Source organism: Microchirus variegatus, assembly GCF_963457635.1.
Source record: "Microchirus variegatus genome assembly, chromosome: 2".
In the NCBI taxonomy this organism is placed as follows: Eukaryota; Metazoa; Chordata; class Actinopteri; order Pleuronectiformes; family Soleidae; genus Microchirus; species Microchirus variegatus.
Window position 1 is genome coordinate 11,556,465 of NC_139803.1, and position 288,358 is coordinate 11,844,822.

At 42.2% G+C, this 288,358-nt stretch overlaps 5 protein-coding genes across 5 annotated transcripts in view; 4 read left to right on the forward strand and 1 right to left on the reverse strand.

The window, feature by feature from the left end:
- Nucleotides 1-294: 294 nt before the first annotated feature.
- tmem218 (transmembrane protein 218) lies at nucleotides 295-4,774 on the forward strand (the record flags this gene model as incomplete). Its single annotated transcript, XM_083910147.1, has 3 exons — nucleotides 295-453; nucleotides 1,141-1,243; nucleotides 4,640-4,774. Exons 1-3 carry the CDS (start codon nucleotides 359-361, stop codon nucleotides 4,772-4,774), a joined length of 333 nt encoding a protein of 110 aa, XP_083766273.1. The 5' UTR covers nucleotides 295-358.
- A 6,102-nt stretch (nucleotides 4,775-10,876) lies between these two features.
- Nucleotides 10,877-28,470, forward strand: robo4 (roundabout, axon guidance receptor, homolog 4; the record flags this gene model as incomplete). The annotated part of the gene is made up of 19 exons (XM_083910532.1): nucleotides 10,877-11,090; nucleotides 15,016-15,342; nucleotides 15,756-15,913; nucleotides 16,865-16,985; nucleotides 17,696-17,834; nucleotides 18,069-18,196; nucleotides 19,153-19,268; nucleotides 19,367-19,598; nucleotides 19,684-19,805; nucleotides 19,890-20,061; nucleotides 20,172-20,366; nucleotides 20,476-20,518; nucleotides 20,637-20,749; nucleotides 20,955-21,281; nucleotides 21,993-22,097; nucleotides 22,229-22,370; nucleotides 23,111-23,350; nucleotides 23,443-23,792; nucleotides 27,795-28,470. 19 exons carry the CDS (start codon nucleotides 10,877-10,879, stop codon nucleotides 27,980-27,982), a joined length of 3,432 nt encoding a protein of 1,143 aa, XP_083766658.1. The 3' UTR covers nucleotides 27,983-28,470.
- Nucleotides 28,471-44,610: 16,140 nt separating this feature from the next.
- robo3 (roundabout, axon guidance receptor, homolog 3) lies at nucleotides 44,611-208,083 on the reverse strand (the record flags this gene model as incomplete). Its single annotated transcript, XM_083910290.1, has 27 exons — nucleotides 44,611-44,990; nucleotides 49,096-49,238; nucleotides 50,346-50,522; nucleotides 50,884-50,991; nucleotides 51,654-51,856; nucleotides 52,620-52,838; nucleotides 53,819-53,966; nucleotides 54,416-54,733; nucleotides 54,816-54,955; nucleotides 55,047-55,086; nucleotides 55,646-55,894; nucleotides 56,242-56,425; nucleotides 56,519-56,646; nucleotides 56,823-57,039; nucleotides 57,130-57,251; nucleotides 57,440-57,606; nucleotides 59,907-60,075; nucleotides 61,827-61,908; nucleotides 69,738-69,943; nucleotides 73,261-73,432; nucleotides 76,066-76,190; nucleotides 86,501-86,628; nucleotides 87,238-87,376; nucleotides 89,191-89,311; nucleotides 90,213-90,370; nucleotides 113,989-114,315; nucleotides 207,930-208,083. The coding sequence occupies 27 exons, from the start codon at nucleotides 208,081-208,083 to the stop codon at nucleotides 44,979-44,981; spliced, it is 4,356 nt and encodes a 1,451-aa protein (XP_083766416.1). The 3' UTR covers nucleotides 44,611-44,978.
- Nucleotides 208,084-236,067: 27,984 nt separating this feature from the next.
- msantd2 (Myb/SANT DNA binding domain containing 2) lies at nucleotides 236,068-239,775 on the forward strand (the record flags this gene model as incomplete). Its single annotated transcript, XM_083910533.1, has 4 exons — nucleotides 236,068-236,520; nucleotides 237,869-238,124; nucleotides 238,214-238,277; nucleotides 238,881-239,775. Exons 1-4 carry the CDS (start codon nucleotides 236,086-236,088, stop codon nucleotides 239,773-239,775), a joined length of 1,650 nt encoding a protein of 549 aa, XP_083766659.1. The 5' UTR covers nucleotides 236,068-236,085.
- Nucleotides 239,776-286,963: 47,188 nt separating this feature from the next.
- esama (endothelial cell adhesion molecule a) overlaps nucleotides 286,964-288,358 on the forward strand; it is a gene marked incomplete at its 5' end in the record, with an annotated part of 5,797 nt that continues 4,402 nt past the window's right edge. The window contains 2 exons of the mRNA XM_083910534.1: nucleotides 286,964-286,989; nucleotides 287,698-287,875. Of these exons, the coding sequence (XP_083766660.1) occupies nucleotides 286,964-286,989; nucleotides 287,698-287,875 (204 nt within the window). The remainder of the gene's footprint in view (nucleotides 286,990-287,697; nucleotides 287,876-288,358) is intronic.

Below are 288,358 nucleotides of genomic sequence, written 5' to 3' on the forward strand. Positions count from 1 at the left end.
GTAACCAGGAACTAGAAGACGCGCCGCTCGGCGATAAGCTGCTTTAACTACATTTGAAGTGAATTACTCTTTGATAAAAACAGTTGTATGAATAGCACAGAGAAACTGCGTATCGAACATATCAAAACAAACACGTAATTTCCCACGGAACACGCGTTAGCAGCGTACAGGGTATAGTTAGCAAGGAAAGGCACTAACCGTTAGCCGCTGAAGCTACAGCGTTCCTCCGGTCCCACTGTTGCACGGACGTCGGTCAAATGTGACATTCGAAAGTTCACCGGTTCAACTGCTACACCTGCCGAATAAATTAGCCTTTAATTTAATCCCTGACGGAGGGGGGAAAAAGAGAACAGAAACAATGGCACTCGGCATGGGCGTTTTCGTCGTTGTGGTCGTCTGGCTCGTGGCACTTGTGATAGGGGCGATGCTGCTGAGAGCCTCGGGATCAGCAAAGTGAGTGATAACACACAATAGATACGCACACACTGTACATATATACATACGTTGGAGAAAAGCTAATACATCGTGTGCGGGAGTTTGTTCCGCATCTCGTTGACATTTCCTCCACTTTAAGTTTACGTTTCTTCGTCACCCGAATTAAACACGTCCTAGTAGATGACGCACTTAACAGTGGCAAATACTAAGTATCCCTGTTGAATTCGGCATGTGTGTCGCTCATCAATTCACCTTTTATTACAGTAGGATACGAGAGTGAAATATAACTATCCTATGTAAGAGTACTGCTGAAAACAATGTTGCGTTCAAGGGACGGTGAAAATGTGGGACATTCAAGTAACTATAACCCAGGCAATGGAAAGAGGGACGCAGATGAATTGTGTCCTTTTTCAACTCTCCCATGTCACCGAAACAGTTTATCTACTCAAAAATATAATAATATTATTATAATTATTATTATAAAGAACTATAACTTTAATGTACACTATTTGATTGCTGGAATGTACCCTACATGCATATCTGTTGCATGCTATTAACTTGCTTGTTTATTTTTCGATTGTTATGTTACAATGACATTATCCACAGATAGCCCTGTACTTGGAGAGAGCGTCCAGTGATGGAAGACCTTATGTTGTGCTCTGTGTTTTCACTGTCTTCTTTTGTGTGTGTGTTTTGTTTGTCCAGGTTAGGAATCATCCCTGTCGTTCTCCTGGCTCTTACGATCACTCTGGTGCTGGTGCTTTTCCCCCGCAGCCCAGAGACACCTCCCCTTTTCAAAGAAATCGAGGTGAGCACTTATTCTCACTTATCTCATCCACTTGCTTTTAGATTTACAGTATGCTGAACTCCAGAGACTGTCCGCATGCAAATGTCTGCAGAAGTCGTCTCTGGATATTCTTCCAAGATTCTCCTGCCAGCTGCTCGGTCAAATCTTGGGATAATGTTGGAGTGAGCTCATGTAAGAATGCAGCAGGAGAACCTCTGGATAATCCACGACGAGTGAATGGGCAGGTCTGCTGCATGCTCAAACCAGGGTTCACCCCACCCTCGCCTCGATCCTCCGAGTTTCTGTTGCGTATGCATCACACATAGATTATCTCCCGCTGTGTTTGTCATCCAGTATGTATGCAACAAACTCCAGAGGATGTGTGCAATGTCTCAACATTTCACGACTGAAAACAGCTCGATTCTCACACACACACACACACACACACACACACACACACTCCATCTAATTCATCAGTATGTGTGTACTTTCAAGTACAATATAAATGAGTATGCTGCTGTACTATGTTAAAATACAAACACAACAAAGTGACATTTTGCTGCATGAAGACACTCTCTAAATGTATACCACTGCCAAATACGTGATAGTAAAATATTCCATCATGATGATATCAGACCATTTGGCGCACTGGAGAACAGAGGCTTTTGTGTTGCTGTTTTTTGTTGGTTTTTTTTCATCTGTTCCTGTGGCTGATGCACAGTGACTCCATAATGCACATCAGATGAATATAAAAGCAGGCCTGGCATTTTTTTAAGACTTGTTGTGAGGCCGTTTGACTGTGATTACTTCCAAATTCTTTGGGTGTAGAGGCCATCGAGTAGAATAATGAGGAGCCTATGAATTAAGAGCCAAATGTAGCTACATCTTACAAGCATTTTCTGCTTGTAAACAATACATTTCTTAATGCACTATATAAACATTAGAATGGCTTATTTAATACTTGTCAAATATATTTTCCTTTATTTGTACTGATTGGGGATATATAAATAAAACTACATCCCAGAGACTGTACGCTTTTATTTACGTGCATATAAACAACCACAAACCACTTCTCGCCATACTCTATTCCTGTACGTTGCATGTGTCATTGTGCGCGCACTTCCGTGCCTGTGTGTGTGTGTGTGTTTGTGTCATAAAGACCTGTTCTGCTTTATCTTAGTCCAACAGCAACACAGAACAAACGCACCCCCATTTTGCCTCGAGGTCGTGCCAATAAGCTGGCCAGATCTGCCAAGCAAGCTGCCACCCAATAGAAATCGCAGAGCGGAGCCCCATCCTGGCCAGCTCATGTTTTATAGCCTTTGTGCAAAGGCAGATACCAGACCAGCAACACAGAGAGCGGCGGCAAAATGGGACTTGGATATTCTGTACAAGGCACACAAGTGAAATTAACCCTTTATAGATGGATTTAAACGAGTCTTTATGATGCCAGAAAAAAAGGCAGACGATCACGCGCAGATTTGCTTCATGTAGAGCCTCTGAACCTTTCTTTAATGTCAATACGTTTGTAGAATGGCGCAGTGTAAAGAACTAGTGATCGACATCTCTCACCATTTTGAAAATAACCATTGGTTGCAATGTAGACGTCCTTAAATGTCTTGATTTGTCAAAGAGACTCAGTTTGCTGTGCGAAGTGGAGCAAAGAAACCAGAAAATATTCATATTTAAGAAGCTGAAATCACAGCACTTAAAAGAATACCACGCACACTGGTTAATCAATTATCAAAATAGTTGGTGAATAATTTAGTAGCTGGTTATTAATTGATGTATTGTTGCAGCCCCAATCACAAGCCTTTGGATCATGGCATATTATCTTACATGCATTTAATGTATATTATTATTTTTTGCTATTTTAACAGGCAGTTAGAATAGAATGTGACTATTACTGTGCACAAAATGTCTTGAGCCAATCCAGCCTATTAGTAAATTGCACACATGCAGGACTTAAATGATTATTACCACTTTTTAAACCAATGCAAACCTGTTACGATCCTGGCATTTTGTATTCAAAAAATGACTAATGACTCATTTTTAGTGCACAAAATAGAAAAAAACTCAAGACCGACTTGTAAGTGGTGAGACAAAGAGATTGGCTGTGTGTGTGTATGTGTGCAGACTGTGAAATGATGCCTAACCTCTTGCTGTTAAACAAAAGTAAAATATCATAGAGCCAATTAAGTCAATCCCAGGCTAGAAGTGGGGGTGGTTTATTACAGACAAACCCCCAACCCTCCTCCCTCCCGCCCGCCTGCCTGCCTGCCTGCTCCCACCCGTGCGCTCAATGGCACATTAATAAAACATGGCCCACACTTTGGCTTCCTGCTTACTGCGTAATTGGCAAATTAAAAAGTGAGATGTGTTAAATGCACCAATAAGAGACGGCGTACATCATCCCCACCTCTCGCAGACACCAGCGTGTTGACACACACACACACACACACACACACACACGCTCCCTCCACACAACAGTCCCTGTGAAGTCAGCAGTGGGGCTGCTCCTCTGGTGTTGTCTGGCTTAAGGGTATTTTCTCAGTTTGTATTCACGGATTCATGGGTGGCTCATGATCTAAATATTAACATAGACCTCGAGCTATCGGTGAAATGTTGCTTAAAATCTATCGCCGGCGCCAACAACAACAACAAAACTCCACGCTTAACCAAAGAATCGACAGCAATCGTGCAAATATGGAGGAGTGTTTTTCTTCGTCAAAAGTCCTGCACCGTGGTTTTTCCAACATTGTTTATTCTGGGCATTAATTGGCTCTAAAGTTAGGTGATGATGAACATTAAATAAACACATATTTTGCTAAGCACTACATGGCCTTATGTTGCAGCGAGTAGCCAGGATTAAAAGGCAGTGCTGGCTTTCATACTGCAGTCATGGCATATCAGCAAAATCAAATTAGGATGCACCAGTTCCACTCCTCCCTAATCATACTATGTCTAATGAGTGAAGCTGCTGTCAACAGAGTCGTCATTTGACTAACTTACCCGTCCTTTACTGCTACTATAACCTAGTATGATACCACTCGGGTCCACTTTTCCCTCCTTGCATCACCTCACCTCTAAATCTCTCAGTTAACATTCACGGGTTAATGTTTAGATTGGCGCTGAGCGCAGATAAACTTGAACCTGAAACTCTCACACGGTCAAACTCAGACACCCATGAAACTACATTCACTTTTTTAAGCATTTTCTGTGAAGTCTATCTTGTCTTTTTTCACACAGTGGCTCTCTCATGACATCTTGTGGCGAGCAGTGGAAACACTGTCTCTTAATTGTTGTGTTTCCAGTGCAGCACTCACTGTTTACTAGATGCACACACTCTGGTGTGAAATAATGAATAACCCCCCCACCCCCAACACTGAATTGATCATCTCTTTCTTCTCCCTGCAGATAGTGGACACTTTGTTCATCGGCCGCTATGTCCTGTTGGCAGTGGCAAGCGTCGTCTTTCTGGTGATGTTCTTCATGCTGCTCCCCTTTCATTTCCTGGAACCCGTCTATGCCAAGGCCTTAAAAACACAGTAGAGCAGCCAGGGTCAGAGTTGGCACCGGTATCACATCGCTGATGTATACAAGCAAAGACAAACAGGGACCTGGTGAGAGGCCCCCACGGCTTCATGTGGAAACGGAGGACACAATGCATCCCAAACAGAAACAGCAGGAGAGCCGGTGTGTTTGCTGTTGGTTTGACTGTTTATGCCAAATCGACAGAAACTGTGTCCTTATTTTTGTATTATTTAATAGTTCAATAAAAGACTAAAGTAATCCATAATCCTTCCCAACTCCTGTGTTTGGCATGAGACACATTCAACGCTGAAAAATGACACCTTTGCTTTACATAATCTATACAAGGCAGTGCATTGCGAGAGTCCCATAAGATAACACAAAAGAAGCAATGAGTTATGAGCGTTTAATCAAAGTAGGGCTTTAATTGTCATGTTTTGTTCACTGAATATCAAAAATATTCAGTTTCCCTCCGTGGACGAGCAAAGAAACCAGAAACTACTAACATTTTAGACGATAAAATCCACTTGTTTATTCCATCTCAAAATAGTGGGCAACTCATGTAGTAAATGATCTTTTGTTGCAGCCCACATTCTGTCCCATGCATGTATTGCCCACCAAGGCAAAGCAAGTGAGTCAGGTTATTTTGGTAGGCAATGTTAGCATTGTAGCTGGGTTTTTGAACTAAACTTTGAGATTGCCTCCAACAACAGCAGCAGAAAAGGCTGTTGGCAGAGAAGATTTGGAGAGAAGTTTTTCATGGGTGCAAGCAAACCACAACTCTGCTGCTCATCCCACAAATGCATTTTCCTTACATAAGTGGCAACATGTAAAAGGAAAATAACACATAAACACAAATTTCCTTTTTAAATGCCCCCCAAAAAAACATATTCTGTACCCCCTTAGTGTGGTGACTTTATCTTAGTGCTCATGATTCTGCTTTTTCCAGATTTTTATGCACCCGTCTCCTTTTCATAGTGTGTTCTAGAGGAAATACATACTTGTTGTGGTTCTGGAATTATTATATGTGTAATCAAAGGTTCCTGGAAGGGTTATGAACTTATATCCAGGTTGTCCAAAACACACAGCAACTGGATTTGAAAGTAGACGTGTAACCACACTTTGGAGCAGCCGAATGACTGTCATTTGAGCACGATGGAGTTACAGTGAGCACTGCCCACTTTTTCACATTTCTTGGATTTCATCACAAGACTTCAGAACTGGAAAAGCCTCTTGGAGGAGATGTGAAACGTCTTCAAGTGAAACTTCAGCTGCCTCCGACTCGGTGTGTTTTGGATCACTTGTAGAGTTGTCACTGCAAAGTTAAGTCATTGTGTTTTCGCTATTCTACATTTTGACTTAATTTCTATCTGGTGCCATGTTGACGTTATTTCTGACGAGCGCAGTGCCGCGTTCACATGTCCCAAAGCAGATTCTGCGGGGGCTACAACGAAGCAGATGATTCCATAGAGATTAATGAGCTTTTGCAGACTAGAGGCCCAATTATAAACACTTGCTGCCCCCCTCCCACACCCATTTTCAAAGTGTGAAGCCCAAGGAGACGTGGAGTGGAATTCCAACCAGGATGATGAAAGAGAATCTAATGAATCAAAACCAATCCTATTAGTTCCGGCCCACATCTCCATACTGTGGCCTTTTCCTGCACAACAATCCACCGCATGATTTCACACAAGCTGGGGAACTGGGGGATTTCAACAGAGTGGGATAGGGTGTCGAAAACCTTTCAACCTGGAGAGACTTGTTGCCTTTAATTGACCACATGATTGCCGCAAAACATGATCTTAGCCCCCCACTGAAAGTGCCACAGAGAAACCAGTGGCTTTAAGTCCAGTGAAAGTGGAGATGGTTCACCTGATATTCAAGAAAGAAAGAAAGAGAGCATTTACTGCAGTTTATTCAGGTTCACAGTGGCCGTCTCTTTGCCGTCTGCTAACTCAAGGTCTTTGCAGTCCCTGAAGTCTGGCTCCATAAGATCTAACAGTATTCCTTCGGCTTCCTCTCTCGTTCTCACACACACTCTCTCACACTTCCTCGCCCTTGTAATCTTTCTCTATCCCCCATCTTTTCTTGCTCCCTGTATCCTTTTCCTCATTTTATCTTTTGCTCCTAAACTCTGTCTCTGGGGAGTGGGAAAATGAGCAGAACAAAGCCTGTGGGGGTATGAGGATCATTTGGAGCTGGGAGCTGGAGTCTTTGTAGCACAGCCAGCTGGACATATAAAGAGATGGGGGCGGGCGAGGTAGAGAAAGAGAGAGCAATGCGAGGGCAAAGAGGTGTGAGGAGAAAGCTCAGGCGACTCGGTTGTGAAACTGCAGAGAGGGGACCGGGGCTGTGCTCCTCTCTGGTAGATCCTGCATTCAGATGCACTCAAGCAGAACTTCTGGATTTCCATTCACATCCTCTGCCACCTCGCCCTCTGTTTGTGATATGGATACCGTCACCGCCCCACACACACACACACACACAGCCCCCACGAAAACACTGGAAGTCCAAACCAAAGATTTTCGGGCAAAGTTGGTGCACTTATCCCGTAAGAATGTGATTCTGTTCATGTTAAATCAAGCAGATGGCAATGTTTGCTGTCCCTTTCAACAAGTTTGGTAAATAAGACTTGATGAGGGCTCGGCCGGGCCAAACTAAAATGAGCAAGGTGATTCAAATTCCTTACACAAGATTGTTTCATGAGGGTTTATCGGCCAGGAAGTGGATTTTAGGTTTAGCGGCCGGGCATTTTTCGCCAGGGATGGGGATATAATGTGGAAATGGAGAAGGGGAACTTGTCATTCGCGGAACAAACTATGCAGTTTTGGTGCCAAAAAAGCCCTGCTTGGCTGTGCTCTTTTATGCACTTGTATATGGGTAGTGGATGCTATCTTGGCAACACACACTGGGGGGTGGAATCGCCAACATGGACGGTGGTGTTGCCTTGGACTTTTACCTTTCTCTCTCTTTCGCTCTCAGGAAGGAATTACCCAAAATCTCTACCTCTCGGGGGGATGATGAAGGCCCAGATTAGAGGTCAGTTTGCTCACCAATAGACCTCTGTGGCTCGGACAGGACGTCCCATCGAGTGGGCCACAGATTGGCTCTATGGGGGGGGTTCCAGTTTGACAGTGGTGAAGACATGATTGAGTATTGGACAGGCTTGCAAAAAGCAGTTCCTGCACTGATCAAAGGGCATGGTCACAATGGGCGAACACGGGTGGCCAGAGTGCTTCACGGACCGTGCTCTGTTGGTGCACGGGCAGCAAACTGACTGTTTGGGTATTTGCACAATGTGGCACAGGAGGAGCAGCAGTAACACAGATGCAGATAGATTTCATCCATTCATTTATTCACTCATTAACTACTGCATTATCTCGTTGAGGATCACGGGGTATAAGCAGGAGCCAATCACAGCAACCATTCACACTCACATCCACACTTGAGCTCAACTTAGAGTCTCATTCTGTGCTTGCAGTGACTTGATTCTGATGAAAAAAAAAGTGTCTGGAATAATATTTTTTATGCTGAATTAACAGTTTTTGGGTTTTTTATTATTGATAATAACAAACTGCTGGGGATTAGGTCCAAATGTATGTATTACCCAAAATCACTTGTTTGCTTATACCCATTATAACACAGTTTTAAAAGTTTATTCAGTTCTTACCCTTATAGTCAAAGATAGTAGCATCACAAGTAATATATATATATATGTATATATATATACATATATATATATAAAAGTGCATTGCATTGTAAGACAAATAATAAATAGTGTGTATGCAATGGCACAACTCTTTTTGTTCTACTAATGAGAGCATTGTATTCATTCATTTATTTTGAACATAGAAAACAAGGGGACAAAAAAAACATATTATCATACAAAATAAATGAACATAGAAAGAACAAAAGTAGAAGAAAAAGAGCAGGAAGCAGTGGATTCTAATTCATTCCTACCCCCTTCTCACTATTCATGTATATTCCTATAAGCAAGATATATTACAATCTGTATAATCAATACATAAACAACAATGTATACATAAATCAGCCTCCCAGTGCTAACGCTCCCTGTCACCAAACATTTTCTGAACATACCGCAGTGCACACATTTCACTTTTACACTTAAAATAAAACGCTAAGCACAGTAATATATAGTAAACGCAGAGAGAGCACATTTACAGCCCTGTTGATGGCTTCGTTATTAATATACACCTACACTGAGCAGAGTTCCCACCTGCTGAGTGAAATGGCTTGCTGTGTGAGAAGTGTGCACACACACACACACACACACACACACACACTGCAGTAAGAGAGCTGCACTTCACAGCACCAGCTCCACTGGAGGCATTTTGCTTAATGTGGTATATAGGGGACGAAGCAGAGAAGAAAGATTTCAGTGTTATTATGTGAGGAAGCTTCCTTTGTAGATTTTTTATATCTGCGGAGGGAATAATTTGTTGTGCAAACATACAGTGATGTGTGCAATGCAGGAAAATGTACAACAATGCACTTTGTCTGTCTTTTCCCCACTCTGGGTGTCCGCTCAGACTGATTGTGTCTCAAATGGAAGCAGACGGTTGACCCGGTGAGCCCGAGTGATGTATGAGACTCATACTGTGCAGACGGACAGCTACAAATTTGCTTGGCGAGTTGACTGGTGGGAGGTTAGTGGTGTAGTGAGGGAGTGAGGAGGGGGTTGTGTTGAGAACAGAATGAAAGAAATAGAAGCTTTTTATAGCAAATTTGTCCACTTTTTTTATTAAGTTGCTCATTAAATTCCTCTGGTCTGATCATTTACATCTGGAATTGAGCGTGACACAAAATTAAAATTGAAATTTATGCACATAATATGAGATGGAAGTAAAAATTTACTCCTTTTTAACCCTTTGCGTCCTGCACCAAGAAAAAAGCAAATTATTTATTTGCATTTTTTATTACTTTATTATATTTACTTATGATAACAATATTCCATATACTCAGGATTCATTCAATATATTCAAGTTTCATTCCATATATTCAAAGGTTCATTCAATATATTCAGAGTTTCATTCCGTATATTCAAGTTTCATTCAATATATTCAAGTTTCATTCCATATATTCAAGTTTCATTCAATATATTCAAGTTTCACTCCATATATTCAAAAGTTCATTTAATATATTCAGAGTTGCATTCCATATATTCTGGATTCATTCAATATATCCAATGTTTCATTCAATATATTCAGAGTTTCATTCAATGTATTCAATTTCATTCCATATATTCAAGTTTCATTCAATATATTCAAGTTTCACTCCATATATTCAAAGGTTCATTCCATATATTCAAAGATTAATTTCCTGAACGGCATGCCGTGATATGTATATATATAGCATATATAATTTTTTTTTAGAGTATTTTAGATACAGGCCTCTACTAAACAGTTGAGATGTCTGTTCATAATAAACCTGGTTTGCATAATTCATAAAGTACAACATTCAGAACAAGTCACATTAATTTAGTGTAATGAGATGTAGTGACTTAAAGTGTGGTCGACCAAATGGTTGAGTAGTACCTTAAAGGGTTAAGGTGAAATATCTTCAGAATGATCTGAAACAGAGGTTTATTTACTTATTTAGTTCAAAATAAACTGTTCTGCTGCATTTATTTAGTCACTAGTCGTTGACATTTGATTGATGAAAGTGAACTGACTTGGGGAAACAAGCCTCGCTGTGTTACGCCCCCTAACCCCCTTGTCCCATGCCGACTGAATGGCAACAGACAAGACAGTACCCTTTGGTCCCCTTCCCCTCAATATGCGCTCAGCTTGAGGTCTGAAACTTGTTTTTTGATCACCCCCCCCCCCACCCCCAAATTTCTCCCTCCTCTGGAGGAAAAAAAAAAGGGTCCCACAGAGGAGGGTGATGGGGAGACCAGACCAAGAATAGCTAAATTAAAGAGGGAGGGAAGAGGAGCTCACAGCCATGACTGGAGAATATGAAGAAAACGTAGAGAATCTCAAAGTAACGGCTGGTGCTTAGGACAGGCCACAGGCTGAAGTTCTCTGATGGTTTGGATGGTACACGGCGGCGGTATAGCTCCTGCTCTCGCATCCATGAGGTGCTGACTTGCAGACTTGAAGAATGCGAGTGAGTGCGTGGCTTCTGTGCGTGTCCTGGCTCTGCACCTGGGCGGCGTACTCGCCAAGGTGCGCGTGCCAGCAGGACGCATGTCCGACAGAGTCAGGAGCGGAGAGAAGGTCAAAGACTCGGGTCAAGGAGCATGTCCGTCACAACATCAGGCATCAGCAGCAGCAGCAGCACGCTGTGCACAGACACAGGCCGCTGCGCAGAAAAGGTGAGTCCTTTACAAACACTGTTTCTAAGATACTGTGTTGTCATTTTAGGCCTGTACAAATCAACAATATGTGCAGGCCTATAAGTCAGTATCTCATGCAACTGACTGGTGAAGATCAGCTTTCATATTAAGCTATATTAACCAGTGAATCATTTTAAATGTAGGTTATATATAATACAAGTAAACATAAGTCAATCTGCATGAATCCGAGTGAATCAGGGTCTTAAACCTGACTTCCTTGTTGTTCTGTGCCCCATCAACCCAAATTCTCCATGTGCAAGTAGTAATTGCAAAATTATCCTCATTTGACACATTTATTTAACGTTGATTTTATTTCAAATTAAAGATGTTATGAAGTGGAGTCCTGCTATTTTCTATAAAATGTGAGCGTGCCTGTTGCATCGTCTTATTATAAGTAATATATTATCTTTATTCTCTAGAATAAATCTATTTTCTACTTTTTCACCAGGACATTTGCCAGTATATGATACATGTTTGTGCTGAAAATTGCGGCTGAAGCTTCATAGAAACAGAACTAATGTGTTACTTTTCTCATGCCAGCAGCTCAGCATGTATAAGAATGTGCGCCATAATTAGGAAAAGTTTGTGTTTGTGTTGAAAGTGGGATTTTTTTTTTTTTTTGCATCACTGAGGATAAATTTGTGTTTTAAAACCAAAAACCAAAAACAAAAGTGATGAAACTAACTGCCTTACCAGTTGCAGTATAGCATTTGATTGTTTTTATTCTCCTAAGATTAATCAAGTGAATTAGAATTGGATTTTCACTCTATAACCATTCCATTTAAGATGGATAACCAACACTACTTGAATAGGGATGTGCAGTAAGTTCAAACACCACGCATTTGTTGTTCTTAAAATCAGCTTAAAGCAATTGTCCATGTTGATTCCCCTGATCAAACACATCTGAATTACACTCTAAATTGACTCTGAAGTCTCTTTTTATCACATTCCTCACCAAAGCTGACACATTCTTTCTTTTATTTATTTATTTTTTTCTTTAACTCGCATCCCGCCCTCCTCGCCTATACTCCAACACTTCTCCTGACCTTTGCTCCTGCCGTCTGAAAGGGGTTCCTTCCCTCGCCACATCCCAGCACAGAGCCGTTCCTATGAGTTGTGTTTAGCCCGGGACTCATCCTTCATCCTCTCTAAAGCTTTTGTTGTCGGCTGAAAGCTGGCCGATGCCGGGGCCATCAAGCCCAAGTTGTTGGATCAATATAAACATCCATCACTTAGCCCCGGCCCTTTCTGAGCCTCACAAAGAACAGTTCACTAAACAATGCTTTATTTACGGGAGCCATTAGAAGGAATGAACTAGTCGTAGTCCACTTACTTCTCCAGGCTGCAATTTCCTTTTGCTGAGATGGAAGCAACTCAATGTGCTTTTATAAACTTTACACCATCACGTAATTGAAAAGAAGTTCTACAGCCTGTGCAGCTGTTTACTTGTTTTTAAAGTCAGCCATATTTTAGAAACCTATTATACATCAACATGACCATTATAAACAGACGCCTAACTCACTAACAGTAGAAATACTGTGTGGAGTCATTAGGTGAGAGATACATAGTTTCCTTCTATTGTTAAGAAACAAGGCAGACTCCAAACTTCCTGTTTTATGGAACTGTTGACAGAACTGCTGCCACGAATTTAAAAAAGAAGAAAAACAGTAAGATGGGGCTGTAGATTTGAAATATTTTCAGTATTATCATTTAGTATGGAAGTTGTAATTTATTCAAATTATTTTTAACAATGATTTTAAGAAAGCAGAGCTGAGGGATTCAGAGTTTAACAGCTGGATTACCTATTTGAATAATAATAGTTAGTATTGTATAGTAGTTTAATAGAAGTTTGTTCAGTTCTATATGAAAAATCAATACAAAAACTGCTATATTGTTATATTCATCAATGGCCCTTTTGTTAGAATTTTAAATGACACTTTCCCATCATTATTGTTGCCTCAAAGCACTCATTTCCCCCCAGATGGTTGTCAAAGAAGCTCTAGTCAACAGTACAACTTGAGTATATGTGTGAAAACTCTACACAACCCCCAGAAAACCCATTGATTAGTCCACACAGGTTCAAATAAGCTGTCCCCAGTTTACTGCGTCTGTCAAGTCTTTGTCAGGAAGCAGAAAAAATACCGGAAAATTGGGCTGCGGAATTCAAAATAAAAGTACAAACTTGTATTTTGCAAAACAGATAAACCCGTTAGAAACGCAGTGTTACACAACAAAAAAAACACTGAGTCAAAACTAATTCCTGCATTTGTATTTTACATTGTTTAAATCGTGTAAATTTCAGTAAGGTGGAATGTTTTAATCGGGACGACTTTTACATTGAAAAGTCAACCAACAGGAAACAAACGTCACTGTGATATTTTGACGACAGTGGTGTGTTCGCGGGACAAGAGAGGGAGCGGTATCATAGTTAGTTTTCCAGTGTTGACATTATAGAAATTATATTTTTATGTTTATAATGATTAATACATGTTTTTTTCTAAAGTGTTGTCATCGCTGAGAACAAATTCGTGGTTGATAGCTGGATATCCGGTCAAGTTGCGGTTCATATTAAGCTAATTTAAGTTATTAATAATCCTTACAGTTTCAAGAGGGTTCTACGCACCTTGTGCTCGAACCCTAATTAGCTGGTTAGCTAGTTTGGAAAGTGTCTCAGGATTTAATTCAGTTTTAAGGATGGACATAAGAGTTTTTCTCAGCATATTGTTCTTTGGTAAGTACGTTTGAATCATATAGTATGTGTGGAATTTATAAGTTAAATCAGAAAACTGAAAATATGAGGAAAACTGAAATATTGTTTTCAATAATTGTGTAGTTTCATTGAACGTTTGAACAAAGTCAACACTTGTCATATTTCAGACCTAATAAATACATCTAGACTAGTGTTTTAAAGTTGAATTCATATTAATTTAGCATATAGGCTACTGATAAGGACAAATAGCACAGCACTAATTATGAATATTTGAAACACCTTTTGGCAGAACTCCCATTTGAGCAGCACAATTTGTAGAGTATAATACAATAATTAATACTATACATAATAGTTATTGACTCTTAATCCTTTGGGGAAACAATTCCCCTTGTTTTGGATCCACCTTTTTGTTCTACCCAGAATGTGAAGTGACACAGTGACAATGAGGTTAAACAGGCTATTTTGGCTGGAAGTTGAAGGCATTTCCATCCATAGTGAATGAATGACCAGGCAGCCAAGCCCCTTTTCTGCTCCCGGCCTCTAAATTAGGATTACATCCATTTCAAAAGCTAAAGCTTTGGTAAAGAAATCTTTCTTTTTGGCACCATTTTATATATCACAAGTATGTGTGCGTGCTACACATGGTTTAAGACTCCATGAGCCTTTTGCAAAGATGAGACAGTAAGTCAGAGAGTTGGAAAATGTTCTCCCACGTCTTTTGAATACATGGCCATAATATAAATCCATTTTTTATGTAGGAATTTCTTTTTAACATAGTGTCGGGGGGGGGGGGGTCCTTTGTTTTGTCCGGATGTGTCGTTGATGGGGGTAGTTCCTGTGTGCTTTTGTTGTAGTCGATGTCCCTGAGACCTTCTCCTATCAGGAAGCTGATCACAGTCTCCCTATTTCCTTCAGTGCAGTCATCCAACTTCATGGGAAGTTCAAACAATGGCATTCCACTCCTGATGGCTGCCAACAGACATTGTTTGTTGGTAGCAATGTTTAAGCTTGTTTGTTGTGGATGCTTGGTTGCCATCTTAACAAACTTTGAGGTGGTGATGTAATGGAATATTTTTATGATTGTAAAATAACCGTAGTGTTGGGGCAAAGTGAAATGTCCTATTCTTCTTTATTCAGGATGGCTAAATAGGACCAAATTCATACAGAATGTCCTTTGCATTTCATCACCCTCAGCTTTTAGGGTTCATGCAGAGGAGACAGCGCCCCGCATCGTCCACCACCCCTCTGACGTGGTAGTGAAGGTCGGGAATCCAGCCACACTCTCCTGTCGAGTGGATGGCAGCCCCAAGCCAACCATCGAGTGGCTGCACAACGGCCTGCCCCTGGAGACGGTGAATGGAGACGAACACTGGCAGGCCATGGTTCTGTCAGAGGGCAGCCTTTTCTTCCTGAGTGTTGAAGGAGGCGGGCGAGGTCGGTCACACGAGGGTGTCTACACATGTGTGGCCAGCAACAGCGCGGGGAAGGCAGCCAGCCGCAATGCATCGCTGTATATCGCAGGTGAGGTTGGGGGCATTTGATAGGTGTACTACGACTGCAGTATGATCTTCATATAAACAAGTATCAGGTGACAATACACAGTACATTTTGTACACAGAGAGCCTTCTCTGCTGTTTTTCATGACAGTATTTTCAGAGTGTAGGCCATCCAAAATACAATCCCTTTTCCACACAAACCTAATTGTAACCCCAAAGTAAGGTGCTGAAAGTGTGTCTGTCACTGATTGTGTATTAACACATTTTCATAAAGTATGAAAAGCTGAATAAGGATGATTTTAGCACACCTGAAATAATCTAGTTGTCTCCTAATTGATAGAAACTGACTGTAAAGATGATATTTCAGTGGACAACTGATGATCAGACACACAACTGTTCAAAAAGCAGATTTTTATCGATGACTTTGTGTTGTTGCAGCGTTGAAGGAAGAGTTCACTGTGGAGCCCACTGATGTGGAGGTAGCAGTGGGGGAGGTGGCTGTCCTAAATTGTGAACCTCCGACTGGACACCCTGAGCCTAACGTCATGTGGAAAAAGGATGGCCGTCCGATCAACAACAGTGACCACCACTACACTGTAAGAACCCTGCATGATGAATTTCCAAAGTCTAATAAGGGTAACGGTCCCATCATTGTACAGGGTAAAGGAAAGAACAAAGGGATCAAACAGCCACTAAAATATGCAGAGCAGCACACATTTATAAATTATGAATATCCACCAAAACACTTAAAATACAGCCTGTAAGTAAGTGAAAATTAGATCGGAGTCCCATAGGTTGCGGAAGTAAATAAATAATCATTCATCGATTTTCACCATTTAAGTTTCAAATCCATCAGAAAAGGATGCTTATTTTAAAACTGAATAAACAAACCATAAACAGCATATAATCAGTATTTATTTTGCGTTCGCTGTGGTTCTGAATGTAGAGTAAGACCATACATACACTGTACAAAAAATTTACAAATTTTTACGGTTTGAAAAGGAAAGCCCAGGAAGAACAATGTAAGTAGCAGTTAGCCTGCCACCAGGGGGCGACTGTTATGTAAAATCGTTTATGTGCAAGGCACTACACCACAAATTGCTGCATATAAATGCACAATACTGACTATTTTCCATCTGAAGGTGTGAGTCAACTTTAAATCAAAACTGTGTAAACTGAATATGCCAATCTGTGGATTCATTTTATCTTGTTGTGTTGTGTTACCAGTATAATCAATTATATTGTTCTGGAAAACAGCTACAGTACTCTTGTGATTGTATGTGTATAGACCACATACTTTTCCACAGTGTAGGGATGAACTGTGAGATCATGTTCATGTAGAACATACTGCATTGCATGCATGAAATATATTAATGTCCCAGCTTTCCAATCTCCCATCTCACAGAGCTGTTCATGGACAGAGCAGCTGAAGCTGGAAATCTTATCTCACACTGACTGCTGACAGACATACACACATCACATGTGAAAATGCTGTAATGTGTACAGTATGTAACCGTTTTTTTCCCCACTATCTGTTTGTGCCGCAGGAGCTGAGTGGAAAGCTCATCATCGCTCCTGCAGAGAAAAACCACTCTGGTGCTTACGTGTGCGTGGCCAGTAACACTGAGGGAGTGAGGGAGAGCAGAGCAGCTCGGCTTTCTGTGTTGGGTGAGCCACGTGTGAAATTTGAGTTTTTCTTCCCACTAAAGTAGGGAAAAAAAAGCATTTGCTCACTCAAGTCTAAGCAAACATCTTCCTCCCTCAGGGTGTAAACTGGCAGCAAGAGGTTGCTGTGTTAGAGAGATTTAAAGCACCTCAAATGATTAGTCTCGCTGCAGAAACGTTGTGTTAATCAGATTAACCTGTGGGGCTAAATGTGTCAAGGGAAATTTAGTTCAATATACTCAATAGTTTACACAGCAAGAATATATAAAAGTTTTCCTTTTGTTCGGACAATGTGATGCTGGACCCAAGAGCAAGTAAATCATCAACACTAGAGAACTGAGATATCTTCAAGAGAGCACCATGACATTGACCACACAGACATCTGTAACAATCTGACCAGTGAGGCTGGAGAACCAGGAAATAAGTAGAGGCTTGATGAGGGGATTGGGAGCAGGTGTGCACCCGCCGCAGGTGACCTGATTGCATGCTGAGTAGAGAAAGGGGGAGAAGCAGGTGGAAACGAAGGGCGGGGCACAACACCTTTATTACAAGAAAAGATATCTCTACACAAACAAAACTAATTTCCATATAAAAGTAAAGCAGTAGTACACATTTTAGTTGTTTATTGAATTTTCTGGGGGGTTTTGATCCATCCGTATTGTCACTGGTTACAGATATATTTAGCCCATTTGAGCTCATTTGTTCTTCCACAGCCAAGCCTGTGTTGGTGCTGAAGCCAGAGAACGTGTCGGTGAAGACGGGGGAGTCGGCTCACTTCTACTGCCGAGCTAAAGGTGACCCTCCGCCTTCTGTGGTCTGGAGCAGAGAGCAGGGGTCACTGCCCAATGGCAGGTAATTAGAATATGACAAAATACACTCTGTTTGCCACTGAAATTATAAATTTTAACTAGTCACTGAAACATTAGTCTGAACCTACACTTTCAGATGTTCTGGAAAATCATATATAAACTTGTTAAAACCTTCCTTTGGGCTTACTTTTTTACCTTACACCCTTCCATCTCTATGTTTTATGTAGTATTTATTCTGTTTTCTGTTATTTTCATGGTAAATTTGATTATTACACAGGTACCTAGTAAATCCAGACCAGACTCTCCAGATCCATTATGTGACAACACAGGATGCTGGGAAGTATGTCTGCACGGCAGTCAATGATGTCGGTGTGGTCACCGCCAGTGCACAGCTGCTAGTTGAAGGTGAGACTATAAAAGACTAAGCATGTTTTTGCCAACATTCAGTACAAAAAAGAAGACAAAGTGAGGCACACAGATAATCCTTATTATGAGTCAGAAAATAAGATGAAGGGCTTAAAAACAAAAACGTGTGATTACTGACTAACTAAAAAAGAAATCACAGCATCCCTCATAACTGTCCTTATGCTGATTTCAGATTGTACTGATAACGTAATGTGTAGGAATTAGGGGGGATATAATATTATAATTATTTAATTATCATGTCTATGTGAAATTAAGAACTATTTGGTTTTCATCACTTCAGAATAAGCCTTTTATATCTACACTTGCGCTGTTGTTCTGCCATGTTTGTACTAGTACTTCATATTTTATGCTAACTGAAGGCTGTCATAGTTTCTCATATTCACTTGGACGGGGACCGTGAGGAAAAAGCTATTAAGTCGGTTGCAATATTAATTCCACCCCTAGATGCCACTAAATCTACACAGCGGTCCTTTTAATGTGTAGAGTGGGGAATGTGGAATGACACTCGGGAGACCCGGTTTAATGAAACCTGTTACCGCTGTAGTTCAAAGACGTGCAACCTTCAGTAATTAGTTGTAGATTGGCATATTGTGCACACATTACACAAAGCACAAGATAATTAGAGCAAGAACTAAACAGCCTATACAATTAAATAGTAATAATTATTCAGCAATATTAGCTTGTAACCAGAGAGTTGCCAGGTAGAGTCCCTACAAGGTGAAAGGCTGGGGAAGCCCTGAGCAAGGTACCAAATCCCCATTGCTCATTGTTAATTGGACAATCTAAATTGAACCTTGCCACGGGGGGTCAAATCCAGTGCCAGTCAATGGGAAGGATTTGCATCATGAAGGGCATCTGGCATGAGTTTTGCAAAAAATTCATTCCTTGTAATGAAGCTTGTCCCACATGTCTATGTATTTATTTATTTGCTCCAGAGGCTGCCAGCACTAAACAGAAAGACCTTCACAAAGAGCTGTCAGCTCTGAGAGTGGCTCTGGAAAATGTCACCATTGTGGCCCCTGGGTCCAACATATCCCAAGTACAGTGGAAGGTATGGGCCAGGAAAGTTGATTCTGAGAGTTTCAGATAAACATGAATATTTCAGGTGTGTGAGGTGAACCATGTGTTTTTTTTCCACTCTCTGTGCAGCTCCAGGTCCTCCCTGCCCAGCCACATTACCTTGATGGCTTTGAGGTTCTCTATCGCTCCCTGCTGCCCGCCAGCTCAGAGTGGGCAGCCAAGAAGGTGACGCCACCGAGTTTCCAGACTCAGGTGGGCCCTTTAAAGAGAGGCTACAAGTACGAATTCAAAGTCCGTCCCTATGGCAGCAACTTGTATGGAAGGGAGAGCAACACGCGTCACTTCAGAGTTCCAGAGATGGGTGAGAAATTGTTTGTAATTTAAAGGAAACCATGTCATGTGAGTATAAAACGGCCATGCAAGGGGAGATAACTTTTATTGTGCAGTTCCCAGTGCTTCTCCGCTGGCTGTGTCCATAACAGTGAGTCATGAGCAGAATAACACCATCCACCTGAGCTGGGAGCCTCCTCCTCATGAAACCCACAACGGTATCATCCAGGGTTACCAGGTAATAAACCTTCTGGACTCTCAAATGTAACATCACCTCCTAAGAATGAATACAGAGCGAATGTAAAACTGTTTCTCCTCTCAGGTGTGGTGTATGGATTCTGAGGAGCAGAAGTACCAGAACTGGACAGTGAATAGTGGACAACACAGCCTCGATATCTCTGCTCTGAAACCAGGGAAACGTTACTGGCTCACCATCGCAGCTGTCAACGGAGCTGGAGTTGGAACACAGAGTGACCCTCATGGATTTGTCATCAGTGAGCACTTCAGGGAAATTTAAATTGAGAATTTATGTGTCACGGATGTGATGAAGTTATTGTGTCGTAACATTTTAACTGACATTAGCTGCATCCTGTTTGTTTTTCAGACTCACACATAGGCGGTCCTGCCGGGTCTGACAGCCAAAAGCGGGATCTGTCTCAGGTCTTGGCCTTGTTTCAGGACCCAGTGTTGATTGGGAGCTTTGGCGCCCTCCTCTGGTGTATTCTGATGGTTGCGGCCGTCTGCTTGTTCAGACGCCACAGCAGGACGGGTTTGATGCCAGGACAAGGCAAGGGAAGAGGTTTGTATTGTACACTTTTTAATTGATGATTATTGGAAATAATTAATCGCCCCACTAAATCTGAAGAACACCAAGTTATCAAGTTGTGCTAAAATATTTTTTTCTTTAGGTTTGCACAGACTGGATAATGAAGATCTCATCATTAAACACAGGTAAGGTAGAAAAAATACTTGTAAATCATAACATTTATGAAAGTGTTCTTATTTTCACGTTCAAGTGTGGTCTCTGTATCAGATTTACATTTGGATATGTGTTTCCTGCCTTTTAAAGGATGGCAGCTCCAGACTCCCCGTGGGTCTCTGGAACCTGGAGACCTGCCTTCAGCCAGAAGTACCAGGACTTATGGGCCCAAGGTCAGAAACATCCAGGGATCAGGGGCACCAGTGAGTGTTAATGAGACCACAAAGCACTGATAACATAACCTCTTTGACCGTAATATTATTGACATATTTATTTGTAAAACATTTTATTGAGACTGTTTCCAAAATTTGAGTAAATGCTTGAAATACAACTAAGGAGAATGTACCTCACATAACATTAGTATAGTTTGTGCACAGACTCTTCAGTATCTGTACTTTGTTTCTTCAGGCCTCCCAGTCTCATCGAAGAAAGACCCCAACTGCCTGAACTCAGTCGTCCCCATCGTGACTGACAACTGCAGCGTCTACGGCACGTTTTACGTGGACCTGATGGGCAATGGCCTCAAGACCTTCAACAGTCCTGGATGTCGGCCCAAAATGCCTCACAGGCTGCCGCATCAGCAAGGAGTTGAGACCATCCAGATATTCTCCCAGCCCGTCTCGAAGAGCTCGCCGCTCGTAAGCCGTGAGGAGCTGCCATGGAAACAGGCCATACGACCGCAGCCCAAGATGGGCGTGCTGAGGGAGTCGAGGGAAAAGATCCAAACCAAACAAGGTGGATATTTGAGAGTGTGATGTCCAACTGTTGGGAGTTTTTCATGGTTTATAACCACACTCCACGTTAGATCAACTTCTGATACAAAATGTCAGCATGTAGGAGAATCACGTGACGTACAGTAATAACATTTATAGGGATTAAAACTCTGTGTTGCCCAACATCGTTTCAATCAGACAAATCATGTTTTGATTGTCAGATAACAAACGGTTTAGTTTTGGCGTCTAGTCTCCGACTTAATCACTGGTCAAAGATATGTTTGCATTGACATATTGGGGACATGAAACCCTCCAGGTTGTAGGCTGGAGGTGGGGTTTAATGCTTGAGCAGCAGCAAAAGCAGAGAGAGAGAGAGAGATGGGAAATTTTATAATGACTCTAATAAAGGAAAACCACCCTTCCCAAAGTGTTGTTATCTTAAATGGAGAGATTACCAGTATAATTACTGGTCTTTTACAGGGTTCTCCATTGTTTTTATGTAGCTAGGTGTTCAGTTCATCTATAGTGAGAACAGGATTTCACTGGTCCAGCACCAGACAGTCCTAAGACCCGTTTACCTTTTAGGTCTTTCCAGGTTTGAGCATGAATATTTGGATTAGAGACACACAACCTTAGAAGAAGTTATATATTTCTTATAAACCCTGCACTTGAAACGAAATATTATGGTTTATGTTTAACAGCTTTTAATTCCAGGATTCTTTTTTCTTCCCAGAGTTGCATGCAGTCAACAGCGTCCCCATACTGTCAACCAGAAACCAGGCCTGTCCGTCCAGTTTCTATCAACAGAGGCTCAGTCACATGCCACCAGGCCGACATGGTATGGCAGATTCTGTACACTGACTTCACCATTTCAACTCTTTTCAAAGCAGCATTTTTTTATGTTTTTTTAGAAACAATGTGTAATAATAGTTGTAGTTGATTCTATGATTTTGTTTCATGTCTGTGCAGGTGGAGTGTGTGGCGAAGCTGGCGTCTGTCCTCGGCTGCTGCATTACTCCGCATCAGTACACCTCGTGGACATGCTGCCCCCGCCACCTCCGATGCCCACAGACAACATCACAGACTCACACAGCCTGACTTCAGATGAAGGGTAAGACTAACAACACGGCTTAGATCGGCTGGTCGAGAGAACAAAGGAGGACACTCCAGCTTCAGCACCTCTTACTGTGCAGCCTCATGGAGGTCAAAACAAAAAGCAGTTTATTTGAAGACTGAAGCACACAGGCACCAGGACAATTAACATTTATTAGAGCTGAATTGATGCAGCTCTTGCCTGCTCACTTTTGTGGAGACACTTTGGTCCTTTGGTCTTGAGTATTAATTATAGATATCTGAAATTGGAATTATAGTCAGAAAGAGCTTGCAGGTATCTGTAATGGATAAAAATGAAATATGATAGGAGAAAATATCACTGCCTTTCTAGAGAAGCCATGTGCCAATTTGCATATAAAGGTTTATTTTCTGTCTGTTTTGGCCCTTGTCTTAATTTGCCCTTCTGTAGAAGACAGCGACAGAGTGCTAACACTGTTTCCTGATATTGTACTTTTGTTTTAAGAGATGGTACATTTATGTACCCTTTACTGCTTTGGACAATTAAAAAGATACATATATTTACTTTGAGGATCAGTGATAATCCTTAAGGAGTTATATTAGGCCAGATTGTACATAATTGGACTGGTAATGTACCCCCATTTCTGACAGTGAGCAGAAGCAGAATAATAACACTAACAACAGCAAAAATCAGGTTACGCACTCTAACTTTAATGGTTTTGAAAGAACATCAAAATGTACATCTCTAATCCCTGCACATGCATTTTTTTTTGTTACTAGTTCCAGTCGTTCCACAAAGCTTACAATGGACACGGGCTCTCTCCAGTCAGTGTGTCCTGCATCAGGACAACATGAGCAACCAGGACACAGCAGCAACAACAAGAACAACAGATGCCCCTCCCACAGCCAACAGTCTACTGCATCGTATTGCATGTCATTTGATGAAGAACACAGTGGCACACTGACAGCACAGGAAGCCACTCAGTATCTGGAGCTGAGCCCTAAACCAGAAAGATGCAGGTAAAATGTGGTTATAAATATTAGCATGTGTAGTTTACTTCATAGCATATACCGTATAACAACCTCACAACTTCACCACTCTCTGTCAGCAGCGTTCTGCCCGAGCAACGTCCCTTCCTGTCGTCCACCTTCGCTCCAAACCTGGGCTTCATGCACAGGCCAGCGCATGCCACGCGACTGGAGGACGAACCCGTTTCTGACGAGCCTGAAGCTCCACCCATCAACCTGCGGCATGCACGCCTCCAGAGCACACCTTCCTCCTGCTACAGCGAATGGGACAGCTCGCTGTGGAACACATGGAGCACGGTCACGGACGACAACATGGCCAGCGCCCGCACCAGCCTCATCAGCTCTGTGGACAGCTGCTACACAAATGACAGTGCACACTTTGCCCACTTGCTGGCCGTGGCAGCAGAGACGATGAGTGGAGCTTCATTGTCAGGTAAGCGGACGAGGAGCATTGTGCTGTTTCCTGTCAAAAATTGTATTTTTGGATCGATCACTCTTAGTTTCAGTACATATTTAACCTCTTCTTCATGGTTGGCCCCGGGATCGGGGGCAGCGTCAGACACAGCGACAAAAGCGCCATAAAACCATATCTAACTTTAACAAACATACATGCTGCATACCCACAGAAAGGTCAGAAACTCAGCTAAAAGCTCAAATAAATCATTCTTATGTTCACGAAACACAGTTAAAACACCGATTGATCAAACAGCAGGAGCGGAAAAAAAACGTCACAGCGCACACATTGAAGAGCGTCAGCGTGATTATGTAAACAAAATGTGTTGACTGGACAGCGGAGAATCTACAGATTCCAGCGGTACCATTTTTATCACTCTACGACCAAGATTCACGGATCCAGCCCCAAAATAAGAGCAAAACAACAACTGACTTTCAAGAAAAACAACCAGAAATATTGTCTTACCTTTGCTGTTTATCAAAACAAGTTATTTCCACTGGAACAAAACCACTTCTAATGAAGAACTACACTTTCCAGCATGCTTTGGGAACAAATCCCGGTCTGATTGATCATTACAGAGCGACATTAGATCGTTCTGATTAGAGAAGGGCGAATGTCCGCACGAATGTGTCATATGCATTTATGTCCTTTTGACTCGCTAAAGAAGTGATTCACACGCATTTGGAGACCGGGGTCAGATTCTACCGGCTTAGAGGTTTAAAATGAGCTGTCAATCACCCTAATTGACCAAGGTAAGCCAGAGCTATGGCGCTGCGTAACTGAAGGTGCTGCAGAGCCACAGAGTTGTTATTACGCAGTATTTTTTTAGACCAATATTGACATATAAATAAAATTAAATTGGTTTTTAATAATTTGGTACCTATGAAATCTCAAATGGCACAGATTGTGCCATGCTGTGCCAAAAGTGAGAACGCCCAGACATGTCTTTACCAAAACCGCTGTCATTTCACTCTGCTTTATTTCAGCAGCAGCAGACTTTGCACAGCTCATGTCCACATGTTGTTACATGACCTCCATGTGTTTTTAAGCTCCTACTGCATATTTTAAAGGTGATATTTGCTTTAAAATGCAATATTTTTTTAGGCGAGAGAAAAAAATCCTTTAGTTATGCTGTGTTCCATGTACATTTACGCTGACACAGTGGCATCTACAGTGAAACTTACACCTCTGGTGGAATCTCACAAGTGTTATCTTTATTTTGATACCAAGATAATCCACATAGATGTAACTGCAGAGGTTTACTCTATTTAGTTTGGGCATGTCATTTTCAAGCAGGGACTCCAAAAAGAGGGTCAGGGAAGAAGAGGTTAAAGGATCTAGGTCTCGTTTTACTCAGACTACTGCAATAATAATGGTTTGCTGATCATGCAAGCTCTAAGGAGCGGCACATGTAGCCTAAATCTGGAATATTTTAAGAAAAAATAAAAACAGGAAAATATAATTTTCACTTTTTCAGACACAAATGCAATGATCTCAAATGGTCAACCTTAAATGTAATCTAGTATATTACTTAGGAGTAGGGATAGTCCTTTTAAACTGTGTGATAGATACAGAGGTCAGAGGTAAAGTGTTAAACAGGCTAAATAAGGACATTAAATGTAAATACCTCGACACTTACAATGGACCATCTAAATACTAAAAAGTGAAATTAATTTTCTTAAGGATAAGTAGCTTATTACCCCTCCTTTGATAAAAGAAATGAGATAGGTAGAAAGAGTAAGTAGGACATTCACATGAGAGGATTCTGTCCTGTTGTGTTGATCACATTTGTCCACTAGATGGAGCCCTCTGTCTATGAACAGTTCCGTCAGGTTCCACACAGTTTCTTAAAGCAGCCAAACACAAGTGTGACACTTGACACACTACACAGTTAAAGAAGTGTGTTTTCCTCATCAGTGTATGTTAGAGGCTGCATGCGTCTGTTGTCTTCAAGAAGCAAAGAACCTCATATCTAAGGTGGAACAAGGCAATTACTTAGGGCCTTTCAGTAAATTGAAGCTGCAGATGAGTCATCCTTCCCTCTGTGTCAATTCATCAGTCACCATGCTCTCCCTGGAAGGCTCCATCCAGTTTTTTTCGCCCCACATTTCCCCAACTTTCTCTTTCATCTGTCATCTGCCTCGGCTTTTTTTCCCTCACAGAGACCAAAACCCTTGTGTGTGTTTCTATATAGCTACAGTATATTGCCTTAATGTCTTTGCACACATTTTTTGGATACAATGAGTTTTTTCCCGGCTGTTTTCTTTACACAGAGAAAAAGAGTCTAGAGTCTTATTTTCCAGGTCATAGTTCTCCAGGAGTCATTGAAATAGTTTGGACTTATAGATGTATTGTTGTACCTCACAATTAACCAATTTCTTCAGTTTATTTCAAAATATATATAGATATTCAAGGGTTGTGGTAAAGTAACATAGGCTGAACATCATTATGTAATCTAGTCTGATTCTTTAGAGAGGCACAAACATAGATCTAGATGACTAATTCCTACCAAGGCATGTGAGTGGAGCAAGCATGTAGGATGTGTGGAGTGACATATTTAAAAACAGGGTTTTTTGAAAATTTTGAAAATCACCCTAAATGGTCCAAGAAATAAGTTGAGTTGATATTTATGTTTCGGGCCAACCAATGTGCCTTTGTTGGTTACAACGCCACCTTGTTTGTTTCATGCTCCCTGCAGTGTTTGATGTACTTGATTGTAATTACTAGCACTGTAGTGTACACTGTCTCACTCCGCCGTTGACGTGAGATTCCATGCAGAACAATGAGCGAGTAAAGCAAAGCAAGAGAGAACAAATTATGTGATGCCTGGGAAATGAAAATTCCATAGCTAATTACAAAGACAAGACACATTCAGTCCTTGAATTTGAGGGAATTGGTCCTGGAAAGACCTTGAAAAGCCCTTATAGTTTGACGTCAACCAAAGGTGGGTGTGGGAACCTTGTTAAAAAAAGAAAAAACTGGAGCATCACCTTATCTCACTCCCCAGTTTTGCTCACGCCATGTGTCTGAAGCATGTCTGACCCAGTCTGGGTCCACACTATAAATACCCAACAATACACAGATGCATCCTGCTGATCTCTTTGTTTTTGTATGCCAAGCTACAGTTAAAATTGAACAGGGTTTTATTTTATTTCCCTTTTTTTTAAAGCAATGAGCACTTTAAATGGAGCTGGGTAAAATCTGGCCTTAGCGGGGTGCTCTAATCAGCCAGCGGTGCGGTCTACATCAGCTACATGCTCACTTTTCTCCTCAGCTAAGATTTATTCTACTGCACAGTCAATCACTAGTCTTGGGTCAGAGGCGCTCCCTCTGAAGAAGAAAGAACAGGCCACTAGCCTGCATCCCTGTGTGCGCTTTGAAATGAGACGGCAAAAAGGGGAGGAAAGGTTTTTTCCAAGATGTACAGACGAGCAAATGATGTTGATATTCATAGAAAATAGAATTCTCTGCTTTTTTTACGTTGACCAAAAACTCCCCACGCTAAGGTTAGAAGGTTACGTCCTGGGACCTGGTTTGAGGGATAAAAACCAGTGTGGAATAACATGGCATAAAAACAGTCTCACTGGTTTGTTTCAGTTTGCGCCACAGTGTATAATATGTATTTTCACTGGCAGGAACTTTGCCTCCAACAAAACTGCTATTATTCGTGGACAGCTCCATTCTCTGAGGTCTTTGAAATGAGCCAGTACTGTTCGAATCCACAGAGCGGTTGATGTGCGATGGCACTGTTAGTTCTGGTACCTCGGGGGTTTGTTGGAATAGTTTTATTTCCAGTGACAGACAGCTGCTTCAAAGCAGCTACGAAATTAGCTTCTCCCCGGAGAATCAGCATGAAAGGTGCTCCTCAGAGATCTCGAAAATGTTTACTTCTTCATCTGTTACCTTCTCTGAAGGCGAGAAAAGCGATCCACTTCTCGATATTGATGTCGTTCTGTTCTTTTTTTTCCCCCCGTGTTTTAGATTTCTCTCCGCCGGCCTCCCCCCTCAGCGCCATGTACCCGGCGTTTCACGCAGAGGGCGACTCGTTCTCGTTCGGCGAGCCGGAGCACGTTCCGGCGTGGGACTGGAGTATGGCCTGGGTGGAGGAAATGGAGGCGCAGTACAGAGCTCGCTATCCTGGCAGAAGCACTAAACCCTTCAACGCTTAGGGAATAATAAAACACGAGTGAATCTTCTTTAGAAACACCTTGCAGCAGCAGCGTCAGACAAGACTCGACTTACTTTTATGAAAGTGCTGCAACCAATATTGAGGTCTGAGTAACTCAGAAATATAATTGGAGCTTACTCTTTGATGTTTTGGAAACACCTCTGCCACGGGAGCTGCACGTTACGTGCCTTTTACCCCAGTTTACCTCAGGACAGTCCATCTGTTTTTGCATCCTTTATGTGACTTTCATTAAGTTGCCACAGTTTTGCTCTTCTCATTACAGGAGAGGATAATGAGACGCTTCCCTCAGGACGCTCTCTCTCTCTCTCTCTCTCTCAGCCTCTGTGTTATTTTGAAAAGGCCAGAAAGACATGAGACAGTGAGACATTAGACAGAAGATGTACAGGAGTTCTCAGTCTTTTTTTATTATTGTTATTATTGTTCTCCTCCACTTACACACCGCAGCGTAGTGATTTTGTACAGAATGATTTAAAGGACGCATTGTAAATAATGCAGCATATTCAACAGATGTTATTTAAAGAGTTTTAAGTACATTCACATTCTGAGAATTCTTTTATATTATTATTCAAGGGTCTTTTTTTTATTTTACATGCACCCTGTCCACACTTTTTACTCTTTTGTGCAAAGTAACTGTAGATCACAAGAGAATAGAAGAAGTAGAACTTTTGTTTGTTTGTTTGAACTCACGTAGGATATAAGTCATTTGATTTTAATTAATTAAAAAATTCAGTATTTTAAGGTGCTCTTTGTTTAGCTTTTTTTTTTTCTACTGTATATATAAACATTTATTCAGTATATATATATATAATTATATGTGATTTCACTAATGCTAGTTTTTACATTTTGTAAGAATTTGTGTTTAAATCTTACAGATGTGTTTTATAGTTTTGAATAAAAAGGTTTGCTTTTGATTGAAAAGCATCGTCTGAAGCTGCAGTGAGTACATTTTGGTGATGTTGATATTCTGCCTCCTTGTTTTATGTACAAAAAACTCAATAGAACAACACTTTTAAAACTTTTTGTGGGCGCTTTTTGTGTTTTCAGTCAAACTTGATGTTAAAAAAAAAACACACACAAAACAAACGTAACCCATTTTCAACATTTTAATCCTGAGAAAGCAGACTAAAGCCCAATTTATACTCCTGCGTAAAGTGCTCTGCGTAGCTACGCAGAGTCCTCTGCGTCGACGCAGAACCTGTCGAAGAGCCTCTGCGTCGTCTCCGGGTGCACGGAATATTTTTTAAGTGTCCGTCACTCCGTCAAGGGACTACGGAGACGGCAAGAGCTGCGATTGGTCCTCAGGACAGGCCGAGCTAAGCTGCTCTGTGCCGGCTCTCAGTGCGCTCCGGGCGTCCTGACAGAGGCGGAGCTGATCCCCGCCGATAACGCCGCTGCCGAACTATAAATACGTCATATCTTAACACACACAGCACATGTTTAGACTCTAAATGGCCAATTTCTCGCCTCAAATTATCTTAAAACTGCGTTCCGTGACACAGAAAAGTGAGAAACGGCCACTTTTTCAACAACAACAGTCTTTCTCTCTCTTTCTTTCTCGGACGCCATTGCTCACTGTAGCCAGAAGCACAACAACCTTGCGCAGCGACCCCTACTGATCGGGCGGGAAATTGCAGCGAGTGTCCGTCACCACGACGCAGAAGTATAAATGCTCGAGGCGTCTCCGTGGTGACGCAGACGGATAACGCATACGCAGTCGGAGAAGTATAATGTGGCCTTAAGACGATCCAGACGAGACACTTTTCAGGGTGGAGGTTTCAGGGATTTGGCTAAACTCTCGCAGAAACTCGCGTGATTTATCGTGACTTCAGAATATAAACACACATGGAGGTGGATGAAGTAAAGATCCCAGTCAACTCCCTGTCATTGGTCGTGTCTCTTAATCCCTCACACTACCAGATAACCTTTTTCAGATTATCCTAAAATCCAAAGGCACCCACGATTGAGGGAAAGGCCAGATTTAGGACCGAAATCTGGCCAATCATCCTTGAGTCTTTCTTGGCATAAAGCAAATCACTTCTCTCCAATACTGCTCTACAGCCGACAGCTGATATTCAGCATTGTTTGACAATGGTTTAAATCTAACGGACAGTTTGTTGATTTAAAAGTTCCATGAAGTTCCATAAATACCTGTCAGAAATGAAGAAGCCTCTTGGATGAGAAAACCCAAACAAGTCCAGTAATAACCGTATCTACAGTCATGAGAGGAGGCGACATACTTTTGGCAATGTCGATAATTCCATAATAAACTTTCAACATATCATTTATCAGCCTGACCTGAGAGACAGAGAGAGAGAGAGCTACACTTCTGCACCTCCTCTGGGCTGTGAGTGCAGACTGTGGAGGGGAAATCTAGCCTCACTGTGCCCAGACGAATTGATCAGTCGCATGCCAGTCCAGGGAAAGACGATACGCGTTTATTGGCTCTTGGACGAAGCAGATTCTGTTACATGTGCTGTACCCTTCGATGTGAAGGTCGCTATAGTGCAACCTTCATGGGAGCTGCTTATATTTGCAAAACGACCCAAAAATTTGGGCAGAGCATTTCAGAAAAGGACAGATTTCGTGGAATATATATATATATATATATATATATATATATATATATATATATATATATATATATATATATATATATATATGTATATATATATGTATATATATATGTATATATATATGTATATATATATATATATATATATATATATATATATGTATATATATATATATATATATATATATATATATATATATATATATATATATATATATATATATATATATATATATATATATATATATATATATATGTATATATATGTATATATATATATAGGCCTCAAACTCACCACTTACCAGCCCTTATTTTCTCACAATTGGCTATTTTTAGTGTTGCTGCCTATTGCACTTTTAAGTAGATTTGAGGAGGAACACTGAGTCAACCTCCACACACACACACACACACACACACACAGGACAGGATGTGTTTGCAGTTTCTCGCCGAGGGTTTTTCCACTTGGCTGCAGGGCGGCTCGGAGGAAGCGAATTATCTTTAAATTCCACACTGTGCCTCCGTGTCCTGTGCACTGGCTCCTTAATTGACGCTGCCGTTTCTTAACGGCTATGTAGAGAGCATGAAGGTGACGTTTAGACCTCATCTGTTTGGGTTGACTAACCGAGGCACAACAATGCTGCAGCCCCGGATAACGGATCGTAATTACAAAGCCACTGGAGAGAATAATTAAAACCTAATCAGTGTTTTGCTGTTACGAAAAAACCTGTATAAGTGTCATTTTTAAACTCGGCGTGTCACTAATAATTCCCTCCACAAGAAAACCAGACATCCCCTGTCGCTTCTGCCTGATGGAGCACAGATTATTTGGCCTCGCTTGCTCTCGATATGCAATCAAACGTTGGCCCGAGTGTGTTAGTATTAAAGGAGGAAAAGCTGTAGCTGCAGCAGATGCTCTTACACTAAATCCACTCTGATTTCCTCAATGACTTTGCTTTGGACGCAAAAACACGCTCCCTTTTTCCAAAGTAATCCTCAGTCTTGTATCTGGGTTACTGTGGTCAGATGAGAAGTGCTTTGCTGTCTGTTTCATGTCTAACGCTTTTATTACTGCACGCAGTTTATGTGTGTGGAGTAATAAAAACAACACACATAATTACTGAGGCTGAGGGGGGTTATTTTGTTTTCCTCCTCAAAACGGGAGCAGGGGGGGAGGGGGGCAGACCTAATTTTATGTGAGTGTTATTTTATTTTGAGTATATTTTAAATATTAAAAGCAGTGTCTGTGTGATTTGCAGTCACTGTCGGATAAAATCTGGCAGACCTGCAATTAGGAGACAAGTCAGAGCAGACTAAAAAAGAACACTGTAAATCAGACAATACGCGTTTTAATGGGCTGTGCAGCGGTGTGTGTGTGTGTGTGTGTGTGAGTCTGAGAGTGTGTATACACTTAACTGCCAAAGGGATTATGCTTCATCTGTCTCTTTTCACTAAAGGCCATATGTTTCCACATGAAGCCCCAGCTCCACTGGGCAACACACACACACACACGTTTGCACAGCAGTCAAAGTGAGGACCCTCAGAGACATAATATAATGCATTACCATAACCCTAAATAAGGAGAGTGTGTTTCAGAATTGCACAATTGTCACCTCCAGGGTACGACAGCTTGGAAGTGAGAGTGCGCATGCATGACAAGGATAAAAGTAATAAGAATCAAACTATGATGGAAGCAGGCTACAGAAAAGTCTTCCTGATTACACTCACGGTGCCATTTTGGATCCATTTTGGCTCAAACTAATCTGAAGAAACGATAGAGAGGCAACGGCGGAATGAAAAGTGATGTAAAGTCACTCCACAAACATGCAGATGAATCTGTTCAGTCCTTCAATTAATGTGCAAAATGCTTGTGTGTGTGTGTGTGTGTGTGTGTGTGTGTGTGTGTGTGTGTGTGTGTGTGTGTGTGTGTGTGTGTGTGTGTGTGTGTGTGTGTGTGTGTGTGTCAACTGAGTGAATGACAGGGCAATAATGAAGCAGATCACACATATGGGTGCCATTGATTCCCAGTTAACAGAATGATTACCACTTGAGCATGCGCCACCACATTTGGGCATGAGCTGTCAGTCAGTGAGAGAGCTGCTTCCTCACACAGACACACACACACACACACACGATGACAGTGCCTGTAATCACACTAACTGGAGTCCCACCGCTTTCAATTAGCGTGTATCAGATTTACAAGGCTGTGAATGCACTGTTTCTTTATTTATATACACACTGGTTGTGCAGAACGAGGCTGTGTATTAAAGAAACAGCGATATGCCAATATCACTTCACGTCACATCCCCTGTTATATCTCTGTTCTCTTTACTTTGTTTGCACACGCTCAGATCAATAAACTCCCAAAGTAACAACGCCAGTAAAGTAATATGACTGAGACGGACGTGTGGAGCGGTTATCCGTGACAAGCCGAGGATTCGTATGTCATCGTACGTACACACACACACTTACACACACACACACGCGCTGAATGTTATATTAAGTGCTTAAAAAATGGTTTCATGAGCAGGGAAGTTCAGCTCATCACACACTATCAAAGAACACACACCACTACCCATGCTTTCATGTCTGGTTTTAGGATGATAATTATCGTTTTTAGTAAAATCACAGACTGCATGAAAGATATGCAGTAAATCTACATGTGTGTGTGTGTGTGTGTGTGTGTGTGTGTGTGTGTGGGTGGTTGCAGGCCATGTCTAATATGTGCCATTGCTCTGCCAACATGCTATATAAAGAAGGGATTTTTTGGCCAAGGCCAAAATCAGCCAAGCACAAACCCCAAGGGTTTATGTGTGTGTGTGTATGTGTGTGTGTGTGCGTGCATATGAGCTAATAAGACAAGTCGACATACAGTAATGCTTGATTGATTACTGTGAGATGCCGTGCAGTGTGTGGTCCAGTTGGTCCGTGTGTGTGTGTGTGTGTGTGTGTGTGTGTGTGTGTGTGTGTGTGTGTGTGTTGTCTTGTACTTGCGGCATACTGAGGACCAGTGAGTGTTTTTAACCAACAAAGTGAGGTCATTTTTACAGAGTGAGGACATTTTGGCCGGTCCTCACTTTGTTTTCATTGAAACCACTTCCTTAGGTTGCTATAACATGCTGTACTCAATTTGTCAAATTTTGGACCAAAAATTTTGGGTCAAATTTTTTTTTTCAATTCTTGGACGACATAGTATAGTATGACGTTTTTGTCAAATTTTGGACCAAAAATTTTGGGTAATTTTTTTTGGTTTAGGGTCAATATGGCCCCTAAGAAATAAGGGTTCCAAAAGTGTTCTTCTACAAGAGATGAGGGTTCTACCTGGAACCATTTGTTTTTCAAGGGTTCCTTCTTGGTAACTCTAATGGTTTCGGGTAAGACCTGTTTTGATCCAGAGAACCCTTTAAAACCCCTTTCCTTAATTAATTAACGCGTTAAAAGAGCACTAATGAGAGCAAAGGACAACAGATAAGGCGATGGGGGGCAGATTTACGTCTATGACCTTCTACGCCGTGACCTGACAGCCCCTCACCCTGTTCCTCCTCAGCGTTCCCCTCTAAGCCTCCACGTCTCCCTCCTCTTCTCTTTCTGCGAGCTATAAATCACAGCGCTCACTCATTAGGCCGTTGTCAGGGCTGGAACGCCCACGAGGGCCTGAAGGAAGAAGGCCGTCGGCCTGAGAGAGAGAGAGAGAGAGAGAGAGCGGAAGAGGCAGGGATGATGAAAAGGAGTGGACGGCGTCATTTAAAGCCCTGTTCGTTCGTTCCGAAATGCAAACGCACCAATTTCCATGTTAATTTGCGGCGGTGACAGCGAAAGATATATGCGTGTGACTTTTTAGGCTGATGTGATGCACACACACACAGACGAGCTATAATGAAGCCATTATGTCGGCAGCAAGGTCAGTGGACGGAGGAGATGAATGATTTAGCGGCGCGTCAGAACGTCGGAGCCGTGTTGCACACAATTATCAATATTTTTTTGTGTCCACATCTTTTGAAAGATGTAATAAACACAATGTTCAAGTCTGAGACATTTCAGCCTGATAAGACGTTCTAAATGAAAGTGCCAGTCAGGACTTCACTTTTAATGGTTGCTCAGCCATAAAAACTAATAAAATAAGGTGAAATATGCAGGGGAAAATCTGATGGAAACACTTGAAGGTACTGTAGGAGTCAGTTTTGGGTTAATTTAGTTCAGAGTTAGTTTGAATGTACGCACAATATACAATTAATACACCATATAAGGTTCTTCTGCTTGTCCTCATAGGAGAACCATTTTTGGCTCCAGGTGGAACCTTTTACCAAGAACCCTTTGCGATTCCGCTCACGATCGCCAACTTTCAGCAGTTTTATCTCTATAAATACACCGGAATCCTCTGTTAAATATTGAGATTTTAGATATTTCCTTAATAAATGTTGAAGATTAACACATTTTAAGTCTTTCTTAACTGAGCTACAGTTCGGCATTGTTGGAACAGGGACCAAAAAACAGCAGCTGAGTGCATCTATGTCATCTATTGTTACGGTCTCCAAACAATTAAATAAATAAATCAGTGGCTCAAATTGGAGACCTCAACATAAAAGAAGGACACCAGAAAATGGAACATTTTAACATGTTTATTCACAAACTTTTCCCACAGGGAAATAAACATATTTTACGAAAAACTATAAATACTTTACCAAATAAAGAATCGTCAAACCAAAAGGACCTGGAGATGCCAGCCAAACTCAGCAAAATGGAGGGGGGACCAGGCCACCCCCTATAGGGACGTCGAAGCTGGTTCCCTCTCCCTCCCTAACAAAAGAAAAATTATGAACTAAAGCTAAGCGAAAAGTAAGACTACCGGCCATCTTCAAGCCAAAGGAAAATAACAACTAAATTAAATATTACTAAACAGAAAAGTATTTAACAAATCATACTGTGGGACTAAGGTGTTGCTGGGTCTGAGCCTCGTGAGAAACTGAGCTGCTGGCTTATATAGCAGGCTGGTAACTGGGTGGCAATGATTGTGGATCTGCTGCAGGTGTGTCAGCCTGATGAGGAGAGAAAGAACATGCAACAATTAAAGGACTGTCTGAGTGAGTGAGTGAGTGAGTGAGTGAGTGAGTGAGTCATGGCCACACGCAACATCTATGTTCATTATTATTTTAAATGCCACCTGCAAACAAGAGTTTTGTTGTTTTCATGCAAGTCATCCACATACATGGGAGACAAAATACCTCATTGTGTAACATTATTTACATGAAATGGGACATAACATTGTCTTATTTAAAAAATGCTATTATTCTGATTGTGTACAAAGGCAGACCTCTAGAAACCAACTTCTGAGATGATTTCTCATGATTCATTCTCTTAAAAAGATGTTATTCTACATAGATATTTTCAAAAGGAGACTTAAAACTTGTCTTTTTACTCTATAGCCTTCAACTAGTTTTTTTTAAAGTTAAAACAGAGGTTTTAACCACTTCACAAAGTTAAAAGAGGCTTATTTACCTTTTATTGTGAAGCACTTTGAGCTGCAACGCTTGTATGAAAAGGTGCTTTACAATAAAGTTTATTATCATTATTAAAAGGCCTTAGGATGCATCTACAAAGCACATAAATACCTTGCAATATTTAGTACCCATTACATTTATCGCACATTATAACGAGTGATCCATAAGATTTCTGTTATATGGGCTGTTTAAAAGGGAATTATGCACTACATCTGTATCGATCATCTGGATTTGGATTTATTGTCTAATGGTTTGAATGGAACACGAACATTTCACGAAACAAGGTAATGAAATAGCCACAGTGACCCTGTGCTTTTATACACATTTTTTTTCCTCCCTCAGATGAAATGAAAACCTCCAGCTGCTGCATTCTTCACTGCTGCTCTTTGACATCACATCTGAAAATCACTGTGCAACACACAAAACACTATATTCTCTCTCTGCGTTATTGAATTTAATCCAAATCTCAAAATTATAGCATGAAATGAAATCTCATCCCTCATCTCTAACTCATAAAAACACAACAGAAATAAATAAGTCTATTTTTAGTTGATCTCTTGAAGTATTGATGGGTTTTTTTGGGGGGGGGGGGGTTTAATTAGAAAATGTTTTCCTTGTACCTGTGTCTGGTATCAGACCTTAAAAAGAAATCAAACATTTATATGCACACATGGACATGGTTTGTTGTTGTGTGTTTCATGTGTTTCTGCTGCTTCCACTGTCTGTGTCTGCAGGACCTTTTTCTTTCTTTCTTCATGTCTCTCAGAGCTGATCACACACACACACACACACTGATAGAAGAACTTCACCCTGGAGCATCCATTCATGTCTGTGTCTGTGTGTGTGTGAGGCGAGATGCAGCGAGCATCAGTCGAGCACTGCGGGGGAACGCTCACCTCGACTCAGGTGGACAGTGGGGGGGAGAGAGTGTGTGTTCAGAGTGTGTGTTGTTACACTCTTAGAGGACAGACCTCGGCAATTTCATGCTCCTCGGCGCGTACAACAGTCACCCGGGCGCACCGTGCTGTGAAGCTGGTGGAGGGATGAAGCATTAGGGGAAAGAGAGGCAAAGACGACTGTGTGTGTGTGTCTCTGTGTGTGTGTGTGTTTTAGGTCTGACTCTCAAAGTGTTTGCTGGAGGAGTTTTGTTGAAGTTTGCACTTATGCCCAAGGGTACACAGTTTTCAGCCTCCATTGAGTTTCAATGTTTTCACAGGAATATTAGTAGTGGCGAGCGAAGGGTTGCCAGTACGAGCATGGGTACCCCATTGTTAATAGGACGCTCTAAATCAGAAGTTTTTTTTGGTTTGTGGATTCATTTTGCACCATAATTATGTTTATCCATCCATCTTCTACCGCTTTATCCTCCACATGAAGGTCGCAGGGGGCGCCGTGCAAATCTCAGCTGACATAGTGCGATAGGTGGGGACAGGTCACCAGTCCATCACAGGGACACATAGAGACAAAACAGCCATCAACTCTCACATTCACACCTAAGGTCAGTTGAGAGCGTCTTATCCCCATATTGCATGTTTTTGGACTGTATGGAGGAAACCCAGAGAAAAGACACGTCGCGAACAAGGGGTCTGCAACCGTGTGGCCCCTAAATAGCTTTACATTGTGAACAATTTATTATTCCAAATCAAAACAAACACTTTTATTTTGAAATTATGCAAAATATCATTATTTCAATGTCTTTTTTCTCAATTCTCTTGATTGGACACTCAGTGGCCCCCCCAGGTCATTTGAGTTCGAGACCCCTGCTCTTATATTGACCCCAGCCACAATATGGGGAGATGAGTAGGGGGTAAATATGCTCAGTTCATCCACTGTGGCAGTGTGTAGCACACTTTCAAAAAAAACTGTGTGACAAAGTGGTTGACAATAAAGTTGCATCCCTCAGTCTGAGGTCTTCTTTGTGCAGAGTCCTGTCGCATCTGTCATGTCCAATAAAAGCCAACAAAGAAACACACCACAACAGAGATTTATAAAACAAAACATAAAATGACTGACAAGTCAGTTTAGAGTGTCAAATTAACCTCTCAGGAGACGTGTGATGCTTGTTTGGCTGTGATAATTGATAAAGGTTCCAAAGTGTTTCACAAGTACAGGTGCTGACATTTAAGGCTTTCGGTTCCGGATGAAACCTAAAAAAACCCTTGATAACCAGCCTCGACTATGTTATTTGCAGTAAGTGTTCATTAGAGAATCGTAGGGAACAAAAAGGAACGAGTCATTCTGCCGTATAACAGAGAGACACGTCACGCTGAGCTTCAAATGTCATTAGGATAATCTGAATTTGAGTGTGTGCCAGTGAAATGAGTTGGACTTCATTCATCTTCATCTTTTAACTTCTCCCACACCACAGGTACGTCTTCCTGCAGCTTCTTTCTTCATCAATACTGTCGTATTAACAGTTTTTTTATGAAAATATTATTCTATATAAACACTTAAATCCTTCAAATTGTCACATTTTCACTTTTTAAAAAAGCTGCAGTGCATCATTTTTATGTGATTTTATGTCAATCTGCTTCAGTTCAACCTGAGAAATAGACTGACAGGCGCGTTTGTGTGTATACACCAGCAGTGCAGGGGCGGGTGGTGGTAAAAAGTATTTATTTCATAAAAAATGCTGACTGGGGTTTTTTTGTGTCATAGAATACACTTCTGAAACACTTCTTTGTGTTTGTTTGGAAGTGACATGAGATCCAAACACCACTGCACTAAGAAGCCTTTATAGAAATTGCTTTTTTTTTTTGTAACTTAATCTGCTTTCATTGTATTTTCCCCTTTCTCTTTATACGATCTAACCCAGAAGCCAGGACCCATGGATGATAACACAGAAGGCAAGACGACAAATCAAAAAAAAATCGGTGTTCATTAAAGTCTTCAAAAGGAGAGCAGCAGAAACACGATTAATCCCCCTTTTTTTTTTTTTAGATCTTTCTCTACAAGTGAGAATATAACCCAGAGCAAGACCAGAGATCAAGGACGCAGAGACACAACTGACTGAGACGGCGTGGCAGAGTCATGAGTTTATATCCTGTGGAGATCAGGTGTAGACGATGAGATGATTGCACGCAAGTGTCCTGATCAGGAGGTTGGAAGGTTCCAGAGCTGCACCATGCAATCACATGAGAAACAGGCAAAACTGCTCAAATATGACATTTTTTAACTTTAGAACTTGATTTTGGCTGCATTTGTCTGATTAAATATTTAAAAAAAACCATTCTGGATATGTAGGTTTTGACCCAGTGAAGAAATAATTTAATCTTTTGACGACAAACCAATGTCGAAATGTCATCTATTGACACAAAGGAACACTGAGAGAGACCTTGATATTTACTTAACCAGGTAGAAAAAAGGCTGAATAAAATCTCTTTTCCAAGAGTGACCTGACCAAGAATGCATTCACATAACCAGCTTTTAACCACTTTTAATCCCAATTAAATCCAATTCAATCCACCCTCTTACTAAAGTGAAAACATGAAAAATCTGATTTGACAATTTGGATTTGTGTGTCCACACAGTTCTGAAAAAAAGTCATTTCATATGTTGGTAACACAGCATGAAGCCTATTTCTAGTCTAGTAACCGTTTGCTCTGCACCATAACACATGTTAAACCGGTTGATAATTACAGTGTTATAGCATCGAATGTGTATTTCTACGCGGACACAATGATCTCTCCAGCGGTGAGCCATGCGGCACAAATCCACTCTTTGTCAAAGTTCAGCTGAGCAGAATCTGTTTCAGCACAGCGAGTCCCTCTTTGTGCGTGTTTACTATCCTCCGCGGCACTGTTTCCGAGGAGATGAACAAGACTAACAACAACAACGCGTGAACGATGTTCTTGTCTCCTCTTCGTCTGTGTTTGGCCTCAGACGCTGTGCGGTCTGTCCCTTGTCCAGGTCTCGGCGGTGGACCAGGAGTCCATGTGGCTCAGGTCTTCTCTGATCTCTTTGGCAGATTGGCCTGATGTCACCCAGATCCACTCATGGCGTAATGGTTGTCATCCTGCAAATTTTCTCTACTCGCACAGAGCAAGCTCCTTTTTTTGTCATCTGTTCAGTTTTTGTTTTTTTTTACCTCTGCCAAGGTTTTGGGGAGGGGGTATTTTTGGTGCGTGTTTGTGTGGTAGTTTGTCAATCTGTGTTTGTGTTTGCAGGATTATGCAGAAAAGCATGGAACCAGTTTTATTGGCCCAAGCAAAGAACCATTTACACGATAAAACTGATCCAACTGACAGACAAACAAACAAAAACTTCCAAAAGTAACATCCAAAAATATCCAAGATAGGATATTTTTCATCACTTTCAAGAAGAAAAATGCTGCTAATAACAATGTAGGTAAGAGTTGGCACAGGTCTGGATATTACTGTTTGCAGAGGTATGTGTTTTTGAAGCACTTTCTAGTTGTGTTTCATAAGTGTGGGTGGTTTGCACTTTGCATGAATATTTAATCTAGTTATCATCGTTATTGCTATTTCAGTAGTGTCTATCCAGTTAGTTTAAACCCTGTTGTAAAAATGTAATCCTTAAAATCCTTAGTTCAGATTGACCCAAGTGACACAAACCTATGATAATAAAGCAGTTGTAGATCAGCAACTTCCTGTGTCCATGCGAGCTAAAAACACCAACTTTGTCCAACTCACACAGCACAATACATTTAAGCTTTTAGCAGATGCTTTTATCTAAGCGACTCACAAAAGAGAAACAAGCGAAATAGAAGAAAGTCTTGGAAAGAAATCCGCTAGATAGGAACAGTGGACTGACAAAATGTAAGCGCGCAGAAGGAGATCATGCAGGGACAAAAGATGCTCTTGGAAGAGCTGGGTCTTCAAGAGCTTCTAGAAGATACGCCCCTGTTCTGGTAGCCCTTGGTAGATCAGTCCACCAGCGTGGAAGGACACACAAAAAGAGTCTGGATTGTCTTGTACGGGGTGTTGGCACCGCCAAACAACAATCCTTTCATATGAACGGAGTAGTCCAAGGGGAGCATAAGCCTTTATGAGCGCATTTAAGTTGGTAGGAGCAGGCCCATGAAGCACTCTTAGCACCCCATGATAGACGGCATCCAACAAGAGGAGAGGTTGAGCAGAGGCATTCTGCGTGGGGTCTAAAAGAAAGGCTTTCATCAAGTGTGATGCCAATAGGGGTATTCTGAGACTCAAAAGTCAAAACAGCTGGCACCTTTCTTTTCCAGAAATCATCTTAGTTGGTCATCTTGTCAACATTAAGCATGAGTCTAAGGGGGTACAGTTGAGACTGAAGGATGTCAAACGCTGTCTGCAGATAATCAAATACAAGCTCAAAGATTCTTGCACAAACAATAGACGACAGTATCATCTGCATAAAGATGTACCCATTGATTTGTATTTAGACCCACACTATTGTATTGACATAGATAGTAAATAGAGTGGGCCCAAGACTGAACCCTGTGGCACACCAAACAATGTTGAGAAGGGTGGAAGAAAGACCACTAAAATAGATAGAAAGTAGAGTGGGCCCAAGACTGAACCATGCGGCACACCCAGCAATGTTGAGAATGCTGGAAAAAACACTAAAATAGTAAGTTGAGTGGGCCCAAGACTGAACCATGTGGCACACCTTTAGCAATGTTGAGAAGGCTGGAAGAAAACCCACTAAAATAATAAGTAGAGTGGGCCCAAGACTGAACCCTGTGGAACACCAACCAAAGTTGAGAAGGCTGGAAGAAAAACCACTAAAATAGTAAGTAGAGTGGGCCCAAGACTGAACCCTGTGGCACACCTTTAGCAATGTTGAGAAGGCTGGAAGAAAAAGTACTAAAATAGATAGAAAGTAGAGTGGGCCCAATACTGGACCCTGTGGCACACCTTTAGCAATGTTGAGAAGGCTGGAAGAAAACCCACTAAAATAGTAAGTAGAGTGGGCCCAAGACTGAACCCTGTGGAACACCAAACAATACTGAGAAGGATGGAAGAAAGACAACTAAAATAGATAGAAAGTAGAGTGGGCCCAAGACTGAACCCTGTGGCACACCAAGCAATGTTGAGAAAGCTGGAAGAAAGACCACTAAATTAGATAGTAAATAGAGTGGGCCCAAGACTGAACCATGTGGCACACCCAGCAATGTTGAGAATGCTGGAAAAAACACTAAAATAGTAAGTAGAGTGGGCCCAAGACTGAACCCTGTGGCACACCTTTAGCAATGTTGAGAAGGCTGGAAGAAAGACCACTAAATTAGATAGTAAGTAGAGTGGGCCCAAGACTGAACCATGTGGCACACCTTTAGCAATGTTGAGAAGGCTGGAAGAAAACCCACTAAAATAGTAAGTAGAGTGGGCCCAAGACTGAACCCTGTGGAACACCAAGCAATGTTGAGAAGGCTGGAAGAAAAATAACTAAAATAGTAAGTAGAGTGGGCCCAAGACTGAACCCTGTGGAACACCAAGCAATGTTGAGAAGGCTGGAAGAAAAAGAACTAAAATAGTAAGTAGAGTGGGCCCAAGACTGAACCCTGTGGAACACCAAGCAATGTTGAGAAGGCTGGAAGAAAAAGAACTAAAATAGTAAGTAGAGTGGGCCCAAGACTGAACCCTGTAGCACACCTTTAACAATGTTGACAAGGCTGGAAGAAAGACCACTAAATTAGATAGTAAGTAGAGTGGGCCCAAGACTGAACCATGTGGAACACCAAGCAATGTTGAGAAGGCTGGAAGAAAAAGAACTAAAATAGTAAGTAGAGTGGGCCCAAGACTGAACCCTGTGGAACACCAAGCAATGTTGAGAAGGCTGGAAGAAAAAGAACTAAAATAGTAAGTAGAGTGGGCCCAAGACTGAACCCTGTGGAACACCAAGCAATGTTGAGAAGGCTGGAAGAAAAAGAACTAAAATAGTAAGTAGAGTGGGCCCAAGACTGAACCCTGTAGCACACCTTTAACAATGTTGACAAGGCTGGAAGAAAGACCACTAAATTAGATAGTAAGTAGAGTGGGCCCAAGACTGAACCATGTGGAACACCAAGCAATGTTGAGAAGGCTGGAAGAAAAAGAACTAAAATAGTAAGTAGAGTGGGCCCAAGACTGAACCCTGTGGAACACCAAGCAATGTTGAGAAGGCTGGAAGAAAAAGAACTAAAATAGTAAGTAGAGTGGGCCCAAGACTGAACCCTGTGGAACACCAAGCAATGTTGAGAAGGCTGGAAGAAAAAGAACTAAAATAGTAAGTAGAGTGGGCCCAAGACTGAACCCTGTGGAACACCAAGCAATGTTGAGAAGGCTGGAAGAAAAAGAACTAAAATAGTAAGTAGAGTGGGCCCAAGACTGAACCATGTGGCACACCAAGCAATGTTGAGAAGGCTGGAAGAAAGACCACTAAAATAGATAGTAAATAGAGTGGGCCCAAGATGATACTGTCGTCTATTGTTTGTGCAGAGTGGGCCCAAGACTGAACCCTGTGGCACACCAAGCAATGTTGAGAAGAGGTAGGTCTGACAGACAGCTTTTGACATCTTCTGTCATAAATTATTTTTCTTATATCTGATCGTGCAACAGAGGCAACATGATCAGTAAAGATCAATCTTGACACCCAAGTTTCTTGCTCTCTTGGAGGGAGCCAGAGATAGGGAGTGGATGTTATGATGTAACGTCGGCTTGGCTGGGAAGACCAGCAGTTGAGTTTTGGAGAGGTTTAGCTGGAGGTGATGGGCTTTCATCCATGCAGATTATGTCACAGAGACAATCTGAGATTTGTCATGTGGAAATGATAGATACGCAACTCCAAAAAAAAACAACTTTTCCTTTTAAGGCAACACTTTTACAAGGAATAAAAAGGTTTGCATGCATGGTCAAAGCGACCTTGACTACAAAAAAAAACGAGCGAGATTCGGGTGGACAGATGGACGCATAAATATCGGACATTAAAGAGAGAACACACTAGCCCACGCTTCCTGAAATCTGCTCCACAAAAACACACAGAGGCTCGGCTCAGCAAATGTATTTTTAATGTACATTTACAAAACAACAAGAGTACAAAAAAGTCAGCCCACATACATATTTTTTTTTGTTTCTTTTGGAAGGAGTATATGCAAATTTCTTCCCACGACTGCACTAAACAGTCCCTCAGATGAATCGAGGTGGAGAGAGGAGCGGGAGGGGTTACAATCAAACTTTCATAAAGCCTGTGTGTGTTTGTGTACATGTGTGTGTGTGTGTGTGTGTGTGTGTGTGTCTGCCAGCCGGCACACTGGGACAGTTTGCTGCTGCGGAGAAACAGAAGGAAACATAGAAAAGTTTGACATTCGTAGCGGACAACGTAGGAAGCAGGGGCGTCCCAGCTTCGTCCTTTTTTCAAGACCCGAGATCCTGCTCGTTTTTTTTTTTTTTTTTGGCTTTTCCCCCCCAAAAACCCCCCAGCCAAACCCCAGCGCTTTGTGCTTCATATTTTGTTGTTGTTGTTGCCATGACAACAAGAGAGTGCAACAGTAGGTAATGCTTTTCAAAATAAAACGTATACATCTCGACAAAAAAAAAAAAAAAAGTTGGCACATTCAAGAAGACATTTTGTAATAACAGTTGTTTTTGTTGTTGTTGTTGTTGTACACATGTTGATTTTTTTGTTTGTTTTTTTGTTATTTTAATCCTCATAAATACAATATATGTCTCTTTCCCCTGTATCCAGAGCTCACAAAAGAACAGCACAGACACAGGTATTTACAAAATCCAGGGAGAGGAAACGAAGAGTGGATAGCTCATAAATAATCATGGTAATAGAGAACAAACGAGATGGGAAAGTCCACTTTTTTTTTTTTTCTAATTATTATTTCCTTCTTCTTTCACAGCAGTGACAGAGTCTGGTCTCCTGACACCGTCCTCAACTCTTGGAGAGGATGGTGGATGATGAAGGTAACGACGGTAACGCTGGTGTCCTTATCTCATTTCCTGGCGCGGGGAAAAAAGAAAACACGTTAATCTCAAATTACATTTCAAACAATAGGATATCAATCAAAGCAGATATATTATTATTATTATTATTATTATTATTATTATTACGCGACACTGACGTTTTCATGACTGTGTCACTCGGCTGGACTCTGAAGGACGGGGGACTTTTTTTACGGCTTCTCCCGGGATTAAATCTCTCACTCTCTGAACCGTTAATCCGGCTGATTATTGATTTTTTACAGCACTGAGGCCAAATGTGACCTCCAGAGAGATAGTAAACCAGTAATCTGACCGACACACGCCATGGTTTGGTATCACCGTGGGTCACTTTTACCATCCTCGTCGTTCCTATTTCCTAAAGATATGTGATCTCTGGGATTTTATTTGTGTTTCCCACACTGCATCTTGACATCTGTTTTCGATGGGAATCCACAAACCCGAACCTGCTGTATTCTGTGTGCTGAAATATACAGGATTTTTTAAGATAAAATACAATTTAATGATCCCAAGCTGGGGAAATTCACTCCGTGGGAGACGAGGAGCACACGACAACAAACGTATTGTAGTGAAATAGAAACTTGTAAAAAAAAGAAATAAAGTTATACTCTGAATATACTAAACTCTGAATTATTCAACTTGCAAACAAAGATTCATGTGTAGTAAACTGTCACGCCTCGCTAAGACTAGGTTAAAATTCAGCTGCTGCCACACACAGATGTTACTCCTACACTTAAAGCGTGTACGGAATTCGTAACGAAAGCCTGTAATAATAAATTTAAAGAAAGACAAACAGATGCACACAATCTGAATATGCAGTGTTCTTTCAGGTAGAATATATTTAAACAGATTTCACAGGACGCCCCTCTGTGCGAGCAGGAAGCTCGGTTGATCATTTGTGACGGCGCCTCGAGTTACGGCGCTTTTCAGAAACACTTTAGAAGCGTCGTTTTCTTCTTCTACAACAGTCAGATATGTGCAGTCGACTCAAAAGCACAAGTACAAACAGCGTGAAGAGAGAAAAAAACTAAGTCAGGATGAAGACATGACATGATCTAAGGAGACTAATATGTTCCACGTTTTTTACTTTGGTCCTGAAAAATGATCAAATCCTCCCGTTTGTTTGTTTCGGTGTTTTTTGTGTCTGCTTGAAAGGTTATGATGTAACAGCTCGTCGTTTTTTCACCTTAAGAGTTCTGGCTTTTTATTCGCAGCTCCGCTCGTCTACAGTCGACGTGTCCTTGTCCACAGACAGGGAGGTGAAAAAAGAAGTGTGTGATGTAGATGAAAAATGTGCTGAATGAATGAATGAGTGAGTGAATGGCAAAAAAACTGAAGGTTAAAGCAGCTCCGAGAGCGGTCATCGAGACAAGAAAAGTGCTGTATGAATACAGACCATTTTTTACGATTTATCTGAAAACTCTCTGCTCTGTGAAGCAAAACTATCAGACCAGACGATGCACATACTGTGTTTGCGGGTTAATTCCTATCTTTATTCAAGAGCATATATTATATTGATTTGAGAGCATTATTTAGTGATTTCACGTTCAGATTTCGTGATATTGTCTCTCAAAATTTGCTCTGCTCGCACTCAAGCTAGCACTCGGCTATATTGGTGCTCGCGTGGATTTCCTGCGCTCAAGCTCTAACTATTCTTCTTGCGCTCAGGAAACTTGTGCTCAAGGATTTCGACGCTGTCAACCAATAGAAGGCCGGCTGGTGTTGACCAATCAGATGATCCCTACTTCTTTGCGGGTGCATTCGCTGTACTTCAAGGAACGTCGCATACGGGCGGGCACTCTTTTAAATCCACTCCCGGGCTGTATTAAATGCGTTTCCGTTTAATTTTTTGACGACTTTTGGAATAAAATATCAATAGTTAATCAATACATAAAGTATAACAATAGATGCATGGCACAGCGAGCTAGTATGACTAACGAGAATTAAACTAGCGGCGGGAATCCGACAAAGTGTTGTTTTCGTGGACGCTTCATTGTGTTTTCAGTCAAATTCGAACCTGCTTGCAGCCGACATAAAGCTTGACATAAAACAAACACCACTATACTGAAAAGCAGAGTGTGGACTCCTACAACAAAGAGTGGTTCAGAACTACAGTTTTAACATGTCTTTGTGTAGAGATGTGAACACAAAGCACATCTGTCCTGGACTGACCGGCCTGGGTCAAAGGGCAAAGATAGCAGGCAGCAACACAGCACCACAGGAAGGCAGTTGGGGTGGAGAGGTGGTGGTGGTGATGGTGGTGGTGGGGGGGGGGGGGTGTAACGTGATAGCCAGGCTTCCTGTGGAAACACCACTATCTTTATAATGACAGAGCTTGTGCTTTCATGTCTCCGACAAGGCGTGAAAAGGCTAGCGAGGGTCAGCCGGGGGCAGTTTTGAGATGTTTCTCACTGCCCCACGGGGGGGCGGGCGACCCCGAGAGCCACGAGATACAACGCACCACTGTGTTGAGATTCACTTTTTACAAGTTCCTTCGTTGTGCTCCCCGTGTCAGCGGTGCTCCGAGGTCACTGCGGGGCTGACCTGTGGGGCAGGATCATCCTTTCTCTTTCTCCGGACACGGAGGAACTTTTTTTTACGACGCGTCGGCCTGCTGCATTAAAACTTAACTGCGGCGACAGAGGAGAGCGGCCGCACGCGTCTCGTAAAAGCCACGTCTGTGTAATGGATGTTAAGCGACTGACCTTCAGAGTCCTGTGAGCGCTGTCGCTAAACTCGATGTGGAACTTTGTCGAGTCTTTGTTGTGTTTGTGATGTGATTCAACACGCAACAATCTCAAATATACCGAATTATAAACTTGTGTATTCACAGTAAAAAACAAGGCAACATAAAAGAATGCATGTTCTTAGTTGATTAGTGATTACTTGCTTTGTTAAAGACAACAAATAAAGTTTTTTCCTTCGCCAGAGCCTGATAGTAGAAGCTTTTCTTTTGAGTGCGTGTTCGTGCAGCACTTTTAATATTTTGCATTTTTGTCAATTCTGGAAGAGTTGTGAGCCTACATGAGGTTTTTACACTTATTTTTGGGTAGTTGGGTCAATTTCTGACATTTAATATGCTGGTTGTAAGGTTATGATTTCTTTTTTTGGGGGGGATTTTATTACTCATTATTGTCTATTTCTTATTCTACTGCTGTAAAAGGACATTTTTAAACATGGGTGTCACTCAGTACAGTTGTAAGAAAAGTTGTCCATGCTGGACCATACATACGATGAATATTAATTATTTAAATTCAGATTCTCCAGGGACAAAAAATCAAATGACATTTGTGATAATACAAATTCGTAAATTAAATTAAATAAGGACACGCTAAATGAGACTGTTTGTAGATCAGATCTTCGTGCACGTTCCTTTTTGGTTTACTAATGACCTGATTATCCTGCAGAGGAGACGGAGAACATAATGAAGCAGTCACACATTTTTATTCCTAATTTAAATCAGATGAAAATCACCTTTAATAGCTAAATCTGGCAGATTTACACGTCTTAATTAGTGGACACTAGTTAAAGAAACTAATTAAATAAATTGATGTTTTTTATTGACCCTGTTTCTTTTATTGCAGAAAAATCACTTCACAGATTTTCTACAGTGACTCAGCTAACCTCTTTCTTTTCTGTCCTTCCCTTAACCAATAAATCCACCCCGCGTGCTCTCCATCACTTACTATCTCCGTCTACCTGCTCTAATGCACGGGGACGTGTCCAACTCTGCGGGCGAGCGTCGGCACGACAGAGTGAAACCCGGCGAGTTTCTCATTTGGCGTGGATACGCTGTTCGATCCGCCTGAGAGCGCAGTGTGTGTGTGTGTGTGTGTTGTCGTAGCTCTTTTTGCATGCGCCGCGCACATACTTTCCGTGTCAGATTATGTGTGTTTTATGGAGCGCAGGTAATGATATGTAGATAAAACTAAAGCTCGTGAACCCGACCGAGGAGCTGCCTTTGTTCCCATGCTCATGAATATCTCAACACCATCAATTATTAAAACCACCTGAAGTGAACAAGGAATAATTGTTTTTTTCTTCTTCTTCTTCATAAAACAGCAGTGAAACGATGGAATTTATTTACATCGCAGCGTTCTCTAACCTCGTTGTGTTTCCTGGCCGAGTTCAGGCCTCGAGAGCCTGTGGAGCCTCTGGACGAGGAGCTTCCTGTGGTCGAGCAGTTGCCGGATATCTGGCTCCTGGAGAGGTAACAGGCTTTACCAGCGTACAGCATCATCTCCTCACCTGAAGAGGCAAGCGCAAAGGAGAGGAATGAGTTTAAAAGCTGCTCTGGGGAAAGTTCTTCTTGGGTAAAAAAACACTTTGTTTGACCATGCGATGCTCGCTGATCTTAAACTGGTTCCATTTTGTCTTAACGGTACTTTATAGCGTTGCACCTGGATAAATATTAGATTAAAAAAGTGCGGTATTCAACGGTAAAGCATTTACAGGTTGGTTCCTCCAAATTTAATGAATTCCTAGTCGTGAGAGTATCAGACTGACCTCTAAATCTTAGATTAGATATAAGATAGCAGATATACAATACTGGTGCAGGGTAATTAGGGGAAATCTGGTGGAGACAGTATGTTTAAAGGTGAAATATGCAACTCATGGCCTAACGTAATGTCAGGAAACAAGTATCAGTATGTGTATATATTAAAGCTTTAACCCCTAAGCCTCAAAATGTCAGTTTTTTGCTTATTTTAACCATAAAAGGGCCAAAAAACGTCCTGTGAGTAAGTGCTTTTGCCCAATGTTCCATAATAAATGTAAATATCTGGCAGTTATTTCCAATTTACTACAGAAACACATTTTGCAAAAACACTGTAATTGTACACAAACAACAGATTTTGCGTGTTAAATTTGAAATTTGAACAGTATAACATATTTAAAACGACATTTCTTTGAGTTTTTGTCTCAATGACCAAAAACAGGCCAAAAAGATGGAAACATGGTACAGGTGTTTTTCCAACTCTTTCCTCTCTGGCAACAAAAACGCTGATTCGCCGGCTTCCTGCAACAGCGCAAGTGAAATTACCATAATAATAGTCACTGTTCATATTTAAAGATACACACATTAGTTCTCACTGCTCTCTGTGCGAAAAGGAGCCGAGCGAGAAGGTTTTTTCAAAAGCTGCAACTTCCTGAGACATCAGGCTGCAGGATTTGTGGATTTTTCCTGACCCATCATTTCTTTTCATTTTGGCCTCTAACTTGTGTGTGTGTGGAAATACAGCAGAGGCTACAAATGACCGCTGCCACATTTCTGTGAAAAATGGTTCATCCCTGTCATCTGTTATCTGTCCCACGCTCGAATCTCTTTCAGCTCAGAGTGGAGATTCTGGGTCTTACTGTCAGCGTGTCTTGGTGCCGAGCCTTTCCGCTGGTGGCTGCCGCTTCCGCTGCCGCATTCGCTCCTCTCCAGTGAGGACAGGTCACCGTTCCCTACAGTGCAGGCCTCCGTAACGCAACCCTGAGGACCCTGCAACCTCTCCTCGTCTGGGGGCGGCTCCGGAGGAGGAGGCAAATCTGCAAATACAGACAGTGGATATTTGTAAGCATGTGTTTATCTGCTTAACCTAATGGCGCTTGGAAGCTCTAAACTATTATTATGTTTATCATCGGGACGACGTCTTAAATATTAAGTCAATATTCAGTCACAGATGGCGCTGTAAAAGTGTGTTACATTATTAACTACACACTTTTCATCACTCACACTGACATACAGTACAGTAAATAGTCTAAGAACATGATTTTATGAGACTAACATTCAGCAGTGGTGTTCAGCAAAGTAAAAGCCTTATTTTTAATTAGGAAAATAAATAAATGTCAATATTACAGGACAGAAATGAGAAGATTATCCATTGAATCCACTCTCGGAGCCACTCACCTCCTTGTATGTCTCTTCTGTACGCCGGCGTCTTCGACACCTTTTTTTTCACCCGCGATTTCTGACTGGGAGGAGTGCACGCGTCTGCCGGGGATGAGCGACTGTGCCCTGCATGACAAGAAAAAACACAGTCGGTTTCCATGCACCGTTTGATTGGAGCGCTGTCCTTGAACCCCAGTATACGAGCAGGGAATCGATTTATTGAATCTGCGTCCACTGTGCCAGGTGAGCTTGTTAGTGTTAGTATTAATATCAATGAACTTTAAAATATTCAATTCTTCAAGCTGGCAGAGCATAAACTCAGTCTCAGATCTGAACCGGGCCGAGATTGTGCCATGTTTTTCTTCTTCTAATGTGGCGTAGCTTCTTTTATTTATGGGTTAAAGGCGCCATATGTAAGAATGTGGCCAAAAACGGTTACTACACTCAAATTCAAAATATTGAGGTCTTTTAGGTTTTGATTTCTCCGCCATTGCAGCTCACGTAACGACGTAACTGGCAACTCGTGGTTGCTCGGCAGCTGAGACTCTACTGACTGCAATGATTGGTAGACGATTTGCAGTCTGCAAAATATTTATTTTAATGCAAATATTCAGTTCAGGTGGTAATATGAACATTATTCCTGAGTCTCTGTGACATATTAGAAGGATTTTATGGTCATAATGGTGCATAATGCAACTTTAAAGTCCAGCAGAGATTTAATGTATATCTATATAAATGTACTCACTGGTGGATAAAGAGATTATTATATAATGTTTGTGTCACAGTACCGGGTGTCGTGGCTCTGCCGGAGTCTTCATTCAGAGTCGGCCCCTGGCCGTGGAGGCAGCGATGGGCAGGACTTTGGCACTGCAGCGTGCCAACCTCTGATGAGCCGTGATGCTGTTGGCCGGAGAGGTTGGGGTTGGACTGGGTGAGCAGCAGCGGGCTTGGCGCCTGGGGGACTGGCACTGGACCGCACGGTAACCTTCTGCTACGGGAAATAAGGGCAACATGTTAGTGGAGAGCGCAAATCAGAAGTGAAATCTCTCCGCTTCAGAGCGAGCGCCTGTGTGCGCGTGTGTTACAGGGAAGATGTGGAGATATTTGTTCATTCAACTAGATCGTTTTCTCTTCTGGCCAACTGGTACATGATAAGGAATTTATGCTGTTTCTGTAAACATGAATAAATAAAGAGGACACGGGTTGGTTGTTCCTGAAGAAACTGTTGTGATGACATCAATATTTGCTGCTACAGTGTCAGCAACAGTAAGAGGACGTTTTTTCTCTACTGTATGTTTCTAAAGACGTTTCAAATATGGGCTACCGTTCAAACGTTTGGGATCACCTATACAATTTGTTGGTGTTTTCCATTAAAAGTCACACTTTTATTCATCAAAAGAGTTGGAAAACAAATATACAATATAGTCAAGACATTGACCCGATTAAAAATAATGATTTTTATTGTGTTTTCAGCTGTGCTAACATCATTGCACAAGGGTTTTCAAGGGTTTTCTAATCATCCAATAGCCTTTTAACGCGATTAGCAAACACAATGTACCATTAGAACACTGGAGAGATGGTTGCCGGAAATGGGCCTCTATACACCTATGTACATATTCCATTTAAAACCAGACGTTTGCATTAACAATGTATAAGGTGTATTAATTTAATGTTATATTCATTGAAAAAAAAGTGATTTTCCTTCAAAAACAGGGACATTTCTAAGTGGCCCCAAACTTAAAGATATCACATACCGTGCCAGCTGCTGACCATCAAGCTGGTTGAGGCGGGGGAGGTCATGGGGGGCTTGGGGCTCCTCGTGGGGCGACGGGGTGAGCGTGGCGGTCGACTGGTGACTGTAGGAGGTGGCGGGAGACGAGGCGTTGTGCCTCCGCGGCGGCAACGGTCCGTCCTCGCAGCCCTCCATCAGGTAAGTCCTCTCCGGAAGCGGAGGACACCACTCCTCGTCCGAGCTGTGAAAGAAAAGACAAAATAAATGCGTCTTGATGGATAATAATATCATGGAGGACGGCCACAGTTTGCTCGCACACAGATGAATGCCGTTCTCTCAGGCTTGACTGTGGTTAGAGAGCCTTGCCTTTGGCAAAACGGCAGGAGGCTAAGCTTTCACGAGGGCAGTGCTGCCATTATGAATGTGATAATAGTTTTGCCCTGAGGTTGCAGTTAGTGACTGGTGAAGAGGAACACAGCTAAGTCTTTATCCACAGAGAAAACACAAGGATAAAACACACACTATCTTTTGTCTTTTTGAAAAGGTTTTCCATAAACAGCATCGTTTCAGGAAATGTCTCCATCCACGCGCAACGGCCCAAAACGACTTCAAGCCAAGACGTTTTTTCGAATAAAGTTTTATTTTGAATAAATTCAAAAACATTTCTGCCAACGTTCACACCAGTTTAATAGGAACCATCGTGGGAGAACGTTATTCCGCGTTACTCTGGCGGAAGTAAACGCAACACCAGCACTTTTTCTTCGTACTTCCTCTACTTCCTGCTCGTTTTCACAACCCAGAAGAAGAAAGAACAACTAGAAGAAGAACTTTTCAGGTTCCGAAACAATTCTTTTTTTTTTTTTGGTTTGCATGGACGGTGAAATTAGGTTCGAGAACCTGAGCCCTGCCGAAGAGAAGAAGAGGAAGACGACAATGACCAACTCAGGGCTTCAAAAATGCTGCTTCTGTGTGGACAAAATGCTGATACGATAACTTAAACTTAAGTGTGTTTTAAGAGGCAAAAGAAACGGCTAAATCACCGAGGCGGCTGAACGAGGTCGAAATAATTGAGTTGTCAGAGCCAGAGGCATGAGGACCATAAGAAACACATTGGTCCTGGCACTTAATGTTCCTGTTGGGAGCGACAGTAAGTCTTCGTGATAACGTCGCTGTGTCGCGCACTAATGTGAGCAAAGAGGAAAAAGGAAGAGCGTGACTCACCCTAAGTCCATGTCCTCGGGGAGCGGCTCGTCCAGCTCGTCCTGCTCGCACTGGTCCAGGTCTTCGACGGGCGGCGGCGGCAGCGCCTCCATCCAGGTCAGAGACGGCGTCTTTACCGCTTTCCCCATCGCCTTCTGTCTTGGTTTCCCTGGAAAACAGACACACAGAGGATCATTAAGATTCTTGGAAGTGACGGATATTTTGGCAGAAACAAAATGAGATTCTTATCAAATATCGCCAATCGATTCTCAATTTAACCGTTTCCTAGCAGTGCTTATAAACTCATTAATAGAGATAAATGTGTAATATAAATGTGAGAACCCCCTGCAGTTTAGACTTTATATGAACAAAAAACTGAAGATTCAATATATTTTTAATGGCCTGGGTGCTGGAGAACGCTTAATCACCAGACTTCACTGGGGGAGTGTGAAACAAGGAGCGGTGAGTCGTCAGTTGGTGCGTCTGCGGGGAGCTGAGGAAACTGAAACTGCGGCGAAACACATGCTTTGCTGCCTCTGTTGATAAGCTGCAACAAAGAGGATCTGTGTTCGCTGAAACAAAGGCTAAGATAAGATCAAGTCTGCGGCGCATCCTCACCAGTGCAGCGGTCAGGCTGAGCGTACTGAGCCCCAGAGGGCCCCGCTGGCATGATCCAGTGTCCGTCGTCCTGTTGCTGCTGTTGCTGTTGCTGCTGGTGCTGCTGCTGCTGCTGCTGCTGCTGCTGCTCATTGCTGTGGGCTGGTGCCTGGTTGGTGAAAGGCATGATGGAGGTGGAAGCGTAAGGGGTGGTGGAGGCGTAGGTGAAGCCGTGCAGGTCCTCGTTGGTGGCGTCTATGGTGCTGTAAATGGGACCTTCCGTGGAGCCTCCCATGCTGTACTTCTCCGTCTGATTCAAGTAGTTGGAGATACCAGCTTCTACACAGTTATATTTGGAGTGTGTTAGTTTGGGGTTAAGTCAGGTTTATTATTGCACTTCTGTGTCCGAGCAGCATCGTACCGTTGTAGTATCGCTCTGCCGTGTCGTGGTTGGTGGTGCAGCAGCTGACGGCCTCTTTGCCGCTGTGGACCAAGTTGGTGGTGGGCCAGGAGTCCGCCAGCCACGGGTAGTTGCCGATGTTGCCTCCCATCACGCTGGGTCTAAAGAGGCATGACATCAAGCGGCTTTTTTAGAGATCGCGAAGTGCACTTTGAAACGAGAAAGACGGAATTTAAATGGGACGTAAATTACCTTCCGTTGAGTCCTGATGCCTCTCCGTGAGGAAAACCAACTGCAGAAGAAAAAGTGTAAAAGATGAGGATTTAATTGGAAATGTTTGGACACACTACTCATTTGAATGTTTTTTCTTTATTTTCATGACTATTTACATTGTAGATGCTCACTGATGCTAACCCATGGCCACCAAATTTACCTCAAGCAGTTATTTTAATGGATCCAGGTGAACATTTTTGACCAATTTTAAAAGATTCTCTAAGATAATGCCTCACAACAGCAAATAAGGTTTGTGAGGTCACAGTTCAAGGTTGCTCCGACCTCTAAAAGGTTAATCCTCAAGTCAATGGATTGCCGCATTTAAAAGGATTTACTCATGGTGTTTTTGACAGTTACCTTTACCTTTGACCACTAAAATGAAAACAGTTTATCCTATGAAAGAATACCCTCGAGATGTTCTTAAACTATCGTGTACACATACACACAGCTTCAAAAAATTGTATGTAAATACAAAATGCCTGATTCATATTCATGACTTTTTTTTCCATAGGAAAGACAGCAGACGGCTTCAGGTCATTAGCAACCACCCGCCGCACCGCGCGATCTTTCTCGCTGACCTGCTGGTGTGTAGGCGAACGAGGCGGCGTAGTGGCTCAGCTCCTTCCTCTTCTTGCGCCTGCAGTAGATCCACATGCTGAAGCCCATGAGGATGACCCAGCACGCTCCGCCGATGCCCGCGATGAACGCCGGCTGCTTCACCACGTCGGTGATCTGCTCGGCCAGACTTACGCTGCTCTCCTCGTCGCCGTCGCTGCTGCCACTGCCGCTACCACCGCCTGACACGGAGGGCTGTTCAGCTGGCAGCTCTGGAGGGGGGGGGGGATAGAAAAAGATGAGTGGGACAAGCTGGCATAGACATGTAACTGTATATAAAAATAGACATAGTGTGTCAGTTTTTGAACCAGGAAGCTCCTCCTGGATAATACTCGCTGTCAATCTTATGTCCAATCATATGTGACGTGTGCTTTATCATCTAACATAATTTAAAAAAAAAAATGGACATCATGTGCTATTGAAGAAGACCCAAAACTAGCGTTTAAGACTATTAGCTCTTCAGGTTTAACGAAAAAGCGTGAAGTAGGTTCATTTTCCTCCAGACGAGTCATCTTAGAGACCAGAGAAGTCGCCCCGATTTTTAACGTCGTGGACTCACTGATGAGGACGGACGCAGGCTGACTGCGAGTGCCGATGCCGGCGCCGGTCACCGCCGCCACCTCCACCTGGTAGAGAACCCCGGGCATCAGGCCTTTCAGCACCGTGGACAGCGTGTTCCCGTCCACCGTCCTGTTGATGTAGTAGCGCGTCTGGTTGTCTCCGCCGCTGCCCACACACCAAACCTGTTTTGGAAATGACACATTTAGAGCTGCCTTTTTTTCTTGTTTTTTGTGCTTGTTTCTCACACGTGTGTGTGTGTGTCAGGGCGTGTTTACCCTGTACTCCTGGATGACACCGTTTTGCATCTCAGTGGGTGGAGGCTCCCAGGAGACGCTGACGCTGCTGGAGGCGTTGCTTAGCTTCACTGTTGTCACTGTAACAGCTCTGGGTGGCGCGCTGGGGACTGTGAGAGGAATTATGTCATCCACATACTCATACACGGGGACAGTGAATGCAACACTGGAAATAAACGTGGCATGTGCTGTGGCATTGGAGGAAATACATCTTCTTTTCAAATAAAGAAATACATTTGCTCTCTTCTTTTAAATCTAAAGTTCTGATCAGTTCAGTTCTCCTTACCTGCTTCTGGGGTTTGCACCAACAACGTCCGGCTGTCCCTTCCCTGGAATTCGTCAAAGTACGGACGGATCTTTATCTCGTACTCGGATCCCCTGAGCAGGCTGCCGATGACTGTGCTGCGCTCCGACGGGGAGTTGATGTCCTGGAGGAGCCAGGATCCGCCACTGGCTCGGTAGAAGAGGCGGTAACCCTGAACGTACTGAGACTGACGGTCGACCTTCAGAACATATAAAATGCAGATGACAGATTGAGATTAAGCGACCATCGACACTGCCTCTTTATATGTATATACAACAAAAACACTTACGGTCCATGCCACCCGGATGGAAGAGGGTGAGAGTATTACAGGCTCTTGAAGCTGGACGGCCACCTCTCCCAGTTCCCTCTGCACCTGCCTGTGGTCCACGCCCTGACCTGTAGGACTCACATCTGAGGGGGGAAACACACAGATTCACTGCTTTGGATGCTGCTGCTGCCGCTGCCCAGGCACCTTTCACACTTATCTGACAAACTAAATCAAAACACTTGGCTCTATCTATAGCGGTGTTCGACAAGTTGACGAGGATAAACACGACCCCCGTTTAAAGGCGTAGTATAATCCGAGGACGCAGACTGACCTTGTGTTCTCACGGGCTCGGAGATGGGACTCGGGTCGCTCAGGCCGTAAGCGTTGACGGCTCGCACGATGAACAGGTAGACGGTGTTGGGGAGCAGACCGGTGATTGTGTGCGTCTCCATCTTGACCATGTCGGCCACGGTCTGCCATTTGCTGCCTGCTGATTGGCTGTACAAAAACATAATAATAATAATGTATCACTTTGACATCTCAGCTTGGGCAGGCGACATATTTTTTTTTCACTGTTAATGCTCAATAATTCCATAATAACTGAGGAATTAGTCAGCTAATCCTTTAAGCTCTAATTGTACGTGCTGCTGTTACTTTGATCATTTATAACACAGCATCACATCTTAGAAAAACATTTTTTTTTGTCTGGGAAAATATTAATTTGTACAGCGAGTGTGAAGAGCCAGGAAAAGTAATTTAATAAAAGCACCAGCACAAAAGGTTAAGTAAGAGTAGTCTCTCCTCTCCCGTGTAATTAACAACAGCAGAAATCTCATCTTAAGTTCTATGAGGGGAAATAAAATTAGATTTATTGATCGATTGACGTAAATGTAGCCTGTGTAATTACATTCCACCAGCAAAAAAACGGCTGTTTATGTGTGTGTTTGCACCTATTTCATACTGTGCCAGTGCTTTTCAACGCAAACTACCAGTGCATGAGGAGAAAATCTCAAGGTTGTGACAGAATCTGTTTTCCCTTCTCATCTTATATGTCCTGATGAATGAGGCGACTGTAATAAAGCTCAGCTTTGTGGCTTAAACCCTACAGAAGTCAAAACACTCCGACCCTGTCCCCCCCCCCCCACCGTTTATTCACCGTGCATATTATTGTCGCTGTAACAGCGGTAACAAAGAACTCCCCAAGCATTTGTTCACCACTTTTAGATTTTTACCCCAAGGGCACTGTGGGGGGATTGTGGTGAAACAGCTTTAGTGTCAAAATGCACAATTAGACTGCAGAGGAATGAATACTGTCTGTGAATCATGTCTTTGTATGGATGTACTTGTACTCGATTAACACTTTGAGACCTTTTCAGGCATTAACACTGACCTTGTGGTCCCAGTAAAGACCAAAACAGAACCTTATTTCTGAGAAATCTTATGTTTGGGCTAAAATTTGAATAGGTTTTACGCAGGTTAGGTAGAGATAACTTTTTGAGAAGGATAGCTGCACGGATTTGTGGGTGTCCATGCGTGCATTCGCAAGCGTGCGCGTGCGATTTAAAGCAACTTTGATAGAGAGACACTCGGCTGTGTCCCCAAAAGAAAGAAAATGAAAGCAGTCTCTCCTGTAGTCTACAGGACACACATGCATGCTCCAACCCTCTCCTGTCCCTGTGGTCCCACAAACAAACCTTGACACCTCGGGCAAGGAAATGTTATTGCAAACATCCCAGTGGGCCCTCTCAGCTGCTTTATATAGAATCAGTTTGCGTTACTCGGAAACGCTGAGTCGCTGCCAAGGGCCATGACTTAAGTCTGGATCTGATTAAGCTCTGCCGGTGTTCCCCTTTTTTTTTTTTTTTTTTTTTAAATCAAATTGGAGGGACACATTTCCCTGTAATCTGGAGGCTCACTCTCATCCGTCGAAACCACCCATTCTGCTCAATCTACTTTTCCCCCCCTAATTGATCCAAGGTGAACTTCCTCTCAACTGACAGCACCTGGAGGCTTCCACTGAGGTCTATTCAGGTTCATGGGATTTGCCGCAGAGGATTGAGCAAGATGACAAAGTCCTTTTTTTTTTTTTTATATAAATCTGCCAACGTGTAACACGTGTGTCCATATTCTGTACATTCATGACTTGTTATGAATCATTCTTACTTGATCATAAGTGACGTGTAAATCTTGCGGTGAAGTGTGATATTGTGAAAACACTTTATGCTGTCGTTCTCCTGCCAACTGAGTCGTCGTCTCTCAAGGTCTACTTATATTTCACGTGTTAGCACAGCTGTAAACTGTGAGCAAAATGCAGGAGACGCAATACTGACACACATTTGGGTTGAATGTAAAAAAGGATATAGCAAAGGGGGAGAGGAGTAGTAAAGGGTCTGGTTATGTCCTTGAGGACCATGATTATGAACCGATATCAGCCAAAACCACAGCACTGTGTCCACTGGTCCTTTTTCTAACACAAATGGAAACTACTGCTAAATGTTCTCCAGACGTGGTGTGTTGTACCGTCATATGTTATTAAGATGTATATACATACTCTGGACATTTTCTCTGCCCAGTTCCTTGGTTACATTTCCAGAAAAGGTCAGAGTGAGCAGTGTAAACACAGCAAGGAAGACCTCCAGATAATTCACAGCGAGTGAGTAAGTTTGAGTGACTGTTCTGCCTCCTACACATGCACAACTCAAACTCCATCCCTGCGTACGGTGCTTTCACACAAATAAACATCCTAATGGATAAATAAAGTCATCTGAATCAGAACGGGAACCGCACTGAAGACTCACCTGAAGGCCTCTATGATGTAGGAGGTGACGGCAGCTCCTCCCTCGTGGGCGTTGGGTTGCCAGGTCAGAGAGACGCTGTTCTTGGACACGTCGGTGACAATGGGTTTGTGCGGCGGACCTGGCAGCTGGAACGGCTCTGTGGTCTGAGCCACTGACGGGTCTGCACTCTCTATGCGGTTGAAAGAAGGAAATAAGGTAGACAATTTGGTGGCAACATTTGCCTGCAGCAATAACGCTTCCTAATCTACTCCACATCATAAACACTGTCTAAAATACAATACAATACAAGTATTATCCATCTTATGTTGACGTGCATCAACCTCACCGCCGCCACATCTCCTCCCCTTTATCACTCGCTCTGACAAGTGTGAGATGCGAACAGTGTCATCGGAGCAGCTTGTTAGGTTCGGTCATAACTCCCTCATTGAACGTCATAAATTAAATCTCTACTGCTTTAAAATATCTTGCACGCTAATGGCAGTGGAGGAAAATAAAAAAAAAGGCATAGCCTCACTGGTGCGCTGGGATTCAACTGCTTTAAAGCCACTGTGCGGTATCTAATAGCATCTTTTAAGTAAGGGATAATGTGCAGCGAGGCCCTTCGGGGTGATTCAAAGCCCTGTTGCTCCACATCAGGATTTTACATCCCCTCGTTGAGATATTTTTCCACGATGATGGCCATTTCACTGCACATTTATCCTACTTATCGCGCGGGTACGAGAAACAAGTAATTTGACGAGTATTGATAATGGAATAATCTACGGGATGGGACTGCAGTTGTTAAAACTTTCTTTTAAACCACAGACGCACTCAACTAGGGTGGCCCTTGTCAGTTTACTTAGTATGAAATGTAAACTAGCAAGGGCAGGTTTGTATATTTGGGGCAGCTCTAGACACATGGTGCAAGATGGGGGTCTATTTAAGGCAAAGCCCTTGCCTAAACTCTAAATAAAGTCCTTTTCTTTCATATTTATGTCTAGTTATTCAATTTCTGACAGTAAACCCTCTTAAATATTACACACTGGACTTTAAAGTGAAGTTAGATAGGTAAGATACTAATACATGGTCACCGCTGACTCCTCTGCACCAGAGTCCATTGACAAAAGCAGCAGTTTTTAGCTCATGTGACAGTGAATTATTGGTCTGCTGCTGCCTCCATCAGTGAGTTTGTGTCATTGAGGTAAATCCAAAAAAGAACACTTTCAGACAACCGAGTCATAAAATAACAGTTAAACTTAATGAAGGAGGAAGCGTTGGATCAACAACTCCTGTTGCCTCAGAGGTAAAATTGCTATTTTTGTCAATGGACTCTGGTATGGGGAGCGAATAGTCTGACAGCAGATAGTCTTAAATAGCTAAAATCATGTTTTTTTCTTAAAATGTCCCTGGTTTTAACCTCGTTCTTGTTAAAAGTTCCCGATCCACACTGTTTTTTCTATTTTTTTGCAGATTCACTGGCCTTCATTTGGAGGATTCATACATTCAGAACAGAATATTGTAACTGACAAATCATCAGAATATCATATAACTAAGCTGTATAACCAATAATAACCATTATTTATCCCATGCTATGTGTTTATCTTAACCTCGACACCATGCCACTGAACCAGCAGGGATTTAAGAGCTTCTATTAGACTCTACTTGTTTAATTAACCATTCATTAAATGGTCACAAGGGAGAGTCTCTCGTTACTTGGACTCCTTATAAGTCAAAAACACACCAGGTGACCAAGTTTGGCTCCTCAGCACAGCAGTAAAAGTGTTACACAGTGGGCACAAATATGCTGTTTTAAACACTTCTCTTTAATCTATCTATCTTTTTTTTGGTTGGTTATAAAATCTCTGTCCTATTATCGACGGCATCTCCACATGCAGAGCTGTCATTTTGCGTTTCACTTAAAATCACACAGAGACAATTTACCTTTGACTGTGAGCACTCCACTCCAACTCGTCTCTCCGCTGGAGCTGGAAGCCAGGCAGGTGTAAACCCCAGAGTCCGTTTCCTGGCAACAGTAAAAATGGGAATCATTAGTTTAGTAAGTGTGTGTGTGAGTGTGTGTGTGTGTGTGTGTGTGTAAGGGTGATACTATGTTAATGCGCCCATTACCAGTGACTGAGACTAAATGTCATATCTCTGAAAGCAGAGTGTTTGTCCTCAGAATACTAAGCAGAGGAAAGTAGGTGTGGATGAAACGCTGGCGGGAACAGAGAGCTGCAAATCACACAAAACAGATCACTTTTCACATGGAATGAGATTAGCTTTTTTAGTATCTGTTCGTAGCAGGCTGCACCTTTGATGCCAACGTGTTCGCGTCTGTTCGCTTCACGACCAAAAATCAAAGCCCGCCTCCCAAAAAAGATGACCAAAAACATACTTGCATGAAAAATTATAAAAGGCAATCGCACCATGGATGAATGGTGACGTATAGCTTCATGGTTCTCTGTAATCCTGAGTCTCATTACCAGCTAATTCACTGCTGATCACTTAAAGCCACCTCCATCATGTATTTATTTGATTATATGGTGATTCATGGAATCATGGATTCAGGAATTATCCTGTCATCAAATTGGAAAGGAGCTGTTTTAGCAGATTTAGCTGCCTCACTTGTTCACTTGGTTATTACTTCATCATGGCCGCATCATAAGGGGAGCAGGAGCCAATCTCATCTGACACAGGGTGAATTTTGGTTAATTTAAAAGGTTAATCCCCAATCGGCGTGTCTTTGGACTGTGGGAGGAAGCCAGAATACCTAAAAAGAACTCACAAACACATGCGAGAGAACTCCAAATGTCATGCTTTCCGAATAACAATTAAAAAAGGAGCCAAGCCAGAGTGTCTGGATATGGAAAAAGTTCAGTCTTTAGTGCAAATTTGTCCCAACTTACACAGGAGGAGAACCATTAGTGTGCAGATGAGTAACAATGAAAACCACCTTGGAATTATTCACCGTTTCGTTGCAGTTAAACAGGCAGATTTAGCCGAGGTGTAAATTCCTGTCTCTGCGGACAGAGGTGAGAATTTGTTCGAAAAGGCCCCCGGAGATCTGCTTTTCGAGCATCACAGTGGGTTCATGGGAAACAAAAAAAAAAACCTTGGGTAAAGTTTCCTTCTCAGATGGAACCCGAGCACGTTTTGTTGACAATTGGGTCTGAGTTAGCGGCGCAGAGACAGATATTATATAGCGTAATGATGAAATTTTCCCCTCCGTCGTCAGACAGGTGCACTGTGAAGGGACGTGGTGTGTCATAGTAATGCACGTGGATTTGCATTTCCAGGGTTTGCAACGTGAAGCCATGCATGTTAATTACAAACTTGGGGATGATACCGACTTTAAGCCACAATTTTTTTAAATAAATTGAGACATTCAGCAAAAAAAAAGGTAAAATTTGGATTAACATTATTAAAATGTCTATATCTAAATATGAAAATGTGCATCCTCTCTTTCTCACAGCCTCAACATCTGCTTTAATTAACTGCTCCGACTCCGGAACGTTTTGTCAACTGCGGTCATATCGCTTCTTTCATAAATGATAAATTCTCAGCGGAGTTATTTGAAGTCGGAGCCAAAGTCAAGCTGGTGGCTTTTATGCTCCTCGTCTGATTCCTACACAGCAGAGGAGGAGAGAGTTAAGGGAAAGGATCAAAGGGCAGAATTTTAATGACCAGCTAGAGGTCTCCAACATTTTCTGAGGCACCGAGTCTTTATACTCAACAGCTACTTAGCATTCTGGACAGGCGACGAGCAGATGTAATTAAGAGGTGTGTGATAAATGTGCCTGTGTGTGTATTTGTGTGCCGGCAATTTAATTTTTGGGGAGGCAAGCCAAAAGCTAGACAGCCTGTGAAATTGCTTACAACAGAAGGCGGTGTTGGGGGCCCCTACACTGGGGAATCTTGCAATGTGACTTCAAGAAACATAACGTTTCAGTGCTTTCCTTTACCGCTCGGTGCCATTTTGGACTTCGTCCTCTCCTTCGGTCGGTTTACGACGACAACTTTAAGATGCGCGTCAGACCCGGGCCTTGATGCGCGTTTTTAGGGAATGAGATCCAGGACCAGCTCAACTGATGTCCTCTCCACAAGCTAAACTGGCTTTTTAACTGTTCATGTTTTTAATTGTCTAGCAAATGAGGCAAAGGAAGTGCATTTCACTAACCGCTCCGCATTGCAGCTTTAACCTTGCTTTCCAGTTGTATTAAATAAATCATGGCCGTGCAGCGAAAACTGTAAAAAAAAAAAAAAAACATGAAACACGGGCGTATTCTTTAAGAAGCAGCGCACGGCGGTACCATGTCTTAACAAGCAGGTTCCTGTTTTATATGGATCCCGCGCTCTATTATAATACGCCCAGGGCCGTGTGGCTAACAAGACGCTCAAACTGCATGAAAGGGTGCAAACGTGGATGCAACCAAACGGCAAAAAAAAAAAGAGACGACATGACTGTCAAAAAACACTATTTAACATGACTGTATCATATTTGTGCAGTGTTTTCTGCTTTGGGGATTGGTGTTGTGACTACACAAGTTTCCCACACACTGTTTTTCAACACCACGCTGAATGTTTCCCCGTTTAGGTCTGCGACCTGTTAGAGTTGCTGCAGAAACATCACTTGCACAACCTGTCTGCAGCTAGGAGAAATCCACCTGAAAATTGTGAAATTACTGAACTTTTCGGATCATATTTTATTGTCCCACTGGTGGAGCGTCCGGGTCTAATGCGCCACAACAGCAATGCACCAAAAAAAATATCGAATTATCCCCGAAAGCATGACTCGTGTAAATGTTTTATGAAGTTGTACAACAGAGAGGAACCTGGATTACATTAAAGCCTTAAATGTACCATGTATTGGTTTACTTTTATTATTTATATCAGATAAATGCACACGTGCAGTGCATGTATCAACAGCTGATGGATGCAATTTAAGCAGCTGAGTGGTGTTGTTCAGGCATTGTGGGCAATGAACGAAATAAACATGTTTAAGTGAGAAATTAGTGCATACTGAGTCATTTTTTGTTTACAACATAAAGCCCACATGGAAGCTTTTAAACCACATCAATAACGCTGAGTCACCGAAACAAACTTCTGTAGCTCTCCTGTTGCACGTTGCGTATGTGGTCGTACAGGTGCGTGTATGCGTGTGTGTGTGTGTGTGTAGGGGTGTTTTCAAGAATTCTAATTAGTTTTTTTGCGCTTTGGCCGCGAGTTGTTGTTCACTCCGCTTTTTACTTCATCAATTCGCATTGCACAAACACAATCAGCCTTTCCCTTTTTATTCACTCTATTCTGCAAGCGCAGCCCGTATTACTCCTGTTGAAAACCTTATACATTATGCAGACGACATGCACGACGGAGCCGATCATGACTAATGCCTTGCTGAGCGGCGCTGATGCACTCGGCCATTCTGCTCTCTTTGCGTCTTCGGGGCCCCGGCTCATCAGTAACACTGACAGAGGAATTACTCAAGACTAAGTGGCTTGTCAGAGTGTCCTGCAGGACCCGGGACAGGTGACTCCCCCCCCCCCACCCCCACACCCCTCCTGCCTCTCCTTTCTATAGGCCTTGACCTTGAGCTGACCTGTGGGCCTGGCTCATGATGCGTCTGTCTGCGTTGTCCCCAGATGGTAGAGTTTGATCAGTGCGCCGGGGAACCGGCACGGAGAGCGGGTGGGGTAAACAGCCGGGACACCTGACTATTAATCAAGGAGCGGCAGCTCTGGGCACCGCATGGAACAGATTGCCGAAAATGGATGAGGAGGAGAGGAGGAGGGAGGGAGGGAGGGAGGGAGGGAGGGGAAGAGTTCCAAACCTGAAGAGGGAATGTGTGAATATTTACTTCTGTATCACAGCTTAATTATGTCTTTGACATGAGGGACATGTCTTCGCCTCTTCCCAGAAATCATCTGTTGCCATTTTGAGCTTATTCACACGTCCGTAAAGTCAGTGTTTTTTTTTGTGCGTCAGCTGCAGTGCATATCAACAGCTGATGCAGGGGATGTGGAAAGTGCAGTGATGTCAGTATTTTTGCGTCAGCGCTCTCTTTAACAATGACACTTGCCCACCGTTTACAGGAAAGCAAGAACTTACCACGAAAGAAGGTTATATATAATGATCTTTTTTTGGACGGATGCAGGTGGCGGTGAATGTAATTACTGAGTACGACACGTGTACGTTGCGATTTCACATAAAAGTGGATTTTCAACTCTAACCCGATTACACCCGGTAATTTGTTGTCTTTTGTGTCCACGTGCTCCTTCTTTCTGTCCTCGGGGGCTTTGTTTGGGTTCCTCACCCCTTGTTTTCTACCTTGCACACAGGGCCTCTGCTGACTACGCCCACATTAACCGCTTAGCAGCCTCTTTTTAACCACCCCACCGTCCCCAATGCACACCCCACACACACACAGGAACACACACACACTTCCCGTCTGTCCAGGATGTCTTGGCATCATTGTGGGACAGAGGTAGTGTGTGTGTGTGTTTCTGGCAGACATCCCATGGTAATGGCATCTCCTCATTGCCAGAGTGTGAGGAACAAACAGACCATCTGTCCCCCTCCAGGGGCCCAGATGAGATCAACTTATTTATACTGATTATTTCGGGGTTAAATGTGATTTATGAACACTGATTCATTTTTCTCTCTCTCTCCCCGCCCGCCGCCCCTACATATAATGCGTTTCACACACTTGTCCAATTATGTCGCGGGAAGTTGATTCATAGCAAATCTCCAATTGAGAAAATGTGTAGAGCTTTTATTAATCTCTCACATGCATTTTAATTACGTGAATTTGTATAAGTGCTATTTGTCAAAGTGGAAATAAGACCGATGGACGTCATTAGTTTAATCAGGTTTAAGAAAAATGATTCTGAGCCGTTATTGTTCCATTGTTGTTTGATGATGAAGGTAAATATTACAGCACTGTTATACACCAGTGACTTATTTTAATGTGGCTGATTAGTTACATACCAAGCCACCTCATTTAACTGTTGATGCAACATAGAAACTAGAACTGTAATTTCCAATTTGATCACATGATGTGTGTGTAACATCACCTTAAATCCAAAGGATATCTTCTCTATGTAAGGCTGATCCTTCAACTTTGTGTATTTAATGCTGTGTTGAACAGTTTTGGCATGATTCAGTATAGCATGGCCAAAACAGCAGTGGTTAGTACCATATCTGAATTGACAATAGGTGTGAATGGTTGTTTGTTTCTGTATGTCGTATCCTGTGATAGTCTGGTGACTGTCCAGGGTGTAACCTGAGTCCCGCCGAGTGTCAGCTGGGATTGGCTTCAGCTCCTCCACCGCCCACAAAGGAGAAGCAGGATGAGAAGATGAGAAATGAATGAATGAATGGTCAAAATGATTTTAAAGTGCTGCAAAGACTGGATTTCATATGCAGTGTTTAGGTTGTTGAAGAGTAGATGTGGTTTTAGTCCTAGAAGAATGCAGATCTAAGGATTACATGTGTTCTTTTTTTGGCATATTATCCTGATACTTTTTGATACAGTTTGTGATTTCTAGGTAATAGATTTGGTGTAAAAAAAAACAAAAACATTTCTGCTCCAAACTAGTGAACGGTCACAGAAGAGCTGTTGCCCGTCCTTAGTTGTTTGGCTAAGCTTGTGACTGTGTATTTATGAACTGGACTCTGCTGGAAAAACCAGCATAGACCAGCATAATGATGCTGGTGGACCATCATAGACCAACATAGACCAGCATCATGATGCTGGTGGACCAGCATAGACCAGCATAGACCAGCACAGACCAGCACAGACCAGCACAGACCAGAATGGACTCACATAAACCAGATAAGACCAGCATAATGATGCTGGTGGGCCAGCATAGACCAGCATAATGATACTGGTGGACCAGCATAGACCAGCATAGACCAGAACAGACTAGCAAAGACCAGTATAATGATGCTTGTGGACCAGCATTGACCAGCACATACCAGAATAGACCAGATAAAACCAGCATAATGATGCTGGTGGACCAGCATAGACCAACATAGACCAGCATAGGCCAGCATAGACCAGCATAGACCAGCATAGACCAGCACAGACCAGAATGGACACACATAGACCAGATAAGACCAGCATAATGATGCTGGTGGACCAGCATAGACCAGCAAAAACCAGGATAATGATACTGGTGGACCAGCATAGACCAGAATAGACCAGAATAGACCAGCATAGACCAGCACAGACCAGAACAGACCAGAACAGACCAGTATAATGATGCTTGTGGACCAGCATAGACCAGCACAGAACAGAATAGACAAGATAATACCAGCATAATGATGCTGGTAGACCAGCGTAGACCGGCATTTACCACCAGCAAAGACCAGCATAATGATACTGGTGGACCAGCATATACCAGAACAGACCAGCAAAGACCAGTATAATGATGCTTGTGGACCAGCATAGACCAAAATAGTCCCGCACAGACCAGAATAGACCAGATAAGACCAGCATAATGATGCTGGTAGACCAGCATAGACTGTCATATACCAGCATAGACCATCATATACCAGCATAGACCAGCATAATGCTCGTCACCAGCATTAAAACACAACAAAAGCTAAGCTGGTTTTTTCAAGCAGGGTTTGCATTTAAGAATTTCCAGCAACTGACTGTCGACAGTGATTTGTCCTGGCTGAGAATCAGAACCTGATTATATTTCTTCTTTTTATCATGAGAGAGTGTGAGGAGAAAGTGCTCTGCTATACACACTGAAAAGAAGCCAGTGTGATAGTGGCGGTCATTGTATCCATCTGTCATTGTCTGGACATGTTAGAAGCAACATTTCAAATAAAATAGAGCAGCGTTTTACAAGTCAGGTACAACTGAAAGTTTTCGACACACTTTCTTCTTTCTTTCTTCTTTTTTTTTCCTTTTATGTTTATCGCTTGCTGTAAAACATTGAAATCAAACACACCGTCACCCTAAGGGCACATCTGTTCACTGTGTGGAATCCAGTCAAACTGAACCAAAGTCTACAGAGAACTTCCAACATGGCATTTGACAGCTTCAAATGGGCTCCAAAGCATGAGCCCTTGCAGGTTGGTGCTCTCAGCTGTCAAGTCATTCCCTTTTTATCCCCACATGACATGAATGCAGCATAAAATGTACTTTAAGCTTTTGACAGCCCACTATTTGAGCTACTATCCTCTCCTCTCACTCGGGCGTCTGCTCTTCCATCTTCCATCTCCCTCTCCCATTCATCCAGTCCACTTGCACTGATGTATTGAGGATTTAATTACAAGTCTCAGCAATCGTTAATCATTGAGAACCCTTGGATCAGTTAAAGTGTGAGGCCACCAAGAGCCTCAGTGACATCAGGTGTTCCTTCGTACCCAGGAGGGAATTCTGGGCCGAATGGATTTCATTAGCATTGAGTAAGACGGCGCTAACGACTGCTAATGGCCTTGCACGCTCATTATCATGGAGATCACGCGTCGCCGTAGACATTTTGCTCCGTTCCCCACCTCTCCTCTTCTCATAAAAACTCATTACTTGAGTCAACCATAAAAATGTCCTCTGTTTAAGTGCCTCATACTCCTCAGCTAGTTAAAACTGCTGTTTTATAATGTGGAATATGTTTATCTAGTGTGAACCGCGTTACGTTTGATGTGCAAATAGTGGCGTGCATATCAAAAAACGGGTTTTAATGAGTCGACTGGGAGGTGTGGTGCGATGGAATGACAGGTTAGGAATATGTAAATGAAATAAGTTGAAGGTCATTGCATGAAAGGTACCATAATGCAGTTGAAAGGGTTTCGTATTTCTTGTTTTCCAACGAATTCACAGTCAAATGATTCTTTAAATACCTGCAGGTTGATGATTTGGAAAGTGCCGTTCTCCATCAGGCTGACGCGGCCGTCATTTCCCAGGATCCTCTGGCCGTCTTTCTCCCACTGGATGCTGGGGATGGGGTTGCCCATGATGTGACAGTGGAGCTGAGCGGTGGAACCGGGCGCCAACGTGTGATTGGCCGGTCCCTGGCGGATGATGGGAGGTACACGGTCTGAAGGGGCTGTAGGGAAGGAGGGCAAAGTCAGATTCTACTTCCATCTCGAGTCCACTTCCATCTCAGTGTGAAGCTTGACCTTTGACCATTCAAATATCAGCAGTCAAACTGAAATTTAAAAGGATTCTCTCAAGAAATTGCAATTTTAACCCTTAAGAGTTCCTGGGGACAGTTCCTGCCATTCTGTTTTTAATTGTTAAGCCATTTTTGGGTGTGTTGAATGAATATAGCTCAAATTTTACAGAGGATACTCATATTTGGTAAACTTCAGAACGGTCATCTCAGTTTCTTAAATTAGCCCAAAATCGCTAAGCTACGCAAAAACTTACTAATATGTTCCTAGCGGCAGAAATCGACATCTTCCCAGAAACAGAAATTTCCAGAATTTCCAAAAATTCAGTATTTGTAATATTTGTCCGTGATATGCAACGTGCACATGCCGCAATGCGGGCATTGCGCGTTAGTATTCCAGGGCCTTTGACAATTTAAGTCCAAGTCGTGAATGGGTTTCCTTTAAGACATTGTTGAGATACTGCATTATGGTTACGGCTGTCAGAGGCATAAAAAACTTGATTGCTATGCAGACATTTACCTGACGTGAAATCCACAACATCCTGCACCACAGTGTTCAATCACAGTATCCATCACAACAGTGTCAGCACAACTATTGGAACAAGTGGAGGAAAACTCACTCTCGAGTCCATTATACACAGTAGCATTTTATCATAATTGTACGAGATTGAGTCACCAAGACAAGCAGCCCCGTTTGAGCAGTCGCCTGTAAAACCGCGTCATATACCGTTGAGCGTGAACTAAAACGTCAACGGCAGAGAACATCCGTCTCTCTGCTCCCCTGGCTCCATTTCGACATGCAAATAGGTGCCATAAGCTGATGCAGCTGCCTCCTATGGCTGATGGGCCATTTGACGAGGTAATAAGTGGACTGTATCTTTTATTTATGACACTTAAAATGTCTTTTCAACAAACACAGCGTTTCTGAACCACCGTGAATCATGTGTTAATAGGTGCTGAAGAATTATTAAATGTTAATACAGTTTCAATTTTAGGCATTTGGCAGTGTTCATGATTCCAGGCACATTATTCTGCTTGTTATGTGGCTTCTTTTGATTTGTTATATTATTACTAATAATTCATGTCCATGACTTCAATACTGCATAAAACTAAAGGTTCTGCTCCATATCTGCAGGTTGTGTGTCGGCCAGAAATCTGACAGATGTCCGATAAACACATGCAGACACATTCCTGTCTGACGTTGGCTTCACAATGCGAACGTTTACTTTTCACTCACAGTTTTATGGAACCCTTTCATGAGCTCATGAAATGGAAAGAACACATGAATAAGTGCTGGATTTGCCTTGTTTACATCAGCGGCACCAAGGCGCTTCACTACACATCACACACACACACGTCCAACATCTGTCCAGCTGCAGCTCGCAGATGTGGACATGTTGAGTAAATAAATGTGATGCCTGACACCGAACCTTCTCCATCACTGGGGAAAACGCGTGGACTTATATGGCCGCTGTGCACGTCTGTACGTCTGTAAGTTCAATCCCCAATGTAAACACTGTGATATGAACACTGCTCAGCTCATAGTGATGGTGAGTTTGGAGTCAAACAAACCCTCGTTAAAAGGATGTGGAAAGAACTGAAGACTGTTTACAGCATAAAGTCAGTTTTCTTTCCCCCTCCCTTTCTTTTCTTCTCTTTACATTACGGTGCGGTGGTAACCACTGGTCCCAAAGCACTCGGCACATAAAACTAGAACATATCATCAACCCTACAGCATAACAATCCCCCCGCAGACGGGGAGCACGGCCTAACATGTATAGTGTGTTGTCGCCGCCGCCGCGATAATAGAGGCTAACCGTAAATATGTAAGAAGTCAACACACAAGTGAGTGCAAACGGAGCCGAACAAAAGCAATGTTTACTCCGCGAATGGGAGCACAGCGGCATATGTCGAGGCCGGGGCTATTTGCATAGAGGCATCACCAGTTGTCTCTTTTTATTACATCAGATAAGGACTCCCACTGTTTGCTCATTTTGAAGGATGGATATTTTCATTTGGGACAGATTTGAAGGGATTGTGAAGCGGACGAGGGTGGGAGGGAGGGAGGAGGGGGATGAGGGGTGCAAATCAGCAGATTGTGTGGAATAATTAATCACATGTGAAGCTGGGGAGAAAGAGGAAATCGGGGGATTTCAGACGCTAAGGTGCTGCATTTAGATAGTATTTTTACTCCAAACACACAGACACAGATTTTTGCATCATCCAGTTTGCAGGGAGGGGGGAAAGTTTCACAGTCGTTTATTTTCAGCCTCGTGGGCATTAATTATTAAACAAGTGGGTAAAACCGGAGTTTGCACGCTGGTTTTCGGTGATAAATGCTAATGACGTACAGTCGTCTGACTGTTTTTCTCCATTATGTATGTGTATATAAACATTGTTCGCACTCATTAAAGGTTCAATCCAGTAATTTTTCACTCTAATGTGAAAGAAAATGCCCTTCGTTAAGCAGTTTTTTTTTCAGAAAACCAATCTTGAAAACTATAGGTGTGATACACATTTGCCTTTGTCACCCAAGCACCCATTTGGTGCACACCCATCCATATGTACATCCAACGGTGCAAATGTACCGTTAGCCATTAACCCGAGCTGAAGCCTCGTATTTTTGTTGTTGTTTTTTTTGTCATCATTATTGCCTTTCAATCTATCCTGGGATGAGCCGGGGCTGGGGGAAGATCCATCTGTTGGCTCCTTTGTCGGCTCATGGATACACGGACGCAAATGTAGGAGAATACGACACTGTTGATACAATCAGCCTCAGAAGGAGGTGGACCCTGAATTGAGACACAGCTGTTGGGACCGATAAGACCAAAAAAACAGGAAGTTTAACCTCATCATATCGACTGGGACCAGCAGCGTTTTTCAAAAAGTCTCCGTTTTGAAAGTGAAGACGCCGGATTTAAATGTAGCAAAAGTGATGTGGTTTATAAGTAGCAGGTACTGCTGTTGATGTAACCTAAATGACTTTGCTGGAAGGGTAATTTTGGCAGTCAACAAACCATACTCTCTATTTTTAACAGTGCATACAGAATAAATCATCAGCAGCATGTCATTTTGAACCAGGACTCTAAAGTTAAACTTTGAGCAAAGCAGTCCAGTCCATTTTCTATTCTCACACTGATGCCATTATTTATTATGTATTTTGGACTTTGTACCACCGGGGTGTGTAATCATGTAAATCCACATGCCACCTTGCCTGTTCTGTGTGTGTTTGTACGTGCGTTTAAACTCACAGCTTTCCACCTCCAGCAGGGCTTTTGTCAGGATGCTGCCAGCCACGTTGATCGCCTGGCAGATGTAGTAGCCAGAGTCTTTGACTTGGACGTCGACGACAGTCAGCTCGCCGCTCAGTGACACAGAGAAGCGACCCGACTGTGAAGGCTCCTGTGAGGGAAACAGCAAGATCTGAGGAAGAAGGGGGACAAAAAAAAAAAAGTTTATTCTGTGCCTTTACTCAGCAGAGCCGATATGAAAAAGAAGAGACTTTCCAGGACCAATTTCTTCAAATTCAAGCACCGAATGTGCCGAGACAGCTTAAGATTGGAGGGCGTCCACTTTTATTGATTTGCAGCACTCTTTGCACAAGTGATTGTCCTTGGGATCTCGGGCAAGTCAGTCTTTGTCATTTTTCTTTTTTGAGCCAGAGATTTTGGAATTTGCATTTGCCAGGAATCACGTAATTTGCTCTCTGTTGCTTTACTCGCTCATTGTTCTGCATGGAATCTCACATCAACGGCGGAGAGAGATGTTTAGTCTACATGTTGAAGCAATGCAGGGTGCATAAAACAGTAGGTCACATTTACCTAAATATCATCTTAACTCCTTTTTTGCACAAAATTCAAGCACTTTCAATGACCCATGTATATTTAGGACATTTTTAAAACTTCAAGGGCCTTAAAAAACCATCAAAATCACAAACTTTCAAGGATTTCACAGACTTGTGTTATCCCTGACAATTATAAGGAGAGGAAAACACTTGATTCAGCACTCAGCTACAACTGCAGAGTGTAAATAAATCTATACTTGACAGTATAGCTTGGCTTATATCGCATTTGTTTTATGTCAAAACCAGACACAGAGGAAATGGCAGCGTTGCTGGTAAAGTTAGACGGCTGCAAACAAGTTAAATAATGCCTGAAAACAAAAAGTAGTGCCCGTGAAATGTGTCCAAAAAACTAAACAAAAAAACAACCTGGTTATTCAGCTGTTTGACAGGATAAAGGCACGATGCCCCCGTCCGCCCCTGCACTGCAGCTCCATACACAAACGCACCCTCAATCAGGTCTGAGAGTATTGTTTGGATGCAGCACAAATAATGTTCCTTTTCTGCTCAAAAACCAACCAAACAAACAACAGAAATCAAGAAAAGTCACGCACAACTTCAAGGTTTTGCCCAAGGACAAAACTTTTTGACCTTCTGATCAGCTTCAGAATCCCTGAAGGCTTTTCCAAACATTTGTTCATCTGTTGTCTGAAAGCCATTCCTGTAAAAAAAAATATCTTACTGGCTTTGACTTCACATGATATTTATTTTGTTCAGTCGCTGATCTCGTATTTCCCGTATTTCAAATCTGTCAGTAGGGAAAATAAACTGAACGATTCTACTGAAACTCGGTCGCCATTCCCAAAACGCTGCCCACATCCGTCCTCTCCTCTCCTCCTCCATGCTTTCTCCTCTTTATCTCTGTCCTCCACTCTTGTTCTCTCACTCCTACACACACACATTCTCAGAGCCTCCTCCAATCTCACCCCCCCCCCCCCCATAATCTGTACCTGGGAGCCATGCTACAGGCACCCACACACTCTCTCGTCAGGCCTTTCAGAGCATTCCAACAGGCTGCTGTGCTTATCGCACACACTCGCTTTCCAACACACACACACACACACGCGCGGAGGCAGCTCTGCATGCACAAACCCACACACATGCACTCGAAGACATACGGGCCTCTGCATACTCATGCTTTGCTGAATAGTATCATGTGTGTTGGATGGTGTGTGTGGGAGTGTGTGTGTGTGTGTGAGTCATCCTGGCATTAAAGTGGTGCAGCTCACAGGGATAAAAGCAAAGCATGACAATGAGGAACATGGCAGCGAGAGGAGCTGCAGGCAGCCAGGCAGGAAGGAAGGAAGGTAAACCAGCTCGTAGTTATAATGCAATTTAGAACTAATTATCTGAAGGGCTCTTTTTCTTTCTTCAGTTTGCTCAATACAAGTGTTTTTGTCCCTTTAATTTATGTTGCATTATGCAAGACGCAGAAACACATAATTAAAATTCAAGAAGGGGAATTTTTCACATCGAGGAGATGATATTAAGAATAATAATACAGAGACCTGATTAGGGACGTGTGTGATTTTTGATTATTCTGAATAGTCTGTTGTCATTTGTCGACTACTTTACACAAAATATAGATTATTACTTTTAATAACGCTGTAAAAATTTAAGCAGGTGGAAAGCTACTGAGTCAAAACCAACAAAGATGTTACACAACATGGTCCATTATTGTGATGATGATTGTCTTTCGCTCTAAGTGTGTTTTCAAAGGCAAGGGTTATTATAAAGAAAACTAGAAAAGCACTCGGAGAGCGCAGACCTCTGCCAAGGCAAAATAGCAATAAAAATAGTGATAGCGTCTACGGATCACGCCCAAAAATGTTATCACTTGTTCCTGGTTAAGTTGCTAATCAAACTCCAGCAAAAACATATAGCTCCTTCGCAGAGGTCAAAAAACAGCCATTGGTGCAAAATCGCCCAAATTGCCCAAAAATGGCCGTTCAGTCCAAGATGGCGGCCTTCCTGTCGGACTTACAGCAAAGTCCTCATTGACTTTTTGGACCGTCCTGACGTGATAAACATGTGCACCAAAAGTCACTTGATGAAAGCTGATTTTTATTTCCATAAGCCCCTCCCACTTCCAATTGCCCTCCTAACCCTAACCCCCAAACTCAGAAATCCTTGAGTATTGTAGTAGGTTCAGGCCCTCAAAAACACAATTTATTTCCTATTACCCTAATTATAGAGTTCCCATAGAGTGTCTTACTTGGCTGCCTTCTTTTTGCCAGAACACGGCGGGCGGAGGGTTTCCTTTGGTGCTGCAGAGGAAGGTTACGGTGCGACTGGGTGCGGTGATCTGGTCCCGAGGCCGAACCACAATCTGAGGAGCCACTGCAAAACAGAAAACACAGACAGAGAGAGACATGATGAAGCTGATCCACTCCACTTGGCAGCAAAACCAGGATGTTTAATTGCAAACCACCGCGATTCAGATAAAATGTTGTTTAACAGCTGGAACCAAAGACGACGTTCGGTTCCTCATGAATAGTTCCGACTCAAACACGACACAAATTTCCTCATTAAGAAAAACAAGCGGAGTACCAGGGGCACGGGTAACGCCAGTAATAGGACGTCGGCTGAGCATTTGTTGCAGTGTTTGTTTTCGGTTGAAAACAATGTTGTCTGCTTCCTGTCGACTTTGAGACAAAGGCGAGAGAGAGAACGGCATAGGAAGGAGCGCGTGCAATCTGGCAGGGGAACTAGAGGGAGCGGCGATAAGGAAAGAAAGGGAGCGAACGAGAGAAACAAAGCTTGATTGTTCCACTTGTTTACCACTCAACAGGTTATCTGCTGTGAGGACAAGTGTTTTCAATCGCCCGATCCACCTCTTCACGTGTCCGCGAAGACATAAATTAATGAGAGTCATGTAAAATTCAACGAGTGTTGAGTATTCCAGACTCATTTTTTTTTTACTGTGTCAATGTCAGATAAAATAAATCTGCGTTTCAACAAGCGTTTAAGCTCTGCATCAGAAGCAATCTGCGTCCAATCAAGTACATGGCGTTCCCTGGCCGATCCGAGTAGTTTTTCTTAGTTTCTGAAAGTATTAATGAGTAACAAGATTGGTGAAAAGTCAGAAAAAGAATTTATGTTATGAGATTGACGATGAGGTGAAATTGAAACTGAAAGCTTCTAATGGTTTCCTTCTCTGCCTGTCCAATAGCAATTTCAGACTTCTTCCTTTTGGGGGCTCAAAAAAAATGCCTGGAAAGTGTGGACAGCAAGCGTACACTAAGCATCATGTATGCATATTTAAAGGAAAACAGGTTACTGTGGATGTAGCCCCAGTTTACCCCCAATTTCTCCTATCCAAAGTAGTTCCAGCTCCTCTATGACCTTGAATTCTTCCGTGGGTACAGATGCTTATTAGTTAAGCTAAGGCCCATAACGATCGATAGCCTTCGTTTGACAGAAGAGCCTATAAGAAAAGGTCAGCCCAGAACCCAGAGGAGCCAAAACTTGGGGATTGTGGTTCACCTTTCTGATCCCAAGCGCCGGGCTAATCAGACGTCTCTGGACATTGGATCAGCAGGGAGGGAAGGGGAGGGGAGGGTATCAAATAATGTGACACACACACACACACATGCAAATCTCTGATTTCTATTGATTCTGTTGCAAGTAACCGGCTTCCCTCCATACAGAGGGACGGTGAGAATGCATAATGCACCAGGCCTAATTGATTTCTCATCCCCCCACCTGATCTCCTGCATCTCTTTCATTCTCAGTCTCAATTTGCGTCACGAAAAAACTGAGACATAACGCAAAATAGAATTAAAAATCCTGAAAATGAACAACCTTAAGAGGCTGCATTAACGTAAAGCACAATTTACTCCACGCAGCAACATCATAGCTTTATTTCTATCTATCCGTCGACCTCAAGCACACTGACTTTGGCAAATGTTTTGCTGACATTAGTTTCCCCCCCCCCCCAGAGGAGGTTTTTTTTTTGTTAGGATGGTTATAGTTCACTTGAGGAAAGAACGGCTTGGAAACCAAGATAAACAAGGTGGAGGGGTCCAAGTCAGCACAAAAAAAAAAGGAAGAATATGAAGTAGTCGAATTTTTCTCTGATATAAAATGATGGTTTTAGAGTCTGACAAGGGACTGAGTTCCCCCCCCAAACTGCTCAATCTCTGACACTGATTGCCTGCTTCTTGTAATCGCTCATTTCTGATGCACGCACATGCTGAATTTCATGAATTTCAAACCTTGCCCTCCCTTTGGGAATTACTGCACTATTTCCTTTTGTAATGGCTGCTTTCACCGCGGCCCCATCGCACAGCAGGAGGGGGACCTCTGTGCGTCAGCTGTGGGTTTGGATCTCAGCTGAGGTGGACGAGGTCACCTTCTGAGATCAAACCGGGTAGCCCTCGTTTAACCCTAAAGGTCAAAGTCTGGCAGGCTTCGGGAAACAGTTTAGGTCCTCGTCAGGCAAGATTTCCACACCTTTTTATGCAGTCCTCTATTTTAGGGAAGGCACAATTGTGGAAATAGGACTTTCAACCTCTCAAAAACCTGTTTTCTTTTGGTACAAGGAACTTTCTTATCTCTCTAATACTACATTTACGAATGGCACCTGGTATGAGCCTAACTGATGTCTTTCTTAAGCCACTTTAAGACACAAATTGGGTCTAGACATCAAGGAAATGTGTTCATATTTGACTAAATTAAGGTAAAACGGATGTAAAAAAAAGAAAAAGACGCCGCGCCGCGACAACCTGCCAAACAAGCCGTATGTCAACACTTCCGCTCTCGCGTCTGACGCGACGTCACAACTTCGACCCACATTCGGTGAAAGATTCAGGTTATTATTAAAATGTCATGTTGGTGCACTGGCGCGTCTGGAGAGCAACTGTGTTCAATGCGAGGAGGCAAGCCGACACGTTGCCCCGAGGCTGTAATAAATAATTAGCAGTAATAGGTGCACTCGGTGTGACACAGCGCTCTGGATTTAAGGCAGGGGGGGGAAACATGGGACAGAAGGAATCTGGTAGCTGAAAAGCTGAAATCTACATCGGTAAATAAAACGTGCCTGCATGAATTCAGTGTTTAGTGTCATTTAGCTTTCAGGGCTAACTCTCTGCTCCTATACTTTTCCAGAAATGATAGAAAATGACGCCATCTATGAACTGTTTTAGGGCTCACATGCAACCAAAATATACCCAATCCACATTTGCCCAAACTCATGCTCAACAAAGGCTTAAAGTCAATAATAGGAAATGACAAAAAGGCAACCCTTGAAATGGTGATGGCACATGATCTACAGGAGCCAGACTCAAGGAGGTAAAGTGATTTAAGTCTAAATAAATAAAGAAAAGTCGTTCAAATAGGGTTTCATTAAGGGATAATAAGTCTCTGGAAAGTCTTTACCAGAGTCTGAGATCATGTCACACGACGCGGTGAACACGCCAAGAGCTGAGGCAAAAATAGTCGAGCATTGCAACTTCATTTTTTTTCCTCATTGCTTTTATGATAAGAACTGTCAGGCTGAAGGAGGAGGAGAGTCTGGGTCTGAGTGTGAAGTGCTGGGTCTCTTTAAATATTTGTGTGTGTGTGTGTGTGTGTGTGTGTGTGTAAGGAGAACCAGATGCTGTCTTCAAGATGAGAAAACTTTTTTTTTTCCCAGAGTAAAAGATATTTAAAGTGAGTTTTGGAGTGTTGTTCAGGATAAGAGTTTTACAAGGTGAGGGTTCACATCGAGCTATGGTGAATATTTGCTTGTGGGCTAGGGAGAATGGTTATATTGACTTTTACTGGATACCAGATATGGTCATTATCACGTCAGTAGCCTTATTTATATTGCAAAAGTGTCATTTTTGCAGCCCAGAACTCTAATAAGTATGCTCTTTTTGCATGGTTAGGCAAATAATAATCATAATATGAATATTAAAATAACTGCACCCAGGAGACGAGGTGAACCCAACATGGCCCGCTCTCTTCCATGTGCACGAGGTACGTTGTTGGACAATGTAAACACAGTAAATATTTCTTTGTCGACTGCTCCGTGTGGGCCATGTATAAACAAGCGAGTGGCAGACTGAGAAATGGACCGATTGGCCAGCGACAGCAGGCCTTTTTTGGCACCGTGACAAACTAATGGATGACTACAAGAATGATATGAACCGCTAAATCAAAAGTGTACCAAAGAGTGACGTTAAAAACAGGGCTTTTTGTGCTGCTCTTTGTGTGTGTGTTCTCCCTCTGAGAACCTGAAACAAGGAGCAGACTGTTATACTTAAATGGAGCCAAGTTTCCATGATGCGTTTGTGCTGTTGTGCAAAAATGGTGAAGATGATTGAAGCCGACAGCATCTTCAAGTTAAGCTCAGTAAGAACTTAAGTGTAAAAAAACGTGACACTTTAAGGGTAAAGCGCAATTCAAATAGTGTTGAGAAATATTTTGGGTGTGCAGCTGAAATACAAATAATTTGATGCCTTTTCTCAGCAAATTTGCACCTGTTTTTCTTTAGTTATTACCAGTGTGTTGAGAAACTAATGTGTTTCAGTGTCTGTACGGAAACATCTGTTCACATCCTTATGCCAAATCAGCTGAGCACGTTTGGGAAAAACAGTTTATGGCAAGATTTTTTTTTGGTCTTGTGTAATGATTCCTCAAGCAAAGAGTCGACTTTGTTGAAATGTACCTCATCTATAGTCTTAGCGCTTTATCCTCTGGGTGGGTCACTGAAACAATTACTCAATGAATTGATTATTAATTTTGATTATGATATGAATCGTCACGATTTGAAGCTTTTTTCATGATTTCTGATTGTTTCAGCTTCATAAAAGTGAATATTTTCTGGTTTCTTTGCTCCATATTAAAAAAACAATTATTAAAGGTGCATTATGTAATAAATCTAAAGCAACTGACCATAAAATCCTCCTAATATGTCACAGAGACTCAGGAATAATGTTCATATAACAAACTGAACTCACCAACAACAACAGTACAGCCATATTTAATATAAAATATTTGCATTAAAAAAAAATATTTGCAAATCATGGTTATGTTTTGAAATCATGTTTTGGCATGTGGCGCCACCTACCGCCGTCTACCAATCATTGCAGTCAGTAGAGTCTCAGCTGCCGAGCGACCACGGGTTGCCAGTTATGTCAGAAAAACGAAACCTAAAAGACCTCGGTATTTTGAATTTCAATGTAGTAACCGTTTTTGGCCACATTCTTACATATGGCACCTTTAAAAATGTTGGTTTGTAGAGAAAAACAAGAAATTCGAGAACATAATTTTTTACTGCTTTCTGACATTTTATGGACCAAAGGTTCTTCAACAAGGGCTGAGGTTCTACCTGGAACCATTTGCTTCAGAAAAACCCTTTCCCAAGAAAAGGTTTTTGGTAACGCTAATGGTTCCAGGAAGAACCATTTTCATCCAGAGGACCCTTTAAAACCCCTTTCCTGAATAAAGGGTTTTAAAAGGGTTCCAGGTAGAACCTTCTTATGAGGACAAACCGAAGAACCTTATATGGTTCTACTTAGCACTTTTATTTCTAAGAGTGTACATTTGAGAATATCTTAAATAAATGCTGATAAATCAGTTGGTTCAGGTTAATTTATTAGAATCAATTTCACCTACCATAAAACTAGCTTTTAAAACCATTAAACACTTTTAATATAGTGAACAGTTAATGGTGCCATATGTAAGAATGTGGCCAAAAACAGTTACTACATTCAAATTCAAAATACCGAGGTCTCTTAGGTTTTGTTTTCTGATGTAACTGGCAACCCGTGGTTGCTCAGCAGCAGAGACTCTACTCACTGCAATGGTTGGTAGATGGCGGTAGGGGGCGCCACATGCCAAAACATGATTTCAAAACATAAACATGATTTGCAGTCTGCAAAAAAAAATGTTTTCATGCAAATATTTTGGCTGTACTGTTGTTGTTGGTGAGTTCAGTTTGTTATATGAACATTATTCCTGAGTCTCTGTGACATATTAGGAGGATTTCATGGCCAGTTGCTTTAGATTTATTACATAATGCACCTTTAATAATAAGCTGAATCATCTCAATTAAACTGTAGTTACACAACTCTTGCTAAATTGGACAAACTCAACTAGCAGAGTTGCTTAATACTTAAATATATCATGTGGAAATACTTTCCATGAAGCTTTTATTTTACTTTTTATTGAGCTTTTTTGTGTGTGTGTGTGTCCCATTGCCCCACCCAAACACTTGACGTGTGATTTGCACCGACATACTGAAGCGATCACACACACGCGCGCGCCGTTCCAGCTCCTCAGGGGCCTTTATGTGACAGGCAGCTGTCACAGTCCCACGCTGATGCAGACAATGTGTTTCAAAACACTTTCGCTTGAACAAACACATTCTCACACTGCCGTTGCTATTCCTGCCGCACAGGTCTCCGGCTCCGTCGTCTGACGTCGCACCTCCTCCTCCACCATAAACTGTTTTTCCTCAACTGTTTCCACTCTGAAAGGATGATTGAGGAGGCGGTGATTTTATTTCCTTGGCATAACCATAATTCATTTAAAGGTTTTATTTAATTTGGAGGTGGTCCTTTGGGCTCAGAACCTCGACCTATTTTGTCCAACATCAATATATCAGCTGAAGCTCTGGAACAGCTTTAAATAGACAAGGAATAAGTTATAAAAACGGCACTGTTTATAAAGCCAGGGCCCCTCTTGGTGCCACATGGAGAAGTCTAACCTTCCCACAGGGCAAATTAAATTTGAAAAGATGTTTAACAAAATCCTGCGTAAAATCTGCGGTTGCACTTGCTGACGTCTTTCCTGAGTCCCAAACCAGCTTGAAGGAACAGCTCTGGAAGGGTAATGACCTCAGTTAATCTATCAAGTCATCAAGGCGTACGATATATCTGAAAAATGGCACATTTTAGGAGTAGAAATATAATAAGAGCGCAGTTACTGTACTGTAAGTGCAACCTCAACCAGTTAAGTTTTTGGGATGGTTCTCCTCCCCCCCCTGCTGTGACAGATATTGGTGCGCCCCAGTTTAATTGACCTCTTTAGGCTCAGTCCTTGTCGGCCTCGATTTGCTTGTGTGACCAGTGTCAAGTGGAAATTGTGACTGCACCAGAAGAAGAAATGAAAGTGAAGGAAAGTGTTATATCTTCTTTTTTGCCTCTCACGTACATCAATATACCACACGTTTTCAAATTTTTGGGGATATTTTCAATCCTTTTTTTTCTCTGGGTAATGCATATTTTTCATATTACATGTATGTAAGGTCTTCTTACAGCTTATTTAAATCTTTTTAACTGTCTGAAAAAGCATTATTTTTTCGCCATAATATGCTGATTTTACAATGACTGCACAGTCAAGTCATGTCTGCGCTTTGATTTTTCGGATTTTTCACTTGTTATGAAGATTCAATGTGACTTTAAAAAGGGTTCTACGTTGGTGTGGAACATAATTTGAGTTGTGTTATTCGTAAAAATGGAGAAAATGGTGTAAAATGTCACTTTTTTTGTCATTCAAAGGGAACAAGAACATATCCAGGAAGCTGAAATCAAAGAATGACACAACAACTCAAACTAATTCATCAAAATAATCAAAATAATTGGTGGTAACTGTTGGACTAATAACCAATTAGTCGATAAGTCTCTGTTTTTTGACGTTAGACAAACACCAATTGATATTTTCCACCACTGTCTGACATTTTGTGGCTTTAACAACTTACTGACAATCTTAGGAAATTGAAAAATAACTGACATGTAATCATTAGTTGCACCCCCGCTGTCTACGGATCTGTGAATAAATTCCGAGGTGAAAGGGAGGGAATTATTCGGTGAAGGCCTCGAGCTCCTTTGCACGTTATAAACACTGCTCCAGACCCACAGCCTAATAAGACTACTCTTTGTTGTGTTACCTCATCTATTTATTGATCCATTCATGAAACCCATCACTCACACTCCGCCCCTCTTTTTTGTTCCTGTGACACGGAAACAGAAACAGCTCGTTCCTGTAGACACCTGTGAGAAAGTGCAGCTCCCAGGAATGCCAATGAAAAGCTGAGGCGGATTAGATTCTTCGCCAAAGAAGAACGATGTGCTGTGTTTTAAACGGTCAGAACATGTGGAAAAGATCCCCGATATTGCATCACAAACAATGGTGTGTTGTGTTTTAGCTGCGGGGGTCTCTCTCTCTCTCTCTCTCTCTCTCTCTCTCTCTCTGCTGGGGAAGAAAGACGATATAAAACGGCTGTTTTTTCCACGAAGAGAAAATAAAAATCGCCACAGAACGTGTGATGAATCAGCGTAGGACTGCAACGCCGTAATGTTCTTTTCATTTATTTTACAGTGCGGGAGATATTTAAGGCTTTATTCGTGTGTTTTCTTTTGCTTTATCTATACGGGGGGTGTTTATGTACTAAATTGAAGATGCATGGCATTGATGGAAGGCTTTTTCCTTTGTGGTAATGGACGCGAGGTGATCAAAAGCCGACTCTGCGTGTCTCCAGAGGCACTTAAACACTAATTGTCTATCCTCTACTTAAAAATGGTTAAATAGGCGAGAGTGGAAGTGGTAATTATGTCTCAACCAAGGCAACCATAACTAAGCATGATATATTGATGACGGTCTGATTTAACGACTCGCTCGGAACAACGGCTTTTATGCATGGAGTTTGCATGTTCTCCATGTGTGTGCGTGGGTTTTCCCCAGGTTCTCTGGTTTCCTTCAGTTCAGAAACATGCAGATTTGGGGATTAGGCAAATTGGACGCTCTAAATTGACCGTGTGAGAGTGAAGGGACCCCCCCGGAGACCCTCATGTGGAGGATAAAGCTGTTTCAGATGGTATAACACCATAATATATGGGATATAGACGAAGGTCCATTAGGAAACTTAACAATTAAACTTTGCATAACTTCACAGCAGCGAGCTAAAAGTCACAACTTGTGAACTCAGAGCTTTTAGCGACGTTATGAATATGACATGAAATCTCTACCACAAAAAGTAATGAGTCAGGTGCTGTTTTGCATGCTGATTTGAATAAAAAGGCTAAAAATTAAAATTATAAATTACAAAATGGTGATTATTCACCAGTTCTGAAGTGTGTCTGACCTCAGGGGGGGGAATGTGTGGTAGTCAACCCAAAGCATATTCCGACACATTAACATTCAAAGTCATGGAAGCAGATTGGCAATGAAGGGCTAACTTTAGGAGCTCTAGAAGAAGAATGACATTTAGGATGATAAATAAGGCCCTGTTTTTTGTTTTCTGACCAAAAATGACCAAAATTTGCTTCTAACAATTGCTGGAAATATTTAAAATTATATATACTATACATAAATATATATATCTCATGTGGGTTAATCATCTCTCTCTTTCTGACACACATGCACATGCAACAGTGGGATGAAATGGAATACTCACTGGACGCGCCGACTGCGATAGAGCGATGCGGAAAGAGAGGGAAGAGAGGTGGAAAAGAAACAAAAAAAAGGAACAGAAACAAAAAGGATGAATGAGAATGAGATGATGAACAGTGATATTAGATGAAATACAAGACAAGACATTTTAGAAGCAGCTCAGCCACTCAGCTCTATCTCAAGGAGTAGTGAATGATTTTTAGGTGAATTGTTATGAGGTGAATTGATGGAGGACGGATGAATTGTTTGGATTAACGGTGAAAAAAAGTGGTGTTTTGTCACTTGAGTGAGTGAGCGGGTGTTATTCCAACCACCCGAAAAAAACTACAGCTGCACTCACCCACCCACAAACTATTTCCATTTGTCGAGCAGATGTTGCTGCGGGAACAAAAATGTGACTTCACGTATAAAGTGCGCGCGTGTCTGCTTTCGTGTCTGTTAATTGGCGCTTGCGCGTACATACGGCACGCGAGCGCAAAACGTGTTGACAGATGTCAGAAGTGTCTGTGCAGACAGAGGAAGGCCTGACTTGATGCGGAGAGTACAACTATAAATATTCTCTTTTATCATCACAAATGGCAGATTTCTCATTTCCGGGGCCACGTCTCTTCAAGGGACTGACTTTATTCTAATGCAATTTCGGTGCTTTTTGATCTCGGCTCTGCCTCCAGAGGGATGACGAGGCGAGGCGAGGAGAGGAGAGCGCTCGGAAAAAAGAAACTTTAAGTCCATTTTTTTCCACTTTTCCTCTTTTATGCTGTGAGTTCACAGCACGCAGCCACTGTGTCTGTCTTCTAATAGGCAACATTAACAAGTCTTAACACTTTCATAATAACGCTCCATGTCCAATTCTTTGAAAAAATGAGTCGGAGAACATGGAGAACATGTTGACTCGATAGTGTTTTAATTTTTTTTCCCCCCCATGCGAGCGACCAATTAATCAGAAGACAGACATTTTAATGACAGAGCATGCCGGCTGATGAGCTGTGAGCATTGTGTGATGAGTCAGAGCAAAACCGTCCATCTGTGCAAATTATTTACTCATGAAATCAGCGTGAAAACTTTTTATCACTTGAAAAAGATCCTGCCAAAGCTGCACAAACAGCTCTCGTTTTCCTTTATTAGGAAAATGACCGTGTACCGTACTCTTTTATGTTTTCATAGACACAAAGAAGAGAGAACATCTCTCCAATTGTTAACACCTACGTAAACCTACATGAGCACATTTACCGTTGTCCTTCTGGACCACGGAGTGAACTGAAACGTCTTACCGTGCACTTGCAGGGTTCCCGACGCCTCGGCTTTGCCCACGCTGTTCTCCGACACGCACGTGTAGGTGCCCTCGTCGTCGGCTCGCACCTGCGTCAGGCGCAGACTGCTGTCACTGCGGATGTCAAATCTGGGAAAAAAAACAAAAAAAACTAAACTGAAAACTCATGGTGTGTTACATCTCCCAGCACCTACTGTGATAAATACCTTTTTTTTTCTTTTTTAAATATTCCATAAAGTAAAGAGGCGACATCAATGCAGCTCATGCACATGGAAACTGACGGGCCCGACTGAGCCTCTGTGCCTGCACAGATGATCTGACTCCTGCTGACAACATGGGAACAGTTTCCCCTGTTTCCCCTGAGGGATCATTAATGATTCAGCAAATCAAATCCACAAAGTGTGTAAAGAGTGTCACCTGATACAGGAAGGAGTATCACGACGGTGAGAACTCCTGTCTGGCAGTGCAGGAGGCTCAAAGGGCAGCTGTTTAACATACTATTATATATACTGTTTGTGTTTCTCTACGCGCTTCTGTGGCACCATTCTGGAGATAACTTTTCATTTCACCCAAGTAAATCAAAAGTTCTTTTTACTTTTTGCCATGAAACAACAACTGCACTACTTGTACTTACTAAATAACACCCTGGTGCCCAGTTTCTAGTCCTAGTTTAATGTTACAGCCACTGCATCATGCAGAAGCGGAGGAGAATACACAAGTCTTTTGTTTCCGTCGTACCTGCCGCGAGGCAACTCTCCCTCCTCTCTCCGCCAGCGGACCGTCGGAGTCGGGTCTCCGTGCACCTCGCAGAAGAAGTCCACCGTGTCGTCCGCCAGAACCACCTGGTTCACCGGCTGCTTGATGAACATCGGTCTCTCTGGATTGAGACGGAGACGGGGAGAATGAGGATTACGACAAATTGCAGTTTTGACTCTTTTTGGACTTGTCAGCAGTTTGTAATGGCACTGCTCACGTCATGTTGGAGTTGGAGCTAATAAAAAATGTACAACGCCTGATATTAATTGCTCAAATTACTGCAGCAAGGAAAACACAGACATTATGATGTGTGAAGTGACTGGGACTGAAGGGCGGGGGCGAGTATCTGTGCTGGTTAAGACGCTGAGAGACATGGACATAACAACAACAACAAGCTTTCTAATTTTTCAACTTCTCAAATGTGAATATTTTCTGGTTTCTTTGCTCCATTTGACAAAGAAATCATTAAAACTGGAATCATTTTGGATTGTGGACAAACACAGACAAGAATAGAACATCATTATTTCCAGGTTTGGGAAACACAGATCAACATTTTTCATTTCATTTTCTGACATTTTTATTACAATACTTAGTTGCAGCCCTATATGCTACCAAACAGACCAATCACAGCGGTCTGTGACATGTGGTTCTATTTCTTGATGCCGTGCAGATTGGGCCATGGCACAGGTTTCACCTCCACTCTCTCTCTGGGGACACAGACCCTTGTTTAAATATGAATGGAACTGAGGGCATGTACAGTACAAACATGCGGAATAACAAATCAGGTTTTCAGGGAGGGGGGGGGGGGCATGTGGTAAGTATGACCTGAACCTTTATCATGTTGCTGAAGCAACAGTGCTGCGATGCACCAGCACGCAATCCTTCTGGTCTATTTTCTCTGAGCAAATCTGACCAGAAAACCTAAAAGATCTATTGTAAAAGTCTAAAAGCTCAGATTTTGATACAGTAAATAATAACATATGTATCCCATTCCTTACACATGCTCACATTCTTATGAAACCCTACACAAATCATGAACATCAGCATTTATCATGAAATCCATCAAACAGGCAATTAGACAGTTGAAGTAGCAATTACATGAATGGGAGATTCAATCCACCAGTGCTGTCCAGAGAAACAAATATAAATTGTAAGCCTGTACATCTCGATCATAATAAATTGCAATAGCCGGTGCATATATGTGACGGTTATTATCTTGCAAAATTCCCAGATGGCAGGAATACTGCATGGAAGGGGGAGAGGGGGAGATGGACGTCAGGCCATGCATTTTCTGCAACTATAATTTGAAAAATTGAGTGTTTCACACTGGGTTTAGGTGTACTGTTGTGCCACAGTGTGCAGATGGAACAGCATCTGTGCGGTGGCAAAGATGTGTGTGTGGGGGGGGGGGGTTGGTGGGATTGGAAAGAAAATAATAAATTTTCTATCCGTTCTGTGGGATCAATAGAATCTTTGAGACAGCGAACGCTGCTGCTGTTGTGCTGCTCGGTGGTGTTGAGTGCGAAGAAGGGATTCAGAGAGGAGGAAAGAAGACGAGAGGTCAAGAGAGCAAAGCAAAAGGGCAGCAGAGAGCAGAACATTCATCTTCTCTTCCGACAACGTTGGCTGAAAGAATGAACGAGCAGACGAGGGAAAATGAATCCGGAAACAGCGGATATGTGTGTTTTTGACAGGCTTCTCTGTCAAAAATCACTGAATTTACCATGAATTACAGAAGATTATTATGATTTCAGTCCAAATTAAGATAAGTTCACATTTTATTTTCAGCCCTAGGCCCAAATAAAAAAATCAACAATATAGATATTAGGCAATTTACATTGTGAGACTTTAAAAATAAACACAATTTAATTGGGATTCAAGACTATGATTTTATATACATTGCACCAAAGTTGATTCAATCCAACTGTGACTCACCGAACACCACAAGCTCAGCAGGATCGCTGTCCTTCTCTCCGACCATGTTGGTGCCGACACACACGTACATGCCCGCGTCGCTCTTCCTGGTGTTGGAAATCATCAGCTTTCCTCCCCGGATCTGAAAAAAAATGTCACGTAAGGAAGGAAGGGGAAGATGGATAAACAGGTGTGAAGAGGAGGAGGAGGGAGAAAAAAAAGACAAATGGAAAGAGGTTGGGGAAAAGGATATTGGGGCATGTTAGTCGAGGGAGAAGCCACTCCATCATTTTCAGTGTTTGTCGTGACAGATGGCTCATCTGCTCCGCACTTACACTGTTTGACAATAGGTCTAGCTGCGGGCCAATCGCCATAGAAACACCACCTTCCACTGCTCAGTGTGTAAGTTTGAAGATCCAATTATTCTTTTGTTTATCGAAAGGCGTACTCTGTGCATACAACATACATTTACCTCCATATAAGAGGCACACATTATTGCAATCCTGATGTTGTTGCAGTAGTTGTTTCTCCATTATTTGTTCTTTAACGGCAATCAATGTGCAGCACTGCTTTTTCAAATATCGGACGTGACGGAACGAGATTGGTTTTTAATCAATGAACTCATCAATAATCCAAACCTGTTGTCTTCCATCAGCTATAACAGACATTAACTGGCGGTAAGAGGGCGTCCAAGGTTTGATTTGGACAAAAACACTAATGTGGAACAAAATTGAATGATCTCAAGATCTCTAAAGTTAAACTTATGAATCTTTTGTATCTATAATAATACACATTCCAGAGTAACAGCTAAAGGCATTATGGGAAAACCTCTCTTTACGAGCAGAGGAAGCCACCGGTCCCCAAAACAAACATCACAACACATTGGAAGAGCAACTTGAGAATGAACTAATGAACCTAAGAACAGTTCTGCAGGTCGATGTTTTGCAGGTTATTTGGTTCACTTGTTTGTTTTCAACAAATGGGTGCACATCCTTGAAAAAAGTACTTTAACCCTTGATAAAATATCTCTAGACTCGACTTACAGTGATCCTCTCATCTCGATCGTTGACCCGGATGTTGTTTCTCTTCCAGGAGATGGTCGGCTCGGGGTGGCCTCTGGGGGGGATGCACTCCATGACAGCCGGCTCACCAGCTGCTACCACCACATCACTGGGAGTCTGACGGAAGTCGTCTCTCAGAACTGGGCGGGGAAAAGAGCAAAAGATGCGGGGGGGGGGGGTTAGAATCGTCAGGAAGCTCCACATTGACAATGTTATCTGGAGTAATCTTAGTAAACATTTTTAGCCCAGCATCGACGCCAAACTAAGGCTCAAACTAACAGAGATGACACTGTACGACTGGCTTTAACATCGTGTGCATGTGTCCCTGTGGGTCTTCATTGACTTACTGTCATGTGTGCGGCATCACAGCGCATCAATAATGAAAGCTCTTGTAGCTGTCGACCACAAAGTAAATGAATTATTCAATGCGATTACACACACACACACACACAAACGTGCACGCTCACATGCATTAATGTGCGGTCAAATAAACAAAGTCGCCATTGAAACATCTCCATCGAGAGAAATCCACTGGCAGAAACCACTCCGAATACCATTTTTTTTGCTTCCACTGAGCTTGTAACCTGAAGGTATTGCTATTTTCCCCTTTTTTTAAACATCTCATTTAAGTCTCCGGAGCTCCGTGACCTCTCAGGTTACAGGTGTGGTGGAAGGTTTTTGTAGATTAAAATGACTGAGCACTGTGGTCTACAGGGAAGAGGTCAATACAATTGCAGGCCTGCAGGCGACGGGGTCCAGCTCGGGGGATTTATGGAGGGGATAAACCTATGAGAAGGTTTGAGTGGCATTCTTATCCAGCCTAAGCAGCATCTCCTCAAAAGACTCCGTCGAACCGATCTGCAGGGCGAAACCTCAATTCAGCCAACCTCTCCTATGTGCATTGGAGAAACTTTCAAAGTCAAGCAGCAACTCCGTTTGAAGCGATGGGCGGATGTGAGATTTGGGGGCATCAAAGAGATGACGGATGATTAATTGATGCACGGGCTGACTTGCATGTCTGTCTAACTGATAATATCAATAAGTCATAGGGATATTATGATATTCAACTCCAGTCTTGACTCCAATTGCTCCTGAGTGAGAAAGGGATCTGCAAAAAAAAAATCCATTCCCTCACCTCAGAAGACCAAGTCATGACAGACTGGTACATACAGTAACTTTTCTGTCAAAGCACAAGCTTGGGCAAACCAATACTGACTTCACAAAATGTGATTTTTTTTTTTTCTTTTGCAGTTCATTATTATGCACCATTCGCTGACATTTGAAATAAATCCCCATCAAAACAATCAGGGCTTTCACCATATGTTTCACCAGCACAGAAAAGGTTCTTCTTGAGGCAAACGTGTGTTTTTTCCTCCATTTCATTTGTCCCGATATTTCAACAACACCTGGGCAAGAAAAAAATCCTCGACCCTCGAGGACCGAATAAACAAACACTCGGATAAAATATGGTTTGTTATTGCACCGGAATATTGGAGCGTAAAACATCTAAATGCTCGTAGGAGTTTCAGTGGCAAACGTTTACCTCGTCCACATAATTTTATGTGCGCTTTAGATATATATACATGTTGTTATGGGTGGGTATGCACACAAGTGTGTTCTGTGTGTGTGTCCGTGTCACCACCAATGTCGCTATAATGTCACAGGCCAGCGGGAAAGGGTCACTGCCTCATCTGATTAATAGCACACCTCCTTTAATGACGCCACCCACAGGCCAACAAAGCCTCAGGATATTAAAATGATTATCACCCTACATATATCCATCCATCCATCCGTCCATCCTCACTTACACTCAGGACTTCTTTATCTCAAAATACCCTGGCCCTGTGTGAAAAATGCTTCGTACCTTAGTGTCAGGGTGTGTGTGTGTGTGTGTGTGTGTGTGTGTGTGTGTGTGTGTGTGTGTGTGTGTGTGCACCACAAAGGCTCATTTCTCTTGTTGTCACGATAGCGTGGCGTCCTCCTCCCTGAGTGAGATCGAGCAGGGTGGGTGGGTGTTTGGGTTGTGTGTGTGTATGCGAGGAGATAAATCTGTCTGTTTTGTTGGTAATCAAGGTCACAGGAGACGGCCACATCAGTTGTTAAAGAGGGAGGAGGATATTTTTCATTTCCTCATTAGCTAACAGAGCCTGCACTCGCCTTTTTGCTCGGATAAAATGCAAAAGGTGTACGCGACTCATTGTTGCCGTCATTATTATGCTGCTGTATTTATACGTGCCTCTCTTACTGGGACAAAATTGCTGCTTACGGCCCTGGTCAGACTCATATCCTGATGGCCAATTACTTAGCCGCACAGCATTTGGGAAACTCCATATCCCACTGGCTCATCCAATCCTGGAATGATATGCCAAACCACACCCCTGACCTTATTCGTATACCTGCTGCCCACAACCCCCCCCCCCCCCCCCCCCCCCCCCCCACTATTCACAGCGGATTATAAAGCCCTGACTAAATTGTTCAGGAACCTGTCTCGTCACGCAAAGCGAGGAGGGGGGAAACAGGGCAGCTCGCTGCACCCCAGGTCTGAATTACAATGCAACAGGGTTAAAGGAGCACTGTGATGACCTGTCACACACACATTCTGAGATCGTGGCTCCAGGGGCCACAGATCCTTCCCGTTCTCCTCTCCAAACTCACCACATCTGAGCAAAAAAAAAGAAAGAAAAAAGATGGCTCCTGGAAGTTTATTAGGCACTGGCAATTACCCATGCGGCCCTTGGGGGCCCATATTAAGTGGATGCACTTTGACCCTTTCTTTAAACCCCCTTCAACAAAGCCGGAGTAATCCCCACCACGGTGGCTGAACGGCGTGCTTCAATATGAGCACAGACACACACACAATAACACGAGATAAGAGTTTGAATATACAAGATAAGAGGACGAGAGAGATGTTTCAAATATAGCTTGGAAAATGAAAACCTAATAAATGTAACGCGTTTCATCCACTGTGATAATATACGGTGTAAATAAAGACAGGGAGTGAAATATATTCTATACATGTTATACTCTCAAGATCTGATATCACTGAATGTATAAAGGTAATACTTTACAGTACAATATAGTAAAATATGGTTATTGTGTTGTAATAATTTTGTACTAGGGAAGTAATTTCATGGTAATATCATCATTTAAATAATAATACACTTGGTTATGACAATGGAATAAGTATGTGGGACATAAGGAATTAATTTTAAACATTGCTATACTGTAATTACCAATTCAGATTCAAAAAAACATTTTAAACCTTTAACATCTAACCCTCAATATGTCTGTTGTTTGTCTGGACATTTTTTTGGCTTATTTTAACCGTAAAAGGACCAGAGAATGTGCTAAAAGTGCTTTTTCCCATTTTTCCAGAACAACTTATCTATTTCTGTATATCTATCAATATCTGTCAGTTATTTGCACGTTACTGCATGTTTAAACACTGTTTTAACAATTTAAAATAAGGACAACAAAAGGGTTACATGTTACAATTGCAATCGGAACAGTATGAAACATATTTACAATAAAAAAAATGTTGGAGGCTTTGTCTCTCAATGTGCAAAAAACAGGCCAAAAGATGGAAACTGTGTACAGGTGTTCTTCCCACTCCCTCCTCTGGGGACAAAGATGCTGATTATCTGGCTTGCTGAAACAGCACAAGTGAAATGACCAGAACAGCCACATATTGGGTTTGATGTGCAACTTCTCCGCTTTCAGAAACTGTTCAAATTCTTCCGACAGCACAAACTGTTGCGTAATTACGGCAATGCAAAATGCGCTTAAGTGCAAACGGAGCCCACAGTATTTCTCATCACAAGCATTGCATTAGAAACATGGTATTATTATAATACTTCATCGATATAAAAAAGTATGCTGTTACTATACCGTACAACAATGAGATTTTATCAAATAAATAGATACTGTAATAATTATTATCAGTATTATTAGTAGTAGAAGTACCAGTACTGCAAATAGAAATTTGCCTTTGGGGGTTAGTTTGCATGTTTGGTGTGGACAAGGCCAGGACTAACACTACGACTGACCGTGAAACAGACACATGGAAGTGGGCTTGAAATGTGCCTGTCGGGTGGGGGGTATTGGGGGGATGATATTTATAGACGTCGCCATGAATGAAACGATGGCTTCCATGTCTCAAGGCACCTGGCAGGAGATGAAACCTCCATTGTGACTGATCCTAAACGCACCGCACGAGTCACGGCGAGAGTTTTTGACAAACTACGACCTGACTTGAATCTGATGGAACAGCTTCGGCTTTTACAGCGAATGTGGAAACTCATAAATGATATTGGGGTCTTCAGTTTGGGTCAAAAATCCTCTAAAATACCATTCTGTAACAGCCTATACTGCAACATCACAACCTACGTACATTTATCATGTGAGGACTCTTCTACACGAGTCATTCAGTACCACTCGGTGTGTGTGAACACATTAGTCACACGTAAACAAATGGCAGCCATCTGCATGCATTCATCACCATGTGACGTACAGTTGCATGAGCCTAACTCAAATGCTTTAAAGTTTCATGAAAACTAAAAACGCACCCTGGAGGCTTATCTATCATACCCCAAACAATGAGCGTTACTGTATCTGTGAGTGCAGACTTGTGTGATTTACTTCACGTGAGACGGATCAGGACCCCTAATGTGTGTCGGGGCATCATTTGAAGATTTAATTGCGCATAAAAAAAGCACCTTTGGGGATGAGGCTGAGCTCAGGCTCACTTTTAATTAAATGGCTTTATCGCTGTTCTCAATGTGCCAACGACTATGTGCGTATCCTGTATAGACTGATAGATAGACACATAGGTGAGGTGAGGACATAAACTTGTAATGATAAAGATTAATGTTGGGGCCTTGCAGTGAGGTTGTCCACAGCAAATTGAAGTCAGAGAATAAATATGCAGATACAGTGATGGATCATCCCTGTGGCTGGCAGAGCACAGACTTGGACAGAAGGAGAGGAGTCAGGAAACAAGTGTAGAGTTCAAGCTCACTTGTGGGGGATTGAGCTGGTCATCTGTCAATCCCGTCAGCTTACCACTTGTCCCGACATGCCACAATCTGCTTTTGTGTGAACACACACCTTATCCCTTTATCAAGGCCTGGTTAGTCTTACACATAGATGCTTTCTCCGTTCTCCATTTGAGTGTGGACCGTTCCCAAAGGCAATATCTGTCTTGGCACTTGGGCTCAACAGGGGCCTCCATCATAAGCCACCTTCCATCAGCCACTCTCATTATCCGGAGTGGACCCCTGCCGATCCCTATCAACCATTTCACCATGATGAAAACGGCCCGCACAGGATATTGGTGTGCGTGTTTGTGTGTGTGGGGGGTGGGGGAAAGAGATTGGAGGGGAGGTGGTGCCTCTTGGTTGGAGACAGATGTCCGAGCTGCCACTAAGCACCACTGCGTCCCAGGCCAATCCAGTGCAAACACAGATACGCTGTGCAGCAGCTGCAACAGCAAATACATGACAACACTGTCTGCATCCAATATGGCCAGCTCAGTCCAATATAGTTGAGACTGCAACCCCCCAACAGTGCATTACACGCACTCACACACTTGTAAACACACACACTGGCCCTTATAATGTCTTTATTGTCAGTCAGCTGAGCTGAAATGTCCCCCGAATTTACTGTTTTTCCTTTTCTTATTCTTTCATTTGATTCTTTGGCCTCAGAATCGTCTTTGTCCTTGAGTAAATGTAACATTGAAAACCCTCGGCTGGCGCTAAAGCTGAATGAATGGGAATCACAACGACAGGGCATTTCAATTACTGCTACTACCATGGGCCCAGAAGGGTCACCTTCCGAGTCCAATCCGACTCCCCCCTTCAGGCGCACACACACACACGCACTCATGCACATGTGCGCACACACACACAAACTCTTCATCAATGTCCAATGTATTTTTCCCCTCACAGATTTCCTTCTTGTCCCAGAGCGTGCCAGCTGGCGTAGAATCTTAGCCCACTGTTGTTGCCGTTTAGCCCCATCAGCGGACTTTTAGCAGCCACAACAGCTGCCCTGACCCCACCTGACCACCCTCACCCACAGCCCTGTTCACACCATTGCTACCACAAACTCTGCTCCAAATTCCCCATGATTGCAGCAGCACGACATTGATATATAAAGGTATGTACACCTAAAAAAAAAGACCCTGCAGGTTGAGGTGAATTATCGGAAAACCATCTTTGTTCTGCAATTAGCCAGAAGATCAGGTATTAGATAAAATAATAAGTCAAATATTCAGTCCAGTGGGGCAGTGCAGTGTTTGCACGATTGATCCTGGCCAGGAGTTGACAGAAAATCTGTGCGGTGCAAATTAAAATGATGTGAAAGCCCTGGTGTTTCTCACAGCAAACGGCAAGAAAACCAATTATTAGCCACCGGGCCCAGATAAGGCTGAAATGAAAACCACAAGTCACAATGATGCATTGCAAGCTGATTATTAAGCCCGTTATTAGCGAAGATAAACCTCTTATAACATAATCATCCGGCATAGCCAAGGAAATGACATTCAATTTGTTATTCATGTCCTGCCCCGATAGTGTTTACGATGCTTTAAAACGTGTTATCAGCACGGCTACGTGTAAAATCCAGCCCAAAATTGAATTAAGTAATAAAATATGAAAAACCTCCATCTCTCACACACAGACACACATACACACACACTCGCCTCCCAAAGGATGCAGAGAAAACAGATGAGGTTATCTGTCAAGGTGCAATGTTTCACAGCTCCGGCGCTCATAAATGCCTGGGCCCTCCACAGTGTCTTGTCACACCCAGACATGTTGGGGGGGGGGGGATAAGGGTGGATTAGGAACAGACTGTGGGAGGGTGAGGGGCGTAATAATTGGCAGCGGTGTTTTTCTGCAGCCGATATGACCGTGGGCCTCGCACGCAGCAGTGGGACGGCACTTGTTATCAGCCGTACAGAGACTGGAGACTGTGTGGGTGTTGGTGTTACACTGAAGTACATGGAATACACACTGAGGTACAGGGGGTTGGGGATAAGCAGGCCAACTTGTGGACCCCTCATTAGCATGTACCTGCAGTCACGTGACCACAAGATTAATTGTTGAAGTCAGTGACAGCAGGGTCCACTTTTTGATGCAACACTGAAGGGATGGAACAGAACAAGAAATACACACATGCAAATTGGCCTTGTGCAATTTAAGCTCCACAAAAGTCTCGTGGAGATGATTTGACCTGTTTTTGAAGTAGTATATGCCGCATTCTAACATTGTAAGTCACTTCGACTGAATAATAGGAGGATAGATCATAGTTCCAGAAGTAAAAATCAATTCATTTTCTCAACAGAGATATTGATACCCAGCCATACCATCATCCCCACTGATCAAAAATCCTAATTTCTTCTTATTGATTTCTTCTTGAGCTCATCTAAAAGTCCTTAGTCCGGCTAAAACTGAGCTAGTCTTAGTTGGACTAACGTACCTGGATAATGCTATTCATAGTCCGATTACTCCTGCATCTGTACAGTTAGTCGGACTTGGCATTCGACGCAAAATCCCCTCTCCGGTCTTTGACACAGACGTAGACGGAAAAGACCAGACAACACGATGGCATTGGCAAGAGCGAAAGCTACCGAGAAGTCCCACTTTTACAGAACCACAGCACAATCCGTCTCACTGTCCATCTCGCCCCTTTGCGGTTTGCTTTTCTGTGACGCAAAGGTCAACAAGAAACTGATTCAATACGCACTGAATATAGAGCGATACAGCACCTCAACTCTAAACTGTGATTAAACTGTGCAAGTAAGCGTATTGTAAGCAAGTGAGGTTGTGTTTTTGTTGACATTTACGGTCAGTTGAGTAAATTACAACATTGACATATTAATGTGTTCATGATTTTCCATGCAATGAGCCTGAAACCATAGCTTGTGTATCTCTCCAGATCTATTTTAAGCTTTGGCTCACCTCCCATTCCTCATGCTGCATCCTCTAACCCGCCAACCCACCTCCTCCTCGCCATCCCTTCATTTCTCCATCACACACACACACATACACATACGCACTCAGCAGTAAAAAAGCCATATTTCAAGTCTAAGGGGGGTGTGGGTATTAATTCCCATGTCAGCGCCCTCTACCCTTTCCATTAACTACACATTTTGAGCAAAACAATGTTTGTGCAGAGACACAGATAAAGCAAGTCTGCTGAAAACACAACTGTGCATGTACATCCACACACTCACATGCACGTACACACACACACACACTCTCTGAGAAACTCCTCATTTCATTGCAAATCCCTCCAATCTCCCAGCCAGTGGAGTGCTCACCTACGTGTGGATCAAGTTAGGTTCCCATTCCAATTGTGAGCTGTTGCTGCTGCTCCGGCTGTGCTCACCCACCCAGCAACCTTGAGGTTAATCCACCACAAACCTTCACTGGCATACCACGTTGGCGCTGTGTGTATGTCCATGTGTTTTTTCTGCCATATTTTTTTTATTTTTTTTCCATCTATGGCTTTAATCTCTGCAAGCCCTGATGGGACACACACACACACACACACACACATACACATGACTCAGTGGAGCCCTGACAACCTGCAGACCAAACTCAGCAGAGTGTGGACTCAGTAATTCCCAGGGGTTTAAAGTAACAACCTGGCTCACTGGATCTCAAATTTTCCTCCAAGAAAGTGGAAGAATTCCACACGGTGAACTGGTGGAGAGAGAGAGAGAAACATCCCTGAAGGCTTCACCAAACTTTCCGAGTTAAGTGTCCACAGGGACTGGTATATGTGTTCTGGTCACACATACATGGCTACAATTCTATACCTACCAAGATGAGGTATAACACACATGTATACATGATCCCACATTTCCATAATATTAACTGCAAACATTGCAAACATGGGTGGATCCAAGATAACCCCAGAAGCAAAAAGTGTCCTTGGGCAAAACACTGATTTGTTTCCTACTCCTGGGTGCTATCATGTAGCTCACCTTGACTTCTGACCTCCTTCAGAGAGGAGCAAGAAAAAAAACCTATTTAGTTTGGATCAATGATATCACATTATCAAAAAGCTATATTTAACAATGATTTTTATCTCGTAATGGGAATGGATGATAAAGAGTGTGGGCTCGCGACCTCTGAGGAGGGTTCGATGGAGCACAACGAAGGTCGGTGCTTATTTAGCCCGAGTCGAATCCTTCAAAACTCAATGATGTATTTATTGGCTCATTTCTCACCAAAAATGCATGCGCAATTTGCGCATCAATCAAAATGTTATTCAAGAGGATCCAGAGACGCCCCATAAGTGTGTTCTAAAAGGTTAAGTGTGTTTCACTTTATGTTCCGTCATCGCAGACGTGATGACCGTGATGACAGAGACGGACACGAGCCATGTCTCGACAAATGACCCACATTATTCCTGACGACTGTTTGACAATACTCACAGAGAGGTTGTGAATAAATTATCATCAGGTGAAGGTTTTCTCATCTGAGTGGCAGACAAAAAGATCTCTTCTGGAGTGGATTTTGAGGGTTTTTATTTATTCAATATTTATTCTTTTTTAGCTGGAAATGGGCCATGCCTTTAGAAAACGAGAAAAATAAGAGATGAAAAAACCTTCTGATGGGACTTGTTTGGCAAAAACAAGACAAAGGATAGAGATTCAGAGGAAGAGAAATCTGGACTATAATATCCTAGGAAAGTAGGAGGCGGTGGAGGGGCTGGATGTTGGTTTTACACAACCAGATGCAAACGTCTGATTTATTGCTTAATCTGATTGTAATTAAGCCAAGCTTTATGTTTGCAAAAAAGTGCTTGGGTGATGTGATTGCATATGCAAGAGGGTGTGTTTGCAAAACCCAGAAAATACACACGTGAAGTACATTCGACTGTGGAAGTAATGTATGCATGGCAATGCTAACGAGAGCTGCCGAAAACAACACTCCATCCTTCTCTCTCCACACCCCTCGCCAATGACACCCACCCCGGGACCCCGAGGGCCCCCCGCAACAATACGATTACAGAGGTGGTCGGAGCTCACGTGTGTGGTCAGCTAATAAAGCAATTGTCTGGCCCTGAAAAGAGGATTACTTTAATCTAGTAATGGCCGATGTCGTGCACCCTATAGAAGCGGGGGGTAAGAGGGTCACAGGGAATTGCTGAGAAGCCCATTGTAAAGCGGCTGAAGTCCCCCCCTCCCCTCCACAACCCTTCTGCCCCCATACTGCCCTTAGCTGACCCACCAGTCCAATCTGGCTACTGTAGTTCACCCATCTGGAAAACCTGAAACAACTCTTTAACTCAACCTCAAGAGGAATGGGCTGGACGGAGCCGCCTGTGACAATGGACGCCCTCACCCTCGACATGTATTGTCACACAAGCCATTAATTATTTACCACCGCAGTGCAGTGGAACAGCGGCAGCGAGAGGTTGCAAGGATTCCATTCGGACAATAAGTGATTTGTGGTTTGGACCGAACAAAACCACTGTGTCAAAGAGCACAGTCCGTGCACCACTGCAATGAAGCAAAAAAATATATATAAAAAAATTTGAACGAAAAAATGACTTTGCCCAAAAACATAAATTGATAGTGATAATTTAAACTATTCCCCACACCAGAAAGACATTACTTATTGGCATGTCTCCAAAGAAGAAGAGAAGTTTCATTGCAGAGATAACATGACAATAAAGCCTTTGAAACATGCAAATCAACACGAGAGTGGTTTTTAACCGCCTGAGGCGCTTTTTGTGGAAATGGGGGCGATGACAAGCTTTTCCTAGTTATGAATGTGGTTCAGTTTAGACACAGTGAGTAAAATGTGGTTAGATTTGTGCACAGAATGAATAAGCTCCTGTGGTTAGAAGAAGGAAAAGATAAAGGTTTTGCCTCGGAATGGGAACATCCTCTGCTTTAAAAGACGACGTGTTGCGTGAAACTACACCAGGATGGGGTATTATTACGTTGTGAAAATTAATTGAATCAATCCTGACATTAAAATACAGATTGGTTGTGCAAAGGCAGACAGGCTTCATGCTTCGGATTTAATCAACCCCGCCTATATCTGTCCAATAGCGATGGAGCCAAAACAGCATAGGGGCCTGAGAGTGCTATTTTTGGTGGCTGGAGTCGTGGAGTGTGAAGCTGAATTTGCAGCCAAAGTTCTTAAATGTTTGTTCTGGTATTTGTGAAAAATGTCTACCTGACATGTTTGCTGGGAGATGTGTGGGCTAAGTGCCAAAAACCTGCAGCAGGAGCCGGAGAAGCCTGACAGTAGCTTTTGTCTGCGGGTAGTTTTCTCTGCCGTCTCGCAAGTCCTGTCAGTTGTCTCAGCAGTGCATCCTGTTGTGTGTATGCACACACACATATGCACGATACACATTTCCCTGTCACTTACACACACACACACAGCATGTGTGCGCTTTCGCTCATGACTTGCTGATTCTCAAACTGTCCACTTTCCCCTGGCTCACTGTCGTGCCCCGAGAGGTGAAGAAGGTGAACTGACATTAGCGTCTTCATGCTGGACACAGTTGGCGTCAGCTGCCGCTCCTATCAGCTGTCTCTGTCTGTGAAACACATCTTACAGCCCCAAAACCCAACCAGTCAAACAAAGGCCAACGTGTTCCCATAGATGCCACTTTTTTTTATGGCATGTTGTGCCTGTTCACACCACAGCACTTAAAAGGGCCGCAGGAGTCGGTGGCAGAGGTGGCGCGGCTGGTGGTGGCGGGGGGAGCAACAGTTCCAATTTTCCACCCTGTCAACAAACTCCAAAAAAAAAACAGATGGATCTTGAAGCTGAAATCCATTTAGCGCCACTTGAATGACTTAAGCCCCAATTCGCTGACCTCTTTCTAGCACGTCTTAAGAAGAAATGGATCTTGTGCAAATGCACACGAGCCGAAATCAATACGCATTTTTTCACAGCTGTTCGCCTCTCGTATTTACCGATTGAAAACAGGTCAAATATGCCCGAATCCACGTGAAATACCTTTTGAAATCCCACAAGGAGCTGAATCTGGCTGGTACAATTTGCGAAGTCTACTGTTTTATGTGTAGACGCCTCAACATTCATCCGAGTGGTGGTGTCAAGTAACCCATCCACTCTGTTGCTGTGATTTATCTGGAGCTTTTGCCTGCTGTGGTTTAACATGGGCTCGCTAAAGATATTTGACGAGGGAGTCAACTTGACTGGCAGATTGGAAAAATGTCCGGTGCGGCTTTTGCAGATATTTGTGTTCTTAACCATCAAATAAGTAAAGAACTGAACCAATAATATAAAGTTAATGCTCTTCATATCACAGCTACAAACGGTCCTCAGCATCATGCTGATTGGGATTATATTATATTTTTGGTTTACAGCAAACATTTGCTTTAAGTCCCTGTTGGCATACACCTCATTTTGCATCACATGAAACCACACAACTAAGAATCAGCGGGGGCTAGAGCAGGAGCAGAGAGAGGGGAATCCAATTACTGCACTGATTTGTCCGACTACTGGAATGAGTTGTCCTGCGAGATCGACTCGGGCCAATACTAATGCTCGACTCTTGACAAATTGTAATAATTAAAATGAGCCGGACAAAAATTAAAGTGTGTTGTTCAATTTCCTCCCATCAACTGCAATTTGTTGTCCTATGTCTGAGCATTATTTTAAGCTGGTGTGTAATTATGACGCCACATCCTTGTTCAGTGATGAGAATACAATAAATGCTGCCATACGCCAGGCTGAGTTCATGACTGACCACAAACGGCATGATTTCCCACTAGATTTCTTTTCTGTTTGGTAACAAGACAAATCCAAATGTAGTCCTTCGCCTTCTGTTGTTTTGGGCCCCATCCAAACGGAAATGGAACGAAACATAAACTGTACACTACAAATACACTCAGAGACAGAGGAGGACGATGATAAAGTGACAGTGAATGCAAGAGAGCGGTCGGGATTATGGCATCTTCATCGTTTCCTCGTTGGTTGTCGGAAGAGTGGCATTTTGAGATTTTCCAGAGCTCCCAAAATGCCATTTCTGTTTGGGCTTAAATGGCAATGCGATAAAAAATTATTGCAGTTTCAATGAGACATGTTTTCGTGCGGACAGCCCCTGAATGTCATTCCATTTCATCCACTCTGTAATGACCCCCTGATTGTGTTCGACTGCTCCGTTTGAACCGCGTATTGATCGCGTTGTCCTCTCGTGTTTACCGTCCGTCACGACTGATGCCCGACCGACACCCCTCGCGTGGATTCTGCTTGACATGTTATTTGTGATTAATTGATCGACTTGTTTGAATTGTTTCGTGCTATACCCACTCTGTCTGCTTTGTAGAGGCCATGCTTGACAGTTTGCCGCCGCCGTCGCTGTCCATTTCCCTGTTGCATCTCATTATAACTGTCTTTTGTTCTGCTTTTCTCTAGCGATTTTTCGCCTACTGTGTTCTCCCATGATACCTCACTCTTTGGCCCCTATGGGCACATTGAGAAAAACATTAGCAGCACATGAAAAACACAGGTGCTTCATTTATATCAATGAGACCAATGCTTTGTTACAGCAGTGACATGAAAATGCATAGTAGTCTGGGTTTCCCTTATACTCTTCTGAGTGTATTGTGAAGCTGATTCTTTGCAGAGATTAGCCCATCTGTGTTCTTAGCCATAGGTAATTTTCAGCGCTTACCCGACAAACACTGACACAGGGGAGCATATACGCCTGCTGCTGTGATTACCTGCCAGTTGTTAACTATGCCTTAAAGGAGTATAAAGCTGCAGTGCAGTGGTGCTGCATCTGATAAGGCTTCCAGCTGGACTTCCTTCTCTCGCATTTCTTTCTCTCAAATCTCTACCCCTGAAGCAACACAGCCACACCACACTGCCATTGTGTCGGCTTTACCGGGGGGCTATTGTTGGCCTAAATGAGTCCAAGCAGGGAGCATCATTTGCATCCTGTTAAATCATGACCAATGAATCTCAATTAATCCCATTCTTAATCAGAGAAAAACTACTTCTAACATTCATTTATGTTTTAAGACTTTCCTTTGCCTACAATGAGATTACAAGACAAACTTGTGACCATATCAATCAGCTCTATCCAAGAAAACACAACATTTCTGTCAATAACCGAGTGCACTGTACATGACCCAAGATCTGAGCTTAAGGGCGTGTATAAATAGAAACATTCGCACAGGCAGCTCAGTAAATGGTAAGAATTTTAATAACTGGCAAACTGTGAAGGTCATCTAATCGAGCGTCTGTGTGAATGAAGTGCAGTGCTGCTCCGTGATCAGCAGCTCAGAGAGATAATGGGCCATGACTGGATACAACGGCTGGAGCAAAGGGCCTTTATTGTTCTCCACTGCCCCCATGGCCACTGTGCTGAGTCGTTAAAGAGGGGGAGGAGGGTAAAGCTCTTCCTCACACCACCTGTTGTCAAACCCCCCTCCCCAACCCCATTCAACCCCAACTCATCCCTCTGCTTCCCCCCCCCCCAACCCTTTATGACACACAGCAACACATAGGGACACACACTGGTCACTGGTCAGACTCGCCTTTAGTACGGCCCTAATTAATTCATTGCTATCCTCTAGAGGGGAGGGTTTGGCTGGTGGGGTCTGGCTCAATGACCGGCAGACGGTCGGATCATACAGAGGGGGGGCTTAGCCGCAAGCCCGTGGCCTCACTCCGGCCATCTGATCCTCCTCATTTAAGATCAGAATGGCCACTGGCGCTGTCCTGCACGAGGCCAGGTCCTGCAATCCCATTAGTGAAGCACGAATACACTGCAGACAGATATACAACACAAACACAGAGATGGGGAGGCACAATCTTTTCATCATGTCACTGCTGAGGAGTACAATCTCTAGAGAGACTGTACGTGAGAACGGATAAATGCCATTGTGGGCACTTTCCAGAACATCTGCCAACTGCCAAATAAATGTCCAGGTGTTCAAGCAGACCTGTTTGAAAGTGAGTTTTGCCTACTGTTGGCTTAAACCAGGTGCCATCCCCTCACCTGGATGTTCCAGACACTCTCCTGGTATTGTCCATTTATCATATGTGAACAGCGAAAAAGGTACTACGCTACACTGCACATGCACCTTGCCAAGGGGACTATAAGTATAACGAGAACAGCTCCACATTTCTGAGGTCAGCTGGTGTCAGTGTACGCAACTGCCAAGAAGTAGAACTGAGGCGCCGGATTAACAGAAAAATCACCTTGCTACAGTTACTCAGTCAGTTGACTCGAGGCCACAGGGAAAGTGAGCCGTCTCCAGACGTCCGAGTGAACAAAGACAGCCACATGCTGTTACACTGTCAGCTGCTCACGAAGGAGTAAAGCGAACAAGTCAAATCACACTGAGTCTGTTTTACAAAGTGTTGATTTGTATGTTGAACAGTGTGATCTCTAACATAATGTGAATGACCTCAAGAAAACACTGAATAAAGGCAAAAAGAAACGTCCTGGGTTTTTGGACGTAGTCGTAACTGGTTAAAAATACAATTTGGAAGTGAGATAATTGGAATATAAGACTTTGACAGCTTAGTTCGTCAGGTTAAATGGATCCAAATGAACAATGCGCAGCAGCCGGCAGCCAGCTAATCGAGGAAAATCGCCGGGCTTATACGTGCAAGAGATGCAGAGACTGCTGAATGTGTCACTCTCATGCTACATTTACACTTCTACGTTTATGCTGTAAAAAGCAACACATCTTCTATGAATATTCCAGAACATTAGAAGCCCTTCTCTCTGTTTTAATTTGAAGTGTTTTTAATCTAAACAGGCAGAAACAGAAGCCTTTGCTCTTACTTTTCATGATTGCGTCCCATGAGTAGGGCAAAAGTCGTAACATTCATTATCCCGTCATCTCCCTAGTTTAAGGCACAAGTATTTCAGTAAAGAAGCAGAAAAGATTGTTTTCAAGTAATTACTCTGGAGGAGGACGCTATGATTCGATGTCACTCACAGTTTAAAAGTTGACATCTGTCTTGTAACCGCCTCAGACGAACTCTGACAAACACCCTATTGATGACAAAATATCCAATATCAGGCTCCAGGAAATGTCCGAGTGAGCTCATTAGACTTGAGAATGAGGTAAGAGGAACTCCACAGTGATCTGCCTCCAGCATGCTTCCCCCTCGCCCGGATCCTCGGACCCAATCCTCTCGACATGATTTGGATTTTTATCTCAGAAATGGCTCTTGATAACTATCCAAAACCTGTCAGCAAAGTAAATCCTGATCATACTGTCGTTCAAAGACCACATTGTGTATCGTACTTGGCAAACACAATGTGGAGATGCACGTTGATGCTGCCTACTATCAAGTGACGATGATGACTTCCAGGAGGAATGCTGACAATTTATTTTCCAGCAAGACAGGTCAACAGCCTCTTGTTATTTCAACAGCTGATTGACAGGCTCTTGAAGACATCTAATCCTCTAACAGGTCAAAAGACTAGCAGATAAAATCAGCCGGCTCATTACGGTCCGACAGATTTTATCGCCTCATCCTAAGCAGCCTGAAAGTGTCGGTGCACCTTTAACGGATAAAAACTGCTGCACACAGCTGCTTCAGAACAGGACATTGAAGAAAACAGTTGAAGCAAATAGAACAAGCAGCGTTTGTTTACAGAGCACAAAATGTAATTTAGCCTGGAGAGGAAAATGGGGCTGCCATTAGAGTCATTTCAACATGATCACAAAGGGTGATATTTTTCCCTCACACCGAAAATGTGAACTTTCATACCTTGGAGTGGCAGCATTAGAACAATTCCAAAAACAATTCTTATTATTATTATTATTATACCCACCATCAAACGCTGCTTAGCTATACTCTGCAGGCACTTATTTGTGCTGTATGGATGCGACCGCACTCCGCCATGTATGACAGCGTGCACTGCAGAGTTCCAATCACAGCCCATATGGCTACAGACCATTGGGGTTAATAACAGGGGACAGAGGGCAGCTTGTGGAGTACACGGACAGCAGCAGGAGAGTGGCAAAGAGGAATGGGTGGAAATGGGGGGGTGGGGGAGTTCACTTTATGTTCTTATCAGAGCCACCCGGCCCACACTTCTCTACCCTTTCTCTTTTCGCTCTCCCGCTCCCCGTCGTAACTCTTTCCTAAACCCACAAAATCCCTTCCACATGTCCAAATCCATAAAGCCAGAAATCCATTTTTCTTCACAGTATGACAGGTGTGTGTGTGTGTGTGTGAGAGAGACAGAATGGAGGTGAAAAGAAAGAGGAAAAGGGGAGGGGGGGATCCCTCTGATGACAGTACTGTTCAGTTCTTTTCAGTCTGGGATTACCACACATGAGGAAAGTTGGTCCGGGCCGCTGCTATGAGAACTTGCAGATTGAAAACACAGCATCCACATACACAAAAGCCTGGTAAATAAAATAAATAAATAGATAATTAAAACTCTTGATATGGTAATGTATCCTTCACCTGCTTCCTTTTCTGGCAGCGCTTCAAATCCCCGCTTTCTTTTCAAACACAAGGCTATGACAAGCATTCATTGACCCACGTAGAACTTGGGAACAGCGCTTTTATTTCATCAGGGACCAAAGTAACAGATACGAAGTTTTAACCACATTATCACTATTACTGAGCTGCATGGCCGTCAAATCAACACTGGCAATGGGAATGGTGTTAATCACCTTCTTTATAGTAGGCTCACTCAGTGTGAAAGAGACTGAAGAGAGTAGGCAGGAGCTCGTAGTGCCAATTCAAACAAAGGCAGATGAAGGGGGGGGGGGTCTCTTCACACCTTCACCTGTTCATTCCCGAAGTTCCACGCGGCAGCTGTTTGAACCTTGAAGGCTTGACCTCTGAACAACCTTACAATATGGGTGGGGGTGAATCTGACTCCGCCCCAAGCACCCTTAAAATAAAAAAAAGTACATATTCTCCCCTCCCATGTTATCATGAATATTCATTAGCCATAAAGCCAGGCAGTGGAAACACACTGGGCATAATAAAAACGTCAGAGGTATAAAACACTCAAAAGAAAAAGCCGCCAGGAGCTTGGGCAAGTCGCTGTGAATTCCAAATCCCCACCCAGCAGTGTCTGGCCCGTTAGGTCTATTGTGCTTGATTGACCTTTATCTCTCTGAGAGGAATTGGCCTCTGCTCTGAGTAACTTCACAGGCTACATTTTCATGATCAAAAGGATCTTTTAAAAAAAAAATAATGCGTGAAATGTGTGATAGGATTGGGGGCAAAAATGTAAAATTCTAGGTAAGTGGTGTTGGAGGGAGGTATGGGTTGACAAAGCACAAAGGATGGGATTATTTTAAGGCTTATTGTTGGATGGAAGCTACGCACAATTTATTTTCTGTGTGGGGGGATTTTTTTATTGATCCAACATTAAGAACCTTTTTAATGGCTCTGCGAAATTGATGCAATGAGACGCTCCCTCTGTTTGTCATGGCTGGTACAGTAAAAGATCTAAAATGTCAGCTTCACTTGATTATATATGAAGTGCAGTTATGCAAACGGAGGCTTAATAAGACTCGCGCAGTTCATGCATCAAACATCCATTTATCAGACATGACATTAATAAGAAGTGGGAACTGTTACTGAGGTAACTGGGCAGAACTTCTCCTAATGAGTTATTGAGTGCTTCACTGTCAGCGCGAGCATCCGCGAGGCCAAAACGGACACACACAGCTGAGTCAGAATTACTATTCCAGCGCAGACAATAACACGGCGCGTTATTAGGAAGCTTTTAAACAACTTTTAGTGTCTTTAGAAGGCTACGGCTGTTAATTTAACTCATCCCGATACATTAACGAGCAGAATTGGCAAAAAGGTTTCACATTAAGCCGCTAAGATGCTGCCTTTAAAGGTAGGTGCAACATGCAGAATGGTTTTAAAGGCAATACAAACATTGGGAAAGGTAGAGCAACACTGGAAGTGAAGCGGGAACTGAGTTACGAACCGAGGTTCAGGGCAAAAGATGTTTTTGAGGGGAAAGATTTCCGTGAATGAAACAGAAGTAAAGATTGACTTGATGCAACACTATCAAATTGTGTATAAAAGCCAAACTTCTAAGCTCTCAAATGGGTTTTTACACTTCCATTTTCATCCAGAGGCTAATAAATACAGTTTTTAAGAAAACCCTCAGGTTTAAGGAGGTTACTTTGAAATGACCCCGACTGGGACAAGGGCCAAAAAGTGTTTGGGACAACAATTATGTGCATAGATTTAAGGGATCGAACTCTGTCAATACTGGTGGCAAAGGTCCAGTGTTAATGATGTTGATCTGTGTTGTATCAAGGTTAGCGGAGACAGTCACGGATCCTAGAGTGTGAATTATGATTGTGTTGTCTCAAAAGAAGGCACAAAGTCTTTCACACTGATGACGCAAAGCACTGCCAATGCGAAAAGTGAGAAACAGGAGTCCAACCTAATTATGCTTCAGGATATTTATACCACAATGGACAGATATCAAGCTGACTGGTGCAGATGTTCTCTATTGGTGCCGAATCTATAAACATTTTACAGCTGCATTTTAAGCCTGTAGAAATTCTTTGATCTTCAAAAGACAGACTTTGGGTGGAGAAGCACTTCTAAGGTAAAAGCCCTGAATGTGTGAAAAGATGATTGAGCGTCTAATGTTACATTTATTTGACCTCAAAGGACTCATGAATCAACTGCTTCTTTAAGTGTAACATGAAAAGTCTAGTCTATAGTGTTTCCCAAACTTTTAATTGGGGGGGGGGGGGGGGGGCACTTTTTAAAGAAGGCAAACCAGGGGGAGACCTCACCCCAGGGTTCCCACACCTTAGATCACATCAAATTCAAGGAGTTTTCAAGTACTTTCCATCCCTCAAATTACGAACTACTGAAGTGCTGACACATTTTAAGATGGGAGGGCAAATTGTAAGAGTTGCTTAGCCCCCATGGCGTCACCAAAGATCATGGAATTTGCATTTCCCAGTAATCACATACAGTGATTTGATATCTCTTGCTCTCAAGTAATGAACCAGTAGGTGGTGTCATAACAAACAAAGGAGACATTTATATAAACATAACTTCTTTCTTGATCAAAATTCAAGGACTGACCCATGTTTATTCATTCAAAAACTTTCAAGAACTTCAAGGAGAGCCATTCTTTTGTGTGCTATAACATTTCTGACTCATTTTACTGCCATCTCTATAACATCTAATATCATGTAGTGTCAGAAATGGGCCATTTTCAATACTCGATCTTTGATGAATGTATCACAACACACTTGTATGCATGTTACACAGCATCTCTATGGTCTGAATCATCCCTGTGCACAGTCTTGACTTTTACTTTATGTTCAGTGCACTTTGCCTTTTGCCTCCCAGCCTGCAGTGGACGGACAACGATGGGGTTAAACCTCCTGGACCTTCCAATCTATCCCTCAGTGTTGGCTTCCACCCTAATGCCAAATATACACACCAATACACAAAGCAGCTCCCTCTCAATTTACCCCAGAGCGCCTCCAAGTCACAGACTGGGTAGCAGAATGACACCATGCCACAAAAAGCCATCTTGCACCTTTTTCTGGTGCCGTGCTGAGCCCCCTGGCAGAACCAAGCAAGTTTTTGTGCCTATGGCCTCACCTCCGGTCCTGTTGGTGCCATGCAGAGAGGGCTGGCAGGAGCTGGAACTGGTTTGGGTTTGGCACAGAACACTGTTAGTTCTTTATAACCTCTCTCCCTCTCTCTCTGACTCTTTCGCTCCAAAAGGCATCGCTCCAAGAGTGTGTTTGCAGGGTTGTGTGCAGACAGACGCACGCAAGCAAGGCACACGCTTGCAGTTTTTCCCCTCCACCACTGCGGATTAGAGATTCTTATCTGCGAGAGCAACTCCAGCTCGCCAAAGTTTCGTCCCTGCGGCCCTTTGTGTTTTTCGCAGACAGCTGAAGAGAATGTCACCTCCCGGAAGGACAAGAGAGCGATGGCGAAATTCGGACACACACAAATAAAGATGAAGCGATCGGGCCACGTGACCCGGCAGAGTGAAAAGACACAAGAGCCGCACTAAAACACACCAAAGCCTTTTCACTGCCAAACACGACCCGGCACAACCTCACAAAGCCTTTGTTTGCGATCCTGTCAGTGTTGTTTTGCAAGGGGGGGATCAGACTGTCTTGTCACCTTCAGCGACCTGCCAGGAATATCACGAGGGTGCTAATAACACAAAAGCGAGGTGAAGCAGTGTCCTTATGTCATGCATCATGTCAAGCGAAAGCAGACGCGCAACCTGTACACAAATTGTGACATTGTGCATTTCCATATATGCATAGAAACTCACATTTCTTAACAAAAAATCGCACTTATTGTTGAGATGTGCATGTCAACGTGACAACGTTTTCACCTCTGCTGGCATTTTTTGGTTAAAATTAGAAAATTAGAGAGTTGATAACCATTTCCTGGTTAGTTGGGAATATGGTTTGGTTGAGGAAAAGAGATATGTCCTTGTCTTGGGACGTTTTGAAACTAGCTCGCACCTCCTCCTAACGAGAATCTTGCCTCAAATATCCCAATATGACATGACAACAGTCTTCCACGTGCAGAATGTAAAAAATATTACTTGTGCAGTGGTTTGCAGAAAAGTAAATACCAACTTTTTTTTTTTCCAGAAGACCACATTGGGTTTAGCTAATATCAAAAATAACCCCAAACATCTGATGCTGATACCCAAACAGGAAAATCTTTGACGTACTGGACGTATACATCCCAACCATTTACAGGAAAGCACATGAATACAGTCCGGGAGAAAGTCTGCATCGTTATTAAGTTATGGGCTGGAGCCTTACAGGAAAACACAATGTCTGGCCATGAGGTGTTTGACAGAAATTTAGAGTTACACAGATTCTTACTGGGAACTGGTTTTCACACGTTCAGCTGGTTTGTGTTAATGAAATGAAACAAAAAAAAGTGTCCGATATTAAGAGGAGAGGAAAGGTTTTTGTCTGCACTGATGCAAAAGACTAATGCATATAATCTGTACAATGCAGTTGTATCAATGCTATAAATAACTCAGCTATGCCCGAACTGTGGAAGAAATCGCGTCATTTTTCTAATTTACGTCGCATAACCAAAAACCACATTTGTATTCATATAAATAGTCTGCATTTCTGCAGATGCTGTCAAAAAAGTTACACATTTGTAGTGATATAGCACTCAAGGTAATGGTCTTCTCGAGCAGCAAAGACTTAATTGGCCCTATCTGCATATCATTGAAGTGCCACAAGCAGCTCTGCTACAGAGAAATGGAAGAAGAGGAAAAAAGAAAAATCTGGAGGTGTCTGCTGGAAAACCATCTGACAGGAGTTTGCTGTATTTTAAGGGACTAGCATCTGCTAGCGAGAGGCTGCCAACCAACGGCGGCTCCTTCCTCTTCTCCGCGCTACAACGTTTTCCAGCACTAGCTGTCATCCGTCTGCGCTAACTAGGCCTGGCCACAGAGAAGCGACGGCCACAGCGTGACCTGGAGAAGATAGGGTGTGATGTCAGAGGCTGGGATGAGCAGGTTGGGGGGTGGGGGGTGGAGATGGCGTCCTTAGGGTGCAAGCTGCCAGGAGATCTGACATCAAGGTCAGGGTCGGCGTCTTCTGTTAAGTCAGCCGAGTGATGGCGATGATAAGAGAGAAGAGAGTCGCTTTGAAGCTGCCTCTACGCTTCTCCGCTTTTATGCTGTGGTTAACGCCATTATGTGTGAAATCCATATGTGATATCTTCCCTTTCTGATTATCGGAGGCACAGAATATGTGGCATGATGTCTCGCAGCTGATCTTTTCACGTACAGATTTGGGGGCAAAACGCTATTTTTCTCAATGTGTGATGTTCTTCTGTGTGTTTCTGGCAAAAGGGGGGAAAGCTCTTAAATGTGAAAACTCAATCAATTATCAGTCAAAATGATGTTAATACTTTGTGTTTGTTTTATAGTGAAAGCCTCATCAACATACTAACATAGCATGGTGAAGAAAAGCCTTTTATTTGCAAATAAATGAAGCTTTGCATTAGTTCATACAGGACATGGCACAGCTGATCACAGTCTGTCAGTGACGCACCGATCACAGCCAATATCAGCGCTTCATCCACACAGTAATGGCATTTTGGGAGCCATGAAACGCTATTTTCTTTCCTTTCTCTGTTTCTTTGACTGTATACATTGTAGTGGATAATACCGCTTTATTTAAAAAGGCATATCAGGCATATTTACTACAGAGTTTAGGAGAACAACAAAGAAATAGATGGTTCAGTCTCTGGAAGGGCGTGATAGGGCAGCCTCCACCTGTCTAGATCAGAGACTAATAGCCTTAAAAGTTTCAAATATTATTTCATGTCTTGCTTGGGCTTGCTCTTGTATAGTCTAAAAGTCCCAAGTCTATCTGAATTTCCATTTGTTGCAATAACTGGTTTAATTGAGTGAGTGTTCCTAACTGAGATTGCTTAAATAACACCTATTTGTTGGGATGGATGTGGAACCTTGGATCAGGTCTGGAGATTTTGTTGTTGCCGCACCATTTTTGACCAACATTCAGCAAAACTATGTAAGCTTTGTCTCTTTATCTTAGAAGAGCAACAGTCCAACAAACAATTACTATTATGTGAAAGTAAGCATACTCATGTGTTATTATTAATCTACTTACAAATACATTTTCTCATTAAAACTATAATTTCTGTCCCTCACACTTTAATTTCCTGTGTATCCACCTACAAATTCAGGTTTTTCTTTCAATCACATCATCACACACACACACAATGACACTTACTTGCCACCTCCAGCGATGCATTGCGACTGACTGCCTCGCCCAGGTAGTTGCGCGCCACACACACGTACACGCCCTCGTCGGGCTTGCTTCGCCTCCCGTGTACAATTCGCAGGAAAAAGAGGGAGCCGCTGGGTAAGAGCATCCGGTGGGACCGAGGGTCCTCTCGGTCCGTCTCGATGCGTTCGCCGTCTTTGTACCATTCCACCACGGGAAGGGGCCGCCCTTCAGCCTTGCAGTTGAGGGTGGCCGGCTCGCCCTTCGACACGATCAGATCGGACGGGTGTTCTACAATTCGAGGAGGAGTGTCCTCTAACCGGGGTCTGGATCCTGGAGACACAGCACAGAGAAAAAGGTTTTAGTGAATCTGAGCATTAATCGGCATCAATAGGACTGAAATTTGAGGTGTAATTATAGCGAAATAAACCAGCTAAGCTCAGCCTATAGATAGATTGAAGAGAAAAACCAACATATCAGTGTTGAAAGGAGGAAAAGAGGATTTTCACAAGACTGTGACGAAACAACACATTTACAACTGGTCACAGTCTCAGAATATAAAATGCGGCAACTGAGGATACGGACTATAATAAACATTCATATCTGTAGCTCTTCTTTTACACTGCACACAAGAGGCCACACAAGTTATAAAAGCAGCCTCAGCTGCCCTCGCTTTAAATCTCCTAAGCTCGGTGCGTGAAAAAAACACACACGGCCTTATCGTGGAGAGCACGGCGGCATGAAACGAGCATGTAATGTAATTGCTCAACAGTTGCATTGAAAGTATAAATCAAGGAGGAGGGCGTGAAATTGCGCTGTAACTTCTGCACGTATCGAGTCCGTAACCAAATTTGCGGGGCCGGGCGGAGGCGACGCGCGGAAGAGGCAAATGTGGTAGAACTGTGCTAATCGGAAAATTCATGGGAAAGACGGTGCAACGAACGACTTGGATACTCGCACAGCAAACAACGTGGAATGTATTTACGGATTTCCATATGTGAAAATATGTATGAGTGCATTCTACGAGGTGCAAATTATTCATCAGTAAAAACGCATGATGTTTTTTGCCGTCTGCAGACAATTAAACGACAGCAAACAGATACAGAGGCAAGGTAAGTCCCACAGGTTTGCTGTTCTTCCTTCTTTTAAAGGCAAGCTTTGAAATTGCATTCTCCCCCCCCATGCATCCTCAGTCTTCCCCCATCGATTTGAGTGACAGCGTCTTGCTATCACAATTATGCATGAAAGGCAGTAAAGCAAACTGGAGCACCACAAGTGACACAAGTGAAATTTCCCTGATGATATGAAAAGAACGAGGTGCATCTTCGCAGCTAATTCTATAACGTCAATGTTTGTTCCCAGTAACGAGAGAAGCCGCTTTAACGACTCTGCAGCAGGCTATTTTCCGATTCATCTTTCCTTTCCAATTAACCAATAAGACGTGCTATTTTTGAACTAAAAAACCCTGTTGCAACTGTCGCAGCGCCCATTGTGTGTTACACAACTGTGTGTTTTCAGAGCAGGAAAAAGCAGGAGACTGTGGTCACATCAGGGCGACAGAAAGCATGAATTGTAGCCTCATCACTTGAGATTTGCCTTTGCTGCTCTTGAATAGCTCTTGTTTTTACGATTTCTGTGTATAATTTTCAGCGTTGGGTTTTGAGAGAAGAGGACACTATCGCAGTGTGAATGACTTATTATGACATGTAACTGAAACTGTAATCTGAAATTCTTCAGATGTTCCTTATTGGGAAAACCATCCAAAATTCTTCTACTATTGTGCTGACGGAAATAAGTCTGACGGTCCTGCTCTCAGTGCAACAATGCTCTCAAAAATAGAATATGGGAGGAAATGGTATTTCTTTGAAGGTGCTATCAGTAAGAATCATATAGCAGTTGCAATGCTGTCTCGTATCTCCTTTTAAGCATTAAAAGCACATCAGAATGTACCCACGTGTAAGGTAATACACTATTTCACTGCCTTTAATGCCTTAAGAAGCATTACGGCCATGTTCCGTCTACTTTTCCTCCAGAAAAATGTCTACAGGTTTACAAAAAATACAGGAAATAAAAGAAATAATAGTGAATTCATCAATGTTTCCTTCGTCATTTGCTGACGATCACAAATGTCAGGAATAAGGAAACTGTGTCATCGCTGATGCGATTTGGCTTTTCTGTTAGAAAAGAATTGAAGGCGCCACATTAGCATTAAAAATGAATGTAACAGCACACCACACTCAAAATGAATTACACATAAGCAACGGAGGAGAGATCTATGGACACCCATCTGTCACAGCTCCATGGATCTTGCAGCTACAATAACCAGTTGCGTTTCAAATTATTTGATACATAAAAAGTCATATTTCAACGTGATTTATCTGTGGAAACGGGAAGAGAATGCATCCCTCAAGGTCTCTGAGATGCGGTTTGACACCATTCATCTGACGGTTTTAATGCAACGTATGTATCACGGCTGAGCCGAGTGTGTCTGGATGGGGAGTTTTGGTAGGTGGGGTAGGGGGCGGTTGTGCACAGTGCAGCAGGCAGGACAGAGCCTTTAAGAGGCTGACTCATAAATTTTACAATCCGAGCTGGTTGGGACCAAGCCATGTGGAAACTTAAAGCGGAGGCTTTTAAAAAAAAAGGAGGAGAGGCCACAGTGTGGGAATGAGACAAATATCATGGAGAGGACGCCAAAGTGGAAAACCACCGAACATCCACTGTCCAAATTCACACTTAGCGGCCTGATTCATTGCCACAAAGAAAGCTCACCTCAAAATCTACCGTACATGACACCACACTTTTTTTTTCTAAATACACAGTATAAACTACAGACTGTGCTGCAAAACGAGAGGAGAATATCTGAATTCCACATGGGCAGAAGATAAGGGCGAGGATGTGAAAAAGACAAACGGGAATCGGGCTACCAGCTGGACACTGCAGAGCATCGCTGGCTGTCTTAAGGAGGTGAAAAGTCTGGACCCTCTGAGGACCTATTAGATCCTGCCCATGATGTACTGCAGCAGGAAGGCAGGAACTCTCAGAGCTACATGTGAGCTAATGAAACCGCAGGGATGCTGTGGGAGTCCAGCCTGTGTGAGAGAGCCTGAATCACTTTGACAAGAATGTGTGTGTGCAGAAGAGATGAATTACTCTGTAAATTGCCCGAGCCAAGAGAGCGCTGACGTGCATGTCAGTGATTTGCCTCGTAGATCTTGATGCCTGTCACTCATTAATTTGACTTTGATTGAATTAGTTGCCTCTTAACAGCCCCGGTCTGCAGTTTTTCTTCCACAGTGAAATAATGAAAAATATGCATCCAGAAACATAACTAAGGCAGAGACTTCCTCAATGTGTGTAAATTGATGTAAATCAGGTCCTAATTGACACATATGGTGTTTACGTGCATGCATTCTTAATCGTATAAACATTATCGAGTACGGACGTCTTCCACGGGAGGGAGAAAGCAAATGTTTGGGGACATTCTCCACAAATCAGGATGATATCCGAGTGAGCCCAGGGAAGAAAACAGCATTATAATTCAAAGCAAGCAACTGGGCGACTGGCCCATCCCTGCACTCGCATTGATATCCTGCGTTGCTCATCTTATGTAACAATTTCTTATTGGGTTTGTGGGCAGGTAATCTAATGAGGTGATATTATTGAGCGCTTACATAATCCACTGATAGAAGTGTAGTGAAATGTCAGAGCAGGCGCCGGTGTCTAAATTAAAGAAATTTGGTTCGTGGGTGGATGATTAATAAGTGTACACAATTTCAGTGGAGGTCAGCGCTAATTTGTGCATCACTAGTCTGGACACAATTTTCCGGACCTCCTTATTGAAAAGATTTATTTATAATAACTAGGATAATTATTTCATGATTAATTTCATGCGGCTGTAGTATTTACCTTGAATGGAAGGTTTAATTGACACCAGTAGCAAACAATGGGCCCTTACTTTAGTCTCTCAATATTCCAGACACTGAAAACTCGACATTTAATGTAATTATAAAACTGATTGATCCAACAGGGAAGAAAAAAGTCACAGCGCGCCGTTTGGCTTAATTAATTTTCCCTCAGCATTAACTTTTTTTCTTGCCGACCGTACGAGTTCAACAACTGACAAGACTCCAAATCAAAGACTCACACGGAGTTAGTTTGCATTTTTAAAAAAATCAAGACGTATACACAGCGAATTAATGTCAGACAACTTCAAAGTGGTCTTGACGAGGGAGAAGGGGGAGGAGGAGGAGAGAATAAAGCCTCGAGAGTGACAAAGAAACAATGACGGAGGTAAAATTGCACAAAGACAAATGGGAGAAATCGGGACAAAGCAGCCACTGGGAGAGCAAACTGCTGCCGCAATGTCCTTTCTAGAATGGAGGGTGGCAATGTGCTGAGGCAGAACTTTTTTTTTTCCTCATCCTGCACAACAAGTGGTTCAGTGTGTATTGCTAATATAAAACAAGTGCAGAGAGGACCACTGCCAAAGATCTACAGTGCATTCCAAGCTGTCGCCACCGCTACCCCCCTACTACCACCGCCGCCGCAGCCCCGCCCCTTATTTCACCACAAACACAAGTGGTGCTTTCATCCCTAAGCAGATTTACATCCTCTCGGAAAAAAAGGCAAAAACACAAGAACAACAGCCAGTAACTCACACATGTCGCAATCACTCCACTTCCCTTGACGTGCACTGAAATGCCCCGATAATGAGGTCAACGATTTATTCGCATGTGGTTGGCATCAGCGACGCGATAACAATGCATCGCGGATGGCAACGGGCCCACAATGGGCAGATTTAAATAATCTCAGGTTTTTTTGCTATTTTGATATCAATTTAGAAGCACTTCACTTTGACTGACAATGACAACATGAAAATACCCCCCGCTACCAGAAATAATCCCCTCTTAGGAAGCATTAGGGCAAATAAGTGGATTTTGGACTGTTGTTTTGAGAGTGGGATTGGAGCTTCTGATGGAGACAAAAAAGGGCCTTGACAGTTAATCTTTAAGGGAAAAGAGAATTAAAAAGTCTTGAGCACGGTCTGATGGAAAGCACAGAAAACTGTGTTTCGGCATAATTTACTTTGGATGACAGGCTGTTAAACCTCAACAGCTTGAGATGGAAATATGCACGAGGCTTGGTATCTTCCCAAAATCCATTTCACAGACTTGGATGGTTTTCTAAATAGTGATGGTACAAAGAGATCAGTCCGTACTTCAATGGGTCTTGTATACATGGTCACAACATAACTTCATAATTTCACCTGATCCCACATACTCAAACACAAATATAGTGTACTACTTGGACCATTAGCAGTAGCCCTGCGCCAATGTTACCAGCTCAGAGAGGCTTTATGTGCCATCACACATAGGATCAAAATATTCAGTTCACTACAGCCCTGCAGGGAGAAGGACATAAAACACGGTTGGCACTTCAGCACCATCAAGTATTCCACCCAGACAGGGTGAGAAATGTCTTTCATTTCAGCATGAAGGACTTAAAAATAAATTTAGAATACTGCACTATATCAAAAGCCGGTACTGCTTATCACTGTGGGGTGAGTTGTAAAGATTAAGCCAGCCTTGGCTAAGCCGAGCTAACCCGAGATAACCACTCTCCCCGCCCAGTTCCACTTAAAAAGACATAGCTGTTAATGGCAAAGAAGAATCTTTTAAGCCCAAATTCCAGCACAGATGCAATAAAAGTAGCTGCCACTCATGAACAGAGGGAGATTTACAATCTTTTATAGAGGGGACAGAGGAGATGGAATGGAGGGGTGGGGGAAGATGACAGTCAAATAAAACTCAACAACTTTCCTATTCCTATTCCTCGCTCATCTGCAATTCCTTCAAGTGGGCTGCCTTCCCTTCCCTCTCGCAGAGCTTGTTGTTTTGCAGCTTTGTTGCTGTCCTCTTCAGACTCCATTTTTCACCAAAGCCACAGGAATTGATTTGCAAATGTGCATTCAAAGTTAAATTGGCAGCCGGTGAGGGAGGGAGGGAGTCTCGAGTGCTTTCTCTGAAGCCTCCTACTCTTTGACCCTGTGGGGACATCAACATGACGCACTTGCATGAGAATACTAAGTGCCGGGCCGTAAAGAGACAACCTCCTTAATTGAGCTTATGTTACTGCTAAGCATCTAAATGGGCAGGGTGAACTTTGAAAGAGGAAATTGGGGCGTTTTTTTTATCATGTGTCCCTCGGGGCGGCAAACTGCTACACGAGTAGGGACTGAAGCGGCTTCTTTCTGCTCTTTACTTTGAGAAGCGGGGATCATGGAAATTGGGAGCCACGAGGTCCAAACTCCCAGGGCAGCACCGAAATATGCCCTTTCAACTAACAACTCTGTTTCACGCTCCCTCTGAATGTGGCCTCTTGCACTGGCAAAGCAGCCAAAATGGGCTTTGGCTGGATGATTGGGCAGGCTGACAAAGCAGAAGCAGCTTACTGTAGATAGAGAGCGTACAGCGGTGCATTTTCTGCTCCAACGCGAACGAACACACAGCCTTAAAAGACAGTTTGTGCACAAAATGTTCCTCGTGGTAAAACATCGCCAAGAGGCCTGGGAGTTGATTCAGCTTTGATTTAGTTCCAAGTACAGAAACGAGTCTAGCAAAACATGCTTTTAGATGGACAATTCAGCCTTTTTGTCTTTGACTTTGAAAGATACTTTACTTGTAGTTTAGTAGAGGCCCCAGATAAACACAGAGATTTAGCGGAGGATGATTTAACATAAGGTTACATCTTCAGAAATATGACATATCCTGTTCCAATATCCAGCAAGTAACGTTCATCGATTTCCTCCACTGACTCCTCCATGGAGGGGGGGATTTGGACAGGCTTTAAAAAAAAACAACAGGGCAGCAACGGTCTAATGTGACGACCAATTTGTATCGATTTTTTCCTGCAAGTGTTGCAATAAGAGCAAGAGACACGTAGAAATAAAGGAGAGAAACAAAAGACACAATGAGACCCATTAAATCAAAGGTTGCTTCAAATAGCAACAACCCAATTATTTCTTAGTGCTAATCATCATGTACATGGAGGGTTCACTGCCGAAAAGGCACAGCAGTCTACTCGGGAGGAATCCCTCGAGGGGCTCACGGCAACAGTTGTGGGTGGCCTCCGACCACAGCTGTAGGGAAATGCCGCTGGTTTCCTGACCCACAGCACGCATATTTCCAGATTGGCTCCAAGGAGATGAACATAAGCCAAATGCTGTCTGTCCATATCTGCCTGATCGCATACATCACACCGTGTCACTCCTGGGGGTGGGGGGAGGAAAAGGTCGAGACAGGGACTTCCTGATCTGCTGACTGCATAAGTGGGCCAAGGGGAAAGGGGGGTAGTGTACATGCAGAAAGTGGCACAAAACTCTCTGTGACTGGTTTAAACTTTTCTTTTTTTGCTGACCAATCGACACGACAGCAGTCTTTTTTTAGCGTCTGACGTCCGTTTAAACAACTCTGAGTGATGCATCGCAGTCCGCTTGTGCTAAATATAAAGTTCCATTGATCACTTCTGTCACAATGATACACAGCTGGCGACGAGACGAGATGAGACTGAGATACTGTGATACGAATGAGCTGTGATCACATATGAGACGCGGAGAATGTGCGGCTCCAGGAGAAAAGTGAACCGTGTGATAAGATTGCAGTGCTGGGAGAAATATAGATGACAGGATTTAAAGTAGAATTGTGAGGCTGGATGGATTTATTAGCTATAGGCAAAATTTTTGTCACTTAATGTGATGGTAAACTCTATCGACGATAAACATATGAGGCGTAATTCAAAGTATTTGTGAACAGGAAGAAACACAAATAACTGTGACTGTGTTAGTTCATATCCTGAATATGTACTATATAGATCAACCCTATGTTACCAGTACCCAAGTCATCCATTTATATCAGTATCAGATCAATACCCGATATCAGTAGGGGTGGGGAAAAAAGTCGATTCACATATGAATCGCGATTCTAATCATCCACGATTCTGAATCGATTCATAAACTACAAAAATTTATTTTTGAATGTTTATATTTTGAAAAAAAATATAGTTTGTGTTATTGGTGTACAGTTTATTTTTGTAACTTCTGGGAGAAAAAGGCAGCTAGCCTAAGCTTTTATTTATGCAAGTTATGTTTTGTACAGTAAGTAAGTTTTTATTTGTTTTGAAAGTTTGGCTTTGTATGATCACATTATCACATTATCTTATACAAACTGTATTGTTTTGATGCCATAATTTGCCTTAACACACTATGCATTGTATACATTTTTGAATCGAGAATCATTTGAATCGCGAATCGGTTGAATCGAGAATCGATTTTGAATCGAGAATCGATTTTGAATCGAATCATGACCCTAAGTATCGGAATCGCATCGAATCGTGAGCCACCCAAAGATTTACATCCCAAGATATCAGCATTGCATACATTACATTTAGATTTAAGCATTTAGCTTTTATCCAAAGTGACTTACAAGAGAGGAATAAGCTGCAAAGAAGAAGTCTTGGAAAAGAACGCCACTCCACTCAAAAGAACAGTGGACTGATAGAGGGTGAAAGTGCCGAGGTGGATGCAAGTGCAGAAGGAGGGGGGAGGGGTAAGTGCTAGGACAGAAGATGCTCTTGGAAGAGCTGGGTTTTCAAGAGCTTCTTGAAGATATACAGGGATGTTCCTGTTCTAGTAGCACTCGGTAGGTCATTCCACCAGTGGGAGATGAGTAGAGCCTCTACTAGGAGCTGGGTAGCCTGTTGATGCACCCATCATTCAAGCTCAGCTGTCCATCACTCGCTCTAAAACGCACTGAATGTTTGTTTTTTTCCTTATAGATTCAGGTTGAGTGACTCTTGGCTGCCTTGTCACCCGAGTCACATCGTTTCATTAACAAGCATTTTCCTTTAGGGCTCCTTGTCTAACCATCAGTCATCAAAACAGATACGCCGCTGCTCCGGAGAACTAATAGCCAAAGAGACACTTAACTGCCTCCCATGCCCACATCACATCGAATCGGTAAAATAACCTCGGTACCTAGCGACTGTCACTGTTCAAAAAAGAGCCGTGCCTGTCAGTACTGACACCAGCCATTAAATCGTCCACAGAGGCTTTAAAAAAAAAAAAAAGCCTCACTCCCTCACTCCTCTCTCCCTGCTACTGCATCACTTTGATACACCGGTGATGAAAACGATCCATTATCAGCTGGCTCTTACCCATGCAGAGCTTTCAAGCACCAGGTTTTCACAAACATGTACACACACACACACACACACACAACCCGCAGACAGAGTGGATGGTGGTTTTGGGATTTTGGCGGAGCGGCGGCAGGCGACAGAATGTTGTTGTGCTTCAGAAGAAGAAGAAGTCTGTGGGTCATAAAAACTGAGTAAACATGGGAGACGTGACCAAGTGTCTCGCCGATGAAAAACATATGCCCCGGAGTTCAGATGTTAAGATGTTTAGAATGTGAGGAGACAGTGGGTTGCGTCTGAATCACTGCTGGTGTATTCAATTTTTCAGCTTTACATGCTGTAAGTATATCATATAATTACATTCCGGTCTACTTACAGCACATAGGTATACCATTAACTGTGACTATTACACCATCATCCTCCAAAGATTATAGTAGCAGAAGACCGGAGTGCTCTTATGGAACAGAAAAGGCAGATAACACATTAATCCTACTGTTCTTAAAGCACCTTTGCAGCCTATTTCTCATGTTTTATGAGAGAATGATGACTTATAGATGGTGTTTACACTGTACTGTAGTGGAAACACCTGTGTGAAAACAATCCGGGGGAAAACATCTTGTCTTTTTAATGAGTGCGATGAATCACAGTTCATTCATTTTGGACCGAGTCGAGGTGGAAGATCGGCGATTGTGATTGATAAAGTTTTACATCATACGTCTGGAATCTCAACTGAATATATAATGTAATACCGTGTGAATGGTACACACAAATACACACAGAGTACATTTTAATCTGTGTCCCTCACTTACTCATACAACACAAAGTGCCTCTTTGAAAGATGTGTCCCATTTTTGTGGGCAGAGAGGACGCATCGAGGGAGGGAGGGAAGGAGGGCGCGTCTCCCGCGATGAAGTTGGCAGATTATCGCTTTAAAGCAGAACACGGAAACATATCTGTTTAATAACGCCTTAATGAGACGAGATGAGGGAATATTTCATATGCACACCACCTGCGTCGTCCTCTTTTTGACTGTGTCATCTTAAAAAACGTGACGAGGCACGAAAACAACAACATTTACCAAAGACGACCTATTTACACGTCACGTTGATAGTGTTTTAACCGGCTCTTTAGAGATAAATGAGGGGGAGAAGATAAAGATAACAATTTGCTGCATATGAAACATCATAAATTATGTATGTTCAACTTTTCCCCACTGTTGTTGTTTCTCATAAGTGATGCTCAGCTACAAGTCAGCAATTCAGAGAATCGACATCTCGATTACATTCTCCTCCTACGATTTGCATACTTCAGAGGAGACTGTAGCTCAGCGGTACACTCTTAGAAATAAGGGTTCCAAAAGTGTTCTTCTACAAGGGCTGAGGTTCTACCTGGAACCATTTGTTTTTCAAGGGGTCTTGGTAACACTAATGGTTCCAGAAAGAACCATTTAAAACCCCTTTCCTGAATAAAGGGTTTTAAAACGGTTCTTGGTAACACTCAGAGTTCTGGGTGGACCAAAAAGGGTTCTTGTATGAGGACAAGCCGAAGAACCTTATATGGTTCTACTTAGCACTTTTATTTCTAAGAGTGTTGAGTGATTTGTTGTGGGTTTGAATCCCGGCTCCACTAGTCTACATGCCGATGTGTCCTTGGACAAGACACTTAACCCCATGTTGCAAATGAGTATGAAAGATGTGCATCCATCCATCTTCTACTGATTTAGCCTCCAAGAGAGGGTCGTGGGAGGGGCTGTACCAATCTCAGCCGACATAGGGCGATAGGCGGGGTACACCTTGGACAGTTCGCCAGTCCATCACAGGGACACAGAGACAACCACCCACTCTCACAATCAATTCAGAGTGTCCAATTTACCTAATCCCCATATTGCATGTTTCTAGACTACACTCTTAGAAATAAAAGTGCTAAGTAGAAGTACCATATAAGGTTATTCGGCTTGTCCTCATAGGAGAACCCTTTTTGGCTCCAGGTAGAACCTTTTTATAAAGGTTGCACCTGGAACCCTTTTAAAACCCTTTATTCAGGAAAGAGGTTTTAAAGGGTTCTCTGGATCAAAATGGTTCTTACTGGAACCATTAGTGTTACCAAAAACCCTTGAAAAACCCTTCCTTTGGGAAAGGGTTTCTCAGAAGCAAATGGTTCCAGGTAGAACCTCAGGCCTTGTAGAAGGACCCTTTTGGAACCCTTATTTATAAGAGTGTACGGGAGGAAGCCGTAGAAACCTGTGAAAACCCACACACGGGGAGCTGTATGAATGAAGGCTGAATTTCCACAGAGCGACACTGCTTTGTCATGTAAAACCCAAAAGCAGGGGTCTGCGATTCACCTCACTGTCACTACTGAGTCCATTTCAATATTAGAACCAGCAGTGGAGAGTGCAGTCCGTCTAATATCCACTGGAACTAATGCTGGGGGCCATCCATCTGTCTACAGCCCGAGGTGGGGAGTTGAGGCCGTATTGTACGGGGACCCCTCAGGCGGTCGCACTTGAGACCTTTAAGGAGAGGGGATAGCTGACTTGTCCTGTCAGCGCCCGCTGCTAAGTAGCGATTCTGCTCAGTTTAGTCTAGGCCTCTTTGATGCCTGATAGCGAGGCCTCTGGTGTCCCAGCATGTGTTTATTTTGGCCCTCGGTGGCGGGAATGTGCAGGGATATTAAGCGCTGCCATTAAGAGAGGGAAGTGTTTTGCAGATGGAGTGAAAACACCCCGTGGTTAAAGATGTTTTTATTTGTTCAGTCTATTTCGGTTACTACACCGGAATGCAAATGTAAGCTGTTAATTATGCATCATGAGGTGTGGGGATGAATCACTAGCGAAGCGTTTATACTTGCCGAAACGAGGTGTCATCAAACTTTCCTGTACATGATGGGACAGTGAAAATTATGTTATACATTTTTTGGATTACCTATTCTAAATTTAGGAAACCAGGAAAACAAGATTCCGATGGCAGTTTGAGCTCACGATTAACGCTCGTCATTGTGTTGATGACAGGAAGAGGATGTTTAGATCATTGCCTCTGCCTTCACACAATGTTATTTTTCAACGCATGCATAAATAAGGATTGTGCTTGTGCCATAATGCTTTTTAAGGAGCTACAGCTCATTTCCATGGATCATACCAGAGCTTGCTGGGCTATTGACAGTCTAATTGATCTGTTAAGAACAGATGGGGGGAAAACAGGTGGGGGAGGAAGAGATGGCAGCAACTCATTCTCTGTCTCCTGTTTTTTTCTCTAAGCAGACGACACACTACTGTACGTCGCCTTGTTATTATGACTCATCCACTGGTCCACTGACACAGTGATAGGGTCACATCAACAATGAGGTAATGCTTTAAAGTAAGCTAATAAGGTTTATAGAGCGTATTGTTCTTCCACAAAAGGGTCAGTTCACCCAAATTGAAAGCCATTTTCCAACCGTAAATCTGGCTTCATGTATCCTGACGTGAAACTACAAGTTTTGGCTCCTAAATATGACGATTTGTACCACAAAAAAAAAGATAATTCAATAGCAATATTGATGCAAAACACAATAAACAGCTTCCTTCAAATGTCACCCTGGAAGATAATGCAATATTTATCTGACATTTCTCAAAATAATCATCAATGTTGACTGAGTTGTATCATCCAGCCCTAATTGGAGCCTCATTTAACACAACTCTGGCTTCTACTAAAACAAATAAAACTGTCGACAACGGGCCTGTTAATTATCCATCTGTCTGTTTTTTTTTTATTCTTATTATTATGTGGGATGGGGGGGTGAACTGACCCTTAAGCTGTTTGACATTTGCAGAAATAGAACATTTACTGGAATGTTTCCAAATGAAATCCCATCATTAAAGTCAAACTGCCCTTGACAATCGCACTAACAACCTTCCCCAACCTCCACCCTGCATGACGACGTGTCTCAAAATGCAACAAAAACACACACACACAAAAAAAGACTTAAAACAATGACACGTCTGTGCTATTTAAGCAACATTAGCTCCTCCTCCCCGGAGGACATGGAGTGGTATGAACAATGAAATTACAGTGTGGGTATCGAGGTTTGCCGCTGGGCTGTTTGATCTGGTTACTGGTCTGTTTGAGGATATTCATGAGACAACACATGAGCAGCGGTGGTGGTGGCTGCTTTCAAAAGCCCTGCCCTTCCAGTCACTTGAACACAGAGCCGAGCGGCGAGCGCATGAGTTGACTGACGGTGACAGAGATGAGTGACTGACAGTGAAACATGACTCCACGGGAGGGGAAAGGGAAAGGGGGAGTCACACGGGACAGGAAGGCACCTCGGTTCACCTTACACCCCATTCACAGTGGTCAAGAAGCCTGTTTATGGACACATGGGATGTGTTTGGCGTTAACTCCCAGGTCAAATTGTGCTCTGATTGTCATGTGTGGGAACGCAACGCTAAGAGGTGCATTCAACATCAATATCAACGCCTTTGGTAACTGATTGATAATCGATTGAGCGCTGCAGAACTGTTTTTTTCTTGTGTTTCTGGCACATTTGTGACCTCACATATCACAAAAACACCACAGGCAATTGGAACAGTGTGTCACCTATTTATGCAGGTTCAAAAGTCCAACATATACCCACTCAATTTTCTATAAAAGTGTCTCGATGCACAAGCTTTCTCTCCTTCTTCCAAAGCCTGTGCTGATCCGAAAAAGCTAATGCTCCCCGTTTTTAAAAAACAACAAATAAATGTGGCGGCACAAATAAGTAGCTTTTAATGCAGCTTTTGTAGTCCCACAGGAGCATGTGGAGTCAGTGAAGGAGCACTTCCACAGATGCTGAGTTCATATGCTTTGGGTTCATAACCAATGTTTACAGCCTTGTAAAAATCGAGCCACGGTAGTTAGAAGAGGGGGGGACCAAGGCCTGGAGACACCAACTGTAACTTCCCCACTTGCACTGGGGAAAACAAAGCGTGTTTGCAGAACACAAGTCACATAAGTATGCTGAACCTGTAGCCACATCTACACAACCATCTGTGATTGATGGGGAGGATGTGAGGACGCAGCAATCCGTCTCATTAAAGCAGGCTTTCATGATCCCAGAGTCCAAATCGGTCAGACTGGATTGTGTTTCTACTCAGAGTCCAGTCCGGTGTAAGAGGAACTTCAATTAAAAAAAAGGCACTGTATGCAAATGATTCGACTACAGACTCATTAAAAACACCACAACGGCCAATTTGCTGTATCAGGGGATTTAGTGGAGGCTAAACCCAAGGAAACTAAGCTTTTTGTAGTTCAAAACACATCTTTAAATCCTGCAGAACTGAATATATTTCCAGTTTGCTCGGTCACGGCACAATGCAAACACATGCACAGCAGAAGGAGCAGCAGTGACAAGAAACCCCTGCATGACACAAACTCCCCAGCACCACTCACTTTACACAGTGCAACTGCATCAGAGGATGGAATGGGGGGGATCACACTGTCCCTGCTGCACAGTTGCATTGTGCAGGAGGTTATGTCTTCACCTGATGGGCCCGATAATAGAGATAAATGAAGTCCCATTTCTGTGTGGAGGAGAGGGGGGCAGGTGCTAGTGTGAATCCGCAGTCTCTTGGGGGCAAAAGATGCTGCAAATGTGCTGGGCTGCTGGTTTAAGTGGCCTTTTAAATGACATCATCCACGAGGATTATACAAGGATTAATGCACACACATTTCCCCAGAAAACCAGCAAATTCTATTAATAATGGAGTCACTTTTGAAATAATAATATGAATATTGCATAAATGCTGTGGGAAGTCTTGTGATGTTAGTTTAGGAGCCACTGATCTGGAGCACGATCTGCGCAAACATCACCAAAAACAATCACGACACTAAAAACTTACCAGACGCCAAACTTCTGAGTGCAAATAAAAGCAGCAGGACAACCACGATCGGGCGATACTCCATTATACACCGAGGCTTTTCATAACCACTGATGTGTGTTCGGAAAAAAAGCGCAGATTTTTCAGTGAGAAGCTGCTCCGCGAGAGGCTGGTGCTCCGGCTCATGAGAGGATGAGAGGCGGCCGTGAGTGGCAGGCAGTGACCGGTCAGCGCGTCCCGTTCTGCTCCCCCCCGGTGCTGCCTTCACGCCAAACCAGCAGCTTTCAGAGGAAGATGATGACCGATGTCAGGCTGAATAATAGTCCCGAAGTGTCAGGGAAGATTAAGTCCAAACATACAGTTCAACACGGAGCCGTTACTCCACAAAACCTCCGCTCCAACGCCGGTGTTCAAGCTCCGGCTGCGGCTCCGGCTCCGGCTTCTCTCCTCCCCTACAACCGCTGAGTTACTACAGCCAACATGTCAAAACAACACGGTCCCGGAGCAGAGCCACGCTGACGTAAAGCTGCCAAAGAGGCGTAGAGCGTTTCCGGTTTTTATTTCAAAATAAGAGCCCGGGACAAATGCGTAGGGTCTGCTCATTTCTGTAAACCTCAACAGTTTGTAGTGTACGCAACAAAACTATAGCATAAACCAGATAGATAGATAGATAGATAGATAGATAGATAGATAGATAGATAGATAGATAGATAGATAGATAGATAGATAGATAGATAGAAACCTGAATTGTGTTTTAACCAATATATTTTCGATAGTTCTATCTTCTTTTTTTTTTTAATTTTTAACTTTTTATCTTTCTATTTTTCTATGTTTTATTCATTGTCACATGACAATAATCCTCTTATTTATTCGCTCTTACACTGTGACGCACATGGAGCCAAATGTGTGGCTTCATTGTAGTCGTAATGTGAAGTCACACTCACTAAGCTTCCTGTTTGCTCACGCTTGAATGTCTCTGACTCGACCATCCCAGCAGCACTCTCTTAAAGGGACAGTGTTTAAAAAAATAAACACAGGATGACCCTGTACTTTTTTTTTATTTGGATATGGAAATGCAGCAACTGATGACTTATTGAGACACTTTCTCCAAACTTGGTCCAAAAAGCCATACTTTTAAACATGAAAATGTGAAACGGGAATAGTTCACTTCAGTTTTTCAACTTCTCTGGTTGAATTAAGCCTTTGTTTTCATGTTTTGAGGCATCAAACAAGGACCTGGGTCACTGCGTCAGATAAGCATAAGGTTATGCGCGTGTACGTGCGTAGTAATATGTTCATACCTTGAAAATATAACATGCATTATCCCATCTTTTCCGACATCCAGAGCCCTCTATAATCCCACCCATTCTACATGGATTAAATCTATTACACACAACCCCTTTTCTACTGAAGTCTGACTATCGGATAGCGGGCAAATGTCAACATGTATCTCCGAGCTGCTATCTAACCACAAAGGGGTAAATTATGTTGGCAGGTGTATGAATCCAAATGCAAATTTGTCTTACATGTGAGAGACCTTTGATCATGCCGACTGTGGCGCTATGTATACAAATCAGTTCACTGGGAATGACTTACTAGGCACTAAGAGACACAAACACACCCCGCACGCCGCTGCGAAATGTCACTACTTATCCGAGCGCGCGGCTCCGCCTGCACTTGATGGAAAGCGAAAAGCAATATTGCATGTGCTGGGAGATATGGCGGCGGACTGCAGCCAATGAGACTTGACACACACCGAGAGCCACATATATCTGCAATGAAGCAATAAGGAATGATTGGACGGAGCTACCGTTGAGCTAAATAAATATTAAGGGTCAGGGTAGACGCGGGGGAAACAAGAAGCACTTGACATTTCTAGAAATGCACTGGGTGGAGGAATGCATCAGGAAGAGCACGCTGGAGGTGAAATCTAACACATTCTGCCGCTCACTAGAGGTGGAAAACAATGCAATTCCACATCCATAAAGTGGGAGTCTGTGCTGTAGAGGCCTGAGAATAAATACTCCCCCCCTTGAGCTGACAGGAGCACTGAGAACCAAGCGGCACTTAAACATCCCTGATATTCCTTTCATGTTTTATGCATGTACATGTTTAATTTAATTGCAGAAACTGATTAATTGAGCACCGCTCCGTGATTGAATAAAACATGATGAGGCCCTCGACTAAATGCATTTCCGCTCGCCTGTGACTGATGCGGCTACTTTGGCGCCTTTCGTCAAACATTTGCCGTTGCCGTCAGTGGAATCAAGCACTCCATGAATTTAGACTAATTATCCATATTAGGGACGGCGAATTACAAGCGTGGCTTTCGCGAGCGCGGGTTTTCGCCCGCCGTGCAGCACACATGCAGCTGAGCCATAGATCATAGAATTATGCCCCCCCCCCCCCTCCAAACACACACAAAGGAGTCGCTTTTGCAATTCATTTGAATGAACTATAAAAGGAAAGACAACCGGGTTCGGGTGGTCAGTAACTTCTCGTTTCCATAGCGCGGTAATCTTTCAAGTAAAATGCTGGCACTTACGCGTGATTGGTAAATCAAGCATGGCTGTTCTGAGACGTCGGAGAGTTGTTCTAGGAAACAGGAGCAGGAGGAATTCGTCTATATTTGGCACGTGTCAAGAAATGAGCCAAGATAAAGACGGTGTGCATCACCATTTTCCAGCAAAAAATGTGTGCTCTTTGCATAATGCATCGGGGGAAAACTGGGTTTCAGATCCTAAATAGGCGCATGTCTTAATGTAAATGGTGTGAGCTTCGCCACTGTATTGTGTTTTTGTCTCACTCTGCTACTGCTGTTCTTTCAGCAATGTCATCTTTTTCACTACCGTCTAACTTTTCGCTTACTTACCGTCTCCTTCTAACGGCAGAAAAAGTCTGCGTTCTACTTGCACGGTTCAACAGAGCGAGCTAAAGCTGCTGTCAGAAAATTGACGAAATGCATCATGGTTCAAATAAGCAAACAGCGCGACTATTTTCGGGTTAAGCTGTCGCTGCCAACGATGCACGGAAGCTCGACGTTTGCAGGTGTTACCGAGAGTCTTTAGCGACAAATAATAGAATACAGCACAGAGGGACGCAACAGCGCTACACGTTTGTCACCCTCACGATTTAAAAAAAAGCTGAGCATGAAGTCAATTTCCCAGATTTATTGCCCGGACCTTTGAGACCCGAGTGAACTATGTCAAAAAAATGTTAGCAGATGTCAGAATACGGAGCTATTTCTTATATTTTTTTGGAACCAAAGTGTTCCGCTGACTGCAGCTTTAAGTACACAATTTCATAAAAAAAGAAGAAAAAGTAATAGTGTCCATACGTATATATATATATACATATATATAATGAAAGTCCGGCATATAAAGGATATCTCAAAAGAGGACGTGCATGAGGGTAAAAAAAGAAATTAATCCTTGAAAAACTGCAATTTAATTTGCTCGGTCCTTCACTTTCTTGCCTAAGAAGTAAAATGTTGTGGAGCTACAGGTTGGCCTCTTTCTCCCTCTGAGGACGGTACAATACACGACCTTGGAGGTATTTGTGAGCAGAGGAGGGGGCGAACAAAAAAGGACATTTATTTCTTCCTGGGGTTTTAAAAAAAAAAGAAAGAAACCTTTAATTTGAAATACAGATGATTTGTTGTGCTTCTTCGGCTTTTTCTCCCTATATTGTGCTGACCATTCAGCACAAAATACTCTCCTTTTATTGCTGTGTTATTGTATATTTGTAACACGGCTTAGAAAACCCATTTTGTATTCTGGACACTAGATATAGTGGAGACACAGCCCAGTGCACACAGTCTGACTGATTTGATGTAAATATGTATTTGCATTTTTTTTTTTCCCTGACAGATATTGGGTCGATTTTTATTCGTGGTATGATTTTCTTAAGTCCAAGTGAATCTCACTGCCACGAGCGATGCCAATCACAATCAAAATATACAACTATACTCCGCCTCCACGCCTTCAATATTGACTTTCTCGGATTAGCATAGAGCAAAAGGACAATCACATAATAATTAAAGTCATAATAATTCAATTACAGCCTTCGGGATCTGCTAAGTGGACTTGATTTTACTGGTGGAATGAGCATTGTTGTTTCCGCAAATGATGAACATAATCAATAAAAATAATAGTAAAATGCAAAGGAGCACAGCGTCAGCAGCAGCCTTTACCGTAAAAGACACAATGGTTGTTTTGTTCACTCGAGGAAAGGCAAACAGCATCTCTTTGTTCTCGCGATGACGCCATGATGATACATATAGGCTTCTGCCCATAAAGAAGTGACCATCCTTCACCAGAAACGCGCCCTTCCTATATATAAATCACCACATCTTTTTGTTAATGTATTAGAGCAGCGACTTAAAGCAACCTTGAGCTCCGTTCGCATGTTAATCAGTTTATTATGATGAACGACAGAGTGCGGATGTTCATCTTCAAAGCGCCGTCGCAATCCTTGAATGTCTATTTTGTGCTCATGGGCTCAAGTAGTCTGCCCTCTATGACCCCTGAGAACTAAGCGAGGATTAATAAAAATGAAAACACTGAAATCTCTCATATTATATATATTCAATTTGAGCAGTATATACTCTCAAGCTTTTGTTAATCTGGATGTGAAGTGTCTACGCTGCCACTCCAGTGTTTACTTGGCTTTTTCATGCACATTCTGAAAATCAATGACAGAAAATATGTTTGTATGGAAGAGTATTAGTGCCACATGTCAAAAAAATAAATAAAATAGAATTAATTCTGAGAAAAAAGACAGAATTCTGAGGTGAAAGAAAAAGTCATTTTTTGACTTTAATCTCTAATTTACACGTGGCACTAATACTATGCCGTATATTTGCCAAAGGTCAAGTTTTTATGCATTGTTTAAGCAAAGAATAGTTTAGAAATGAAGGCATTTCATTTGTGGATTGCAAATAAAGGTATTAATAGTTAATAGTAATAATAACAGGTAATGACCCATCCATCCATTCATCCATCTTCTTACACTTTTATCCTCCACATATGGGTCACAGGGGGCGCTAGTGCCAATCCCAGCTAACATAGGGCGAAATGCACGGTACACTCTTAGAAATAAGGGTTCCAAAAGGGTCCTTCTGCAAGGGCTGAGGTTCTACCTGGATTGCAAATAAAGGTATTAAGAGTTATAAAAACAGGTCGCCACCCATCCATCCATCCATCCATCTTCTACCACTTTATCCTCCACATGTGGGTCACAGGGAGCGCTAGTGCCAATCCCAGCTGACATAGGGCGGTACATTCTTAGAAATAAGGGTTCCAAAAGGGTCCTTCTTCTTCCCCGAAGAAAGGGTTTTTCAAGGGTTCTTGGTAACACTAATGGTTCCAGTAAGAACCATTTTGATCTAGAGAACCCTTTAAAACCCCTTTCCTGAATTGGTGGACCCCTCCAAAATGGTTCCAGGTAGAACCTTTGAGCAAAAAGGGTTCTCCTATGAGGTCCTATGAGAACCTTATATGGTTCTGCTATGGTTCACTTTTATTTCTAAGCGTGGACACACCAGTCGGTCACAGAGCCACATAGAGATAGAGACAAACAACCAGCCACTCTCACACTCACACCTGCAATCGATTTAGTGTCCAGATTGCCTAATCCCCTAATCTGCATGTTTTTGGACTGTGGGAGGAAACCCCCACACACACATGTGGAGAACATGCAAACTCCACGCCCTTGTTTCCGACCTCCCGTACAGTAAAAGGTTCTCTGAATCACGTCTGAGAGTCACATGCGGCTTTATCTGACGATGCAGCAGAGCGTGGATAATAAGTCACGACGGCCACTCCTTCTCGGTGGAAACATAAGCACCGTTTCCTTGAAACACCATTCAGTGCATATCACCTGTATCTATCTATCGGCGGCCATTTAAACCAATTCCCCTCCTCCATTATCGCGGTAATGAGAACCCCTATATGTCTGCGCTGTACTGCTGGTAATAGGAGGACGGGCCCTTTAAGAGGCTCCAGCGAACGCATTCTATTATAGATTAATTGATTAAGAGGGTGGCGCTCTGAGGTGACAATATATCTCTTTATTGATCTGCCTTTCAATGAGATTGGCTGTTACCCAACCTCCCCGAGGGATGGAGAGTGAAAACGAGGGGGGGGAGAAAAAAGAAAAGCGGGGGAGAAAGTAAAGCATGGCTGCTATTAAGGGGGTAACTAATTTCCTGTTTCTTTGGCTGGCAACCTCTCTACTTGGATCCAGTCCCGCAGAATGAGTAAAAGGGAAATGGCAATAAGCAGAGCAGTGGGGCTGCGTTGACGCGCTCACATTTGTCATCGCCTTCCTCCTGTTTTTCCTTCACACTCCCTCCTCTCATCTCATTATATAAGAATCCTCCTCTCCGGGCTCCTCCGTCTTCACCGGGACCCCTCTTTGTCGTTCCTGTTTCGCCCCATAATGAGGGCCCCCCTATTAATTTTGGGGCTGTGAAGCGAGACGTGCTGCACACACACACACACACAGACACACACCCCCACCCCCCAAACACACGTGTGCGTTTCCCTGCACTTTAAAGATTGATATGGGTCTGTGAAGACGGAGTGGGCTGGGCCGTCCCCCGTCTGTTTGCCACCACACATCTTGATGAGAAGGGCAGATTGGAGTGTCAAAGGCGACATTAACCTCTTGTCATCTGTTGGGGTTCACCCCGTTCAACTGGTTTCATGCGCTGATTGTGTTTTGTAATGAGCGGGGATTGGGTTTGGCACGGCACGGCACGCTCTGTGGGGTGACTTTGTGACAGTGGTAGAGTGGGCTGCCAGTAATGAAACTGCTGCTATAAAAAAAGAAGGAAAAAAAAGGGGGCTATTTTCAATCGTCCAGCCACAATTTAGCTTTTTATGACTTGGCCGTCCGTCGAGTTTTGCTAGATGACGTTCTGAATGTGCTTTTATTGGCACTGGTTTCTGTGCATGTCTTTTTTTCCTTGAAATTTGCCCGATATTATGTATTATATTTATCATATATTGTAGAAGCTGTCATCTTGACAAGAAACATAGTTTTTTTTATGACAATCAAAACAACATAGAGGGCTACTCTTGTCCTGAACGTGACCAGACTGTCATCGATAGAGTAGCAATAGGGATTTTTCTGGAGGGTTTGTGTGCTGAATTCTTGTAAATGGAACAGCCATAAAGATAGAAGATGAGAAAAATGCTGTAAATGTCATATTGGTAGTTTTTGGGAGCGCAGCAACAAATGATATTTTGTAATGTGAGGATTTGTTATTTCAGGCACTGGCTTTTTTTTGTTGTTGTGAAGGACAACAGAGCGCTGCCCCCCTTTCCATACAAAGAACTATTTGGTAACTTCCACAGACATCCAAAACTGTCTTCTCCTGCATCTTTGGTGATATCTCAGATATCTAATTATGGTAAGGTGTTGGAGCAGGACCTAACCATGGACCTAAAATGTTCTAAAATAATGTTCCTCTCACTTTATTTGTGTTTTTCTTGAATATTCTAACTTTTTTCAGATTAGTTTTTTGGTCACACATATTCACCATTAACTAGGTGCTTACTAACATATATAAGTCGCATACTAGCCCTTTATTAGTAAATATTAAGCATGTATTAACACCTTATTCTACCTCTATTATGACTTGAATTAAGATTTTTCCTACACATGCTTAATATTTACTAATAAAGGGCTAGTATGCAACTTATATGCATGTTAGCAAGCACCTAGTTAGTGGTGAATGTGTTCCTTAATCTAAAGTGTTACTGTTTTTTGTTAACAGGAACCATGTACCTTGATGGATCTTCATTTCCATGGACCTTGATTTTCTACATGAAAAGTCTATAATCCAATTCTCCAAATGTTTAATTTCCAAGTATATACATCAACGAGTGCCCTGTAAAGGGCACCAATGTGATTTTATGTCCAAATCTGGACAAAAACAATATATTTCCACAATATAAACGGCATCTCTGCTGAGTTTTGTGTGCAAATTCAAATACATATTCACACTTTCCACTATTCAAGTGTTTCCTGAGGAATAAGACTTGATGTAGAGCTTGAAAATTTGCAACCCTTCTGGCGATGTCCCTGGATTTAACACAGATTGGTCGGCCAGCGCCGACGAGGGAGATTCGGAATGACAGGAACAAAACAGGCTGCAGGAAGTGGGAAAGCTGCGAAGAGTTTGTGGCGCTCGAGATAGAAGAGAAACTTGGGGGGGGGGGGGTTATGTAGAAGGATTAAAGTCTAAAAAAATGTTTGTGTCATTCACACCGACACTGAAAGTTTCCAATTCAGCTACATTGTTACAACACTGCAGCGCTGTTTTCGTTGCAATAATAGTGATTTCAGCTCCACTAGAACAACAACAACAACAACAACAACAACAACAACAACAACAACAACAACAACAACGGCCGATTTTTCGTCGAGGCCCTCCCTTCCTGTCTGGCAGAAGATGTCCGTCTTCCTCCACAAAAGCCTTCGTCTCAGGTTTTCAAGTGGAGTCGGGGACAGAGGGCGACTGCCACACGGTGGCTGCTGTGTAATTTAGCCTCCTTTCCTCTCTCCCCCTCTACCGCACAGATCGTCCCCCCGCCATCCGTTCGTTTTCCGCCGAGATGAAATGACTCTTCCAATTCTCCCGGTCTGCACCATGGGCTCCGGGGAGGAGAGGTGGCAGCAGCAATTATGGTCCTTTCTCCCTCCAACACACACACACACAGACACAGAGGGAGAGAGAAACCTGCCGGGGACAAAATTGTCTCTCCTCCACGGACAACAGCTTCGTCCCTGCTTTCACCTGGAGTTAACAGGCAAGGACTGGCCTTTCATACAAGCTATTACAGTGTGTGACAGGAGCCATTCATGCTTAACGGTTAACAGCCCAAGATGCTTTAGTTTCACTGAGAATACAAGAAAAAGGTCTGGTCATTTAGGATGCAAACGTGCTCCAACTCTGGTAAAGTCACAGTAATCATGACGTTTTCTTTCTAAAAATGACATTCTCTGCACCGAGGTTTCTCTACAACAAGGGTTGAATTGAACTACGAGGCGTTTTTTTGTCGATTTTACACAATTCGCTTTCACTCCAGAAAGTAGGGCTACTGCAGCAATCCGTCCCGTGCCCAACACTGACAAAAGCTCTGACCTTTGAGATTCTCAGAGTGCATCACTTCAAACGTTCAAGAACAACAACTCCTCAGCACGAAGTAATTACATCATGAGTCGACCAAAGCTGAATCGGACACCTTTTTGACCTAAAATAGATGACGTTAAATTGTATAACCGAAGGCTATACGGATGCATGGTTTTGCAGAATATTTGACTTTATCAAAGGAATTCAAAGGCATGTTTCAGTGGGACTCGTGAAATAGTGTTTTTGAACACGACATGCTCGGTATTGAAAGGGGAAAACGATGAGAACTCGAAAAAAAAACACAACCCCAGTATTTGAAAGCACCGTTCTGTATCCACAACAATGAGGAAGATGCGGCGTTCACCACATATCTCTCGTACCTTTCCACACACAGATTTGTTCTATTGCCTTTTGTTTAATAAGATTTATGCAACTAAGCTGGGTAGTGCATAAAGAAGGGACTCGTCTCATTATCATAGCAGTAGCTGGGTTCGAGTTACGTGGGAAATTAGCTCCCGTGAAGGTAGTAAAATTGTACATGTGAGTGGTCTCTAAAACATAACCCCCCCAAAAATGTATTATTCTATATTATATGAATCAAAAATAATGCAGTTTTTGATATAAATAGTATCATTTACATCAGCGAGATAACAGAAACATGTTCTGCACACAATTATACCCTAGAATAAAACATGCTGTTGCATATGCTTGTGGTCCATTTTGTGTACATTATGGTAAGAAGGTTACATTTTATGAGGCTATTGTGTTATGTGGTGTGTGTGTGTGTGCAGTGACGTCTCTAATCTATTATACGGTCTGTGGGTGTGCGCCGTCCTACCGCCTCATTTCATATTCCGACTAATTAATTGTCGTCGCAGTCTGCACGATGCAAAATTTTGCATGTTGTGGCCTGTGTGTGTGTGTGTGTGTGTGTGTGTGTGTGTGTGTGTTATTAATTTATTTATCTTGTTGTCAGTTATTAGAGACCCCCTACAAAGTTCAGATTACAACTCAAAGCCAGTGACAGTTGTCGGCCATTTTGGCTCCTTTTTTCCAGCGTACAGTATATCGAGAGGCTATAAGAATGTGCAATATAGAGTACATAATAAACCAACTATATAAACACAACTGAGCAAAAAGTAAAAATGTTTAAAATCCGATTGAATTTGGAAATTTGGAAATACATCACAGTTCAAAGTTCACTTTTTCAAGGTTTCCATGAACAAAAGAAAAGTAATTTTGTGACTTCTGCACAATTATTGCTACTTTATACCACTACTACAAAAGCAATATAAAAGTAATCATAACGTAGCCTCAACAACACATAAGAAGACAAAAAACACACACACATTTTTAAAGCCTGAATATGTGACCTACTGGACTACACACCCCCAGGATGTCCATATAAGGAGTTTTATAGGAGTATTATTCCCACGACAATTTACCATGGGTGCACACTCTTAGAAATAAACGTGCTAATTAGAACCATATAAGGTTCTTTGGCTTTTTCTCATAGGTGAACCTTTTTATAAAGGTTCCACCTGGAACCCTTTTAAAACCCTTTATTCAGGAAAGTGGTTTTAAAGGGTTCTCTAGATCAAAACACTTTCTTCGGGAAAGGGTTTTTCAGAAGCAAATGGTTCCAGGTAGAACCTGAAGGACCCTTTTGGAACCCTTATTTCTAAGAATGCACCTACCTACTTCCCACTAACTACTAACTGCCAGCCATAAAAATGTATACATTACATCCTTAAACAGTTTTACAAACTCAGTTGTAAAGTGTAGCTTTAAGCAGTGCAGGTGTTTTTTAACGCTCCGGGCCGAGACTGTTCACTTACTATTAAATCGAGCGAGGAGCACCAGGCTGCTGATACCAGCTTACCAGCCTGTGGATATCAGCCTCTGATTGCCGCTGCCTGTGGAAATTGAGACTTGCAGCTGCAGTTTAGTGTTTGATGGAAGTTTTTTTTTCCAAAAAACAAAATATTATCCTTGAACATCGAACACCTACCAACACACATCCTTAGGACAAAGACAAAAGATAACTGTCCAAAGATGGGACAATAAATATAACGTAGTATTACAGTTATATTACATAGTGTCTGTTCTGTTCAGATCTGCAACACCAAAAGCTGGAAATCATAAACCGCCTGACGCATTCAGAGATCAAGACCTTACTGATTTTTCCCAAGCTGTGATTAGATTTCATGTTCGAGACTGAAATCAGGAACGGGGTGGGGGGGGGGGGAGGGGGGTAGACGATTGCAGCACTGATGCAGCTCACAATACAATTTCATATCCTGGTTTCATCATGTGCACTTGCTGGGAGCAATTATCACTCACACACACACACACACACACACACAGATCAGACAATGCAACGATTCACCCACTGACTGCAAACAGCTCTCTGTTGGTCTCCCGCGGTGAATTTGACCCCCTTGTCGCTCGACTCCCGCTGAGAGCTAAGCTCATATTCTGTTACGGATCATTATATCCTCCAGGACAGCGCTGTTGCGTCTGGGAAAAAAGCGGGGGGAAAGTGAAAGTAATTATGCCGCGAATGTGCTCGTTTGTACGGGAAAATGGGATCTAATACAGGAAAACAACAAGCAACAACAAGGAGAGATTGTCTCGTTTTTGCTGGAAATCAACAGCAAGAGCGTAATATTAGCACCACTCTGTCATGTCCCTTGGTGTCGCCTTACAGAGTATGAAGTTAGGATTAGGGACCAGTTAAGGATTGAGGTTACAGTTAGGGCCAAGAAAAAGACCACGGTTCAGGTTAGGATTAATATCAAATATGACTTTTATTTTGTCAATATCATCATTTCCATGACCAATAATAAATGATTCATGAATAAGTTGACCCTTACGTGGACATTACACCCTTTAACGTAGTGTTTCCCAACCCTGGTCCTCAGGAAACACTGCCCTGTTGCATGTTTTAGGTGTTGCCCTGCTCCAATCCCTGAGGACCAGGGTTGGTAAACACCGATTTAAACGTATCACATATCTGAAAGCTGAGAAGTTGCACGTCAAAGCTGACGCGCGGTTATTACGGTAATGTTGCAGGAAGCCGGCGAATCAGCGTCTTTTTGAGTTGGACAAGTTTCCGTGTTTTGGCCTGTTTTTTTTTTGTACATTGAGACAAAATTCTTATAATATATCAAATGTAATATATTTTATAATGTTCAAATTTCAAATTTAACATGCAAAAATATGGTATTCGTGTACAACAACAGTGGTACGCGTGTCCTGTGCATCTGTAAAGCCATGTCAAGGAATGCGACAAAGCCGTGGTATATGTAGGACTGAAACAATTACTCAATCGATAAATAAAAGACCATTTTGATCATCGTTTTTTTTAAAAGAATTAAAACAAGTTTTTCAGATTTTTCTGGTTTCTCTGCTCTATATCACAAAGAAATCATTATTCCTTTATGGTTTGAGAAATTTATGGACCAAGCGATTACTCGTTAGTTGTGTGGCCCTGGTTATTATATGACGCTCTTGGAATGACTGGACTATATTATTGCACAGAAACCTGCGCATGGTCTTCTCGAGGAAGCCTGGTCTCTCAACATCACACCCGTACCAGACTTAGCAGGTTCAACTGTAATGAGGCTTTTATCCGCACCCTAAATGTGACAAGGGCCATTGTGGAATAAAGGGGGAGTGAAATGAAAGCATATCTGTAATCAGGAGGAAATGTCAGTGCACTTCAGTGCCCTCAGATTGCAGCGCGCACAGCTGCTCGCGGTCTTGACTCTAATTTACTGACGTTTCGTTCTTTTTTCTTCGAGCCAAACTCTTTTACTTCCATGAAATGAATGTGTGTTTGATGTTAATTTGACCAAATCTTACTACTGGCTACTTGTAAATGGTCTGTGACATTTCAGCTGATTCTTATGTTGCGCGGTTTTGCCGCAGGTGAAGGAAACTAAAGGACATGCATGATGCTTTTTAACCATGTTTACATACAGAAAAATATGAATCTACTCCGTGTGCAGCCAATTATGTTCACGTGGTATTTCCCTCAAGCTATATTGTGTTTACACTGCAAATGTAACATGTACTAGTACAGTCGCACCTGTCAAACGGTTGAAAAGCAGCACATCGGCGAAGACAAAAACGTGGGAGGACGATCCATTTCCAGCTTATTACCCTGCCTGCTGTTGACAGGTATAACACAGCTTTCCAATATACCTGTCCTGTTTTCAAATGACGCCAAAAAAAAGATATTAAAGTGCAATATAACAGCTGTTTTTTGTTTTACTGAAACATAGAAATACACTCAAGGAGAACATTTAGCAGTTGGGGTTTTGTATTATTATCATTTTTGTGCCACTTATTTATCACACGAGAGTCTCACCTCAACCTGGCATGAAAGTTCAAAACCATTAGACATAATGGCTTTTTCGTTTTTTACATTGTCAGTCACCTTAAGCGCTGTTGTGACTCCGCTAAAAACCACAGCATTTACTTTAAATGTCAACGCCTGAATTAAGCTACTGTCGTCATATTATGAGCTGTTAAAAAGGTGCCGAGAGCTATTGAGATATAATATAGTTTAATTAAACTCATTTCAAGTTTTACTTATTTGTGAGAATACTTAGTTATTTATTTATGTGTCTACGGGGACGCATATTAATGTGACAATGTTTTGACTGATTGTGGCACTTTTGGTGTGAAGGAGGAAATTACTGCGATGATTAATCCACTGTGGTTAGGTTCAAACACCTTTTTTTCTGATAGCATAGCAACACCATCTGCATAAAAAATACTTTGATTCAACAAAATGAAAAACGAAAAAAAAAGCCTGAATATGTGACCTATAAACACAGACCCCCAGGATGTCCATATAAGGAGTTGTGTTTTATTATTCCCACGGCAATTTACCATGCGTGCACCTGCAGCACAGATCCGTGCCGCGTGAACACTAAGGGTTAACAATCAATTACAAGTGGATTACATAGTTGGTTTTGTTTTAATCTGTCGATAATGTCTCCCACAGCTGTTTGCATTTTTGCTTCGCTTTAATGAAGGCACATAACTTTGCAAACCTAATTATGCGCTCCCTCACGGAACAAATCCATAATTTGAAACCTACAACCGAAAAACAAGCAGACAACAAAGCAACTCTGCGCCGTGATTTCTCCACAGCCCTACACAAGTTCCTCCACTGCCTCAGTTTGAATAAGCTCGAAAAAAATCCCTTAAGGTACTGTCTCCTTTTACACGCACTTCATTCCACACCTCTCGGCGATCTCCTTCACCTCCCTGATCCTCCTCCTCCTCTGTCTGCTGAGCGAAATGCAAAAAAAAGGTCCAGTGAAAAGATGCACTGGCCTCCCTCCTCAACCCTGCTGTCAGGGTGAGGCTTCACCACCTCAGGGGGGGGAAAAATGTGAGATGATGGGTGTGAGCCAAGTCGAAACAGTCGCAGGGGTCGAGGTGAGACGCACGAGACATTCCACGAGGCTTAGTTACCTCTGAATGAAAGAGGGAGATACCACGGCCCAGAGGGACAGTGATCAGTGTCAGTGAGAGGGGAAGGTGAGGGAGCGCTCGATAAACCCACCCTGACAGCAATAGTAAACAGTACAGAAGGTGAATCAACATCAGACTGACTTTGGACTAATGCTATTGCTGGAATTAAAAAGCTGACATTACAGATCTTTTGTATTTATCGTTTCATATTAATATAATGGTTAGCATCTCTGCATTATCTGCATAAATTAGTAGTGCCGCTTTTGCACTACATGGTCCTAGCTCGCCTCGGCTTGCCTCTACACGGTTTGGTTTGTATTCCCATTACAATATAGTACCTCCTCAATGTGGGCGGCGCCATCATTGCACGGCTGCATGAAACTGCTCCTCTCTTAAATGATGAGATTTTAGACATTTTCCCTGTTAATTGTTGGAGATTAACCCATGTTCTTAGGACGGTTAAGGTATTTATAACTGATCTACAATTCGGCATTGTTCGGCTTGATTCTTCTAGTGACGGCACTCTGACCAATCAGTGGCGATACTAAAGTACCAGTTACCAGGTATTATCGCTAATGGAAACGCAAGATTGATGCATGTTTTCTGGGATTTTTAATGTCTTTTTAACTGATCTAGAGTTCTGCATTGTTTTGGCTTGACTCTTCTGGTGACGACACTTTCTGACCAAACAGTGGCCCGATAGTCTGTTGACGTCACATTTTAGTATCGGCTCAGTTCGCTTGGAACCTCACCAGAGGCTCATAGAAAGGCAAGGGGGTAAAAAATCAAGTAGTGCTTGACCTGTATAATGGAAAAGTCCCATTACAGTCAATATTTTTCCAACATATCCATAGAAATCTGCTATAATTTGCTACACATCTCTGCTGCCCTATCCCTCTTCTTATTGTGAAAACACAATACACAAACACATTCTGTACTTATAATAATTAGTCATAACAGCAACAATAATAACATTTCCAGGGCCTTTAAAATTTCACATTCTTTGTTTTTTCCATTTTGTGTGATTTGTAATAGCGGTTTGTTTGGCAATGGGAGTGCGGTGAGTCACAAAGAGACACAAAGGTGCAACGATGGAGCCACCACACAAACACACACAGCCTTATCCCCTTCATCACAGCCTCCTCCAGTCGCAATTTTGTATTTTTATTTTTTTGCCACAATTGTCAACGATGGCTTTATCCCTGCACGCAAGGACATAGCTTGGCTGTAGGCTAGGCAGCTCTGCACGGGAATAAAAAAAAAAAAAAAAGAAAGTCTCTCCGAATGATTTTCGGCTTTCTCCTTCCCCCTGATGCAGTCGAAATCACAATCCCTTGTTGGCTGAAAATTATTGCTGGATTACCTTTGTCCCTCAGCGCCAGCGCTGTCAGAACTCAACCTCACCCCGCCTGGATTTATGACCTGCACGAGGAGTGCATGTGATGCCGAGAGCACGGTGGGGGGGGGGGGGGGGGGCAAATGTGTTCATATTTTGCGTCACACACCTCTATCTCTAAGTGTGCCCATCACCCCCTCCACACCTCCCGATGCCTCATCATCATCTCTCCCGGCCTTTGTCTCCCACCATTCCTAATGATGACAGGAGCGGCCAAAGCTGCCCGAGACCCCGGTTCCCACTTTAATGTCTCCTTGCCTTACTCTCTTGCTCTCGGCTCAGGTTTCTCTCCACCCAATGCCCTCTGATTTACAACGTCCCCAGTGGCTGACGGGGGAGAAGACACAGAGCTGGAGGCAGGGGGAAGGAAGAGGAGGAGGGGGGGGTGGGCTTCATTGTTCTCTCTTTCCCTCTCCACTGTCTCCCTTTATTTATGACATCTCCAGCATGACCAGGGACACGGCGTGACCCCAGGGACAACATTGCAGGCTGCAGCACACTGGTGACGGTGACTCCCCAAAGCAGAGCTCGAGCATGAGCGCTGTGGCTCAGTGCCACAACACAAAGACAATGCCTCCCCTCCTCTTCCCATCATCACTCTGAGGAGGGGAGTCAGCTGGGTAGAAGTTCTGGTTGAATGAGGGCCTCACACGCAAGCTTGGAGCATAGAGGGGGGGGGAGTGGAGGTGGTGGTGGGGGATAATGATTACATTTGAGAGTGGGAGGTTTAACAGATTAAGTCTAACAATGAGTGTCGCAGGCGTCATCGTGACATCGCACCTCGGGGAGAAGCCACATGTTTGGTATTGTTGTTCGGCGCCGATGACGCTTCCGCGATCCAAACCGGCAACATTGAATGACAGAAGTTTTGTTCTCTGGTCTCTGACATCCACATTACGACAGATTTAAAGGACAGTTACATGGCACCAGTACGTAATTCCTGCTGCTACGGGGGTCTCTCGATCAAAATGTTAACACAAAAGGGTTAGTATGATGACGTGGAAATTAGTGCTAGGAACGTTAACGGCCTCGTCTAAAGTATCGCAGTTTCCCTTGCTGCGGCACCGGAGTCCAGGCTCCGTTGACCAGTTAGCTCCGTTAGCTTCGTTAGCCCCTTTAGCGTCGTTAGCGTGCCTACAGTTGAATTGGAGCGGTCTGTTTAAATGAGCCTCTAAAGTAATGCAGTTTTTCGTGCCACGGCACTGGAGTCCAGGCAACATTTACCAGTTAGCTCCTTTAGCGTTGTTAGCGTGCCTACAGTCGAACTGGAGCGGTCTGTTTATGAAACGAAAAGACCAACGCAACGGGGTCTCTCAAATCAAAACGTTAACACAAAATTAGTGCTATGTTTCCATGACGACTGACCGGAAAAAGACGTGCGCGACGTCATGTTTACGTTAAAATGAGCCTCTAAAGTAACGCAGTTTTTCGTGCCGCGGCACCAGAGTACAGGCACCGTTTTCCAGTTAGCTCCATTAGCTCCTTTAGCGTCGTTAGCGTGCCTACAGTCGAACTGGAGCGGACTGTTTATGAAACAAAAAAAGCGTACCTGTGTACTGCATGTGTGTGTTTTTAACGCACCATGCGTTAACGTTGACGCCGTTAGCGCCGCTAACGTGCCCAGCACGAGTTGAAATATCACAAAAACTAGTGTGTCTGTGTTTCAAAGGCTTCGGCGGCGGAACATGCAGCAAACGGCAATGAGTCGCTGTGATTCGTGAGTGGAAAACACAGTGCAAAGACAACACACTTGTTTGCTTCAGAAGTTATCGCAAAAACGGTACAGTGAAACAGGGTTAACCCTAACCCTAACCCTAGGGAAACATAATCGACTAATTTAAACCTCTACACCACCCATGTTTATGTCTCTGGGAAAAAATTTCATCCTGATTTATGGCACAAATGGAGCGCGCAGAGTTCCGTGACCGAAGCACTGCGGAGAACAGCGTTCGCAACCGTTATCTGTGCATTTATGGACTGTGACAGGGTTGTTGTTTTTAGAGCAGAAGTGATTATTATGCCACGACAACTCGGAGGAAGAAGCACCTGCAGCCCTCCAGGCATCTTGCTGTTGCCGTGTGACCAAACAATAACACAAGATTTGTCTGGTTACCCATTTTTCTTGAACAAAATCTAGTATATTCGGCCGTTTCGTCTATGAGTAAGACATTTTACACCGTGTACTTTGAATTTGGGGATTTGGAGAGTACAAATCTCTGTTGTAAGAAGAAATATTGAAAATATGTGACGTCAGGGTGTCTTTGCATCACATCTTTGTGTGGGGACTGTAGGTTTTGTTCAGTTTGTCTCAACTGTCAATGTCTGAGACTTAGGAGATCATTAGGCGAAAACTCCAGTCTATATTTCTCTTTATTTGTTTTGTGCTTTTCTTATATGTGCAAGAGAGACGAGAGTTTGAGAGAGACACTTGTCATTTGAGAAGTTCGCCCACACTGCAGCGCTGAGTCAGCAACCACATGTCAAGGCAGGAGTCAACAAAGAAGCTAATGCAGGTAATGATCTGTTTGCAGTTGTCGCACAGACTGTTGAGGCTGAGTAAGTGCTCCTCACACCTGTTTGCCCGAGCCTTCGAGCAGGTGGACAGGCCAAAGAGCAAAGACTCCTAAGGTCTGTCAGGAAGTGGGGTTTGCGGAGGTGAAGTGCTGCCTTTGGAAGTGGCCGAGAATATGCGTTTCCCAGCAGATTCAACGACTGATAGGAGTCGAGCCTGCAGCTGTTCAGGTTAACTGATGTTGCACATTATTTACTCTCCATTACCTCTTCCTGAGTCCTGTGGCTGTGGCCATGACACTGTCAGTGTGTGTTCCAGAGGGCAGATGGGCTTTATCACGGCAGGAAGTTGACATTTCACACGTTTCCACCGTCATATTTTAAGCCAGAGCGTGTAAGACTCACTATTTTGATTATCATTTCCTTTGGCGGAAATGGAACACAAAGTAATAATACTTATTTATTCATTTATTTAGAGTGCACAATCACCTTGTGTGCATGTGTGAGTTTTCATTATCGCAGAATGAGCTTTATCATTTAATCAGGTCTTCCCAAAGTGCCAGGTTGGATCAACATGATGATTTTCAAGGACAAACTAGACTAAAATTCAGTTTCTTGTAATGACTGAAGGCTTGATATTCAGCTGAAACATGCAACTTCGCCTGTAGATGGTTCTAAATCCTACTCCCTGTACATTTTGATGATTTTTGTCACTGATTAAGTTATTATTCTGCCTCTGTTTGGTCTTCATGAGCTGAAAATGTGCTCTCTGAATGAATGGAGGAGTAATTGTGTGTATACAGCAGCAGCGCGGAGGCTCGCGGAGACAGGAAACTGCTGAATGATCAGCTTTTTTTGAGCCGTATATTTACTCTTCTTAATCTCCCTGACCAACCCCTTAAAATCGAACGCTATGTAAATACTTTGGATTTTTTTTTATGGAGTGCAGCGATGGCGAGATATACAGTGAAATTGAGATTTTAATCTTATGGGACAGGGTGACCCATGATGCCCTATAGGTCAACTGAATGTATACTGTATGTAAGGAGTGTACAAAAGTAGTAGGAAAAGAAGCCCTAAGAATACATATCTACTGTGAGGTCAGTGTCAACAACAGCGTATACTGTATAATGAAGTGATGCATGTCAAAAGGTTCCAACTTCACACTGTGCCAGAAGAGAAGAAAAATGCCAGGGCCAAATGTGAACGAGTCCTGAGAGTGTACGTTTGCGTGGGCGCAGAGCAGTGCAAATGAGCCGTCCGTGTCTGTTTCAGCCACTTCGCCACTGAGAAGAGATGCATCTCGATAGCAATTCTTATTCAGCATTGAAATAGAAATGAAGGCACCTGTATACACTTCGACCATATATGGTCAGTGCCGTGGAAATGTGGACATTTTGACACCAAACTGATCTCCAAATGAAACGTAACTATAGGTCGCTTTCGTCAACCCCTAAATATGACTCATAGGTACGTTTTTAGTGCACCGGTATTTTTCGACTCAACTAGGAACAAGTTGTTAGTGAGGTTTGGGATAGGTTTTAAAGGGGACATATTACACAAAATCAACTTTTTAATCATTTAAATCCTTATATTTGGGACTCTGGAGGCCCTGTCAGTCGGCAAAGTGTGAAAAAAGATGACTCGCTCACAAAACACGCGATGTTGACTTCCGCACTCACTGGGACGTCACAATGCGCTAAATTCCTAGAATTGTTGTTTCACGGAGCACCGCTTTGTCCGTGAAGCATGCGAGAGTGCTGGCGAGAGCAACAGTATCCGAAAACCCGGAAGTCCGCGAAGTCTGCGAAAATTTCTATTCTTGGCTCCACAGTGCAGCACAGAGTTCTACACAAACTTCCAGCCTCTTCTGCTTGATACTTGATTTAAAACGGGTAAAATAGATCTAATTCTAATGAGTGATGTCGTAAATGGTAGCGACTTCAATGCAAATGAATCAGTGATTGATGGATAATTTTTCCATGGCTGTGTTTATTATTTTTATTTTATTTCATCACTATTTCTCTTTTAACTTTACCAACTCTCCAGTCTGTCTGCAGTGTCTGATTTCCAAAAACTTCTTTTACACAGAGGACAGACATCCAGGCAATGTCCTGAATTTCTGCTGACATATTGTGCAGGTTTGTTAACTTCTATTGGGTGGAAAAAGGTGGTTTGAATGTGCTGGAGAGAGAGAGAGAAAGAAAGAAAAAACGAAAAGTGTGAACAACAGGGCTCCCTGGGGATTTTCAGAGCGAAAGCCTCTAACACTCCGGCTGGCTGATTCCTGTGACCTCACATCATTCATTGCTGAAGAAGTCCATTTATTCAGTGTACTGCACAGCAACAGCTGCCCGCACACCCATCACAAACCATGTCATACTTTCATACACCTAACAATGTCCACTCACACTGGTGTCTCTGGAGATGAGAGGGAGACGTTTCATTCTGTGGTCTTCTAAGGCTGGGTCACATACAAAGGAACAACTGTAAAGCCTTGTTTTTAATAATTAGGAGGCAGATTTTAACACACCTAACATGAACAGAATAAAATAAATATGGGATATTAATATGAAACTTCATGCTATCTAAAGAAAAGATGGTCTCCAGCCTTTGCATTGGAGCAACGTCCAAAAACCAATGAAACATGGTGTTGTTTTTCTATTGGGTAAAACATAATGATGTCAAGTTGAAAGCAAAACACTGTCTTTTTCAGCTATAAAGATAATATAAATTATGAATTCTGCTTTTTTACCAACATTATACACAGTTACCGGATCAACAAGTTGAAATTGTGCCGAAAATCCATGATGTTTATTGAGTTTCTCGAGATCTGTATATAACTAAAATGGTTAAAGTTGGTGCGAGTTATTTGCTTTGACCTATTTATTACAACGTTCCGATTAAATCCATTTGTTTCCCTGTGTTCTTCTAATCCTAATCCTGCGTAATTAACACGTGTTTGAGTATCAGAGATCCAGAACTGTGCAGGAAGGTGTACACAGAGCATTCACTGCTAACCCCAGCTGTCAGAAGAGTATATCTCCTGTCAAAGAACCTTCTCCTAATGACACGCATCATTAGCTAAGTCAACCATCATCGATTCCTGCCTTTTCTCACATCGCAGCTCCGATCCTTGATACTGTTATGGTCAGCTCATTAATTCGCTCGAGTCTCGTGCCAGAAAAAACATCGCAGCTACGGAGCTGGCCAATTATATGACAATGTTTTCTTCCTGGACAGGCGACGCAGGGTTCTCCTGCCAAAAACTCATTAGAAAATGACTGTGGCTGTGTCTCTGCTGCTCAGGCTGAGCCGGTAATACCCAAACAATAAACAAACAATAGGTTAATTCTCTGGTAACGTCACAGCATTGTCGGAATTCATTATTTGTGGACAATCACAATTGGACATTTCCAACCCTGGAGGTTAAGGATAAAACGGCGATTAACACATGAAATAATGGACAGTTTTATCTTTAAGGTTTTGTATAGACAGTAGCAGCCGAAAAATGCATTTTGGGTGATTCAGTCAGATGTGGAAAAAACTCTAATAGTTAATTAATCCACTATGGTCACGTGAGATCCTGTCCACACGGAAACAGATCTTTTAATTTGTCAGTTCAGGAAATCCGAACAAAACCCCCCAAAATGACTCTATAAGTGCAGCCCTGTATGTGGCCAAAAAGAAGGTATTCCAGTATCAAATTAAGACTTTGTTTCTGGAGCTCAACAGGCAGCGCTGCACTGTAACATCAGGTCCCATTCTCAATGAATAGCGAGCCCATTGTCCCACCCTTTCAGTCCGTCAATGGTTTATTCTGATGGAAACAAACGGTATTATTTGAATCTAGACAGAGAATAGGTTGAAAGTGACATGGAGCTGCACAAATCAGCCAGAAATATTGTGTTAAAAGACATCCAAATCATGATGATATGACATCATGTCCTCAGGCTCCAACCCTTTTGGAGGGTTCCCCCAAGAACCCTTTTAAAACCCTTTATTCAGGAAAATGTTTTTAAAGGGTTCTCTGGATCAAAATGGTTCTTACTGGAACCATTAGTGTTACAAAGAACCCTTGAAAAACCCTTTCTTCAGGAGAGGGTTTTTCAGAAGCAAATGGTTCCAGGTAGAACCTCAGCCCTTGTAGAAGAACCCTTTTGCAACCCTTATTTCTAAGAGTGCAGTTAAAACTGTCTTTACACACATGTATTGTAATCCCCTTTGTCGTTTGATTAAGATATCGCATTTAGTTGAATTGCAATTTTGACTATTTTGTGAGAACTAGTGCTGCGTTGGTGTGAAAAGGCAAGAAATAGGGTAGACGAGCAGCATAAAAAGCTGCGAGTTACACTTCAAACATGTCGCTGCTCCAGAAATATTTATAGCCTTCATGACCTGCGAGCCACGTGAACCACTTTCAAATATAAAATCCTTTCTTGTCTGCAAACATCGCAAGTATCGCCTGCTCTGCTCAGCTAATGGCCTGTGACTTGCCGCGTGTCGCGGAGATGAACCGGGAATGACAGACGACATTCCTCGGAGAGACGCTGTCTGTCATCCCCTCCCGCACACAGTAAGATAATAACGGTCCAGATTGTTTTCCTTTGTGGTTCCTCTGTGACGGAGCAAGCTAACAAATGCAATCAGAGCCGGGGCCGCCATCACCACTCAATCTTAAAAGAACCTCTTCAAGACTCATTTTCTTCTGAGAGCATCTCGTCTCACAACACCTCTAACACCCTATAATGGCTAACTAGCACTTTTTCTTTTTTTACCAAGTGTCACTGTGTTGTTGTTGCCTTGGAAATGTGCATCCAAGAATTTGTATGTTGGGTTCAAAGCGATGGCATTTCTACAGAGTTAACAATTTCACTTTTAAGCATCGGAAATGAACAGGATATATACTTTAGTGTAGATGCAAGTGTGTTTGATTGGATTCTGGCAATTACTTATGTTTGTTTGCGGAGGTGATGCCTCGTTTCAGTCGAAACGTAAGATATTATATTCAAGCTTGAACAAAAGGGAAGTTGACATTTGAATGATTTAATCCCATCGTTAGTAGGATGTGGTACGTGTGAGGAACAGGAGGGTGATGAAAGAGCAAATTATCTTATCGAGAATAAATCTGCCTCTTGTGAAAAGTCCGTATCTGACTTTGCTCAATATTTTTCTCAGGTGGTACTTGGTTATAAAAAAAAAAGGTTTGAGAGCCACCACTGATTTAATCAATAATCAGATTTGTAAGTGATTCATTTTCGGTCAATCAGCAAATCAATTAGCCGAGCGACTGCTAATCACCTCCCCCCACATAGCCTGGGACTACACTCACTCTAATTCCAGGGAAGGGAGAAATCACTGGAGGAAGTACAGTAAATCAACAGTGCTGAGTTATGAGTGTAGATGCTTTATAATATCAATTTCTTCCTCCCCATGTTTCAAGGCAAGACAAATATATGAAATGGACCAGGACTCTGGTACAATGTCTGAATCGACTTGCAATGGTATTAATTCATTCGTTGCACCGGATTCCGGGCACGTATCTATCCGCAGAGAGTACTTATGCATGACCCTTTCTCTTCCAGGCAATCATCAAAGCCAGTGGAATGAATAAATGATTCCACCACACAATGGCTACATAAAATGAGCGGCAAGAAGCTAAAAGACTTGGGTTCACGTGCGACACTCGCTCAGCGTGTGCTTTTAATTGGCTTAAAGCCGAAATAAATTCCATTAATTGCAGCCCTCACCTTCGACTCGGCCTCCGGCGCTGACCGAAGTTCTACGCCGAAGCCACCGTGCGTGCAGCGCGACTCTGACTGAGCACCGTTTCTCTCAGCCCAATTAAAGGGAGCTCATAAATAACATAAACAATGGTGTATTCCCATCAGGCACTGTAGTAATCAGCCTAAAGACACCAGAGGAAAGAGGCAACAGCGCACACACACACACGGACACACAAATGTACAAGAGGTGGAGTACACAGTGATACATAATCGGTGATGTAAATAAAAGTAGGGAAATATGATAAATATCTGCAATTATCTCTGCACATACATGCGACGACACTAGCTGGATCTGTCAACGAAAACCATTAAATTCTGTGTGTCTGATATTGAGCCGTAACTGTAAAACTTGTTGCTCAAAACTCAATAGACGGTGCATCCAAAAAAAACCCACATACAATATTCTCTAATTATGTGAGAGCTGAATTTATACTAATCCCAGAGCAGCTAATGAGACAGTATCCTCTGTGGAGTGCGTGGTGTGGCGCGACGCAATGGCTACAATTCTAGCTTTGTTTGGTGTTCTGCCTCCCCGATACTGTGCAAAGCTAAATCTCACCCACAGCCGAGCACAAACACGGCACACATATTGAACTCTTGTACTTTCAAAAAGGCTCCCTGGGTAAATTGGCTGAAGGCTTATGCATACAGATTGCAGTTTCTTTTAATTGGCTGTTGTTTTCCGGCAACATTAGGAAACGATTTCTTTGAAAAGAGGGGGAAGAGAGAGACACGCACGTGCACGTGTGAGTGACACATGTGCACGCGCACACTCATATATGTACATTCTTTGACACAGGCAGAGAGAGAGAGAATGTGCCCGTGGCCACAGTGCTCAGTGTAATTGATAAATTCGGAGCCCCAGATGTTCGTCTGTGGCCCCGGGGCCCTGGGCTCTCACATCAGTGGCACGTAAACACATTCTCATCATTCACTCCTGACTCATTAGATACTGCCTGCCTTTTATGATTTTTCCTTGGCTGCTTAATTCCCCCGCGCTACTCCTTTTAAATCTGTGTATGACTGCGATTAAATTTTAATACGCCGCCTCTGCTGTGACCTTGAGGCAGAGTGGGTCCCTCTTCAGCTTTAAAACGGGAAATTAGCAAGAATGTATATTTAATTATGGATACTGTGAGACTGACAGGCTTTGTTTGGGCGAGGTGATGTGAAACAAGAATCGACACATGATTTCTACCTGTGCCCTAACTACCTACCTACCTATACCTTTCAACAGATGAACCTGCCTATATATGTACCAAATGTTCCTATACATACGTGAAAACCTATCTTCATACATAGTAAGAGCAACAAGGCTTCTGTTCAAATGTAAGAAATGATCACTTCACTCCCGATTGATGTTCGACGCGCAGGTCTTTAACGAAGATAGTTTGTGGAACTCAGTGGGCTTAAAAGAACAGTATAGCTGGATATCATCAGCATAAAGGTGATTAGACCCATCCCTGTACTTGGTAATGATCTGTCTTAAAGGAAGCACACATAATAGAAAGAGTATGGGGCCCAAGACAGAACCCTGAGGTACCCCATATGTACGATTGCCTACTTATTTACCTGCCTCTACATAAATACTGTACATACTATGAACTTTGTAGCATCCTACCGACCTACCAAACTTGCTTTATACCCATATAACTATAAACATCTACTTATCTATTCATGTACAACATAATACAATAGTATTAGTAGATTTGCAGGGGGAAAAAACACACACTCATGCTTCTGAATTCCTCTAAGCCAGCCTAACAAGGTTTCAGTTTTCAGAGTTCAATTGTAAAAAATTATCACTTTACTCCCGATTGATGTTCGATGCGCAGTTTTTTTTAACATAGATAGTTTGTGGGCTTAAAAGAACAGTATAGCTGGATATCATCAGCATAAAGGTGATTAGACACATCCCTGTACTTGGTAACGATCTGTCTTAAGGGAAGCACACATAAAAGAAAGAGTATTGGGCCCAAGACGGAACCCTGAGGAACCCCACATGTACGATTACCTACCTATTTACCTGCCTCTACATACATACTGTAAATACTAGGACATTTGTACCATCCTACCTACCTACCAAACTTGCTTTATACCTATATAAGGGTGAATTCCAATTCCTTGCTTAATCCTCAATCTTAACCCTCAATCTCAAAAATGCGCGCCGCTCCCTCTAGTGCAAGTGCTGTCCCGATTCTCAGAAAATTTAAGTTGAGGGGCAAATTTAAGGGCTGTATCGCCCTCAATATTGAGATTTTCCGAGACCACCCTTGGGAGCAAGGGCTACCCAGAATGCATTGCGTGTTTTCGTATAACAAAGATGGCGCAGAAAGCAGCGAAACGAGTGCGCTACAAATTAAGTATTTTCTTTGTTAATAGAGATATAACAATTATGAAAACCATTGTATTATCTTAGTTTAGGCCCATATTATGGATTACTTACGTCATTGTTGCGTAACATTTATTTTTATTTTACGATCGGACAAGCGATTGTTTGCTATCGTTAACTTTTCAATAAGCCGTGGTGTGTTGTAACTGTCAGCTGAATATGTCCGTGGTTGTGGTATTTGTATGAGTATCATCTTATAACTAACTGACAACCTAATAACTTAACGTGACGTAAATGTGTTCTTCTTCTTTTTTGGAGTTGACAGACTGGACGCAGCTTTCGCGTTATTCTGCCCCCCCACAGTCTGAAGACGTATCTGCATTTAAGGGGTGTCCCATTTCTAAGTGACAAAATAACCCTCAACACTTGGTTTTGAGGGCCAGTTAAGATTAAGGGTTGAGCTTGAGGGTTAAGATTGAGGGTTGAGATAGGAATTGGAATTGGCCCTACATCTACTTATCTATTCATGTACAACATAATACAATAGTATTAGTAGATTTGCGGGGGGTGGGGGGGGACACACACACTCATGCTTCTGAATTCCTCTAAGCCAGCCTTAAGTATCACGTCAGCACTACCGAACAAACAGTTGATGGATTACACAGCCAAATGTGAATGATCAGTTCCCGATTCATTGCTGTTGTTTCTCCATTGTTTTTTGTCAGACGGTAAGACTCAAGTCGGCATAACAAACACCGAGCATGCGGTAACAGTTAATGAGATTCAACAGTAAACATGTTGCATCGTCATAGCTGCTGTGGATATACAGAATAAGCCTTTTATGCTCCACTCTTCATGCATGTGCATGAACACACATACAAATTGTCATTCTTACCTCCCGTATTCCCAGGAGGAGGCTGTATTGATCAATCAGAGCAGAATCTTCCTAATTAGCCCTGAACTGAGCAGGAAGGAGAAAGAGTGAAGTAGAAGGGGGGAGGGGGCAGGGGAAGGGAACAGTGACAAGGAAGGATGGGAGAGACAAGGAAACAAAACAGACAGACTGACTCGTGGCTCTGCAATGGATCGGGACGTGACAGAACAAACATCTGAAGGGATTCACACATGGGGGAAACCAAAGGAGGAGGGCTAGAGGATGACAGCACATGAGAGAGAGAGGGGAAGCTCGAACAAACAAAGTGTGGAAGAGCACACATGTAGAAGCCAAAGTAGAGATGGAAAGAAGAAGAAAGATCTGCGTTTACCACAGGGATTCAATTAAAAGAGGCAATTATCCTTTTTCACAACAGCCTGCTTTGTTTGCCCCCCCCCCCTCCCCTCCCCTCCGACTACACTTTCACCTCCACCACCGTTTCATATGCAGAGGAGTAACTGGTGGTTTGATGTGCAGTTGCTCCGTGTTATCTTGCCTTTTTGCATAAACGCAAAAGAAGTGGGCGCTTTTATCCAAACCACTGCAGTGAACAAGCGGGAGTGCTTTTTGTTTTTTTTGTTTTTGTAACACAGACAATAGGTGCACCTATGCTAATTTCAACACACACACACAGAACACAAGAGTCCTCGGCGGACTGCAACCATGGAGCATTCATGCTTGTCCACTAATTGAACATGTTCGCTTGTTGAGGGTTTGACGAGGTTTTCAAGTGGGGCCGAATGAGGTACATGGTCAGTTTATGACATATATGTGACTGTACCCTGCAGGCTCCCTAAGTGGTTGCAAGCTCAGTGAAACTCGTGGTGTGTATTATTTTGTGTTTTTTATTAGGAATAATAGGAAAATAACCTGCTCCAACCGTTCCATTTTTCGGTACCCTTTCCCTTGAGGTACCAGAGTAATGGTACAGTACGGGTGGAGCTACCCCCATGATAGTTAGCTGATTGGGGGACAGACAAAGAGTCACTCCCCTGCACCTACAGTCTATTCGCATAAAAAGTGTGATGTCTTGTTGAGACAAACAGCCACAAACCGAGCGAAAAATTAGCTGCTGGATGTCCTCCTTTGCTCATTTCATCACAGAGCTTCCATCACCTCCCAAGTATATGTAGTGTTTGGTTTGGTTTTTACTGCGGACAAAAAATGTTTTATTTAGCCACTTAAGAAAAGGTTAACTTAATAAAATGTACATCAATTTAAGTTACACTGTAGAAAGAACATGTCCACAGCTTTACATACCCTTACCATCAGGAAAAATAAGTTTGTGCCGTGGATTCCGTGGATAAAGAAACAGCAACAATTTAAATTTGGAACACAGTAAATTAAGAGAACATGAGTTGGTCTATTGCTGTCTTGATTGGCAAGTGTGTTACTTAAAATTCAAAAGCTTTTAAATCCCAAATTCACAAAACAACACAATGGAACTTACAAAAGACTGCAAAAACAACTTCTTCGTGAGTTGCTTAGCGGTCTCTGTGCATCTCACATTTGAATTCTCAGCTTGGATTATACCTAATCATTATCAAACCACTTCTTCACACTTTCAGCTCTGAAGAAGTTTTACGTGTCCGACTCATACACGAATGAATTCTTCAGACACCTCAGTCAGCTCATAGTAACTAACTCATTAGTAACTGAAACAAATACAGTCATTTTCAGCCAATATTGTCAAAATGGCAATGGAGACAAAAGCCACATAATTAACAAGATCACCTAAATAAAGGTCTGACAAAAAAAACCCTGGCAATTGAGGGTGACTGAGAGAGCACTGAGAGGTTGTGAGATTTAATGCCTTTTTACAGGGACTGTTGTGGCGCTCGTCACGTGGAAACCACTTCCAAACAGTTTGTACACTCCAACTAAAACTAATAACGCTCTGCAGCAACATCAGAGAGCCGCCTCACATACTTCTTCCTCTCACCCGCCTCCGCTCGCCTCGCTCTGAAATTGCACGGGCACATCGCCTGAAGTGGTTGTTCAGTGCTAGAGGCTGGTGATGGTAAAGATGTGTTAATTACGTGGGAGTTGAAGCGAGCTGTTGAATATCATCTGTCTGGACGCGTGTAGGAAAAAAGGGGGCATGAGATTATGAACTAAATGACTGATGCAGCCTCATCACCTCATATCGTTTCCTCCAAATGATCCACATCGCACATATGAGCTCCACCTTCAGGCAGAAACGTGATAGAGGGTGGGGGCGAAGGAGTCACAGGTTTCTTTAATATCTAATTTCTTATGTTTCTTCCTGTGCCAAATGTGATACAGCTCACTCAGTGTGATGTCTTTTCAAGACCGAGATCTCACTTTCATCTTGCGATATGTACACACACGACTGTTGTGGTTGATAAGGGCTTTCAAAGAGTTACCTCGCTGAATTATTAACGCTGATGAGCAAAGGTGGCCCGTCACAATTTAAATTATCATTTTTCAAACAGACAGGAGTCCCAGTCGTTCAGCTATCTTCTAACCTTTAGTGGATTAACGCTTTGAGGGGAACGTATCCTCATTTATCCATCTCTTGGTTCAGTCAGTCAGAATTCTGTCTTTCTTAGACTTTGTTTAATGCAGTAAAAAAGGTCCAATAAGTAACATTCAACTTAACAAATATTAGTACTGACACCCTGTGGTGGGATTGACGTCACACTCATTCTCTGTGTTCTTATCGTGCCTTTGATCTGCTGAACAGTCCACCTGTTGCGAAAACCTCTGGACTCCGTACGCTGTTGTGTTTCGCTCTAATTGGCTTCACGAGACAAGAACATTTCACCAATCGTATTCAAGAACTGTTACATCTAAGTCTTCTGAAATCTTCCAGCTCAGGATGATCTGTACGGTGTAAGCTGGAAAGGGCAACCCTTTGGTTTTTATCTCCACTGTAGGTCCTTCTCCTCTGGATTTATTAGATAGATGTAGAGTTAGTCTGTTTTTGTGATCCGTTTTATTCATATTTATCATTTTTGAACTGTTTTTCTGTTTCTCAATGGTCAGATGGAACAAACTACTCCTCTATAGACCATTTCCAACTGACAAACATTATTAAAACATACCATGTCCATAAGCATGTTGTGATTACTGTGCCCTAACCATTGTTAGAATTGATCTGTTCTCCCCCTGAACCTTAACCCAGTCCTATCAGTGAGCTCAATTTGCTTTTGTTGGTTGCTTCACCCCCCTCCTCCTCCTGCTCCTCCTCCCACCTACTCCTGTTCTCACAGATTTCCATCCATTTTGCGACAGGTTTTCACAACCTGTCATCAAAAATGGGGGCTGCTTTTGAGATGAGGACCATTCGCTGGGAATACGACTCAACTCTTCTCCACGAGGCTACCTCTGATGTGTGAATGCTTCACTGACATTCCACTCCGCAGATATTCAGAGAAATATAGAGAATATGATACAAGGAAATCACCGATAGTGTTTGAATCAAACATATTTTTTGGCAGACTGTCTGGAAATAAAGTATCAAAATAAGTCTCGATTCTGAAATCAGGTCACTGCGGATCAAGAGAAAGAGTGGGTCATTTACTAATCTGAGGGTTGTTGGTACAATCCCAAGTGAATGGATATAATTAATAGGCAATGTGATAAATATCAAAGCATATACAATACAATACAATGAACTTCACTAAAGTCTGGCTTGGAGCCCAACAGGAAATGGAAAGACATTATTGTTTTCCCTTAGGCATTGGTATAAAGTGATTTATTATTAAGTTTGTTTCTCATTTAATGCAAAGAACACACCGTGTAGAAAAAGTGTGTGCTGCAGAGGAAAACTATAATAATCAAGAATGCCTTATGGGGGACTATGCGAATGAAATTGTGTATTTTTACGCTCTGCTAATTACGTGCGGTATTTAAGAATGTGGATTATTTCACCCCCACAAAAGAAAACAAGAGTGTTTAGTCATTTCCACACATTGTCTGCTTGTGTTATTCTGAGCTGCAGTGATGAAACTGGAGGGATGGAGCATACATTCTGCCAGGAGGGAAAGAATCGTAATCCTCATTAATGATCATCATCATTATGTAGTGATTCAGTGAATTTAAAAAAAAAAAAACGGACTTGGTCTCTGTTTTCCAGTGATGTGATTGGTTCAGTCATGGGCTGTAGGCATGCTTTGACCTGCCCCAGAGCAGGCGAGGTTACCATGGTGATCTACCCAGGCCAGTTTTGTGATACTGTTAAACCTGCGTCAAAGAAAAGTGGAAAACCCTCTAATATGTCACTTTGTGTGACACACAGTTTTTAAACAATAGTTTATAATCAACAAAGAAAAACAATTATTTTCACTCATGATTAAGCTCTTTCACAGGGTTTTCTCATTGTCACTAAGTCTCTCTTGTTGCCTGTTGTCTTTCTTTGTGAACACAGAGAAACGCATTAGAAGCTGACATCATGATATGCCAATGCTGCATTACTACGTCTCTTAACCATTATGATATTCAGGCTGCCTGGATTTATTTTTGGTTTTATGGCTGTAGAATTGTCCAAACACAATATCTTTCACTTTCGATATCTGGTAGTTATTTCGACCGTTTAGTCTGTGATTGGACGCTCGTTCCGCAGAAGTCCAGAGGGCTACCGTAATGACAAGTATATGAGCGCAAAGCTCTATTTCTATGCTTTCTGGTATCCATCCATTCATCTTTTACTGCTTTATCCTCCACATGAAGATCGCTGGGGGTGCTGTGTCAATCTCAGCTGACATTGGGCGAAAGGTGGGGTCACACCCTGCACAGATCCCCAGTCCATAGTTTAGGTCTAGGAGTTACTGGTAGGAGTTACAGTCTAGGAGTTATGGTAAAGAGACGGACAAATGCCAAATCCTGTTGGCAGCGATTGGTAACAGAAGGGGTAACCTTTACCATTCCTTTACCTTTGTCACCAGGAAGTTAGCCCTCTTAAGGCCCTGGTATATTTCCACGCACTGAAGTGCGTATCGCATATCGCGGACCCTGGTATACTCGCGCATCAGGGTCCTGTAATATCTCACTTCACCATCAGGTGGCGGTACAAGTCTGGACGGAGGCAATAGGACACATGCCTACCAAAGAAGAAGAGAACAATGCTTCAGCATCTGGTCCGAGCAGCTCACAGCTAAAAGGCCGTCGGGCAAGGAAGTTGGGGTGTCAGCTGATTCGAGGGTTGCCAGGTTGAGGCTCAGATGGCTATCCTTGGCGACTACTTCTTCTTCTGTTGTCGAAATGTTTTTTTCTGCTTGATGAGCGAGGCTTCACTCCACCTACTGGTGGAGCGGAGGTTCAGTTTGCAGAAGTATATCTAGGCCTTTAGAGTTCGCATAATTTCCTTCACACATGGTGACAAAATACAAATGATGTCTCGCTGTATTGGTTTACACTGCCAACAGCAGGGTCAAAAGTGATTTCTGGTACCCATAGTAACATACAGTGATTTCCATTTTAAGATGCAGAAGGAAAATAATGACATGTAGCAAAAAACGAGACATAAGATGGAAAGCGTAAACAGTCTCACTTTTCGTCTCTGTGATTGCTGTTGCACTAAATGTACATTTTTCATCCAGTTAGAGTTCAGCTTTTTAGTTTTTCCCCCGATGCATCTGCATCGCGCGACAACATCTGAAGCCGTTCCCAGTCTTTGTTGTTGTGCTGCTGCACACTTCACTGCTGGCAGCTTTTTGGACAGCAAGCACAGTGACAAGCGAGACACTGAGCCAAGTTCCCTCAGCTGTAATCAGCCGCTGGGCTTGGTTTTATCTTTTCGGTGCACACAAACACACATACACACACAGGTAGAGAAGATGAAAGGCATCATGGGAGAGAAATTATAGCAAATAGTTGCAGTTAGACACAAAGGCAAATGCATGGTATCCTCATGGAGATGAATGAAGCACAGACACCAGTCGCCTGGGATACATTACTGGACTGTGTGTGTGTGTGTGACAACAAAAATAGGGACACATCAGGAAGTGTCTTCCCCTCCTGCAACATTGATTGCTTCTATTGATTGTGTCTGTCCTTCACCGTGAGGAAAGCAACTGACAAAAACGCACACAATGGCCTCCCTCATATGTGACACACTCAACAGCCATGTATGACATCAATGTGACAGAGAAGCAAAAAAAAAACCATGAAGGTCTCTCCTCTGTCTCACAAATGAATCCCCCAGCCGTCCCCCCCGTCTTCCCCTGGACCTTCTCTGCCTGGTCCCTTCTCCTCCCTCCTCCCCTGCAGGTAACAATGTGCGCCGAGGTCATGCAACAAAGACTCATGGCTTCCTTTGGTTTAATTTGTGCGAGGACAAGGTGGAAATCTCTCCGGCTTGTATCGCCTTAGCCGTCAGGCTGCTTTCCCAACAATGAACAGGGAACAGATGACCTTGTAAGGCCAGCGACCATGGGAGAAGGCATTAATATTTCATTCCGAGCTGGCCTCCTCCTCTCCTGTCTGCAGTCTGTCCATCTCTCTCCTGGAGAGGGATGAAATGTGGCTGAGGCCTGCGGCACATCTCAGGATGCCGAGACCGGACCAAAGCATGGAGTTTGGATCAAAATACCTTTTTATCTGTTATTCTTTGTGCAGTATACATATGTGCATTTGAGAAAAAAAAAGCAACTTCTTTTTAGCCTCGAGTTAAAATGAGTGTAAAAAATATTACATATTGCACCACAAGAGTTTTATACCTGTAATATAGTTGTTTTATTTGCCAATACTGATACCAATCTTTACAAATCAGGGTGCATTTTTAGTGGTTTACTAAAGGTTTAGTGACATAGGAGCATTTATCAAGTTTCTCCTGAGAACAAAAAGCTATAAAACTACATAAACAAGTAATAATCAAGCTGATGTTGATCTTTAAAAAGTGACAAAAGATTATTCTGTCGTCCTCTACGGAGCCATCACGGCTTCAGAATGCATAATACTTGTTGATGTATGCAATGAACTGAAAGGAAACTGCACTGTCCTATACCTGTCGTTTCATCGCACACATGTTGAGGCGTGTCATCAGATGCAGCACGCCCACACAAAGCTGCCATATGTGTGGGCCCACGCTCTGACACAACCGCACACGCACGCAGAGCTGCCGTTCGTGTCATTCAATTACCCCAAAAAACAGATTGTAATTGCGTTTAATTGAAATTTAGCCAATAAAAGCCCATAGCGTTGCCAAATTACTACTCACAAAGACGCCCTCGGGGAGGGGGAGGGGCACCGGAGTTACGCTCCGCAACAACAGGCCATGGGCATGTTGAAAAATGACCTATGGGGAAAGAATTACATTTAGCAGCGCACCCGTTAGAAATTAGCATATCCAGATGTAGCCTCGTTGATTTGATTTCATTGCCTTAATTGGATTTCATCTACTGCCATAAAAAAAAAAAAACCAGAGGCTTGGACTTCACAGAGGCTGGATCGCCAACACAGCTCTGGGATGATATTAAAACCAATACGAGCGGGGAATGTTAATGAAGAGGGGTTCACACGTGGCGTCCGACGGCGTGCTCGCAAATTACAAAAACGCAAAGTGTGCTCAAGCTCCTCCGGAATTGCAATTTCTTTATTAAGGCAATCAACGACTGGTAATTGTAGATTATATGGAAACGTGAAATGGCGGCGCTGCTTTCTTTTTCCTCTCGTTTTCATAAAAAAATTAAATAAATAAATAAATAAACTGTCATCTCAGTCACAGACTGCCTGTGGTGCCTTTGTATTACAAGCTTGTTATGACTGTAGTTCTCCGACGGCAACTCCATTCAAAATGTCAGAATGTATGTATAGGTCAAACAGTAAATGTTGGCAATTATGTTCTACCATATGCCGCGCAGTGTTGTTCACTATGGAGATAATAGCTTCGCGGCTGAATGATAAACACTTTTATTGTCGGGATGATGCACATTCCGCATCTGCTGCCACAGGCTCATCAGCAGGTTTAACGTAATATAAACATTTTTTTGAGCTTATAAGTGCCTTTGCCTTAAATGTCGTTGTTGTTTTTTTCATTTCGAAAGTCGTAACAGGCGAACGTGAGACGCATGATTTTATCGAAATTATCATATAAATTAACTTCTGAATTCATTTCACGATTTGGATTAAATTAGAAAATTTTGCAGGAAAAAAAACACTAAATGGTCCCAGAATAAATCAATACAATACAGTGCAGTGTTTGTTCAGATGAATGGGGGAAAATTATGTTTTGAAGGAAACTTTAACTTTAACTTTAAACATTATTGAACTTTTTAGGGTTAAGAGGACCTTTCCAGACTCAATACTTGAGGGTACAGTTGAGAATTGCAGCATGCAATTATTATGATACTACAATTCTCAACCCTAAGCAACCCTAAAAGATGAAAAGTGCAAGATGTGGAGGAGTTTTTCTCCGCCACTGTCGGCTTCTTCTACTTTAGCCATTTAACTTCTTTAACAATAGTGTGCAGGTGGACTCGAATACAGGGCACAGCACAGCAAGGTTCAAGGCAAAAATACACAATGGTGGCTGCACACATGATAAATGAATATGGCTGGTGCACTAAAGCGGGTAGGACAATCTAGGAAGGCGGCGGAGTCTGAACAGGGCTTAAATATAACCAAGGAGGTGAGTGAACAGGTGTGAGTGATTTGGGTGAGTATTTCAAAATAAAACAGGGAAACAAGACGCAAAAAATGACGGGCGACACTGTTCACCGTTCCCTCGTTTCTGTGCTGACGTACCACTGCATCCGTAATTACATCTCGCAGCTCTCCCAAGACCATTTTCATCCCTCCACGAAGCTCGGGGGTGCGACGTAGGTGTTACTGAAGCGAGAACCTGCACTTCATTAACAGCAACATCTCCTCCCGCTGTGAATTCTCCTACGGTATGCGCTCCCTGATTAACACTGGCAACCGTGTTGAGCAACAATAAACAGATGCTTCATCCGATCACTCGGCTTCCAACAAAGCCACGAACCATCTGGCGCATCAGGTTAAGAACCACGGATCTGAGTGAGAAGGAGCAGCCACAGTGGTGTGACACTGTGACTAAATGTGGCACATTTGAAGTAGAAGTTGCCTCTATAATCTTGTGATTATATGTGTTTTACCAACGGTGTTAGAAAATATTGATAGATTAAAAATGTGGCTTAATTCTCTGAAGTAAATGGTCTGTATTTACTGTATATAGCACTTTTCTAGCTTTGACCAAGGGTCTGAAACTCAAATGGTCTGTGTCTGAGCATCTCGTCTGGTCAGTAGGGGGCAGTCAAGTGAAAAATAATCCAACTTTTTTAGGGAAAAGCAAATGTTTAGTGGGGGGTGGGAGATATGAGCTTAAAATTATATCATGATCAGCTATCCTGATATCGGGATATAACATTATACTGACAATAAAGTCTTTCTGCATGGAGTTTGCATGTTCTCCCTGTGTGTGCTTGGGTTTTCCTCCCACAGTCCAAAAACTTATATGGGGATTAGGTGAATCGGACACTCTAAATTGACCGTACACTCTTAAAAATAAGGGTTCCAAAAGGGAACAAGGGCTGAGGTTCTACCTGGAACCATTTGCTTTTGAAAAAACATTTTCCCCCGAAGAAAGGGTTTTTCAAGGGTTCTTGGTAACACTAATGGTTCCAGTAAGAACCATTTTGATCCAGAGAATCCTTGAAAACCCCTTCCCTGAATAAAGGGTTTTAAAAGGGTTCCAGGTGGATCCTTTATAAAAAGGTTCTGCCTGGAGCCAAAAAGGGTTCTCCTATGAGGACAAGCCGAAGAACCTTATATGGTTCTACTTAGCACTTTTATTTCTAAGAGTGTAGGTGTGAGTGTGTCGATGGTCGTTTGTCTCTATATGTGTCCCTGCGGTGGACTGGCGAACTGTCCAGGGTGTCCTCCGCCTATTGCCCTATGTCAGCTGAGATTGGCACAGCACCCCCCGCGACTCTCATGTGGAGATAAAACGGTAGAAAATGGATGGATGGCTGGATAAATCGTAGAAAAAACCCTGCATGTCGCTCTCTCTGGCTTTAGATCCTACAGCTGAGCCTCAAATACATGGTTCTTCACTTCAAGGCCCAGCAGGTAGCCTTTTCCATTTGCTTCCTGTTGACCGTGACTTAAAAACCAAAGGTCAGCTGCCTGTGGAGTCGCTGTCCAGCCATTACCATGTTAATATCTACAAAACACTCTTCTGTAGCGGAGCACAGCAAAGCAGTATGAGACTGCAGCACACACAGAGACGAGGGACGGAGAGTGCTCGGTTAAAAATGGAGGTGGAAGAGTAAACATGAGGGAGCTTTGAGCTTGACCCACAGAGAGCGGTTGTTCTTAATTCCACATGATTTCCTCCAGCACTGATGGACACAGGAACCCTGCTAGCCTCATTAGCCCTCTCCAGCTGCTTTGGTGACATTTCCCACTTCATCCAACAAAAAAAAAAAAAAAAACTACCATCACTGCCAGGACTTTGCAAACAACCCACATGTAATTTAGTCCAACCCGAGACTCCTCTGAAGCATAATGAAGGTTTGCTCTCCACATAGGCATCAATTAAACTTGTTCTACGCGCGTCTCTTTATCTACAGGTACATTTGTTTTCTTTACTTTCTAACTCCCACATGCTTTTCTGCCAGCATCACCTCCACCACAGCCAATATGGCCACTGTGAACAAAGAGATGGTCTTCCATTAGAGTAATTGGCCAATTTAGCCGCTGCTGCAGCTACAGGCGGCTTTACACAAGTGGCTTTTCATGAATAACAAATTAGACACTACCTGGCCACTGTGGGTCCAACAAGTAGGTCTGTCTGCAGATGGAGAAGAAAAATTACTCTTCAACAATTTCATTTAATTTGAAATCGCCTGTCTGGTTTTTCCCAATACCAGAAAAGTGCATCCAGTTAACAAGAAAACACTATATATACACAACGTACTATACATCACATTTGCAATTCAGATTTCACTTCAGACGAATGATGGCTTTTCTGATGATACACATTATAGAGTTGTTGTGTAGATTCAAATTATGATTGGTAACTGCAAAAATACATGTAAAAAGATTTTAAAAAAATGAATTTCAAACACCCAGATAATTGGGTTTAATTACTACTGCACATGAAATGGGTATGGGTGACTCTTATCAAGCCAAAATTACTACAACGAAGGGGTCAAAAAGACAGATTGTGCACGCCCTGCATGGCTCGATTGCATTGCCACATGCAATCAATGTGGAATACTGGGGCGGTGCATTTACTGTGTGTGTAATTAAAAAAAAATGTTTTAATTATATGTTTTTAATTATACGGACACGTATAATGCAAATGTGGGAGTAAAAACAAAGCACATCAGTTATAAAAGCCTGTGTGTTTTGGGACAGTATCACTTATTTGTGTCCGGTACCGATACCAAAATCTAAAAAAGTATTTACTGTTACCGATATTAGTACGATACAGTCATTGTGGAGCATCTGTGAAGCTGTTGACAACACATTTTGTGCTGGGTCATTTCAAAGACATCTTTCTCCAACTGTGGAACGAATATTGTTCTCCCAAAAAGAAGAAATAAACGGCCCAAACATGACCAATATTGGCCCAATATAGTCATTTTACAGTCCATTTATTAAATCTGAAGCTATTAATAACACATTTGAGCTGAGTCAACACATAATTCTCCAAATAGTTTAACAAAAAGAAGAAAAAAACGACCCAAACATTACTTTTTATCTGTCTGATTTTGACCAGTATTGGACCGATACAAGTTTTTAATCACAATTACAGGTCTGGTTGTGTTAGACATAATGTCAGTTCCGTAAAGGAGCTTCATGTGTAGTGGTGGGTGTGTTTTTTTTTTAAATTGACCCATCCAGGACTTGCATGTAAACCTTCAGCCAGACCAGAGTCAGACTACAGGCCTGGGTTCACCAACACACACACACCAACCTGCCTCCTTCTACCCCCACTCTATACAATGGCCATCACACACAAAATGCATTAACTCTTCAGGCTCCTTCAAACAATCAGAGCCTGCAGGGAGTCGTGTGTCTGTGTGTTTACGACGGCAGCGGCACAGTCATTCATTTCAATTCAATGCAGCACTGATAATCGACCTGTGATAGGCAGGGGGAAACAGCTATTCTCTGCCCTCCTTCTCTGAGCGGGCAATCAGATAACACAAACAACACACGGGCGAAAAAACCTCTAAATGTGTCATTTTTACAAAGCAGGAGGAGAAGAAGTGAACGGGAAAAGAATGGCGGAATGGTTTTGCGGTGCTGCGTGGAGTGACACATTTTTATTTAATATTTGTGGAGTGGCCTTTCCTTGCACCTTAAGCTGACATTTTCATCATGAAATGAGTCACAGCTACTGGGAAAATTGCAATCGGCCAACTTTCAATGTGTAAAATAAAGATTTCATCTTTTATTCGTCACTTTTCGCGAAGCAAATAAAATATTGATTTAATCATTCAAAGATATTGTATTTTATTGTTTGAAAATACACTTGTTCTTTGCGCCATGGTTTTTTGTTTGGGATTCTGGCCATGGATTCTGCCTTAGGAACAGGGCCGTTTTTAGCTGTTTGGGGGCCCTATGCGAGATACTATTTGGGGGCCCCTATTTTTTTCCATCTCCAGGTAGAGATTCCTAACTTTTTCTGATTACCCCACAAACACTTACATGCTTTGCAAATATATGCATAATGAATGCATCCAATAAATGCAAATAAAGACAGGTACTTTTAATTCTCAAAAACATAATAAAATATGAGTCTGAACTTGCAGTTTGGGGGCCCCCTGGTGGCTGTGGGGCCCTATGCAGCTGCATAGTCCGCATATAGCAAGAAACGGCTCTGCTTAGGAAGCTGCCTGCTGTTTGGCTAATGAGTTTTGTAGTTGCGGTTCCCATTTGGAACTCATTCCCCAAGTTTTCCACGTCGACATCCGACAAAAATTACACGTATCCAAGGTTTATAATCTGACAAACGTACTGCTGTTGCTCCAAAACTCGGTAGCCAATCAGCAGGCAGCTTCCGAAGGCCCAATATGGACAAAATCATTTTTTTAGCTGCTTCTTAAAGTGTTGTTTGAAAATATTGCCACAATTCTAATTCCATAATTTTCCTGCATCTTCCTCCAGCTAATCATTAGCATTTTTTGGTTTATGTGCGCCCAAAGATGCTGTCATCACACAGCACTGTGAACCCATCAGCTGATTGAGATTATTCTCTGCCAAACAAAAATAATGCATCAACGTGAGACAAGAGCAGAGGAAAAAGGCAAGTCACTCACAGACGGTGCAACACTTAAACCCTAGGAAGGATAAAATCTGTCCATCACTGTAATATTGACACTCGGTTCTCACTGATTTAAAGCCACAAATCACGGCTGCTTGTTGCAACCGCACCACCTTGTCTGCAGGAGTAACCCGGCTCTCTCAGACCATAAGTCACCTGGTTTGCTCATACTGCAGTGGAGGAGACAGGGGAGGGAGCAGTGGTGCAATGTAGGTCGCGTTGGGAAAGGATAGAAGTCACACTTTGTGTTTGTATCCATCATGTCATTTATTTCATTAGCACTGTGATGCAGCAGCTGACAGCGCTGGAGATAGAAAGGGTGAGATGATACGGGGAGACAGACGTGCGGCACAGAGAGGTGTTGATTGATTGCCTCGAGGAGGAATCAATCTCTGTGATCAAGTGCTACATAATCCGTCAGTCCACATACATGCAGGTGTGCAAAGGCTGGAATGTACGGAGAATCGAGTTTCGGAGATGAATATCAGCGATCAGGGTCTGCAGCATCAGGCAATTAGATTTCCCCTTCACTCATTTAAATGTCAGCTGGGGTTGGAGTGTAACGGCATATCCGCGCTGCACTGTTTTAGACCTTTCCATATTAAGTTTAATAATGCAGCTGAACTGTCAGTGAACTCAAACAGGTAGGAACTCCGTAAATCACACGCTCTCCTTCCCGAAAGTCAAAAACCGACATTCTGTGAAAGTGTTGGCTCATTATCATAGGCAGCGCAATTATACAGACAGTTACATGTACCTGGAGATTCTGAGTGATGCAAAGATAAGCCATGCAGGTTTAGTTTCAGAGGCAGAGGAGCAGATGTTTGCAGGCACAGATTCTAAAGCAAATGTGTGGACTCACTACTTTACCTGCAGTGTCACGACCACTGAAATACTGAAGTATTGTAGTTACTTGCATTTTTATGATTCGTTTGTTTGAGGTCAATTTTAGGTTTTTGTTTATATGTGCTTGTTGCCTGTTGATGTCTTGATAGGGTTAGGGTTCAACACCACTACTACTAGTTTAAAATCACAGTCTGCATGTTTACATGTTAAAAGTCCGATTTTAGTCTGACTAAGACATTAATTTGGTTTTCTTAATGTCATGTTACACATGTGACACATTAGTCCGACCAAAATCGTGCTAGTATTAGTCGGACTAACATACCTGCATAATTCGATTCATAGTCCTATTACTTCTATACGCTTAATCCAGGGGTTCTCAAAGTTTTGATACCTGAGGGCCAATTTAGGAACCAAACATTGGACTGAGGGCCGCCAAAAGAAAAAACAAAACAGAAAGAAATCCCGTTTGTAATAATTTTAATGACCATATTGCAGTTCTACAGTTTAGCGTTAAGTAATATGAGCGTTAATATAATGTAATTTAAGCATTAATATAATAACGCTTTATAATTAACTGGGTAATTACCCAGTATTTTGGCCATTGTTCTTACCTTATATTTACTGGGTAAATAGCTAGTAATTGGGGGCTGTAGCTACCTGCTTATTACCCAATAATACACTAAAATTCACCATATAGAAACCAGGTAAATACACAGTATTTTTGTTTACACTTATTGTCTGTATCCAGTAATGTCCAATAAACATTTAACAAACTTAGTAGCTCCTGGATTAAAACTATCAACTGTAATCCATTGCGGGCCGCAAGAAATGTTTCTGCGGGCCGCCATTGGCCCCCGGGCCGCACTTTGAGAACCAATGGCTTAATCAGACTGATGTCTGGACTAGGTGTTCTGAGCATGCACCAAAACGTCCTCCCTGGTCCTAATTCAATGTGCACTAGCTTATAGAGAGACACAGCGCCACCTACGGAGATGGAGTCCAATGTACATGGCCAATAAAGCAATGTTCTCTGCATGTATAATCAGACTCGGCAAGTTGTCCGACTGCCTGTCTTAGTCGGACTAAGGCCTTAGCTCGATACATCTGTACATAAAAGTGTACTAATTGTCAAAAAAATAGATTCAAGCTCTGAATAATAGAACACAGAGAAATGCCTTTTACTGCTGTGTGATTAATTGATGTTTGAATGCAATTTTCTCCTCTGCATGTATACTCGGACTCCGCAAATTGTCCGACTGCCTGTCTTAGTCAGACTAAGGCCTTAGCTCGATCAATATGTGCATGAAAGCCTACTAATTGTCAAAAAAAAGATGCACTCTCTGTATCATAAAATAAAGAGAAATGCCCTTTACTGTTGTGTTATTAAGTGATGTTTGAAAGCAAAAGAGATTCATAATATTGAATAAAAAAAGAGATAATCTGCAGGTCTCCTTCTCAGACTGCATGTTGGGTCAGTGCATGTTTGAGTGTAGCCTGAGAGGAAAAGAACAAACTTAGAGCATATACAAAGCCCGCAAAGCACTTAAAAGCTCGCTCTTAAAGCTTAATTACTGTCCTCATTAATATTTAATTGCCCTCAGTGTTAAGTAAAAACCCCCTTGATGAGAATAGCAACCTTCTCCTCTCCATCATCTGAGTTACCGCAGCCAGACAGTCAGAGGACGTACTGTGGTTCAAAGTTATCGAGCTTTTATTCCCCCCCTCATTTATATCATTAAGAATAATATTTTTAAAAAGTACACAGCAGATGCAAGAAACATATGTTTGAATGGAGAACTGAGACAAAAGTCAGACCAAACCACTTTCTAGAGACCTGAAAATGTCACACATTTCACATAAAGGCCCATAAAGATAGAAATCTTTGACAGCTTGTGACAACAGTGTCACTATCTTAATAATAAACCACTGTAGCACAGGTTATCCACATTGCAGAGTATTATCTGATAACTTTACGATTGGACCTCGTGCAAACAGATCCATGTCAATAAAGGTATTGTGCGTGGCCGTTTAAACTACAGTTTAAATAAACAATCCAGTCCATGGCTCTCTTAACTTCTTATCTAATCTCAGCATATCTGCAGCAGCCAAAGACGACCACTCCCTTCGCTCAAATGCCGTGTTATTAACACGGCCACAGACCGCCGAGACCATGCGCCACAGAAAGGTTGCAATTAAAATTCTTTCTTGGATAATATTTTACACTGAGGAAATGCCCCGGTCAAAGGCTCCAGGCTCTGATATAACATTAAAACACACAAAAACCCATTTGTGTTGTAAAACAGTGTATATGGGGGGAAAAAAGGCCCATTTTGGGATGTTATTTCCTTTTCTATTCAGTCATGTAATTCGGTTTTACCGTCCTAGAGCCAAAATAGAGTGCTATTATTCCACATGTTTCCAATGCACCGCAGAGGACACTGTAACTAATGTGTGGACCTGTGAGTTTGACGCACAGCTAAAATGATCTCACCCTGCTGGCAGATTTCTCTCCTGATTTGTGAAACATTCAGACTCGGCCTGACGTGAATTGACTTGTTAAGACGAATATGTGTTGCACGCGTTGCCCAATGGAATTACAATTCATTTCCTGACATGAATGGAAATGAAAGTGAAGTGACCCCTGTCCGGTTATGGCGGGGGCAGACGGCAGTGAAGAAAAGACGTGTCTGAGAAACAATTGGCTCAGAGCGAGGAGGGGGTTGATGGAGGCTGACCCCTGTTTGCACCGGCCCAGGTTGTATATAGAGTGTGCCGTGCCTTGTCAGATGAGGTGCGGCGCTATATGGCTGTGGATCACTGCCCAGATGGGCCGACACATGGCCCGAGCATTGTCATTCAGATGCAGCTTTTGAGGCATCACTCTTAATAAAGTGCAATCGCATGCATACATACATACATAAAAAACCTTTAAGGGGGCAATGACTACATTTGCATCATCTGTTACAGGGTAAGTAAGGGCTGCAACTGACGACTACTTTGATTCTTTGCCTAGTCCTCGACTGTTGAAAAGATTAAGCGGCAAGTTGCCAAACACGACCAACAGGGGGAGCTTGGCCTGCATTCAAGCCATCCGTTGCTCATCAAAAGACGAAAACAGTTATTTTCGTCATGAAAATGGGGACACAATGCAAGAAAATCTGCAGATTCAGCTGCTGTAGCAGAGTAAAACACACATAATGCAAGGCTCAAGTCTTCACCTTCAAGTCCGAAGTCATTCTTGCAAGTCAGATTGTACTTATATAGAAGATGAAGATGATTTCCAAGGTATTCCGCTTTAAAATATGCAACTAAACAAACAAATACAACTGCAGAGCCTAAAATGTAAATAATGCTAACGTATAGGCCTGCATTAAACCATGGTACATGCAATGCATGTCAAATATTAATTAATTGACAGACTTTGCGCGCTAATCATGACCCGCTTTTGACCCACAAGACGTTCCTGTCACCACGTAGTGGTTTTGGTGTCGCTCAGTTGCCAGGTTTGCACGCAATTCCATGAGTTATGTCATTTTGAGTCCTTTTACTCAAGTCGAGTCTTTCACGAACGCTAGTCAAGCAAGTGCGTGTCCCCCACTTCTGGTAAATGTAGTCAGCACATCTATGTAGCGTCACATTTTGTCACTCTCAGCACATATAGGTAGAAAGTAAGATGACTCACTCTGTAAAAGACAGTGTTGTTCGGCTTCACACCTTGAAAAAGATGAGAAAGAGTCAAACTATATTTGCTCAGAGACATCGTTGCCTCTCGGTTATGTCCATTCATCGCACATACTTAGGACCACTTTGTTAAAATCTGGGTAGACGATACATTTTTTGGCATCACTGATCCAATAATTCCAAAATAACCTTTGAGCATAATGTAAATCAACAGAGAACAAGACTTCTACACTTTCTCACTGCTCTGTTTGCAGCCTTGGGGAAATCTGGCCAGTGAGAGGAGACTCTGACCAATCAAACATGGCCGGAGTATCTCATAGATGGAAAGATTGCCTCAGGTCGGTGCACAAGTCTGTCCATGATCATCTGTTGGGGGGGAAACTGAGGAAATCGAGCCCAAAACCTGTGTGTTCATTGACCTGTGGATGAGACTCAGCAATTACCTTTACCTCTAGCAATTCTATTGCATTTTGCAGTTTGCTTCACATGACTATCGTGTTTCAAGTGATTTTGATGAATTAAACCTGCAGTTACAGGTTTTTTTCCCCTCCTTTTAGCCCCTTGGCGTCATTTATAACAAGGCATGAACACATATGACACCTTTTAAGGATGGGACACAAACTAGGCACCTTTTCAAGGTCCCTTCACTAGATACCAAGGTGCAGATGAGATAATGCGATGTTTACTGTATCTCTACCTATGTGTTACTGTTTCCTGCTGAGCAGAAAGTGGCCAGTAACAAAAAATTATGCAATGTGTGGACAGTAAGGTTGAGCGAGAGCAGTAAACTCATCGTCAGGATGGATGAACAATGAGCTGAAATTCACTCCAAAGCTGCGAGGAGCTGCTGATTCAGCTGATAAATCTGTGTTGGCGAGAGCAAGTGGCAATCGCTACTGTTTGTCTGTTGAACTGTGTGGAACAGCAATAAAATACGAGCCGCATCTTCTTTTTTTTTCTTCTTTATGTTTTATCTCAGCTCTCAGCATTTGTCAGCAGTTTGAGCTCCTTCATGAAAACACAGCTTCAGTTTCTGCCGAAAGACCATGCAGCACACATACTGGAAGCAAGAGGGTGGATTTCAGGGGAGGGGAGCTCTGCTTTGGTTGGCACGCGTTGTTCAATACAACGGCCTTGTTATACGTGGGACCACAGCTTTGGCAAAACATGTGGTGAGACAAGCAGTTTCTGCTTGAATGTCCACTTTCTACTGGTTCTGAATTAAATTGCCCACTGGCTGCACACACATATACAGTTTGGTTAAAAAGCAGCTGGACCACGTGCTGGGCCTTTATCCCTGTGATCTCAAGCTCAACTCGGTTCACAGCGAATGCAGAAAAGCTGGCGAGGCAGACATCAGTCAATCCAGACCAAGAACCACAACGAGCATTTCAGACAGTCACAGCCACACATTTGATGTGAGTCCATGATCATGATCAAGAAAATATCTATATATATATATTATGTATAATGTACTCACCACTTGGAACACATCCCAAATGATCATTACGTTTCCCTCAAACTGTAGCTGAGGGTAAAATGTGGTTTAAAAAGTCCACGTTTCCTCTATCTATAGCTTTACATTTGCAGCAGTGTCTGAATTATACTCATAAAATAAAAGTAAACTTTTGCCATTACATTCTACATCAAAAGCCACATGCAGCCACCTACTCGATTTCATTTTATAGTGAACTATATATGGCTCCATATCAAGGCAGACACTTTTATTTTGACGTTCTGTGAACTAATGCGGAATACGACGGAGGTCTCAAATGTCCACTCGATTTCATGTGGCCCCAAGTCATAAGGGACCTTTTACTGTATGTTTTTTTCATAATACATTCATTTTGCATCATAAATACATTTTTATAGTGAGCTATATATCGTTCCATATCAACGCAGACACTTTTACTTTGAAGTTCTGTGAACTCTTGTATTTCGTGTGCACAAATTCATTTTTCATGGCCACAACCTAGTATTTTGTGTGCACAAATTAATATTTCATGGCCATGACTTCGTATTCTGTGTGCACAAATTAGTATTTCATGGCCACGACTTAGTATTTTGTGTGCACAAATTAGTATTTCATGGCCATGACTTCGTATTCTGTGTGCACAAATTAGTATTTCATGGCCACAACTTAGTATTTTGTGTGCACAAATTAGTATTTTGTGTGCACATATTAATATTTCATGGCCACGACTTAGTATTTTGTGTGCACAAATTAATATTGCAAGGCTATTACATAGTATTATGTGTGCACAAATTAATTTCTCATGGCCACGACATAGTATTTTGTGTGCACAAATTAGTATTTCATGGCCACAACTTCTTATTTTGTGTGCACAAATTAATATTTCATGGCCAAAAATTAGTATTTTGTGAGCACAAATTAGTATTTCATGGCCACAACTTTGTATTTTGTGTGCACAAATTAGTATTTCATGGCCACGACTTAGTATTTTGTGAGCACAAATTAGTATTTCATGGCCACAACTTGGTATTTTGTGTGCACAAATAAATTTTTCATGGCCCTGACTTAGTATTTTGTGTGCACAAATTAATATTTCATGGCCACGACTTTGTATTTTGTGTGCACAAATCAATATTTCATGGCCACGACTTAGTATTTTGTGTGAACAAATTAATATTTCATGGCCACGACTTAGTATTTTGTGTGCACAAATTAATATTTCATAACCACAACTTAGTATTTTGTGTGCACAAATTAATATTTCATGACCACAACTTAGTACTTCATGTGCAGTAATTTATATTTCATGGCCACGACTTAGCATTTTGTCTGCACAAATTGATATTTCATGACTACAAAGTCATTTCGTTTAGTATTTCGTTTTCACAAATTACAGTTTTTCTCCCCCTTGTCATGTCTGGGGCTCCGTAACAATCTCAGGAAAAGTACTAGGAAATGTTTCCAAAGCAACAAACAAAAATCACTCGCCAAACTAGGAAAAACAACTAGCCTCAACAAATCTTCCAATACGTGAAAACAAAACACCCCATAACAACACAACAAATCTTCTGATGCTCAATTGGCCTCAAACTGTGGTCTGCTGCTTGGCAGGTTAACTCTCCATCTGTGAACCACCCTCTACTGATGAGAATTATGCCTCAAATACTACGTCAGTCCCCCTGATAGATCAAAAACAAACATAATCTGAGAGAGAAAACATTCCTGACCAAATGCAATAATAATTCGGTTCTAATGGTGCGTGTGAAAGTGATCTCGTATTATCATATTTGTTTACTTCCCTATTAAGATGTTCTGCTTAAATAAAACCCTACATGAACAGCAACAGCTAAAGTTTTATACGCAATATACCGACTTATGATGAACGAGGACAGACACAGTGTTCGCCGCCAGCCGGCAATATGGCAGTGCACAGGGACTCGCAGTATTCACAGAAGTATATAAGGAAGAGTTGCAACAATGTGGGGATCTATAAATTGTATAATGTTCAGGCAGACACATGAGGAGAAAATGGTTTTCGGGAGTGCAGTCACAAATCCTGCCGCTCTATACGGCGAGCAGTGTGCGCGTATAAATCCAGGGGATGAGCTTTCTCCCTGACCTCAGCAACAACATTCCCCCCGTACAATCTGCCTCCTGCGAATGAGGCCGCCGCCATCCCATCTCACGCCTGACTCTCCCTGCCTCTCCTTCAACCTTCCATCTCGCAATCTGAGTTTACAAGAGCGGGGCCCCCAGCTTTGGGGCAGAGCTCTCGGAGAAGAGCTGCGTCGGCACTACCTGTGGCTGGGGATTTCCAATGTCATTATCTGGGTGAGGGGCTTGGTGGGTTGTAGAAGGACAGATGGGGGGGGGGGGGGGGGATGGAAGGGAAGGGCGGGAGGGGGGGACGCAAGGGACAAGAAGAGAGAGGAGAAGTTACAAGTACGTCTGAGAGTGGAGAGGGGGGATATTTACTGCAGTGGCGCAGTAGCTGGTGACGTGCACTGAGATTTTTGTGAGACATAGACGGCGTGTGTCCTCCAAACTTAAGCTTCAATGTGATGTCAGCGTTGCTCATTCTTTCCCCTTCTTATGCACGTCCGGATTTACATTTTCGAAACTCAATGCGGGCATTTCGCAAACACAAGAGACCTGCTCTTTTTGAGCGAGTTCAATCTTTTCATCTGTCGTAGAACTCTCACCGGTCAATTCCACAAAAGAATTACACTATTTAGTAAACTACATAATGAAATATACAAGATTGTGACTGTGGAAGGGGGAAGAAAAACGTGTTTTGTTTATGTCGACAAATGACACAACCAAAACGCACGTTTATCTTTTTCTTGATTAGTCACACTACCTACCATCTAACTTGTAGTTTGTAAACCATCAGTGAATAAAATTACCTTTTTTCTACTTGTATTTGTTGTTAAAAAAAAAAGTAAAATAATATCCTTAAACAAGAATTTAACAAAAACCCTTTAACTACTACTCTCTTTAAGTGCTCTTGACCTGTTACGCAAATATGTGTCTCGGATTTCAACCTAATTGCATTTAAACATATATTTTTTAAGAGTTTCATCCACTTTTGCAACTTAAAAAACTCCAATGTGGCTGAAGAAGGAAGCATGAGAACAAAAGAGCCTGTGGTGGTTTCGGTGGAGGGGAAAAAAAAGAAGAAGAAGCAAAACAAGTCCACGGCACGGTGAGAAAACTGTGTGGAAGTGATGATAAAGGAAAGACACATAAACAACACGTGTACGTGAGGAAATGCGTCTTCCATCCAGCGCCCCGGAGGCTGATGTAGAGAAAATAAGTTGAGCAAATGCAGCCTGGTTTTCGAAAAAGTCTCTCTCTCTCTCTCTCTCGCTCGCGTTCTCTTCCTTGTTTCGGGCCCCTGATCGATACCAATGGCTTCTCAATTTTGCCGTGCAATGAGTTCTCAATAAAAGTGGTGAACGGGCATTATACGCCCCCCTCCTCCTCCACCACCACCACCACCTCTCTCCTGATACTGAATCCAATTCCACAGACAACTCCAGCCTTGCCCATAATGGATTCTCTGTTTCATAGGCTTTGGCTTGTGTTCCTATGGCGCTTGGTTAATATTTCAGCCCTCTGTCTCTCTTACCCGCACAGCCCACTTTGTTGTATTGATTTATTTGTGCTTCCACCCACATACCACCTCTGTGGTAGGAAGATGATCTATTATGGAATTTAATACCTTTCAAAGACCCTGTTTTATTCTCCGTTTTTTTTTCCATCTACAATTTTTCTGGAAAATGATGATGATGAAGAAGGAGGAGGAGGAGGAGGAGGAGGGATATAGTCTATTCTGGAAGTGAATAGGAGAGGTCAGGAAAGGTGATGCCATTTATACAGTGTTGTCCCACAACTAACACTCAGGAACTGTCTCATCAAGCTGACGGTTGACTGTGAAAAAGTGTCTCTCTCTAACCAGGGAGTTCGATCAGCAGACAATAGCCACATCCGTTTCCTGCTTCATGTCAGTGGAGGGAAGAGGCCCACAGATGGGAAGGAGGAAGCCCAAAATATATCCCTTAACCCAGTGGATGCACGGTTGTGATCCCTTCCTGTATCCTGCATCCTACGGAGACCACCTGGTCAGTTCATTAGGACGAATCCTGACGAGTCTACCAGCGATGGAAGACTGAGGATTAGTGGATTGAATGGGAAATGTGCAGATATACTGGATCTCTATAAGGTCCAGAAGGATGTCCTCGATGTATAATTCTGCAGTGACTTGCTGAATAGATATGAGCTTTGTCTCAAATCAGGGGGTAACCTATATGGAATTAGATTTGTGTCAATCAACAAAACTTCAAACAACACTGAACAAAACCGAACCACAAAACTCATCTTTGTGAGAGTGTGTATGTGCCCCCTAATGGAAACTCTGTGTTAATGAAAGCAGCAGTTAACCACCAGGAGGCAACTCCTGCTTCTGCTACTTCATTTCAACGTAATGGCGCGTGTTTCCACTAGCGCGATTCGCCTCGGCACGGCACGGTTATTTTGCTTCTCCATTAGCAAAAGTACTTGGTACTTTATTAGGTCATGGAGGAAGTACTGAACAAATCTTTTAAATGAACTGATGCTAATCATTCAGTTACACAGAAAACAAGTCATGTGCATAAAAGTCACGGCAGTTTCATGCAGCCGCTATGACGACCCCGCCCACATTGAGGAGGTACTATATCATAATGGAAAACCAACCACACCGTGTAGAGCCGAGGCGAGCTGGGACCATGCAGTGGAAACATGGCATAAGTCTACGGGAAAATTAGCCTCTACTACTTGATTTATATCAACCTTTCCCTGAGGAGTGAATGACATCAATCTGAATCCAAAATGCAAATCTGAAGGCTACACCCAGGAGTAAGATTAAGATTAAGAACCCTTTAAGTCCCACAAGGGGAAATTCAATTCTGCAGTGAGTTAGTGAACACACACAGCACACAGTGAGGTGTAGAACATGTAACCCAGCGCAGTGAGCTGCCATGCCAGTGAGCGGCGCTCGGGGAGCAGTGAGGGGGTTAGGTGCCTTGCTCAACAGCACTTCAGCTGCGGACTGGTCGGGGATTGAACCGGCTACCTTCCGGTCTCAAGCTCGAAGCCCTAACCACTAGGCCACAGCTGCCCCTGTGGCCTAGTGGTTAGTATGTTTTGCAACTGGAGGACTACATCCATTGTACGTCCAAAAACGTACAGGATCCAAAAGACGAATCCTTCCCAGCTCAACCTCAATCTCTAGATTCAGTGTGCAATGAATATGGTTCTTTTAAAAGGAGATAACGATGAACAACAATGACAAATTGAATAGTGCAGTTAGTGATCTGTGTCGCAGTGACTGTGGTAAAACAGAATAATACTTTACATAAGAGTATATGTAAAAGTGTCCTGCGGCATTAACCTCACGTACAGTGAATGCTCTGTTTGTGCCGTGCTAAATCTAATCAGAGATGTATAAATGTGCCTTTCAGCTGTGAATGCAACCGCTCTGCTGAGCCAAGAGTGGACACCTAAATCATAAATTTGTCTCGGGGGGGCTGTTATTAAACTCAGCAGAGTCTAATCTGGAGAAACAGTATATAGAATACGACCTTGACGACACACATCTCACATGATACGATCTACCAATCGATGACGGATCAGCAATTCTTGATTTTTTGATTAAGATGGCTGATGAGGACAGATAAGTCCTCCTCTGTCCATACAGTGTTGTCATGTAAAGGTTATGTTTGTTCCCATAGACTTCATACACAAAGTGTACGTGGTTTGCAGTGTAAGCGGGACATAGCAATATATCGATAAGCCTCTAGGGGGTGAAAAAGTTGCAAAATGGTTGCAGTTTCAATGAAGGTCTATAGGAAAATGAGCCTACTTTATTTATAATGTTGTTTAACACTTTCCTGAAGAGTTAATGATCCAGTTTCAGGTCTTCTTCAGTGTTATTGACAGTTTGTACCTTCCAATAGGTGCCTGACTGCAGAAGGAAAAAGGGTATCAGTCTAAACTGGACCATTAACTCTTCAGGAAAGTGTTAAATTACATTATAAATCATTTTCCCATAGACCTTCATTGAAACTGAGATCTTTTTGCAACTTGCGGCAAATAATTATGTCCTCCATTGTATTTGGATGGATATACAAGGAATTCTGTCATAAGCTGCGTCATTCGCCATGTCAACAAGACAACTATTGAAATTCAGTCAGATTTAGGGGCTGACAAGTGAAAAGAAGATGACAACTGAAGACACAATTATGAATAGATTCGCAATTGAGGACAATTGGATTTTTAAAATCATAGACCTTTCGATGATTCACATAATTGCAGCTGACGGCTGAGTGGGATATTATTGTTCGGCAAATTACAGTCTTTATAAATTAGCTTCCAATTCATTGTTTAATGTTGTGAAGCCTTTGCAGTAAGACAGGAAACAATCAGACAAACAAGTAGGATGATTTCCATGTGCCGCTGCTTCTCTGACGGCATTTGTGACAGACGATCTCTCTGAGCTACAGAACCACTGCAGTGCTGATGTAAATAAAGGACGGTTTAATGTGCAGATCCTGAGGCTCCGCACTCGACTTAACGGCAAAGAGAAATCAGCTCAATGTTGCATTTTATGATGTGCTCCTTCTTTTTAGCAGCAGAGGTAACTGACTGGGTCTAATCAATGACTGTGATATAAAACATAAAAAAAAAATAGAAATAGAAGTGAAATAGTGACATAATAGAGTAGTAAAATGGTAAAAAACTGCACAGAAGTGTCCGAGTTGACTATTTTTATCCTGAGGTGAAGGCCAAGGAGAAGAGGTGGGTCTTTATTTAAAATGTTCAATGGTGGAGGCAGATTTAATTCCCATGGGTTACCCCGTTCCAAAGTTTAGGAGCAGCTACAGAAAAGGCCAGATCGCCCTGGGTTTAGAAATAGAAAGAGGGCAGGAATCATATCATAGTGGACCTTTCATGAAGAGAAAGAAAGAAAGAAAGAAGGTCAGATATGACTTATGCACAGAAAAACATTGGTGTAGTTTGCAAAGGTCTGCAAGTGTGGAATAACATCAACTAGTTAAGTTTAAAGCAACAGTTACTAGTTGTAATGTACATTTTATGTATTAATTGTAAATGTGTAAGTTAACAAACTGCATAATGCTTAGTCTCTAGGTCCCTATTAAGCTTATTAGGATGTCTCTTTTCTAATATTTTGTATAATGTTGAATATGATTGTGCCTGGTTTATACAGTGACTTTTTTCACCCCCATTCATTTCTTACTGAATTGTAGCTCACTGCTGCGTTACCTGCAGACCGTTTTTTAATGAAATGATTTCCTGACTCATATTTTGACATTTTAATTACAACACTTGAATGTGAGTCATGCTCAAAATTAACACCTGCCACGCTAATGAAACGCTCAACGGTCGGGCTACAAACCTGTCCCTGACAGTGTCTGTGGCTGCCACTTTGTCTGGCTGTCAAGTGATAGAAAAGCAATAGAAATCGAAAAAAGAAAAAGAAATAATAATATTCGGGCCTCGTGATGCGATGAGGTTTTGGGGTTTTTTTACTCACGGAGGACAATGAGGGCTCTTGAGCGTTTTCTTTCTGCTGAGAGGAAAAACGAGGCTGACTGGAGAACGCCATGTTTGTAGAGGAGTGACAGGACAATAATGAACAGTAGTGGGATATCCATTCATCCATTTGCTACCACTTTATCCTCCACATGAGGGTCGCGACGGGACCAATCTCAGCTGACATAGGGGGATAGGTGGGGTATACACTGTACTGTAAGGGTTCCAAAAGGGTCCTTCTACAAGGGCTGAGGTTCTACCTGGAACCATTTGCTTCTGAAAAACCCTTTCCCGAAGAAAGGGTTTTTCAAGGGTTCTTGGTAACACTAATGGGAGGGAACCCTTTAAGAGAACCCTTTAAAACCCCTTTCCTGAACAAAGGGTTTTTTGGTGGAACCCTTCAAAAGGGGGGTCCAAAAGGTAGAACCTTTTTTATAAACGTTCCACCTGGAGCCAAAAAGGGTTCTCCTATGAGGACAAACCAAAAAACCTTATACGGTTCTACTTAGCACTTTTATTTCTAAGAGTGTGGACTGTTCGCTAGTCTGTCGTAGGGCCACAAAGAGACAAAGAAGCATCTACTCTCACACCTTCGGTCAATTTAGTTTAATTTAATCCCCAAATCTGCATGTTTTTGGACTGTGGAAGAAGCCGGAGAACCCAGAGAAAAGAACATGCAAACTCCATGCAGTAAGGCCCTTGTTCCGAGCAGGTCTTGAACCCAGGTTTCTTGCTGCAAAGAGTGCTAACCACTACACCACAAGATAGTTCACCAATCTAAATCCTCGCTCTGAACTCAAAAAGGGGGGCCACCAACAAAAAGAAATCTGCATTTCCACACTTATCGACTCAAATCATCCACCGTGCAGCAGATATAAATCACACCCCATAGGCGGCAGCGTATATATATCAGAACTATACGTATTCCACCAGTGCATCGATCGCTTTTCAGACAAGACTGTGATGAGGATTGTGGAAAGAAGGGGGAAATGAATTTCAGCCTTAAGCGCCTCATCTCGATATCCCCCATACTAGTCAAGCGATGAGCAGCAAATTCTTCCCTTACTTCACCCGTGTCTTCTTTAATCCATCACTGGGAAGGATGGGGGCTTCCTTTTAGCACAATCAAGCTGAAGTGTGACTTGTGGGTGTACAGTCTGCGGTATTAAATGGTGCTCTATTGAGCAGACGGGAATGATGGAAATTGGGTGAACAAGTTTGAACTCGTGAAAAATAGGCTTCCATTTCTCTGGTTTTTTGAGAGGAATAATTTAACGTCCTGATAAATTGACAAAAACTGAAAATGATGTGCTTCAAATGACAAATATCATAATTAAATCAGGAGGAGGTATGAGTTGGTTTGACTGGGACATAAAAGACAGGGTGGGTTTTTGGAGGGGGGGGCTCCGGCGGCTCTTTTCATGTGCCAAAGCAAAAGAGCAATTGCATCTACAGAGGCTGGCGTTTAAAATACGTCCATGGGTTCAAAGCTAAAATAAGAAAATAAAGACTCTCTCTCTCTCAGAGGGTTTTTGCATCCGAGCAGCTGAGCTCGAGAGCAGAACAGAAGGGATGCGAGGAAAGGCCCCCCCCCCCCAAAAAAAAAATAATCCATTTACTCAACCTGCAAATATACGATACACACACACACCCACACTAATGTTTGTACATACACACAACAGAGGTGCACACACAGTCTGGTACAGACATGTCAGATCAATGCCAGAGGAGAATCAATGCATGGTGGGGGCTGAGGCGGCAAAATGGCTCCCGGCTAAGACATATTTAGAAAGGTAAAAGACCTGGGAGTGGGGAGGGGGTGTGGGGTGCTACTGGTGGTGGAGGAAGCTAAAAAAGAAAATGGAGCAAGGGGAGATTTGTTGGGAGTTAATTGATGGCGTGGAGTTGAGGAACATTGAGGACATTGCTGGATTTCGCCCAATTCTTCCCCCTGTGGCGCTCGCCAACGGCCAGATGCTGCTCACCTGTAGCGGTTAATCTGCACATCGTCTCATCTACACATCCCATATGCGGCTTCTTTACAAGCCAACAAGCTGCCACCGTGGATGCCGTTCAGATTACCGGGCCGCGCTGTTCAAATTTGATTCAAATCCGATCTCATTACAGATCAAATTTAATGGTTCACACAGGTGTCGGGTGTCGACGACTGTCCTCAAACGGCACACATATACCTTTTTGGCATGTGTGAGACCCATTAGTGTTGAAGTAGTATATGTAAGATAAGATGTAGCTTTATTGAGCCCCTTGAGGGAAATTGAGAAACAGTTTGTTGCACTATCACAGCAAACTTGTGAGTAAGAATCTAAAGGACCGACACTCTCCTCATTGGATTTTGCCGCAGAATCAGCACATTTCTGATACAACTGTTCTCATTCATGCTGCATGACCACATATCATACAAATATATATATGAAGATGAAGAGAGGTGAGGGATTATCGGAGCGGAAGGTTTCACTTTAAGAAGCTGAGCTACAGAACCACCGATTAAACAAAAGTTACCCGGATGTCACGGGCACAATTTATTGACAATGACTTGAAGTTGCGATTCTTTGCCTTTACTGTCAAAAAAAAAACTGATGCACGACTAATAGCTGAGACCTGTGTCGAGGAATTCCTCGACATCGCCAACAAGTGGAAAGTAAGTGGCAAACTGGCTAACCAGGCACAGATAGTGTCCGTTATTTGCTGGCAGCTGCCTGGCGACTTTTATTTGGACATCTATGCTACATGTGCTTTTGTTCTCTCTTTCTTTAATTCGTTCTTGCTAGATACAGGGTGGCAGTCATCCATGCTGAGCCTTTATTTTGAAATAACCTGGTTGGCACTTGACAGGCCTGAGTTTCTTTGAAATCACATAATTCTATGTGTAGTTTGGAAAGAAAGATACAAATAAAGGTGCCATATGTAAGAATGTGGCCAAAAACTGTTACTACATTCAAATTTAAAATACAGAGGTCTTTTAGGTTTTGTTTTTTGATGTAACTGACAACCAGTGGTTGCTCAGCAGCTGAGACTCTACTGACTGCAATGATTGGTAGGCGGCGGTAGGTGGCGCCACATGCCAAAACATGATTTCAAAACATAAACATGATTTGCAGTCTGCAAAAAAAAATGTTTTAATGCAAATATTTTGGCTGTACTGTTGTTGTTGGTGAGTTCAGTTTGTTATATGAACATTATTCCTGACTCTCTGTGACATGTTAGGAGGATTTTATGGCCAGTTGCTTTAGATTTATTACATAATGCAACTTTAAACAATGGTGTCTGGAATGCACACTGTCAGATTACTCATTAATTTAATAATTAGAAGAAAAGCAAACGTTTAATTGCGATTAATCTTGATTAGCGCAAATGAGACCTTCAAAATGTGAGATTAATTAGTTTTAGTTAATTTTTATTCATCAAATCTGATAGGAAATTTGGAAATTGGCAATTTCTGTGTCCGCACAGCCCTGAAAAGGAATCAGATCTTGGACACACGTCCATGGAAAAGCTGCACGTAACCTTTGTCCTGTTATCAGAATCCTTCAGTGAGGACGTTCAGAGACAGAGACAGAGACAGAGACGCTCCATCACAGCATCTACAGAGGCAGAGCACATTGTGCGATGAGGTCGAGGCGGGCCCGGATGAATTTTAAACACACAGCCGTAAATTTGGGCTGACATGTTTTCCTTGTTGTAAATCTCCGTATTCAGCACAGCTTCTAATTTGGCATAAACACACGCTGCCGTTTTGCTTTAGGTTAGCAGCTCTAGTACAAGAAGTACAAGAAAAACCCACCTGAATCTGAACAACACTATTTTAGAAAGCCCATTCTTCAATTCATAAGCACACGGTGGGTTTACTGCATGAGTGAAGGACAAATGTAGAACAGTTGCCTCCACCATGTGATTAAAAAGTATAATGCAGAATGAAAATGTCAAGGCTTCGCTCTCAGGACACTTTAATAGCTCCAGTTTTTTACTGTTATTATTTCCAAACAACTTGTTTTTTCTTTTTTTAATTAGATCCACAGATCTTTTATAAATCAATACGAGAACGGGGCTCTCTATCACGGCCTCCGGCTTGATTTAGACTTAAGATAAAAAACACAAATGGACGGGCGCATACATATTCCACATAATGCATTCATGTCTCCATAGGGAAAGGACAGTGGGCCCGCCCACACAAACACACATATCCATAAGAGATGGAGCCGGGGGCGTGTCATTGTGCCAGAGGGAGTGATGGATGAAGGTGTATGTCTGAGGACAGCGCGGGACAACGGGGGGAAACTGTGACGCCCACTTCACCTGTCACACAGCCACCACACCACAGGAAACAGACGGGAGAATTAAATAACAACAAAGAGAACTTTCAAATTAAAATATCAGGTTAAAAAAACCAAAAACACACACACACCAAGATGGGTCCACAAACATCACAACAAAGAAACATCTGAGGCTTTTCTGTCTAAGAGGATGTTGTGGACACACTCTGTGGGGATTTGGTGACTTTGGTTTTCTAGCTCCATCTAGTGGTCAAAGGGGAGCACAGCATACTTGAATGCTATGACAAAGACCATTCATCAAAACCAAGGGTGTCAAACTCATTATATAATCGCTAAATAACCTAAAAACAAGAAAAACTAAGTTATTTTTCTGATTGTTTTACATTCAATTACTGTTTTTTTTGGCATTTATCAAACTGATTTGGACAGTAACTAGTTGCACTTTTGGGTAAGATGTCTCACTTCATTTCGTTGTATACGAGTACTGCACTTATTCAATGAGAATAAATTGACTCCAACCTAATCTAATCTCTAAATCCAATCTTTTTTAAAAAACAAATTATGAAACAACCTGACAATTCTTGGGGTAAAATAAGTGCAATTTCAACAATATTATGCCAATATCATGGTATCTGGAACTGAAAAATATAGTATTTCACATTATGATTTGATTCAAATCATAACAAATTCCTCCTGTGGGCCGGATTGGACCCTCTGGTGGGGAGGTTCTGGCCCGCCGGCCGTACGTTTGACACCCCTGATCTACACTGTCACTCTCTACTGAAATCCATGTATTTTTGTGGCCATGAATAGTTCTTCTCGTCTTCTTGTTCTTATTGTTTGAATAGAATAGAAAAGAAAGTCTTTATGCCAGATTACAAAGTAAAAGGTATTCCTATATGCAAAATTTGCATTGTAACTGTATATAATTCCCACTGTAACACAAACTATTTTACATTTAGATATTCAAATATTGCTAAACATGGCTCCAATTCACCCTCACATCAAATATTGGGTCAGAAAAAGACCCAAATACGATGTATTTATATGGCGTATTGATTTAATTTCAAAACGAATGTGTCTAATCCCTTATATATTTACTTAATTACATGTGATAATCAATAGCACACACTGTGATGTGCTGCTGACATCTGCTGTCTCATACTGGTATTACAGGCACACACTGGTGTGGCTGAGTCACATAATCCCAAGGGAATTCTTCTCCCCCCCTCGTTTGCCTGGTGTGAATATAAATGAAGCTGAACAGCTGTGAGGAATCTGTCCGCAGCTGTTCTCCACAACAACAACAACCTCCTTCCTCTTTCGGGCCTAAAACTGATCAGAGAACAGCCAAAAACACCTGATTTATTTAATGAGAGCCGTGCTACACTTCCTGTTTAATTCTATAATGGGGATTTTAGGTTAAATATTGGTGAAGCTTTAACTGCAGGGATGATTGAAATCTGAGGTAAGAGATGACAAGGCTGTGTTTCCTCTATGGAGCCATTAGAGGGAGCCATAGCTCTGAATGAGGACTGATTTGTCAACACTTACTAGTATACACTATTAATGACCTAATTAACCTTAAACTATGTTGTTATTTATGTGTTATGTCTGATTTAGGGAGAAACAAGGATGTAGAAAGAAGTCAGTGTCCGAATCTCATTTATTGTGCTGATTTTGGATTCAGAACATTGTTTTTCATAAGAGTAAGCAGATTAATTTTGGAGTGTGATGACTGCAAGAATGTCAGGGGCTTCTATAATCCACTAGAGGTCGCTCTTGTTATTATATTGTTCATCCCGGTGAATGAGGACGTTGCCCTGTGTGTTTCATTGTTCATTTGATTGTGATAAATTGAGTGTAAACATCATTTGTTTACCTTCAAATTCCACCTCATATAATAATACTGGCTTTTTTTGTTGTGGTTTATGCAAAGCCTATTATCCACTTTACTCCGTCTGCAGCATTGTCTCTCACAGTCAGACTCAGTCCTCGATCCGTTGACGAAGCGCTGCCCTTTTAACCCTGACATTTGTCGACGTGTGCAGGCTATTCTTTGAGAGAAAGGCCGATCCCTTTCAAATGCAAAGCTCCACTCAGCTGGAAGAGGATGAGAGAGAGAGCGACAGAGGACAGACACACCCCCGTCTCCTGCCATCACCACCCCGAACACTCACATTTTACCCAGAAAATGTGCAGCCAATTGCTAATTGTGTGGACAAATGCTGCACCATGTCTTCTCCTCCTGGAGGAAATAAAGGAAGAAGGCAGCAATCAAACAACACCATTATCTGACTACTGTTTTTATAGAATAACAACAATAAAATAACGTATTTGACAAAGCACCAAATGATAATATCGATAAAAAACACCAAGAAAAACAGGAACACATAAAGGCATTCGAGTACAAATAGAATACAAATAGGAGGCGACGTCTCATAAAAGCAAATAAGTAAACAAATAAAGAAAAAGTTAATGGGAAAAAAAAAAATCCATCTCTCATGTTTTTCCGAGCCTCAGTAAAATATTTTAATCTTCGCCTCCGAAATGGAAAGAGACTCAGAAAGTGGAAAAAAAAAAGATAATCAGTTCATAAATAAACAGAGGAAATGTTATTCAATTAAACGAAAGCTTGGTGTGAGACGTATTCGTGATTATTATTGTTATTATTATTATTATTATAAATGAGAAAAAGAGGGGGGGGAAAGTATGGAATGAAAATACTTTGTATTCATGGATTATAGAGTTTCATTGTGTTCGGCCCCCGTTTTGCGATTCAGTTTCATCTTTGGTTTGAATTCGTGATGAGAGCAGCTTGGCAGTCGCACGTGGAGATTACTTTGTACATGAAAACAAGCGCTTTTCATCGTCTGCCCTCACCTGGCTCACAGCCGCTTTGTTTCTCTGGGTGCTCTCGGTTTTCATGAGGCCTGAGAGACTTTTTAATTATTATTATTGTTATTTTATTACCATAATTTACGCGACGGTTTGCGATATCAGAGAAATCCCAGCAGTTTCTGAAAGCTCAGAAGTTGCACGTCAAAGCCAACGTGTGGTTAATATGGTCCATCACGCTTTTGCAGGAAGTCAGAGAATCAGTGTTCTGGAGAGAGTTGGAAAAATGCCCCTAAATAAGTTTCCTTTTTTTTTTTGGCCTGTTCTTGGGCATTGGACACTGTTCAAATTTTAAAAACTTAACACAAATAATCCACTACAGTGGACTTAAAAAGAAAAAAAGAAAAAGTTGTTTTTCTTCATTTGAATTTGTTAATACAGAATTTTAATAAGCAGTAAATTGTAAATATGGAACAATCTGGAAAAAAATCAAAGTTTTTTGCCCTGTTTTTGAACATTGAGACAAAGACTCACACAAATGGTGTTTTAAATATGTTTTGTACTGTTCAAATTTCAAAATTAACACACAAAATCTGGTGTTTGTGTACAACTACAGTGTTTTCTCTAAAGAAAACGTGTTTGTTTTTCTATTATTCTGGAAAAATGGGCAATTTTCTGGCCCTTTTATGGTTAAAATAAGCAAGAAAAAAGTCCAGATCAGGTGCTGGGAAAGGCATACTGTACATCCCTATAGTCTTCAAAATAAAATAAAATAAAATAAAATAAAATAAAATAAAATAAAATAAAATAAAATAAAATAAAATAAAATAAAATAAAATAAAATAAAATAAAATAAAATAAAATAAAATAAAATAAAATAAAATAAAACAAAACAAAACAAAACAAAACAAAACAAAACAAAACAAAACAAAACAAAACAAAACAAATGAATGAAAAGAAAAGAAAAGCACTCGAGGAATGGTTGCATTGTCTTAGTTACAGGTGACACCACCCCGCTCTGACTCAAGTTTCTTTGTGGCGAGGTAAAGCAGCAGCAGCTGCGGCACAAGGTCACATGATGACTTCAGGCGATGATGTCACTGCTGACAGAACTGTGAGGTAAGTACAGTACAGTATGTCCCCTACGGGTGAGATCAGCCCTCAGACAAAGCAGCTGCTTCTCTCCTGACGCCCGTGCGCTCACCTGTCTCATTTGAATGTAAAGTCATAGGAGAATATTATATTATTACCATGTCCTTGTCAAATCAATGCAAACATGCGGCACATGCAAGTCATTGATATTCTTTGCTGGGACTGTAATCTTTCCCTTTCTTTTAGTATGATCTCACACCGGTGTGTGAGTAACTGTGTACGTCATCGCTTTGAGTCACTGCCACCTGCACGGCCTTTGTTTGTTATTCATTTCAACTCTTAATTGACTGATTTCAGAGGCCGTGGCGTGTGAAGCATGACCTCTTTGTTTGGCACGAGTGGAGATTTAACCTGTGAGTGAATATCAGAAAATATGTTTTTATTGCACTAAAACAGCCAAAAGTCCAACATCTTCAGTAAAATAACATGTTTAACAGGAAGATCCAGTGGCATCGATGAGTATAAATAACTTATGAGCCTAAACAAGACCAGAGGGAGAGAGGGAGATGTAAACCTTAACATGACCTATTAACTCTCACATACACACTGTAATGGAATATAATAAAATATTTATAGCCCTCCTGGTGCTATATTACTATTATTATCATTATTATTATGATGTATAATTGTGTGCATTAATCATTGCAATAACACAAAAGTTCCATATGAAGTTTACAAGAGGAAATCTATGTTAAAAGATGCTATTACACGATAGAATATGTGTTTAAATTTGTTTGTTTTATATAAATGCAGTGAAGTTTACATGTAAACCTGAATTATTATAAGCCATAAGTGCAAACATAGGATGATAAGAAGCAAATAATGTGATTGGTTACATTTATTTATTGAATAAAAGTCGCAAAAATAATAATAATAGTCATAATAAGAAGGATAAATTAACATCTGGTTGCAATAAGTGCTATCATTTAAAGTTTTATTCAAGCTTTATTTATAGTGCTAATTAAATAATGCAAAGTTTGGCATCTGTTCAGATGAATTTAAAGGTTTTTGGTACAGTCTGAAACACTATAACTGTAACAGCAGTTTTTAAAATCATAATAATCCACACTATATTTTCATATAATATCAAATAAAGAGAAAAGCTGTTCAGATTTAATATAAGTGTATAGCTGCTGGTTAAAGCTGTGCATCAACGGTGTATATGTGAGATAATGAGTGTCTATAATGAGGTGGTGGTCATGTAGAGTCTGAGCTGCTGATTAGAAATATTAGCCTCATGCCTGTCTTACCTTGTACATGTGAACTTAATGAGGTTAAAAAAAAAAAAAAATTCTGAGATTAAAGTCAGATTTCTGAGATTAAAGTCAGAGAGAAATAAGTCAGACTTCTGAGAATAAAAAAAAAAGTTGGTATAGATTAAAGTCAAAATTCAGAGATTAAAGTCAGAATTTTAAGAATGAAGAATAAGTCAGAATTCTGTGATTAAAGTCAGAAATCTGAGATTAAAGTCAGAATTTGAGATTGAGGAAAAAATCAGAATAGATTAAAGTCAGAATTCTGAGAATGAAGAAAAAGTCGGTATAGATTTAAGTCAGAATTCTGAGATTAAGAAAAAATCAGAATAGATTAAAGTCAGAATTCTGAGATTAAAGTCAGAGAGAAAAAAGTCAGACTTCTGGGAATAAAGAAAAAGTCTGTATAGATTAAAGTCAAAATTCCGAGATTAAAGTCAGAATTTTAAGAATAAAGAATAAGCCCGAATTTTGAGATCAAAGTCAGAAATCTAAGAATAAAGAAAAAGTGGGTATAGATTAAAATCATACCAAGATTATTCTTCCAGCCACACATACACACACTCTTCCTGCCCCCCCCCCCCCCCACACACACACACACATATATTTGTGTACTACAGAGGTGTAAGTGGCCCCCGCTGTGGGCTCCAGCCTGACCCTGATTAGTGCTAATGAAGACCTGCAAGAAGTGAGTCCGTGCATGTGAGAGGGTGCACAGAGATTAGAGCTGCTGTAATGAGACTAATTGCATGTGAAATGTGTGTATGGGTTTAGTGAACCATGGAGACTGCGGCGGCTGTGGTGGCGGTGGAGGTTGATCTCTGCCCACCTGTAGGAGTCGCAGCAGCATATTTAACTGTCACAATCCCAGGTGCCTCCATGAATTTCCATGCTCTCATGCAAAAGTCCCCGCAGTGATTCTCAATGTCTGCTCCAACGAGCTCGCGCTCATCTCTGATCTCACACCCGCTCGCTCGGGTGTCTCTCTCCTCCGACTGTAAATGGACGTCCACAATTCCAGATCACTCCCCTCTAACCACGCAGTCTGTTTCCATGGTGACTTGCCCTTAACCTTCTGCCAGCCTTCCCCTTTGCGGCGACCCCCTCCGCTCCTTCCCCTGCTCTCTGCTGCTCTCGGCCTGGGAAATCAGCCTAATAAATAGTTTTATGCTAATCAGGCTGGCGAACAGCGAGTCCAACTGTCAATCTTAATACATTTATTAAAGTGCCTGAAAATGTCAGTCTCCCCTGTTGCCCTGCGGCCCCACCACTCTTTCTTTCCATCTTTCTTTCTCCCCTCACTTTTCCTTCTTTGTCACTGCGTCTCTGCCCTCCAGCGCTTCTGACACAACAGCTCATCCTGAGTTTCAGTTCACGGCCTCGGCGGCGACGACTCCTCAGCTCTGTCAGAGTGGACGGATGGAGGATGTAAGGCCAGAGGTTTTATGTTCGCAGTCAAATTCATCCTTGGCTTTTACTCTCTGTGAATGTGTGCTTTGTTTTCAAGCATCTTTGATCCAAAATGTACGCTACACTGCAAAGAAATCAGAATATAAGAAACAAATACATGATTTAAGGTGCTTAATACTAGAAACAACTGGGTTTTTAAATTTAATAAGATTCCATCAAATAAGACATTGTACCTCGGTGTTAGAAAAGTAAGAAATCCTTCAAAATAAGTAGTGAAACCAACATTCCAAGTACTATATTAAGTCAAATTAACTGAAAATGTGAATAATAGATTTTACAATATGTAATGTTGACATTTAAGTCAATTTAATTACAGAACTTTCTTAAATTTAAAAGTTGTTTTGCTGTAATTGTATCCCATATACTTTCTTAATTTGACAGTTATTGATATTGTGTTTTTATACTTTAAAATGTCAAATATATTCAATTTATTATTAAAAATAAGCAAATATATATTGAAAATGATCAAAAATAATAATAAAAAATGTTGTTTTCAACAGTGAAACAGCTCCACATCCTCAATAGTGAGCTTTTCCACGTGCCAAGAATGATTCTTCAGGTTTTTGGTTTGGCCTAGAGAACACGCTTTGATATCTACTCTTCCATGATCCATTTCACAGACCCACTGCGTGTTCACAGACCCACTATCACAACCTCATCGTTCCAGAAAACCCACTGTCGTCATCCTCCATCCTCATTCACTCTTCCTCCTTTATCCGTCAGGCTTTTCTCTCCCCCGCTCTCCAGAGAGCTTCGCTCTCGCATCAATTTTCCCAGACACCTTTTACCACCTTCAGCCATCAGTCATTCAAAACAGTCTCTGACACTCTGGACCCATTCTTCAGCTTTCTCATCGCCCCTGCTGTCTGTTCACGTCAGAATCACTCTTTTCCGTTTGACACCTCGCGGGAGGATCGGTGACCCTCTTCTCAAGTTCACTTTTGGATAAGCAGCATAAGATCTACTACCTGTCTGCACGATTCTCCCCCCCATTCATTTCACACGATTCTCCCCCCCATTCATTTCACCATGAAGGTCATCTGAGGTAACTTTGGTGAACCTATGATATGGCTATAACACCAAATGTTGACATGACTGCATTACATCATCGCTACAGATTCATGTTGCGCACATCATGCGATTTTGAAAGTCAATGAAGTTCACTGAACTCACTCATTATGCTTACATACACAGTTTAAACAAGCTAAGGCCATAGTCAGACTAAGACGGGCGATCGGACAACTCGCCAAGTCCGGGTAAACTTGAAAATTGATTTATTAGCCATGTACGTCTGACTATATCTCCCTAGGTGGTGCTGTATCTCTCTATGAACTTGTGCATATTGCATCACTTTCCTGTTTTCACGTCACAGAAAAACAAACAAACTACGAGATGGACTGTGAGAGGGATCCTGCTGTGGTTCTGTATGTTTTCCTACCTGCTGTACGTATTAATCGTGATACAAATTAGATCAAGCATGGCTATCGATGCGTTGTCCTAAGAAAGATGACATCGCCGTATGGTGCTACTTCTTTGTCAAATACTGGGGAGGAACTATGAGGACGTGCAGAACACCAAAATCCGAATGCAAGAGTAATCAGACTATGAATTGCGTTATCCAGGTATCGTAGTCCGACTAAGACAAGCTCGATTTTAGTCAGACTAACGTGTTTACATGACCGAATAGCACTTTTAACATGCATGTAAAACGCACTGACTGTGACCTTCATGAAACCACTTCGAGACTTTTACTCTACATTATCAGAGGGTAAACTGTGGCCAATCACCAAATCAATATTTGTATTACACCTTGAAAGTGATGAATCACCTTGAGAAATGAAAAATGCCATAGAATACATTTTTTACGAGACGAGTAGTAAATATTAGGGATGGGACGATACTACTTATACCGATATCTCATCTTGAGTGTCTACCGTTAGCGATATTAGTCCGATACAGTAATTTTTGAACATTTATGAACGTATGAAGCTGGTAACAACACATTTGCACATTTGAGTCATTTCAAGGACATAATTATCCAACTGTGTAGCAAATATTGTACTCCCAAAGAAGAATAAATAAACAGATCATAAACATGACTCGGCTACAATACTTCTGCTGATTTTAGGTGATACTTAAGACTTTTGGATTGGCATTCAAAGAGTAATCGACTGGTATCATTGGATCATTGTATGTCAATAAATAAACACCCACAGAAACCTGGACTGTTGATGAAAGGCAGGTTGACTCGTTGGATTCATACTGTTTACGTCAGATTCTGCATCCTCAATAAAGTAAGAAGAAGAATCACAGATTCATCAGACCAGGCTTCATGTCAGTGAGTCTGCATCAACAGCAGGGTTTTTTTTTATTAACGTCCACGGTGAGTGCACTGATGACAATGTTCTTATCACTTAAACAGCAAGCTCATTATCCTACAGATTTCTCTTCTTTTTTTTTTTTCCTCTTTACCTTTCATTAGTTTTTGTTTGGGCTGACGCTGCGTCGTGTTTGTTCTCTCCGTGTGCTCCCTGTCACGGAGTTAAATTGAATAAAATCTAATCAAAGTGACATTTACTTTACATCGCGCAGCTATTTTAATTAACCACCGCCAAGTCAAATTGTCACATCTCACGCGTAGATCCGGGATAACCGAGGCAACGGTACCAAATGTCAAAATTTGAATATTTGACAAACGTTACGTTTTTTAATTCGTTGCATTGCGTTGATATGTGGGCAATTAAAAGTTAACTCCAGTCCAGCTGAAGAGGAAAGTGTGTGTGTGTGGGGAGATATTTATATCTTTGTGAGGTCCAAACCTATCTTTGTGGGGACATTATTTCTGAGCAATTCAACTATAAACCTGGTTTTAGGGTTAGGCACTTAATTGTCATGGTTAAAGGGCTGTTTCACCAATTTTTTTTAAACAATTTTCTTCTATTACAGAGTGGGATTGAATTTGAGATTTTTTTTAAAAATTTAGTTCAGATCTTTTACTCATCAAACTTGCTAACATTGAGAGAAGCAGTGTGGAGCAGTGCAGGACTTTTTGTAAATTAAAAAAAATTTTTTTTTAAGTTTATGTTTTGAAATCATGTTTTGGCATGTGGCGCCACCTACCGCCGTCTACCAATCATTGCAGTCAGTAGAGTCTCAGCTGCCGAACAACCACGGGTTGCCAGTTAAGTTCAAAAGAAAACTAAACCTAAAAGACCTCCATATTTTGAATTTGAGTGTAGTAACCGTTTTTGGCCACATTCTTTGTGGGCCACATTCCTTTAACCTGATCATTATTCAAACATTATCCCTAGACTTTACCCTGTCACGCAAAAATGAGGTCCTGCCACATTAGGAACGGGTTGTGGTCTCCATGACAACTACACACTACCCTGTTCATGCCAGAAAACGTCCGAACAAGCACACACACACACACACACTTAAAATACCAGCTAATTAATCAACATTGGCACGTGCTATGACAGATTCACTGGAGCATTAACTGCGTCAAATCATAATGAACTAATCATACAGTGGAGTAAGCGCTTCAGGACACTGAATATCATTTCTGTGTCCATCGAGCGTGGAATGAATCAATGTATGGATTCAGCAGTTAAAGAGCAGTCATTCTTCTGGTTTTAACTCGTTTACTGTAGGAATCAATCTATTCACAGTCGCCCCGCAATCAACCGCTTTTTATTTCCCACGGAGACGTTGCCAGAAAACAAGACTCTGCAGTTGGACGCAGGAGGAGGAGATTCATATTTCATGGCCACATGTTGGCTGCACAAATACAAAACCGAGCTCAGCAAAAACAAAACGACAGGCTCGAATTAAAACGGGAGTTCAAATTGAGAAATGACAGAACTACGTTTGTTTTTCCGAGCGTTGTTGAGTGAATTATGCACAGCACGGACATCTGTGCATATATTCACACACAGAGCTGGAAACACAATGTGGCAGGGGGATGAACATATTATGGTGTAAAATATAAAGCCGCACTCCTCACGCTACTGTTTTCATATTTTTAGTATTCATGGGCATGCATGACCAATAGTGTTGACACTGTCACTGCATGTTTCTTTCCCCCACAAATGGATTTAAAAGGTAATTGGCAGCGGAATTGGGATGTGAAATGGATTTTAGAGACAGCTATATGTATGAGAGTGTGTGTGTTTATGTGTTTACAAGTGTGTCTGGGTTCTTCTATCTGTGGCTTTGTGAGGACCAAAAATTTGTATAAAAATCATACGGAGTGGGGACACTTTGGCAAAGTGAGGACTTTTTGGCTGGTCCTTACTTTTTTAAGGAGAATTCTGGGGGGGTTGAGACCTGGTTTTGGGGTTACGGCATTTAGTTGTGATGGTTATGGTTAGGGTAAGGGATTAGGGAATGCATAATGTATATGAGGTGTCCTCACTCTGAATGAAGCACAAACGTGAAGAAAGACGGTGTCAGAGATTTGTCATGCTTATTGTAATGGCTTTTGTGTTTTCAACTGAGCATATACTGTATATACACAATTAGGTAGATACATATTTGCCTCTAGTACATCCCCACAATGAATTTGAAATGGGACAATCAATTGTGGGATTAACGTGTGGACTCTCAGATTTAATTGCAGGGATTGAACAAAAGAACTGCATTCACCATTATGGAATTATAAGCATGTGTATACCCTACATTATTGTCCATTTTCAGGCGCTCCGAAATAATAGGACAAACTCAAGTTGTTTTAAAACTTTCCTCCCTGGATATACTTTGGCCATTGCCGATCTTTAGAAAATCTTTATATTGGCCGAGTATGATGCTGATTATTTGATTTGATTTGATTGAATAACACTTACGGTCCATCTGCATTTTGTGTATTTTAAATACCGATTAAACTAAATATTATATAAGACATGAAACAGGTACTGGTCAGGTGGTAAAACCGGATCTTTACCTTAATAAGCTTAAATGAAACTTACATAAATAAGTAATAATGAGACCATTATTTGAATAATAATCAGCCATTGATGATGATGATGATGATGATGATTAAATAATGACAAAATCGGCTGCCACAGATGCTGAAATTAATCAATCCATTCTTAAATGTTTGTGAAGCTTGAGTTGCTTCTTTTAAATCAAACTTTTAAATGTTTTCCCTGTTGTAATTCGATTTATGAAACACTTTATAACAATATAAATTATTCATATTCTATCTAATATCCATATTATGAAGAAATTGCTCTAGTTTATTCATTTTCTAGATGACCATCGTTGAGCCGAGTGTTTCTATCCGTCTCAAACGTACAGTAAGTCTCCATTAATGCAATGATAATGTGCTGCAGAGACATTTCCTGACGCCTATTCATGACTAATCACACAGGGACTGGAATAACAATGGAGTGCGGCAGGGGCAGCTGTGATCAACAAAGACACCGTGTCATCACGCTCAATAAACTCGGGGGGCAGCTACGACTCACTTCAGACGCTGTGAGGATGGATGGAGGGATGGAGGGATGGAGGGGTTGACCCTCTCCTGTGGGGTTGTAGTCGGGGTTAAGGGTTACGACCTCTCTGGGTGACCTGTTAGTCATCGGCACACTTAACCCCTCATTTTGAGTGAGCCCTCCTCCTCGTAGGCGAGCTTCAGATGATTAATACTGACGGCCTCTTTATATACTGAAGTTCTCAGTGGGGAGTGGGTTCATTAAAGGAGCCATTGATTTTTTTTGTGTGTGTCCGGATTTGGTTTATTTAAACAATACATGTGTTGTATCCAGACCATTAACTTATTAAAACATTGTGTAATGGCTGAAAATCCACTGTGAAATGAATGACCGATTTAACAGATGGATTAACAGTCACCATGTTTAGGGTTATACCATTAAAATATTCATACTCTAATGTAAGGACGGACACTTATATGAATCTCTGTAACATGTATATGTTGAATTTCTTAAATTAGAACATAGAATAAGCAAAATAGAAGGGTTAAACTGCAGCTTTGTGTGGTCTCAAGTTTGAAAGTTACACACAGGCTAAACTTTATGATTATTTCCCGAGCTACCGTGGAACACATTTAAAGAAAGAGGCATAAAAATGCTGATACACCGGTTGGTCTGGGGGGTTTTATTTTTATGTAAAACGAGTTGCAGACACAGGCACCCTGTCAGGCTTTTCCATTATCGAAAAACTAAAAAACAGTACCCCATCTCCGATAGAGAAAAGGACATAACGTTCATTCATTTATTCCTGTAAATCTGTAAACAGCATGCCCTCCTCTGCCGGAACAAACCCGCATTATCATACTCTCATCTCCTCCACACTTTGCGAAATTGAATGAATGCCACGCAGACAATTATACGACGCCCAGGAAGTTGTCATCACCACCCTAATCCATACCTAACGCTAATCTGGAGCCACATATAGCCCTAAATCTTATCATCATCCAATCGTGATCGTCACCTGAGAAATGTGCGGGGCGGGATGCTGTGATATTAGCATATGCAGAGTTATTTTCTGCTTACAAAGTAGCTACACTTGCCCTCTCCTTCTCCTTCTTCAGTGTCCATTTTCACTAAACCTCATTACCATTTCCACTTGGTTATGTACATAATTCTGCATATTATCTCAGACATAGGGGGGCTAATAGACGCCACTGCACAATGAAAAAAAAAAGGGTCTATCTGACACAGACAGTGACATTTATTTATTAATATAGTGATTTTAAAAAGAACAAACCAACTTTTTGTTTGTTTTCCTTGTGTTTCTGTGCATCTCACACTAAACTGTGTCTCTATATTCACCAAAAAAGCAAACACTCTGTCCAGGTTTATCCAAACCCACTGATCATTTACTGCCTCAACAGTCAGCCCATGCCGATCGCTAAAGATTGAGGCTTCAGAGAGTTGTGATGAGATGGCGCAGTCCGCCCCGCGTTTGATGGAAAACCTCGACAAGGAGGCTCGAGCTGATAGCGGCTGAGAACACGCTGAGATGATCTGTCTGTAATTGGGGCGCCTAGCTTGACTGCTGAGGTGACTCTGAGCCGCCGAGCGCCGCCTGATGTTCCTCATCCTCGAAAAAACCGAGAGAAGAGGGTTCTTACGGAGCAAGATGGGAGGAACAGATGGAGGTATAATGTGGAGGAGCACATGAAAGGTGGAGAAGAAGAGCAGGAGGAGGGGAGAATATGTATGTAGATCCTTCGTTAACAAGCGGCTGCCGCACACGTAATGCTTACTGTACCTTCAAAATGCGTTCGCTCTATTTATCTTTTTCTATTTATCTTTTTCGCCGATGTTTTCCCCACAGTGTGACAGTCCTGTTTATGTCACAGCTGTGCCCATAAATCAAAGAGGGGGAATTGAAAGAAAATTGAAGCGAGGCCGATCGTGAAAGTGGGCAAATATAGAGTGAGATGGAGGAGGAGGTTAAAGGAACGGAGGATGAGTGATGGGAGATAAAAACAGACGAGGGGTAGCACAGGTGATGGAGAAGAGGGTGTAGCAGATTCCTGAAAAGCTAGATGTTAATTTTGTTTGACCAAATTTGTCTGGAATATATATTTTTACCAAAAATGTACACAGTATAAAGCACTGTCCTTGCCCTACAACCTTCACTCCTATTGTAAGAAGAGGTCAGACTCAAGGGTCGACCCACGTTGATGCTACTCATTGAGTTGAGAAGTCCTGTTTTGAAGCCTTGAAGTCCAACTATCACAATAAGAGAGGACGACAGGTGTCACTTTTCTATTCGAAATGCAGATACCTGTTCAAAATATACAGCCTAGCGGTGAATCAGACTCTCTGAAGTTACAGTATTACATGTGGTCAGGCAGATATTACGAAGGAATAGTTTACTCAAACTTGTAAAGTTCTGACCCTGTGGGATATTTGGAAAAAAGTTATCTCTCGGCCTCCAGTGTGTGTCTGACATAGTACTTCTGCTCTTACGGTGTCTCTGCCAACTAATTCTCAACATTTCTAACCTTAGTTAAGTCAACTGATGCTCTGCTCGGGTATTAAGGACCATTTTATGCCGACAGCTTACGCTAAAGTTGCGTAATGAGCTAAAGGTTGTCAGTTAAGCGCTGAAAAGCACAAAGTATATGTGATCGTGGCAGTCAAACAGACGCCCGTGCAGCACGCCTCACTGGATCACAGTGGACGAACGTGAACTCCACTTCACTATTCATTCAAATTGCGTCTGATAATTAAAATCTTTTTCACCAAAAGAACGCAGCCGAGCGTTGCCAGGCGTGTGTGCGAAAACCCCCCCGACCCTCGCCTGCCAGAATAATGGCTGCGCTTTGGCCCGACGCCATCAGCGTGCGGAGAGATCAGAACCCTCCACGCCCCTGCCCTTACTATGCTCTGTCTGGCCAGCCACCGCTGAGCCATCACACATTCCCTTTCTTGTGCACTACAAAGTCCCAGCTGCGGCCACACCGCCAACATCAGCTGAGAAAGGTCACAACTAATGATGCGGACGTCGCGCCAGAGAGCTGGAACCTGGCGTTGACGGGTAGTGCGGCGTCCAGAGGAGAGACAGCAGTGTGCTACTAGTGACTTTGAATTAGCGTGTTTCCCCATTCCTACAGCCTCTGTAAACAGCAAGCACACATTATTCACACACTGACAGCATTCCGGGGCGTCTCAGCAGTGTTTTGCCCAAGGACACTTCAGTATGCAGACCGGAGGAACCGACCTTCTGGTTAGTTGGATGACCCGCTCCACCCTCCTGAGCCACAGCTACCGCTGGCAGAGTTAAGGCGAGGTGAGAATGAGGGGGAGACAACTGTTGGTTCCCTGAGCTCGGCTCGCACTATGAATAAACATGTATGACTTCCCAAAAGCTCCCCCCCTCCCCCAAAAAAAGTCTATTAATAATGCATTTTTATGAGCCAGACATTGGCCAGTGAATAAATGTGGAATATAGTAACAATAAAGTAGTGGATGTAGTGTGTTTTAACCTCTGTTTTATTGATATCACGTTCCATATCTGATTCTTTTCAGTGTCCCTTTGGTTGGAATTCAGGGAATTAAGTTGTAGGCTACAAGAGCTGTTCCTTTTATATTTGAATTTCATTACACCACACCACATCACCTCCTTTTACATCATACATTTCAAAATATGACTTATCTGACAAATGTAGATGGCTCCCGGAACCAAAGTCAGATAGTTAGGAAACCTCGGTTCATGGTATGATAGATAGTAATATTTGCTGGTTTTTTTGTCATCTGGTCTTTATCTAAATAGAATCAGTGAAGTATTCACATGAATCAGAGCGAGAGACTAGGGAAGATACCAGCTGTGCAAGGCAGGTCACCCGTACACTGTATGGTACACACCCTGAACTCTCAGTATCGACTGTAAATCAGAAAAAAAAAGAGTAAAAAAAAGTATTTTCTGAGTAATCAGAGAACAGTCACAATTTTTTTTGCTGTATTCAGCTGTATTGCAAGCTTCTAATCCTCACGTCTGCTGTGCAGATGCTGTAAAGATGAAACACAGAGAAACAAACTCTAAATTCACTGTGTGCGTAATGGCGACGGCTTGAGGAAAAGAACAGAGCTGGAAACCGTGCGTGGATAGATCCACGGCCCTGTACAGGTGCTGACTTGGTTCACACCATCTCACGCTCAGGTGCTAAACAGTCAGCTCACGGTTTCCCTGTGAAGGAAGTTTAACCCTCCTCTCAGAACTCCTGGTGGGCTTCATGGCACCACGCTGACCGCTTTTCCCTCTGTAGTTTTTCACGAGCTTCTCTTTTTTTGAATTCAGAGTGTGCAAATTGAACATGATAAAGATTCTGCAGGCAGCTCCGCTTCAGACCTTGTACAAATAAAGTCAGTTGTGGCTGATGTGTATGTGTGATGTGTGTGGGATTAGCATATTGAAATATTTTTGGATTAATTAGCAAGGGGAAAATGCACACACACACATATTCACACACACACAGAGATAGACACACACACACTGGCTTAATAGCCCCCCCTGGCAGATTTATAGTGAGCAGAGCAAAGGGGAGCCTTCTTGACCTCAATGAAGGGACAAATGGCTGCATTAGTGTCCATAAATTACAATACACGCACAATTACGGTGCAGCAGCAGCAGACAACGTCTGCACCAGTCGCATGAATGCACAGATGCCCACAGACACACAGCATATGACAACACAATGTCAGGATCGGTGAGAAACATGGGCTTATGATACGATTCTGCTTTAATGTATTCCCATTTTTAAAAGAACCTGAGCTGAGGTTTTTATGGATTACAATGTAAGCACACTAATGAGGACTTTTACATCTTTATAGCAGATTTGGGGGAGGACTTAAGTCGATGCGCACTGGCCTTTCATTAAAAATTTCCATATCGATTCACAAGACAAACGATCTTTTTTTTTTTAAGAAAGTACACCTGGTCCCAAAAGAGCGCCTGTCTTAACACAGAGATTACGAACGTATCAGGAGTCAGAAGTCGTCCCGGCGCACAAATACAGAGCACGAGCATGAGGATGTGTGTGGGTGGATAGGGAAACTGAAGAAGTTCAGCGAAGGTTCTCTCACACACACACACAAAAAAACAGAACAAAAATTGAGAGTTGAAGCCTTCTTCACACCGCTGAATAAAGCCAGTTGGACTTTCCGAGAAATTCAGCTGCGCAAGAATCAACCGACCAATCGATAAACAAACTTGTCTGTCAGGTGTAATCAGGTAATGGTTAAGACTAAACGCCTCAGTCGTGGGAGTTGAAATCCCAAAACAAAACGTCAATAGAGAAAAAACAGGCAAGGTGTGATAAAGTGGGGAGGAAAAAAAGAGTGTGTGAAAGAGTGAAAGAACTAATAGATAAACTTGCCAGTCCCCAGCACTATACTGTTGTGTTTGAGTGAATTGTCCATTATTTGCCAAATTGGTTATCGGTCCGCAATGCATTGATTTTCCCATTGAGCCTCCCTCTGAGCTCCAGGTCAACCCACACAAGCTGTCCGCCCACTGCTTTGCTATCGAGCTTCTCGCCTGGATACCCATGACTTGACCAGCAGAGCTCACCCCACCCACGGCTCCCCCCCCCCCACCCCCCATGAAGCGGCAACACAATGGCTGGAAAAATACATCTCTATCATGGCCAAAGATAATAAATAATACACCGAGGGGGAAACCAATCTAAAAAAGGGACGTTTTGTTGTGAGCGAAATTGCTAGTTATTGCTAGTTTTTTCTGTCAGGAAACAGAGACATCGATTTTTCCGGAGCAGATGGAAATTTAGATATCAGTGTTTGGCTTTCATTCTCTCCATGTGGCTTCATCCATATCCTTTCACGCCTCCCTCCACAATGGAAACACCTTGTGTACTTTATCTCAACAATCACTAACTAGTCGATCTATTACGTCCAGCGCCGCCGTTCTCATTTAGACTCCATGAATGCATCGATGTCACTTAAAGATTGTGGAGAGGAGAATGTTGTTTTCGTGGGAGCTCTGGGGGGAAAAGATCCCACTGAATATGAAGCCAGATGCACACGAGGCACGTCTGCCTATCAGTGATGCTCAGCGGCAGATAGATTCCCCTCAAATGGATTCATTGTTCCTCCTCCGCGTCGCACGCTTTACTTTCTCATCGGGGGCTGCTATAGATCTCGGGAGTGTGCACACACACCGCTCTCAATCTACACTCCATTAGAGTGTGTGGATGAAAAGAGAGAAAGGGATAGACGTGTGCGGGGCGCTGAATGTGGAGCTATAAACTCGGGGCATTACCAATACGACCGGGCAACACTGCTGCTTAAAGATGGGTTTATTGGGATAGTGGTGGTGCTGCTGCTGCTGCTGGTGGGGATGGGGCGTAGAGTGGAATCTAACTTTCTCACACCGGTGTTCACTCATCAAAAGGCAAAGCTCGCTCTCCCTCTGTGACAGAATGCACACAGATTACCTGAGCGCACACACAAACATACACACCCTCCAGCTTAAAATTGAAACAGCTGGATGTTAAATACACTCAGACAAAAGGACGGAAGAAAGAAAGAGGACCAAAGTCTGGTCCGAATGTCTGAGGCTCTGGTCAAACTTAGAGGTAAGATTTAAATTGTGATTAGGTTACACTTTAGGTTAAGGTTCCAAATGAAGTAGTAAGTCAATGCAAACTCCTGTGTGTGTGTAAATGTAGCTGAATTCAAGTGTCATTGGTGGTTCACTGACACCGCAGTCCTCATTAAAGCAGAAATCAATGTGAACTTTACCCTATTCAAACACACACAGTTACTTAAACACACATGTATGCATATACAGCCCCTGGCTGTTAGAGCCGCTCACAGCGGGTCCATTTCATTACATCCTCATCATAAACCTGCGCCGACACACACACAATTAAACCACACTTCCTTCCACGGCCATAAAAAAAACAACCACCACAACAACAACAACACAGCGTTTGTGAATTCCACTTTGAGAACAGCACAGAGGCAGGTGCAGCTGTGAGGCCGAGGTCTCATCACTGACACAGAGGAAGAGAGACTAAGAAGGCGATATCGGCACAAAGTTAAGGAGATGTGACAGCTCCGGTCCATCACGCCTGACAGCAGACAGCTTCATTTACTGGTGCGAATAGACTGCCGGGGCTCGTGCCTCTGCAAAACCGAGCGTGTTATTGGGGTAATGCTCACTCGCTCGCTCTCTCTTCCTCTCCCTTTCTCACTCTTGCTCCGTCAAATTTCACTCACAGCCCACAAAACACTCTGTCAGGAAGTGTGATCCGTCATCCCAGATCATCTGCTGCTGACCCGTTCCATTTTCAGAGGGACTCAGAGGGGTTATGTCTTAGTTTGGCTTCTTTCTCGAGAATTGAAGACGTAGCAGTGGACAGACATGAAGATCGAATTAGCAAGTGCTAATATTTTACATGTAAAGATCTGCCGCTTTAATCCGAAATGAGCTTTTACTGAGGCAAAGCTGTACAGCATATTGATCAAGATCGGTCAACATCATTTTGTGGTCACATCTGATTATGGCTGCAATTATTAAGTGTGAATATTTTGTGGTTTCTTTGCTCTGTTTAACAAAGGAATCATTAAAAGTGAATCATTTTCAGTTTGTGGAAATAACAAGGCATTCAAGGAACATCGTAAATTTCCAGGTTTGGTGATGACGGAACAACATTTTCACACATTTTATGGACCAAACAAATACTTAGTCAAGAAAAAAATAGATTATGAAAATAAATGTTACTTGTAGCCTTAATTTGGATTTAAATAAATAAACTCCTTATTCATCTTCATTCACCTCATATGAGACTTACACTCTTTTCCACACTTTCCTCCCACCAAGGCTCTGTATTTATAACTTCACATTATCATTACAAAAGACTGGAAAAGAACCATGTGCCCTTGTGGACTTCATGGAGTGTTGGTAAAAGTGGGCAAATACAACACCAACGGAGGGGTTGAAGAGAGAGAGAATGTCTTACCGTTGAAGCCGCTGAAGTTTCCCCAGTCGAGCAAGGAGCTGTTGAAGGAGGGCAGTGACGCGTTGAAGAACAAATCGGTGCCGTTGGACGGGCTTCGCATCGTGTCGCTGAACAGGTTCATCTGCAGCAGGGTCTTTATCAGATAGCTCAGCATCTTGCCCCTCCACACACACAGGGACCTGCACTCCCAGTTCACTGAAGGTATCGCTGTCCTTTACTTCCTCACTTGGTGTCTTTATGATCCCAAACTGAATTCAGTTGTATTCGTCAAAACTGCAAGAAAGTGGACGAGAGGAAAAAAAAAAAAAAGTTCAGATGATGAATTGGTTGCTGATGTCAGAGTGAGTTGGGGGGCCCCCCCAGCTGTGAGTGAATCCCTCTTGGTTCCTTCCCAGCATCGGATTGTCGTCTCCGTCTTCCCTGATCCTTTTGTTCTGCGATCACATAACTTCACACGCCGTCTGCCACACAACACAAAACACCACAGCCGTGGCTCGCCAGTGTAAAAGAATCCAGCAATGTAATGATGACCCTTTCGGATTTGCTGCGCTCCTCTCTCCAACCCCTCCCTCTTGGCTCCTCCTGTGTCCCTCCCTCCCTCCCTCTGCTGCTCTCCTCCTCTCTCTCTTTCCGAGTCTGTGATGGGCTCCCGGGAGGTCCAGAGGGGAGAGAGAGAGAGCAGGTGCTGTTGGCAATAAATGTTTAATTATTAGATTAATAATGATCCCAGGGGGCGCTACATCAGGGTGGCAAGGAATAAACTTACTGTCAATGCTTTTATACCCAAACAACACACACACCTGCATATGGGTCAGCTCATATGCATACAGTATGTGTTAGACAAACAAACATGTGGACAAGCCAAACTCCTGCTGCTTCATATGCCACCGTGTGTGTCTTAAAAACATCTCTACAACAGAATCCGACTGCTGCTTGAGCCAATTTATTCTAACAATGAAGGATGTGCTTGATTTTGAAACGACATTAAATTAGAGTTTTATTGTCCTCTTTTGCGGCAAACACAACACTTACTTTTAAGATTTTAAGATAAGCTATGGAAAATAAATGCATTGTCAATTAGATGCACATGATAAAGTCAAAGCTTTAAAGCGGCGCCTGCATTATTCATCAATATTCATCAAAGCTCGGGTTGTTTTGTAAATGTTTTGCTCCTACAAAAACTAGAATATGAGCTGTACCAAACAGCCATAACAAGTATAATAATTTTATATAGCTCCTTCAAGGACAAAAGTGAAAAAAAGTGCTGTCACAGAGAAAACAAATAAAGTATACTCGGGGGCAGAAGCAAAAAAAAAAACAATGAGCACGAGCCGCGAAGACGCATAACACCAAAATGGTAATAAAAACCAAAACAAAAGAGCGACATAACATCATGTAAAGGTACAAATAAAAGAATAAGAGGAAAAACAGTAAAGCAATAAAACATTAAATAAAGAGATAAAGAGGACATTATATGAAGGCTGTTTCAGGCTTTGTATACTGCGTTGAGTGTATAAGGCTGTGCATGCCTGTGTGTGCATGTGCATATGGATGGAAGCAATTTACCCGCATGCCTTCAATCATGCTCAAGCATCCTACAGCCCCTGATGCATAGTCTACATATCATCATTGAAATGCACGTGCAGTCGTAGCAGCACGGTCGCATGTGGCTGGAGGGACGCCCCGCTGACAGCCTCAGTGTGACTCTTATTAACGACGCCCGTCCCCCATGCGGACCCTGTCCTCCTGCTCCATCACTGGGACAATGGGAGCCGTCCCGCCAACAAACTCGCCGTAACGACCCCGTTCCATACCCTATTCCCGGGGTTGCTTCCGGTCCCACCTCCCCCTTTTTTGTTTTAGCAGGTCTTCCATTCATAGGGCATCTGTGTGCCACCCATGTCCACACACACAGCGCTAAAGGGTGGACGATATGGGCACGGCATGGAAAGAGGATAAATAGTCATAGTTAGATCGACTCTAGCTGAACACACACACATATGCAAGCTCACACGCTAATTCCTTGATCAATCGCCTCAAGAGCAGGCTTTCCAGTACCACAGTCAGGCCTGTACCAGGGTGATTAGCAGTTTAACACCTTGCTCTATGCTCTCCATATTTAGAGTCAGGTTACATCGTGTGGGAAACCATTTTACCCTTTTCCAAATGTTCTTATTTACCCGGGGATTTCGAAAAACCTCAGCACCGAACTTACCCAGGGAAAAACTTTCAATCAACCCCAACATTTCACCCAAAGAAGTACCTACTCGCAACAACAAAGGAGGACATCCAGTAGCTCTTTCAACAAGACATCAAGCTTTATATGAGAGAAGACTGCAAAAATATTCACACCGATCACAAAGGAGTGACGCTTGTCTGTTGTTGTCCAGTGAGCTGACTGTTGTGAGCTTACCGAACCATTTTACTCTGGTACCCCTAGGGAAGGGTGCCAAATGGACCAGTTGGGGCCAGTTATGTTGGTACTATTCCAAATGGAAACACAAAAAAGTACCGTACTGAACCAAACTTAGTGGAAACACGACTCTACAGTTTGAGTCCACGCGGACTGTACATGCTCTATATCGGAAATAGAAAAACAAGGATGCTTCTGTAACGTTAACGAGGAACATGTACATCTCAGAACACAAGGAAACACAAATGAGCACAAACTCCTGATAAATTGCCGCTACTGGAATGGATTGTGAGAACATGTGTAACACTAGACTGACCCTAGGGGACCCTCACACCACGTAAACGCATGCAAAACAATGCATAGCCGCTCACCAAGGACACACAACTTGGAAAGAATGACCAAAGCCGCAAAGGCCACTGCTCCACATGGAGCCCTAATGTTAAAGTATTGCAGTTTATTTATTATCGGCATAAAGTAAGCCACATAATCAGAGCAAAACAATGACACTTTGCTGAACCTAACCCATCACATGAAGTTTTGAGCAATCATGGGCCAGTTCAGACAGGGATGGTTCACTGCAATTTCTCTGCAGGGCTCTTCGGTGAAATTAATTTATTCCAGTATTGAAAATAACTTTCTAAGCTGCAAAGCAAACCCGGGAAAAGAACAAGAGTCTGAAGGAAAATGCAATAACAGTTATATTGGCAGTTCAGAGTTTCAGAGATGAAGAGATTGCCTCATGTCATTTGTTATGTATGAATCGAGTGCGTCTGTCAATTCTCATCTGAAGAGAAGAGATCTCGGGACAGAAAGATGTGATACGATAGAGATAACAATCTACTGCTTTTGTAGGAATCCTGTCCATGGCTTGTTCCCGTCACTTAATCGACTTCATCATCGGGAGCTCATTGACTTCCACTGATTTATACATGTGCATAAAACCTTTTTATGACTTTGTGTAATTTATTCCAGTACAATAGCACATACTGGTCAGCTCAGAACTGCGGTCACACTGAAAAAGTCTGATCTTGGCCACATTTCAGATATTTAAGTTACGAGAACTGCCAAACCACAGATATCTGTCATGAGCAATAAATCCTAATTTAGCACCAAGGTTTATGGTGTGAATGTCGCCCAAGACCTAAACCTGCATTAACTTGTGGTTTATTCTGTTATTGCTTGGACATAAATAGTCATATATTTGGGTCTGATATTATCCAACCTGATGTAATGCTTAATAAATATCATCACAATCAGATGATAATAGCATGTTCAGGGTAAAAAAAAAAAAAGAATACTTGTTGATGATGTTGTTACTGCCTTCAATACCCAATTGCCTGATTTTTTTTTATTCCTGTAATAAACTATCTATAATGAGGCAGCAGAAAAGTGCAACTGCAATGATATGTGTATGATTGCATGCTCCGTGGTTTCTCTCCTCAGCTCCTCGTAACTCTCCGTAATGAGTCTCCACGGCCGTGTAATCTGCCATCACAGCGGCCATGTTTTTCGGTGAATATGCTGACATTTTGTGCTGCGCACACAGCGGAGAATCCTACTTTACATGCAGCGTGTAGAACTGCATTGACGTCCCAGACGCAAAACTTACATGGTCTTACCGAGGCTAGATACAGCCTTAGTATTTAGAGTACGAGGATAAACTTTATTTTAACACTATTAGTGAACTATAACACGTTTTCACTATTTGATGTTATTGTATTTAATAGCCCAGTATTAGCAAACAGCAAGTATGTGAATGGTGACCCCTGTTTGAAGCATGAAACCCAATTTCATGCACATCCATCAAAGAAAGGGATAAATGGGAACTGTTGAGCCTTTTTATAGAAATGTTAATGCAGAGATGAGATGCAGATGGGTCATTAATGTCAACAATGTGTTGGATGAATTGTGCATGTGTCTCACTGTGACGCCGCCTTTTTAGCATACCCGCACAGCTCTGACAAAAGAAGGAGGAAATTAACTGAAATTCTTCACATCATACCTTGAGGAAATACAAGTGTTTGGCTGTGGGCTGAATGGTGAACATACCAGGAGTCATATAGAGGTAGCCCACCAAGGAACACAACAACGAAGAAGAACCCAACACAATAAACAAAGTAATACGGATATCCATGTTCTGACATTTCCAAAAACTCTCAATCCATACCAGATGATTTTTCTGCTTCATTGTTTTTATGATGTCATGTGCTGCAAATTGAGCCGTTGGTTTTCCCTTAAAATTGTAAGGCCAAGAAAACAAGATGGTAAAAGCCAAGACTTATAGATCACAATGAGCATGGATGAAGTCATCTTTCTATCGCCACTGCACTGGAAAATCAATTCTAATGTGATATTGGCAAATTTAAGTTAAAACAAATGTGTCTTCCTTGCTCTGAGGCCCATTAACGTAACTGTTTGTAAAGCTCCACGGCTCATGCATATTTCACAAATGAATGAAAACCTTGGTACGCTATGAAACTACTAAATCTCGCGTCTGTCCAATTTCGTATTGCCCTGCTGGGATATGGAGTTGTTTTTTTTTGTTTGCATAATGGCCCCCCAAAAAAATCTTTATATGGTGATATAGGATGGGAATTTAAGGTCAAATGGTGCAAAAGAAATTCAAATGTTTGCTCAAATAACTTAATGAACTTGCAGATTAACTCTCTAAAAGGAAAAAAACAAGTGTGAGAACATTGTATTATTAAAGACAGTTCCCATGTGGATCAATATCATCCTTAAACTGAGAAGAGCTCACTGTCTATTTCGGGCTCAGTTAAGATCTTGCAGTTTTGCTTTTGGCTGTGAAAACTCAGTTTGAATCGCAGAGAACAGAACGTGACTCCACTAAGATCTGGATGAGGCTGAGAGACTTTTCTATTTTTTACTGTTATATTCTGGAGCTTGAAACAAGAAGACAACAACTGATGAACAAAATAATCAGCAAATGTACATATTAAGGCAAACACGTGACATGGAGGAGGATGTTAAGTGTTGGTGCTTTCGCCTCCAAATGAAGAAAGACGTGAACCGAGTACGCAATGCGGTACTTCCCTGTACACTGAATCATTAGAGTTAGTTCACTAAAAAAAAAAGTGTTCAATAAATTGTTCAGTGCAGAGCTCTGACAGCATAGTCCCACTCACTGAGCTGAAACACAGCTCAGCTCGCCAACTACTGAGTAATTAACAGTCGTTGGTAAAGGATGAGCCTGCGAGCTGAGGATTTACTTGGATAAAGATACTGTTTCCAAATTGAAAGCTGCAATAACGTAGACCTACACTCCATCCCTAGTTTTGTTTTAAATAATATTAATACATAAATTAAAGCAAAGTCAAATACTTAAAGACTTCATGCTGGTGAAATAGCCACAAGCCTACTTGAGTATACAGACTCTGCATTTTTTGTCGCCGTACAAGACTGGAGGAAACTAACTTAGTAAGCCTTGACAATTTCAGATTTTCAGTGTTCGTTTTTTTTTTTTTGTGCTTGACTGCGTGACTTTTGGCACTGTATGGAATTGTACAATTTCACCTCACAGCATTTGAGCAATCAGCTTTCTGTGTTACACCCACAAATCAATGGAACAGCTTCGGCGGCTGCAGCTCCGTCAGCACTTTAAAAGTCAGCTAAAAGCTGCTCGGCCCGGGTCTCAATGACTCAGATAACATATCTTCATTCTTGCTTTTATTTGACATAATATACAACTGTGATATTGTGTGGTTTTTCTATTGTGGGGTTTTTTGTGTGTGTTCCTGTTTGATTTTGCTAATTGTGCTGTTTCTTTCTTTGTGCTGACCTGCTAACAAATGCAAATGCAGATGCAAATTAGCTCCCTGCTATAATCTGGCACTGGTGCATTGAGCGGTCATGTTCATTTTAAACTGTGTAAGGTGTCAGTCATTGATGGATGTCCTACACTGTATATGGACTGCAGTTCAAAAACCCGTGTTAACTTAATGCAGCCAGAGTTTAGCAACCTAGATGTGCCGTATTGAATGCATCCTATTCCTTATGGGACCGTATCTATGTTCCAAGGGTCTTTTGTTCCCCGGGTCCTATGTTCCCCACTTTGTATGTGACCGGGGAACATAGGACCCTTTCTCTAAAAAAGGGTTCTATGTTCCCCGCTGTTCACCCAAAAGGACCCGGGGAACATAGGACCCTACCCCTTACACTAACCCTTACCCTAACCCCTAACCATAACCCTAACACTTACCCTTACCCTAACCCAAACCCTTTACCCTGGAGCTCCACACCCAGGCTTCCATAAAGTGGGGAACATAGGACCCTTTTTTTTAATGAAAAAAAGGTCAGATGCTCCCCACTCGGGGAACATAGGACCCGGGGAACATAGGACCCGGGGAACATAGGACCCGGGCAACATAGGACCTTCCTTCTGCTAATGAACGGAGTAAATAGCTGATACAAGCTGAGCCAAATAAAGGAAGTGATCTCAGTTACTTTTTGATGGGTTATCAGAAGTTTGCAGAGGATTATCTGCCATGGCCAATAAGTAAAAAGTGTTTTGGGTGCAATCTGTCCAACAAAAACACTGGCAACGAGGAGGACGGCCAAGTCCAAGAGCTCTATATGGACAGTGTTGTGTTTGAGCTAAAAGCATAAATGTGATGTGATTGGCCGGCGACTTGGAAAGTTGAATAAATCTCAGCTTTTGCTGCTTGCAGTGGGAGCAAAGTGAAAAGCGAAGCAATACATCCTCAACGCAGTGTGGGAAATGGTCGCTGTAACAATGGAGAAACACAAATCCTCATGTTTATACAGAATGTGAAGACGGAGGCCAGATGAAGACGGAACACGCATTGGTCACAAAGTAATCAGATTTCTTTCCTATTGGTTTATGATGGAATATTTAATATAGTATCAATATATGTGCACCCATTTTCCATCAATATTGGTTTGAGTTTGATATCAAAATAAAGATTTGTCCATGCAATATCCTGTTTGCTATGTAGTACAACTGAGCTCAAAATGAATTCCCCATGGGACATTAAAGTATATCATATCATATCATACGTAGAAGACATTAAATTTGTGCTTTCAAATAGAAAATGCTGCATGTAAAGGTACCCAGTGTGAAAACAGATGAGACAGCATGTCCCACTGTCAGGAAAGATTTACCTCTTGCTCAGGAGAAAGTGTTACATGGTCAAGGTTGCCGATTATACATGCACTGTCCAAAGAAATATTTGGCCTCATCCCTGCAGCTCATTGTCATGTCAGCTGTTGTGCCTGTCAGTGTAATGACCCAGAGTGTGAGGCCTATTCCCCAGGATGAGCGTCAACCGATATGAAGTGTGGTTAATGTCTGACTTGTCCTGAGCAGCGAGACGCGATTGCCCGCCAGCATCTGCACTCAGACAGGCATCAAGAAGGTAGCGATTTCTTCCACTCTGGACGCCACACGGTGCCACAGAGGAACATCTGTGGCCAGGTCTGTGCGTGTGCACTGCTGGGGTTCTGCTGCTGCACTCTGTCCCCTGGGGAACCTCTGAGCTGGGGCACAGCACCATCTTTCACAACTGGATAGTGGAAGCTAAAGGCAGCAAGCAGCCAAATTCAGCAACCATCCCAAGTTGCAGGTGCATAATCTTGCCCCCCTCAGTCTTTGCCTCCTGCACTGATAAATCAGGAGACAAGGAGTAATTGGAGAGTGGGGAGTGGGGGGGGGGAGTGTTTGGCAGTAAATATCATATGCCACTGACCTGCACTGGCAAGCAGTTGGCAGGACCCATCATTAGAGCTCAATTCTCCCCAATGCCCATATGCCAATGCACTATAATTGGCGCCTCTGTCCTCTACGTTTAGTGTGTTGGCCAGCAGGACAGGCCCCCTGAGCAAAATGGCCGCTGTCTCTCTCTCTGGGGGACAGTGTCCAATCACCCCACTCACAAAGTGGCTCTTCAGGAAACCCTGCTGCTGATTCCCTCATTCTCTCCAATTGCCTCGTAGCTTCAAAGCCAGCTTCAAAGCAGTCGAACTGCCTGCTGCTGTGGTCAAAATCGAGACAATCATGCGCACTCTAAGCGCAGGAAAAGTCCTTGTTAGTCGTCAGAATGTATTTTCTCCTCGCCACAAGTCATGCGGCAGGAAGCATAACTGGAAGTGACAGAGCCCATATGGTTTAGTCAGGGGATTATCTAATCTCCAGAGGCCCAAGTTAGACGCAGGTCCACAAGGGGAGGAAGTTAAACAAAGCACTAGAGCCGCACCCCTCGGCCCGACTCTCTAAACCCTGAGCAAACTCTGGATAATTGCACAACAAAGGCACAATTAACCACGACACCATGGATATTAAGTAGGAAAATATGGATGTCATTTATCCCATCAGACATTTGCATCTCATGAATTCCTTTTCATATACATGTTATTCTAGTATGATTTTCATACCATTTTATTTGCAGATGTATGCAGATAAATGCTAAGTACTCATTTAAATATGTATTAGTATTATGACCAGCCGCACCTCTTCAAGTGAGGGTGGTAATTTTGGTAAGCCCCAGACTATGTCTGCTCTCAGAGGTTAGACTCCCCCCCCCAGTTCTATATGACAGAGACCGGGCAATTCCAAGTGCTTCTTGAAAACTGACCTTTCCACCACACAGCAGTGACACTTTGATGTGACTTGCCTGGGAAAAAAAAGACCTTGCGCCATTCAGCGAGATTGGCTCGCGTTCTCACAATCAACACGTTTGGACCTTCGAAGCACCGGAGTTCATTCCAATCAGAGCAGCGAGAGAAAACATCGCAGCAAAAGACACAAGAGGTCTGCGTCATATTGATTGGCACCAACACCAAAAAAAAAAGATGAGTTTTTTGTTAGCCTCGGAATGTCAAGGAGGGCAAAACTTTTGAGCTTGATTGCTTTCCCTTAGTGCTGTGCACGGTGGGCACCCAACATTAAAGAGGCCATGCAATCCAGGGGGAAAATCAATGGCAAGCTCCTGTCACAGCTTAATAAGTGCTTTAACTTGAGCTTACCCGGTGAGATGTAGCCATCTTTGCTGTCATTCTCTTATAATCTCATGAATCTGAACGTCTCAGCCACTGACCTAAAATAGGTACTACGCTAAATAATGCATATAAAGTCTCAGATAAAATCAGCAGGATCTGGATGGATCGTATTAGTGCTTATATTTCAGGTTGATGCCATTTTTCTATTGTTTTCTCATGCTGTATTTGCATACTTGGGTTTAGGCACAAACAAGTTCATGGTTTTTCATCCAGATGTCCTCACACTGGGAAATCTATACAAACAAATACACTGAGTTCAGCTGCATCAAAACTTCCCATCCCCAAGTGAGGATTTTGCCTCAAATGCTTGTATGAATAATGTTAATATGACACAAATGAAATAATTTGTCATATCACATAAAATATTCAAACATGTAAAATGTAGCATTTTCCAGAAACCATTCATCGTGTCAAGAAAAACATGGATAATAAAATGAATTTGTGGCAAGAAAGGTTAGATTGCTTTTGAAAAGGAATAAAGTGTAGTTTCAAGGTTGAACAAAGACGTGTGTAGGACACTGCAATCTGCAATCTTTTGTTTTTACGCTACATACTTATACAGGTATGCACTGCACCGACTTAAGTGTATCAATGCTTTACCAACTTCATCACACACTGCCACTTAATACCCAGCTTCCTCTTTAAGTGCCAACGCAGGGCCAGACAGCTGCCGCCCCTTTAACTCCGCCTGTGAGGCTGATGAGCCATGCACTGTAACAGGTAGACTCCCCAGGTGCACAGACCTCCTCCCAGATCACTAAGCTATTGCACCCCAGCTCAACAAAGCTGAGCTTAATTAGCTTGAGGGGGGGTTTGGTTACTATTGGCCAATAATGAGCCATGGTGTGAGTAATGTCAAAGCATGGATGGATGTGGAAATGGGGGTTCAAAGGGGGGGGGTTCTTTTGGCAGTGAATTATGGATTTTAACCATCTGGCCAGGCAGGAAGGGTGGGGAGAGCATGATAATATGCCTGACGGGTGACTTTAACAAAGATGTGGCAAGAGAGGGGCGTGTCCGAGATCACAAGCTGAATTATAGCAAGCGTGACTGGGCTATTGTGTGGCATGATAGGTTGGTTATTCACAGCTGGGGCAGACCAAATTGTTCTTTTATATTCTTTTATTCTGCTTTATTGGAGCCAGAGGGGCTTGGGAAATGATTAACAGGGAGCACAACATGATGGACCCACTGTCAGCCTTTCCCTCTCAATTTAGTCCCCGTCCATTTATTTTCACCAGTGTCTCTGTGATGCAAATGCACAGGTCTTGGTTGGTTAACTGTGCCATCCCTGGTCAGGCCCCAGAAAATTGGTTGGAATAACACAGCAGGTGCAGACTGGAATCTAAAACCAAAATGTTTGTTTAAACCTCTGTGGCTGTAGAAAAGTTAGGAAGTTTCTTTTCTGCTCTCAGCTGTGCATATCAGGTGTCAATGTATTTTCACACCTGCATCTGTGTAGGAAACACTCTTGCATATGTCCGTACAACACAGAACAACGAGAATCGTGGCACCAGCCAAGTCGCCCACCGCGCACTCTTTTCAACCCCCTCCTTCTGCTGCTCTGTTATGCTTCTTCCATCTGGTGCCCATTCTGCAGTCCACCTCCCTCTGCTCCTGAGGGAGGATCGGGAGCAAGAAAAAACCGGGGCTAGCTTAACAAATCCTCTCAAAGGGCACCGGGCCCTCCTGCCACTCCATAAACCCAGCTAGAGGGATTTTTTGTGGCAATTAGGGTGGAGAGACTAGAGGCTCTTTTCCAGGCACCCACTGGCCTTCTTCCTCCACTGGTACCTAACACTCTCACATCTTTCACACTGAAGCCATTAACAGCGTTGGCCCCCGTGGCAATGACTAATTGTCGGCAGGATATGTCAGTGGTTGCAATGGAGGTGCCATCATTTAGAGGCTCCTCACATCAGAAACAGTCGTTTTACAATGACCAGAAGTGCTCAAGGCCGCCAAACTACTGCACAAGTTTACAACGTAGTCAGCTGATGTTGTGAAACTCTTTGATCACATTTTAACTACTTTAACTGACCCAGTTCTGGGTGAGTTTCATTAAATTTCTCTGATGATTCTGCACTCTTTCTGTGAATTATAGCTTTTGCTCAGTGATCTGGGTCTGACGGTAAATCGAGGAGAGACCTTTGCAGCAGCCCACAACACTTTATGCAATCAGGTGTAACTCAGTCAGAGTTCATGGGGTGATGTAGGGAGTAAAATACTGATAGTAACAATGGACAGGAATTTGGCAAAAAGAAAAAAAGCTAGCACAGGGTAAAGGTCTGCCAAGTGTCTGGAACTGCAGTGGTACTGAATGAAAAACAACAACTCCCACTTTTACACAGCATTCTGAATTATATTTTACAAAGTGTGTACAGAAATAACTGTAGATGTATGCAATGGTTAAAAATAACATGTATGCATGTCACGTAGGAACAGACTGCATGAAGGACGTGCTAATGAACATTTAGAAGATAAAAGAAGTCCAGATTTCATATCATTAAATAGTTGAACACCATCCCACAATAGTACCAACCTACCCCCTACTACCAACCTACTAATATTTTTTATATTACAATATAAAAATTGCATTATGGGGGCTTGCTTTTTGTCTCCATATGGAAGACTAGTCCCCATAACGTGAGGAACACACACACACAGGACTTCAATCTCTGGCATAATGAATAGCAAATGATTTAATTAAGTCAGTGAGCATTTCATTGAGATCATTAAGAGAGTCTTGTTAAGATTTGATGCTTGAGCAGCTTTGAGGCAATGGAGTCGACCTTCCTGCATAAACATGCTGGAGATCACTGTACAAAAAGCATCTCTGCACATAATTTGTCTTTAAAATAAAAGTATATAAACAAGCGCCAAATGCAGACATATAACAGTGAATACGTTTTCCCAGCAAAAATATTAAATAATAGTCATGATAATATGGTACGAAATTCAGTTTCACTGCAATTTCTGCCTCTTTTGTTCAACTTGTTCATCATGACCAGCATGCAGAGAGCAGCACAATGGCAGCAACAACGCAAAAATCACTGCACAGGTTTAGTTTATTCATCCAGTCACAGCAGGCAGGTGCCCACACAGAAAAAAAACCTTGCAAAATTGTTGTTATGTTTTGACCCAAGTGTGATATTTACAAAACGCTGCACATGCCTATTGATTATGGCTTAAATCAATCCAATTTGAACAGAATATTTTAGTAAAAAAAAGAGGGAGACTATGTGCAGAAAGCTCAAATTTGATACCTGAAATTAATTATACAGCTAAAATGCTAATAAGAATCTTATTAGGCTCAGTTATAACCTTAATGTAGGAACTATTATTTCTTGGCTTGAGTAAAAAGTGCTCAAATCTCCATCTCACTTCTCAAACTACATTTTCACTCTTTGTGAGCGATGTCTTTAATATGTGAAATCCATAAAATATAATGACTTTTATCACAGATAAAGATCACATTTTGAGCTTTTGTTAAGGCCTGGTATACTTCCGCGCATATACAGCACGCAAAAGTCTGCATTGCAATGCGCGGACCCTGGTATATTCGCGCTTCAGGGTCTAGTAGTATACCGCTTCACCATCGGTTGGCGGTACAATTCTGGACGCAGGGAATAGGACACGTTCCTACCAAAGGAGAAGAGAACAATGCACCAGCTCCCTCGGACACGGCTGGTTCAAGCGGCTCATCAGCTCGAATGCCCTGTCAGGCAGGGGAGTCGGGGGGTGTCAGCCGGTTCAAGGGTCGGATGACTATCATTGGCGACTACTTCTTCTGTTGTCTAAATGTTTTTTCTGCCTAACTATTTGTTAGTTATGGAGGTCTACTTACTTAGATACATTAACTTGTTTTTATGGTCAAAAACCTCCTCGTTGCTGTAAACGAGCCGATAGAAATCTCTCTTTTCTGACGCCGTCCTCAGCCGCGATATCTCAGACTGAAATCTCACACCCAGGAGACAGACTGTGTTGTGATTGGCCAGCCAGCATAGAGCCTTCCCAACTGTCTTGTGTGATTGGCCAGTACCTGGAAGTGACATAATCAGCACACCAGCTCTCAGAAGCGCAGCTCCCCCCTCTGGAACGGTGGATGCACTGCTACTCATTATCAAAACATTTTTTTAACAATGTTTAAAAATAGCTTCCTTCTTCACGACTCCCCGCCGCAGTCCCTTTTATGACTTTGACCCGGAGTCAGACCCAGGGTCAGAAGACACTGTCGCTCGTGAAACACCTCCAGAACGGACGTTATTCTTCTTCTGCGGTTCAATGTACGCAACCGGATGTGCCCGGACTAGTGCCCGGAGCAGGAGTATCTGCTGTTCAGGAGAACCGCTGTTTACGTAACCGGACCGGGTTTTTTCAGAGATCTCGCTGAGCCCGATATTACAATAAAACACAGCGTTCTCAGCAATGGCTGGACTGTGTGTTTCGAAACTTCAGGGCTTCGTAAACAAGGTAATGACGCAGATACACACAAAAAAACAGCGTTAATTGGAACTTCCGGTCTCGGTCCACTTTAAGTGTCCTTTTAAAACATTTGTTCTGCAAGAAAAGACCTTGTAAACCGTCCAACAATGAGTACATAATCTCTTTAGATGCTTAACAATACAAAACCAGTGTCTCCTGTTAGTTTATCATTTAAAAGCTCATATGTTTGTCTACCCACAGCCATGAGTGATTACTGTTCATTGGAAGGGGGCAGCCCTTTAATTAGGCAGGGATCTCTGGGGAGCCATTACCACGGGGGAATCTCGCCCCTCTTTATTAGCCCATTTTAAAATTGACTCAGAACAGACACAGTCAGAGGCAATTTGGTTTCCTCGGACAGGACACCAGCTCCTGTGAATATGCATGCTGGGCTGTGGAGTAGTCAGAGGGTGCGGGCGAGGGGGGTGGGGGGACATGTGACAGAGGGTGATGGACGACCACAGTCAGGCATCATCTGGGGTCCCTCACACCACGACAAAAGAGGTTTTGAGTTCCATAGGATGAAAAGACTGTGGTTATGTATCAGCAGAGAATGGTGGAAGTTAAAACATTTGATGAAAAGGTAAGTATCATTACATATGGTGTGTTTCCACACCAGAGTTAAACAGTTGGATATTTTTTTTGTTTTCAATCGGAATAGTAGCAAAATAACTGGCTCTAACCATTCCATTGTTTGGTAGCCTTCCCTTGGGGTACTAGAGTAATGGTACGGGTGGATCTAGACCCAGAACAGTCAGCTGATTGGGGGCGTGCCACTCTTATACTCACAAAGCTAGACGTCTTCTTGAGACAAACAGCCACAAACCAAGCAGAAAAAAAGATCTGCTATATGCCCTCCTTTGTTGTTTGTTGTGTCAAGTTCAATGACGTTGTCCTCGCACCGGTGCAACGCCACGCTACGTATCTCGCTGACGAGGCCAACGTGCTCAGTGCACAACCAAGTAAAGGTACTATTCTGAGTCGAAATGCAAGCTTGTCCAAGGGCTTCACTGTTCTAAACTGACATGAACTCTTAAAATTCCCAGAAGATTGAGTCTGGCAAATGTCGCAGAAGATTATCTCAGTCTGATGCATTCACAACTACGTGCTACTATAGCCCCTCGGCACATCTTCCATTTAAACACAAATGCTGACATGAAAACATGAGCAAATTCCTTGTCAAAGTCAAACATTTTCTCTTGTACCAATCTAAAAGAAGGATGAACCGAACACGGTGCAGACCATCCCTGCCAAGGGCAGACTTGATCTCTTCAATTTCATGCCTACACCTCTTTTAAAGCTACTTTGATGAAAAGTCACAGTGGAAAAAGGGACACATTTCACTTTTAAACCATCCGTCTCAGACCTTTCTTGTCTTACTCTCTCTCTCTCCTTGAGTTACTATTCATGGGTCGACCATTGTTCCTCGACTCAGCTGCTCATTTTCAAATGATGGCGAATCAAGAGGCACGCCGCAGATGCTAACTAATTACCCGCCCCGATGCTTGTACTTTAGTCATCCTGTTTGGGAATGGAGAGATTAAGGCATGGAGAGACGTATGCTGTCAAGCACCGACCTTGGAGAGACCTGAGACTCGTAGTTGCCTGCTGAAGTGGCTTCAGTGGCGTATCAAGCCTCTCAGAGAACCTCCGAATGCAATTACAGCAGGGGATTATGTCTCTAACATCACAGGAGGATAAACTCAAATGGAGCAATGTGTGTTTAAGTATATGGTTTTGTGCATATGGAAGTAGAAGGGGTTGTTGATGTTTTATACACACGCACATGCACACTCAGGGGTTTTTACAGCTATTGCCATTCATGTGGACAAAACCTTATCCCTAACCTTAGAGCTGCAATCGACAATCTTTAGCTCCCACTTGTCATTGTGATGTTAAAACTGATCGCGCACTGTAACTTCGAAAACTGGCACCATTTGTGTTCATGTGGTCACCTGTAAGTCTTGTAATAATTATGCTTTTTCTCTTTTTTCTGTATCCAAAAGATTTCTAAAGATTGTCCGATGCAGAAAACACATATTGGTCAACCGTTGGACATCAGTAACAAACATTTTACAGAAGATTGGGAGCAATTTCAAAATATTCCTACTTCCTTTTTGGTGCCCCACTCGCTCTTGGCACCCTAGGAGACCGCCCCACATGGCCTATCATCTATAGTCTGCAAGAGATCAGAGGGAAAATAATGCACATGTCAACTAAGTCAGAGAGGAAATAAATCACTGCTTAATTCATGGGACAACATCTTTTAAAGATCCCAGTAAAAGCTGTTTTAAAGGTGCATTGTGTAATAAATCTAAAGCAACTGGGCATAAAATCCTCCTAATATGTGACAGAGACTCAGGAATAATGTTCATATAACAAACTGAACTCACCAACAACAACAGCACAGCCAAAATATTTGCATTAAACATTTTTTGCAGACTGCAAATGGTGTTTATATTTTGTGTTGTGGAGCCACCTACCGCCATCTACCAATCATTGCAGTCAGTAGAGTCTCAGCTGCCGAGCAACCGCGGGTTGCCAGTTACGTCAAAAAACGAAACCTAAAAGACCTCGGTATTTTGAATTTGAATGTAGTAATCGTTTTTGGCCACATTCTTACATATGGCACCTTTAACTGCTCTGTTTTTATCAGTAAATTCACTTCCATTTGGCAAACTTTTTTTTGTTGAAAACAGTATTTTCATAATAAAGTTATGCGGCAAAGGTGATGGCGCTCTCTAACATTCTCCTCTCCTCAGACAAGGAGGGGACCCATGTGCGGCTGCGTTTGCGGGGCATTAGTGCTCTATGATAATCAAAGGCAAATCACAGTGAGGTAGAGAAGCAGGGATATAAAGCCCCCTCTGCAACCCACAGCCTTTTAATTAGGCTCACAGCAGGGACGCACACCGACACACACACGCCTCATCACTCATACACAGATGCATGCGCACACTCGTAAAAAAAAGTGACAGTCACATACATATTTTCTGCTTCATTATTCCAGTGTTATGTGTCATCTCTATTTCTCTGATAAATTGTCTTCTGTCCCCGGCGCTTGTCAGAAGAGAAAAGAAAGGTTTGTTCTGACGCTCCGTGACCTTTGTCTTACCCGCTAACGCTGCCGTGTCACAGGCTTTTTGTCTAACAGAGGGGATTATGGGTGTCATGTATGTTCAGGGACACCAGTTTTATAACCTCGAAGGTATTGCGGAGTCTGTGCCTCTAAAAACGGATACATCTACATGTTTTAATTTAACTGCAAAACATTAAACCGTCAGCGCATTTATTTTATTACTTGGCAACAAGGTAATTGGACAAGCTGTTAAGTTGGACATTGCGGATGTTTACATCTTGTGCTAGTTTTTCGACATCTGGAAGTTTGTGTTGTTGTTTTTTATTAATCTTTGATCATTTGTCATCAAATGTAATTCAAAACTGAAACCTACCTTTCCCGTATTGTGTATGTTACCTCATCAGATTATATTTATGATAGCGTCAGTTTTTTGGTGAAACAGAGGCGCTGCCGCAATGCAGCTCACCATCTGCCGTGTTCGCTGACATTTGGCCAACGTGATCTTTAACCTCGCTCGGAAATGTCGTGACACCAGAAGTCAATCCGATACAAAAGAAGCTGAACAATAACACTTCCAAACGGCCGGGACAGTGTTGGTAAACCAACAGCTCCAAAGTTCCTCTTTTTAACTGTGATACATTCGAGTGCTGCTTGGACTTTTTTATACTCACTTTATAAGAGTTTCTATTCATCAGTTGAATTACTATGCAGGAAGTAGAGGGGAGGGGGATCCATGACACATGAAGGTCAGAAATAATACAGTCTTATCCATTTCATTTTAGTCACATTAAGGAAGGGGTTTAATGGGATTATCAAGGACGTCATCTGAACTTCTCTTTTTACCTGGAGTCTTAAAATACTCCCACAGAGAACCTACATGTATGTGGAAAATATGGATTTTGAAAGGATTACACATCCGTCACATAGTGAAGACATTGGCATCATTTAATACCATGTCGTTGTTCTTTCACTTGAGGCTGCAGAATTAGTCTCTGGTTTGTTCAATTTGAAACGATATGAGTCGTAAACTGATGGTATTATTATATTATCTGTTATTCGAATATATACAAAGTGAAAGTCACTTTTAAAATTAGCATTTTCTAAGTGGCTGACACTTTCTTTGACAGGTTCATTATTCCCCAGGAAGACTGAAATAAAGTCGTTTTTGATCACACTTATAAGGGGAAAAAAATATGGGTGTCCTTGAAAGAAACACTATACGAAAGTAAAATTAATTTTATCACATAACTTTTCTTTTTGCTTTGCACAGCTGTAAGGTTCACACGATCCTTTCTTGGCATAGAGTCACAGCCATTCAACTGTCTTTAACTTCTTTAGGTGTTTCCAACTCTCGATAACTTTAAAGCGGTGGTCTAAAAGTGTGGAAAAGCGAACAAGAGGAGGCTACACTATACCTATACATCTCTCCACCTGCCTTTGGCCCTCTCATCAAAGCTCCACCCACACTGTACTTGAACTGTGAATTTTGGCTGCACTTTCTCTGGCATTTTTCTGCAACTTTGTCACTAACTTCTAGCTATCATCTCTGTTTTAGGAGTGTGTTATCTATGGCTTGTTGTCAAGACTCTTGTCATCAGCTACTAGTCCATAAGCTACGAGTCTAGTGACAAAACCCAACCAATGACTCCATATGGTTTAAATAACCCGTTGAGATCTGGTATTAAAATCTGTCCGATCATGGACGCAATTCATCCTCAGGACAAGTGAAACTTAGAATGAGGACCTGGATGTGACCAGTGGTAGTTTTTACAGTTTTATTTACTCTATTTAGCGCTCATATGTTAATTTCTTTGCAGCCTCCATCACAATATTATATCTGATTACCATTTCTTTTTTCTGGACAATCAAACTTGTTAAAACATACTTTTATTCTTGCAAACAGTCATGATGTGAATGTGTATTTGAAATAAGGAGGAGAGATGCATCCAGGATGCATTTTAACATTACTTAGCACGATATGGCTGTTATCGGATCGCTGAGGACGGATGTTAATACCAGGTCTGAAGAGTCGCCTCAGCTGCTAATTCTACCCAGTGGACCTCATAGAATTGGTATGAATATTATTCATACATTTGAGGACCTCCAATGTAAAAATACATGAGACATATGCAGTGTATATGCTTTGTCCTTTCTCTACAACAGGAACCAATTATTGCAGACTGGACAGTAGACAGTGAGAGTTGACCACACCGGTCAGTTCAGCTGCAGAGGCTAATGGTGTATTGAGCTGTGGACAGGCCGCGGGTCAAGAGGACTAGGTTGTTCAGCTGCTCTACACCTGGGGTCCAATGATGATAAGTTGGGAGGGGGGGTGGAGGCGAGGGGTATGGGAGGGAGGGTGTGTTGACGGCATATCTCAGCACACCACTCCATCATGGTACAATCATTCCTCATCCAGTCTATCTCTCCAACCTCACCGTCACCTCATGAATTACCTTTCCCCGAGAACAAACCCTCTGTGAGTTGGGGGAAGGACGCAGAGACAGTGATGACCATTAGCAACCCTTCATTCACTTATGTCAACTGTTTTCCTTTGTCTTTCCACTGATGCCTTGACATTTGGGGATTTACAACCGACCCAGTGAATCTCATACCGCTGACTGCAGGAATACCTAATGGGCGTGTGCATAATGCTCTTTATGTAATCAGGTTTGCCCTCTTAACTATGCATAAAACATCCCAGACTGTGATTTGTTGGACTAAAACGCCCAACAACAAGAACAAAAGCACTATTTACATTTGAATTTATGAATTTCCTGTAGCAGTGACATTGCAAACATCACCGCCGAGCAATTATTTGTTTCTTAATTTATCATTCATGAGATGTTAATGAGCTGAGAAATGACGCTAATTCAAAAAGCTGCCGCAGATATTTTATTTAATTGGGTAATGGTGCCCAGCTGCTTACAGCACTATATGGCATAGAAACCTTTACCTGCAAAGATTAGTCGGTTATAAGCTCACTTCCGCTTATCCAAAGTTGTAAAAGCAAACTCAAGACACAGATATCAGGCTGCATAAACCCACAACTAAACCCACAGTACACCCACTTCACATGAGGCCTTCATCAAAAGTCTGGATGGATTAACTTTAAAGAATCCACAAGACAAAGAGCAGCTCTTCTACTCAAGTGTTAAGTCCTGTAAGTGCTTGAACTTGCACTCCCTCAGTCCCTAGCCACTCTCCTCCCTCCGGACTCCCTCAGAAGCAGAGAGACATGACATGACTTTGGCCCTGACCCTCGTCCCTACCTGGATGTTTTGTTTGGAGCATGTGGAGATCAGATGTTTTTGGTCATTACACTGCCTCTCATTAGGTTCTCCAGTTTCATCCCGATAAATCTAATGAGACAGTGTTTGATGTCCAAAGTCCCTCCTTGCCCCTGAAAAAAAAAACGATGCAGTGTCTGTTAGGGTGCGTTGTTCAATGATGGCACCTGGGCCCCCGTGTCGCTTGGGGGGAGGTTAGCTCAGGATAGTGGAATCCACTGGGGCGGTGGAGCCCAGCTGCAAGAAGTTAAAGAGCTAAATGCTGATTGGGGTAGCTCGGATGAGAGAGGTGTTTCAGCATCAGGGGAGTCAATGGGGACTCATGGGGTTTTCCTTTGTTTGAGGATATGTGGGAGAATCCAGCTTACGGGTGGAAAATTCCAGAGATGGCCTTGATTGCATTATTTTTGCTGTTTCAAATGTTAAGTGGCAGACTATGGACTTAGTCTCACATATAAATGTAAAGAAACAAGAGCATGGGATTTAACGGATTAGCTGGTGGATTGCAAAAAAAAGGTAGCAATATTATAACAATCATGGTTCCAGGAATGGGCCACGTAGTTGAACCGGTTGAAAAAATTGCCTTTTCTCCGGGTTCTCTGGTTTCTTCCCACAAAAACATGCAGATTTGGGGATTAGGAAAACTGGACACTCTAAATTGACAATGAGAGTGTCTATCGGTCCCTGAGAACCATATAAGGTTCTTCGGTTTGTCCTCATAGGAGAACCCTTTTTGGCTCTAGGTAGAACCTTTTTATAAAGGTTCCACCTAGAACCCTTTTGAAGGGTTCCACCAAGAACACTTTTAAAACCCTTTATTCATGAAAGGGGTTTTAAAGGGTTCTCTGGATCAAAATGGTTCTTACTGGAACCATTAGTGTTACCAAGAACCCTTGAAAAACCCTTTCTTCGGGAAAGGGATTTTCAGAAGCAAATGCTTCCAGTTAGAACCACAGGCCTTGTAGAAAGACCTCTTGGAACCCTTATTTCTAAGAGTGTAGGGTGTACCCCGACTTCAGCCCTATGTAAGTCCTGCGACCCTCATGTGGAGGATAAAGCAGTAGAAGCAGTGAGTTTGTGAGTGAGGTTCCAGGAGTAGCAGTGCAGTCCAACATATGTTATGTGGATAGCTACATATTTTGGTATTTGTAGTTTTTGATCTCTGGCTTTTTCTTTAAAGCAGTCAGCAGTTTTTAAAACTGTGAAATGTGTAATTGATGTACTGGCATTTTGTTATGATATTCCTGGGGGGCAGATAATAAATCATACTTACTCTAGTGATCATTTTTACCTGTATTTGCTGTGCCACCATAATACTTTTTCTGTGCTGATCACTTGCCAAGAGCTTCGGCAGGACAACTATTATACCAACAGGACAACTAACTTCAGTAGAAGACATCCAAGTAAAAGTACAACAAGAACTAACATTGGTATCGGCATTGAGACATTTCTCTGTAACCTAGAAATAGAAGTTAAAATGAAATATATAAGAAAAAACCTCTTCCTCAGCTTTTTTTTGTGATAAACTTCACAGAGTTTCTGAGGTCGCTTGCCTCCGTTTCTGCTCGGAAGGTGTGATTTCTGACATTTTTCATCCTGATGTGCTTCAGATTACATGTCTAGCGCAATCAGCATCAAGGTGGCAGCTCACGGGAAACGGTCATTTCACAGCTTTACAGTAACAACCCAATCAGACCACTGCGATAAGAGCGAGATGACACTGAAATTGTAGTTAGAATTTTTTTAAAAAGGAAGGGAATAGGTTTCTCTATATAACTGTATAAAAAAGTAGATTGGATATTCTAAAGGCCTGGACATGTGTGAGTAGCAGTGTAATTTTTTTCTGTATTCAGGATTTGGTTTTTACTTCTTTTAGCACCAGTTTGGACAAATTAATGGCAGACGAATGATGTTGGAATATGTACTTGAAATTCTAATAAACTTTCAAGGAAGAGCAACCATTGAGGAGTGCATCTGACAAAAGTCGTGAATCCTGGTTATAGCAAATGGATATTTGATAACCAAGAACAAATTAAGTCAGTATTTCATGTATGTTGTAGACCGAGTTAACTCACAAAGTGAAGTGTTCATATAGGGATTATATAAGATCATAAAGGGCAATTAAATTCAGCACGCAGCAAAGTGTCGTATCAAACAGTAACCTAAAGAGTCTAACACCTGAGGACTTCTAGCTTGAAAACAAACTCCAGGTGCTTCCATGGACAGTGACAAAAAAGCATTAAACATGAGCTGACACGCCGCACTTTAACTTCATAATCATTGTGTCACTTCGCACACATGTAAAGTAATGACTTTGGAATCGTCGCGAGGAGGACTGTGCTCAGATACGCTCAAATGAAAACACTTGAGGGCATTCCTGACACTGTCATTAACGCCGAGGCTCATGGGTAACAGATGTGGCCTAATCAAAGATGAGCACGGAGGCAAAAGTGAATCCATCACCCCCCGACTGAAGGGTAAAATTAATATCGCTGCCTTTGACAGCACAAAGGTTCAGTTTCGGACCGCCTTGATTCTAACTAATAACAAAAAAAAAAACATATCAGTCTACAGGAGTCAATCTCAGCTGTCAATCATGACATCACCACCTCTTTTTTATAGCTTTTTAAACCAAATTGGAAACATACATCAGTCTGATAGGAACTGCATAAGCAAAGAGAAAAACTGTCTATTTATTTATTTATTTTTGTAGTATTTGGCATGCGCTTTTATTTAAAATTTTTATTCACGTCCCATCTGCTAACATGGAGGTGGAGGGGGGGTTTATGACCCGTGCAGCAGCCAAGCAAGACATTTGGGGAGCTGTCAAGTCATCCATCCTTACAGCCGTAGAAACACAGTGTGGCACAAAACAAACATGCACACAGTAAATTCAGCGAAGAGATTCGGTTCACAAAATCCACATTCGGCTAAACACAACTTTGTTTTCATGCCTTCGGCACACACAGCTCCAAGAAAGCAAATCACCCCTCTGATGAAAAGCCCGGGATTACGATCACGACAAGTCCCTAATTAGGACAGAAAGCTATTTTTTCAAAACTTCAAATTCAGCCGGTGTTGGCAAAGCCTGTGATACTGAAAGGTGAAATCCATGTCCCGGACATGTGCAAATAAAGTCCCGTCTCATTAAATTTAAGTTATGTAGGTACATGTCCCCAGAATTCAGTGTCAGCCTCTTGATGGTATATAGATTAACACGGATCCTCACTATTTTGTTCCAATGTGCTTTCTGGAATATTAAAACCCAAATGAGGCCCCAGAAGATTTGACCTCGCTGTTCTTGGATGTGCCAGTGGGGGGGGGGGGGGTATTTATTATAGAGATCTATGTTTAAGTTAGCATTGAGTAATTGCAGACCTGTGTGCAAAGTTTATTGTACCCTAACCTTGAGAAATGAGAAATCTGTGGTATGTACATAGAAAAATGAATATACGTGCATAGCCGTCTTAACTTAACTTAAAGTTTGAATTTAAAAAAAAATAACGGACATGACTGTGCATTTTTTTAAATGAAAATAAATGTGAAATAATGTATATTTATCTATTATTTATGAAGAAAAATCTGAAGAGCAGTCGTGATTTGCTTGAATTCAAAACTTACTGTCTGGAAGTGCAACAGATGGTTCCAAGCAGTTTTTCCTGTGATCCAGCAGGGGGTGCCACTGTCATCTTGGAATATCTTGCTTTCCTGTTAAGGAAAAAAAAAAAGTGACAGTCCTAATGCCGTCATGCAAATGAATGTCACACGGATTACCAGTGTGACTCAATCTCAATGTATATGGAGTCAAATAACACAGATGAATGAGATAAAGTACAGCTGTTATTGCATATTCACACAATACATGCGAAGAGGGTACATTGAGATTGGCTTAAGTCTTTTGTGTTTGGATTGGAATATTAGCAGATTAATTATTCAAAGATGAAATGGATTAAACTTGCCACAAAAATGAGACATCTGTGTCATAAATGAATGTGTATTAAATGATACAAGAGCAGGAAAAGTACCCCAAATCTGTTGTGACCAAACAGGAAGCACTAGTCAGACTATGAGCCATATTTTCAGGCATTGATCAAAACCACATTTCATTTCTACCTGACAGCGTGACGTGACAACCAATTGCCAGCTGCAGTTGTGACATGGTGAAAGGTTAGTCAGACCACTGTTTCCTCTCTTTGACCTTTCTTGGACAGCCAGTGTGTTGACCTCGTCCAGAAGAGGGTTTTACTGTCGCTTTGGCCAGGTCAACGCCCAAATGACCAGAAACGCTGGTGGACAGATGGCAGAGCAGACTTTGGAGTCCCCGAAGGACACCAATCAAACACTGTCACAGAAAAAGACAACATAAACAATGACACAACGCATCGTTCGGGCCTCGTCAAATGACCAATTACACCCAAAATCCAATAAAACATCTCTTTTTCACAGCCCAGTGAAGTCTGTGTCCGGCTGGACTTTTCACCTTTGGTGCAGTAATGAGGAAGAAATTCTGCAGCTGGGACATAATTATATTTATCAATACTTGTCATACTGCAAAGATAGCTCTCTCTATGGACAGAAAAGTACAGCTACTCCATCAATCGCTCGCAGGAGGGCAACAATAGACAAGGTGATTGACAGAGGTCAAGTGCTCATGACTTTTCTACATTACATAAATGAGGAATAGTCCAAACTAGGACAGGGAAATATGACCAAGAACTTTATCACAATGAAACAAGTTCAATATCAGACAATATAGTTGAGTCGGTACCTTATTTTAATGTCCCATGAAGAGAGAAAACCCACGCAGGCACGAGGGGAACATGCAAACCCACAGCTGTTTCGGTTTCAGTTAATGTCTCTGTTTCATCATTAGCACCTGTTTGGCAGAATTGCTTAATCCTACAAAATCCCTGACTTTGTGCAAACATAGCTACAAGAACTGATGCTGGTTTGAAGCCAAACGTTGGTCACATCAAATATTGATTTGATTCAGATTTGTCTTTTTGCATTTCTGTAAGCGTTGCACAGTACCGCAGCTTAATCGGAATTAAAATATGCATTTCACTTCTGTCTCGACAAATAACTATAATAAACACTGCACATTTACATTATGTTTACATTAAATGCAAATTTAGCTAATGTACTGAATTGTTACAATTGTAAATATATAAGCCTGAGCAGAGACTGCAAATTAGCCTTGGATTAAAAAAAAAAAACATTTATGCCAGCACAACTTAAATTATGAAGATATTTCCATCTGCAGGCCATGAAAAACTCGACCCAACACAAAATAAAGCGCTCCATCCATCCAAATACAAGAGAGATGTTAAAGTACGAATGTGAGGGGACAACAAATCTATTGACACCACCTGTTTTACTACTTTTTAAACTGATTGACAATATTTAATTGTTAGGAAGGCTACGTTGAGATGCTCCATCCACGTTCAATACATGCACTTTGTTCTCTATATTGTGAGTAAATAGAGAAACCCATTAAACAGATATTGTGATGCATCTCTATATAACTCTCTTGCAATATATTGATTATCACAGAATCGTTGTATTGTGTTATTATTGGTATCGTAGACCATGAATTCTGAACTGTTCATTAATTCATTAATGACCTTGTACAACCCACCTGCATTATCTTCACAGTCCACCGGAAAGTAGCTGAATGCAGATCTTGACCGGGGGACGTCCAGTAGCCGTTGACCAGAGGAGCATGACGCCCTGTTGTTTCAGGATTCTTAAAATCAACCATTAATTTCTTTAAAAGCAAAAGACAAGAATATTAAGATAAGTTTTAAAATGTCAATTCAAGAAAATAAATCAAAACAAAGACAAAAGATCTTTTTTTGCTGGTCAATTCATGGGTAGAGGGGGGGGAGACAAAAATTGCAGTGTCTGGAGCTATTTGAGGAGTTTCGTCTGAATGAAGGGCAATTTAGAGTTTATTGCAGAGTTGACAAAGTTTAACCTCGTTCTTTGGCCCGCATATCAAAATTGCTCTCTGTTCCTCATGTCCGTGCTGAAATAAGTAAAAGGGCTTTTGTCCATTCTGCACCTTTTACATGGAACATGCAGCAGAGTGACTGGAACATGACAGTGCTTTTAAATCCAAATTAGTATAAGGGCCGATTCCATCACATGCACTTTGTTTTCGGTAATCCACCTGCAACTTTGAATCATATCTTGTTTATTTTATTATTTGTCTTTGTTAGTATTCTGTGTTTTAATTTCTGTAACTTTGTTATTTGTGTTTTTATGTCACGCAAGCTTGATCTTGGCCAGGTCTCTGTTATATATTTATATATATATCTCAATGGGATTTACTTAATAAATAAATAATACATGCTGAAAAGTAGTTGCCAGTCTTTAAAAAAGCTGAGGTATGAGCTTCCAGAAAATCAGAAGTGTTGTAAACACAACCACATTGCTCTCATGTGTGTGCACCTCGGTTATTTTTCAATGTTCTTGACATAAATGAATACATAACAACAAATTAAAAACACTTGTGCCACCTCACCTCAGCAGTGCACGGGTTTGTGGGCATTTAAGTGTGGACCAGAGGTAATCAACGACCCTGAAGTTAGCCTCCGATTCGCCAGCCTCCGATTCGGCACTTAAGGGGAAAGTTAAGGGGAAAATGAACTTGATGCGCAGTGCGACTGTTCGCACACTGGTTGTCTGTTTTTTGTGACACTTCTTGATGTGAAAACATTTTAGACATGTTAGGTAAGACATTAACCTTGCATGACATCCACTGTTGTATTTGTGAAGCTTTTATTTTATTTGTGAAAATTCAAAAGGGGAGATTTCACCGTTTTTGTTTTATACTCAGACCTCATTAGAACAGGTCCTGATCCAAAACCACTGTACCTAGACTTCTCTCATCTGGACTAGATTATTCTACAGACCCTGAAGATTCATAAAAACACACTCTCTGATTTGTGAAACCTGTATTCTATTTGTGAAAATACAATAAAGGCACATTTCAACGTTTTTTCAGCATATAGACCACTTTGGACCAGGTCCTGATCCAAAACCACTGTATCTAGACTTCTCAAATCAGGTGGTGTAGCTCAGTGGTTAAGACCGGTACACTTGTGTGCAGAGACATAATGGTCTACCAAGTTCAGCGCCACCCCTGGCTGGTCGTACTCATGCACATGTAATATTATGTAAAAAAAAAAATCACTTCTACGCCCCTGTACGCAGAAAAAACGACACAATACATTATAAACTGTGTTAGTTTGAGTGTTACTTTACCTGTAATATAACTCTTCCTGACAACAACACCTCTGCAGAGCTCACAAAAAAACAAAAAAGCTTCTGACTTCCGTGTTTATTTCCGGGTTTAGGGGAGCATAGAGCAAGCGCAGTCGTGTTACTCCCATAATGCCTGTCGTGTGAACGACGCCACATGACCGCGCTTTGCTGTGCGCGTACACGGCTGTGACGTCACTCTGGGAAATAAGATTTGTCTGGGCTTTTTATGGCCTTAAGGAAGGTTTTTACAAATATGAAACTACATGAATTAAACAAATAGAATATAAAGATATATAAAAGACCGTGTCCATGTCTCGATGTGTCCTGTGGAAAGATTTACAGGCGTCTCTTTTACTTATTATTATTACTGTATTTAATGGGAAAACTGTGTTTTGGGGTATTTTTTGTTGCAGTATCCAGAGTGGCCACCATGACAACATTGTCTTTAAGGCAGAGGATGCGGTGCTCTATCCAGATTTTATAATACATCCATGCAGCAGATCCACGCCGTATTTTCCCCCACGCTTCCTATTGTTACGCCCCGCACGTCACTCGCCGCCCCCTCCCCTTAGCAACAGAGGGAACATGGCGGCGTCCAGTACCGCGGAGACCTCTCCGGAGATATCAACGCCGTTAAAGATCCCGAAAACCGAGGTGCCATCACCGGAGTCGGAGGATTTGAGTGACAGTAACCTATACCACTCCAACCCCCCGACGCCGAACCGATTCTCGCCTCTGAACGTGGCCTCGGGCACCGCGGGCCGGACGGCGGCCTCATCCTCCTCCTCCAACAGCTTCACCGCTTGCCGCGGGATGTCATGGACCCCGTCCGAGACGAACGCTCTGATCGCGGTGTGGGGCAACGAGAGGCTGACGGAGGCGAGGATGCAGCAGCTGGAGGTGGCGGGCACCGTGTTCTCCGGCAAAGCCCCCGGTCCTGCCATGTACGAGCGGGTGTCCAGAGCTTTGTCTGAGCTGGGATACGAGAGGACCCCCTCCCAGTGCAGGGAGAGGATGAAGGTGAATGATCAGGTTATGGAATCAGTATGTTTTTTTTACTGCGTGTTCGTCCTCCATCACCGGGGATCTTTAACCTGCAGCTGCTGTCAGTCACACCAGTGCAGCTGATCTGTCTAATTTGACATGACATTAAATATAAAGTACATTTAAAGCTGCAGTGTGCATTTTTTTAATGGTATTAATTAGCCTTATTTGGTCTTTGTGAACATAAACAATGTAATATTACATGTACGCTGCATCTTTATATGAAAATTGACTATTTTAAGAAACCATTATCCCACATATAACAACCTGTTTGCAGCTGCCCCGCTTTACTGCAACTGTGTTGCTGCTGCTGACTTCCTGTGTGCAGTCGGTGTGAAAATGTCACCGGGCAACACCAAAATCAATGCTCAAAATCAAGTCATTTGGGCAGAGGCGATTCTAGAGTCTGTAGGGGCCCTAAGCAAAAATTCCCAGGGGGCCCTTCCTTCCAACCAGTGTTCATCACCATTATGTTATAAATAATCTGACACCAACGAAAAATGCATGAGTTCAAAATATTTTTTTTCCCCCGAAATGAATGAAATAACATGGAAAAACCTTGTAATTAAAAAGTATGTGAAAATATAAATGTAAAGAACAATAAAATACTGTAAATAGCTTTTAAAAAACTATATAAACTTAATATAAAAACACATTACACTGTAAAGAACCCACATTATAAAACAATATAAATATATAGAACAATAAAATACTATAAATAACTGAAAAAAACATATATAAACTGAGTAAAAAAGGTATGTATTACACTGTAAATAATCCTCTTCATTTTCCAACTTGCAGAACGATAACTTCACACAGGTTAACATGAGGTGGGTTTTTGGGAGGTTTTGACTGAGGTTGTCATTGCAAATTGCCCATTGTTGTTTAAGGGGGACTGGGAGGCGGCTAGTCACTGCACATTTCAGTAAAAACAGCCCTCAGGCTCCGAGTGTCGGGGTGCCCCCTATCGGCTCTGGGCCCCAAGCAGTTGCCTGCCTTGCCTGTTCAAAAGCTGCGCCTCTGCATTTGGGGCTTGTTCAGCACTGTGTGAACTAACTTGACCGTGGTTTGTCATTAAAAGTTGCACACTACACTCTCATGATTGCTTTTTTCTTTAGAATATAGGGTCTCATGTACACTAGTTACTCCTGCAACAGCAACAACTGCAGGTAAACAAACCTAAGAGTCTAAAATCGGGTCAGAAATTGAATACAATAAAACTTGCATTGAGTCCAGATAGAAACCCACAATCCCAAAATGTTCCACCTGGCATCAGGGTCAAGTAAATAATTCTCCGTACATAAATTGTGATTTTCACACACAGACGCTGCGGCGGTGCTACAGTCGCGTGAAGGAGCACGGTATCGGCAAACGGAAGAGCAGCTACACTTTGGAGCAGCTGGAGAAGGTGTTCGGCCAGGGCGGCTGGGACTCCCAGAGCTGCGCCCCCGTCTTGATCAACAGCAGCGGTCTGTATCAGGAGATGGAGTCTGATGGCAGCACCCTGGAGGACTTCTCCCAGGAGGACTGGTGCAACCAGGCGCTGGACTCTGCCTTCCAGGAGGGAGACATGGAGACCGGTGAGGTTGAGTGGCCGGAGAGCAGTGCACAAGACACAAGAACACAACTAATATTTGTGCTTGTTTTTGTTATGTTTTTTTCCCTTCAGATGAAATCCAGGTGCCTAAAAGCAGAGCTCTACAGATTCAAGCGGAGATGTCAGAGCAAACCCAGTAAGTAAATGTGAGCAGAGTCCAGTCCGAATCCACATGGAGCTTATAAAGATTTGCTGTAAATGACACTGTGGGGAAAGATTCAGTGGGATTGGTATTGAACAGCGATTCCCTCAAATTAACCAATTTGGCTTCTTAAGAACAGGAAATGATCATATACAAAGAAAGCATTTGATATGTTGGCATTATTAAAGGTGCACTATGTCATAAATCTACAGCAACTGGCCATAAAATCCTCCTAATATGTCACAGAGACTCAGGAATAATGTTCATATAACAAACCAACAACAGTACAGCCAAAATATTTGCATTAAAAAAATATATTTTGCAGACTGCAAATCATGTTTATGTTTTGAAATCTTGTTTTGGCATGTGTCGCCACCTACCGCCGTCTACCAATCATTGCAGATAGTAGAGTCTCAGCTGCCCAGCAACCACGAGTTGCCAGTTACGTCAGAAAACGACGTAACTGGTATTTTGAATTTGAACGTAGCAACCGTTTTTGGCCACATTCTTACATATGGCACCTTTTATAATAGTATTTGGCTGCTTTACCACTGCCAAACCTGAAAAAAACATGTTGTTGTTGCTTCTTCTCCACAGAAAAAGGGACATGATGCAGACCGTGATGCGCATCCTCGACTCGGTGGAGCTCAAGTGGGAGCATTTCCAAACGTGGACCGACTTCTCGCGGCTGCACCTCTCCAACAAACTGGCCATCTTCGGCGTGGGCTACAACACGCGGTGGCGCGAGGCCGTCCGCTACCACTACGCCGAGATCAGCTCGCAGGTGCCGCTCGGCAAACGGCTCCGCGAGTACTTCAACCCCGAGAAGCCCGAGGGCCGCGTCGTCATGACCAAAGTTCAAAAGATGAACTGGAAGAACGTCTACTACAAGTTCCTCGACATCACCATTAGCGAGGCGCGCTGCCTGGAGCTGCACATGGAGGTGGACTGGATGCCTGTGTCCAAGTCTAGGGATCCATGCTGCAGCAATGGCACGTACCACTACCTCCTTCCAGGGGACATCCCCAAGGCGTACGGACTCTACGCTGTAGGCTATGAGGCGCCGTGTTCGCCCAGCGTCGTCGTCGCCGCTCACGCCTCTCCCCTGAGTGACGTCAGCTTACCTCAGTGTGATTCAGAAAACGGGGCTCGGTATCTGGCTGATGGAGAGGACAGGACTGTGGCTAAAGTCACGTACTGCTACTTGGGCATAGCTGAGGACAGGACCATACAGCAGTGCCTCTTCCAGCACTTTCAGGGTTCCGGCAAGCACCACGTCCCCAGGGAACCCTCAGCATTGACACACTTCTTGCATGAGAACTCCCGCGGCGGCGTCGCAAGTCCGGGCGGCGAGGGAGGCGTAGACTTTTTTAATATTTACCTTAAATTCATTGAGGTGGAGCTGGACTTCCTCTCAGCAGGGTCCCTGGTGGAGTGCCTGGAAACGGCTGTGGGTTATCCGTTGAAATACAACAACAGAGGCATGTTTTAACCGCACAGGGCGACAGCAGTGACTTGAATTCACTGAAGAACGCAAAGTAGAGCTGCAACTAACGATTATTTTCATAATCGATTAATCGTTCGGTCCATAAAATGTTTAAAAAAACGTTGATCGGCATTTGTCAAATCTGGGAATGACGGCGATCTCGAATGTCTCGTTTTGTCCACAAACCAAAATGATTCAGTTTTAATGATTTCTTTGTTCTGTGGAGCAAAGAAGCGAAGAAAATATTCACATTTAAGAAGCTAAAACAATCTTGTTTTAATCATGAAATACGCTTCAAACCGATGAATGGATTATGAAAATAGTTGATATTAATTCTAAATTCTTGGCGTGACCAAGTCTGTTATAAAGAATGGATCCTAGCTAACTTAGATCCTTATTAATTCTAAAAAAAAAGAACAACACAGAAAAATGCACAATATGTCGGATATATTGTGTAAAAACATGGGAATAGTAGGGTAACTATTGAAATATGTAATTATTTTCAGCTTATGTGCACTACAAACGTTTCTGCTGCTTATTTAAGTGTAAATAATTATTGCTTCGTCAGGGAGTGTGGGGGTTGGAAAGGTGACTATTGCAGTGCGCATCTGTCTACCTCAGTAGGATGTAGCAAAAAAAACGAGGCAGCGAGGGGACCATAATTATTGTGGAATTTATTCTGAGACTGCCTTTCACTTTGACTGTTGAGGCCTGGACCTGAATCCACGAATCATCTCGACGCCGCCTCTCGATAAAACTCCGCGGAGAATCGCATAAGCTCGTAGGTCACACTGAACAAATACGTTGCCCGACGGTTTCATTCGTGTTTAAAATGAGGGTCCGTGTTGGTGAATTATCCCATACGTGATCCCACATTCCACTCCGGTATTGTTGAGTCACAGGGGGCAATATTGCCAATTCCAAAGATCCATAGATTGTCTAATAGACAATCTATGGTGAATGTGACCTTTGGTCCGGTTAGTTGCAAATCTCAAGGCTTTAAAAATAGATTCAGACCTTTTATGGAACGCAGTCCAACATGGACCATAAGCTTCAACTGCACACGCTCCAGGAAGGACGGAAGACAATGTGTGATCAGATCAGCGAACGTGCGATGCCAGAACCAACATGGAGTCCTTTTTAAAGTACGAGTGGAACCGTGGGCATATACAGTGTTATGTGTGAGGCTATAAAAGTAACTTGTGATGGGTGTTTTTTTTTTTGCACTTCTAACTGGGCTGCAGCTAGGAGATGCTCCTATGCAAATGAGGGATATTTATATAAACCAATCAGTGTTGGCCAATTGTGGAAACTTGTTGATGCAGCTGGGCAAACAGGGATGCAGCTCAATGTGGCAGTTGCAAGTAGACAAAATGCAAGTATACATATGAGGCTTGAACTTGGGACCTTAGACGCCAAAAGGGAAGTCGCCGTCTTAGTAGTTTCAAGATGGCGTCACATGAAAATGAGTCAACCACTGGGGTGGAAAATGGTACATTTACAAGCATTAACTGAAGGGGACAAAGTTTAAAGGTGCCAAAATTCTAACTTTTTTAGGGATAAAATTCTCATCTGTAACCTGTAAAATCGCTCATGGCATTTGTCCTTTTTTATAAATATCGATTTAAGACGCACTATCGGCTCAAATATCCATGCAGATGATTAGTCTAAAGATGGCGTGTCGATTGGTGTCAGTTGAGCAAAGATTGTGCTAGTTTTTAAGTTTTCGATAGAATCTGAGTGATGGGATTCATCGTTTACCACCGTTAAATGCACACAAAAAGGTTGAAAATGTGCAAAGTTAGGTTTATTTTAATGCACGTTATGGTTCAAAGAAAAAACAACAGGAGCCTAAAGTCACAGCTTCCTGTTTAGACTAAAATGCTTGTTTAACGTGTCCTGACAGTTTTGCGCTAGCAAACACTGAGGTTTGACGTCTTGCTTCACATTCAAAAACACTACTTTTGCGTGTTTTTGTGTCGCGTCATCAGACAAAATCGGGAAGCAAGTAATAAAACATTGCATAGTTGAGTAAATACTCTATGTACAGTATCGGTGGCCTGTATTCTGGAGCATCTCTAGCTGCACTTGTGGGATGTACTGTATGTGTCGGTATATTGTGATTATATTTCCAGTTCCTCTCACGTACCGACTGGCGATTTCACACAAATCAGTGTTGCAGGATTATGCGATTTCACACCAGGTTGAGATTATAAGCTGCAGAGGTTCGTTCGCTTCTGACCAATAATCAAAAGACGAGCTCTTAAAACGTGATTTTCTGAGGTTATGTGCAATGTGCCAGGAGAAAAATCAAAACAATGGACGGCAATTAATCTATGTATATAAAAAAATCTACCATATATCTATGAAGATATATAAATATATATATATTTAAGAGTATCACTGTATTCTCGAGCATTCCGGCTTTTGCAATCTTGCGGTGTTCATTTGTTTGGCTCTTACGGCGTACGAAGGTAAACATAGATATTTTCTATTTTATTGGTTCACACAATGTCTTGTATTCGATTGTTTCCGAGTCACCGTCTTGTATGTTTACATGTTTGAGAAACGAATAAAAAAAAAGGGATGGCTTTCACTGTCATTTGCCACACAGTGGAGATGGGTTTGTCCGAGTCATTTTGTTTTTATTTGTTTTAGTCTGTTTTTGTTGCTTTTTGGAGTAGATCGGACTCATTACTGTGCCTCTAAAGTTGTTAGAAATAGTAATTTCTATTCAATTTGGAGTCTAGTACAACAGTATTAGACTTTAGAATCTCATAGTCTATTCAATTACCTCAATCTAAATTAAAATATATATTGAAATTTTAAAGAATTGTACGTTAAACGTTGTCCAGTGTGTCTTTTACGCAGCAGATGTTTTTGATATGTCTCAGTAGGAAAAGCAAATAGGTAAATAATACAATGAATTATGGCTGAATGCCATTTAACTGCTTCAGTTTCCAACCCAATCCAATCCAACTTTTTTTGTAAAGCACTTTAAAACAATCACAATTTGTCATAAGGTTATTTAAAGGTAGAGATTACAGAGGATAATGGTGAAAGAGGTGCTTTTATGTTAAAATTATTTATAATGATTATTATAGCTGCTAGATTACGTTCCATGAGCAGTGTGGATTCAGACCTGGAGGGTGTCATTCACATATATGGCCAGCAGATGGCCACAGACAGCCATTGTGGTAAAACCATCCCCACCAGGTTCACAGTTGACAGTTATCGGATTGTCGCTGAGAAAAAGTAATATTATGTGACAATCGAATGGTTCTCTGTGAGAATCAGAGCCAAAACAAACACTGTGTGTGTGTGTGTGAGTGTGTGGAATAGTTTGTGACAGGACACAATGCCGCTGACCTTTAAGTAGAAACGTGTGTGTGTGTGTGGAACAAATATCTGGACGACTCGCCTTTTACCAACACCGTGTATAAAGATTTTTATGAAGTCAGGTGTTTCTTTGAAATCTTTGAACAGTGCATTCAAGGAGACAGCGTATCTAACAGAACGACGTGCACTGCATTGTGCTCCGGTCTGTGTTGGTTAATAATTGATGTTACATTTTTCCATTCACTATTCTGTTTACACTGTCGCTACAAAAAAGAGTCTGAGTCAGAGTGAAGGGATACATACATACATACATAGTGTATGTATTCATGTTGTTTGCTTTTGTCTGAAATGACACGTATAATAGGCTTTTTCATTTACGCAGTTGGTGTGTGAAGTCCTTTGCGCGTATTTGCCAAAGTGACATGTGCAAGAGTTGATTTTAAAGGTGCATTATGTGATAAATCTAAAGCAACTGGCCATAAAATCCTCCTAATTTGTCACAGAGACTCAGGAATAATGTTCATATAACAAACTGAACTCAACAACAGTACAGCCAAAATATTGCATTAAAAAAATCTTCTGCAGACTGCAAATCATGTTTTGGCATGTGACGCCACCTACCGCCGTCTACCAATCATTGCAGCCGAGGAACCACGGGTTACCAGTTATGTCTGAGCTACAATGGCGGAGAAAACGAAAGCTAAAAGACCACGGGATTTTGAATTTGAGCCTTGTAACCGTTTTTTGGCCACATTCTTACATACGGCGCCTTTAAAATCGGAATCTCGGATGTCCTTCAAAGTTTCTTTCAAAATAAGAGCCCCGCTGTCGCTTAAAGCATTCGGCGAAACCGCTGTCATGCGACACTAATGGTTCCAGAAAGAACCATTTTGATCCAGAGAACCCTTTAAAACCCCTTTCCTGAATAAAGGGTTTTGTAAAAAGGTTCTACCTTAAGCCAAAAAGGGTTCTCCTCAAGCCAAAGAACCTTATATGGTTCTAATTAGCACTTTTATTTCAAAGGGCGTATGTCTACCTTACTTTTGACATCATAGCCACAGAAGGATTTGTCTATCTGTGTTTGTTTTATTAATATGTCAAGAAAAAAGCAAAATACACATATATCATGCACGAAAACCCAAGTAAAAATTATTAGATAAGAATGAAAACTTCAACTGGATCCTGTGAGCGATATCCTTCTGCTCATTTTGTTGCTCTGGATTAGAATCCAGTGTTATAACCTCTCTGCTCTGCTCAAATTATTATTTTTCTTTGTGCACCGATAACAAAAAGCAAGCCTGTTTTGACAGATCTCTTTCCCTCTCGGATGCTGCACACTTCAGCCGCGAGGCCCAGATGCAATTTGCAAAACAGCACAACAAAATCTCATCCCCCCCACACACACACGGCCATCGTCGGACCCTGCTACTTTGGATTTAATCACAGGTGTAACCCCTGCTCACCTCTCATAATTGAGCAGTCCTCCTGCATTAGCCTCACGCCAGTTGCTCAGGCAACCGGGCGACCTCAGAAAATGAAATAAAAAGGGGGTCTGGCCACCTCGGAGAGTACAGGTCACTCCATATTTTTTTTTTTTACATCACAGGGTGAGCTCACCTTTGGGGATTCATGTCAGGCTGAGTCCAGTCTGTTCCTCTGCTTTCAGACCCCCCCCCCCACACACACACACCTTTTCACACATGGATGGAGCAGGAGCTTTGCAAAGGGGAGTGTGTGGAGGAGAGGAGCTTTGAAAGAGGGCTGATTGTTGAGGAGAGCTTGAGCCAGGGTATTTGAAAGCAGCAAGTTGCACATTAGAGGATCCTTAGTGAGACTTTTTACTCAAATAATAATACGTTTTATAGAAACCTGCAGTAGACTGTGGATTGAAAAGGAATATTTCATCCAAAAGACGATATAATACCAATATTTCACTTTGCAACTCTCTGCTTGACAGATATTTAATGATTGATATTTAAGGTTTGCATAATAACAGCAAAGGCAGCAGTCCTGGAGCAGTGATGTTGATATTTCCACCAAGTACATCTGTATGCGGAGTATTTGCAGTCGTACAACCAATAGTAATACCCACATTCTCTGAACTGCCTCGTGATTGGGTCTCCTGAGTCAGGTCCACCATGTTTATGCTACAATGACTGAGTCTTTGCCAAATTCTGAGGCCAGGTCATGTCAGGACATTTACTCCCTTCCAGTTTTCCTTCATTATTCTCTAAATCAACTTCTCAGACTAAGTGCTACCCATTTTTTTCTTTACCCTTTCTTGACCTTTCCTTTTCAGTACATGCATTCTTCAAGCCGTTGTCAGTGAAAAACAACTGTGGGTTAAACGTGTTAAATAAGTCTTTATTCTGACAGCGATCACCCATCTCTCTCAGGGACGTTCAGTGGAATTGATAGACAGTCCTTCGCTCTGGTTAACTTGTCCATAAAGGCTGCTGTCAACATTTCAAAATGGCAGGTAAATAAAAGGTCGAAGGTACAAATGCATGCATTTTCTTTCACAGCAGATATTTCTTTAAATGAAATAGTAGGACAAACACAGGATTTACCAGTAACATTAATAAAGGTTCCACTCCAGTATTAACAGATCTGTGTTATTGTTCACGTGCAAGGGTAGATTATGGTAAATACTTGCAGTTTCTTTTCTGATTTTTTTCTTTTAAACCCCCCCCCCCAAAAAAAAAATTAAAAAGAAAACTGCATACATATTTTCTGGATGTGTTCCAGTAAAGTGAAATAGAAATAATTATCCTCTATTGTTGTTATAGCATTGTTAAAACAACACATCTAATGGTGGCCTAAGACTTCTGCACAGTACTGTATATGATATATATTTAAAGCTTCATTATGTAAATGAAATTCATACAACATACTGAACTCACCAAGAACAGTACAGCCAAAAATATTTGCATAAAAAAAAATATTTTGCGTACCGCAAGTCGTGTTTATGTTTTAAAATCATGTTTTGGCATGTGGCGCCACCTACCGCCGCCTACCAATCATTGCAGTCAGTAGAGTCTCAGCTGTCGATCAACCACAGGTTGCCAGTTACGTCTGAGCTACACTGGCGGAGAAAACAAAACCTAACATTTTGAATTTGAGTGTTGTAACCGTTGGCCACATTCTTACATATGGCGCCTTTAATTTTTAAAGCACTTATATATACTATATATGTTTATACAAACATATTACATTCATTCACAAACCCACACAATTACAATTTTGGGATCAAATGTGTATTCATGATTGTGAAAATGAAGAGAAAAATAATATAGATTATATATAGGCTATATATAATTAAAAGTTTGGAAAAGCCTTTTTCATCTTCATATAACTTCGCCAGCGCGTGAACAGGTGTACCTGCGTCACTTCTGGACGGAATCACGGATGTCCTTAAGTGTTTCTTTCAAAATAAGAGCCCCGCCGTCGCTTAAAGCATTCAACGAAACCGCTGTCATGCGTTGACGCCTTTATTTTTTGAGCCGGCAAGCGGAAGTAGTCGGTGACTGTTGAGGCAAACCTGACGACAGTTCGCTCGCTGAGGCTTCATCGCCTTTCTCTCTCGCTCTCCTCAGCGAAGACCACATGCGGAGTTCCACTCACTGTTGCACTTGCTCTCGAGTGTCGCGGAGGAGGAGAAGAAGAAGAGGAGGACACGGAGGAGGAGGAGGTGGTGGTGGTCACTTCTTCTTTAACCCGTCAGAGGCTTCTTCCGCGTCTCCTTCAGCTCACCTGAAGTGTCCCTTACCTACAACGTCTCCACAGGAGGAAGGAAGGAAGGACGGAAGGAGGGGAGGAAGGAAGGAAGGAAGGAGGACAGACTTCAGTGACGCTGCTCTCTTTCTTTCTTTATCATACACACATTAATAATATAATAATATAAATAAAGCTGCGTGAAGACAGCGAGAATGGAGGTCAGCACTTCTTCTTCTTCTTCTTCTTCTTCGAGGAAACTTACTTTGCTCTGCTTTGCCTTGGTGTGGGGGCTCACAGGTGAGTCAATATCTATGCTATCTATATCTATATCTACTTATATGTGTGTAAAATATGAAAATAATTTTGATTTCTGACATTAATTATCATTTTATATATCATGTATTATAATGCACACTGTCTGCCTTTATGTCAATAAGTCATAATAACTCCCTTACCCCTTATAGGACACAGTAACAACATATTCATATCCATATAAATACATGAACATATAAATAAATAATATATTGACATTACATTCTTCAATATGTAAATGTCTATTTTTACACCAGTCATTCAGATATCAGTCATAATAATCACTGCTGTCCTGCTGAATATGTGTCAGGGCATGATGATGATGAGGTGGATTTAAGGCTGTAACACCTGTTTGTTTTTCACAGGATTTGAAACAAGTGTGTTACACATGATTATGTCTTCCAGGGAAAATAATCCCTTTATATCTGCTGTAACATTGGCTCAGCCATCGCACACTCACTCTCTCTCCATCGCTCTCTCTAGCAATGTATTAAACTCCTACTTCCACTGATCGCTGTACAGTACACGCAGCCTACTTATTTCCCCCTGCCAGCTCTTTGATTCTGAAAATTGGGGCACAGTTGAGCAGCCTGCAAATGTTTTTTTTTTTTCTTTTAAGAAATAACAAGTTCTAAATGATTAATTCAGGTACAAAAAAAAAATTATGAAAGACATCCAGAATAACTTGAAGCAGTCTCCATCCAACTGCACAAGTGCCAATGCGTTTAACTGATCATTTGTGATACATATAAAAAGGCAGCACAGGTTTAATGTATATTCATATCAATAAGGTGACCATTCTGAATCCTTGTGTTATAGTCAGTCGTTTTTTTTTAGTTTTAGTCAGACTAAGACAACAATTTGGTTTCTGGTCAATGTCATGAAACAAGTTAGACCGACTAAAATCGTGCTAGTCTTAGTCAGACTAATGAAAAATGCGATTCATAGTCTGATTACTCCTGCATGTATTTGCGTCATCAGACTGGACGTCAGACGTACATGGCCAATAAATCAATCTTCTTTCCCGCATGGATACTCAGACTCGCCAAATTGGCCGATTGTCTTAGTCGGACTATGGCCGTAGCTTGATTCAACTGTGCATGTAAGTGTACAGACTGCTGATTTGCATTTGTTGGTGGTTCTGAACAGTTTTACTCAGACCTAAGACAAAATTAAAAGACAGTATTTTGATATATATGTGGGTGAACAGTTCTGAAGCAGCTGCCTTTCACAATGGTGCCATATCATGGCAAGAAATAATAATTATTTTATTATCTGTTTCGGAAGCGAGTCGTAGGCGTGACAGCAGCTCATATCCCTGATAGAACCACGCAACTGCAAAAGGGCGATGACTTGCATTTAGCTTGTGAGACACGAAGACGAGCAAGATCTTCACTCTTAGCCTGGGATCACTCAGAGTTGCCCAAAGCCCTTGTGTTCCTTCCCAGCGCTGTTGCCAAAACAATCACTTGTGCTGACACAGGCAATCTCAGGCCGGCTTGTTACGCCCTGAGGGCAGAGTATTACCTGAGAAATGCGACCATTTTATCCAGACTCCCTCTGGGGACATTTGATGGGCAGTAATGTCCCCAAGTGACTTGCGTTTGCACAGAAGGTTGTGATTCAGTGTCGCAAACACAACGGGGCCGTGCAAGCACAGTAGCTTGACCTTGACCTCGGCGTTCGACTCGTAATCAGTCACCCCGCAGGTGTGTCCTGAAAACACTGTGTGGTGCAGATGCAGGGAGGAAGTAGCCATGAAAGGCAGTCTGTGGCAACAGGAAAGCCACTCGCACCCCGAGTCCCCTGACGCATCAGGAGCAGGAAGTGAGCAAATGTTGTCCCGTGAAATGAGCTAACGCCTCAGGGAAAGAAATATCAGAGCAGTGCAGAATTTTGCCAGATTGTCGTGATCAGAAGAAAAAATCAATGACGAAATATGCATTTGAAATAAAGAGCGACATAGACGTTTACTTCTCGACTGATTAATCTGCAGCCCCTGTGTCTGAGGGGAGGGTTTGTGATTTGATCATTGATGCAAATCAGTTATTTCTAGGTTTGACCTTATACATATACTAATGAAAAATAATAATAATAATAACAGTGTTATGATACTGTGAACTTATTGCTACTTTTATTAATTTGGTTCTTCAATGTCTTCATTCATTTTAAGCCTTTTTTTTGCACAACAGTTCCTTGCACTCATGATGATTGCCTGAATCACCTAATTAGATTAGCCTAAGTTCAAGTGGCACTATGCCTAATTATCAAACTCAAAAATCCCATTCAGTTCAGGGAGAATGCCCATTATTTCCCTGTATGGACATGGTTTTAATAATGGAAATGTCAGGTCACTCTGGTTGGCGTTATCTGGACAGAAGAAGCTGGTTTATTGTATTATATTTAGATGACCTAAACTCAAATCATATGGACCTGTGCTGTGGAAAGACGTCATTCTTTTGACACTTTTATTGACAATTTTAGTGGTGTCTGTATGTGTGAGTGGTCCAGGTGTTACTCATGATGTGGGGCTTAAGTCTGTTAACACATAATGGGATTTTGTCTGTGGAAAAAATAAGTAAGTCCTCACAGTTGCCAAAACACAAGAAGTCATGTCACGTTTTAATGTTTGTGCTTCGGCAAAAGGTTGCAGTCATCTCAACACACATCCAGTCAGGTCTATCAGACGCTGTTTCATACTGGTACTGGTCATACTGTCAGCTTATTTATGTAGCGCTTTTGCATGATACAGTTTTAGCAAGGACTAAAAAATCCTGAAAACATGCGCTAAACTTCAAAATTTAGCATGGTAATGTCTAAAATCTCAGCACTTGAGCCGAATCACAAGCCGTTTGGCCATATTTCTTTGCATTTCCTAGTCCATGTGTCAAGCTTGATACTTGACATCCCTTGTCAAAGTCTAGTCATACATGGCAATAACATACTCCATTTATAAACCACGCTCTTTCACTCAACCAGCACGATTCATCCTCTTCTATTCTGGACGCAGCATCTGGTCAGAGAACCTCTTCATTTGTTTTCCAGGTGGGTCTCACACTGGACTTTATTTATTTAACAAGGTCAATTCATACTGCTTCAAAGGCTCCAGAGATGGGGCAGGTGGATAGCTGCTGCCATTGCTTATTCTCTGTGTCATATCTATGATTTAGTGCAGTGAGGGTTGCAAGAATTAATATCAGCCACGTGTATTATTCGAACACAGGACCTCCTATGGCAGGGATCATGAACACGTTTAAGCCTGACATTTACACTGTATATGACAATGATAAATGTGGGACAGCGTGAGTTTTGTTTCCTGGTCCCACCCCTTATTGTTACCGTGACAACTCTTAAACCCAGAATATACTATCATGTCCCCAGAGACTGCCCGAGGCAGAGTGTTGGAATGCAGTTCATTCAACCTCTGACTATGGCTTTATCTTTAATTGCCTATTTCTTAGAATAATACTAAATGGATGTGCAGCAAAGCCCCTTTCCACTTTGAGCTGGGATTACAGCAGTTTGATGCCTGCAGTCCTCATGTACGGTGTCCCCAGCAACTGGTGCAATTTTGATTCGACCGATGAGATTGAGGGATTTATCAGCAAACGTAATGAAACGCAACAGTGCGATTTAGCCTTTAGACGGTGAGGTCGTTTTGCCCGTCCAATCATTTGTCTGAAAAAAATCTGTACCAGTGTCTCTTGTAATCATGTTTCTACACCCACTGGCACGGTGTACAAGGCCCAGGAGAACAAGAAATCTGTAGGAAGATTAGATCAGGTTCATGCTCACACTGACAGAGAGACAGTATCAGTGGTGCAGGTGACATCATAGTCTCTCCAGTTCTGTATTTCAGCATTATTTAAAGTAGGGAGTGACTTTTTTTGTTGTTGATGTTATTGTTCTGCCTCTGTTTGGTCTTCATGAAGAGCAACAGTATCACTTAATTTGAATGCAGCATCCGTCAAGCAATACTATCAGACCTGAGTGAGGGCTTTAGCATTGCTATACGCAACACCAACAACCTCTATCCTCTCTTTTTCTGTACAGAACGTACAAATGCAATGTTTTCATGTCATTTTACTGATCACTTGATTGCCTTTTCAATGATAAATGCTAATTGTCTAACCCTTCAGACAGGGGTTCTGACGTGTAGAATCATCAATATACTGCAATTAAGTCTGCGGTCATCGCGTAAAAAAAACACACCCTAATCTAATGTCTTTACTTTAATTTAAATGACTTGTGCAGGATGGATTAATTAGAGAATGTAGAGCAACACGGTATTAGCTGCGTTTTAAAACGATGCGTTGACCTTCAAAGACCTCGTTCAGATCATGAGAGGTTCGATAAGTCGGCCTTACGACTCCCCTACCCCACATTCACAGACTTACTACTATTTTTAAGCACGTATAAACATTCATATTTTTAGCATCGTGTGGGAGAAATTGTGGGAAAGAGACGTTATGGTTGTTAATGTGTGAAGAAAGTGTGGTCGGGATGGTGCTTTGGAGATGTGTGGGTGTGTTGTTGTCATTTGTAAATGCATAAATATAGGAATTAGTGATTTTTTTTTTCCCTCAAATGTAAAATCTGCTCCAAAGACGGCATCTTGGTGCCAGGCCAAGCATGACATGTGTCCCACAATGTGTTGCATGTCCCTTTTTCTGGCTTCTCTGTGACGTCCCATGTATATCCATGGATCTAGAAGGAAGAAGGGCTCCTCACTGGGGTCATGAGAAAGGCACTGGGTGACTTTCCCAACGTTCAGCCCTGGCCTAGGGATTCTTAAAGGCACAAACACACACATACGCTGTCTTCCTTATCTTTTCCCTCACTGTCCTTGTTTTCCTTCCTTACTCAGAAGGCACAGCATAACCAGCTTGTACACTATGTGGGTGCTGAAATTTTTCCCACATGAGTGACTGAAGCTTGGGAAGATGCCTCCATTGTCGTGATAAGAATCTCTTGTAGAATGTAAAACGTGGTTTTGTGTGTCGTTTTTGCGAATGGGCTACATCACATGTGTCAAACTCAAGGCCCGGGGGCCAGATGTGGCCCGCCGCATCATTTTATGTGGCGCGCAGGGTCTATGCTGCTTTAAGGCGTGTGTTGAATGTAAACTATATTTCCCACAATGCATGGTGATTGTGTTACCCGTGAAGGAGAAAAAAACGGTATGTCTTTTGTGTTATAAGGCGGTGTTGGTCGTCAAAGAGTACAATCTACGTCACCATTTTGACACCAAACAAGGAGCCAAGTATGCCAAAGTTAGCCTTCAAGAAAAATAACAAATTGTCAAAGAATTAAAAGGCAAACTGCGATCGCAGCAGAATGTCTTTTTCTGAGGGTGCGTTTACATTTAGTTACATTTATTCTGTCTTACAGTGACATCTCGCCCTTTGAGGGCAACTATTATGCTGATGTGGCCCTCAGTGAAAATGAGTTTGACACCCCTGGGCTACATAAACACAGCCATATCCAGGTTATGTTTGCCCCGTTATAATAATGATGGCATTATGTATAGAAACATACTTCATAAAACGTATATTTACAGAGACAGTGTGGCTTCTTGTAGACTCTGTCTGAAGTGATAATAGTAGCATGTGCTGCTGGATTGCAGTGTCAGCCTCATAGCCAACTTGTGTAATTAAGGGTTGACTGTGATGCTAGCAGCATTGCTGGTTAATGACTGTTTACAGGAGGCTTATGAGGATGCTCTTAAAGCCGGTCTGGCTGCTCTGCTTGGTGCTCTCCCTCTGGACTGAGTAAAATAGTAACCATTCATAAAAGCTAATAATAGGTCATATTGTCTATATCCTACATGGAATGATCTTAATTGTGAATTAAATGTATGCGAGTCCCTGGCACCTGACTGCCGCTGGATTGTCAGAAAATCCAGCGGCAGTCAGTTATTTATACACTTTTATTTAAAAGTCATTTGAAAATAATAGGTAGACAGGAAACAAAGGGGGGAGAGAGAAGGGGTATGGCATGCAGCCCGAATCAAACTGTCAACATTGCAGTTATGTGTGCAACAGTTTTTAAAACTGGCATCGTTGAAGGCTCCCAACTTAAACAACATATACGTCATTCCACCCAGAACGACTCGGTAAGTGCACTGCTAAAAAGTAACCTGTGATTTGGGTATACACCGTCATTACACAGAGGATTAGATTCATGGTAAACACAAGCTGAAAGATCTGTTGTAAGGTTTCTTGTTTTTAAAGAAAAATACTGATCAACATTTTGGGAACGACCCAATGATTCATTCAAATAATTAGGTACAGCACTAAAGGCGATGGTGTCAGAGTAACTGACCTGCAAGATTAGACACACAAGCAAAAACTGCCCTTTTTGATATTATTGTTGTTCTTCTCTGCATTAATCACAAAAATCCTAAATATCCCATGAACTATATCACCCAAAAGCCAAGTCGTTGCTGCTAAGGCAAGAGTGCTTCTTGCAGAGGCTGTGAAGACCCAAAACTGATGTTCTGGGAAGCCTCAGAACAAACACAGCTGTCTTTGAGTGCTGCTGACAGATGTTACAGGAAGAGGACAACAACAACCACAGCTACATATCTAACTGACCTGTCCTTCAAAAAAAAAAAAAAAAAAGAAGTTAATAAAGCTGTGGACAGAAGGGAATTGAGGGCACGGGCTTAGACAAGATAGGCTGTTGTGAATTACTCTTACTTGGTGGTACTTAGGTGGGGGGGTGGGGATACAGTCTAATGCCACATCTGACTTCAGGGACACTGATATAATCCTGGTTTTCTTCTTGAAGTGTTAACGTGGCTCGTAATCTTACACTGCCAATCAGATCAATCCTTGAGTTGCCTATGTTACATAACAGTGTTTGTGATCACCGTTAAACATCAGTGGAACCAGATGGAAAATCTGCCTTTGTGATATTGTGTTATCCAGTTAACAGTAACATTGACTGCCAATGCTACCTTTACCATCTAGGTCCATACATTTGTCACATTTCTTTTGAGGTGTTATTTCAATGAGACTTTGTTGTCTTGGACTAAACTGGGCCAACATAAAAGGTCAAGGTCATTGTTGCCACAAACTCCACGTTTGTGATCCTGTGAATGCGATATCTCATTTACTTCCTCAGGAAATGTGTTCACTTGTGATACAATACACTTTGGAATCAAAGAAAATTGTGGTTTTTGTAGTTCAGTGTGGATGGTTAAGATCACAGTGACCTTCTCTTTTGAGACTTTCGAGCAAACTCAGAAGGCATTTCTTTACATCAGGCACAAACATTGGTGTAAAAGGCCAAAAGTCATGGTCAATTTGACTATTAGGCTGCTACCAAGAACAGAACCCTGAACAAAAACCTAAACAAAACCCTGAACAAAACCCCAAACAAAAACCTGATCAGAACCCCGAACAAAACCCCAAACAAGAACCCCGAACAAAACCCCAAACAAAAACCCCGAACAAAACCCTGAACAAAACCCTGAACAAAACCCCAAACAAAACAATGCTACCAGTATGAAGACCAAACAAGCTGCCAAAGACTGGTAGGAAGGTCTGGGCTTTTAAACAGAGGGTGGTGGCAATCAGGAAAAACTGTTGCAGGTGTGTTGGAGGTAGTGGAGGGAAAACAGATAATGGGGTTTCTCTGGCCAGCCTGCAGGGGTAAAGACACACAGGAAACAGGAGGAGAGACACAGATCCTAACAGAAACCTGTAAATGTCTCTGGCCTTGAAAAACCCATTTCTCAGAAATGAAGTAATTTAAAGTCAAAGGTGACCTTAATTGACTGTGGATCTCAATCTCAAGAATTAATACGCTTATTGAATATCGATATGTTGCTGTGCAACTAATACAGCAAAGTTTCTTGTATAATTTTTCATTAAAACGTTGTAATTTAGAGATGGAAATTTGTAGGGCCTTTGTATTTTTGCGAGATTTATTCTCATCTCATTATTTTTCTAAACTGTGAACTCAAGCCTTTCACTCAGTGATTATGCAGCTTTTATTTCCTCTTACCAAGGTTGATTTTTCTCTCTTTTACTAATCAGAGTGCCTGTTTTTCACAACCTGACATTCAAAATATTCAATCAAATGAAGCACGTGGTAGCGATTTGATCGCCCTCATCTTCAGTGTTGGATCTCGTCAGGTATTTCTTTGATTTTTCTTTTGAAAACACCTTTTATACCAAAATATTTAATATATTATATGAAATATTTTCATTTTCAAGTCATTCATTTGGACCACTGTTGATTTACAAGGGCATCTACTCTTGTTTTACTTGGTTGATCCACACCACTTCCTTTTGTAGTTATGAATGTTATGAAAGTTTTCACAGCTATCAACTGACACCTGAGTGCTGAGAGAAATTAATTTGACATTTGCAAAAAGCATAATTGGTGAAGGAAAAGCCAGATGGAGTAATTGTGTATGAGGTGACAGTGGCAGCAGGCAGCTATGTGGAAAGTCATTAGAGTCACTCTATTAAGCTGAGGCCTTTAGGGCTTCAGAATTGTATTGAGTCCACACCGGTGAGCGCAGTGAGGCAGAATGTGTGAAGAAGGACCATTAAAAAGAGACATAAGTAAGGTTTATGCCTCCTGTGTCCTTCAGACATTCCTCAAGGCAAAATCCATCTTCAACACTCGATACGCACTGCTCATCTCGAGGAAGTTTGGTGGTGAAATGGTGGTGTTATGGGGTATAATTATAACAGATGGCACACATTAAATTAAAGACACCAGTTGATTGTTGGCAAACAGACATATATTACAGTATTACTGTATTTTATTGCATTGCCGTGAACTCGACTGTGCTTAAAGTGAGAGCAAAGGTGCATTGAGGAGGATGGTAGCAAAGGATCAAGCGGCGCAGTGCGGTTTGGTGTCAAAAGATTACCGAGAGCAGAGGCACGCAGATCAAGGACGAGTCACATCCAGATCTGTTTAGGCTTTGAAGCCTAAAGATCATATTTTAAAAAGGTGTAGATGATATGTCTGTAAATACGTGCAGGAGGGAAGCATCTTCTGCTCTGAAGGTCTCGTGAAGTCTGTGTCAAAGTCACCTTTATGTATGTATCAGTAAGATGTCTTTGAAGGATTACTTCAACATTGAGGGAAATATGCTCACTTATCGAGAGATATTTGTCATATCTGTCATCCCTCTATGCTAAAATACAATGCTACAGCAAATATGACACACAAATGTGGGCTTATATAGTATGTTAGTGGTGGGACAAAAAGTGATGTCCACTTGTGATGTTTGTGTAGTAATACATATACCCTACACTCTTAAAATAAAAGTGCTAAGTAGAACCATATAAGGTTCCTCGGCTTGTCCTCCTTAGAGAACCCTTTTTGGCTCCAACCTTTTTATAAAGGTTCCACCTGGAACCCTTTTGGAGGGTTCCACCAAGAACCCCTTTAAAATCCTTTATTTAGGAAAATGGTTTTAAAGGGTTCTCTGGATCAAAATGGTTCTTACTAGAACCATTAGTGTTACCAAGAACCTTTGAAAAATCTTTTCTTTGGGAAAGGGTTTTTTCCAGAAGCAAATGGTTCCAGGTAGAACCTCAGCCCTTGTAGAAGAACCTTTTTGGAACCCTTATTTCTAAGAGTGTAACCCTAACCCTACATTATAATGTCAGTCAGCCGTCGGCAATGGACGATGGTGTCATTCATCTGACCAACTCTTGTAAAAGAATACTGTCTTTCACTGTTAAAAAGAAAAGCCATCATTAAACACAAAGATTATATTGTCATTTATTTAGTAAAGAAAGATTTAGGAGCAAATCTCTTAATTAAATTTGGCAGTTCATGCACAAGATGTAGTTTCCTCTTTGGACGGACATCTTGCAAGGGGAAACTCTCCTCTCGCCGTTTGTCCCAGATTTCGGACCAGATTTCCGCAACACACTGACACACAAGAGCGAGGAGAGCACGTGATTCAGTAAGACATACATAAATCAAAAAGAGCTCAGCGCTGTGATTTGTGAAGAATGAAGGGTGAGTTTCTACAATCTCAGTCCTTAAAGTCCTCCGTCTACCAGCAAGCAAAACTAGCTTCTCTGCGGATCACATTACTCCCCCAAGTACATCATGTGTGATATTCCACAGAGCATGACCTCTTGTCATCTCAGCACAGACACCATGAAATGCTGCGCTCCCTCTTGCACGACAGGCAATTTCATTAATAACATTTGTGGTCATTGTTTATTGACGCAGTCAGATTAAATTATCGGCTGAGAATGTATCTTTCACCTAGTTCCCTCATTTCCCCCGCTCACAGGCACCATCACTCTGTGCCTTTTCACCATCCCCCCCCCCCCCCCCCACCACTTCTTCCCTGCCTTCTTATTTTCCTCTTCATCTTGTCCTGCAGCCGCCCTCCCTCCTCTTCCTCCTCTTCTTCTTCTCCTTCTCCTTTATCCCATCTCTCCTGAGGTCTGCAGCTCCAGCATCTCATCAGCATCAGTGTCTGGGGTCAGCCGGTAGGGTTAGACTGCGTGTGTGTGTTGCTTTTTTTCTGTATATAATGTATGAGTGTGTACTTCCTCATCCATTCTTTTGCGCTTGTGTTTGCATAAGTACACGGTTATATATTCTGTATGTGTGTGTGCATGAGGTTTATTCATCATTCTTTCACATTGTTTCTCCCCCCTCCGTCTCTCTCCTCTTCCTGCTTGGTGTTTATTAACTATGAGCTCTTATCTGTTTTTCTGTCACATACAGCTACACTCCAGAGAGAGAGCTCAGATTATGTAATTATCTCTGATAATGGCTCAGAGGTGCAGTCACCTCCCCACCTCACCTCACACCCCCAGCCATCACCATGCTCCACCATATACAGTATAATTGCTATTTATCGGAAATTTCCCCCACATCGCTGGCCTCCCCATGCTCTCTTTTTGCTAATGCACCTTCACTCACGAGAGTGGATACGTTCTAATGCGATGCTAATATGCTTCTTTTTGTCAGTATTCGGGGAGACCTATGCCAAAGCTGCCTTTAATTGGATGTTTTCATTCCAAGTGACAAGAGCCTTCAGAGAAAACATGTTTGCAATCATCAGATTAAATATTGAGCAGCTTTTAATAAGATATCGTTTCACAAAAGTTCTCCAAATTGTAATGTAATGTAACACTGGAAGAGCAGAGGGGGTAAGTCCTCCATCACTGCCTCTACAGACTTGCACATGGCTTCACGACTTAGTAGAGTTCTGCACATGATGAATTTTTTCTGCTCACGGCCAAAGTGATCCTCAACAGGCATTTTGATTTTCTGACCAAACAGATGCGGTTACTGTAAGCGACACTTAGTTAGTGTTTCCTTGTCCATGATAGACAGCCATTGTCTCTGCTTCTTTTCCCAGTTTACAACCATGTGAAGTGGAAATGACATAGTGGGAACATGTATAATGTTGTATAATGCTGGCCCAGTCGACATAATCCAACCTGACCCAAACATTTGTCCCAACCTGGTCTGACCTTTTGGGTTTCTGTTGGGTCCTGACCATGTTCTAGCGTTAACCACCCATTGTGCCAATAATGGGTGCCATTAGTGGGTGCTTACAGTTTGGCATTTTCATGACAAGAAGATTTCTATAAAGTTTCTTCTGGTTCTGTTGGTGTGTTTGGCCTTTCAAGCCTCCTCACAATTGTCACAGTGATCAAATCTGGGCACGAGTCCTGCATTTTGTTGAGATATTTGGAGCAGATTATTTTAACGTGGTTTTGAGCCCAGAAAGTGTCATTCTGCTTTAGCCATATCCACTGGCTGCTTCTTTCGTCTGCTTCCAAGATTCCTCTGACGGCTTGCTACTAGGTCTGTCCAATAATTCCCTCCATCCTTTAGTGGAAAGAGATGCAAATCCTCTGAATTACACCTCTACCAGGAAGTCTTGGGGTCCCAGCTGTGGTATTTTACTTCCTTTGACAGCTCTGCGTACGGCACAGCTTCTTTCCCCTGTAAGTCCCCTCCACAGAGGATACAGGATGTCTTCAAGCACATTAATGAGAGTTTTCAGTGCCCAACATATGCATGATCACTATTATTTCACGAGGAAAAAAACTGAAAAATGACTACCATTATTGGAACTTTGTTGTCATGGTTATAGTCTTGGGAATATAATAACAATCTAGAAAAAAAATAAAATAATGTCACAGTCCGTCATTTTGCTGACCACCCATCCATCTTGACCTCCTCCCACTTTTTTGTGTGACGTCCTTCTTTTATAAAATCATAACACTAAGGTCACTGACTTGGATCTTATCTTTGAGACTGTCATGTTTGGTCAGTCACTAAAACATCCAAGGCTTAGAGGACATTTTCCTATTTGTGTGTTGTTTCATTTGGCACAGTCAGTCGCATTGCCGTCCTTTCTTGGTCACTTCCCTTCGCTTGACGTAAATCCCCTTACAAGGCATTGATGTCCACTCCCTTGATCCAGCTGTCACCACATGCAGCCATTGTTAATTGTAAAAGCCACTGAAGGAAGATCTGTGCCCCCATTTAAAGGCTACGCCAGTTTCCTTGCATTGCTTCTCTGACGTAAGTTCTATTTTCAGGCTCTCGAGCAGAAACAGCAGACTGTAATGTAACTATATGGCAGGTAAGTCGTATAGTCACAAACTAAAGACAATTCAGAAATGTTTCTCCAGACAATGTCCTGAGAATCTGGGCCAGACATGCTTCAGAGTTCTCTTGAGAGGTTCTGGAGGATCCAGGTGAAGGGTGGTGGAGCCTGGATTGCTGATGCATGAGACAGAACACTTGCCTGCTCCCTGACTGTGAATTATCTTCTCACATGAGTTCACTCAGACATTTACCTGGTAATTTCACAAAGGAGCTGGCAAGAGACGGTCCAGAAAATGTCCTGATTGACCTTTTGTGGACATTTGTGTCCTGAGATAAGGGCCCTCTTGACAATTTCAGGTATATCTGTGCTTCAGTGCAGGTCTGAAAGCAGGTTAAATGTTACTTGTTGTCTTTGCTGTGTCCTCGTCTGCCGGAAGACTCGCACATGATCCCTTCCTCGTTTTCCTGTCCTCTCATGTGTCTGCATGCAGCAGCACTAACCTTACACAGGCTCTCTGAAGTAGAGGCACAGAAACCCCCCCCATAATCTCCTCTGCACATGTGTTTGAAGAGGTGGAAGTTGCTCAACTAAACGCGATCCATCAGGATTAAGTCTGGGTTTGAAGCAGTTTAGCTTATTGCTGACTCTGTTTCACAAGTGCAAATTTGGGGGAAAAGCTCACCGCACACTTGAGCCACAAAGCGACAGATTCACCACCGTGGGCCCGCGCCATCCAGACAGAAAGCCCTTTGGGTCGCATATGATCATTGACGTTTTGAGTGTTCATTAGCGACTGTTCATTACGTTCAATGATTTCCTGAGGCTAACTATCTGTAAGAGCCCATTAACCTCAGACGTTAAGAGTAATTAGGCAAAGTGCTCAGTTTTTGTGGCTAAATTTCCACTTGCCCGATCCCTAATGTCGACGTATATATGCATGACGTTGTGAGAGTCATTTACAATCTACAAGAGTGAGGCAATTGACCTTAAGAAAGTTTGTTTAAGCTGTTGCGTTCATACATCAGTTGTGACGGTGAGATAAGGATATCTAAGGTGTAAATGAGGGAAAGTGCTGTAGTTGTAGCAGTGCATGGGGGTTTCCTATCAAATGGCGTAGGCCTCACATACATGTATCGGTGCACACATTAAAGATCCTATTAAACGGCTTCATCACCCTGTCATTTGAAATGAAAATCTTCACTTAGATGCAACATGTTTTTCGTCCCTTCTGCACGCGGCTCGCTGTCACTTACTGTCGCCGCACACCCACATGCTGTTTCCACGGCACCCCCTCCGATTTCCCCCAATGGGAACACTTTAATCACGGTGGCAGATCCATACGTCCCCACCCCCCCATTCACACACACACACAACCACTCACTCATCTTAACACACATCCACAGAGAGTAGGAAAGACAAGCTTCTTCTGATCCGTAATCGCTCGCACTCTCTCAAGTTCACCTCCCGCGCACCTCCCCCGCTATCATGATCATCATCAAAAACGGCTTACAGATTCCGTTTAATAACAACACCGGCACGCACGCGGAAACCTCAGAGGAGCACTATAGCTCCTGCCTCGTCTCTCCTCCTGACACTACTTGTCAGCGAGCAAGACATCACCCAGCAGGGCGCAGGAGCAGCGATCAGAACTCCCCTTAACCATCGAAAGTTGTCGCTCATCTGTCTGTTACCTCCTCCCCATGTTAAAAATAGATCCGACATGTCAAATGCCAAACCACGTTTGCTTTCCCCTGTCTTTCTTCCGCTCTTTCTCCTTCTTTTAATTTTTTCGCACAGATCCGTAATTCGTTGGCTGCAGCGGTTTTGTGTTGATCATCATGACAGGATCATGCATGCCTGTTTTTCCCTTTTCACTTCCATGTCAACCTCCTGGAATGTGTGCACTTTTTTTGTGCAAAAAAAGTAAAGTTTTGCAGCAAATACGCAACAGTGACTCTGACTGACAGTTGGGTGACCCTAATCCCGGATTTCCACTGGACACGGAACGGCCGCGGAACGGCAGCGGCGCAGTTCTGCTTCGTCCTCTGCCCGGCGTCAATCCCCACCGGGCGCGTTACGGCAGCGGCGCGATGCCTTGGGAGCCAGCGGTATTCACGGAAGATCGCGCGATAATCTGGAACGGACGCGAGATCCAGCGATAGACTGTGTGTATAAATGAAACAACAACAACAGCTTTTTTCATTCTCCGATGTGGAAGAACTGGTGTCATAAATGATTTTATGTTTCTCCACTTCAACAATCAGTCTCTCATCGTACATTATGACTCTCAGAGACGCTATGATTAATTGACTGTTTACCTGGCAGCACCGGTCACGACGTAATGTTGATGTGAAGTTGTGACAGGCTATATGACCTGCGTATTGTGTTTTATTTTGAAAGGGGGGCGGAAATGTTTTACTTTGAAAAAGTTTAAATCCTTGTATATCCATTTCTACACTCTTAGAAATAAAAGTGCGAAGTAGAACCATATAAGGTTCTTCGGCCTTTTTGGCTCCAGGTAGAACCTTTTTTTTTTATAAAGGCTCCACCTAGAACCCTTTTGGAGGGTTCCACCAAGAACCCTTTTAAAACCCTTCATTCAGGGAAAGGGTTTTTCAGAAGCAAATGGTTCCAGGAAGAACCTCAGCCCTTGTAGAAGGACCGTTTTGGAACCCTTATTTCTAAGAGTGTATTAATGCAAGTAGCAACTGTATATCAGCTGCACAGAAATTATAAAATGATGCACCTCAGAAATAGTAATTTTCCGCTGCCAGATTTTATTTTGTTAAACCCGAAAAACTAATCTACCACCCAGACATGCTCTCAGATTTAACGTTATTTATTTGATTCACCTGGACTTTTGTGGGAGTCATGGACTGCAAGGTAGTTAATTTATCTTTAATTAGTTATTAAAAGTTGTTTCACACAACCACATTTATGACAAATGTTGGTATTCGTACATTTGATGATGTCATAATTTCGTGGTCATTTCATAGACCAAGCAACTAATCAAGGAAGGAATCAAGATGGTAATTGATCAGCTAATATAGAATAGAATTGTCAGTTGCAAGCCTTAAGCCTGGAAGAGATCAATGTTGTTCTAATTTGCAGCTGTATGATAATATATCATCATAATTGGGTCGAATTCTGTGTGGAGTTTGTATGTTCTCCTCATGTGGGTGTGAGTGTTAGGGCTTTTATTTATAGGTACTTGCATACATGTAGATCTGGCTTAAATGAATTGCAGACCGTAGGTGTAAATGTAAGTGTTTGTCTCTACATGGTGGTCCTGTAATCGCGTGTTGATCTGTCCGGGGTGTATCCCGCCTCCTCTGAGTGTATATATATACAGTACAGTCAAAACTGCGCTTCTAACGCTGTGGCTCCGTGTGGGAGAATTAAAGAATGTCCGCCGCTGTCACTGCGGCACAGACTGTGATTGCGCGGCTGCCGTCCTTCATCAAATGTTTATGTTTCGCCATCAAAGTTGAGAGCTGGGAGTTTTTGGCAACCAATTACTGATACATGCAGCACTTAGAGCGAGCGATAAGGCAGGGGAGACGTGCTCGTGATGGTGCACTTGTGAAGACGTGAGCACCGCGATTACAAAACACACACAGAATTTCAATCAGTGATTGTTATCACCAGTGGCTCATTTATTTTCCCTTCACTGTTTGACGGATGGTTTATGTAAAAATGGTGAGCAGAGTTGGTGTTTGGAGTTCACTTCAACATGGCTTCTGGAATTAACCTTCATTGTTCTTTGTTTATTTTATGGTTTGAGAGTTGCAGAGAGAGGTGGAAGCGATCCTGACTAATTTTAGATGAGAGACGCATTGGTACAATCCCATGTTAGAGCCTTATTGGGTATATGAAGGTTTTTCAAACACGGCCGAGCCTCTTAAAGGTCACTGAATTGTTTCCCTTGCCGGTAAAGAGGCTCACCTTTTCCCCCCATGTTTCACAAATGCATTGTAAACACACCACAGCAGACAGAAGCGGGAAGTAAAACACACTGGAAAGGGTGACTGACTCCATGACGAGAATAGACGAGAACTTTCTTGTTTTGCGAGGCGCTGTAGTACGGCTCACCACTATGCTGCAGAGGTTAGAATTCCTGCAAATGTTTATTGTGGCATTTGAATGTTTTTCCACTCTCAAAAGTGTGCGCATGGATGTTTCTAGAGATGTCTGGGATGGAAGTAAAAATGGTTTGATATAGAATGAAATCAGACTAGAAATGTAATTTTTTTTCACTGTATTTAATGTTTATTTTGGAGTGTTTTGTCAAGGTTTTTGGATTTTAATACAAAACCAATCTATATAAATATAAATCTTGGTGAAATTACCTAAATTTATATTTAGATATTGGTCACTATTACCATAGGGAATTCTTACCAACTTACTAATCCACTTCAACATACAAAGTAATGCATTTTGGGACATTTAAAGGTGTCAGATAGAGTAAAGAATACTACTTTCTGATTGCTCATTATCAGCTGACTCAATTTGACCAGCGTAATGAATTTTTCCGATTTTTCAGCTTCTAAAATGTGAATATTTTCTGGTTTATTTGCTCCATATCACAAATAAACTGAATGATTTTGGTTAAGTCGTTTGAAAACATCATCATTAACAGATTTGAGAAACACTGGTCAACATTTTTCAACATGTTGCAATTTATCGCGCAAATAATCGACAGATTAATCGAATATGAGTAATAATCGTTCGTTTGCAGACCTGGTTTGCTCAGCTCAGGTTTAACTGGAAGATGTCAGCGCAAGGTTAGGCACACTGAGGCGGTGCGTGACACCTCCCAGAGCTTTTCAATAAATCATAAATGCTGCTGCTGCTGCTGTGAGAAGCAGCTTGACGTGTATTAATTATTACAGTAATTCTGATAGAAGGACAAAATAGTATAGGTGAGATTGAGTCAGCGAGACAGGCTTTGGGCTCCTGATCCAGAAAATTAACTTACAGGTTGAGGGTGGTGGTGGTGGTGGCTCATTTTAATGCTTAAGCGCTACCACTTTTGGAAACCGTGTCACCTGTAGCCTGCAGCTGCAATTGGTCATGCATGAATTCAAGCAAGTGGGGAAAACAAGGATAACTGAAGGTCTCAATGTCTGGAGCTGCTTTAAGTTGAACTCCACCTGCTAGTTTTTTAAAAGCTTTTAAACACGTTGCAGTACAGTTTGCTTGAGAATGGAATTTCCGTGCATTTGTCTTTTTCGTCCATGAACAGCACACAGAGGTATTTTCTGGTGGCTCAATGACATCATCTGTCTGTGCTTTTAAAAAACCCCAGAGGGAATTGACTCGTAATTCTTTTGGATACGTAACGACTTGGCGCTTGAACATAAACATACATGCTGTTACATATTTTGATGTTGTCCCAAACTCCCATTTTGGGGAATTGGAATTGGGACACAAAGCAGGAACTAACAATGTGACGACATTTCAGCATCTGCGGGATAGCAAAACTGTGATTCATCAACAATTGGTGGTATTTCTGGACTGGTTTTAACCTCTTAGCCCATCAAGTGTCACTGCTAGAAGTTATTACTTTTGATGTTTCTCAACATACACAGGGAGGGACATAGATTATATCCCAACATCACTTTGGACATTTAACCAGTGGTGTGTTTGTCTTGAACTTTTGTGAAGAAGAAACCCTTTGGCCCTTTGGTTTTCAAGGTTGTTCATCCATCCCCTACTTCAGAACATGACACTTAAGGGTGTCTCGAATTAATCCTTTCTAATTTGGTGACATTCACTTAAAACCACTGATTAACTGATTAGGTTTTATTGATTCAATTTCAAGTTAACTGTGACAAAAATACCTAATTGTTTACCTCGTGAACACGATAGCTCAGGAACACTAATAATTCCTTTTCGCCCAAATTTGGCACAAATTGGGCAGTGTTTCCAGTTTGATTATGTGGATTAAGTATTTTCTATACTTATACATGAGTTACTACACTCATTGAATATATATAAGCTATTCAGTAGAATCAGAAGATTTAAACATATCATTCTGCCTTTGTGCTCAATAACAAGACCATATTTTGACAGATGTGTGTAATTTTCACTGTTGGGGGAACTAGAACTGGATTCAGCATTTATAGAAAGAGAGATGTGAGGCATCTCTGGGCGCTTAGAGAGAATAAGGCCTGATTCCCAGTGGAATGGAGACATGCCTCAGTAAGTATTATATTTTTATAACTATTTTAGTAGCTATAATAATCAGGTGAAGGGTGAGCAACACCACCGTGATCCAGGCGTAAGCACTGAAAAATAAAGACAATGAGAGGACAATTGACAGAGAAAAGACAGCACACAAACCAAAGGACATGAAGGCGATTTTGTGAAGAGTCAATAGGTGCATGAAAGCACATGTGGAAAGTGAGCAGGGAGAATGTGGTGGAGGAAAGAGTGCGGCAGATAGAGCCCGATACTACAGCGGGAGATTTCGCTGTTTAATCGAGTCCAAGAGGATTAGAGCGGGATTATGTTGGAATTGCAATATAGCAGCAAATTAGCCTGGTAGCTTTAATCTGAAAGGCGGACAAAGCCAAAGCACTCGGTCAGACAGTTACACACACACATACACACACTGACAATCACAAACAATATGCTTTTTTGTGGCTTGGTGTAGATTTTGGATCGTAGTGCATTCATAAAAAAGAAAAAGTACATGATAGAACTCTGAAGACCCCGTTTATACCTGGAATTAGTAAAAATTTGGATGATCTGATCTCATCACCACCACCGAATGAGGTCTAGGCAACATTTAATCACAGTTTTTTGTGTTTGATAACAAACAGTGGGATCCAAAGGTCTGAGAACATGAAACACCCAATCTTATCCACTTATAGTTCTCTTTAGACTCTCATCGCACTTGGTCTGCAATGATAAGACAATGGTAGGTTCATCTATTTAAATTTGAACCAAAGCACCAACTTACCAGACTGTTGCACTCCCACTTTTTATGCACTGGGACTTCAGCAAATTAGGATTCAGTGAAGAGCTAAACAGAAGTGAAGAATTCCACTCTTGTGAGCAGAGCAGGCCAGTTGAAACCTGATCAGAGCAGGTAGGTCAGGTACCCGTGGAGGCACATGCAGTCCAGTGAGTCCTGCACACACACTGTAATTGGCCATGACATGCCACACTCCATACACAGACTGAAACTTGAGTGTGTGGTGCAGTTGCACACACTTTTAATATGCGATGCAAACACACACATACACACTTGTACACACTGTAGCAGACCTTCCCGTCATGGAAGAGGAATAACTGTCAGCCACCTCAGCCCTCAACTGACTGTGGCCCTCACTAAAGGAGGAGATATGGGGGATAGAGGAGAGCAAAACATCGGACTTATGACTTATTAATGCTGCAAAGATGGTTGTGGGGGTCAGATGATAGAGGACAGGATGGAGTTGCTTATATAAGAGCTCATTCCCCCCCCCCCCTCCTATGTCGCTTCAGTCCAGTTCCTCGCCCCTGGAGTTTCGACCTCCTCGTGTCCACTTGAATCCTCGACCCTAGCCAGGACTCGTTTAACAGGCTGCAGACATCGTCTTATATTTGCACACGCTGTGCCACACACAGACTTCACCTCAGGGCTCGTTGGTTGCCGGTTTCTTGAGACCGCGCCAGTGCAACTTATGCTCTGCTGGACAAACGCTTGCGCTGGCTTTTCTCGCTAGTTTTTCTTCATCTGTGCGGGAAGTGACAGGAAAATTTGGGCAGGCTACGAGAACAATCAGAGCCGCTCTTTGTCATCTTCCCCTCTGAGCTGTGAACGCTCACACTCGAGGTGTTTGAGGTGAAGCATGAATAAACGTTGATGCAGGCTCTTGCTTCACCACAGGTGAATATTTTTCTTTAGTTGCAGTTTTATGAATGTTGAGCCAAAGAAATCCTGTTACGTGATGATGAGCACAGATAAGATGCTCAGGCCGTTTGTTTCTGGCCTGAGAGCAAGATGAAACTCTGCAACATGTAGCGTGACTCAAATGACTGACTCGTTTCGAGGATTTCAAGCGTGTCATATACTACGATACTCACGTCACGTGCCATGTGTATGTTTACAGTAATCATGCCACTGGTTCATCCCTCTGACCATGAAGTGATCTCTTGGTATTTAAAGGGTCGTTTACCTTCTTTAAATTTACTAGATTTTCCTTTCCTGCATTCATTTATGTCTGTATGAATGTATGTGGTGAGTTAGTGTTGCAAAAGAGTCATTTATTTAGACATTTACTCATGCATAGGTCGACCATGTCCTCATTTATTTTTACTTTTTGCAGTTTCAGTCTTCAAAAGTCTTAATCTTTGACCTACATTTTGACACAGAACTGGATGTGACACGTGGAATTGTTGATATTGAATTGCTAGTTGTGCACAGAGCTTGGTCACAGTGGAGAAGCTGTTGGTTCTTAATGTTCTGTAGTTCCAAATGAGTAGCCTTTCTCCGATCCATGACCTCTCTCTGACAATTTGACCCACTGTGACCAGTTTTTTCGTACAAAGATCGGCTTCGTTGGTAGAGCTGGTGACCTGAACGGCAAAAGGGCGGTTTGCAGCGACCCAGGTTGGATTCCACCCATGTTCTATTGCTGCGTCGCCCCATGCTTTGACACTTCAATGTCCTGTCCAATAAATGCAAAAAAAAAAAAAAATATCTTAAGAAGTTAATGATTCTGGATGTTCCAAAGTCGACGGGCGCCGATGGCAAAGGCACGGTCACCTTTTAGATAAAAAAGCTGCGACGTTTGAGCAGTCGCCACGACCTCATCCGAGGATCTAAGGCCGTGAGCTGGTTCGTGTGGGGTCAACACAGTTTTGCTTATGGAGCTTGGAGCCAGTCCCTGGCTTGCTATAAAGAAATTGATCAGTATCTTAAAATCGATTCCAAAACACACGCACAGCGAGCCAATGAAGGAGAGCACAGATTGGGGTGATGTGATGTCATCTGTTAAATGTGGGGTTACGGAGGAATCTGTCTTAATGCTGCTTAAACTGTTGTGCATTCTAATGCACATATAAAGCAAACTATTTCTGTATCACCTTATGTCAGCTTATAAAAACAGAATATTTTTGGTACATGCAACACGATAGCAAATGTAACGCTGTGAAAAACGGTTTGTTATTTCACATTTCACATCATTAGGGAGTTGATTAAGCTCATTAAATCCCTGTCTCCTGGCAGTGACGGCCCAACATCTACCTCCTGTCTTCCTCCACTGCTCACTTTGTTTGTTGAACAGTTGAACAGCATCAGTGGGTAATTCCTGCCCTCCCCGTGGGATTCACTGGGCAGATCAAGTGAAACGGTGACAGGATATCGCTATCATTACTGTGCATCGCGTAATCATCGCTCCCCCTTCTTCCCAAAGGATGTACACAGTCGTTGGGCAACTGTAAAAAATGTAAAACCTCACCCTGTATGAAGGCATTTTGGGAAGGGACAGCGACATTCTGCAGAGTCAAGAGTGTTTAGTTCAGTGGAAGGGAAGTGCCTTGCATTATACATGGTGGTTGTTATTTTCATCACACGTCATTGTCATCGCTGCCCTGTCAGCACAAATCGCTGTGTGTTCACAGATTGCTGTTTTGGTGTCTACTTTAACCCGCATGCTCCCCTCCTCCTCCCTCCCTTATTCTCTCTCTCTCTCTCTCTCTCGTGGAGGCAGACGAGTCCATTAACTGGTCCGGGGACCTTGATGGGTGGCTTTAAGTCGAGCCCGGGTTGTTGTGACAAAGCCGGCCCCTCGCTGTCAGGCCACTCAGGAGGAAGAGAGAGTGAGAAAGTGGCCCTGCCTCTGGAGCCCATGCATTATTTCGCACAGCAAGTGACAAGCCCAGCACACAGGCACAAATGCCAACAGACGCCAGGGTGTCACTGAGAGGTGTGTGTGTGCCTCATGTGTCCGTGCATGTGTGTGTGTGTGTGTGGGTGCTCGAATGCTCACAGCATGCAAGAGTCCTTCCAAATAAGCTAGATTCAGACCGGGCAGGATTTAGTGAAGTTGAAGTCGTTTGAGGCCTCGGTTGCTAACAGATGAATTACAAATTGAGCTGCTGCCAGTGTGTAAACCTTTGGTGAATATTCTGGCTCAGCTTAAACAGAAACTATGTAGCGAAAACTGGCTCTGTCAAGCAATACTATCAGACAGTGTGTATGCAGAGGTAGCACAGATGAGACACCAGATATATGAGCTAAAAAAAAGTAGGTGTTTCAATTGACTTCAATCCACACACACACTGATTCTCTTCCCTTTTCTCTTTTGTCGTTTATTTGATTTTTATGTCCTTCACACTCGGAGCTATTTGTTGCTGCATTGTGCCGTAAAGGCCCATTTGCCTTTGCAGCACTGTAACTCATTCACCTCTAATGAGAAAATGATGCATCATTAGCTCGTAGCCGCTCTCATTTCAACCGATAATTGGACGAGGACGTTTGGTGACGGCGTCTATTAGGTGGCTTATGAAAAGTTATTTTTACTTCGTCACTGGCTCTTCGATTGCACTGATTTAACACGTTCCTGGTCTGAGTGAAGGTTTTGTGTACAATCTTCAACGTTGTAAATACCAACAATTCATTTTAAGAACTCTTGAAATATGTTTTAACAGCTGGCAGCATAGGAACTTTTTTTTTATATCAGCATGCGCCTATAGTTCCGTTTTCTCTCTCTGTTTGATATTCACAAGACGTTGACAATGATAATCCTGCAAATTCCCTTTGTTCGTCCCCATTCGATTGAAATGCAACTGATAAATATGCAGGGAAATAGAGAGAGAGAGACGTGGAGTGAAGGAAAATGAATTGGTAGATAGAGGAATTAGAAGTGAAAAAAAACCATAGACAGAGAATTGCAGCAGCATTGGATCTGTGTGTTTGTGCACGTGTGTGTTTGCACGCTGCAAATCCCCAAGCCCACTTCCTCTTTCCCCTCCTGACATTCCACTTCCCGTCAGAGCAGCCTGGCGCTCCCAGATAAGGCCCTTCCAGTACATTTCTCCTTCCTGTCGTCGCTCTCCTCTCCATCCAGTGCTGATTGCGCCCCCCCCCCCGCAGCGATCAATCCCACTGATATCGGTTATCATCCAAAATAAATGAAAACATTCTGTCTTTTTCCGTGTCGCCGCACAAAAGACACGATGTTGTCTGGCGAATAACGGTTGTAGCGGCGGAGCGGGAAAAAGAAAGAAACAAGGCATCCAGAGGTTTTCGTTGAAGGATGACGAAGTGACGGTGCCGAGGAGAGACCTCAGCTGCTCGCTGGGTAAAAATCAATACTTTGTAACCTTTTGTGGGTGATGGATTTATTAAGGGCATGGAATGTGACTGCACTGAAACTGAGCTTTGGACTCAATTGTGCAGTGATTGTTAATTTAGTCAGCGTGTAGCCGGCACCACGCCCTTCCTTCCTGCAACAGGATCCTTGCTGTGGCAGCTTCAGTGAAGGGGAAACGGGGGAGGAGGAGGTGGGGCGTCTGAACTCATGGGGAGTGTGTGTGTGTGTGACTTTCTGCCTTCTTTTGCTGCACCATTGAAACAGGTGCACGGTAACTGGAGCCGGACCCCATTGTCCATTGTATTGAGGGATTCTGGGAGATTCGTGAAGCTATCTGCGGCTCACACACACACAATCGCTGGATTTAGAAAAAAAAGTCTTACCTGGAAAGGGAAAAAAGAGAAAAGGTATGGAGGTCTCTGTGCTCCTGCCGCAGCGCTAGATCAAACGGCAGCTGCTCCTCTCTGTGACACAGGAGTGAGGAGTGTGTGTGTGAGGCTGTGTGAGGGGAGCAGCAGCTTCTGTCATAGTCTCTTTGAACAAGAGATGATCGTTATCTCGCAGAAATGGACATAGTGGTGTTTTTGCTCACCCGCAAACAACTTTTCTGACATTTGACCGCTGATTGTGAATTATTCTGAATTAATGTTGATAATGTCAGCATTTTCTTGTCTGTTCCCTCCTTATTTATTCACTCTAAGAAATAAAAGTGTACCATAGAAAAAGTAGAACCATAAAAGGTTCTTCGGCTTGTCACACACACATTTGGCTCCAGGCAGAACCTGAACCCTTTGAGGATTCCACAAAGAACCCTTTTAAAACCCTTTATTCAGGAATGGGGTTTTAAAGGGTTCTCTGGATCAAAATGGTTCTTACTGGAACCATTAGTGTTACCAAGAACCCTTGAAAAACCCTTTCTTCGGGAAAGGGGTTTTCAGAAGCAAATGGTTCTAGGTAGAACCTCAGCCCTAGGAGAAGGACACTTTTGGAACCCTTATTTCTAAGAGTGTTAAGCTAAACGTTCTAATTTACATTCTGATGTAAATATATTTCCATAAAGACTTGTTTTGATCAGCGCTTCAAGGACAGACTTGCAAAAACCCCATACAGCTCATCTATATAAAGCATTCTTTCACATGTTATGGTAATAAATAACATTTATTCTAACAACTGCTTGGTTTAAACAGTCACAAAACTGATTTATTCCCTGTTTGAGACTTTTCAAGGCCCCAAGGCCACAAATTCTCCTTTCACAAGTTTCTCTTTTCTATTTTCCACTGTCGCCTGTGACAATGTATAGATCGCGGTGTCAAGTCCATTATTCAGCTCGCCACTGCGGCCAAGACAGAAACATCAAATCTCATCAAATGATAGATTTGTTAGAACAGGTATTGATAAAGCCTTCAGGGTGAATTGTAATAACTTGGTTATTAATCTTGACGTTAAATCCATCACACAGTTTATAGATTATACCGCAAAACTAACAGAAGGTTCACAGAGTTGAATGATAATTAAGAAAACCATACAGTACTAAAAAGATGAACTGAAATTAAAAAGTTAAAGAGTCTTATTCCTCAGATCTTTGAAAAGTGATGTTTTGGAACCACAGAGTAGGCAGTGGTCACTAACATTAGATTATCCTCGGGATAATCCAGTTGCCAGATGACCGGGCAACTGGACTTGATGACCTAATGATGATGATGATGACCTGACTGAACAAAATAATCCTAGAACATAGACCTTTCCACTGAAGGGACTTCAATGCTCAGCATCTTGGTAGAACAACCAATAGGAGTGCATCCCTCCTCTCTCGCTCTCTGAAGTGCCTTCTGATTGGTCAAATTCTCCTAGATTTCTCAGGACACATTATATTGAATTATTGATCAATAATAATCAACATCACCAGCTTTATGAATAAGGTATCTAAGAATATACCTCTGCATAAATAAAGCCACACAGAGGTTGTAAGCATTTAAAACTGCACTGTCAAATAGTGGCAAACACATATGCTATCATTTAGACACCCGTCAATGTCAATAAAACACTCGAAAAGGCTTCTTCAGTATGTGTAGCTTTAATTAATGATAACAGAAGGTTACAGTATGTTAATGTCTTTCTTTCATTCCTGTTTTTCTTTCACAACATCCATTCACATGTATATCTTCATTATGCCATCTCCTGGTTTGACAGGTTGACAGCACGTCGATGACTGATTACTTTCCGTTATTCGAGCCAGTCGTTTCTAATATTTCTCACTGCGAGTTTGATTTCCATCAGCGACATGTTTACTGTCAAGTCACTTTCATTCACGGCAGATCAGTTACATGTGTTTGCAGATGGATGTCGGGGCACAGTTGAGGGTCGACGTGTGTACGTGTTTGACTCCCGGTCCGTCTGCTGCTGCTGCTGCTGCTGTCGTCCCAGCACCAGATGTTCTCCTCTCTTCGGGGAGCGTTACCTTTAGTATTGCCTTTGAACACTGATAGGATTAGGGATGTCAAGGCTTAGTGTGGTCTCCTCGCTGCTGTGCCATCTAAACCAATCAGCTCTGAGTGCAGTAGAGAATGAGAAAGAGGTTTCAGGGCGAAACACCTCTGTCCACACAGATAATCAATTATTTGGATAGGACTTATGGAAAAAGAAAAAAACATACATTTCACCAGTAGTCCATAGATTTTTTTGATTGTTTTCATAGCTGGTCAAAGATTACAACTTCAATCTGACATGATTACTCTCAGATTGGGTTTTGGTGTGTATTATAACATTATTACACATCCCATACAGAGACTAAAAAGGATGACCAACCCTTATTTATTCCAACAGAATGAGTCATATTTTGGGTGCTGACAACTGATCTTACGGATTAATTTATACTCCACAGACATGTATTGTTAGACCTTGATTCAGACATGTGCCTTAGCTCAGGGAGATTACTGTATGGGAGACTTTTGGTGCCCCAGGCGAAAAGAGACCATGGAGACCTTAGTTAGGAGGTTACCAACAATTGTCCCAACACATTTTGCCTTGGAGGCCTTTGCGCACAGCATCTAAAGAATTTGGCATGTGTTGCCAAATGGAACCAAGCCCCAACTACACTCTGAGAAATAAGGTTTCCAAAAGGGTCCTTCTACAAGGGCTGAGGTTCTACCTGGAACCATTTGCTTTTCAAGGGTTCTTGGCAACACTAGTGGTTCCAGTAAGAACCATTTTGATCCATAGAACCCTTGAAACCCCCTTTCCTGAACAAAGGATTTTAAAAGGGTTCTTGGTGGAACCCTACAAAACGATTCTACCTGGAGCCAAAAAGGGTTCTCCTATGAGGACAAGCCGAGGAAGAGGGTAGACCACAAGAAAATGAATCCAGTTGAATTTAGAAGAATATGAAGTCATAATAGTTGATCAAAGAAGTGAGGGAGCTCTGGGTCTAAGACGGGGGTGAGTGCATGGTGTCATCAAAGTCCTAATAAAGTCCCAATCATAAAATTTAAGGGGTTCTGTTGACTATTGAGTCGCCTGTTTTGCCCACATTCTTCAATCTGCTACAACACTGCTGCACTAGCAGAATAAAGTGAAGGAATATGACTTGAATATTAATTTTGTTTAACGCAGGCCTGACTTGTGGTTCATTGATTCATTGAGATAAATTGAGGGTAGAGGAGACCTTTTTCAGATAATCAGATCACACAGAGAGTAACTTTGCTGAATAATCAATAGATCCAACATCATCTGAAGGACGTCTATTAATCCCAGTGGTAGTTGTATCCTTAATTGACCCACAATTTATCTTTAGGTTCAAGTATTAAAAACTGTTCAGTATACTGGTTGCATAATTTTGCTTAAGCCGTGTTTATTTCTCAGTCTGCTAAAAATGACGCCATTATGGGAGTTGGGGACAGGTTCCTGAGTTGGTTCCTTGGATTCCAAGTCTCTCTGCAGTTCTGAATTCAGAGAAGTGGATGAAATCAGAAAATTAAGTGTTGAACTACTGACATCAATGTCACAAACGTGCATATTATTGCCATTACTGTAGTAATATCTGGTTTTATGTTTGAGACATGCACCGTAGTAGGACATTTATCTCCAATAAAAACATCAATTACAGCATAAATATAGTTTTTTTTTTCCCCCACCAGGACTTCACTCAATCGAGTATGCACACACTCCAGTTATAGCCACACTGGCCCAAACCCCCTTGCGCTCCACACTTACAGCAACCATGTAATTACATTGAATAATTGCTATTATTATGATAAATCATTTGTCATACATGATGGCACTCATTATGACATGTACTGTAAATCACACTCTTCTCATAACTGCACCGCTGAAGGTCAAACATCGCTTATTATTTATTGGAAAAATTGTTTGCGACGGAGGGGCAAATTTTTCTCGGACGCTGTGATAATATCAGCAAAACAGGCAATTCCTAAGTGTATTGTGATTATTTTATGAGTCAGATTAACTCCCAACACGTAGGCCAAAAATGGAGCCATTAAATATTTGTGGAACTGACTTTAAATCCAGTCTATTTCCTTTATCTTTTTATAAATTTGAGTCTGAGTTTCATTCATACACTGCATTGTAAAGGTTGACATGGGTTATTTGTTATATATGACTGTTCACTCCAGCTGATGATAAATAATGCCGGTCATAAGTGTCACTAGTGAATGTAGTAAACTTTATAGCTTTTATAAAGGTAAAATTGCCACTAAATCCTCAGACTGTGGAACACTGATGTATTTGCTCAAAGGCTTCTCATTTCTCTTATAGCTATAATGAAAAATAAAACTTTACATCCATGGTAATTCAAAAAGGTTACATCCGCTTTAGGTAATATCCCTTTTATAAAGGTTTTCCTACAAATTTAAGTGCAATATCATACATACTCTGAAAAAAAATCATGAAAAGGCCATTTTACTTGGACTTCGACTAACAGTCGTCACTCCTGGGCCTCTGCCAGCAGAAATATGACACTGAGCAAACGGTTTTGTTTTTCCATAAACAGTTTTCTCACAGCTGAGAGATTTAGCGTCATCAGAGATGGATGTTCCTCTGAATAATCCATTCACAAGTCGCTCTTTAGTTTTGACACGAATACACAAGAGACTCCCTGTGGTTGTTTCTCCTCTGGTTTCACGCCGTCCGTCTCTGGGGACTAATGCTCCTCAAATACACCAGCCATGCTGACTTGTTATCATAAGCTCAGCCTGTTCTTTTTCTTTGGAAAATCCATGCCATTGAGTTGAAGAGGATAGAAACAACCCAATTTCCTTTAGAGACAGTGAACTTTGCCTCCGACTTCCCGCCTCCAAAGAGCCGTTATGTTGATTTCTGATTCCCCCACTGCTTGTGAGTTTGCTTATGTGCGTCTTCTGTAAGAAGGAAACAGGATGTTTTCAGAGGAATGTTGTTTGGTATGGTGACATGACAGATGTATGTAGGCCTACAGTTTAAAGACATAATGGCAGAGAAACAAAGAGAGACACGAGGGAATACACTAATCATGTTTTGTTTGGGAATGTGACGTCACGGGAAATGGGTACCCAGTTTGTGAACAAAGTTTATTCAGACTTTTTCTCTTGACTCACACACTGTACATGTATTATAGTTACAAGTTAGCATGATTTCGTTTTCTTGTTAGAATAGTTACATGAGAAGGTTGATAACATATGGACATTTGTGCCAAATTTTAACCTTGACCTCAGTTCAATGAATGCTTGGACCATCTTTAAGGTGTTCCTGATGAACTCTTTCACAAGAATTAGATGTATGTACATTTGTAGCTACAGACATGGGTCTACAGACAACCTGAAAACTTAAATACCTCAGGCTACGACTAGGATTGGTTTCCTTGCTCCAACAACCTTATTTAAATAAATGGGTCGTTATCAGGCTTCTGTAGAGCTTGATAACGAGCTGACGATTGGAATCATGTCCTTTTAAAAAAAAAAAAAGACAGTTTTCCAGTTTGTCCTCGACTGAACTGCACCACAAGAATTCACAAATTTCAAGTTAGGATGATGGTGTCACTTTCCTTTTCGTTCATAAACTATTTTAAACTTCATTGTTGCAAAGTCCTAACAGAAACATACCAAATTCAACCTCCAAAATGTCCCCCCTAATCCTCTTTAAGGATACTTCATCCTTCTGCTTTTCCAGACAGATTCCACTGTGTGTGCCTATACTTATATACAAATTTAGCCACTAAATTACCTCAGAATGTTCCATAATCCAAACCTGGTAGCTCAAACTGAAAGGTTCTCATTATCCACCACTGCTCTACCAGTGATGATGAAGTCTTATCCACAAATAGCACTTACTGTGTATATGTTCAAATACAACTCCTGAAATCATGCGCCCACACACCTAAACTCCATTCTCAAATGGATTTTGTTAGGCGTAATCTCGTTTTTTCTGAATCAATGTTACTGATTTACATGTCTGCACTCATGGATGAACTGGTTTTGGCAGATGTGAATAGACCATTCATCTTTAAACGTAATTGAGAATGCTGGTAAATTGTGTGTTAATGCACTGTATTTTACTGGAGACAACGTTGGACAATACATTCTGATAGTTTCTCTGACATTCATTCAGATTCCAGGTCAAATAAGCATGTTAAGTTGTCTGAAATCCTCAGTTAATTTCACGGACAAACCCCCGTCCTCTCGCCGCCTCCGCCTCCACCTCCTCTCATCCTACACGTTATCAGTCTTTGTGTCAAAACAAGATGAATGCCTCTGTCTCTTTCTCTCTCACACTGCAGAGCCATTATCTTTGATTCTGAGCACAGTCTTCTTCTTCTTCTCTGTGTCCTCGCCTTTTCTTTTTTTTTCCAAGGGTATGCAGGACCGGGCACTTAATTATGGAGGAACACATTTTCAGCAACAAAGAGTTACATCCTTAAATGAACGTGACACTTATCGATGCACCAGGAATAAAAAAAGAGCTAATAATGCTAATATCAACGTTGTTTGAAGATTTAATGAGCTGAATCAAGACTGTTGGAATCTCGGAACCTTTGTCTTTTTTTGGAATTTGCCTGTTTACCGTTGTCTTTTCCTAATTGAGCAGGTTAAAACACACGTGCACACACACACACACACACACACACACGCACTGTGTGAACTAACCATCCACTCATCAGCATCTGCTGCTTCCACTTTCTGAGAGAAGGGGAGGCAGACCGACTGCAGGGTGTGCATTGCACCATAGGAGAACCAAATGGCGTCATTATGGACCTCGTCCGTTCCTTCAGTGCCAAACAAGCTGCTTTCATCTCCCCGAAAAAAAAAAAAGAAAAAATAGAGCCCCAACACTTCTCATGTTTTTAAAGCGCTTCGCTCCCGAGCGTCGCTGTTCTCCGAGGACCGCTCCAATTCCTGTGTTTTTGGGATGAAAGCAAAAAAGTTTACTCTACGTAGATCGTCGCCACATCTAATCAGTTCCGCCTCGGCCTTGGCTTGACGTGGCTCCGCACTTCACTGGCGGCAGCACACAATGAAAAGTGCGACGCCAGGACAACACATCGACCGCGCACGCACACACACACACACACACACACACACACACACACACACACACACACACACACACACACACACACACACACACATCACATCACATCACATGTTCTACTTATGTGTTAGAGATGACATATTACACGCAGCTGTTTACGAGTCATCTTTCCCACACAGCAATCACACAGTTGCCCTTATTTCACTCATCTCTGGCAGGAAACCCATTTCTCCTCTTTCACTTTAGCGCCTGTCAGCCTCCAACCATGCCACCACATCTCTTTAATGGCACCAACTGACACACACACACACACACACACACACACACACACACACGTCTGGCGAAAAGACATATTCGTCCATCTCTCTTGACACAACGGAGTCAAGTCGTGGTATAATGTTCGCCGTCTTTTGATTAAAGTGGAGAAAACCATAGGCAGGTTTCCAGATTGAAGGCTGTGCCGCATTACCATGTCAACGCACACCCGTTATCTCTCACGTCTGGTCAAGTTCTAGTTGGAGGAAGGGCAGAAAGAAGACCAGACGAAAGCCATATCACCTGTCACGTCTTCATATTGTCGGGATTGATATCATCAGCTATCAGAGATGCTATGGATGAATCAAGGATGTTGGTGTGGGGTGTGTTCACATATTGTGTGTGTGTGTGTGTGTGTGATGACAGGTCTACATTCTGTGGTTTTTAAATAAAAACAGGAAATGTAGCCTCACACTCCCACATTTTCCTCAGAGTAACACTGATTTACCGGGGGTCACCGCAGTTAGGTTACTTAGTGCTTCAGATAGCAGCTATTATCAGGCATGACACCACACCACTGCATGAATACCGAAATGACTTTGTTGGTTCTGACAAGTTGTGTCGTCCAAACTGCCTGTTGGACATTTGAAAAGTTGACGTTGTGAAATTGATAATACAGATTTCACCTGGAAAACAGGAACCTTTTATGAGTTGTGTCATCCAAACTGCCTGTTGGACATTTGAACAGTTGATGTTGTTAAATAGATAGAACAGATGTCACCTGGTAAACAGGAACCTTTCAAGTAGTACATTTCCATCAACTTGCATTCCGTATTACGGAACCAGGATGTAAACCAACAACTCCTCAGGAGATCACTTTATTACAGAGTAATTCTCTGAATGCCACTGACTCTTGGTGATTTATGGCAGTTTACAGTTTCCTTTTCCTCTCTTTCTCCATTTCTTAATATTCTTTTTTAGAAACTCCAGGTTCCATTGTCCACTCTTACATACAAACATTTTGCTCTTTTTATATACAACTCTGTAGACATGTGAAAGTTCCTGTACCTATAGGTTAAAACCACATGTTAGGATTTGGTATTTTCTATGTAACAGTATATAGACTACCTCGAATGAATATACAGCAGCTTGAGTAGACTCGACTCCTAGACCTTGGAGTTGTTGACGTCAAACCAAAACACAGTTGAACTTTGCTATCATTGTTACGCATTGGAACATTTTTGAAAAATAACACAAATACTCATAAATTAGTGAGTCTGGCTTTTTGTGAGGGAGTAGTCAGCAGTGTTAAAAACTGTTGATGTCTCCGCGTGGACTTCACAGGAACAGCAACCTCACAGGTTGATCCTGGAATCACGGCATTATCAGGACGCACAGCTTTTTCCTCCCTGCTATCATGCACACAATAGAGAGGAAGTGTATGTTTGTTCAGAGGGGTTTGAGAATGTCTTTCCTATTTTTTTTTATAGACAATGTGAACTATTGCTTCTTTTTTGCCCCAATAGATTACTCAGTCTCACTTCTAATCACCAAAAGCTTATAGACTTTTGTGGCGATCGAAAGCGACATTGGAGACCGGCTGATAAGACTGTTTGCGTCAGATGAGCAATGTTGGGGTTTGTTATCTGCAAATTTGTCTTTAATAAGAATTTCGGCGCTCAAGCCATTGACTAGTTTTAGTCATTTCTGCTCTTCGGCAGTTCCCATGATGTCTCAGAGAGATGGAGGGCGGATCCAATTAACCACAGCTTTTTTTGCTAAAGGCTCAGCCGCTATCACAGGCCGGCGCGTCGCACACTGGCACAAAAACACTGTGGAGTAGGAATATGAGAACGGAGATAATAATGCAAATAAGAATCCTGTTATCTCTCGAGCTTCTTGGTCGTCTTCTGTCGGGCAGATTTATTGGCAGTGCAAACAGCAGGGACGTTAATGATTAACACTTGGTCAGATAATTGCTGTTAACCGATTTAGAATGCCTTAATTCATTAGGTTTACTGCCACTAATGTACTGCACTTAATTTGACATGTGTATATTACTTGTTTTTAACAGTTTGCTGCCATACCCATTTGGTTATTCTGTTCAGGGAAATGCACAAGTAAACAGCACTGAAGGTCACTCATTGCCACGTAATTATGTGCACGCACTGTATACATGACTGGTGGTGTAAATACTGCGCACATGCCGTCACACACTATGTGCAAGGTCAAACTCGGCCCTTCCATACAGTGCAAGCAGACTCTATAGGCTCTACATCATTCTCCGTGTTTAGCAGTCAGAGTGCACGGCGGCTTCAGACCCTGAAGCACATACAAAAAAGGAGTTGAGTGCTATGAAGATATTTATCATGATGTGTTTTCATGGGCAGATGGTACACACCAGAAACATGTGAGCACACAAACTGGCACACACACTGCTGACCCTGCCGGCCTCACACTCCCAATTAAGCAGATGCCTTCCGTGTTTTCTTCTCTCTTTCTCTTTCTTGATGTACCAAGTGATGAGTGGCTGGTAGTTTTGCAGCTCGAGGACAGAGATGACACATTCCTCTCTCCGACGAGAGTCCCAGCGCTGTGTCTCTTGCTTTAATTATACTGAAAAGGAGCAACGCTCGCGCAGTTATCAGATGATGAGATTCCCAGGCCTGAGTCGTCTCGGTTGAACGGCGGTTGATGCTCCAGTGTGCATATGTGCACTGTCCATAGAGGAAAAGAAAGATTAAATTGATTTTTGTATGTAGTGAGACTAATTTGGCTGTAGCACCATGTATGTGAGGAGTCAGTAGAGCATTACCATTGATTTGGAGGAAAGGTGAGTCAATGTCTGCGCCCGCAGCTTATTATTTGTCAAGTGTTCTCCACCTTTACGTACTTTAAATTGGTTTATATATGTGTATTATAAACATTCCACACCCGTTTCCCCCTGAACGACTTTAAATGCAGCTATCAGGACTTATGTTGATTGCACGGGGACGTTAAAACAGTCGTGCATCTTTTCTCCACTGCTCTCACTCGTCCACCATCAATTATTCATGAAAGGCTTTTTGTTCTTTCTGTGTGTAAGTGTGCTGCAAATGACACTACAATTATGTCGAAAAGTCTCATTTTTTCCTTTCTCGTGTTGATGCAGGTCCTTCCTATAAATTGGCATCACACATTTTTTATATATAGAGACAAATAAACACACTAAAAGTATGTGTCTCTGAGACAGTGAACCTTTTTTACAAACATGAAACGGCACTCCTCTAAATGCAAACCCATTAGGGCTCAACCATTAATGGACATTTTATTGAAATCACAATAAAGCCTACTGCAATTCTTGTAAAAAAAAAAAATCACAATGACATACTTGTTCTAAATTGTTCAGCCCTTAAACCCATCTCCTAAAATGTACCATAAAACATAACCAACTACTTTTTTTGGTCATACTTTACAAAGAACTTAATTTCTGAATTTCCCAACCGTCTCCCGTCTCCTCTGGTGTTCCCCAAGGCTCTGTACTCGGCCCCATTCTGTTCCTAATTTTCCTTTGTTATGAAGCTCACAGCAGAGGGTACATTTTAGTAATGTGGCATTTGAGACTGATACTTCTATATCCGTTTCTACACTTTGATGACCGGGGAACGATCAGACAGATCTGGAGTCGTTGCTTCTGTGGTGGCTCCAGTAGTTTTATCTCCATGAGAGACAGCATAGCATCACCATCTCCACCCAGCCTCCAGAGAGACAACTCTGTTGTCCTCTGGGACAACTTTTCAAAACGGAACCACTTCTTCCTGCAGATCATGCAGATCATGATCGTCTGTAATCACCCTTTGTCATCCCATCATCTCCTCACGCTTGTACTTGTGGAAAAGATGTTGTTCTTTCCTTGGGCATTTTCTTCACATGTGATGATGAGATGCGCTTCAAATTAGGATGGAAAAACTAACAAGCACTTACCTATGACATTCCCATACAGCCCCCCAACACACACACACTTGCTATAGATGTTTACACAAACTAACTGATAAGACTGGGAGGAAGCAACCGACCCACCCCACCCATCCTTTTTTTTTTTTTTTTTTTTTTTTTTAGCATGAAAGACACTAAGTTACTGCGAGTTCACCGTCATCAAACGCTGCATGGCTTCTGCTTTATCTTCAATGAAGCCTGTAGAAGTAAACAATCTAAAGTGTTTCCTGTAATTAGAGGATATGAATATACATAAACACACACCAGGCTTTCATCAGGGGAAAAAAAAACACAGGCTCTGTTGTGTCCCCAAAGCGCCAAGCCAACTAACTCAGGTTTGCTCTTCGTACTCTGAACCAAGGAATCAAGTTTCAGGTGATTTTGATCAGCTCTCATATTTTGACTCCAAATAATAATTATTATGTTATAAAAACACAAGTTCTTAATAAATAAAGAAAAAAAACTATAGAAAACAATATACCAAGGGACAACATGGCAGAAATCACAAAATCAGAACACCGATTTTCAATATAAATTAGCGCAAAAGAACACTGTACTCTTAATATAAATAAAAGTGCTAAGTAGAACCATATAAGGTTATTCGGCTTGTCCTCATAGGAGAACCCTTTTTGGCTCCATGTAGAACCTTTTTATGGGTTCCACCTGGAACCATTTTGGAGGGTTCCACTAAGAACCCTTTTAAAACCCTTTATTCAGGTTCTTACTGGAACCATTACTGTTACCAAGAACCCTTGAAAACCCCTTTCTTCAGGAAAGGGTTTTTCAGAAGCAAATGGTTCCAGGTAGAACCTCAGCCCTTGTAGAAGGACCCTTTTGGAACCCTTATTTCTAAGAGTGTAGGAAGAATAAAATGGCAGTCAGTGTCATTGTTATCTTAGCAGGTAGTGGTTTATAGTCAGTAACTAAATCCATATAATAAGAGCATACTTGTCACTGATCAATAATTTCAGTAAACCATTTACAGGGTACTTGTACAGATCTTGAAAGTGTGGAATTGTGTAGTTTTCCAGACCTAGAAAAGTCTGGCATTTTGTATAAAAGTCTGTGGAATTAATGCATTTTTGTGATTTCAGATATCTTTTGTCAGTAAAGCATAATTTAGTGTGAAATCTACATGTATTCATTCCATCATTCATGCTTTAATTAAACAGGCACTATCTCAACCAGAGAGTAGGCACGCAAGTATAAAACTACATAAAAAAAAAACACATTTTCTGTTTTGAAAAGTCTGGATCTTTTATGAAAAGGGCAAGCACCCTGTTTTGAGCATAATGCAAATCAAGTGATCTGAGAGAGAACGAGACTTCTGCACCTCCTCCAGGGTCTGTTTAGAGCCTGAGGAAGTTGGCGTGTGATGGAAGACTCTGAAAAATCACAGGGCAGTTCAGAGAGAGAGAGAGAGGGCGCTCCACTTGGCTCGTTCTCATACTTAGCAGCTGCACGCACACGTCCCTTCAGTGGAAAAGTCGCTACCCCAGCATTGGCAGCAACTTTCGTACATCAGCAGGGAGTCTCAGAGATGGAGAGTTTTGCCTTGGGTTATCAGTCATGTGTGAGATGAAATGTACAGACCATAATATTTAACTTATTACAATCTTATTACGACACTATCAGTCCATGCCACTTTCCCCGATCACATTTTTTCCTATAATCCTATGGCGTCACTTTGAAATCCTGTAACAAAGTGTGCTCACCTCTAAAGACAGAAAACCACTGAACCATGAAAACACCTTGTTAAATTAGGCTTAGTGAAATCTCCCCCATTACAGTGATGAGACCTCATTACTACCTTCGCTCTCTTCACTCGGACCAGACTCGCTCCCATCTTCCCCTCCATCAGTCACCATTGAATATTTAGAGCCAATTGTCTGCAGACTGGATCTCAGACCTGCCACGGTGAGAAAGATGAATGCTTGGAGCGAACGTGATCCCTGTTGCTTTGTCCTCTCTTTCTCTATTCATCCCTATTTTCCATCTTTTCATGCATTCATTCATCTTTTCACCTCAGCTATGGTGCACTCTAAGCGGTAGGGGGTTGGAATTGACGATACAATGCACGATACATGGTCTATGATTCCATTAATATCACATATCAGTTGAAAACTTTCACATCCCAACTATCGCCTGTCTCATCTGGTGTTCCCCAAGGCTCTGTACTTGGCCCCATTCTGTTTATCATTTATCTCCTCCATCTTTGGTCAGATCTTGTTGACTTTAGAGCGCATTTATTTGTTCTATTCTCGTATTGCACGAGGAAGGATGGCAATATATATCACCAAATAGATTATTTTTTGACCTCTATTAACCAGAATCACCAAGGATTTGTGTTTGGAAAGCTGCGGCATTTGCAAAGCTGCATTTGGGAAAGTATTTTTATAGCGAAAAAAAATAATAATGCTGGTCAGGGTAAATCACAAAGAGGACGCCATCTGTACTTATGAGGAGTAGAACATTTTCCCCAGTGGAACACTACAGATCATGAATTGAACTTTTGTTTATTTAACACAATACATTTTCTTTCCTCCAAATAATTTAACATTGACCACATTTCAAGCTGAGTGTCCCATATCAGGAAATATCTGTCAGTGTTATGACCCCAGGTTATTTATGTTGCTCAAAACTAAAATAGCACTTTAATGAGGTTGATAAATCTGTAAATACTAACTTCCAATCCCCAATACTTCATATACACATTCAACAACATGAAGAAACAGCAGGGCACATGGTGCTGCTCACAAATAACCGGAATGAATCTCAGCTGCTGGTATTTATACAGGTGTGTCTGATGAGGAGGGGGAGTGAGGATTGGTCAGGTGAGCTGGAACAGGGCAAACCAATCACGGTGGTAGAAGGGCGGGTCTAACCGAGGGATGCAGGTGGCGGAAGAGAGGCAGGAGGGCAGGAAGCAGGAGCACCAATGGGGAAGGAGGGATGGCACACAGGAATCTGCATAATCTACCAACACAGGAAAAGGAGCATAATGCCCAGCAACATGTCCAGATTTTCAACTTTTGTCATCTTGCCCCATCTGCTTCCATGTTTATCATATTCAGACATAATTTTAATTACCTAAACCATTACAATATATAGAGCCTTCTTTATAGCTACACATGACACCTAAGAAAGTTGCTTTGCCTTCCTTGTCCCAGTCCTGTTTCCCTCGTCCATAAATACCTGTGAAACCCGTGGTCTCATCCGTCCTCCTCTGTGAGACTTACTCAGTGGAGCCTGTTGCAGACTCGCTGCTCCACACTGACTCATTACATTTGTGTTTAAGCCTCTTTCTTTCATCTCCCTCTCGCTCACTCCGTGTTCACTGATCCGACCGTCGACCCGTCAGTCAGTCGTCTCTGCAGACGCGAGGCTGAACTCTCACTCTCGCCAATCTTCTTAAGACTCTAAAGAGCAATTGACACCATGACCCTTCTTCAATCGTCGTTGCGTCCTCTCCGTTCTTTCTCCTCTTGTTTTACTGTGTCTCACTTTTTCCTTTCATCATTTCTTAAAATTCCGTCAGTCTGCCCACATCGTCATGACTTTATTAGCACGTCTCTTTATTAAAAAAAAACAACATACCCACAGGAGCGTATCCTACACGTTCCCTGTCTCTCTTGTCACTGTCACTTATCCGCTCCATCCGTCTCCATGGTGACGGAGAAACTGATATCCACACCTCCCTCTGCGGAGATCGCTTTACATGGTTGTGTTGTTCCAATTCTAATTCCACCTGTGCGCCAAAAAGCATGAGACAAATAATGATAACGTTATTTATCTCGCACTTAATCCTTTAAATTGATTTATTTTAACCGGGGGGGAATAAGGATTGTTTATAGATACTTTCCAAAGCTAATAATCTAATAAAACTTAAAATGTTGACAAAAAAAATCTAGTGGAAAGAAGTCTTAGCTTGTCACTGAAGGGTTGTTGGTTTGTGTCAAGGGTTCCCAATCCAATCCCCATTCCTCATTGATAATTGAACACTTTAAATCGACCCCAGCCACAGGTGGAGGTGGGTCACATCCAATGTATTCCTTATGTTGGTCCCTTAAGCCTGGATAAATGGGGGAGTGTTTCATCAGGAAGGGCATTAAAAAAAAAAAAATCTGACAAATCAAATATGCCGAGCATTTGCTGTGGCGAAACCCTAGAGATAGAGAAGCTAAAGACAAAAAAGTGAATGAGAGGCAAAGGAGAGGTGGGAAGGTGAGAGGAGAGGAGGAATAGGAATAGATGACAATGAGATGGTGAGAGAAGAGTGAGAAGGAGTAAAATAAAGTCATTTTCTTGTATGGAGAGATCTGTTTCCTATATGATTAAACTTAAATTCAGTATTCTATTTGTTTTTATGTCTCCCTTAAAACTACTAAAAGGAATAAATTGAAAAAAGCAGCCATTGTGCAAAAATATGTTTATTTACAGCATCACACATCATTTTAAAGGGGATGTAAAAAACGAGCTGTAACAGGAAAATGTGGAAAGATGTTCCGTGTATAACAAAAAATGCATTTGACAGTTTCTGTTCTGACTCTCTGCTGCCTCACCCTGGCCACAGATGTACATTACATTTTTACTCTGCTCATAATAATGAGTTTTTGTCCTTTATTATTTTGTGTACTTTTGTTCTCTGTATTTTTGCTGTGCATGAGATTATGAATGAAGTTTGTCATTGATTTGTGAGCAAATCCTAATTTACCATATGTACATATTTTACATGACATACTTTACATATGTGTGTCATGGTAACTTAATTCATTTTCATATCATTTTTATAGTGATTATTGACCAAGTTTATAGAAAGCAGAAAGTTTTATCCCTCATTTTTGCAAAGGCTGTGACCTGTCTCTATATCATGCACTCTTTTATGACTGTATATTTCTGTGTGTATGATGAAAAAAAGGGTTCTCATCTCAGTTTCTCTATCTTTCTTTCTCTATCAGGCATTTTAGCCGACATCCAGATGCCCCAGACGAGCATGGACGTGATCAAGGGTCAGATGGTGGTCCTGAGGGCGACGTTCAACCCGGTGCCAGGCAGTGACCTGAGCACCAACACCATTGTGTGGAGCTTTTTCTCCGGCAGCCCCCAGCTGGTAAGGATTTACATCAATGGGATTTCGATAAACTCTGTTAAATGTGTGACTATTATGTCCGAGATTACAGTTAGGAAGGGTGTTTGCTTGTTCGTTTGCTTTACCTTGAGGTGTAGCCAAAAAAACAAAACAAATGAAAAGTACATATAAGCTCTCGACAGAACAGATCAGTTTGGAGAATTACACTGGAAAACACCGCAGGAAACAATGGGGCGATGACTATTTTTAGCTGTGAATTAATCCTCATATGTGGAACAACAAGACACCGTTTGTGGGACTGAGTGAGAACTCTCGGTGCACTGAAGCTCTTTGGCTCACAATACATTTTGTGACATTTTTATTGACTCATTTTCATTCGTTCACCCGAGCAGGATTATTACGCAATAATAGTGTCTGTAGACCCAGAGCATGGCGAGACCTAAACATTTATACCTGATGATAAACCCTTTCAGATCCCTTTGTCTGTTGAAGGGGTCTGCCCCT